The sequence below is a fragment of the Pinus tabuliformis genome, chromosome 2_2, assembly GCF_031772625.1.
Source record: "Pinus tabuliformis cultivar Carrire ecotype Pingquan chromosome 2_2, CPIR1, whole genome shotgun sequence".
Taxonomy (NCBI): domain Eukaryota; kingdom Viridiplantae; phylum Streptophyta; class Pinopsida; order Pinales; family Pinaceae; genus Pinus; species Pinus tabuliformis.
Window position 1 is genome coordinate 1,263,110,270 of NC_142300.1, and position 288,358 is coordinate 1,263,398,627.

Sequence of the window (288,358 nt, forward strand, 5' to 3'; positions counted from 1 at the left end):
ACAAAGATTCTTGTTGGCATGGTTTAGGGTTAGCCAAGAAAACCCTTGGCCTCGTTGAGTCAGGTCTTTGGTGAGCCTTAGTGGCTAGAGTGCCTTAGTAGCAGATTTGTGGCCCATAGTAGCTGAGGTGAGCCTTGGTGGTTTTGTTTAGCCTTGGTAGCTGAGAGCCCTTGGAGGCATGGTTGAAGGTGATCTGATAAAACCCAATGCATGGTTACGGGTAATCCGACAAAACCCAGGTTAACAATGATGGAGGGGGATTTACAGGTACAGGTACATGTATGCAGCTATAATGGTTGATAGAACCATGTATGCGAAGGACATCCTACAAGACTGGCAGTTGCAGTGGTTGGCACCCATGCATTCCGATAGATGGTTGTTCCTTTATATGGACGTTGACATATTCTTTTGTTATGTTTGACCACAACTAGATTTTGCAGATTGATATGGAGACAAGTACTTATTAAGGGGGAGTGTTGAAATATCTAATTCCTACTTGTCTCAGTTGTGATTCTTACTAAATAAAGGAGTCTGTTCCTAGTAGTTAGGATCTATTTCCTAGATTGGTATGTGGTTGAGATAATCTCTCAACCAACATATTGTGTGTCCAAGATAGCGTACCTCTCTTGAGACAACACTTCTTGTATATATGTAATTGCATTTGATTAATAAATTAATCTGGATTCTCATATTTTATCAATGGAATCGAACAATTTTAATCTACGTAAGCAGTGGAAAAAGTAGATCATGCCTTCACTCGTGCAAATAAACAAATCAAAAGCTTTTATTATCCAGTTTTTTGAATGCATAAAGTGGTGCTTGTTTAAAATGTATGCAACTTCCTACAACTACCACGATTAAATACAAAGTGGTGTCAAGTTGGATCTTATTTAACATTATCTAGAAATTTTGAATAATATGACACTTATTCAACAGAGATTATCCCGATTATACACTATTGCGGAATACATGCATAATACATAACCTCCTCTACGTTGATCATCAATTTAGCAGCATCAAAAACAATGAAACATCAATAGCATGCACACATTAACATAGTATGTAACCCGGGGAAAGCTTACAGCTGAAAACCCCACACTATCTGTATATTAATGATTGAGAACATGTAACAATACATAGTACAATACTCCTCATAAGTACTCAGTACTATCTCCACCTGTTACACACAAAACTAGCTCAGATCCGAACAAGTCACAGGTTCAAATCTTCTCCACTGCTTTGCCTGCCTCTATTGCACAATACCTGCTGAGAATCACTCACACTGGAAATCACGTGAGCATAGGCTATTCTACTGGGCAAATACTGCGCAATACTCATTGGCATAACTCAATCCATGCTTGTGCAAGATCTCATGCACAACTGATAGTCACAACTCACCCTTTCACTTACCTCTAACACCTGTCTCTGTTGAACTGTCCATGCACTGAGTTAACTGATGTATTCTTCAGTTACTTTATGAGTTAATAATTAGTGAATTAATTAACAATCAATTCACACAACTCATCACTAGTGTATTCTCCAGTTAGACTGAATACAACTAGTTCAACTGAACACAACTCCATCAACTCCACATCCAAATCCACAGAACTCACATGCATGAGTTCTAACTGAAGTCCTTCATGCAATAACTCAACTGACCCACAAAGAAAGTGTATTTCCTTCTAACAGCTGCATGCGACACATCCGTAGCTCGAACTGAAGTGCTCCAAGAGAATAAGATAATGTTTAGAGTCCAAATATTACTAAGGGCTAATAATATTTGATTGTTTCTATTTTTAGCCTAGTGTCTAAAAATAGACTTTGATCACTCCGCTGTGAACCAGAAATAGAAGTCCATCTATTTTTCCCAAAATTACCAATCATCCATAAACAACATTCTGTAACTCATAGACCATGATCCATATGTCTAAAAATAGACATAGTCTAAAAATAGACTTTGCGCCATAATTTGCCTACGGGCCCACTTAGTGAAGGCGACTCCTTTCCACTAAGCTCCATCATCTTGTTGCATTCTCAACACTCCCTCTCAACAAGATATGGATTATCAGCAACCCCTACCCTACCTCAGTGGTATTTTAATTTTCTCTTGGTGAGCGCCTTCGTCAAGATATTAGCATCTTGATCCTCTGTTGGAATGTATGAAAGTAACATGATTCTCCGCTGCACACAATCTCTGATATGATGGTACCTAATGTCAATGTGCTTAGATCTATCATGAAATACAGGATTAGCCGAGAGTTTAATGCAACTCTGGTTATCACAGTAAATCACAGTAGGCTCCAAGTAAGAACCAAACAAACCGACCAAAATCTTCCTCATCCATATAGCCTCGCATGTAGCCAAACTTGCTGCCATATACTCGGCCTCTGCTAAACTGAGTGCCACAGATCTCTACTTCCTGCTGTACCAAGAAACTGCTGTCGACCCAATACTGAAGACCCCTCCTGAATCTGCATCCGTGAAGCCACATAGCTTCACCTCATCCTCCTGTCTGTACCACAAACCATATCCCGATGTGCCTCTCAAATAACGCAATACATGCTTGCCTGCCTTCCAGAAGAGCTTGGTTGGCTTAACCATAGCTTGTGAAAGCTAGTTAACAACATAGCATATATCGGGTCATGTATTGACCAAATACATAAGCGACCCCACCAACTGTCGATAAACAGTGGCATCCACTTCTTCTGCTGAAGTGGCATCCTCCTTCCTCCAACCTCCAGGAAGAGGAGTATCAATAGGCTTGCAGCCATGCATGTTGAACTTCTCCAGTATCTCCCGAGCATACTTACCCTGAGAAACAGATAGTCCATCACTGTGCTACCATATTTCCAATCCCAGGAAATAATGAAGGAGGTCCAAGTCCTTCATATCAAACTCCTTAGCAAGATCATCCTTGCATGAAAGTATCAATAGCTCATCACCTGTTAGAATCAAATCATCTACATACAGTACAATGATAAGCAACTTACCATCCACCACAATCTGGTATAGGTTAGGATCTGCCTCACTCTTGGAGAATCCAAGTCCTGTGAAATAACTGTCTATTCGTGTGTACCAAGCACGTGGTGCTTGTTTCAACCCATACAGCGCTCTCTTGAGCCTGCACACATGCGACTCGCTGCTGAAGATCTCAAAACCTTCGGGCTGCTCAATGTACACCTCCTCCTCAATGACTCTGTTGAGGAACGCAGTCTTCACATCCATATGATGAATGTGCCACCCCATCTGCGCTGAGAGAGCAAGAATCGTCTGTATGGAAGAATACCTTGCAACAGGTGCAAAGGTCTCCTCATAATCGATCCCCTCTATCTGTGAAAAGCCTCGGGCAACAAATCTTTCCTTGTACTTCTCCACACTCCCATCAGCTGCCTGCTTAACTTTGTAGATCCATCTCGAACCCACCACTGATTTCCCTTATGGTCTTGGGACAATCTCCCATGCACTGTTTCTGACAATAGAATCATACTCTTCCACCATGGCATCTACCCATGCGGGATCCTCCACAGCTTCCTCGAAAGAGGATGGCTCAGTCACAACACATTTGCTCACAAGAGCCATGTATCCAGTGTACCGATCAGGTGACTGTCTCTGCCTGCGTTGGGCTATAGGTGGTCCTACAACTTTCTCTGCATCTTGAGCCAGTCGCTCAGCTTCTGCCAAGCGCTTTCACCCTCTGATGGTTGGCGCTGCATGAGTGGTCTCTTCCACTCCATGAACTTCGTCATGTGGCTGATCCACGTCCTGAAGCTCATCTTTAGGAACTAATAGCTCCTCATTTGCATGCAAGTGTGGCTCCCTCTCAAGCGAACACTTCATGGCTTTCTCCTCCTGAAATTTTATATCCCGTCGCACAATAGTCTTGCCACTGTCTAGAAAATACACACGATAGTTGTGGGGCGTATCAGTGTACCCCACAAATATCCCAACCTCTGCGATCGGCTCCAACTTCTTCCTGGCATCCTTCGTCACATGCATGTAAACGTTAGCACCAAAAATCCTCAAATGAGAAATATCAGGCCTCTTACCAGAATAAGCTTCCTCGGGTGTACTCATGCCAAGTATCCTGTGAGGACAACGGTTCTGCACATAAACTGTTGTATTGCATGCTTCTTCCCACAAGTGAAGGGGTAGGCCCTGATCATGCAACATCGCCCATGCAGCACCCACAATCGTTCTGTTCTTCCGCTCAACAACCCCGTTCTGCTGTGGGTTATGGGGAGCTATGAGCTCTCTTCGAATCCCTTCTGCACTATAGAAATCCTTGAACTCACCAGAGATGTATTCACCACCATTATCGCTCCTAAGAGCCTTCACCTTCTTCCCCGACTCCTTTTCGACCAGTGCTTTGAACTCACAGAACTTTGAGTATGTCTCGCTCTTCTTCTGCATGAAGAAGATCCGGCACTTACGAGGAAATCATCAACGAAAATCACATAATACCTGTGTTTTGCTGTCGAAGCTACTGAGAAAGGTCCACACACGTCTGTGTGAATTCTCTCAAGGATCGTCATAGCGCGAATGTCCTTCTCGTGAAAGGTGGCTTTCACAAACTTTCCCAAAGTACACCCCTTGCACTGATCTGACTGCGCAAGTGTGCCTTTAGGAATCCCTGTAGTGATCTGCTGTAGTATCTTCAAGTCTCCATGGTGAAGGTGACCCAATCTCCTGTGCCACAGCTCGCCATCATCCCAGCTCACCAATCCTTCTGCCTTGCATGCCATTGTTGCGTAGCCATCTACATGCAACTGATAAAGGTTCCTCACTTGAACCCCTATCTTACGGGTTTCTCCAGTTGTCTTACTGCGCAGGAAAGCTTTTCCCTCGCTGAAAAAAACATCATATCCCTTGTCTTCTAACATCGCCACGGAGATAAGATTCTTCTTCAATCCTGGAACATGCATCACTTCCTTCAATACGAAGGGTTTACCAGACTCCCTCTCAAAGGAAATGGTACCAATACCGGTCGCACTGTATCTACCATCATCGCCCATCTCGATGTGCACTCAAGGATCTTTGTCCTCCAGATCAGAAAACAAATCTTGATCTCCCGTCATGTGAAAAGACGCACCACTGTCCAAGAACCACACAGATCCCATCACACTTGAAACCAAGCATGCGATCAATGAAAAATCAAGCTCAAACTGCGAGGCTAGAGCCTCTCTTGCTGCAGGTCCAACAGCTTTCTTTTTCTTCTTCTTCTGCGGATAATTAGTGGCATTGTGTCCGTGCTGGTGACAGTGAAAACACTTCACCTTGGACATGTCCTACTTCTTGCCTTTCGCACCAGACTGAGAAGCTTTCTTGCTCTTCCCCTTCTTTGCTTTGGCAGCCAAAGCGCAATTTTCTTCATCAGTTCCCTTTGATGAAGATCCGTCCCTGGTATTCCGCCTAATCTCCTCCTGCACAAGATCTGACCAAAGTCTCTCCCATCCTGGCAATTTCTCCCGACCATTGACAGAGTCCTGATAGGAATGCCAACTCTTCGGAAGACCAAGTAGAGCCAAGCTCACCAAGTCCTCATCATCGACAGTCACCCCCACACTTCCCAGCTCATCCCAACACTGAGTGAACTTCGTGAGATACTTGGGCATATTGTCTCCCTTCTCGCATTTGATGTTTCTGAGTTTATCCTTGAGCGCCAGCTTCCTCTGATCGCTCTTGCTTTGGAATAGATCTGTTAACGCTTTCCACATCAAGTATGGAGAAGCCTTTCCATGCAGGCTGGACACAATGTGATCCTTCACGCCCTCCAATAGAATCCTTCGACACTTTGCTGTCTTCTTTTGCCAAGCATCAACTTGCGCAGTATCAGTAGGCTTTGGGACATCATTCTCTATGAACTCCTTTAGCCCATTATCATCTAACACCGCCTCCATCCTGTCCTTCCATGTAATATAGTTCGAGCTACCCTCAAGAGCATACTCCAATTGCAATCCGTTGAAAGACATTGCCACATTGATACCAAGAAAACACTGCTGCAAATTCGAATTCCACCAGCTCCAAACTCAACCGCCTCCAATCTAAAATTCATGAGAACAAAGTATTTCTCGTACAGAGATTGACTGTATGGGCTTTTACCGAATATCTCACCTTCCAAAGGAAGGATGAATCCAGAGGCTACCTGGCCTGATTACAGACTCTGCCTAAAGAAATAAGTTGTAAACACTTTCTGAATAATAGATCTAATGATCAACACCTCTGATACCATGTAGAAATTTTGAATAATATGAAACTTATTCAACAGATATTATCCCGATTATACACTATTGCGGAATACATGCATAATACATAACCTCCTCTACGTTGATCATCAATTTAGCAACATCAAAAACAATGAAACATCAATAGCATGCACACATTAACACAGTATGTAACTCGAGGAAAGCTTACAGCTGAAAACCCCACACTATCTGTATATTAATGATTGAGAACATGTAACAATACATAGTACAATACTCCTCACAAGTACTCAGTACTATCTCCACCTGTTACACACAAAACTAGCTCAGATCCGAACAAGTCACAGGTTCAAATCTTCTCCGCTGCTTTGCCTGCCTCTATTGCACAATACCTGCTGAGAATCACTCACACTGGAAATCACGTGAGCACAGGCTATTCTACTGGGCAAATACTGCGCAATACTCATTGGCATAACTCAATCCATGCTTGTGCAAGATCTCATGCACAACTGATAGTCACAACTCACCCTTTCACTTACCTCTAACACCTATCTCTGTTGAATCGTCCATGCACTGAGTTAACTGATGTATTCTTTAGTTACTTTATGAGTTAATAATTAGTGAATTAATTAACAATCAATTCACACAACTCATCACTAGTGTATTCTCCAGTTAGACTGAATACAATTAGTTCAACTGAACACAACTCCATCAAATCCACATCCAACTCCACAGAACTCACATGCATGAGTTCTAACTGAAGTCCTTCATGCAATAACTCAACTGACCCACAAAGAAAGTGTATTTCCTTCTGACAGCTGCATATGCCACATCCGTAGCTCGAACTGAAGTGCTCCAAGAGAATAAGATAATGTTTAGAGTCCAAATATTACTAAGGGATAATAATATTTGACTGTTTCTATTTTTAGCCTGGCGTCTAAAAATAGACTTTGATCACTACGTTGTGAACCAGAAATAGAAGTCCATCTATTTTTCCCAACATGACCAATCATCCATAAACAACATTCTGCAACTCATAGACCATGATACATATGTCTAAAAATAGACATAGTATAAAAATAGACTTTGCGCCATAATTTTCCTGCGGGCCCACTTAGTGAAGGCGACTCCTTTCCACTAAGCTCCATCATCTTGTTGCATTCTCAACATATTATTCAAATATTTAGGGTGGATCGTGATGGGAGGAAAAAGCAAAAGAAGTAATTGGATAGTGCCAAATATCAGGGAGTGCAGTGCCACAATAAAAAAAATAGCAGAGCCAAATCTAGAGATGTATATTGTACTTGTCCAATTTAGATATATTTTCTTGGTCAAATTTCCCCTAGAATTGGTTGTGCTGGCATCTGCCCAAAAACTTTCGTTGTTATCTTCCAGGATATGCTTCTTCCTCCTCTCTGCTATTAGTCATTGAAAAAATTTCCTCCTTCTCGTTAATGGATATCCAAGGTGCCATGCCACTAGTCACTCCAGTTCAGGTCACTGCCAAAATTGATCGTGCCCATGTTTGTCATATTGCCGAATATTCGGCGAATCAGAAATCGAGATAATTCGTTGAATATTCAGCAATCAGAAGGACATGGGCACAGTCAAAATTGACCATGCCCATGTTCGTCTGATCGCTGAATATTCGGCGAATCAACAATCGAGATAAGGATGCCCCCATTGGAGCACCATGTTACTTTCGTTATGTCATTGTTTTAACAAAAAAATATATATTTAGATAAATGTTTTCCATTGAAAAAATCCTAGGAAGTTATTTGGGAAACTATGGTGCACACACAACTTTACCTGTGATTCACTTTCCCACATTGTTTCTAACTTATTCCTTTACCTATGATTCTCTTTTCCACAGTGTTTCTAACTTATCCTATGCACTTCTAAAACCCTTAAATTCTTTAAAATTCTTCAATGGAATCCACTAAGAGTTGAATCCACAGAAGGCAAGGAAGAGGAGTAGCACTTCCCCCAACAGAGCCATTTGAGATTTAGGAAATGCACCTTTCTCAAAAAGCATTCCAAGTAACCATCTTCAATATCAAGAATTTGCAACTTCCTCCTTTTCTTATGCGAAAAGATGTCAATTCACCATCACTATGATTATCTTTAATGGCAAGGATCTTGATTCCTCTCACTTCAGCAATTACATGTTTATTAAATAATCAATAATTACAAAATGTAAACACATTTCTATCTGTAACGATTAAATGGATGACAATTTAGTGAGGATTGTTGTAACTATTTCTTTTTTTTACAATTCTTCAATCGTCTATCAAGAAATCTAAAGGTGAACAATGGTACATAATGGCAGCTAAGGGAGTTCTTTCTAGAAGAAAAAGAAAAATCAATATTAATTTAACATTTATCAATACAAACAATAATATTTAACTTTGAAAAATAATATTTATTTTTCAAAATTATTTTAAAATATAATTTTCACCCTGCCAAATATTAAATTAATTTAAGTTAATTGGAATACAATAGTAAGTTAGTTAGAATACAATAACATTATGTATGATTTTCCAAATAAAACACAATTTCTAACTCTGGAATGATGACGGAAAATAAACTACCCTGACATGGTGACACTCTTGTTACCGTAGTCTCCATCAATACATGGTGACACTCTTGTTACCACTTTTCTTTGTTTTGTTATTTATATTTTTAAATAGAAAATAATACTATAAAGATATGTTTTCTTGCATGACTGTGAATTGTATAACTTACAATTTGTTATGCATTGTATTAATAAGTAGTTGTTTACCTTATTATTTGAGGAATATCTTAAAATCGGTTTAATTTCCCTAGATTTCAGGATATTCTTCACATGTACAATTGAAATATGGATAAGGATGGACTGAGTTGCCACTTGATATTTAATTTAATCAAATAGTGGTCAAGTTCTTAGCACTTACACGAAATAAAAACGTTTACGCGGACCAACTTATGCCTGGTTTTTATGTTTGAATAACAGGTAGAGTTTTGTTTGATAAAATGGACACTAAGCAGCACCATTGTATATGGGAATTTCACATTTCCTTGGAAAACATCCCTGTTGTTTTTTTGCTTTAATTTGGCATCATTATTTAAAATAATAAAAGGGTTATATTATATTTATATCATTAGGTTGATGATAGGTATATTTATTTTGAAATAATGATTATATTATCTTTATATCATTATCATTAGGTTGATGATAGGTATATTTATTTTGAAACAATGATTATATTATATTTATATCATTAGGTTGATGATAGGTATATTTATGAAATAATGTTTCTAAAATATTGATCTAATTTATTAGATAAATGGTAGAGATTTAATTTCTATAAAATATTCTAACATATGTTATAATAGTATACACAAATTAAATGTTCTGATTCATTTCCAAATTAATTATGCATTTTTTTTCTTTTAACTAAATTTATCAATTAAAAGAATGACGTATGAACAAGTGTTATATGAAGTGACTTATGATGTCTTGGGAATATGGTATTGAAAAACTAAGACATTGGTTCATTGTATTGTAACAAAGCCTATTTACGTATTAAGAATCTCCATGATAAAGTGGGAGCAAATATCTATAGTTAATAATCTTATTCCATGCCTTTAAAGGAATATATGTTTAACTTATATATTATTATTTTTATTTAATTAATAATAATCGTAATAATACTTTAAAATAAGGTTATTATTTCATTTGTTTTTATAACTTATTTTATTTTAGTACTGTGAGATATATTATGAAGTAATTGTTTTGTTGTTTATTACAAATTAATGTCTATAAAATTTACTAACCATTTCATTTATGTAATTGTGCTTGAAGTGTATTTTAGAGTTTTATTATATATTTTTAAATTATTAATAAACAACAATAATTTAAATTATAAGCTTGAATTATAATAAAATGGTCAACTTAATTTTTTTTATTTTTTTTTTAAAGGGGGTGGCTAGTCCCCTACAGAATCATTATATTAGGCCAATTTGTACAAATTTTTACATATATATACATCACATCAATCAATCAATCATCAAATACACATAATCGCTGCACAGCAGTATCGCAAATTGGGGATCGAAACTGGGCGGGGAGCGTGTTAGCCGTCAACTTAATTATTAAAACATATGAAAGTTACCTTAAATTTCTTTGAATTTGAACATGTAATTTTTTAAGAAAAATAAAATATTTTAACTATAAATTCATTCAAATTACACACACATATTACAATTATAAATATTATTTTATATTTAATTCTCAATATAATTATAATTTTGTTTCAATTTTAAGTTTAACATAATATAATTTTAATTTAATTATAAGCAAAATAATAGTACAAGAATTTATTCCCCTATCGGAGTGGCCGACCATGAGGCAAATGAGATCAGGGAGAGGGGGGAAAGGGGACGGGTGTACCCACCACCCCACCAACTCTCAATATAATTAAGAGGGAGTAACTTGGCTTGCCGCTTTCCTTTTCCCTCCTCCCCACCATGCACGAAGCATGTGAAGGCCATTTTGTTGTTTTCATGGCTACTTGTGTTTTCGATCCTTCCTGTAAGGCCTTTGGGCATGAACGTGGTTGGGCGCCTGGCGAGTCGGCGTGCACGACGGGCGCGTGGGCGCATGGGCGGGCGCAGGCGCACGGGCGGGCACAGCTACACGGCAAAGCGACGATAGAAGTGCGACGGTGAAAATGACTAAGGCATAAGTGCGACGGTGAACTTATACCCAACGAACGTGGAGAAGAGTGTGGGCGAGGCCGACACATACTTGGGCGTTCAGAGGGGTGTGTTAATGTTATTTTGGGGGTCGGCTGGAGAGCCACCACCCACGTTGAAACCACGCAGACATGTGTATATATTGCAAGCGTTAAAGCTTCATTTGACAAGCATTCGATCAAGGCATCTTCGCATAGCTTAAAGGGTAAACAAGTGCGCAGATTTGGAGGGAGTGTGCATAGCTCATGCGCATGTCTTGAAGGTGCAGTCTTGCTGTTATCTAGAGTCGGTCGAGGGTTGGGCAAGGTGTGCCCAAGGTTGTCTTGAGTGCAGAATTGTGCCGGGATTGACAAGGATGTCTTGGTGACTCGGGTGAGCACCCATCCTTTGTGCAAGGCGTGCACATGGTTATTGTAAAAGGCTGATTTGCCTATGTTGTAAAAGAAGCTAAGTATTGGCTTGGAGTTTGCCAAGCATTACTTGTGATGATTGTATTATTAAAAGAAGATTGATTAATATATATTGTCGGGCAGACTCATTGTTCAGGGAGTTGCCCCTCCCTTTATACTGTGCAATTGTCTTTGTTTATAATTGCTTGATCCAGGTGGATGTTGGTGGCCACCCACCTACCCCATTTGGACCCCCACAACTGTCTCTTTCAGTCTTTTCAGTTTCCTAATTGTAGCACGGTTTACTATTTTTAGTAGTTTTTCGGGTCCTGAACTTCCGGAGCCGTTTTGAGGCCCTAAACGACGTTTTTTTGGGAATCTGGGGCAACATGGGTCCATGGACCCATGTTGCCTCCCAAAGTGGTAGTACTCGGATAGATATTTCTAACGAGCTATCGTGCGCGTCAAATGGAGATCGTATGCCAAAGTTACGACCTCGGGAAATTGATGTACCAATTTACCCTAACGGGGCCCACAATTTGGCGGTTCATCTTCTGGGGTTAGGTTTCGGGATGTGAAGGGTTTTCCATTGTTTCTCAACAATAAATAGGCCTTCGAGCCTCATTGTAACACAGTTTTAGAACAGTTCAGAGGCATGTAGCCATCACATCTCTTCTCAGAGATAAGCTACCATCGCCCTAGCTGGTTTATTTCCATTTCTTGTTGTAAGCATATTTCAGTATTTTCCATTAATGAAATGAAGTATTATTTCCGCTGCATCTTTGTGTATATGGTTATCTCTGTAATTTGTTGCGTTCCTGTTTAAATCCGGATCAGTGGTATAAGAGCGGTCTGCTTTTTCTCTGTTTTTCTTTGCATGTCCCCAATGAGGTCGGGATATAAGGAGTTAGGGCTTGAACTGGTCGAACCTTTGCAAGACCAGCCTCGCAAATCCCGACGGCCTCCCATGGTGAATGAGAAGAAAGACGAGGGGGCAGGAGATCCTATCAAAATCTTGCTTGAAGAAGCGCTCGAGCGGCAAAGGAACGCGATGATGGATAGCTTTGCGCAGATCCTTCAGCGGCTACCCAGAGGCGACGCATCGGCTTCCAACAACAACTTTGGAAATGCCACACCGTTTAAGGTACAAGTTAATTTTGAAATCCCCATCTTTGAGGGTCAAATAGACGCAGATGCCGTAGATAAATGGTTAAATCTGCTGGATGGGTATTTTTCTGTTCATGAATTTTCGAGTCGGGAAAAGATTGTTTTCGCTCTTCTCAAAGCAGCCCCCCACGTCAAGGACTGGTGGGAAACCTACTGCGAGCAGAAGGATGAAAGTACAGGCTCACTATTTTCAGCCGCACCCACTTGGAATGACTTTCGGGATGCCATCAAGGAGCAGTACTACCCTGTCGGAAGCTATGAGGACAAATACATCAAATGGACGACACTGCGGCAAGGACGAGACCAAGATGTGCCGGAGTTCAGAAACATTTTTCATACCCTTCGCACACAGTTGGGTATCAAAGATTCTGAGCTGCATCTGGTACTCAAATACCGTGGCTGCCTGCACAAATACATCCAGGAAGAGATGGGGTTCTTGAACATCTCCTCACTTGGCACAGCATACCGATACGCTGTCAAAATCGAGCAAAAGTTCAAACAGAAGAAGCGAGACTTTGGATCTGCAAATCCGAAGCCCAAAGGACAAAGCCAAGGCAGTGTGACCCAAGACAACCTGTCGAAGCCGCAAGAAAAGAACAACACCATGAAGCCGAAGAAGGACACAGGAAAGTGGTGTGAGTTCCACAAGAGTCCCACTCATAACACAAGTGAGTGTCGGACCAAGCAGTCGCTGGTGGCCGAGTTGAAGGCTTCCGAATCAGATGCATGTTCCGACCCTGAGCCAGAACCCGACAAGGGGAATGGCAAAGGGAAGCAGATCATTGATGCGGATCCCAGCGCCACTGTTGCCACCGCCAAGATCCAGAAAGATGAGCCCGAAAATCTAGAGGAAGGGGAGCGTCTTTTCCACTCACAGATGTGGGTGAAGGGTTCGCCGCTACAATTCATTGTCGACAGTGGCAGCCAAAAGAACCTCGTTTCAGCAGAGGTCGTGAAGCGGTTGGGCCTACCGACTACACCACACCCACAACCGTACAGTATCGGGTGGCTTCATGAAGGACGAGATCTCAAAGTTCGCCAGCAGTGCCGCCTTCCCTACAGCATCAAGCCCTTCACAGACGAGGTATTGTGTGATGTTACACCTCTGGATGTTTGTGATGTATTATTAGGCCAACCATACTTGTGGAGGCGACATGCTGTGTATAAGTCAAGGCCTCGTGCTGTCATTATTTCTTTGAATAATTCATTATACAGGATACCGGAGGTAGCCCCACCTACCGCCACATCTTTGATCACTACCAAGAAAGGCAGCAAGCTCGTATCACAGACTGGGAAATTCATTTGTCTGGTTCACTCCCAAAGTAAGGGGAAGATCGTTGCTACATTCATGACCCCATGAACGGTTCCTCCATGCAGCAGCAGCAGCAAAGGGATACAGTCATGACAAGACACAGGAACAACTTCTCCTCACCCAAAGGGGTACCACATAAGTTTCAGGTGGGCGACAAAGTTTGGTCAGATCTGCATAAAGAACGCCTTACAAGAGCCCATCAGAAGCTCCGACCACTCCGACATGGTCCTTACACCAGTACCAAGGCTACGGGAAACAATGCTTTGAAGCATAGCATTCCTCCATTCCTTTGCCTGCACCAAGTGTTCAATATGGACCATCGTCGACCATGCTTCCCACCATTACTGGACACATCAGAGATTGCAGGACAAGTTCAGCGGATGGAGGAGCTCAACGCAATGGGGACCATTGCTTCCTAAGGGGGGAGGAATGATCCAGGTGGATGTTGGTGGCCACCCACCTACCCCATTTGGACCCCCACAACTGTCTCTTTCAGTCTTTTCAGTTTCCTAATTGTAGCACAGTTTACTATTTTTAGTAGTTTTTCGGGTCCTGAACTTCCGGAGCCGTTTTGAGGCCCTAAACGACGTTTTTTTGGGAATCAGGGGCAACATGGGTCCATGGACCGATGTTGCCTCCCAAAGTGGTAGTACTCGGATAGATCTTTCTAACGAGCTATCGTGCGCGTCAAACGGAGATCGTATGCCAAAGTTACGACCCCGGAAATTGATGTACCAATTTACCCTAACGGGGCCCACAATTTGGCAGTTCATCTTCTGGGGTTAGGTTTCGGGATGTGAAGGGTTTTCCATTGTTTCTCAACAATAAATAGGCCTTCGAGCCTCATTGTAACACAGTTTTAGAACAGTTCAGAGGCATGTAGCCATCACATCTCTTCTCAGAGATAAGCTACCATCGCCCTAGCTGGTTTATTTCCATTTCTTGTTGTAAGCATATTTCAGTATTTTCCATTAATGAAATGAAGTATTATTTCCGCTGCATCTTTGTGTATATGGTTATCTCTGTAATTTGTTGCGTTCCTGTTTAAATCCGGATCATTGCTGTTGATAATGAATGAGTATGGGTGTTCATTGGTATAAAGGTTAAACATAATAATACTTGGTTGCGAAACACAAACTAAGTAGGAGAAAGTGAATTAGGCGTAGTCCATGAACATAAGTATTGGTGAAAAGAAAGTGTTCGGTGGTGCCGCACCTTGCTATAAGCGGTTGAAAGACTACCGCAGGTGTAGGGGCGTGACACTTCCTATATTTGTTTTGTGCAACGAGGCGAGTGTATGAGCTCTGTGTAATTCCCTAAAGTTGGTGGGATTTCCCTTCCCTGTTCGGAGTTTGGAAGGATTCTATTGCTATTTTTATCTTCCAAAGAAATAGATTGTGAAGTGGGAGTTTTTGGATTTGAATTGGAATGTTGGAGGCTTTAATATGGTTGTGTCACATTCAGGCTTCAATTCTCTGTTTTTTTGTGTGTGTATGTTGGAGTTGAGTACTAGACTGGAGACAAAGAAGTTGACACGACTATAGGATCAAAATTAGAAGTGGCCATTCATGTTGATGCTTTGACTACTAGTGGAGTTTTTTTTGGGAATAATTTATATTCTAAACTATTTAGGTGCTTGGTCTTGGCTCTCATCGGTGGTTATAAGCAGGTAATATCTTTCTCTTTGCTTAGTATACTAATTTCCTTGGCTTTTGTCTGTTGCTAGTATGGTGGGTTTTTTTAAAGGGCCTTTGTAGGGGGTTGTCACTGCTTTGTGTCATTTGAGATCAGCGGTTCTGTTATCTATGGAGTTGGATTATATCCTTGGTTCAACAATGTATTTTGTGCAAGATATCTACTAGCGGTCTGTTTCATAGGGATGTTTGTATTCGAGTTTATTATTATTGTCATTTCTTGTACCAATTTGGACAAGGAAAGTAGATTAACAAAGATGGTGCACAAATTACTCACAAATCAATTTGTACATCAATTCAAAGCCAAATTGCAAGCCACATAAATAGTGTTCATAAGATCCAACAAATTCCAAAGAAGGAATTGCTTGTTAAGAGAATCTCTCAACAAAACCAACAAACCAATCTACCTATTTACTAATGTAAGAATTATTTCCAAGTTCCCCCTTTAATGCTCACATTTACATCATTAAAAATATTATTACAAGAAACATAAATTACATGTAGTCGCATCTTTCTTATTTGTCTTCCTCGATACTTATCCCCACTCTGAAGTTTCTCGGACAACGCTCTTTTCACCACCACAATTTTTGAGCTTCCCATTCAACTCATTTAAGACATAACCGCCTCTGACCATCTTTGATGAACTTTGTATAATTGATGTTTCTCGATCTTCCGAAGGAAAATCTTGATACTAGACCACCCTATGGACAATCTCCCATCTATCAAAGTGCAACGAACTACACTTTTTGATAGTTATATAAGTGAGTTTTCTGATTACTAGGCATATTCAGTAGTCAATTATGCAACTGACCTTTCTACATACAAGGATCTCATAACATAACCTGTAACTGATTCTCTTGAAGCCCGAAGCACAACAAGATCCATCAACATATAAAATATTCAAACAATTAAATTAGCCATACGTTCTCTTGTCATCGAAGAGTATTATCCCCCATGAATTTCGTGGTAATCTTAAAACCACTTTGTAATTGCAGGTTTGTAGTCACCCAAAAACCACTTTGGAAGTGAAGGTTTGTGGTAAGCCAGAAACCACGTGTGAGAGTGAAGTGGACATGGGATTCCTTTAGGCATGGTATAGGGTGAGACGAGAAAACCCTGGGCATGGTTTAGGGTGAGCCGAGAAAACCCTGGGCATGGTTTAGGGTGAGCCGAGAAAACCCTGGGCATGGTTTAGGGTAAGCCGATAAAACCAAGAACATGGTTATGGGTAATTTGAGAAAACCCATGATGATGATGGAGAGGGATTTACATGTACAGGTACATGTATGCAGTTATAATGGTTGACAAAACCATGTATGCAGAGGGAATCCTAGTAGACTAGCGGTTGCAACGATTAGGTACCCATGCATTCTGGTTGATGGTTGCTCCTTTATATGGATGTTGACATATGATTTTGTCATGTTTGACCACAACTAGACCTTGCATATTTAGATTGAGATAAGTAGTCATTAAGGGGGTGACTTGGAAATTTAATTCCTATTGTTCTCAGTTGTGACTCTTTCTATGTAAAGGAGTATGTTCATATTCCTTAGGAGTTGTTAAAATATAGATGTTTCCTAGATTGGTGTGTGGTTGAGATATTATCTAAACCAAGTGATTGTGTGTCCAAGTTAATTTACCTATCTTAAGACAACACTTCATGTATATATATAATATTATTTGATTAATATAATTCGATGAGTTTTCATTATTCAATTTTAAGTAACTCTACACTCATAACATGGTCCTTAAACCCGTTCTTAGGCATCTCACAACTGCAATTGATTAATTGAGTGAATTTCCTCATGCTTTTTCTACTTGGTAGTGCTAGACTCCATATTGCCAACCCATTGTGACGATAACGACCCTATGCTGGCATTCGAGTAAGTGGACACATGATGTTCCTTAATCAACAATCATTTCCCTTGAAACATGTGAGCATCCTCTACACTGATCCAACCGATCATTTCCCTTGCAACATGTGAGCATCCTCAAACTAATCCACCTTAGTTCTATACTCATAACTTGGTCCTTAAATCCGTTCTTAGGCATCTCAGAACTGCAATTGATTAATTGAGTGAAGTTCCTCACCATTTTGCTACTTGGTAGTGCTATACCCCATATCGCCGACCCATCGTGACGATAACAACCCTATGCTGGCATTCGAGTAAGTGGACAAACAACACATGGGAGTGGTTGTATCCTCTCATCTTCTCAGTTACTTTTAATTTAAACTTGGATTATAGTTTATATTTTAATTTAATTTTAACATTGTCATAACAATACCCAGCTTTCTCGACCTTGGCAGGCCAAAATTATAGTGAGGACTTATACTTTGGTTCAGGTTTCTACTAGGCCGGTTCTGGGAGGCAGAGTTCAGGCTCTGCGTTTGGATACTGGGTCTCCCACTGTAAACAGCTCTCAAGCTTCCCTGCTCATGGCGCCGAGGCAGCGTGGGGTCCCGAGAAGAGGAGGTGTTTGGGGAATTAGTCGAAGACAGGAGGTTCAAGCAAGGGCAATTCCGTCGCTGGCTATGGTAGCGCCTCCGTCTTCTCCTTCAGAGGAGTCGGACCAGCTAGATAGTCAAGTGCATACATCCCGTTTCACTTTCAGATGCCGGAGTAATCAATCTCGGGTGTCTCTGCTGATAACTGTAATAGCGACTAAGGAAGAAGATGAAGACTCCGACAGCCAGGAAGAAGACGATGGGGAGCTGGCTCAGACTGGTAATGCCCAAGCGAGGGTGGAAATTGGCAATGTCGACATTCCTCCTCCAGGCATAGTCAATCCGGCGGAGCATGCTCTTGATCAGGGTTCGCTTCAGCAGCCAGCACTCCCACCGGATTCCCGACTGCCAGTGAACGAAGATGCAACCATGCCAGATTTCGATAACAAAGTATAAGGTAAGCCTTCGAAGGCTAAATTACTGTTTTTGCTGCTACTCTATGGTCAAGTTTTGAAGTTTTGGAGGGGTCTCCTCTCTATCCGAGATACCCAGGTTCTGTTTTTGGGGTAAAGGAATGCCCAGAATTCGCAATGTTTCCAGACCTCTGGAACTACTTGTCTTCCTACCCTCAATTGCCGCGATGATATCAGCAGCAAAGGTTCTATGGTTCTACAATTCTGCTGCTGTTCTTCTTTTTGGAGGAATTTCTCTTGTAAGTCGGAAGACTACCTGCTTCCGTTTTGCTCATGCTTACTTCTACTGCTTCTATCTTTGTAATTTAGGTAGCCTTGAGTACCTGCTATGCTCTTCAGACAGAGGGTGGCTCTATCCATCCTCAGAGGCTAGTACCTCTTTGTAAATATTTTCTTTCTTTATTAATACAATAGATTATTCTTTACGTAGAAAAAAAAACAATACCCAGCTTTAACTTGAAAAACAAAATCAATTAAAAAATAATATTCTCCATCAACTGTAACACGTGTGGGGCTGTTGACGTGTCTTTAACGAAGATAATACTGGAATGCGCCGAGGTTATCTCGATTACAGGTTCGTTTGGTTTATCGACATGGCAAAGCGGGCCCCTCTTCGTCTCCGTTTGCCATCCGTTTAGATAAATAGAGAGACCCATCTCCTGCCAAAGTTGAAAACTCCTGTAAAGTTTGCAATTGAGAACCTTGTCGTCGTGTGTCTTTTCAATGTACTTGACCACCTTTCCACGGTTTGCATTACAATTTCAAATTCAAAGTCAATACTGCAGTATACCGCCTCTCCTTTGCTTATTTCAGAGCGAAAAAGTTGTAATTGTATTATATTGAGGCAATATAAGAGAACAGATAGGCAGTTGTCTATAATGAGATTTTTTGGAAGTTTTTTTTGTGGGTTTTTCTGGTCAAAATTCTGCAGCAATTTATTGGAATCGCAAGTTTGATAGCTAGTACCTGCACAATCAAGACGTCCCAGGGGTTTTTCAGGGTGCTGAATCCAAATACGCAGTTAAAAAACCATTTTAACTGCAACAAATCAAGATTTAACCGCAATTTCTTCCGCCGGACTCTGTCACCAGAATCTCCAAAAATTCGCATTATAGACAACTCCAACAGATAGTACATTCGAAAGCTTTGAAAATATATAGCAAAACAGGACCATAACTGGACACCCTATGCATCAGCGAAAACAATAGGGACTGACACACATAAAACCATATACAGGATTAACTTGGTCATGAAAGCCTAACGTATAAAAACGTATAAAAACAGATTGCCAAATAAGGTCTCCTTTGCTCATTTCAAAAACGCTTTGTTTAGTTTGAATTGTTGCAGGGTAATTACAAAGAGTAGAGTGGGAGCCCAGGAAAACGCCAAAGGATTCGTAATGGGCATCGCAATACAATGCATGGTATGTTCTCTGTTTTTTTTCCACTGTTGGAAATGGTCTTGAAATAATTCCTAATTCCTTGAGCATTTAGTGGTTTTTGCATTTTCTACATGTGATTTTCCCTCACTGCTATTTTACATGGGGCATTTCAGACAATGAGAGTTCATTGGCAGTTTCGACCAATCTTTGACTACTCTCTAGTCATCAATCTCTTGCTATCAGATGACTTCAACTTTGGATAACTAGTTACGGCAAGTGATGGCCTATTTTTACATATTTTTTCTCCTCGCAGAACAATGTATTTAAATGTTTCACATTGGATCACATGGATTGCTGAGTTACTACCAGAACACATATGAATCAAGCTGAATAATTTGGAAATTCAGCAACATGGTACAATACGGTTCAACCATGAATATGTGAAATTGGAATTCATTTCGGTAAAAAAATTTGGTAAAAACTCATGGGTAAAGAAAAAAAACAGAAAATGGGTCCAGATAACTAACTGACTCAGGAATCAAACTCAATTATTCTAACAGTAAACTGGGTAAGAAAAAAATAAAATAGAAAGTGGGTTGATACGACCTGCTAGGCTCAAGAATCAAACTCAATTCTATCAATAGTACAGTGGAGCAGGTCACCCAATATTGAATACCCACTTCCTTATCCTTTCCACTAGATGATGAATCTAGATCGTCATTACATTTTTATCTGCTTGGGAACTATTAGATGTTGAGGGTGTACCTCTCAATAACGCCTCACAGGTGGCGTAGCTGCTGTCCATCCTTTGGTGCCTTTGGCTATCGAGGGTAAGATTTTGAAGGGTTACACACATATCTCCATCGCTTTTGTGCCTTTTACTCTAGAGGATAATTCTTTTGAAGGTCTTCACAAATAAGTACTGTCACAAAGGGTGTTTTTTTAGCATAGATAAGAAATTAGGAGGGTATTTTAACAAATTAGAAGTGTTACTAATAACGAATCTTTTTCCTACTAAAATATTGAAATTGCATTTAATCATGTTATGAGTCATTTTTTAGGCTTTCTTGAGAGGATCTCTAAGGTATTTATTTTAATTTCAACCTCTCATAAGGTATTTATTTTAATTTCAAATTATTTTGAGTAGGTATGGCTTAAACATTCTTTCCCTTTATCAATCCATGGTGAATGATATTTAGTTTTTTTTGCAAGATTTGTTGGAATCTAATCTCTTGCCCTTGTTTTTCAGAATTTTGTTGAGAAAATAAATCATCAGGTTGCCAAGCTTTTTGTATAGACAGAGCAACACCGAAACCTACAATACAAAGATGATAATGAAGTTCTTAGAGATGTCAACAATGAAGTCAAGTGCATATTGGTATTAATTATAGAGTTGATATCACTGAATCCAAACTTGTCATACTAATCAACTACTCTAAAATAAATCCTCAAACATCTCATTTCATCATCTTCCTACTACATGTTTTCTTGCTACATATTTAACAGTATGCCTACAAGAAAAATAAATAGAAGCACTTCCACTCACTCAACAATGTAGTTGTGTCATCGTTATCTTTATCACACTATTGAAACATGGTTATAATAAATCAAAATATTTGATAAAGAAATTTCTCTTCCTCTTACTCTATTAAATTGGTGTGCAACAAAAGGTAGATTTGACATGAGTTTGAGGCTACTCATATCCCTAAAAATGATACAAATTGTGTGTCTATTTTTGTTTGAATAGCTTTATGCAGTGTTACATGAACAACATTTATATCCAATTAGTACTAGCAAATTCTCAAAAATAAAATAGAGTAAGATAGTGTAACAACAAGGAAATGAAAATAGAGAAATTTTCTAAAATTTCCAAAAAATAATATGTTTTAGTATTTATAAGATGTATACTTCCAAATTTTTTCCAATTCAAATTCAAACTTGAATTTGGTAACTATGCCAGAACCTATCCATTTGATGTAGATTTAGCCAACTTGCAAACTTACAATGATGAAATTTTCCAAAAAAACAAGTGAAATGTTTGCAGAACAATTCGGAATGAAATAAATGGAATCTTTACCTACTCCAATAGGAATATCTCCATTACCACTACTCCAATAGCAATATATCCATTACCACTACTCGTGCTAAGGTAATAACTTTTTTTAGAATGGAAACTTAAATTAAATTATTAACTATTGGTTTGTTATGAGTAATTAGATTTATGGTATTATTGTTCGCAAATCACTTCCATTTGGTATATTGTTTTTGTGACAACTATTTTTAAGCTTATTTTAAGTAATATGAACAATACATTATCATATTTTTTCATAATTTATGAAGTGTTTATTTATGTTTTCTATAGATGAGGTTAATTATTTAGAGTGGATAATTTAGTCATATTTGTAAATTTTAATACAAAATTTTGATTTTCTTAATTTATTTTAAAATGAAGATACATTGTTTTTGTTAGTATATCCAAAGAAAACAGAACAAAGAAAAAATATTTAGGTATGGTATAATTTGATTTAGGGAAAATGAAGTGAGAAAACAAGTATTTATAAAAAAAAATGGTTTAAATTGAATATTTCATTTGCACAAAAATTAAATTCTCTTGAAAATACGCTTCCAAGAATATTCAATTTGTACATTATTAATTATGATTAAAATCAATTGTACATCTAAATAATACTTTGCATTGTGTTTTGTTTCTAAATATACAACACTTATACTTACCAATTAATGAAATCTTTCTATCATGTATATTGTATATTTAAATTATTGATATAAATTCATATCATAATCAAAATGTTCTAGTTATTGTTAGCTTTGTTACTGAAAGTTGCAATCACATGAAACTGCAATTAACATCATGAAATTACAACTAACATAAATTATTTCTAATATGTATGTTCTCATTTGAAAAAAATTGTTACTGAATTTTGGATTTTTTAATTTAATGTATTTAAATTCCAAACTTTTTTCTAATTTTTAATTTATGGTGTTTTATATTCCAAACTTGTAATGTACAATGACGATTCTCTAATGTTTGCCATATATGTGAAATTTAGTCAATCTGATCCACTTTCATATTTTTATAAGGAAGTTAATTATAATTTTATATATATGAGAGAGTAAAATTATAATTTAATGTTTTTATGATTTTTTTTAATTATTTATATATTTTAAGCTTTTGGAATATATATATATGTTTTAACATTTACTTTGTTATTTTTTTTGTGTGGTTATATATTAAGAAGAACATCTCTCACCATAGTAGGATTTATAAAAACGACCCTTACAACCAATATAGTTGGATAGAGATTACTGACATTTATGATAAAAAGACATACATAGAAATCTGTTATTTTCCCCCCATCAATTCTAACTTCTATAAGAAAAAGAATCTAGATAAAAATAGTCCTTACAATGGTTTAGAGAATGATATTTCTAGCCTAAGGAATGAAGGTAATGTCCTTTTAATGAGTGACTTTAATGCTCAAACTTCAAGCAACCAAGCTATCATTCCAACCCTAATCCTCTTTGCATAGACGAAGATCTTCCTCTGGCTAGCCAGTACAAAAGGAGCTCTGGAGATTGCGGGGAGAATTTGTTTGGGTCAGAGCTAGTCAAGCTCTATAGTGCTTAGTATCTCATAATTTGCAATGGTCTAAGAAGTGGTCCAATTCTAGCCATATGACCTGCATCCATGGGCTTGGTAGTAACGTGGTAGACGATGTTATCTCTGATCTCCCTTTATACAACGAAATAATAAATTTTGACATCTTAAACGACCACGAGCCTGACTCTAATCATAGGCCTTTACTCATAACTCTCAATTTTGTCATGAATAGAGATCCCATAGAAGATAATATTTATAGCCAAAAGAACTTAATCTTTGATAGAAATAAAAAAGATCTATTTCTAAATGAATTAAAAACTAATTTGATTCCTTTATCTAGTATAGACAACATAGAAGAACTCTATCATAATTTTACTACAACCCTCTCATATTCTATTAACAAGTTCTCAATTGAAGTTTCAAGTAATAAAAGAAATAGCAAAACCAACCCATGGTATGACAAAGATTGTAAAAGTGTGAGGAGAGCAATTAAGGAAGCTGTTGATAAATCTCTTAAAATTAACAAAATAAAAATATACAAAGCCCTAACTAAAAGGAAAAAAATGCAGTATATTCGTAAAAGACAAGAGAATATCTTACACCTCTCTAAGGTAGCTCCTAAGAAATTTTGGAGGCAGATTCTAACTAGGAAAACTAAAGATAATAATAAAATTGCTTTACACGGCTGGAATTCCTACCTTAAAAAGCTTTATGAATCTCCAAATGTCATGGATAACTTTGAAACCCTGCTCACTACAAAAGAAGCTTTCTCATTAGAAGACATTGATTTTGGGATTAACCGTTTGGCCAATGGGAAAGCTAAGGACATTGAAGGTTACTAGGCGGAAATCCTAAAAATTGGAGGTCGTGTCCTCATGCCCCACATCCACAAGCTTTTCAATCAAGTGGTCAAGCAAGGGTTCCCTAAACCATGACTCAAAGCCTCATTATCCCTATTTTTAAAAGTGGGGATACAAATAACCCCTCTAATTATCGGACAATTATGATCAACCCTCTCCTAGCCAAGTTATATGGTATTATTTTGGAAAATAAGTTGAGTATATGGCTTGAAAGTGGAGATAAGTGGGCTAAAGGCCAAGCGGGTTTTAGAAGGCAACACTCAATAATGGACAACCTCGTTACGCTTAGGATCATTATGGAGGAATGCTGCAATGATAAATCCAATCTTTTCTGTTGCTTTGTGGACTTTAGAAAGGCTTTCGATACGATTCCTAGAAACAACCTATGGAATATATTAGAAGAGTTAAAGGTTCCTTTTGAGTTAAGAGCTATTGCTATAAGGTTATACGAGAATGTAATTGCCAAGTTAAAGAGCAAGGAGGGGTGGTCGAAAGATATTAAGTGTAATATCGGAGTTAAACAAATTTTCCCCTTCTCCCCTACCCTATTTGGCATTTACATCGATAAGCTAGAAGGTTGTTTAGAGGAAGCAGGATGTGTTGGCACGATATTAGCTGGGATAGTCATCATCCTTCTTCTCTATGTTGACGATATCGTTCTTCTCGCAAGGTGCCTATTTTATCTTGACAAGCAACTTAGACTTCTTAAGGATTTTTTCTCTACCATGGGTATGATTGTTAATGCTGGCAAAACAAAAGTTATGATTATCAAATCCAAGAAAGAAACTTACACTTATTTTATGTATGACAATAGTAACTTGGAGGAAGTGTCTTCCTACAAGTACCTAGGAATTGATATTCATCACAAGCTCAACTGGAACTATAGCATTGAGAAAAGGATTAATGTAGGGTGGAAAGCTTATTTTGGTCTTGAAAATAATTGTAAAATGAAAAACCTTGTAATGTGGGATAGAAAGAAGTTCCTCTTTGAAACTTTAGTCACTCCGGTTATCTTATATGGATGTGAGGTTTGGGGTTGTAGCATCTCTAGAGAATCCTGGAGAAAGATTGAGAAAATCTAGAAGCGTTTTATAACATATAACCTCAAAATTAAAAGCAACATACCCTATCCTATTCTCCTTATAGAAGTGGTTCTTTCCCCTATCAAGAGCCTAGCTATGACTTGGCTTCTGTTGTACAAGCACAAACTCAATAACATAGGAGACCATAGACTTCCTAAACTAGCTTTAAATTCCAGCCAAAACCACCTAAGGCTCAAGCGAGGTTGGTATAAAGACACCAGGGCCTAGTTAAACCATTGGGAGATCGACGAGAATGTTGCATTGCAAGACATTAATAACATTAAAACTATTGTTACTTCTAAGTTCAAAGAAAAAATGTGGTGTGAGAAAGATTTAGCAACTAAAAGAAAATTAATATATTATAAGGAGGTCATCAACCCCACCCTAGAAGATCAAAAGTATCTCTCTGTTTTAACTAGCTGAAAGAAGAAAATTAATATATCCAAGATTAGAACGAACTCTCATGAGCTCCATAGTGAAACGGGTCGTTGGACAGTTCCTAAAACACCATGGATGGAAAGGTTCTGCCATCTCTATGAGAATATGGACATCGAGGATGAAAATCACTTCCTCTTAGAGTGCCCCGCGTACAATCACATTCGATCTCAATTTCAAAATCTCTGTTGCAACACTGACCTTCCTAGCCTTTTACGATGTCAAAATTACAGTGAGCTTAGAAGGCTTCTCTCCAAGCTTTTTGAACATAGGAATAAAATCTTAAATCAAACTAAATAATTTGATTCTTTATGTCTGATAGACCAAAGTTTGGTCTCAGTGGATGTTAACCCCCACCATCATCATCGTATATTTGATATTTGGTATTTGTATTTCTTTTAAATGATTTTTGTTAGTACTTTTACTTTGTTAATTATAATTTTTTTGTTTAAATATATAAAAAGTTCATGATTTTTTTTTTTTTTACATATATTTATTTTCAATTATTTTCTCTTATCTACTCATAGTTTATCTACTAGGAATTTGAATATGTTACTTATGATAAGTAATACTTTAATAGTGCATCATTCATGGTCAATCCAAAGCCCCATGGACATGGGTGCATTTACCATGTTATTTTTTTTCTTTATTTATTTTTTTAGTTTCTTCTTGGAGAAGGACCTCTACTTCTTTTAAATAGATTTTCTTCTTTATTTTATTTATTTTATATTTTATTTTTTAATTTAATTTTAATGGCTATAATAACAATGTTATGTTGATTTTTTTTTGTCTTCCATTGTAATGTTGTCTTTTTATCCATATTAAATTATTTTTGTTCTCAAATTATGGATGTATATATATGAGGTTTATGATCTTAGAATTTTTTGGTACATTTTCTTTGTTACTATCTTAATTTTTCATTTATTTATTTAGTGTATTCTTGGGTAAGTGTTATAAGAGGCTTAGAATATATATGTGTGTGTGTGTGTGTGCGCACCCTTATTTTCTAATTTTATTTTAATGGCTGTAATAACAAGGTTATCATGGCCACACTTTCTTATTTTCCATGTTAATGTGGCATTTTTCTTATCCACTTGATTGTTTTTGTTTTCAATTGTGGTTCTATATATAGAATGTTTATAACCTTTACCTTATATTTTTTTTCTTTGTTACATTTGCTTTGTCGTTTTCTTAATTTTTCATTTTTTTTAAGTGCATTCTTCTATTACCGTTCTATAAAACGGCTTAAGATGCTTATCTTGGAAAACTTTGGTGCATTTAGTTTATTAATTTCTTTGTTTTCTAAGTGTATCCTTGGATGAGCACCTCTTCTTTTAGGTAGATCTTGTTCTTTAGTTCATCTATTTTGTATTTATTTTTTTAGTTTATGGTTTACTCTTTATTTTTTTTTAATGGATATAATAACAATGTTATCACACCCAAACTCTCTAGTTTTCGATGGTAATGTTGCCTTCCTCTTATCAACTTGACTTTCCTCATGTTCCTTTATGCCTATATCTTCTTATGAACAATTCTAGATGGGCTAATCTAAGCTTTCTCTCATGTGGAAACAACCTTAAATGAGTTGGCATAGGTACAATATGGAAACAAGCTACAATATGACATCACCCATGTTATAGTCCTCCCTCTATCACTATGAATAAAGTCTCCCTTCGAGGAAATCACGACCTTTTATTATAGGTAGCTCTAAAGATGGAGGGAGTGACAATGATGAAGGTTGAGGATGATACAAGAAAAAGTTGATTATGTAGGATTGAGTTTCATGGCATAATAACTAGCCACCATTTCAAACTTATTGTTGGTGTTGAAAACATTTATAACTTGATTGGCATAGAGGGCCTCAACCTAGTTGACATAAGATGGGAGGGGTAGTTTTCATCAATGTTTTTTTCCTAGAAAAAAAACATAATTTTATTCATCAAAGAAGAATGAAATTACATTTTTCATATGCCAAAACACATTCCATAGATAGAGGCTGAGAAAATAGCTATCAACCATCTGAATAAAAAAAAAAAAAAAATAATAATAATAATAATAAAAAACATAGAAGGGTCATCATAAAGACTATTTCAGATGGAATTTTGTTAGACATTTCAGAAAAAACATTTAAATCGTAAGGTCTGCACAAAATAGAAAAGAAAACCCTGCTATGAAGAAACTACAATACCAAAACCCCCAAATACAAACAAACTAAGAATAGTCTAGAAAATGAAAAAATGACCCAAAGAGTCCATACACGAGCCCATAATCGAGCAACAAAATATTACATGAGCATGATGATGAACCCCAAAAATAATAACATTAATGCCACAATAGCATTGGAGCTCGCAATAGAAAAAACACCACTAGCATAGGCGAAAACAACATATTAACAATTATTGGCAACAAGATGACCTGCAGATACACCACAACAAAGAACAGGGGGTAGAAACCCACCAATATGTAGAAATTCCTTGTAGATTGAAACTGTTAATTGTAATATGCTAAAACAATAGACTTGAATCTACTCTACTCATTAGCGGAAAAAATTTAAATGATCGCGAAATCACAAATCATACAATAGAAAGAATTCAATCAACGCATTACACAATGATTTCATGGCGAAAGCCACAACTAAAAACCCCTATTATCTGTATATTGCATTAGTAAGAAAATATGAGAAGATTACTATGCTTTTCTGAAGCCCAAGTAACCTTTGCATTATCTCTCTCTGTCTCACTGCTTCCTAGACAAGCCCAGGGCAATACTTAACTAATTTTCTGCTTTCCCAAGTGCCTATTTTCTTGCATTGTTTCCTTGGGAATTATCCCCCTATTAATTAGGGAAATTCCTCAATTTGAATTACGTAATCCTCATAGGCCTTCCTTTGAATTCATGCACAACTTGTACAATTTGGATGATTATATAACTGATAGTACATTGTCCTTGAACACCAATCTCAACTGGGTAACTCTCAAATATGACATGCATGAGTTATTTATGAGTGAATCATTAGTTTACTAGTTGATCACTACTACAACACCATACTACTAGACCTCCCACTAGTTCATCCAACAGTTGGAACTAGTTTAAATGACTTTAACTCAGGTAAACTTAATTACAACTCAAAATAAACTCAACCAAGGCTCCTATAAAGTGGGAGACACGCTACATGACTCAAGTTAGACCCTCAACTCGAATTAACTGAACCAACTAAGTCAACTTATTTAACTAATAAAAGTTGTCATGAGATGTGGAATTACAATTTTATTCCCAATTTAATTCATGGAAAAATTAAATTAGGATTTTCTTGTTTAATTTTCAACACCCCCTCTCAACAAGAAAATGACTATCTGCTACCTCGATCCTGACTCTATGAGACTCAAATTTCCTTCTTGACAATGCCTTTGTCAAAATATCTACATCTTGTTCATCTGTAGGAATGTACTACAACAACATGATTCTCCTCTGCATACAATCTCGTAGATGGTGATATCAGAGGTCGATATGCTTGGACCAATCATGAAAAACTGAATTCTCAGAGAGTTTGGTACAACTCTAATTGACACAGTAAATCATTGTAGGATCCATCCGCTGACTAAATAAACCAACAGGGATCTTCCTCATCCAGATAGCCTCATAAGATTCTTAACTAGCATCCATTTAATTTGCTTCTATCAAACTGAGTGCAACTAATCTATGCTTCCTGTTGTACCAAGAAACTATTGCTGACCCAATATTGAAGATTCCCCCTCATGTGCTCTTCCTGTTGGATGGACTCCCTGCCCAATATGCATCTGTGAAGCATTGAAGCTTCACTTCCTTTGTCCGTCTCTACCAAAGACCAAACTAAGTGGTGCCTCTAAGTTATATCAACACATGTTTAGCTACTTTCCAATAGAGTTTTGTTGGATTAACCATGGCTTGACTAAGTTGGTTAACTACAAAAAATATATCCGGTCGTGTGTTCACCAAATACATAAGTGAACCCACAAGTTTCCTGTAAATAGTAGCCTCCACTACTTCACCTGAAGTAGCATAAGTTCTTGAATTTACTGGACAAATATTCTCCACAGTTATCGCTCCTAAGAGATTTAACTTTCTTGCTAGTGTCTCTCTCAACAAGTGCTTTAAATTCAAAAAATTTAGCGAACATCTGATCTTTCTTCTACATGAATAAAATCCAAAACTTACGAGAAAAATCATCTACAAATCTTACATAATACTTGTGCTTAGTCGTGGAGGCTATTGATAATGGTCCACACACATCTGAGTGAACTCTTTCAAGGATCTCTTGCGCTCGACTGTCCTTATCATGAAAGGTAGCTTTGGTGTACTTCTCCAATGTACACCCTTTGCATGTGTCTCTATGCTCTAGTGTACCCTTGGGAAGTCTTGTAGAAATTTGTTGCATGATCTTCAAAGATCCATGGTGCAAGTGACCCAATCTTAAATGCCACAACTCACTGATGTCTTGACTCTGCAAATTCTCTGCTTTTGTGCTCAAACAACACAATCTTTGACATCTAATTTGTAGAGGTTCTTCACTCGAACCCTGATTCACTTCACTTGTCCTGAGGCTATGTGATGAAGGAAAGCCTTTTCTTTTCTAAATATCACATCTTAGCCACGATCATCTAACATGGCAGCTCAAACCAAATTCTTCTTCAAACTTGGAACATACATGACATATTTTAATGTGAGAGGAGAACCATACTCCCTCTAAAAGGTAACAATACCGATGTCAGTTGTGTTCTACCTCCCATGATATCCCATTTCGATGTGCATATGGAGGTCCTTCTCCTCCAAGTCAATGAATAATTCTTTTTTTTCATTCATATGGAATGAGGCTCCACTATCTAGATACCATGCACTACCCATCACCGATGTCACCATGCAAGCGATGAGGGTGAAATCTAGCTCAAATTGTGAAGCAAGAGCTTCTCTTTCTGCTCCTCCTGATGGATTCTTGTTAGCCTTCTTGTGCGGCCACTTCATGGCGTTGTGTCCCAGCGCATGACACTGAAAACTTTTAATCTTTGACATGTCCTTCTTCTTGTTGCCCTGACTGGAATCTGATTTGGAATGTGATGGCTTCCCTTTCCCTCTCTTCTCCTTTCTATCTAAGGCATACTTCTCCTCATCATCATGCTTGGATGAGGATCCACCTCTGGTGTTCCGCTGAATCACTTCTTTCACCAAGTCAGACCATAAATACTCCCACTTTGGTAGCTTCTCCCTCCCATTTACTGAGTCTTGGTAGCTGTGCTAGCTCCCCGGAAGGCCTAGAAGTGCTAGGTTAACCATATCGTCTTCAAAAATTATAACACTGAAACTTCTAATCTCATCCCAAGATTGGGTGAACTCGGTTAAGTATTTAATAAAAAACTATCTTAATTTTTTCTCTCCATTTTATTTCTTTATTGTCTTTATAGTTTTTCCTATTTTCATGAATTTCTTTCTCCTTTTTTAAATGTTATTAACTCAAATATGTTATATTTTTTAAGTTGAAAACATAGTATTCAAAGTATTATAAATATTTGATTACAATGATACTAGTGGTTAAGGCTATGGTTTTAAACACGTTGAAATTTTAAATATGAAACAATTCATATTATTAGGTGCACAATTTATGTTATTGATAGCACCTTTTTGGATTAATAGGTTATCGTTTTGTTTGCAACATAAATAGTATTTTAAATAATGGTTTAAAAAAAGTCATTTTACATTAAAAAAATGGGTCCCACTGAAAGATTGCCTTGATTTTGGGCATACAACAAAATGCCACATTTTTCATTACCTTCTTCCTTTTTTGTTGTCATACGTTGGGTTCTTCCTTAGCTTGCTCGATATCAGGAGTTGGTATGAATTTTCTAATATTACATTCAACTACCTTATGCCCATATTCATGGTAGTTATAACCTTTAATCACATCAAACAAAGGGGAAAATAATTGTTTTCTCTCAGAACATTCTTTTTTTTAAATTTGAGAATATCATATTCTATTGATAGGATTTGTTTCTTTTCTTTCTGTTGGCAATGAGATCCCCCAAGGACAGTTTTGGGGCGAAAAGCCCATGTTTTGGGTCAAATTTTGTAATAAAGTTGTAAAGACTCCGCATTTGGTGGTCGCAGAGTGTGGAGGTGTCATGAGTCATAAAGGGTTGTCCACCCTTATTTTGAAAAGTAAAGTTAGTTGTAAAGATCTACCCATGGTCTGCAAACCATGGGATTGTATAAAAAGAGCTAAGTAAGCTCTAAGTAGTATTAATGAGTCATTAATTGTAGTAAGAAGTCTTGAGCGATAAGGAGAGAAGTCTAAGTTTCGGGTCGTAGCATAGGTAGAGGCTTTGCAGCTGAGTGTGTAGAGGCCTAGGGTAGAAGTTTGCATCTGAGTGCATAGAGGCCTAGGGTAGAAGTCTACAGCTGAGTGCGCTGACCCTGTAGCTATGTGCATAGGGCAGATAAAGTCTGTAATCGTTTGAAGATATCAATAAAGAGAAGTATTCTACAAATTTTGTGTCTTTGTTTCCTGTTAATGCATCTTGTCATATTATGTATGAATTTCATTTATAATACTTATGTGATGCGCGAATGTATGTAATTATGTTGGATAATTGAACGCAAATAAGGATATCTATTTACGCGGTGCTAATTATGATTATCTAATAAGATAAGTAAGATTCTTAAGATAACTTGGGAATCTGTGCAATACGCTGCCTTAGCAGCGCAAAAGTATCTGAACCGAAGGTTAGGGCTGCACGAAGGTCAGTCGTACCCTTTCACGGAGGTATCGAAGGGAGGAATAAGGGGTTAGGCAGATAGAGCCCTAGAACTTAACGACCTGCACAAAAGCAGGAATAGAAGGAATAAACCAACATCACGACCATATTAGGGTGCGGAAACTTGGTTCCAACATCCCCCCATACTGCTTTGGGTGAGACTTTGGTCCGCGCTCCGCAGGATGACGTCGAAAGGGCCAGTAGTGTAGGGATTTCTTTGGCTAACTAACGTTGAACCTAGGTCAGGCGCCACCAAGCCAACAAATGGTTTCGTTGCCGGGATCAGAATCTACATAAGATATGTGTGATATCGGATCACTGGAATCCAACTAAGAAAGAGATCAGAGACTGGTTGGATAGGAATATCCACGAATTTGCGACACAGGAAAAAAGAGTCCATCACTGATAAAGGAACAGTGGTTGGACAGGTACCTATATATAGAAATACACAAGATCTTTTTCTATTCCTTTTTGGTTGAGCTATGTGAGTGGATCGTGAAGCTAGCAGATAGCCAAGGAAGGTGATGACTTGACAGTCCTATTGTTTGGACCCCGGAGTTAGTATAGAGACTAGAAGCCTCTGAGGACAGGATTGCCCGTGTTGTCGATCATTGGCTCGATCGCGTCATAGGATGATTTGTGATTGAATTCACGGTCGATACCTCAGTTAATTACAACGAGGTAGAGCGACGTTTTTTCAAAGGTCTGTGAGGTAAGTACTTGAAATATTTGAATACCTGGATTAAAATGTTATTGTGTGAAAAGCGGGTTATGTAGCTACCTTGATGTTTAGAGCTACGTGAAGTGGAAAAACTTACAGGAACGAAGGAAGAAAGGGTCCTAAATATAGTCCATTAATTTCACCTCCACGAGATGATGAAGAGGGAGTAGCGCAGGCTTCTCCACAAAGTGCTATTTAGTTAATAAGACAAGGATTCCCACGATTTTCACCTCCACCCACACCACCTCCAACTTCACCACTGTCACCTGCAACTTCACCCATACCACCTCCATCTCCACCGCGGTTCATCATGGAAAAATCAGTGAGGCTGCCTTTGTTTAAAGGCTAGGGGAATGAGGACCCGGACCAATTCTGGTTCATGGTGAAATATGTATGGGAAGCTCAAGGCGTTACAGATGATCACTTGAAGAAGGCAACACTGGTTAGTGCGCTACAGGATCATGCGCTAACCTGGTACATTAAGTACTCTAATGATAACCCAAACACTGGAGTGGCAGACATCCACACTGTGCTAAACAAAGAATTTAGTAGGCCTAAATATGAGGCACAGTCGATTGTGGGTTTCAAAGAAATCACGATGAAGCCAAGTGAGACACCTTGGGAATTAGATCAGAGGTTGAAGTGTCAAATCTGCGAAGCTAATATGAACTTAATAGACAAAGAACATTGCGAGTGGTCTGTGGCTTCACTCCTGCCACACCTAAGGGTTGCACTGTCACAATGGAACATAATGACTCAGGCAGAGGCCTTGGAGATTGCAATGAGACTGCATGAAATATCGATGGAAGGTCTAAATCTAGGGGTTCAGCAGATTCATGCGCAGTTGAAAAATCTTTGCCTTGAGATGCAAAGTTTGAAGCAAGAAAGAATAGTTCGACCAGAGGTGTGGGAAGAAGCATGGTGCCTGAAATGCAAGGGTCAGGGCCATGACAAAGACCATTTCCCGATCTTTGTGAACTATATTACAAGAGGGGGACCAATGCCTTTGAGGCTAGAAGCTTAAGCTGGACCAAGTGTAGGGCCTGCATTGTGGTGCGTTATATGTCAGGTAGCCGGAAAACATGCCATGAATAACTGCCATTTTCTACAGAAGTTTGTACAAACACCACAACAACTATTCTACAACTTTTGTAGGTCGGTAGGGCATGATGAGCGCAACTACAGAAGATATGAATTGATGATGGACAAAATTCCCACCTGCAGGGTTCAAGTAGAAACGCGGCCCCCTGACTAGAATGTGGGGATGGCGCGGACAGGGTTTCAGGGGCGCAGACGAGGCCGAGGCAGAGGAGGACCTGGCAAAGGTTGGGGAGAACTGAATTGATACAATTGCGAAGGACTAGGACACTATGCTCATGATTTCACTAACCCAACGCGCCTGTCATGCAAATATTCACTCTGTTTGATCATGAGACAGAGGACTATCCTACGCTAAGAGTAAGGATACACGACAAAGGGGCGCTACCACCTAAGCTGACTCAGAACTTGAAGATGATGAGGTCTAAGCCTAGTGAAGAGGATCCGAATGTGAATACAGTGCTTCGAAGTGGAATTGCAATAGGGGATGATAAGGGGAAACAACCTGAAGACAATGCATGGGTTCACAAAGCTCTAGTGAAGGAGGCTGGATTCAATTTGGAGTGCGCACGAGAAACATTCATGGGATAAAAGAAGATCTTCGTTGAGGCCTCCACCTCAGGGAGCAAGGATAAGCTTGATCAGGAGACAGACCCTTCTATGCTTACAGCCTTCCTAAAGACTTGCATGAAGTTGCTACACAATAGTAAGGCTGTGAAGGTATTACAGGAGCTTATAAATAGATGCGCCGGAAACACTTCGGGTGAACTATGCGTGTACAAAAAAATGGTAAGCATAAAACAAGGAAAGTATGAGAGATGAGGCTGACCACATAGATAGGAGAGTATGAGATGGATTAGGTTATTTTGGATCTGGGGTCAGACGCGAACGTCCTACCAAAACAAACTTGGGAACAGATGGGAAGACCCGCGCTGTAGTGGTCTCCAATTCAGTTGAGGATGGAAAATCAACAGAAGATCATCCCCATGGGACAGCTGCAAGGGGTGATTGTAGATATTGAAGGCGCAAGCGCACTGGCTGACTTTGAAGTAATAGAAATTGTGGATGATAGCAACCCCTACCCTGCACTCCTTGGAATTGATTGGGTTACTGATATGAATGGGGTAATCAACCTAAAGAAGCAAAAGATGATATTTGAGAAGAAATCGCTCCATGTAATAGTACCCTTAGATCTTACTGAAGGATCACAATATATTGAGCCAATCCACGATTATGAGAGAGATGACGATCTGGATTATATCTATAAGATAACAACGTGAGACCAAGATTGGGTGAACCCAATAGTGGATAGACAAATTACATGGGATCACGAGAGTTCCTGCATCTCGGACTCTGATGAAGAACTAGAGCGCTGGTAGAATCGGTTACATGAAGTAACCACACTGAGCTGTAACATGATGACCCAGTCACTGCACTGTGTGTTGTCAAAGGTAAGAAATCTGCCCACTTATGATGGCCTAAATGATGTAGATATATTTCTGGATGCATTTGAGAGGGAGGTACTAGAGAAGCAGTTCTTCCAAGCTTTAGATTGGGCACTACGCGCTACGCCTGCAAGGTGGTGGGGTATGCACAAGGGTAACTTTGATGATTGGCGTGAATGTAGGAGGATGATGAGAACACGCTTTGGGAAGTTGAACGTACGGCTGATAGAAAAATATGATGGGTAGGATGATCCATGCGCGCACTTGGCCAAATGGGCTCAAGATTATGGAGAGAAGCCCCAACCTGAATGGGTGCATGTTATAGCTCCAAATATCACCTAATATATTTGTGATTCTTGGTTTATGGCCTAGGGAAACCCCTCCTTCCAGACTTGGTCCAAATATTTAAAAAACAGTGTTTTACTCCCTGTACGCGACTTTTCCCTATATTAAACGCGTGTACACGCGGGTTAGTATATACCCAACCTGTATATATGTCTTAAAACACTTAAAAAAAAATAAATTTCCTTAATTATGGGCGAAGATCATGGGTTTTACCTGTTGATTACCTATTAGTGCCCGTGGCCCAACTGTTCCCAACTATTTCCCAACTAAAAAACTACTTTGGGAGAAGTATAAAAAGACTTCAATGGGAAGGCCTTAAGGAGGAGAGAAAATAGAGAATTACTCTGCTGAGATTATCCCCTGATCAAGTCTAAAGATCCCTGTGCTTCAAGCACTTCCCCAAGTTTAGGAAACCCTTGTTTCCTTGAGAGTTGATATCCTTTCACTTGTTGGAGATATCCTTGTATTGGTTATGGAAGGAGCCTTTTGAAGATCGGGACTGGACGGACCTGGACGATGGTTCCACTTGGAGCCAGAAGAGGAAGACTCAGGTGAACTCTTTCTATGTTTTTAATATAGTTATCCGAAATAAAAGAAACACTGTCTTGTTCCTGATATCAACTTTTTTCATGCATCTGATGTTATTGTTATGGTTTATATATGAATGACTATTTCAATGTATAACTAACCATCTACTTATATGTTATAAAGTTTATTTCACTATAATGCTTTATCTATATGCTGTTGTGCCTCTGTGAATTGGTTATTTTTCAGGTTCAAAGATTGTTAGGAGTTACAGAGGGTTTGAACCCTGGCTGGAACTACCCAAACGAAGGAAATCTGGGTATATTCATCTTCACATAGTTAGCATGTTCAAGCATGTTTCCTGAGTGTTATGCTTGTTTCTTGTTGTATATTACTCTCGCTCTGCTAGGGTTCTGACCTAAAGCCCTAGGGGACTTTATCCCTTAACAGTGCACTTGTTTTGTCACACCATGGATGTCATCTCGATGAACTGGTACTTGGAAACGGAACTCCGCCATGGTACAGGTGAATGGGATATTCTGCATGAGGGATTCATAATGACATTCAGCTTTGAATATCGATTTGACTGTATCAACGAGGCGCTACAAGAATTAAAAGCGGCAATCTTTAGGATATTGCAGGATCCTTTGGACCTGATTCATCTTGATTGGGCTACTCAGCTGAGTCACGCACTGGAATGCTATAATGTAACTGCTGAAGAAGAAGATGAGGATCCGCGAAAGGTTAACATCCTTGAAACGGAAGGTCACCGCGAGGTTGAAGGACCATATATTGAGAATATTGATATAACCACACCATTGAAAACGAAACAGGTAAACATTGGTACGGAGGCAGAGCCCAAATTCGCGAAGATTGGAGATTACTGGGATGACACGACGGTGGATAAAGTCACTGAATTACTCCGTGAATACTAGGATTTTTTCCCTAACAAGTTCACTTATTTAAAAGGGATAATTGGGGACCTGGGTGTTATGAAGATCACATTTAAGCCCGGCGCAAAGCCGGTTAATAAAAGACCTTACCGTCTCAATCCGAAGTATAAGGAGAAGGTATGCTTAGAGCTAGACAAGATGCTTGCGGCAAGCATCATTGAGCCTGTGGAAGAATCTGATGGGTGAGCCCAATGGTGGTACAAGAGAAGAAGAAGAAGAAGGATGAAATCAGGATATGTGTAGATCTCAGGAAGTTGAATTACACTTGTGTACATGATCCTTTCCCAAATTCATTCACTGATGAGGTGTTGGAAAATGTAGGTGGCCAGGAAGCTTATTCCTTCACTGATGGGTTCTATGGGTACCATCAGATCCAAATCACACCGGAGGATAGGAGCAATACAACCTTTGTGACCGAGTGGGGGTGTTTTCAATACACTATAATTCCTTTTGGATTGAAGAATGCACCTGAGATTTTTTTGCACGTAGTCATTGCGGTGTTTAAGGAATTTATTCATAAGTTCCTGGAAGTGTACTTTGATGACTAGTATGTGTTTGGGTTGGTGAAATGCCATGTAGCAAGCTTGCACCTAATGTTAGATACCTGTCGAAGATATCAAATCGCGCTCAATCTAAAGAAATGCCTGTTTTGTGTTCCTTTTTGGACCCTGCTGGGTCATGTTGTTTGTACACAAGGACTGATGGTGGATCTCGTGAAAATCGTGGTGATACTAACTTAGAAGTGCCAAGGAGTGTGAAGCACTTGCGCGCTACCCTAAGACATACAAGATATTACAATAAGTTTATCAAAGGCTATGCCCAGATCAATGTGCCTATGGAAAAGTTGTTGAGAAAGGATGTCACATTCTTCTGGAATGAGGACTGTAAGAAAAGCTTGGATGTATTAAAAGAAAATATGGTCACTGCGCTGATCCTAGTCTTCCTGGATTGGAAGAAGGAGTTTCATGTACATGTCAACGTGTCATGTATAGCGCTGGGAGCAGTACTAACACAAGCTGGTGGAGGAGACTTGGACCATCCTATAGCATTCACAAGAAGAAGGTTATCCAAGGCAGAGAAGAACTATTCCACCATTGAGCGTGAAGGGGTAGCCATGGTATACGTGCTCCAAAAGTTTAGACACTACTTGCTCGGAGGTCATTTTAAGATGTATATAGATCATTCCGCACTGAAATACCTAGTCAATAAGCTTGTGTTGGAGGGGAGAATCTAGAGGTGGTTGTTATTGTTCCAAGAGTATGCTTTTGAAGTTATTGTGAAGCCTTGACAACTGAACATTGGACTAGACCTAATTTTGCGCATCGAAATAGGGGAAGAGCCCACTAATTTAGAAGAAGGATTTCCTGACGCACAACTATTTGTAGTACTCATGGCAGATGGTCATTTTGAGGATATCACACACTTCCTAATGACAGGAACTTCCCCAGAAGGATACACCATCCAGTGAAAGAAGGAGTTAGTGGTGTGCACGGTAGACTTTTCTGTCATTGCCGGGCATCTGTATAAAATGGGGTCTGATGAGATATTGTGATGGTATGTACTAGAGTTTGAAAGGAGCAGTATCCTTGTGGATGCTCATGGGGGTGCCGCAGGAGGGAATTATGTAGGGAGAGCGACTACACAGAATATTCTACACATAGAGTTGTGGTGGCCAACCCTCCATCAGGATTAGAAAGCATATTGCAAAGTGTGTGATGTGTCAAATGACTAGCAGGCTATCGTGGAGGGATGAGCTACCTTTGAATCCATAGATGACATTACAACCCTTTGAGAAATGGGTGATAGATTTTGTGGGACCCATCCAGCCCCAAGGAAAGACGAGAGCAAGGTACATTATCACTGCGATGGAGTATTTGACTCGATGGGTGGAGGCACAGCTGGTGAAGGATTATATAGGCATGAATGCGGCAAAGTTCCTTTTTGAGTACGTACTGATGCGATTCAGGTGTCCAAAGATTTTGATGAGTGATCGCGGTACGCACTTCCTGAATGAGACAATTAGTGCACTGATGGAGGAATTTCAGGTCTATCACCAGAAGCGCACACCTTATCATTCGCAGGCTAACAAGACAGTGGAAGAATTTAATAAAGTGCTATAGAACGCACTGACCAAGGTTTGCAATGCTCAGGGAAGTGACTGAGACCTACGCATACCCGTAGTACTATGGGCCTATCGGACAACATGCAAGAAGCTGACTGGACATACACCCTTTAGGATTGTATATGGTGTTGAAGCAGTGATACCCATGGAATACATTGTGCTTAGTCTATGCATAGTGGTACTCATGGGTATGACGGATCGTGGAGCCTTGGAATAAAGGCTCGCGTTGCTGGCTGAGCTTGAGGAAGAAATATTTCTAGCTGGATTTCACCAACATGTCCAAAAGCAGCGCGAAAAAGCATGGCATGATGACACATTAAGCTGCACACCTTTAAGGTAAATGACCTAGTTTTGTTATATGACAGCAAGTTTGATACATTTCAAGGAAAGTTTAGAATGCATTGGTTAGGGTCCTATGTCATTAAGGAGATTACCGATGGGCGAGTGGTTCAGTTGGTCAAATTGAACGGAGATCCCTTCCCAGGAAAGGTGAATGGCAGTTGCTTGAAGCCATACACTGGTGGTCCGGCCATGTGGCTACATGAAGGTAGCACAGTTTTAGTGCTCCAGGCAACTAAAAGGAGGCGCGGGACTATAAACTACACTGCCTGGGTTGGGGAGTTGCACGATTGGAAGATTGTGCGAAGCAAGGAAGTGTCACAGGGTTCGTAGCAACATGAAGGGAGCTCCGCCACCCAGTGCGAAATCACATAGGTTGGCTGAAAAGTGACTGTTAAAGTCATTGTTCATGATTTGACAGTAGAAATGCGGCCAAATGGAGTTGGCAGTTAGCATTTAAGATGGAATTTATGGGGCAGATCCTTGAAAATATGTCGCCAATCCAGCATTAATAAACTAAATTTGGGGGTAACAGTTGGATTTGAATTCAAAATGCCCTATAAATTACAAGTGGCTATCCAATGAAAAACACTTGGAATTTTTAGAATTGAGTTGTTGAGCTCTCATGTGCACATGAATTGTGAGCACTACGAACTTCTGATGGCTAGTTCAGTATTTGAGACATTGTCGAAGGAGACACAGGAGTTCTTGCATAACATCATGTCGGTTCCCACAGAATCTATAGATACCGAAGCATAGGAGTCGGTGCCAAAAATTGAGATGGAGATAGAAGTAGCTGCTCTAGAGGTTGCTGAAGTATTAGCGAAAGTCCCGAAATCACCCAGGACACTGAGACCAAAGATGTCCCCAACCAAGGAGACCGCGAAGGATAAAAAGGGCAATCAGCCTACAATACCGGCACGCACATCACCAAGAAGAAACCCACCAAAGCCTATCACACAGGAGAAGGGCAAAGCCATCAATCTAGAGCTGGAGGAGGAAGAAATCAAAGACATCTTGATGGATGATGAGGATGTGGGAGTAGATGTGGAGGAGGTTGAATCCTAGGGCGCTGACCCTATCACTTGGTTGCCTAAATACGTCCCTTTGCACAAGGGCAATGCCAATGTACCAAAGGATATCGATGAGAACAAGACCCCCTTGCAAACCCCTCTATTACCGGATGATATTTTCTTTGAAAGACCACGCTTGGCACATGTTTCGCTGTTAAAACTTGAGGACTGGACTTGGCTGATCATGAGAAGTTCCCACACCTGGCAACCGAGTAGCTAATGTGCTTCCTCATCAATACAACCACTGGAATGACTGCATTGGAGCCGTGGAGGTGGCTCAGAGGAGTAGACAAGGCAGGGTTGCTCAACCTGCTTTGGGTGCCACATTACAACCACACCCCAGTTACAGTATTGGTCATCAAGTAGCTACTATGCTTGGTGCATGATGGGTGTCTATGGCTGGAGGAGCCAATACCCATCACTGATAGATTGATCCATAGGATCACACGGTTGCCCTACACAGGAGAAAATCTAGCCATGATATTTGGCGGAAAGGGAGGTGAGCAGGCCCTCGCGAAGGCCATGAAAGAGAAGTTGAAGCTGGTAAAGAAGATACGTGGATATACCATATCTAGCATCTGTGACCCTGCTATAAAGGTGGCTACACATATTTTAGCAAGGAAAGTGATGAGGAAGTGTCACGCCAATGAGGTGATGGCGCCTGTTGCCGCGCTGGCAGCGTAGTGCGCCGAAGGAGTCTAGTTCAACTGGTCAGACTACCTTCGCAGAGAGTTCCTAGCAAACTGCCACGAAGCACGAGAGCTCAGCAAGACATTCCACTACGTGTGACTCTTGCTGTCAATTGTTCTAGTAGCATGGGATCTGCCAGAGGATAGTCAATTCCCTTCAGTCACGCCATACCTACCAGAAGTAGCGAACTATGCTTCGCTGTGGCTAACCAAGGACGCGCAACGAATCAAGTACAACAAGATCTTCTGGATCTTGATGGAGATGAACATCCGCATGGCGATCAATCACAAACCACTGTTGTCACCTATGGTGTTTTCCAATTTGCAGGGCTACGCAAAGTTCAAAGCAGATTTTCACCATGTGGCCATCAGGGCGCAGCAGGAACCTGCGTAGAAATGGTATGACTTGCCTTACCTGGAAAATGATGACGCCATTGATACAGTACTTGATTAATGGCCCGCAGAATGGCACACCACAATATACTTGGCGGTGGGAGGGAGAAAGTCTGCCACGCAGAGAAAGAAGGAGGAGGCCAAGCTAAAGATGGCACAACTGGTCGAAAAGAGAAAGAAGGAGGCCGCTGACAAGGCCTAAGAGAAGTGTTATGCCGATCAGTAGACAAAGAAGAAAATGGGTGGAACAGAATGAGGCTTTGACAAAGGTGAAAGGTCACCTTCACCTGAGACAGAGGAGGAGACAGACGAGCAAATAGAACAGCACGGCGCTGACCCACAAGAGACATCCGCCCGCATCAAGCGTCTAAGGGAGCAGGAGAAAGGAGGGTCCAGGAAGAAATCAAAGGCTACTAAGACATCACTGGACCCTATCATGCTAACAGAGGGCAATCTGCATGACATCGGTGACACAGTGTGGGATGTCACCGCGGAGGCCCTACAACAGTTTAAGCAGAAACAACAACTAGTATTGGGGGCTATCCAGACACGTCTGCAGGAGCTGCAGACCCGCGCGACACAGGCTGGCACAGTGTCTACCAGCCTTGCTATCGACACTTTAGAAGCTGTAGAAATGCTACGCGCGAAGGCCTCCAATGCGATAGTGCTGCCTAATGGAGCACTAACCATGGAGAATGAAGCTGACAGGCCCACTGTCAGCGCCCTCAAGGGAGTAGGGTTGAATTTGGCAGCGCTCCCTAGTGAAGCGCTCCACCTCTTGTAGGATGGAGTGATTGCAGAGCTGAGGGCCCATGAGCACCACACCCTCCAGGTGATTAGTGAACAACGGATTAATAATGAGCAGATGGCACTACAGCGAGACTGTTCCATTGCCAATGTGACCAAGGCGACCAACTAGAACGAGATAATTATGCAGGTCGTCGAGGAGGCATGCCGAATGGTCCCAGAGTTGGCTATTCCTGAGGAGGAACTAGTCAAGGTGCGCATCCGCAAGCTGGCTACGGGGGTGTGCAACACTCGAATAGAAATGGAAAAGGTTTAGTTGGAATTGAACCTATAGATCATAGAGTTATAGTTGAAGGCCCACCCTTCAACTTCGCTAGAAATAAAGGAGCAGTGGGCGACCGCTGTCACAGAAGCATTAGCGACGGTTGATAGTGCAGTAGCAGGTTGCACACAATTTTTTGAGCAATCATTTGAGGCCCTGACAAGCTTGCAGGAGGAACCCAATGTATAGTGACTAGAAACAGAAGTGCGTAAACTACAACAACGCTATGATGAGTTCAAAGGTACAACGCAACCTGTCATGCTCACACAGAGACTAGCAAAGCTGCAGGAGGCCAAGCAGCTGAAGCAACAGGTGGATGCAGCAGTACACAAGGAAGAAGTGCTGAAGGCACGACTGAAGCCCTGGTTGGATGAGGCTTACACAGTGACAACCTCCATTGAAGGAAAGCTTGTGACTCTGCAAGAAACTCAACAAAAGCTTCAGGCTGATAGTTCAGAAGTAATGACCGAGCAGATGGTTGAAGACGCGAAGCAAGTGGCTGCACAGTGCACTGCTGAGGTTGCGATCGTACGAGTCGAGCTAGAAGGTCTTTGCGCTAAGATCTCCATGCCTGCCGAGTGACTCAAGGGCGAGTCACGATATTTTTGTTGGGGGCCTGTTGGTAACATGATCCCCCAAGGACAGTTTTGGGGCTAAAAGCCCATGTTTTGGGTCAAATTTTGTAATAAAGTTGTAAAGTCTCTGCATTTGGTGGTCGCGGAGCGCGGAGGTGTCATGAGTCATAAAAGGTTGTCCTCCCTTATTTTTAAAAGTAAAGTCACCTGTAATGATCTACCCATGGTGCATGGACCATGGGACTATATAAAAAGATCTAAGTAAGTAATCTCTAAGTAGTCTTAACAAGTCATGAATTGTAGTAAGAAGTCTTGAGCGATAAGGAGAGAAGTCTAAGTTTCGGGTCGTAGTGTAGGTAGAGGCTCTGTAGCTGAGTGCGCAGAGACCTAGGGTAGAAGTCTGCAACTGAGTGCACAGACCCCTACAGTTGTGTGCACAGGGCAGATAGAGTCTGTAATCATATGAAGATATCAATAAAGAGAAGTATTCTACAAATTTTGTGTCTTTGTTTCCTGTTAATGCATCTTGTCATATTGTGTATGAATTTCATTTATAATACTTAAGTGATGTGCGAATGTATGTAATTATGTTGGATAATTGAATGCAAATAAGGATATCTATTTATGTGGTGCTAACTGTGATTATCTAATAATATAAGTAAGATTCTTAAGATAACTTGGGAATCTATTTAATACGTTGCCTTAGCAGTGAGAAAGTATCTTAACCGAAGGTTAGGGATACACGAAGGTCAGTCGTGCCCTTTCGGGGAGGTATCGAAGGGAGGAACAAGGAGCTAGGTAGACAAATCCATAGAACTTAACGACCTACGCGAAAGCAAGAATAAAAGGAATAAACTGACATCATGACCAGCTCAGGGTGCGGAAACTTGGTTCCAGCATCCCCCCATGCTGCTTCGGGTGAGAGTTTGGTCTACGCTCCGCGGGCTGATGCTGAAAGGGCTAGTAGTGTAGGGATTTTTTTGGCTAACTAACATTGAACCTGGGACATGCCCCATCAAGCCAACACTTTCTTATTTTCCCATTTCCAAAGTATGATTTACAACTTGCAGCTTTATGTCCATAATTTTTGCATGTAAAGTAGTAACCATGAAAGATATTCTCATACCTAGGAACCATTTCTCTACTAATTTTATGTTTTCTTCTTGTTTGAGACATAAAATATCTTTGTTGATTTCTTGCTTGAACCTTGTACCTTTTCAAATGGTTGTAACTCTCATTCCAATGCTGTCACTGATTTTTATTTGTGCCCATTGTTATCTCACTGCTATTCTTTTCTCTTTATTTCTCTTGTTATTTGTGACCATTTTCTTTAGTTTCAACTTTTTCATCTCTTGAATACATCAACAAAGTTGATGGTTTCCTTGTATTCAAGTGCTTTTTAGCTTACCTCTCCTTCATAGCCCAAACAGTCTTGATATAAGGTGATCTTGACATTAGGTGATCTTTAGACACCCAAAATTTCATCCAACTTACTAGATCCTTTGATAAATTTATGTTTTAGGCTAAGTCATGCCTTAGCCTTTTCTAAGGAAAACTACCTCCTCCTCAAGCCTTTCACATTCCTTTCCCTTTCAATTTTTCCAACAAAGTATCTTCAATCTTCTTTGCTTCCTCAATGTTTATAAAATGGGGTGCCAACTTTTTAGAGTTACCTTTTCCTTTTTCAATGTTTTCCAACATCTCTTTTTTCATATTATTCTTTTTCCTTAGCCTTTTAATTTCTTCTAAAGTACTGATCAATTCGCCTTCCAAATCTACTATAGCCACTTTTTTTTCCTTTTTAAAGAGACAAATAGGATTTATATTAACAAAATCTAGGTTGTGGGTCAAAACCCTTACATAGTAGTCTCACTGATTTCAAACTGTGCAAATATTCATTGTTATATACAAAATTAATGCAAGCACTGTGGCTGCATTTATTCCCGGAGATAAAGATGAACCTACTTATAATTCTAAAAAACACCCCTAAAACTAGAATATATTTACATTGCAACATAAAACAATAGGATAACTAGATCAAAAAAAAAATAATCCAACCAAGGGAAATATTCAACCAAGGCCATGTTAAGGAGTACCATTCCTTTGTTGCCGACGAGGATTCTTTTTTTCTGGTGCAAAACTGGAACCAACATCACCATTATCTGCCTTCACAATGCCACTCACTATGTTCTCAAGAGAAATGATCCTGGAACCAAGATTAACAACCTCCTCGCGTAATTCATTAAAATAAATTTCCATACTGCTAAGAATCCTAAGAAATGTGGCCTCCACAAGAATCTGAGAGGACTGACACTTCCTTTTGGACATTTTGACTTGTTCTTGTATTTCCACCATTAATTCCTCTACCACCGCCAGGATTTTGTCTATCAATTTACCAACAACACTGTAGTCTAGAGAGGATTGAGGATCTTCCATGCTGCAAAAATACCATTTCGCCTTAAATCTAATCACTCCAGAGGAATTTTCCGACTCTTGAATGCTGACCAAACATAAATCACCATGGAAAATTTTATAGGCCACATGGTCCCCTTTATATTCAGAAGTGAGACACTTCCGTGAGCCCATTTGAGGATGAAATTCCAAAATCTAACCCAAATTTTGGCAAAGGATATTGAGAGAACTCGGAAATAAAAATATGGAACAATGGAATTAACTCAGATGCACAACATGGGAAAGGAAATGTGATCATCATATCGGTTTCCAGATGGTTTTACATAGGGCGATATAAATGTAGATTCATTAATAAACATAAGGAGGGAGAGGAGTCATGACATATATGAGGAGAGGAAAGACACCTAGAGGATAATTTTAAAAACAATGTCGGAGAAATATTCTAAGTCAAATATTGAAGCTGCTTGACACTATGAAAATACCTTGGGACCATTTACTTCAAAATACTGGAGTCATGTTCCTCTAACACAATGGATATCCAACTAGATCGGGGCTTAAATTCAAAAAATGACGGCTAGATATTAACACTATTAAGGGATGAATGTAGATTTAATATTTTTATGATCCAGCTCAATTTGAACTTGGGTCATTGTTGAGCCACGTTTGGCTAGAGCATCAACCTTAGAGTTGAGATGCCTATAAACATGGAGAAATTCTATATTCTCAAACTGAGAGGATAATAGGAGAATCCAATGAAGAATAGGAGGAATATCAGTATTTCACCCACATATGGCCTTAACCGCCTGATCAATTATTACCATCAAATCATCAGAAACCATGATACTTGATACATTTCTTTCTAATGACATTTCTAGACCTTTTCAAAGAGAAAAAAACTCTGCTTAATTTTTGTTCGTGTGTCCCATACCCCATGTAAATTGTGCTTCAATTTTTTTGTCAAGGCCAATGAGGATCTCTCCCGCTTCTTCCTCCCCCATGTTCCTTCTTGAAGCCCCATCAAAGAATAGTGAGGTAACATTAACTTTTCTCCATTGATCGAATTCAGATTGCTTGAGGTTGAGGATGGGAACCACTTCTCTGCTATGATGGTTCAAAGGATAAACAACAAAACTGAATGGCATCTATAGATGGATCCTTTCACATTCCTCAGAGAAAAGATCCTCCAACTCCTTTCTTTTGAACCCCTTGGAGGAGATTTCTTCAAATAAGGAAAGAGGCACTCTTTGAGCCACCTTGTAAGGAGTCAAAGTTTCATTTATGAAGATCACCTTATTTCTCACTATCTAGATGGACTAGCATAGGTACTTTGGAAGAGATTCCCAACATCTCATTGGAAGAGGGGAAGCTTTTCGAGGCCAATGATACTTTATTCTCCAAAATTCAAACATTTCCTCCCATAACCTAGCGATGGAATCCATGAACTAAATTGAAGAAAAATTACTACACCAAACCTCAATGGAGAAGGGGCATGTTCTAAATAAGTGAGAAATATATTCCTTTGAATTGGTGCAAAGCACACACTGGGATGAGCATTGAATGTTTCTTTTTCTAATATTTTCTATTGTGAGAATTTTATAGTGAACCAAAGTCCAGCAGAACAAATTCACTTTGGGAATGAAGTCCAAATTCTATAATTTTGTCCATATCATGCAAGGGATCAAATGCAATTGCTTCCTTATTAAGTGTTTATATCCCATTATTTCCGAATAGTTATGTTAAGGACTCAAGGTATAGGATCGATGATCTTGATGCGATATTGAAATGGGAGCCAAGCCTTTTAATGAAGTTAACAAATTTTCCCAATTTGGATTTAGATGAATTGGCAACTTGATATTGAGCCAACCCTTCCATGCCCCTTTGATTTCCCATTTGGAAATGTCCTTTAATTTTTTGAAAACATGTTATTGCATCCACTGGGCAAGATCCCTGAATTCATCACATTCACCCAATGGGATTTTAGATATGATATAATCTCTCCAAATGTTATCACTCAAAGAGTTTTCTTGGTTGTAACAAAGAGTTCCTTAAGGTAACATTTTCAAACCAATCTTGTATATTGAAGGCTAGCCCCTTCAATCCAGAGAGGGCTCTCCCTGGCAGTCTAATCATGAAATTCAGCAACAGACTGTGCATTTACAAAATGGCTTTATCTTCAACAATTTTTGATAAAGAAAATAGGGAAAATTCATCTTACTAAAACCTACTAAATGACAAAAAAACCTCTTTTGATATAGATAAGATTTACAGTACCTACCTTCACAAGTAAAAAAGAGCTACACAGTCTTGACAAGGGAGGCGTGCATCCATTTCTTTGGGAAGCATAGTGAATATGTTCCTAGGAATGAGCACACATTCCTATGGGCATGTGTTCTTTATGGACCCATTTCCACTTTTGGGGCCATCATTCTCATGTTAATGCCCTTATTCGATTCTCACTTGTTTTGTCAATTATGCATATTCCTTCTCAAGGTCTCATTATAGAATTTCTTGCAACATTCCTTCATACACTTCATGCTAGGTGTTTGCTCATTAGTCTACATAGTTTATTTTTTTTCCACATATGAAATATTTTCCACACATTACTTATGTCATTTCACAATCACTTTCCACATGGTTATTCATTTACAAGATATCACTACAGTGCTAAGGTATTTCATCATGACTATTCCTTAATTCCAAAAGCTTGCATCATGTTTTAGTTGATGCATGTGGTAGACGACAAGAAATAATTTCCCGAGAACAAATTCATGGATGTTACTCCACCATATGTTAGGGACAAAGCGTAAAAAGTGTATCTAAAATGCTTTCGAAAAGAACAAATTATTATTGTTGGGATAGGGTCCCTAGGGTCAATTTTGGGGTTAGTTAACCCAATTTTTGTAAAGGTTTTGTAAAAGATGTAAAGTCTTTGCAAAATATGGATGTGGAGGGCGCAACTAGGTAGGAGTCAAAGGGGTTTTAGCCCCTTGTTTGGATAAGTAAATAAGTCGGTTTTGAGACTCACCCATGGTCTGTGGACCATGGTATTGTATTGAAGAAAGTTGTATATAGTTGAGTCATAGAGAGTCTGATATGTAGCAAAGAACAAGTAAGTCAAGATAGAGATTGTTTTGGGCAAGTGCTAAGGCAGGAAGGCTTTTCTTCCTATACTTAGACGAAAGGGGAAGGCTCCTGCAGCTGAGTGCACAGGAGGCCTTGGTAAGTCCGCAACTATGTGTGCATACCCCTAGAGCTGAGTGCGTAGGGTAAACATCTCTGTAATCTTAACGTTGAAGCTTAATAAAGACTGATTTTGAAGAAATATTGTGCATCTGAGTATTATTGTCAATTCTGTTTATGTTATGATCTATCGCTTTATAATATGTTTTCTATGGAAAAATGTATAAATGTTGCACGAATCTAATGAATCTATCATATTTATGCATGTCTTAAGTAATTATCTGTGTTCACAAAGTTAAGGGTTAATCTGTTTTTATTTCTGATGAACTAGATAGATCTGTACGAAGGAAGATCTAAGGTTATTGATTAGTGCATGAAAGTAGATAGACTGCTTCCTTAGATTTTATAAAGCTTGATCGTATACCTTCATGAAGGTCTAGAAGCCGTTTTCTTAGAGTTGCAGTAGCGAGCCTTAGAAGGATATTGATCTACACAAAGGCATATCTGAGCTACAAGAGCTTAAAACCGCTTATCACACTGTCTCTAGATGCTGAAACCTGGTTCTATCATCCCCCAATACTGCTTCGGGTGAGACTGCAGCTTGCATTATACAGGTTTTTTCCAAAAGGGCCAACCATTAGGGTTTTGTTGGTTGGCACGAACAACTCTGAACCTGGGTCAAGCCCCCTTAAGCCAAAAAATTGTTCCGTTTCTGGGATCAGGATATATATAAGAGATGTGTGATAAATGGTTCCCTACAAAGAAAGATATTAACAATTGGATTGATCAAAACGTGCACGCTTTTACGGCTCAAGAAATAGGAGCCCTAAATTGTCCAAGGAGCAGTGGTTGTAGGGATTTTTATACACAAACAAGACCGATGTGTTCTTCTGTTTCTTCCCTGAATAAATACATGAGTGGTTGTCTAAATTAACTGATAGTCAAGGGATGTGGAGGCTTAATGGTCCTATAGTGTGGAATCTTGATCTGGTGTGACATCTGGAAGCATTAGAAAGAAATATCACGCGAGCTATGGATCACTGGATTTATCACACATTGGGAAGCTTTGTGTCTTATTTCATGATTGAAAGGAATATCAATTATAGCAAAGTGGAATGAAGGTTCTTTAAAGGACCATGAGGTAAGTATTTGTAGTCATTAAAGGCTATGATTAAAATGTTGTTATGTGAAAAGAGGATTATGTAGTTGCCTTGATGTTTGGGGCTACATGAAGTGGGAGATTCTTTAGAAGAAACGAAGGATCCAACCCATAATATAGTCCACTCATTGAACCCACTTCAAGCGATGATGAAAGGGTGGTGCTGACTACGCCGCGAAGTGAATTTTAGTTAATTACGTAGGGTATTCCAAGGATACCTCATCCAATGAAGATGTCGATTTTTAAAGGAACAGGGGGAAAGGATCCATAACAATTTTGGTTTATTGTGGGGTCTATTTGGACATTACAACATATTACGAATGATAATATTAAGAAAGCACAACTACTTACATCCTTACATGATTGCGCATTAACATGGTATATCAAGTATTGCATTGATAACCCCAATGCGACGTTGGAAAATACCCAACTAGATATGAACCGAGGGTTCAGTAAGCCTAAGTCAGAGGCGTAGTCGGAAATTGAAATTAAAGAAATCTGACAGAAGATAAATGAGACACCTTGGGACTTTGATCAAAGTTTGAAGTTCTTGATCAAGTAGGCCAATATGGTAATTACAGATTCTCAGCATCACAACTAGTTTATAGTGTCGCTCTTGCCACATTTAAGAGTACCTCTGTCACAACAAAATATAACAACACAAGCAGAAGCCTTGGAGATCATGATGAGGCTAGATGCTTTGCCTATACATGATACGAATCTTGGGGTCCAATAGATTCATTCACAACTGGAAAGCATGCACTTGGAGTTGCAGAGCTTGAAGAAAGGAAAGGAAGCTTAGTCAGAGGTGCGCGTTGAGGTTTGGTGTCTGAAGTGTAAGAGCCATGGACATGATAAGGATCATTGCCCGGTCTATAAGAACTATATTATAGGGGGAGGGCTTGTTCCCCTAAACCCAAAGAATAACATTGGGATGAGCATGGGAGATGTGCTATCTGTCAGGTTATAGGACAACATGCTACTAATAACTACCATTTACTATAGAAGTTTGTACAGACCCCTCAACAATTGTTTTGCAATTTATATAATTCTGTAGGACACGATGAATGCCATTGTAGGAGTTATGAGATGATGATGGATAGAACCCCTATCTACAGGATGTAGGCACAAAAACAGCCTCAAGATCAAGGCTCATGAATAGCGCATGGAGGATTCCAAGGCCGAGGACGAGGAAGAGGTGCTGGACCAAGATGAGGATGTGGGAAGGTAATATGCTATAACTATGGTGAAGAAGGGCACTTCACGCGAGATTGTACAAACCCCACACATCCATCATGTCAGTATTGTTGGTAGTTTCACCATGTCATAAAGGAATATCTAGTCCTTATGGAAAAGATGCAATAAAAGAAGATGCAACCCCAACAACCTATGCAGAACATTCAAATGATGAGGGCTAAGCCTAGCGAAGAAGATAAGAGCATAAATATTGTGATGAGAAGTGGCATGGAAATTGGTGCAGATAAAGGTAAGCAGTATAAGGATGAAGGGTGGGTGTGAAAGGCTACTGAGAAGGAAGTATACTTTGATCTTAATCGCGCTAAATAAATATTCATGGAAGCCAAGAAGAACTTCATCAAGGCCCCTACCTCAGTAAGGTAGGAGAAAATGCCAAAAACTAGTGCGACATAAGAAGTAGATCCTTCAATACTTGCTAGTTTTCTGAAGACTTGTATGAAGCTTCTGCGCAATCAGAAAGCAGTAGAAGGGTTGCAAGAGTTAATAGATAAGTGTGCTAATAAGGAAAATACTCCTACTGAATAATGCACAGTAAGAAAGATTGGTAAGCATAAAACGCGAATGGGGTGCGATATGAGACTAATTGTGCAGAGAGGAGAATATGAAATGGACCAGGTAATCTTGGATCTGGGGTTTGATGCAAATGTCCTGCCTAAGAAGACTTGGGAGAGGATGGGGAGACCTTTGCTACAGTGGTCTCCTATTCAGCTGCTCAGTGAAAATCAACAAAATATTATTCCAATGGGGTGCTTATACAGTGCAATGGTGGCCATTGAGGGTGCAAGCGCGTTGGCTGACTTTGAGGTCATTGAAATCGTGGATGATAGTAACCAATATCCCGCATTACGAGGGATTGACTAGGCTATTGATATGAACGAGGTAATCAAATTGAAGAAGTGGAAAATGAAGTTTGAGAAGAAGTCACTCAAGGTTGTGGTGCCACTAGACCCTACTGAAGGAGCACGGTATACTGAACCTGTTCGCGACTATGTAGAAAGTGATGATGATTTGGATCAGATATACAAGATAAAAACGCGAGATGAGGATTGGATCAATCCTACAGTTGATGGACGAATTGCATGGGACAGGGATAGCTCCTACACCTCAGATTTGGATGAAGAGCTTGAACACTGGCATAATCGGTTGCATGAAGTATCTACTCTCCACTGTAATATGATGACCAAATTACTGAGGTGTGTCTCGATTGAGGTAAGAAACCTTTCGCATTATGATGGTTTGAGTGATGTGGAACTATTTTTAGATGAATTTGAAAGGGAAGTGTCAGAAGAGCATCGATTCTAGGCACTGGAATTGGTGTTGTGTGCTACTCCTACCCGTTGGTGGGGTACGCACAAGGAGAACTTTGTTGGATGGAAAGAATACAAGAGAATGATGAAGTTAAGGTTTGGGTATGCTAATACTAGAATGACAGAAAAATACAGTGGGAAGGATGATCTGCATGATCATTTGGCATGATGGACTAAGGCTTGGGGAACAGAACCACAACCAAAATGGGTGCACATTTTTTGTCACACGTTAGATACAATACCAATGAAATGGTGTTTGGAGACGAAACTTCGCCATGGAACAACTGAGTGAGACATTTTAAGGGAATTTTTTCTACTGACCTTCATATTCGAGGACAATTTTGAGAGTATTGATGAGGCTCTACAAGGATAAAAGCAACGATATTAAGAATGCCAAAGGAATTAGTAGAATAGACTCAACCAGATTGGAGTACACAGTTGCGCCATGTGCTGGAATGTTATAATGTGACTGCTGAAGAAGAAGAAGATGATCAGTGGAATATTACCATTCCTGAAATAGAAAGACATCGCAAAGTTGAAGGACCGAGGGTGGAGAACCTAGATATATCAGAGCCTCTGAAAACTTCATAAGTAAACATTGGATCTGAAGAAAAACCTAAGTTCATGAAGATAGGAGACTATTGGGATGAAGATACGGTTGATAAGGTAGCTGAGCTGTTGCGCGAGTACCAGGATTTATTCCCAACAAAGTTTTCATATTTGAAAGGGATCATCAGAGATTTAGGTGTTATGAAGATCACATTGAAACTGGATGTGAAGGCTGTTAAGCAGAGGCATTATCGACTGAATAAAAAATACAAAGAGAAGGTACACCAAGAATTGGATAAGATGTTAGATGTTAGTATTATTGGGCTTGTAGAGGAATTAGATTGGGTGAGCCCAATGGTGGTCCAAGAAAAGAAATAGAAAGGTGAAATCCGCATATGCATAGATCTGTGGAAGCTGAATGATGCTTGTGTGCATGATCCGTTTCTAACATCGTTTATTGATGAAGTGTTAGAGAATGTTGGCGGACAGGAGGCATATTCGTTCACTAATGGTTTTTTGGGATATCATCAAATAAATATCGCACCGGAAGACCGAAGCAAAACAACCTTTGCAACTGAGTGGGGTTGCTTCCAATATGCATTTATGCCATTTGGATTGAAGAACGCACCTGCAATATGTTCCCAGGTTGTGATCGCGGTGTTCAAGGAGTTTATTCATAAATTCCTAGAGGTATATTTTGATGATTGGACTATGTTTGGGTTGGTAAAGCACCATGTTACGAGTCTGCACCTAATGTTGGATACTTGTCGAAGGTATTAGATCACACTGAACTTGAAGAAATGCATATTCTGTGTGCCCTTCAGGATTTTGATTTTCGATGTCATATGTAAACAAGGATTGATTGTGGACCCTGCGATTGTCATTGTGAATTTGGAGGCTCCTAGGAATGTAAAACAACGGGTGACATTGGGGAACACTGGGTATTACAGGAAGTTTATTAAGGCATATGCTCAGATAACTGTGTCAATGGAGAAACTGTTGAAGAAAGATGCAATGTTTTGTTGGGATGAATATTGTCAGCATAGTTAGGATGTCTTTGTTAAGAAATTTACTGCATAACATAAATAATTACTGAGAGGAATAAATATAAAAAAATAACCAGCAACAACCATAAATACCTAAACAAAAATGGTTATCCGGGAAAACCCCAAATCCGGGGAAAAACCCAACCTAATAAGATCTCATTAGCATTGACCAAAACCATGGCCAATCCAACCAAGTGAGCCTTCACCTCTCACCTCCAGGTCTTGCATTAAAAAGAAGTCCTTCCATCCTTTTATAAGCTCCATTACATATAATACCACGGGCATAATACTATGGGTGCACAATACCATGTTCCCCAAAACCATCACTGTTTAACCTGGTCAAATTTGACTCTATCTTGAGTCAAGTTTACCTAAAAATTCCTCCCTTAAACTTGACTTGGGGTTCCTTGACTAACTCTAGCCAAACCTGCTAAGTGAGACAATCCCGCTCACTCTAGCTCTTACCCCCCTCAGAGTTTTTATCCGAGGTATTGTTAACCTGACATCCCCCCTATCACCTAGGTCTAACCCAGACTTTACCGGTGATCACCGAGGGGTACACATGCCTTACCAGGTCTTACAGTAGTATGCCCATTTACATGCAATAATTTTGACTTCATTATTTTTTTTTTTGTTTATTGCTGCTGTGATTCTGATCCATCCTCTCTCAATTTGATTTGATCAAAAAATTCTATCAAACCGCTCCAACTGCTAGCCCGAGAACCTCATAGATTCCAGCAATGGTGGCCTCACGTAGCAGAAAACGAACAATTTTTGAAGCCGCATGAACCTGAACAATTCGTCAGCATGTTCCAAACCGGTAAATATCGCAAATGCACTGCAATTCCTGGCAGTGACGGCACTATCTTCCGCACATTCTCCTTGAGTTTCTTCCGCGTACTATTGTTCCACCATTATTTTCCAGACCTAGATCTATAAAAAGGCTGCATTGATCTCATTAGGCACTATAAACCCCTGGCATCAAAGAATCCCTTTGAAGCCAATATTTGGCTCTGATACTAATTGTTAAGAAATTTACTGCATAACATAAATAATTACTGAGAGGAATAAATATAAAAAATAACCAGAAACAACCATAAATACATAAACACAAATATTTATCCGAGAAAACCCCAAATCCGGGGAAAAACCCAACCTAATAAGATCTCATTAGCATTGGCCAAAACCTTGGCCAATCCGACCAAGTGAGCCTTCATCGCTCACCTCCAGGTCTTGCATTACAATGAAGTCCTTCCAGCCTTTTATAAGCTCCATTACATATAATACCATGGGCATAATACTATGGGTTCACAATACCATGTGCCCCAAAACCATCACTGTTTAACCTGGTCAACTTTGATTCTATCCTGAGTCAAGTTTACCTAACACTCTTGAAGGAGAAATGGTGACAATGCCTATTTTGGTATTTCTTGACTAGAAGAAGGAGTTCCATGTGCATGTAGATGCCTCTTGCATTGTGGTAGGAGAAGTATTAACACAGGTAGGTGAGGGAGATATTGATCATCTGATAGCTTTTGGGAGCAGAACGTTATCCAAAGCTGAGAAGAAGTACTCCACTAGAGAATGTGAAGGGATGGCGATGGTCTGTGCGTTGCAGAATTTTAGTTATTATTTGTTGGGTGGACACTTCAAAATGTATACAGATCACTCTGCACTAAAGTACCTGGTCAATAAGCCTGTGTTGTGGGGGAAGATATTCTGATGGTTACTATTGTTACAGGAGTATGATTTTGACGTGATTGTGAAGCTTGGAAGACTGAATGCAGGTCGAGACCATCTATCATGAATTAAAATAGGTTAAGAATCAAGTAGTTTGGAGGAAGGACTATTGGATGCTCAACTCTTTGCGATGTGCGTTGCAGATGATCATTTTGACGATATCATTCAATTTTTAACAACGGGAACAAATCCAAAAGTTTATTCTACTCAACAAAGAAGGAGTTAGTAGTTCGCACTACAGATTTTTCAGTGATTGCGGGTTAGTTGTATAAGATTGGGACATATGAGATACCACGAAGGTATGTTCCATAGTTTGAACGTGCTAGTATCCTAGCTGAAGCCCATGGACGAGTGGTAAGAGGTCACTATGCAGGGAAAGAAACTGCGCAGAAGATTCTGCACGCTGGGTTATGGTGGCCAACATTACACAAGGATTCTAAGGCATACTACAAGGCTTGTGTTTCTTGCCAAAGGATGGGGAAGCCTTAGCAAAGGGATGAATTGCCTTTAAATCCTCAAGTCTCGTTGTGGGTATTTGAAAAATGGTCCATTGACTTTATAGGTCCAATACAACCACCAAGAAAGAAGACAGACACGCGGTATATCATTATCTGCGACTCAGTATTTAACGAGGTGGGTGGAAGTGCAACTACTAAAGGATTGTACAACGGCCACTGCTATGAAATTTTTGTCTGAATATGTCTTAACATGGTTTGAATGCCCTAAGATTTTGATGAGTGATCGAGGTACACATTTCTTGAATGAAAAGGTCAGTGTGATGCTTGAATAATTCCATGTGTATCATCAAAATTGCATGCCCTTTCACCCACACGTGAATGGAATGGTGGAAGCTTTTAACAATATTTTGGAGCATGCATTGACGGAGGTATGCAATGCATAGAGGAATGACTGGGACATGCACGTACCTATTGTTTTGTGGGCTGGAGTATATTGTCCGAAGTTTACGTATTGCAACATTGACAGGGATGGTGGATTATGAGACCCTGGAGGAAAGGCTCGCACAGATCATGGAGTTAGAAGAAGACCACTTTCTTGTAGGATTTAACCAGCAAGTGCAAAAGGAACACAAGAAGGCATGGCATGATCAACATATTTAGCTGCACAAGTTTAAGATAGATGCTTTAGTGCTCTTATATGACAGCAAGTTCAAGAATTTCTATAAAAGTTTCAAATGCACTGGTTGGGGCCATATGTTATTAAGGAGATCAAGGATGGTGGCGCAGTTCATCTTGCAAAGGTGAATGGGGAACCATTCCCTGGAAAAGTGGATGGAAGTAGGTTGAAGTTGTACGCTGGGGATCCTGCCCTTGCGTAATGACTATATGGAAGTAGGCCAGTCTTAGTAATCTAGGTAGTTGCAAGGGATTGCGGGACTATAAACTACACTACCTGACAGAGTGAAAAACATGGTTGGGAGGCTGCACGACAGACGATAAAAGTACGATAGGTGGTGCCGCGCCACGGAGGATGGAACCGCGCAGAGGGGTCCAAAAGTAGTCGTTGGAGTTACTATTCATGATTTGATGGCCAAAATACAATTAGGAGGAGTTATTAGGCGCCATTTGTTGTGAAAATATTTGGAGATCTACTACCAAAAATGCATTTATGATCTTAAATTGAGGGGAACAGTCAGATTTGAATTCAAATCCTCCTATAAATTGAGCATGTTAGTCCGCCGAAGAACACTTTGCATTCTGAGAATTGTGTCTCAGTCCTCTTGTTGTCTTTGTATGAAGAACGAAGGCTGGGAAGAACTTATGTCACAACCCTCATTCGCAAATTTGTTTGCAATAGCCCATGAACTGTTCTTAGAATGAATGACTGCCACAAACCCCGCAGAAGCCTTAAGTTTTGAAGCTATTGTTTCTGATCCACCGGGCCCTGCAATATCAAGTATGGACGCTACAACCCCTATGCCTACCGTACCAAGGTCGCCTAGGTCGAAGTAATCTGATATTAAAGAAAAGAAGAAGAAGCTGATGCTGGTGAGACATTCACCGAGGAAGAACTTGGAGGTGTGACATAAAGAGAGAAAAGATAAATAGTTAGAGAAAGTGGTCGATTTTGAGAAGGAAGAATTCCAAGGCATAGAAGAATTGGATGCCGAAGAGGTCGAGTCTATCACATGGATCCTAGTGTATATCCCTCTGTGGAAGGGAAAAACAAAAGTTACCAAAGACCCAGATTTCGAGAAATTTATGGTTTCGACACCCCTGTTCCCTGAATAGGTGGAATTTGAAGGCAAAACATTAGTGCACATTTTAGTGCTAAAAATGCAAGATTGGGACCTCGCGGACCACGAAAGGTTCCCACATTTGGTGACTAGCAAGTATATGACGAAAATTTACTACGAAGAGACTAAGGTTACGCGGTTGGAACCCATGAAGTGGGTCAACGGTGTTGAGTAGGTGTTACTGATCCATTTGGGCACAACAAATCCCAACATTCAAATCAGTATTTTAGGACTCATCAAACCCTAAATTCAATTGTTTCATGCCCTAAACAAGTCAACCCTTTGAATGTCTCCTTCCTAGAGAGTTTCATGACTTGAAGAAATCTAGAAATTTTCTCTAGAGGGACCAACGCAGGTAAGCCCTTATAAAGGTGCACTGTAAAGAAGTTAAGTCCACTACCAGGGTGCTCTGCAGAGAACTTAGGCTTCCTTTCACCTGCGCTGGGTGAGAATGAGCAAAATTCACATTGGGTTTGGGGAATATTCTTATCTTTTGGAGTCATCTAGAAGTTTCCCTGTCTTATCAACTCCTATGAGCTTGAAAATGGATGAGGAATGAGTTAAGGACCATCCTATCCTCTCATCCCTTCCTTCATGGAACTAATTCTAAGTATGGAAGGCCATTCAATGTCACCATTAATGACAAATCCTCCTTCATCTTCCTATAAATTGACCACAAATCTAGGTGATCAGGGGCTGGATTATGTTGAATTGTAAGGAGATAATGCTGCTATGACACTTGACTTTGGAGAAAATGATGTGATGCCACAAGCTTGTCTTGCTTTTGTTGTGATGTGGATGGGATCCAAGCTAGAGGAATGACTTTGAATGAGACACCGATGGTTGTAGTTCCTTCTTCTATCTAATAAATTGTTTGAACCTTTTTCCATATGATGTGTTCTTTCATAATGCTTATATGTATGAATTTCTTCTGATTCCTTTCATTTATATTCAATGGATCATATTCTTTGATCGGTTTTTGTCTTCTGTTGTGTTAACAGGGTACTGTTGAGCAGTAGAGAAGATATGTAATCACCACTTATTTTGTCATCCTTTCTTTAAATTCATAACTTCTTTACATTATGAAATAGGTATATGATGAGAGATTATGATAAGATTTAGAATATTTGCATGCAACGTAAGATGACTAATAATTACCCTTTTCTATGCAGAAAAAGAGGAAAACGGAAAATCACTATTCTAAAGGAAACGACAAGACGCAATCAACTGTTGTCCCTTTGACAGAGGACCGCATCCAAATAAGGCGATCTATATTGGAGCGTACAAACTAGGAAAAGAAAGAGGAGATACCAAATCGGGGCAAGAGAACAAGAAGATAACTAAGAGCTAACAGTATGGCGAATCCCTCAGGATCCTTTGATCTTGAGGGATCACTACCATAATGATCATTTGTATCATTGATATCTCCGCTCAACTGCTATAAGAAGGGGCAACATTGCTAGCCCAAAAGGAGGGACTATTGTTTTTTTTATGAAATTCACTATTGTACTTGAAACTTTGATCATCAACTCTCTCTAAAAGAGCGATTTACTGTAACTCAGTTTTGATGATTAATATATAAACTCTGTTTCCCTTCCATCTTTGATTCTAGAGTAATTATAAGCAGTGGATCCCTGTGTTGGCATTATGGCACAGGCTTGGAGCTATGGCACAGGTGTTGTCCTTGATGGCAACTCACTCTGGTATCAAATCACAATTTAGGCACTCAAAAAGAAGAAAAATATATATACGCAGGTTCACCTAGACGAAGGCGCATATACACGTGGGTGTGACGTTATAAAGGCGTGTATGTGTATACACGCACTTTCACTCAAGGAAAAGCGCGTATATGTTGGAGAAATTCCTTTTGGTCTGTGGTATTTAGTCCTTGGTAATTGAACCTATGGTTTTGGGCCATGGTATCTCGTCAAGAGTATTGATCCCAAGTATTGGGTCCATGGTATTGTTTTGTTATGGTTTTGGACCGTGGTATTGTGGAAGGCCTAAGACTATAAAAGAGGAAGGAGATCATTTGGCAAAGGATCATTTGAATTATTGAATATCTGATAAAGTGTTAGATCTGGAATATTGATGATTGGGTTATGGTGCAGATCTGGATCTGAATGAAGGAGGAACTTGAGCGCAAAGAGAAGGATAAGTTCTATTGATGGGTCATAATCTTAAGGCTTGAATAATAGTATCTTTGTATGATTTTGATCTGTTATATGTGGCGCATGCTTGATCTATAAATCTGGTAATTTGGGTTAATTAATGTCTGAATATTTGAAAGAGTGAATTATCCTTTATAGATCTGTACGCAGGTTCAGTGAAGCGAAGGTGCGTATACACGCTGGTTCTGTGAGTAAAAACAACGTATACGCAGGTTGGTCCAAACACAGAAGCGTATGCATGCAGGTTTCTGGTTATTGAAGTAGCGTATATCTCTTGAGTTGTGTTCTAGCTGCTTTTGTTTATTGCTGCAGTGTTCTGGGTTCAGAATTTGGTGTGTGGTTACTGTTATTGTGTTTTGGGTACAACTGTCAGAGAAGTGTCTACTTGATTCAGTTCTAATTGGTGAAAAGGAGATTGTTTAATACATAAATTCTTGATGATTGATTGATATTCATGGATCCAGTCTGAAAATTTATGAAATGTGGTCCCTGGAAGAAAGAGAAGGTTGTAGCCTTCTATAGGCTAGCACCTACGTACTAGTATCTTGACTAGTGCAAGAGCTAAGGGGGTTGTAGCTCCCTTCTAGGAGAAGTTGGAGAAAGAGAGAGGGTTGTAGCTCTCTGCAGGTTGCAGCCTGTGTACTAGTAAAAGACTGCACTAGTACAGAATCATTGTAAAAAGAAGTTTCTAATTAAAAAGAAGATAGAGATGAATTGCAGCAGGTGGTTTTCACCCACATTGGGTTTCCACCTTATATCTTGTGTTCTTGTGTGTGATTGTCTTCTGCTCTGTTTCATTGTTTTTGGTTACTGTTTATTTGATTCTGATACACAGATTAATGATCAACATCTATAAGATAAAGTAAATTATAAGTTTGCATGGTATACGCGGGTTTCCTTATACATAGTTGCGTATATATGCGGTTTTCACTAACTGAAGTAGCGTATATGATCTGGATTTGAGAAAGGAAATAATTGACTTGATAATACTGATTTACCCCCCCTCTCAGTATTATTTCTAACAATTGGTATCAGAGCAGGTCCTTCTGAAGAAGCTTGATCACTTGAAGGAAGATCCATCATCATGAGCAACTACGAGAGAGAAGCATCTATCAGGCCACCAATTTTTGATGGGACCAACTTCGTCTATTGGAAGGTAAGAGTCAAAACCTATCTTCAATCTCTTGGTACAGAAGTTTGGGATATCATAGATACAGGGTACACTTTTCCATCCACAACTCCTACAGATTTGGCTGGTAAGAAGCAATATGAAACAATTGCAAAGGCTGTCAATACTCTATTAGGATGTCTATCTCAATCAAAAGTCATCAAGGTTATGCAGTATAAATCCGCGAAAGAAATATGGGACAAGATTGTTCTGACTATGAAGGAGATGAACAGGTAAAACGAGCAAAACTTCAAACCCTTAGAATTCAGTATGAAAATCTCAGAATGCACAATGATGAAAGTGTGGCTACCTATTTCCTTTGTGTAGATGAGATTGTTAATTGTATGAAAAACTTGGGTGAAGAAATAAAAGAGGCTGTTGTGGTTGAAAAGGTTCTAAGATCTTTGTCCTCTAAGTTTGAATCCAAAGTTTCTGCAATAGAAGAAAAAGAGAATCTACGAAACCTTACCATGTCACATCTACACGGAATTCTGACCGCTTACGAAATGAGGAAAGGAGGACCATCAGACAGGAGAGAAGTTGCTTTCAAGGATTCAGGCAAAGGAGATTACTATGAGTCAGGACATATGCCAGAAGAAGAAGAAGAATCAAATTTTGTCAAGAACCTTCAACGGGGTGCTGGAAGATTCAGAGGTAAGTTACGTTTCAAATGCTTTGCTTGTGGAAGAGTCGGTCACTATGCTACCAAATGTCCTCATAAAGATAAGCTTGACAAGGGTAAGGAACCTGTTAGATGGAACAAGAAACAGAATGTAAATAAGAAAAGCTATTACACTCATGAAGACAGTGATGGACTTTCAAATAGTGATGAAGATGAACAAGGTAATAAATATAGACTTTTAATGGCTTTTGAAGATGAAGATTTCATGGATGCTATAGATGAAGAAGGTCTTTATGAAGAGATTTCTAAACTCAAAATTTGTTTAGAAGAGAAAAATATGATTATTGATACTCTGCAATTCCAACTGGCTGAAAGGGAAAAACATCATGAAAAGTTAGAATGTGAAATTGTGGGACTTAGAAAAGAGATTGAGAAATCTAAAGCTCTTAATCTTAGATTTGTTAAAGGATCTGAAACATTAGATGAGATTATCAAAATTCAGCGTTCTCCACTAATCAAGATATGTTAGGCCCCTATACTACTAGTGTAACCCCTTATTGTTATTAGTATAACCCACTTATTATAGTGATGTACCCATGTAGTGCCCATATTGTTACTATTGTACCCCATAGAAGCCCACTATTGTTATTATTGTGCCCTTACATTATTATTGTTATGTCGGCTCTGATTATGTTATGACCCCTTAGACTCCTATATATAGAAAGGAGGTCTTTTCATTTGTATGATCCTAGAATTGTTCATTTATGTAATGTAAAGGAGGTTTCCCCCTCGAAGAGGCTGAATTCTAAGGCGTTGATCTATCTTTTCTATCTTCTCTTGAGCTGGTTTCATAACATTTGGTATCGGAGCTTTGAATTCTAGGGTTTCGCTGCTCCAAACAGGTCATCGTGGCATTTTCGCTATAACTTTCTTTCTGCGATGTTTCAGAAGTTTAAAAAAGAAACCCATTTGAGAAGAAATCGCGCTGAACGTCAGGTCCGAATTTCAGAGCGTTTCGCGCTATATTTGCGGAGATATGATCTGAGGAAGTTGGTCTTTTTACAGACTCCTGAATTACATTCCAAATAGGTGACCTGGGGAAAATCATCATAACTTTCTTTATGAGCATCGGATTGAAATTTCGCAAGAAGGTATAGAAAGAGGACGGACTGTAGTCTTCTTGTATGTATTTTCGGAGTCAAAGGTCGAAACAGTGATACGTGGCACTTCATACAAGTTCTCTCTACTGAACTAGTCTACAATCAGGTCACTGCGGGAGATTGTGCATAACTATTTCTTGGAGAATCAAATTTGGATCAGACTGGTGGAATTGAAAAGAGGACACATAGGGCTACTATAGGTAGCAATTTCAGAACTTAAATATCCGCAAGTACAGAGTTACAGTCGTTTGAAGATCAAGGTCCTAAAATCAAGAAAAAGCAAGATGAGGAAGTTTGATGGCAAGGATCAGTAAATTGGATACTTCAGATGGAGCAATATTTTGATCTACATGGTGTACCACTGTTACAAAAGGTATGTATTGCATCTTCATATTTAGAACCGGATCAATTTTTATGGTATAAAGGGCTTTGTTCTCGTAAACAACTTGTTACATGGTCAATTCTCACGGAGGAAATGATAGCACATTATGAGGATACAAAGAGCAACACCTTCTTTAGAGCAACACCACAACAATTGGAAAGACTAAAAGGGTTTTGTGACATATTTGAAAGTAAAATTATGGCAACAAGGAAGTCTACCCCTCACAACTTTAAAGATGGACGTGTTGTTTCTCCTAGCCTTCCACAACCTACAAGGGTTACACCACAACAATTGGAAGAAAAAAGAGAAAAAGGGCTTTGTTACAATTGTGATAGAAAATGCACTAAAGGTCATAACTGTGCTGAGAAGAAATTATTTTACATAGAGTATGAAGAGGAGGAAGAAAAGGATCAAGAAACATCAAAAGAAGAGGATATATGCTAGGACCTAACCCCAGAGAAAGAAGAAATGAATCAGAACATATCTTGTAAACTATTGGCAAGAATGACCACTCCTCAAACTCTCAAGATAGAAGGACATATCAAGAAGAAAAAGGTGAAAGAAGTGAAAGATCACATCAAGAAAGAAGAAATGAATCCAACCATATCTTGTAATTCACTGGTCAGAATTATCACTCCTCAAACTATCAAGATAGAAGGACATATCAAGAAGAAAAATGTTCAAGAAGTGAAAGATCACATCGAGCGTCAAGAAATGAATCCGACCATATCTTGTAAAGGATTGGAAGAAATTACCACTCCTCAAACTCTAAAGATAGAAGGACATATCAAGAAGAAAAGTTTCAAGCAGTGAAAGATCACATCGAGCATCAACAACAAGTTCTCCAACTTTTAAAGGATAACGCCACTTCGGTGCAAAATCAAATGAAAGAACAGGTAGATCAACATCATAGTGAAAAATGTTTTGATGTAGGCGATTGGGTATTTTTACTGCTACATCTAAAGCAAGCTATTTATGAGAAGGAAATGTTGGTAATACTACATGCACTTAAAAAATGGCGACCTTACCGAATGGGAAGACTCTTCAAGGATGAGGATGTGGAAGCATTGTTTTGTGCTATTTCTATTATCCAACCAGATTGGATAAACGAAGCAAGGGATGAATGGAAGAAGGACAAAGAAGTATGGCCACTTATTCAAAAGTTTCAAAAGATCCCAATTCAAACAATATTGCCAGATATTGAAAAGGAAGGAAAAATCATATTGGAACCTAGAGCAGTCACAGAAACAAGAACCCGACAGCTACGAAATCGATCAATTTCAGAGTATCTCATCAAGTGGAAGAACTTACCCGCTGAATATTCCACATTGGAGGACAAGAATTTTATACAGAAGCATCAAGAACTACTCAAGCATTGAGGACAACACTTTTTGAAGGAGAGGGGCATGTTAGGCCCCTATACTACTAGTGTAACCCCTTATTGTTATTAGTATAACCCACTTATTATAGTGATGTACCCATGTAGTGCCCATATTGTTACTATTGTGCCCCATAGAAGCCCATTATTGTTATTATTGTGCCCTTACATTATTATTGTTATGTCGGCTCTGATTATGTTATGACCCCTTAGACTCCTATATATAGAAAGGAGGTCTTTTCATTTGTATGATCCAAGAATTGTTCATTTATGTAATGTAAAGGAGGTTGCCCCCTCGAAGAGGCTGAATTCTAAGGCGTTGATCTATCTTTTCTATCTTCTCTTGAGCTGGTTTCATAACAAGATAGGTCTGGGATATAATGAAGAAACTACTCAAGCGTAGGAACCATCTACCTCCAAAAGTTATCTTGATGCTGTAAGGAAAAGTGAACAAAGGCCAAATGGAAATCACCAGGTAAATCAGGGACAATTCAACTCAAGAATGAACAAAGACTATCAAATAAATCGGGGGCAATCTACTTTTAGAATGAACAGAAGATACAACCAGCCATAGGTAAAACCTTCTCAATCTGCCTCAAGAATGGATGTCAATAGGAACTACAATCATTTGGCTGGTAGATTTGATAATCACAGGAGTTTCTTCAATGGCCAATGTTTTTCTTGTCATAACTTTGGTCACAAAGTAGCTCAATGTGTTGCCTATAAGACAATCATGACTAGAGAAGCTCATAAATAGAGGAGTATGACCGAGATCATGAAAAGGACATACAATAACTTATCTACTCTTGAAAATGAAATAGAATGTTCTATTTGTAACAATTTCGATCATGAAGATTCTGAATGCAGGAGAAGGTTTCGGCAGACAACTCAAAAGGAGCAAGCCTCAAGTGCCAAATCATGGAGAATAAAAGAACCACAACCAGAAAGATGTGGCATAGCCTTATATGCGGAAGGGCAGGAAAATCAATGGTAAATCGACAGTGGATGTTCGAAACATATGACAGGTGATAAAGAAAAAATTCAGTCATATAGTGCCTTAGAGAAGGAGAAGAAGGTCTGTTTTGGAAATGACACCCTTGCTCTCGTAAAAGGTAAAGGTTCTGTTCAGTTGAAAGAAAGGGTCAAAGCTGGAAATGTCATGTATGTCGATGGCTTAAAGGATAATCTATGAAGTGTCAGTCAGATGTGTGATCAAGGAACTAAGGTAATATTTCGATCAAATGGATGTAATGTTTGTGACCTTGATACAGGAAAAACGGTGATCAAAGGCGTAAGAACTCCAAATAATTTATACATATTCAAAGAAGGACAACATCAATGCTATCTAAGCAAGAATGATGAACACTGGCTATGGCATAGAAGATTGGGGCATCTTAGCTTCTCACAGATAAGGAAAGCATGCAAATACCAGGCAGTTCATGGTCTTCTAGACATCAGAATTCCAGACAATACAATATGTAAATCATGTCAGTTTGGTAAGCAAACCAGAACTAAATTCCATGAGAAGGAAGGATCAGCCAGTAGGCCGCTTGAACTTGTCCATATTGATGTATGTGGTCCATCTAGGAAAAGGTCACCTCGAGGAGAAGAATACTTTATATTATTCATTGATGACTTTTCCAGGATGTGTTGGATAGGACTTATGAAGCACAAAGACGAAGCCTTTGAAAAGTTCAAATCATTCAAAGCCTTGGTGGAGAACGAATCAGATCACAGAATCAAATGCCTCAGGTCTGATCGAGGAGGAGAATTTACCTCGAATGAATTTTTCGATTTTTGTGAAGAACATGGAATAAGAAGGGAATTCTCTACAGCTAGGACTCCTCAACAAAATGGAGTAGTGGAAAGGATGAACAGAACAGTTCAACAAATGGCTCGTGCTATGCTTGATGAGTCTGGAACTCTCGCAACCTTCTGGGGTGAAGCCGCATTTGCTGCAATTGTTATTATCAACAAAACAAATGTCTGGGTGAACAACACTCAAAATCCTCATGAGCTCTGGTATGGTGAGACTCCTTCGGTAAAATATTTCAAAATTTTTGGAAGCAAATGCTATATCAAAAATACTAATGATAATCTTGGCAAGTTTGAACCTAGAGCATATGAAGGCATTTTCCTTGGTTACTCTCCCCACAACAAAGCTTACAAGTGCTACAATAAAAGGCTTGGAAAAATTGTTGAAAGTATTGATGTAGTAGTTGATGAAGAAGAAAACACTCCTAGGCAGGTAAGATCTGAAGATTTCGAAGATGATGAGGACTTTCCTTCAACATCAAATCAGACTTATGATGAAGAAGAAGCTCAAGAGGCACCAGAAGAACAGATAAGGATAGAAGATAAGACTCCATCCAGGTATGTTCAGAAGAATCATCCAGAATCTCAAATTTTGGGGCAGAAAGAGGCAGGCATACAAACAAGAAGAACAATTGCAGAAACCTTAAGCTATTTAGCATTGCTCTCCTCAACTGAACCACAAAATGTAAAAGAGGCATGCAAAGATGAATGCTGGGTCAAGGCAATGGATGAAGAACTTGAGCATATTGAAAAGAATAACACTTGGGAGTTGGTTCCTAGACCAAAAGATAAGAATGTCATAGGGACAAAATGGATATTCAAAAATAAGTTGAATGAAAATGGGGAAGTTATTAGAAACAAGGCCAGACTTGTTTGTAAAGGGTATGCTCAACAAGAAGGAATAGACTTTGAAGAAACTTTTTCTCCCGTTGCTAGACTTGAGGCCATCCGAATGTTCCTTGCTCTTTTAGGCTTTCAGAAGTTCAAAGTATTTCAAATGGACGTAAAATCAGCTTTTCTGAATGGAGACTTAGAAGAAGAAGTGTATATTGAGCAACCAGATGGATTCATTCTTGGAAATGATCCAAAACTTATATGCAGACTTAAGAAGGCTCTCTATGGTCTTAAACAAGCTCCAAGGGCTTGGTATTATCGTCTGGACAAATATCTTCATCAACAAGGTTTCTCAAAAGGATCAACAGATATCAATCTTTATATAAAAATTGAAAATAACAAATTGCTAATACTTGTTGTGTATGTTGATGATATCATTTTTGGCAGCAATGAAGAAGCTATGGGTGAAAGCTTTGCCTTGGTGATGCAGAAAGAATTCGAAATGTCCTTGCTTGGAGAACTGCCATATTTTCTTGGATTACAAATCCAACAAAATGAAGGTGGTATCTTTTTATCTCAAACCAAGTACCTCAAGCAGATTTTGAAGAAGTATGGCATGGAAGATTCGAAACCAGTATGTACCCCTATGGTTATAGGATGCAGCCTCAGTGAAAATGATGAATCAGCAGCAATGCATCAACCAACTTATAGATCCATGATTGGAAGTCTTCTCTATTTAACAAGTACCTAACCAGACATCATGCATGCAGTGGGAATGGTTTGAAGATTGCAGGCAAATCCTAAGGAAACTCATCTTCAGGCAGTAAAGAGAATTTTCAAGTATCTTCAAGGAACTTAAAACTATGGCCTGTGGTATCCGAGGGATACAGATCTCACTCTTCATGCTTATACAAACGCAGATTGGGCTGGAAGGGTGGATGATAGAAAAAGCACAAGTGGTGGTGCATTCTTTATGGGTTCCAGATTAGTATCTTGGTTCAACAAGAAATAGAGTTTGATTGCTCTATCTACAGCTGAAGCAGAATATGTGGCTACCGCATCTTGTTGCACACAACTCCTTTGGATGATGCAAACTTTGCAGGATTTTCAAATCACTTGTACTCCTCCTATCTCCATCTTATGTGATAATACAAGTGCTATCAGTATCTCAAAGAATCCTGTCATGCATTCAAAGACTAAGCACATACTGATCAAGTATCATTTTCTTCGGGAACAAGTATTGGAACAAAAGGTCAAATTGGAGTATGTTCCTTCTAAGGAACAAGTTGCTGATATTCTCACCAAACCACTGCCCAGGGAAACTTTTGAATACCTCAGACAGAAGCTGGGAGTAGTTGATGCATCATCTTGTTGTTGAAACTTGTCTGTTTCAGAGAAAAGTTGGTGTACGCGAGTTTCCTGAGGAGGATCCGCATACATACGCTGGTTTATGCAGAGACAGTCGCGTATATGGTAGTTTGAAAGAAATCAGTGGGGACAGACTCTGATTGAAGAGAGTCTGATATGGGTCTGACAGAGACCATCTGGCACAGGTTCAGGGGGAGCAGATAATCTTCTAATAATGCATTGTTGGCATTATCTTAGAAGCTTTTGGTTCTAGTACACAGCTGTTGTTGGTTTTAGGTGGAACAAATGCAGAGGGAGAACAGAAAGAAAACATGGTTGCTGATCTGAATAGTGATTGACAGATGCTGCTGATATCAGTTATTAGTGACTTTCATAAGTCTTTCTCTAGATATTTCGTCTCTATGTCATGTATCTCTTTTATGGTGTCAAGGTCATGTAACGGCCTATTTTGGTTTCCCCACTATGCCTGGGATGAATGATGTAATGTACTTGGTTGTCATATGTAAATTTTTGATGTATCCCCACTTGGTTGGGTGGATGATCCCCACTTGGTTGGGTGATGAATGTATGTATAGAGTCTTTTGGTGATAGGAAGGTCTTTTATGATGTATAAGTCATGGTTCTTCTTGAAGAACATCTTTTTGCAGATCTTGCCTACAGTCAGGGGGAGCATGGTTAGCACAGCAGAGCAGAGATTTTAGCATGTACTTAGGGGGAGCACAACCCTTTGCCCTTGATGACAAAGGGGGAGAATGACTTTGAGGATCTTGGGGTTGCCATCAAGTCCAAAGGGGGAGATTGTTGGCATTATGGCACAGGTGTTGTCCTTGATGGCAACTCACTCTGGTAACAGATCACAGTTTAGGCACTCAAAAAGAAGAAAAAGATATATACGCAGGTTCACCTAGACGAAGGCGCGTATACACGCGGGTGTGACGTTACAAAGGCGCGTATGCGTATACATGCACTTTCACGCAAGGAAAAGCACGTATATGTTGGAGAACTTACTTTTGGTCTGTGGTATTTAGTCCTTGGTAATTGAACCTATGGTTTTGGGCCATGGTATCTAGTTAAGAGTATTGATCCCAAGTATTGGGTCCATGGTATTGTTTTGTTATGGTTTTGGACCATGGTATTGTGGAAGGCCTAAGACTATAAAAGGGGAAGGAGACCATTTGGCAAAGGATCATCTGAATTATTGAATATCTGATAAAGTGCTAGATCTGGAATATTGATGATTGGGTTATGGTGCAGATCTAGATTTGAATGAAGGAGGAACCTGAGTGCAAAGAGAAGGATAAGTTATATTGATGGGTCATAATATTAAGGCTTGAATAATAGTATCTTTGTATGATTTTGATCCGTTATGTGTGGCGCATGCTTGATCTATAAATTTGGTAATTTGGGTTAATTAATGTATGAATATTTGAAAGAGTGAATTATCCTTTATAGATCTGTACGCAGGTTCAGTGAAGCAAAGGTGCGTATACACACTAGTTCTGTGAGTAAAAACAACGTATACGCAGGTTGGTCCAAACACATAAGTGTATGCACGCAGGTTTCCGGTTATTAAAGTAGCGTATATCTCTTGAGTTGTGTTCTAGCTGCTTCTATTTATTGCTGCAGTGTTCTGGGTTCAGAATTTGGTGTGTGGTTACTGTTACTGTGTTTTGGGTACAGCTGTCAGAGAAGTGTCTACTTGATTCAGTTCTAATTGGTGAAAAGGAGATTGTTTGATACAGAAATTCTTGATGATTGATTGATGTTCATGGATCCAGTCTGAAAATTTATGAAACGTGGTCCGTGGAAGAAAGAGAAGGTTGTAGCCTTCTGTAGGCCAGCACCTACGTACTAGTATCTTGGCTAGTGCAAGAGCTAAGGGGGTTGTAGCTCCCTTCCAGGAGAAGTTGGAGAACGAGAGAGGGTTGTAGCTCTCTCTAGGTTGCAGCCTGCGTACTGGTAAAAGACTGCACCAGTACAGAATCATTGTAAAAAGAAGTTTCTAATTAAAAGGAAGATAGAGACGAATTGCAGCAGGTGGTTTTCACCCACATTGGGTTTCCACCTTATATCTTGTGTTCTTTTGTGTGATTGTCTTTTGCTCTGTTTCATTGTTTCTGGTTACTGTTTATTTGATTCCGATACAGAGATTAATGATCAACATCTGTAAGATAAAGTAAATTATAAGTTTGCATGGTATACGCGGGTTTCCTTATATGTAGTTGCGTATATATGCGGTTTTCACTAACTGAAGTAGCGTATATGATCTGGATTTGAAAAAGGAAATAATTGACTTGATAATACTGATTCACCCCCCCCCCCCCCCCCCCCCCGCTCAGTATTATTTCCAACACCTTGGAGGCTAAGGGCCCGGCCCTGGTGGATCACTTGCTTCCTGTACCATTAATTCTCGATTTCAAGTCGTGTGTGGTTTGATTTCTCTTATCTACTTTGTTCAGTAATCTGTTGTTCCTTATTTCATGTATTAGCTCTGTTATATTTTGATTCCCATTTGAATAGTAAGGTTATTCTCTACACAAGAATGTTATGCTACTCGTTCTGAAGTTATATCGTATTGTTGTTCCTTTGACAAACTGATATTATTGTATAACATTGTTGTTCCTTAACAGATTACTGTTACTGTTCGATTACAGAGTAACAGTGCTGTGTATTTATAAATCGGTATTACTGTCTATTTATCTACGGTTTACTTCCAAGTGTGATTGCTATTCATTGGGACTGTTGTTCCACTGTGATTGCAATTGCTGTTTCTTCACAACCGGGATTAACCATTGTTATGCCGAAACTCAGATTACTGTTCCTTTAACAGAAAAGTGTTGCGTGTAACATTTGATTTGGTTTGCTGTGCATTTACATTTGGTTTACGTTGCTGTTCAATATTTCATAGCTTCCTTTAGTTTGCTGTCCCATTTCCGTTTGCTGTTCAGATCATTTCTGAGTGAAGATTGCAATTACTGCTTCATTTTCGTAGGATAAAGCTTTGTTGTTCAATTGAGTTAAATAGATCAGTAGCTGTTCCATTTCCTGTCATTTGAATTATCATTGCTTTGATATGCACAGAACGATCTGAAACTATAGTGAACATTGACAGTTGTTGTCTAGTTCCTAGGTTGATGATCTTTTCCTTAAATTGCTTCTCAATTACATCAGTTTACAAAGGGATGAGTTATTATTACTGCACCCTTGACTGATAAGTTGCTGTAGTTTTCTAAGTGAATGATTTAGATCTCAGAGTGCTAAAGTTTCTTTTTGAAAGTAGATTTTATTTCAAGCATCCATTTACTCTTGTATTTAAAACACTATACTACTAGCATTACTCTGACAAATGACCGCCTGAGACTGAGTACACTCTTTGAGATAACAAATCGTGCTTGAATTGATAATTAATGTAGGGTAAATAGAGGTGAAAAAGACCCTTTTTACTGCTCGACAGGTAATTTTCAAGCCGATTAAATACGGGTAGAAGGGACGGAATCGATATAAGGGAGACGAGAGGAAAGCAGAACTACAGGTAGGCCTTCTATCCTCTCTTCTTATCTATTGCTTATAGGGAAAGTGTAAAACACTTTAAACTATTGTTCTAGGCATAGTTACTTGTCTAGTGAATTAGTATTTATTCGTAGATGCTAAATTCTCCAAAACAAATTGACGACTCCACTGGGGAAGAATCCTCTGTCCTAGTAGCTTATCCACCTCCTAAGACATCCTTGTAGACTTTATTTATCTTCATAGATTGTAATTCAGCTATTTACATTGAAACATTGGTCAAAACTGTGTCAAATTGCCTCTTGAAATGGCTTACTGTCACCAGTGCAGGCTTGTGAGGGACACGGTGTGTTGCAGAGCATCCCCGGCTTAGGGACAGTGCTCTGAAGCACACTGTCTCCCACTCTGGGCTACGTTGATCCTCCTAGGTTTAGTTTCCCACCTTTGGAAAGAGTTTTTGCCAAATTTTCTCTGTTTGATTGTTTGTTGATTAATCAATGAATGTTATGTCTCAGAAAATGAGTGTTTATCTCCTGGTCTAGCCCAACTTTGATTGAATTGATTAATGTTTCTTCATGTTTTCTTTTTCATTATCGATAAATAGTCAAAGTTAGGATATAATTGATTAATATTCATTCGAAATAAAAGTGTCGTAAAGTCTTCTCTTCCTTCAAATCTGAACTGTCATAAAAGTCTTTGTTCATATGAAAGATTGATTGATTGTATGTGCACATTTCCTTTCTGTTCATATTCACATTAAGGGAATTGAAAAGAAATACATGCATGTTGCATTGAAAAAGTTTGTGTGTGCTGATAGGAATAGTGTAGGGAAATTGCATTTAGATTGTGCTCTTTGCTCTTTGATCAAAAGAAATTTGATTGCTCTATCCCTAAGTAGCTAGGATTTTCATTGTTAAATTGAATGGAGAGAATGCTTATCATGATAGTTGCATTCCTAGGAATTTTAGAATACATCACGTGATGAACTTGAAAGGTAAATTCCTAAGCAACATCAACTTAAAATAAACATCAATTTACTTAATGGAGCATTGTCATTAATGAGAACATTTAGTGGTTCTAGGCTAGAGACGTGTTTTGACGTCGTAAAACAAAGCAGTTGTCGCTAACTTGTCTGCAATACATCCCGAGTGTGATACCTCATTCCACGTACGTGAGTATATCGTAGCTCATCCACATACCTTCGGGTATATAGGGCATTGTTACAGTACGTAAAGTATATGGGAATGCTCTCATTGTGCGGTTTTGCATTAGACAACGCTTATACGGCCTGGGCCTCCACATACCTTCAGGTATATATGGGAGGACAACTCTAGGTTTCTATCCATCCTTAAGTAACCGAGTCGGCTGCCTTGTAAACTGTGATACACCAAACACAACATTCGGGGAGATTGCTTGCCTTAACTTCTTAGTTTGCCAGGAGTTATTCTACAGTTCATAGTTGCTTGGTAAACCTTTTCCCTAGTATACCCCTTTTTGTTTATTTCCTTTTTGATAATAAAATTAATCAGCAATCGTGGAGGAACATCAACCCCTACCCCGTCGTTCGCGGAGAACAGTGAGCAAACCGCCTTTGCCTCCTGAAGCAACACCAATTCGGGCAAAGCGGTCTTGCTTAACTAAGTCTAGTACGTCAAGAACTCCTAATTCTTCATCTGAGTTACCTGAATCATCTATTTCGGTAAGTATTGAGACTCCAGTTACTCCAACTATTTCTGGCCCATCTATTTCTGAAGAAGAAGTTTCACAATTACCTGAGGACATTAGCACTGATCCTAGTGAAATAGTAACCGAGGTTGTTCAACAACAAGTTGATCCTCAACTTGAAGTTGCTCAACAAGAAAGTACTTCTGAACTTGAATCAGTTCAACCAAAAGTTAATCCAAAATCTATCCCAGTTCAAACAAAAGTTACATCTGAACCTGAAGTTGTTCAGGAACCTCTTTCTGAAACTGTTGTTCACTTACATGAACATCTAGACTTTGAGTTTGAACATTTATAAGTTGTTACTTTACCGAAAGACGATCAACTGGCCCCTCAGACGTCAGTAACTATTGAAACTTCAACTTCATCAACACCAAAAATATTTTATGGACCTGACAGTGAAGTTCTTCCACCAGGTTTAATTGCTATAGAGGAGGAATTGGAAGAAGATTCCACACCTGAAACCCCATTTCACTTTGGAACTGGGCTTTATCTTTACCCTAATACTCCTAATTTTTTTGTTCCATTTGATCTTTCTTCTTTTCAAGTACTCGTCAATTCTTTAGGACAACTTTTGGGTCAGTTAACTATGGCTAAAAAATCGTCAACGTCTCATACTGTATCATCTGATGCAGCTGTAGCAGAGCATTCTGTCGTAACCTCTTCAATGTTTTCTACCACACACGAGTCTCACCTGTATAGTGAATCGACCATCTCGATTGGTTACCAATCATCATCTGGAACCCTCTTAGGGGTTGCTTCTACACCATGGTCATCACCCATGTCCTCAACCAGAATTTTACCTGGTTCTTCTCTAATCGGAACCCAACAGTTTGATCGTGCATATCAGTATCAAGTTGGGAAATCTGGTCAACAAAGACCTATGTATCCATTAAATACTAGATTTCCACCATATGAAGAGTAGTATGCTTATTCACCATATCCTCCTTATTCCATAGGACTACCATATGGTAATATCCCGTAGTATTCAGGTCAATCTGGAATTAGAGTTTGTTAATGGCAACCAACAATGCCAGTTCAACCGAGGCTTGTGTATCCAACACAACCAATGCAAACTGTGTCATCTATTCCTACTACACCTGTTGTTACTACTGTACCACAGTCACAAGTTCAAACTGTTGTATCTCAACCGGTACAAACTAATCCTTCTACCTTGCAACCACAAGTTTTAGGTCAAGAAGTTCAAGTTCCTCAAGTTGTTGTACAACAACCACTTATTTCCAGAGTTCAGTAATAACCTCAGGTTAGTATACCCTTATGTGGACTGACCCAGGCTTACACTGGTATAGTTTATTCACAACCTGGCCAACCTTTCATTGCTGGACAACAACCGTTAAATCAACAACAGTTGTACCAACAACAACAACAGTTGATTCAACAACTGTGGCAGCCTCAATTTCAACAACCCCAATTCTAGCAATTCCAACCTCAGTTTGGACTTGTTCCACAAGCTCAACCTAGTTTTGGTCAATCTCAAGCTTACCAAGGTCATGGTAAACAAGGCTTTGCATGTTATTGACAACCACACATTCAACCTGGTTATCAACAACCACCTTATAATGGTTTTGTTCAACGAACCTACCAAGGTTACCAAATGCATATGCCCTATGTCAGTATGCAAAGACCTATTGCTCAGGAAATTCCATCATATCCTGGGTATGCTCAACCTGACTTGAATCGATAGTTGCCATTTGTAGCAACTTTAGAATTACCATATTTAAATCGGCTCACTAATGATCCAATATTATATGCACCTTGGTGGCCGATAATTCTGCATAAGTTACCATCTGACATTCCGAAATTTAACAGAAATCCTGGAGAAGACCCATCAAATCATGTCATGACCTTTCATTTGTGGTGTTCATCAAACTCCTTAAATGATGATTCGGTCAGACTTCGTCTTTTCCAAAGAACACTTACTGGTCTAGTTACTAAATGGTACATTGAATTACCAAGAGCTTCTTTCGATAATTTCACCACTTTAGCCACTACATTTTTGACCCACTTCCAGTTACCCATCAGATACGAGACGGGAACGGAACTCCTAACCAAATTTAAACAGACTACTGCTACCCATATATCATATCATATTCATGAGTGGCGGCATCGTCGTCGAATGGTTAATACATATGTTCCTAGTCATCTTTTAGCTTAGTGGTTCATAAAATCCTTGTTGCCATCAATCACCGAGGATGTGGAAAAAGGTGGAGTTGTCACAGAAGAGCAAGTTATTGCTCGTGCCCAATACTTGGATTTGATTTACACATAATCCGGCATGATTTATGATAAAATTCCCAATGCACCTCAACCAGCTTTCATTGTTCCCCCTCCTCCACAATCGATTAAGGACTCTCATGTCGACGGTGGTGTGATCGGTTCTTCAAGCAAGTAAACAGCAGGAAGACCATCTGGTCAAACTCTTGCTATTTCCAATCAAACTACTAATGCATCAGAAAATAATCTTGCCTTCGAGATTAAAGCCGTGTCATCTAACAAAGGTAAAAATCCAAAGCAACCAGGGAGCAAGAAAAAGGGGAAAAACAAAAAGAAACAAGAAAATTCCCCTCCATAGAAATCATTTGACTCCTCTACTTCGGTAAGGAAACCTCATTATCCATGTTTGATATGTAATGACGAGCATTTTACAAGAGATTGTCCACACTGCTCTGAGGTCTCTAAGCTTTTAAAGACTTCAAATACGTCGACAATGTTGTCTTATCCATTTCCAACCCCAGAGACACAATTAGTTGCAACAGACCATGCTTCAACATCCCAAGTACTCATGTTATCCATCACAAAGCCACAAAACGAAGTTTTGGTGTCAACAAGAAACAAAGATTATGGAAATTCATCATCAGCATCAAATAATCAGGCTATTGATCAACCTAATCCTTCGACTTCGACTTCATCTAAAGATGTTCCACCCATTGTACAAGAATTAACAATAAAACCACCAAAGGGAGTTGTGCATAAATCGACATTCAAACCTTAGGCTCGAGTAGCTCAAAATTGTAACATAATCGAAGATCTTTCTCAATCACCTTCTGTTATGTCGACACTCGAGGTGTTGCAAAACTGTCCCTCCTAGAAGTAGGCTTTACTATCAACAATAGGCGGAATAGATCCTACGAATTCAAATCTTGTGGTTTTTAACCATGCGAGATATACACCACGGTTATCGGCGCAATTAGCCTTCCTAATTCAAGTAAAATCTCTCAATAAGAATGTTCACTGAACTATTATTTATGAGGGGGAATCTACTTGCATTATGTCCATGAGCTGCTGGAAAACACTTGGGTCACTGCCATTGTCTTGATCACTGACCACGTTGAAAGCTTTTGATGGAAGAACATATACTCCATGTGTGATTTTGAGTAACCTGCAAATTGAACTAGGGGGAAAAATAGTTATTGTTGAAGTTGAGGTAGTTGACGGACCCATCGATTACAACATTTTAGTGGGAAGGCCTTGGGTATATGCTATGGTTGTTGTGGTTTCCATGTACTTTCATACTATTGCATTCCCTTTTAAGGGTGGAATCACAGTCATTGATCGACTAGCCTTCTTTACCAATAGTTCATAAGCTACGGGAAGCATTCCGTTGGTACATGGACCCCCGCTGTAACTTCATAGTGTTGGAGTAGGTCCCTTTAAATATCTTTCCCTAATGGGTACTTTTACCTTACTGTCACCATCTAATTTGGTGGAAGTGGCAATAGTAGAGACTTGCAACATGATTTCCTCCACCTCATCTGATTTAAGGAGGATTATCAACAAAGTTGAAGTTGACAGTAATATTGAGGTGATGTCGTTAAGCCCCATTGAATCATCATAGCAATCAATCTTTCAGGCTTGTGCAACAAACCCAAATCTGCACTCAACTATTGTATGGGTAGGTAGGTCGTTAGAATATGGTACCTCTTTAGATCCTTTTTCACATATACATTCCACAGATGAAGAAATCATCCAATCAATGATGATAGGAGAGGAACCATGGGAAGATTGTCATCATCATTCCCATCTTCCAGATGACATTGAAGATTATTCAAATGAACTAAACCACCCATCAGTCATTGATTTCCTATCGAATTCAGTTTTCGTAGACACAATCGAATCTGAGAGAAACCTGTCAAATATTGAAGAAACAATTTCTATTAATATTTCGACCAAGCCTAATATTGTAGAGAATATTCATATCGGCAAATCTTGTTCTCCATTGGAACTCGATAATTATTGTGCTCTTTTTCGTGAATTTAGAGATATTTTTGCATGGTCTTATGAGGAGATTCCAGGCATTGACTCTATTATTGTTGAACAAGAAATTAAAATGTACCTTGATGTCAAGCCAGCTCGATAGCGGCTTCGATCAGTTCATCCAAAGGAAGCTGCTACAATTAAAGCAGAGGTTGAAAAACTTTTGTGGGTTGGTTTCATTTACCCTGTTCCTCTTACTGACTGGGTTTCCAACATTGTTCTTGTCATGAAGAAACAAGGAAAAATACGAGTGTGCGTTGATTATAGGGACGTAAATCAGGCATGTCCAAAAGACAATTATCCTACTCCTTTATCGACCATATTATTGATGAATGTGCCGAATGCGAAATATTTTCAGTTATGGATGGATTTTCTGGTTACAATCAAATCAATATACACCCATAGGACCAAAAGAAAACAACTTTTATTTGTACACAGGGAAAATTCGCCTATAGGAAACTCCCATTCAGTTTGAAGAATGCTGGGGCCACATTTCATAGGGCATTGAATTATGCCTTCCATGACATCAAGAACATTGTTTAACCTTACCTTGATGACTTACCTGCTCATTCGCGAAAGCGGATTGATCACCCACAACACTTGAGAGCAATATTTTTACAATGCCGACACTACAAGATTCGACTCAATCCACACAAATGTGTGTTTTGTGTTGGTCCTGGTCACTTGCTTGGATTTGTAGTGTCTCGAGAAGGGATTCGATTGGATCCATTAAAGATTCAGGCAATTCTATATTTTCCTCCACCTTCAAATATTTTATAGTTACAGAGACTTCAAGGGAAAGCCAACTTTCTGAGGAGGTTCATTCCTAATTATGCTAAAATGGCTAAAGGTTTTACACGTCTTTTGAAAAAGGAGATACCCTTTCATTGGGATCAGGTCGTGCAAGCTTCCTTTGACACTCTTAAAGATACCCTGCTTAGAGCTTCATTAATGTATTCTCCAAATTACCAAAATTACTATTACCTATATCTCGCCGCTACAGATACAACCATTGGCATGGTTTTAGTCCAGGAATAAAACGGGATTGAACAACCTATTTATTACTTGAGTCGTGATCTCAATGATACAGAAAATAAGTACTCTTATGTTGAAAAACTAGCTTTGGCAACTTTTCAAGTTGTTCAAAGATTTCTCCATTATATCTTGTTACGGAAAACAATTTTCATTTCAGATTGCAACCCTATGACATACATTTTGTCACTTCAATTACTGGGGGGGAATATTCAAAATGGATAGTTATTTTATGGGAATTTGATTTAGAATTCATCAAGTCTAAATCAAAGAAATCTCTAGTTTTCGCTGAGTTACTATGTGACCTTCCCTCGACCTCCATCGATTCAACATCCGAACCATCAATTTTGGATGAGTCTCTATTTCTAATTTCGTCATCTAACGCCTGGTATGGAGATATACAGATTTATATCCAAACCCAAACTTTCCGAAAGATACCTTGCAACAACAACATATTGGTTACCAAGACAAATATTATTTGATCATTGGCGACACACTTTACCGTCGTGGTATCAATATGGTTTTACGGAGGTGCCTCACGCATGAGGAGGCTAAGAAAGCATTGAATGATTGCCATTCAGGTGCCTGTGGTGGAAACTTATCTGGATATGCAACTGCATAAGGATTCTTCGTGCTGGTTACTTCTGGCTAATTATATTTAAAGATTGTATTATTGTTGTTAGAAGCTATCATGCATGCCAGATATATGACCGAAAAACCAGATTACCACCTGCACCATTGCATCCAGTCGTTTCTGTTGGCCCATTTTTCAAATGAGGCATTGACTTTATGACATGTGACCCCACCTCGGCTGAGGGGCATGGGTATATTATAGTCATAGTTGACTATTTTACCAAATGGGCCGAGGTGATGCCAACATTGAACAACAATGGCGAAATGACTGTTGTTTTCTTTTTTAACCATGTGGTTGCCTGGTTTGGTGTACCACAGGCCATAGTTACAGATCATGAGTCACATTTTCACGATCACATGATGGCTAAGTTTACTGCTTAGTTAGGACTGTCACATGATAGTTCTAGCCGGTATTACCCACAAGCGAATGGACAAGCTGAGGCCATCAACAAGGTCCTAAAGCGGATGTTGCAAAGAATGATAGGGGTTCATAAAAGAAACTGGCACTTAATCCTATACTCTGCTTTGTGGGCTATCGAAACTCAGTGAGAAATGTAACTGGATTTACACCCTTTAAGTTGGTGTATGGTTTGGAAGCGATCTTACCAATACAATGCGAAATTTCATCGCTCAAACTTGCAATCAACCTGTTACCTGACACTTCTGAAGAAGAAGTGCGTTTCTTGGAATTAATCCATCTGGATGAAACCTGTTGTGATGCCGCATTGGCTAATGAAGTGCATAAGAAACGTATTAAGGAAAAATATGATAGGAATTTCAAGCCTCGTATCTTCTCAGAAGGAGACCTGGTCTTGCTTTACGATCAAGAAGTTGATAAACTTGGAGCAGGGAAATTCGAACCAATGTGGATGGGTCCTTATGTTGCCAAGTGTGTTCTCACAAAAGGATCCTATGAGTTAGTAGATTATGATGGGATTCCATTATCGCAGCCCTGAAATGGGATGTACCTTAAACATTACTATGCTTGATTAAGTGTAGTAAAACTCATTGTATATATGCTTTCATTGCATGTGTGTGTGTCTTTTAGAGATTTTTATCTAGTTACTAATTCGCTTTGCATTTGTTGCAGATGTCGGAGTCTTTAGAACCTTTTTTTGGTTACACCGATGGTGCTAGTCATAGTACGCAGAATTTGTCTTCTGCAGCATGGGCCATTTTCGCTCCAAGTGGCGAGTTAGTGAGTTTTCAAGGGATTTGTATCAGTCGATCGACGAAAAATATCACTAAGTATAGCGCATTGATTGAACTACTCTCTACTCCCATTTCACTTGGCATTCATCGAATCATCATTATGTTGGACTCGCAATTCGTTGTACTACAACTAACAAACATTTATACTGTCCGAAATCCAACAATTTTTCATATGTTCCTTAGAGTTCATATTTTGGAAAGATATTTTGAACACATTCAATATCAACATATTTCCATAAATCTTAACACATTAACTGATTCTCTAGCAAATTATGTGTTAAATAGACATTTGCGACACATGTAAAAGTAATATTTTCAATTCACATCATCAGTTGAATAGGATTTCATATAACCATAAAAAACTTTGAAAGTAAAATAGATAGGTGTTTTAAAAGTTTTTACAAAATTTGTGCCCAAGACACATTTGGTCATTTGACCCAAAAACTCAAAAATGCATACAAAATATCCTAAGTAGATCTAGTGGTGCTCATGGTAACAGGTCACAGCCTGTGCTATCATGCACAAAAGCCTAGCGTAATGGTTAGGAACACCAAAAGTGTGGTGTTGTAGCCTCATAGGTAACTCCTTGATCCGGATATTTGGAATACCAAGGGTTAATCCCTCTATGCGATCTTGCAACTCTGCTAAAGTCTCAGCCAAATCCAAGTCCTAGAGAACTGCTCTCTCGATGCTTCTCTACGTTGGCCCACCTGCAACCTGTTGGCGTACCGCAGGTCGAACAATACCCACATCTATATGCATAAGAGTAATTTTAGTTTAGTATTGGAAACATTATAAAACACAAAAAACATGTAGAAACTTGAAAAATCAAAAATAATTTGGCCAAACAACTTACCCATGGCACCCCATTGTGCTCGAACTCATAGAATCAAATCTCGATCTCCACGATAATCCATCCCTAAATATGGATGCTTCCTAATAACAACATGTTGTCGCTCAAGCCAGCTGAAAAATGCAGGGGATAAAATGATTGTTGACTGACTAGCATGTCGAGCCATCAATTCAACCCACCTTTGAATATGTGGATCTCTAGGACCAGCCACACCCAGTGATACATGTTGTGGTTGCATCAATGGGATTTTCTCTAAGGCAAAAGAAATCGAGATCGAACCATAGGAAAAATTCTTCATCTTAAAACTTTTTACCTTAGTCAGCTGTTCTTTCAGCAGTGAAAGTACAACCTCACGCTAGTTGAAAACTTTTGGCTCTAAACACTCTAGTGCATACTGCATATAAGATCTGTTCACCAAATGTAGTGTCACGCTGCCAGCCAATTTTGCGATCATAAAGAGGATCGTTCTTAAATGCAAATCACTTACATCCCAGATGTTTATTTTCCCATCCCTGCTAGGCTATGTACCTAGCCGACAAAACTGTTTGATGTAATCTCTCACCGATTCACCTCCATAGGCAAATCCAGAAAGTGAGATGGGGGCACCTCACCTCGACAGTCCGGTAAGAAAGTAAATATCCTCAATAGTAATAGGGACCATCTTGTCCCTAATGTGAAATGTCTGATTTGTTGGATCCCATGCATGAACAAGGAACTGCAATAATTCTATTTGTTGCCTCATTCAGGACAACTCAAAGTATTTGAGTAACCCGCAATTCTTGAGGGCCTCAACTGTACTCGGGTTACTTAGGGAAAACATGTCTTGTTCTTCATGCTCTCTTTCTCGCCATGTAATCGACATTCTGATCCGATGAAATCCTGAAACACAATCATAAGCTAAATTCAGATCCTTTCCATGCAAAAAATAGGGAAAATTTTGGAGCAAATAGCTAAAACAAACTTGGGAAATGCGCCCAGCGTAGCCCAGGCATAGAGATAGTGCACTGAAGAGCATCTAGCCTTCTATCCAAGTGCTCTTCAGCGTAGTTTTCAATGTGAAAGCCTGCGCTGATACCAGGGAAAAAAAATGAAACCCCGAGGGCCCCAAAAAACCCTAAAACTTGCATGAAATGACAAAATAATGGTTTGAAAATAAAGTAGAGAGGTTTAGTTCCAACCTGGTCCGAATAGCTCAAGAAATGGTCTGCAGAATCTTTCACAATCAGCCGGTGAAGTTTGAGGTAAAAACTAAGCTCAGAGCACAAAAATGAATGGTAAGTTCCAAATGGTAAAAATGATATGGTAAAAACTTATTTTATGTTTATTTCATGTTAATTGATCGATTAAACATTAGTATTTGCCTACTTTTTTCGTATGAAACATATATTTTTAATCCATTTGGTGATGTTTTGAGCAGGTTTTACAACTCATTTGTAGAATTCAACGTGCTCAATTGTAAGTTGTACTTTTGACCACAAACCACACTTTTATCTCTTTTTCAAGCTTTGTTAAAAACGAAAAAGAAACCCCCTTGGAGTCCTCTTTAAGCTCTTTTCAGACTCTCTAAACATGAAAATATTGTCGAGCGCTTGTCCTTTCCAGCTCATTAATGGATCAAAAACGATATCTCTCTTGTATTATTTTACGCTTTTTAAAACTTGAGAGATTAATTTACGAAAAATAACTTGTGGAGTTTTCTTTTAGTACATTTTCAAACTCTCTAAACATGAAAAGGACCGAGTTATCTTTGTCGTTAAACTTGTTAAAACATCAAATCGTGACAAACTTGTCCATCTAGACAAGACCAAGTTTCACCTTCGCTAGACTCGTTAAAACATCAAATAGCGATGGATTCGCCCAAAGGGTGAAATTATAAAACAAGTATATGTTATCCTCCTCAAGCTTGATAAAAATAAAGAGGTACTGGTCAGCAATGACTGGGGAAAATGGAAAAAGGGGAAAACCACTTTATGGTAGCAGGTCACTCTTGAACATGACACTTTCACTCCATCACTGTGACTATCTGGGTTGGGTTATTAGCTTGATGGTTATCACACTGTTGGTCTATCATACCATCCATTGCTTTGTTTTGGGTCAATGCTACCAATTCACTTTAGTGTTGCCGACATGTTCAAGAGAAGTCATCCAGTCAAAATCCATCTTTTGCAATACCATAAACCTTCATTTAATTGACCGCCATTCTTGAACTTTGTGTCGTTAGTCAAATTCCATCTCTAAAATCACTACACTCGTTTCATGTCATTGATGTGGGATACATCAAGGCCCTCCTGCGACGAGTTGCTTCTTGTTGACATCAACTCATTATCCAAGAAGTTGACTTAGAAACACCCATTCAATACCTTGAGGCTTGCATGCATCAATAGTAGGTTTCTCGCTTTCGGCGATAGGCATACATCAATGGCCTTTGACCAAAAGACTTTGTATGATGTTCGACATAAAATCATCCATTCACACCATGCAGAATGTACTGCAGTACCTTGAGGATCATTAACATTATCGGTGATTTCTCTTGCATCTGTTAACAACTTAGATCATCGGCTGGTAATCAAATGGTGTCTTCCCATGTTCGACTTCAGATCACATATTCAAATGTTTAGACTCGTACTTGAGTGAATGGTTGAACGAGATTGAAGACCCCGGATCTAGTTTCATCCATCTAGGCTACGATATCAGGGGTACTAAATCATATGTACAATGGCTTTACATTGATAGTCATTCCAATCATGGGCCTATATTTGTAGACGATTGTTTATGTACATGTAATGAAAGTTTATGAGATGAGCATGGGTATGTCTTCCCTCAACAATTCATGTAAAATCAAATATCATGATATATGTATTATAATTGATGCAGGTCACCTTCCACTTCGATACCTCCTCATCACATCGTAAAGCATTTCATTCGAAATCGACATTTTTCTGACTTCATGCTTTAGGGGGCAACTATTATAGATCCATTTGGACACATCAAATCCCAACATTTAGATCCATATTTTAGGACTCATCAAACCCTAAATTCATTTGTTTCACACCCTAAACAAGTCAACCCTTTGAATGCCTCCTTCCCAGAGAGTTTCATGACTTGAAGACATCCAAAAATTGCCTCTAGAGGGACGAGTGTAGGTAAACCCTTATGAAGGTGCACTATAGAGTAGTTAAGTCCACTGCCAAGGTGCTCTATAGAGCACTTAGGCTTCCTTTCACCTGCATTGGGTGAGAATGAGCGAAATTCACATAGGGTTTGGGGAATATTCTTATCTTTTGGAGTCATCTAGGTTTCCCTATCTTATCAACTCCTATGAGCTCGAAAATGGATGTGGAATGAGTTAAGGAGCATCCTATCCTCTCACCCCTTCCTCCATGGAACTAATTCTAAGTATGGAAAGCCATTCAATGTCACCATTAATGACAAAACCTCCTTCATCTTCCTATAATTGACCACTCATCTAAGTGATCAGGGGTTGGATTATGTTGAATTGTAAGGACATAATGTTGCTATGAGACTTGACTTTGGAGCAAATGTTCTGATGCCACAAGCTTGTCTTGCTTTTGATGTGATGTGGATGGGATCCAAGCTGGAGGAATGAATTTGAATCAGACATTGATGGTTGTAATTCCTTCTTCTATCTAATAAAGTGTTTGAACCTTTTTCCATATGATGTGTTCTTTCATAATGCTTATATGTATGAATTGCTTCTGATTCCTTTCATTTATATTCAATGGATCGTATGCTTTGATCGGTTTTCATCTTTTGTTGTGTTGACAGGGTACTTTTCAAGTGGATTAAGTATGGGAAGGAGCGACGGAATTGATACAAGGGAGACGAGAGGAAAGTGGAACTACAGGTAGGCCTTCTATCCTCTCTTCTTATCTATTGCTTATAGGGAAAGTCTAAAACACTTTAAACTATTGTTCTAGGAACAACTACTTGTCTATTGAATTAGTATTTATTTGTAGATGCTAAATTCTCCAAAATAGTAGGCGGGGTTGTTGCACATGCTCTACATGCCACATTTTCATAGGTTCACTATCAACACGGTGTGTGTGCGCCAGCTCCTTGCCCTTGTGCACGATGGGTTATTATGGCTTGTGGAGCCGATTCCAATCATTGACATGTTAATTCATTGGATCACAACACTGCCCTACAAAGGGGCGGACCCTGCCAAGGAGTTTGGAGGGAAGAGTGGAGAAAAAGAGTTAGCGGATAAGATGAAGGTGGAATATGGCCTCATTAAGAAGTCGCACGGAAATTCTATCCACTCCATTCAAGACCAGGCGGTGCAGTTCATCACCTAGATTCTTGCAGGAAAAATCATGAGGAAGTGCTGCAGGGTCGAAATTCTGGCACTGGTAGTATCATTAGATGCCCAGTGCACGAAGGGAGTTCAATACAGTTGGGTGAAATATCTGTGCAAGGAGTTCCTCATGAACTGTGGTGAAGCTCAGGAAGAGACAAAGTCATTCCATTCTGTGTGGCTTTTACTGTCAATTGTATTAGGAGCATGGAAGTTGCCGGAGGATAGCCAGTTTCCTCTGTAGGTGGAAGATTTACCAAAAGACATGAATTTCACTTCATTGTAGGCCACAAAGGATTCAGAAAGGATCAAGGAGTCGAAAATTTTATGGATCTTGATGGAGATGGACCTTCGAACGGTTATCAGTTAGAGGCCAAGGTTGTCCCCAACCTTGTTCGAGCAATTGACAACCTTCGCAGAGTTCAAGGTCAATTTCCACAATGTTTCAATTAGGGCGTGAAAGTACCCAAAGCACCTATGGCACAAGATGCCATATTTGGTATATGAGATGGACGTGCACGAGATCATGGGGAGTTGGCCAACAAAGTGGTGCAAACCCACAGATTTTGGTGTAGGTACAAGCAAAGGTGCAGAGATATTTGCTGCGTAGTCAACCATTGCTTAGAAGCGTAAGAAAGTAGCTCAGAAGGCCGCATGAGCTCTGGCTAAGAAAAATAAGAGAGAAGTCATTAACAAGGGAGCCACGGAAAAGGAACATTCTTCAAAGGAATACACTGAAAAAGAGCAAGCTGCCAAAGAACATGCTAAGAAAGAACGCCGAGACACAGAAGAAGTCGAAGGATCGACTTTGCAACACACAACTGAACATGAGCTCTCAAGCCATGAAAGAGGAGGTGGTGAGGGACAGAGCACTCCCTTCACCTTGAAGAAGCACGGAAAGGAGCATGTTGTTAGGAAACACAAGAAGCATAACTTAGATAAGTAGACGCACATTGACCCAATGGTCTTGATGGAGGGGGATATCAACGAGATTGGTAACAAAGTCAGAGACACAACAACAAAGTTGTGGCAACAGTTCGAGCAACAATATGTGCAGAAACTAGCGAGTGTCCAAAGGGATCTGCGTGAGCTGTAGATCCGGATTGGCAGGATTCAAGCGAGCATTGGGCAAGCGAGTGGGGTGCAAGCAAGCTTGGTGCAAGGAAGTGGAGCAGCAACAGAACTAGAACGGACTCTAGATCTTAGATTCATACCTCTACCCAAAGGGTCTGTTCACACAGAGTCAAATGAGGACCGCGCCTTGTTGAGTACAATGAACGAAATGGGAGTTAATTGGCCACGCTCCCATTTCAGACTCTCAATGTCTTGCATCAAGGGGTCTCAGATGAGATAAGGATCAAGGAGTAGCGTGCCCTCATACTCATAAGTAAGCTCAAAGTCAATAATGAGTAGATGCTCGCAGAGAAATATCAGGCACTGAGGGAAAAGGAGGATCTGTAAACATGAAGTCAGAGCCTGAAGACATCCATAGAGTAGGCCTGCAAGACAGTTCCAGAATTGAACATCCCAGAGGATGTCGCAGTTTCAGCAAAAGTAAGAAAATTGGCTGTTGCAGTACGCGCATCAAAGGATGAGATCAGCAGGGTTACCTTTAATTTTCAAATGAAGATATCAAAGCTGTCGCTGAAGTTGCAGCCCACTACTTTGCTAGAGGCTCGGGAGCAATGTGGCGCAACCATTAAGGAGCACATGGCTACTATGGACACAATAATTAAAGGTTGCGACTTCCTTTTTAACCACACCATGGAGTTATGGGATACTTTGCAGGAGGGCCCAACCCTGCAAAAATTACCTACAAAAATTTGCAAGGCCCAGTAGAAATATGACGAAATGAGGGTGACTACATGCACATTGGTGCTAGTCCAATGCTTTGTGCACCTACTAGAAGGAAAGCTGCTACAGACACAGGTTTAGGAATTGCAGCAAAAAGAATTAGTTTTGAAGGCTCAGCTTCAACCTTGGATAGAGAAGGCCATCTAGATTGCTTAGACCATACAAGAGAAGCTGAAAGCATTATAGCAGACTCAGAGGACCATGAGTGTGGCATTAGAGGGACCAAGTATAGAAAAGCTGGTCGAAGAGGTACAATAGGCAGCAGTACAAGGCATCATGGAACTGGAAGTCTTGAAGCAAGATTTCAGTGAGCTCCATCACAAAGTACAAAAGCCATCTGAGTGAGTCAAGGGCGAGTCACCATATTTGTGTTGGGGGCCTATTGGGATAGGGTCCCTAGGGTCAGTTTTAGTTAACCCAATTTTTGTAAAAGTTTTGTAAAGATGTAAAGTCTCCGTGAAATGTGGATGCAGAGTGCGCAACTAGATAGGAGTCAAAGGGGTTTTAGCCCCTTGTTTGGATAAGTAAATAGGTCGATTTTGAGACTCACCCATGGTCCGAAAACCATGGTATTCTATTGAAGAAAGATATATATAGTTGAGTCATAGCAAGTTTAAGAGGTAGCGAAGAAAACGTAAGTCAAGATAGAAACTGTTTTGGGCAAGTGCTAAGGCAGGAAGGCTCTGCTTCCTATACTTAGGTGAAAGGGGAAGGCTCCTATAGCTGAGTGCGCAGGAGGCCCTGGTAAGTCTGTAGCTGTGTGCGCAAACCCCTGCAGCTGAGTGTGCAGGGTAAAGAAGTCTATAATATAAACGTTGAAGCTTAATAAGGACTGCTTTTGAAGAAATATTGTGCATCTTAGTATTATTGTCAATTTTGTTTATGTTATAATCTATTTCTTTATAATATGATTTCTATGGAAAAATTTACAAATGTTGCGTGAATCTAATGAATCTATCATATTTATGCATGTCTTAAGTAATTATATGTGTTCGCGAAGTTAAGGGTTAATTCTGTGGTGATTTTTGGTGAATTGATAGATTTGCGCAAAGGCAGATCTAGGGTTATTGATTAGTGTACGAAAGTAGATAGACTACTTCCTTAAAGTCTATAAAGCCTGATTACAGACCTTCGTGAGGGTCTAGAAGCAGTTTTCTTAGAGTTGCAGTAACGAGCCCTAGAAGGATATTGTTCTGCGTGAAGGCAGATCTGAGCTACAAGAGATTAAAACCGCTTATCACATTGTCTCTGGATGCCGAAACCTGGTTCTAGCATCCCCTAATACTGCTTCAGGTCAGACTACAACCGTGCTATGTAGGTTTCTTCCAAAAGGGTGAGCAGTTAGGGTTTTATTGGTTGGTGAAAACAATTCTGAACCTAGGTCAGGCCCCATTAAGCCAACAATGGCAGGAAGCTGACAGATCCATCCTAGAAACCCTTATAAAACCATGATTTCCATGGAATTGTAACTTGGCTCTGATACCACTAATTGAAATGTTTGGGGCTATGATCCAAGAACCTTGAATACTGAGAGAAGTGGGTGGGGGGGGAGGGGGGGTTTTGGGAATGAAAATTTTCCAATAAACTAATCTTGAAAAAAAATTGAATTAAAGTACGTACTAAATACATCCAACATGTGGAAGGAAAGAAAACTATTCAAGAAAACCATTTATTAAATGAGATAAAATTTGGATCATTACATCACGGTGGACCAATCTGTCTTTTTGCAAGGTGAGGCTCATTATTTATAATATTCTTGGTGCCTTATTTACATCATTCAATACCATGGGTAGACACCTCTTTCTATTTGGATCATGCATCCTGGTTGGTAGTTGAGGCATTGTCAAGCCTAGATGCCTAGGAACATGTATGCATTCCTATGGGAATGTGTTCCTAATGGCCCCATTTCCACTTTTGGGGCCATCATTCTCATGCTAGTGCCCTTATTCAATTCTCACTTATTTTTTCAATTATGCATAATCCTTCTCAAGATCTCATTATAGAATTTCTTGCAACATTCCTTCATACACTTCATGCTAGGTGTTTGCTCATTAGTCTACATAGTTTATTTCATTTGCCACAAATGACTTATGTGATTTTATAACCACTTGCCTCATGGTTATTCATTTACAAGATATCACTAGAGTGCTAAGTTATTTCATCATGATTATTCCTTAATTCTAAAAGCTTGCATCATGTTTTGGCTTATTTCTCACACTTGTTTGAGAAACTTCCACATATTCACTTTATGTATTTATTTATTACTATTTTATGTTCATCTCATCATTCTAGATTGATAATGGTTATGAGCACTGCAATAGGTTATCATCATTCATTTCTTAAGACCCTCATTTCTTTATACTTATTTTTCTATCTTCTCATAGGTTCACTATCATTTGAAGGGTAAGTTTCTTCTAATTTTAACTTCATCACATGTACTTTAAGGAATTGCAATACCATTTCTCATGTTTGGTATTGGATTATTATATTATTTGTCATCTATCTCAATGCTTTCAGAGTGGAAGAATTAAAGGAATCAACTTGTAGGGTCATTTTTATCAATGGATCCTAGTTTGAAAAATTAAGGTCTAAGACCTTCCAGAGTCATTTCGAGGCATTTAACAATTTTTTTGGGGTCAAAAAAATCTTACTTGTGCAAGACCCTCTAGTGCTAGAAGTTCATATGTAAAATTTATGCCTCTTGCAAGTTGATCTATCGTATCAACCACCATGGTACAAGTGGATTTCATGTCATCCCTTGTTGCTCATGCATATGGGGCTAGCCATGTGTGGACTTTCAAAAAGACACTAGAAGGTCTAAAATTGTAACTATAGTTGAGGCTTGAGGGAGTCAAGCCTTACCCATAGTTATTTATTGGGTTATGTTAAATACTAGGACACTAGGAGGAGTAGGGGTTCCACTCGATGCTATTGTATTTTTTTTCCATATTTTAGCAAAACAACTAGGTGTGGGAAGTTAAAGAGAAAAACAAAGGGAGTTAAGATTTTGTAGCAACTTTACAAGCCACAGGTCTTAGGTAACTCAATAGATAGTACCTCTTTCTTTGTATCTATATGTTTTTTCATACTAGAGAATAGAGAGAAAAACAACCTCACCTTCTAACTAGGTTTTCTCCCATAAGGGTTTCTGAGGGCAAAATTTGTGTCTATTTTGGTTGGTATGTGTATTTCTTTTCATTCTATATTGCTCGCATTTTAGCTAATTTATTTTTAAGCACACAAACAATAAATAAAGAATCTAAGTTCTAAAAGGAATTAACATTCACAATAAAGGTTTCAATATTTTATCAGATATATTGTGATGAATTGCTCCAATGGAATATCCATGACGATTTATTGCTCATCTCCACATCTTGCCTAAATGGCTAGTGTCTTCTTTACTTTCACATGTTACGTCAGCCAGTTTAGCATATTATGTGATTGTATATTACTTCATATCTAATGGTATTTTATTAATGTCCATAGTGAGACTTTTATCACTATTCTTTTCATCTTCAAGATGCAATGTCCTCAAAATAAGACAATCCAATAACCATTAATTAGGAGTTAGGTTCAACAATCATCTCGAATCCATTTTACATTTGAACCCATCATTCATATAAACTAGAATTGTGTTTGCGAATTATGCCATGATCACGAGGTTGTTACTTTCATTAACCTTATCGAAATATTTTATTACTAGGACAAGTATAAAAGAAAAATAGTACATAAAATAATTACTAAAATGTCTTTGCCCATAAATTATAACTATTTATTGGTCATATATATATATATATATATATATATATATATATATATATATATATATATATATATATATATATTTCCTTTCCCTTGTAAATAAGTTTCCAAATTCCTTTATCCTCCATTCCTTAATTATATAAACCTCATCATATCTAAAATGTAATATTAATAAACCTTTATATTCACATAAAATTACTCATATTCATGAAGTTCTATAATTTCATAATCTCATAGTTGCAATTTTTGGAAAAATACTCTCATGTGTTGGTAATTCTCCAGTTTTAAAAAGTTGTTAAAACCATTACACTAGATTATATTGTAGAAATTCCCATTATAGATCAACAAATTATGTAATAAACTAAAACTCAATACAAGATCTACTTCTACAACAATCTTTGCGGAAATTTAATCGAATATGAGCAAGATCAAGAGAACACATATAACTGAGAATGAGAAATAAATCACACATAACACAGAAGAAATATCATGGGGAAAGCCTCAACCTAAAACCCCAACTCTGTATTATCATACAAATGGAAATCTTGTTCAAGTTACAAAAAGAATCAACTCTCAAGCTATCTTGCTCTCTCTCCAATCAAACAATACAACTCATAGACTAAATAGACACTGTATATGTCCTCCTCAAGCCCTCCAAGCCTTCTATTTCCTTGCGCAATTTTTCTTGGGGTCCAATGATGTCACATGTATGAATTGGCCTCATCACACTCACTGTAACCTCTAATCTAATTGCGCAATCCTGAAGGAAAGAATTCCTTCTGCATGCAAGGAATATTCACAATGGAATATTCTAGCAACTGATAGTACACTGCCCCTCCATTTGATCTCAACTGGGTCTCTGACTAAATTGACATGCATGAGTTATTTATGAGAGAATACTCAGTTATCTGAAGTGTAGTAGTTACATGCATGCAAGAATTAACTAATTGAACTTACATTAATTCAACAAATAGTTTGAATTAATCTAACTGGACTTGTCTTAGTTAACTAAGTCAACTAATTACAACTCAATATTACAAGTCACTCTTATCTCTTTAATTGATGGATAAATTCCTCAATTAATGGAGAAACTGTTGCATGTCCCCACATAGACTTCAAGTTTTATTTTCCTTAACTAATTAACTCAAGATGAATTAATTAATTAATTTACAAACAGCTGTTAAGATCAAATTCGAATTTTACTTCACTATTTTAGTATAGGGACTGAATAAAATAAGAAGGTATCCCGAAATGCTATTTATAGAATATTATTTTTAGCACTTCCATTTTTCCATTCATTGTTGCTAAGATCAACACTGGCTTAACTGCTATTTATAGCAGTGCTATTTTTAGCAATTCTACTTTTAGCATTTCTTGTTGCTATTTTCAACATATATCTTAACAAATCTTATATAAAGACATTACTAATTAATCAAATCTCCCACTGTACTCAAAAACACAAAAACATTATCAATTATACCTTAGTAAATGTCTCATAAAAACATATAAACCTTACCCTTGAAAAGGTAAAAGAAAGATTACCAAGTAAAAAGATATTACTGGAGATCAATAGGAATGTACTGATTCATCTTATAAATAACTTATTTTTTCCCCTTTAATTTTGTTTCAATATTTATTTAATCATACATCTTTCAAAATATACATATGTATACAACTTGAGTGGGCCTAATGGTTAAGAGTATGTGTTTTCTCCTAAGAGGACATAGGTTCAAAGCCATAGGGGGTAATGGTTAAGAGTATGTGTTTCCTCCTAAGAAATCATAGGTTCAAAACTACAAGGGTATCATAATACCATAAGTTTTAAAAGATATAATTAATTTAGTAATTTTTAAATATTATATTATTTTTAATTTATCTCTCAATTATATATATATATATATATATATATATATATATATAATCTGCAATTTATATCAAATCAACTATCACTATTACATCAAATACAATTATTTAATACATGTTACAAATAAATCAAAATAATTTTTATTTAACAATATATCTTTTAAATATAGTAATTTTCACTAAATCAACATACATATTATAAATTTAAATATTTAAATATTTCTTTTATATTTAATAACAGATGATTATTTAAATTTATGATGATGATGATGATGATGATGGTTAACGTCCGCGGAGACCAAATAATTATCTATCGGACACAAATTATTTATTTTGATTTAAGATTTTATTCATATGCTCAAAAAGCTTGGAGAGAAGCCTCCCGAGCTCACTATAATTTTGACATTGTAAAAGGCTAGGAAGGTCAGTATTGTAATAAAGATTGTGAAACTGAGATATAATGTGGTTGTACGCAGGGCACTCTAAGAGGAAGTGGTTTTCATCCTCGATGCTCCTATTCTCACATATATGGCAGATCCTTTCCATCCATGGTGTTTTAGGAACTACCCAACGACCTGTTTCACTATGGAGCTCATGAGAATTCATTCTAATCTTTGCTATATTAATTTTCTTCTTTGAGCTAGTTAAAATAGAGAGATACTTTTGATCTTCTAGGGTGGGGTTGATGACCTTCTTATAATAACTTAATTTCTTTTAGCCGCTAAATCTTTCTCACACCACAATTTTTCTTTGAACTTAGAAGTAACAATATCTTTAATGTTATTTATGTTTTGCAATGCATCATTCTCATTGATCTCCCAATAGTTTAACCAGGCCCTTGTGTCTTTATGCCACCCTCGATTGAGCTTTAGGTGGTTTTGGCTGGAATTTAAAGCTAGCTTAGGAAGTCTATGATCGTCTATGTTATTGAGTTTGTGCTTGTACAACAGAAACCTAAGCATAGCTAGGCTCTCAATAGGGGAAAGACCTGCTTCTATAAGGAGAATAGGATAGGGTGTATTACTTTTAATTTTCAGGTTATAAGTTATAAAACGCTTCTGGATTTGCTCAATCTTTCTCCATGATTCTCTGGAGATGCTGCAACCCCAAACCTCACAGCCATATAAGATAACATGAGTGACTAAAGTTTCAAAGAGGAACTTCTTTTTATCCCACATTATGAGGTTTGTTGTTTTACAATTAGTTTCAAGACCAAAATAAGCTTTCCACCCCCCATTAATCCTTTTCTCAATGCTATGGTTCCAGTTGAGCTTGTGATGGATATCAATTCCTAGGTACTTGTAAGAATACACTTCCTCCAAGTTATTATTGTCATACATAAAATTAGCGTAAGTGTCCTTGGATTTGATAATCATAACTTTTGTTTTGTCAGTGTTAACAGTCATACCCATGGTAGAGTAGAAATCCTTAAGAAGCTTGAGTTGATTATCAAGATCAGATGGGCACCTTGCCAAAAGAACAATATCGCCAGCATAGAGAAGAAGGATAACGACTATCCCAGCTAAGATCGTGCCATCACATCCTGCTTCCTCTAAATAGCCTTCGAGCTTATCGATGTAAATGCCAAAGAGGGTAGGGGAGAGGGGACAACCTTGTTTAACTCCGATGTTACACTTAATATCTTTCGACCACCCCTCATTGCTCTTTAGCTTGGCAATTACATTCTCGTATAACCTTATAGCAGCAGCTCGCAACTCAAGAGGAACCTTTAGCTCTACTAACCTATATCAAAGGTTGTATCTAGGAATTGTATCGAAAGCCTTTCTAAAGTACACAAAGAAACAAAACAAATTGGATTTATCATTACGACATTCCTCCGCAATGATCCTAAGAGCAACAAGGTGGTATGTTGTTGAGTGATTCCTTCTGAAACCTGCTTGGCCTTTAGCCTGCTTACCTTCACTTTCAAGCCATATGCTTAACTTCTTTTCCAGAATACTACCATATAACTTGGCTAAGAGAGGGCTGATCATAATTGTCTGATAATTAGAGGGGTTATTTGTATCCCCACTTTTAAAAATAGGGATAATGAGGCTCTCAGTCCAAGGTTTAGGGAACCCTTGCTTGACCGCTTGATTGAAAAGCTTGTGGATGTGGGGGATGAGGACAGGACCTCCAATTTTTAAGATTTCCACCTGGTAACCTTGAATGTCCTTAGCTTTCCCATTAGCAAGGCGATTAACCCCAAACTTAATGTCTTGTAAAGAGAAATTTTTTTTCGTTGTGAGCAGGGTTTCCAAATTATCCATGACATTTGGAGATTCATAAAGCTTTTTAAGATAGGAATTCCAATCGTTAAGAGCAATTTTATTATTATCCTTAGTCTTCCTAGTCAAAATCTGCCTCCAAAATTTCTTAGGAGCTACCCTAGAGAGGTGTAAGAGATTCTCCTGTCTTTGACGAATGTACTGCCTCTTTTTCCTTTTAGTTAGGGATTTGTATATTTTTATCTCGTCCATTTTAAGAGATTCATCAACAGCTTCCTTAATTTCTCTCCTCGCACTTTTACAATCTTTGTCATACCATGGATTGGTTTTGCTATTTATTTTATTATTTGAAACTTCAATTAAGAACTTGTTAAGAGAATATGAGAGGGTTGTAGTAATATTATGATAGAGGTCTTCTATGTTGTGTATACTAGATAAAGGAAGCAAATTAGTTTTTAATTCATTTAGAAAGAGATAATTTTTATTTCTATCAAATATTAAGTTCTTTTGGCTGTAATTATTATTTTCTATGGGAACTCTATGCATGACAAAATTGAGAGTTATAAGTAAAAGCTTATGATCAGAGTCGGGTTTGTGGTCGTTTAAGATGTCAAAATTTATTATTTCGTTGTATAATGGGAGATCGGAAATAACGTAGTCTACCACGCTGCTACCAAGTCCATGGATGCAGGTCATCTTGCTGGAATTGGGCCACTTCTTTAGACCGTTGCAAATTATGAGATCTTGAGCACTACAGAGCTTGACTAGCTCCGAACCAAACAAATTTTCCCCGAGGTCTTCAAAGCTCCTTTTATACCTGCTAGCCAGAGTAGGGTCTTCGTTTAACCAAAGAGGATTAGGGTTGGAATAGTTGATTAGAATAATAGCTTGGTTGTTTGAAGTTCGAGCATTAAAGTCACCTATTAAAAGGATATTACTGTCATTCCTTAGGCTAGAAATATCATTCTCTAAACCATTTTAAGGGTTAGTTTTATCTAGATTCTTCTTCTTATAGAAGTTAGAATTGATCGGGGGGAATAACATATTGCTATGTAGGACTTTTTATTATTAATGTCTCTAATCTCTATCCAACTATATTGGTTGTGAGGGTCATTTTTATAAATCCTAACATGGGGGGAGATGTTCTTCTTAATGTAACAAGCTATTCCCCCAATGCCTCTACAGGAGGATCGCTTGTTCCAGGTAGACCATAGCGTAAAGCCATCTATGTTAGGGACCTTAGATTCTTCGTGCTCCCAAGTTTCAACAAGCAAAATAATATCAACATCATTTGAAATCCAACTTAGCTTGAGGCCTTTGTTCCATGGGAAGCCCCGACAGTTCCAAGAAATGATTCGAAGCATGTTTAATTGCTATTGATTACTATCTTTTTGGTTTCTATCTCGAATAAAGGCTTTTTTATTTCTGATTATTACCCATTTTCCTTCATTTCTAGCTTCTTTTACCTTTTGAACCTCCTTTCTTAATTCTGCTTGATCTTCTGGAACGAGATCTTCATTTATGAATATTCCCATTCCTTTTAGACTTGAGGTTTTACTAAGTATGTCGTGCTTATGATCAGTGGAGCTCACCTTTATGCGGATTAGTATTCCTTTATTCTCGGTTAATTTCCCCAATCTTGTTGCTTCTGTGAGACACACTGTTTCAATTTGTAATCTATTATGTAATTCTGTCTGGGCTAAGGCTAAAGTATCCTCATCTACTTCCTCTTTTAAACTGAAGATTATAAGGTTCAAGTCTCTTTTGTTACGTTCGTGGTCTAATTCTATTAATTTTTTTATTTCATCTTTAATTGGTTTGATATATAACTTATCTACCACATTATTTAGGGTGAGGCGGCTATTAAATTTTTCTTCTAGTTCTTTAATCATGTCTTTCATTTTAAGACTCTCTAAAGTATCAGCATCTCCTTGCTGAGATGGTTGGTTAGTATCTTAGTTTTGTTTTTCTATAACTTGCAATCTAGTCTTCATTGCCTCCATTTTATTCTCCAGTAGTTCTATTTTATTTTCTATTTGTTTTTGGATCATGCCTTCAAGAGATGCAAATTTATTTTCCAGCATGGCTTCTAACTCTTTTTGTAGCTTGACTTCTCTTTCTTCTCTACGTTTCTCTAAAGACTCTATATACTCATAAAGGCCTTGTAGAGTAACTGTGCTAGGTCTGCCCTTGGTAATCGTTGGTAACTGTGGTGAAATATTCATACTTGAAATTATATGAGAAAATATGTATTAGAAAAAGAAAAAGATAAGGAATGTGTGCACCTGATATCAGCAAACCTAACTGCAAATCACTCGTGCCCACCGCAGCCCGCAGAATGAAGAATATATGCAAAGAATATATAGAGTATGTTTTTAACTCTTTCACCGAAGAATATATGCGAAGAATATCTATATCTATATATATATATATATATATATATATATATATATATATATATATATATATATATATATATATATATATATATATATATATATATAGATATAGAAAGCATTACACTTTTTTATTATTAAAAATGACAAAATTATCACAACAATTGTCATTATTTCATATATAAATTTTATTTACCTATTTATATTTTTTTATTTACTCATTTATATATATATATATATATATATATATATATATATATATATCTTTATTAATTTTATATTAAAAGTAATTTTATTAATTTTCGCATCTGCAAATATTTTTTTTTGGTAAATACCATTAATACATTTTATATTAAAAAAAAATTAATAACTTAAATATTTTTACCATGTTCTATTTATTTTTCGAGATGGACTGGTCAGGTTATTATGAGATACACAATTTTATTGAAACTCACGCCGTGTAATACCTTCACTCAACATTAAAAAGCGTTGAAACGACCATTTCCAACTAGGTTCGGCTGCATCAAAAAATATAAATAACTTGTATTTGCTCCGCCCTGGATTTGTACAGAGAGGTTTCGGGGTGAAAAGTTTTTCAACCATAAACAACTCTGGGAATAATGCTAACGTCTTTCTATATAAAAGGTAATAGGGATGGTGGACCCTTCAGGGAATCTGCAATTGAGATAAGGGTTGCCATTATAAAAAGTGAATATATTAATTAAATGTCTTTCCAGGTGAGATCCCTGGAGAGTGTACAAACACTCATACATGCCCTATTCCATTGAGTCGGATGAGCCTCAAATATATAGACTTTTACACCAACAGGTTGGTTTCAACCACTCTCTAGATATTAGGATCTGAGGTTTAAAATTAGAGTCTCAATCTTATCATTATCATAACAATAATTTAAGTTTAACTTTCTCCATTACTTCCAACACTCCCTCTTAATGGAGAAAGGGTACTGAACAATAACATACGCCTGTTGATCTAGTCTCAGCTAAGCTTACAATTAAAACATGAAAAACTTGGTAACAGAGGTTTTCATTTTGGTCTTTTTGCTTGAGAGTCCATGCTTGTTCATGTGTGGATGAAGCTTCATTTTCACTTTCCTCGCCATGAGGTAGTGATGTATCTTCACTTCATTTCTTCCTCAGTGATGGAAAGCTTGAATTTTTATTCTCGCCCTTCTCAAGATTATGATGCGCTAGATAGGAGAATTTTCCCTCTCACTATTTTTGGTGTTAGCCATCTGAACGTCAGCAATGATGTCTTCATCATTCATTGATGTAACGTCTGCACACATAGAAATATTAATGAGATCATCACAATTTAAATTCTCTCCAGCTTTGTCTTCTTCTACCATGTCTTTGCAATTAGCGACATGTGGCTCATCCAATTGATCTTCAACACTTTGTTCCTCTTTACGCCCTTCCTGAAGATCAGCTTGTGTGTCTTCAATCTCAGGATTTTGCACAACAGACTATGCCTCTTGATTCTCGTGGTCATCAACAAAACCACATTGTTTTTCTAAAATTTCTTCTGACTCGAACATACTACCCATGTTAATCCCAAATGCCCACATGAGAAAAAAATCATCATTAGAATTAAAAATATCTGAAAATATAGACATGTTTTTAAAGTCTAGCTTATCTCTCTTTATCTTGCTTCGAGATTTCTTTTCGACTCCACATGGTCCTCTAACGAGCTCCAACAACCCCGTTACCACGTAGGTGGGAAACTTCTCCCTTTGGTAGCTTTTCAACTGTAGAACTTTGTAGACTGTGGCTTCTGTGCCACTTAGGTTTCAGTGCCCTCGACCCTAGCGACGAGCAACAAAACGACCTTTCACAAACTAGAAACACTATTAATATCTAATTTTGATGTATGTAATTAGCAATTTCACATATTTCTGAAGATGGGTTCAAATCGGCAAGAACTTTCACATTTTCATTCTGGCATATAATAACTTAGAAGAAAATTTGCCTAATTGGTTTTGGGATCTCCACAACCTACAATTTCTAAGATTCTCACACAATAAAAAATTTCCAAATCTGCTAGATGACGCTCATAGCAATACCGGATCGTTTCTATCCAAACACTATGCAGCCTCCGACGATTTTGCAGCCTTCTGCATGCCTCCACAGAATTCCACACTACAAGCAAAACAGATCCACACTGCTGCCAATCTCCAATTTTAAATTCGACGCACCAATAACTTTCTAATTCACCTCTCAAGCGTGCAAAAAAATGCTTTCCAGACGCCAAGACGAGGAATCCGGCTCTTGCAGAATCCATGGATTGGGCGAGGGATGGTATATCACCAGATCCCAAATCGACAGATCTAGCCCTTCCAGAATCGATGGAATCGATGCAGAGCAAGAGAATCGCCTCAGGCAATCGTATTGCTCTTGTATTCAACGCTTGGGCATGAAATTACAGCTACCCCAAGTGACCATTACAACAACAACCATACCATGCCACCGATTCTATCTCTGCCAATCTTACAGCAACAACGACAACGATCCACGACCTGTCCACTCCAATCCACCAGGTCTCCATGGCAATTCGCCCTCTCATGTGCTCTCCACAGCAGTCCGCAGATCAATGACCTCCACCACGGCAGTCCAGGCGGTGCCACCACACTGCGCGCTCTCACCACGCCTCCGCAGATGTCCCTCCACTGGGGTCCTCCTCACCAAGCAGTTGATCCCCAACAAGTGTTATTACGATGTCACGCAGGTAGTCGGGCTACTCCAAGCGGCCTCACGCTGCGCCTCTCTCAGCCCACTACGCGCAGGTCTGATCCACGTTGTTGTCGATCTCCTCACAGCTTGCAGACAAAAAGCAGAGATCCGGCCTCCTCACTACAGAGATCCGGCTTCTACCACGGCAATCCTCCTCCACTGCGCTGAATGCATGGCCTCAAGCACGTGGCCTTTTCCAAGGCACTCAGCGCACCACACACAACGAAACACGTAGCAACAATTTTTTTCTTCTGACAAGGTTGGCGCCATTATCCACCAAGGATTCGCGAAGTTTGTCGCAACTATTCAGCACGGAGTCGCGACGTTCCACCTAAACTCACACCAAGTTTTTAAAATGAAACCCATGAGAAGTGTTACAGTGTGATCGTCGCGTTTTTCCACCCAAACTACGCGGTGATTTCGCTTCAGTCGCACCCTTCACTCAACGTACAGGATCGACAACGCTGCAGCTCTTATACCATGTTAAAAAGTGAATATATTAACTAAATGGCTCTCCAGGTGAGATACCTAGAGAATGTACAAACATTCATACACGCCCTATTCCATTGAGTCAGATGAGTTTCAAATATATAGGCTTTCACACTAATCAGATGGTTTCAACCACTCCCTAGATATTAGGATTTGAGGTCTAAGATTAGAGTCTCAATGCTATTATCATCATAACAATAATTTAAGTTTAACTTTCTCCATTACTTCTAACATGCCACTAAAATGTTATGCAAAAATAATTTTCAAGTAAATGCATAGATCAGTGTCAAACCTACCACGTACGGAATAAATTAAATACTTAGAATTCTTTTTATATGAAGAAGAAAGGAATATGTCAGAGCAATTTGAGCTCTTCGTACCTTTATATAACCAGATTTATGAGTATTAGATAACCAGATTTTGGCATTGGCTCTTCCATAGTCAACAAGCTGTAGCATCCACGAAATTCGCTGTTAGAGTCTGTAGTCTTCTTATTTTTTTTTCAAAGGAAAAAGACAATAACCATAATAAAATAAAATTTCTGAGCACCGCGTTAAGAAGAAATCCAGCAACACTTCCAATAGAAAATCACGGCATCTTCTACTCTATTTTTTTTTTCAAACTTGTACGCTGACATGATTAATAAACTATTTCGTGTCCAAATCTACAGGTGATTTCCTTGGACTTGGAAAGTGTGGGGCGAGTGGAAGAAAATTAAACTATTTGAGTTTGTTTTTGTCGTTTACAAAATCGAATTGATTTCGTCCGAATTTATAGGCGCTCTCTCTCATTTCTAACACCATCTCTGCTTCACTTTCATCCAGGAGATCATCCAATTTGCATTTGTGTTGCAGTAATCTAATTTTGTAGTGAAGGTATCTTTCTTATTTTGCACAGATCTTAAGATCGGTTGAGTTTTACTATGATCTAACTTTTTTAATGTTAGGTGGAATAATGTTTTCCATGAATTCATCCCCGTTTTGGATGAAATCTTCATTTATTTGGTCAATTTTGAAGTAAGATTGTCAATTTTTTTTTGTTTTGCATTTCAGGCATCAATTTGGTTTCTAACTACGCCATGATATTTTTGTATATTCCTCGATTTCATCCCTTCATGTCTCTACGATTCTTTTTCTCCCTTATCATAACTGCATACTGTGCCTCTATACTTCCCTGCTCGGTATGCTTGAATCCGCAATATGAGTATTGCATAAATAGTAGTCAATGTGGGAATACAGACGTCACGTATCCTTTCGGTGTAGGAAAGCGTGGATGTGGTCTCCCTGCTTTTCAGATCGACTGTGTGAACAACTCAACTCCAGTAATCGCCATTGATGGCCAGCGTTACACAATCTTAAGCTTTGATGATCCCATCCTTATTGTCAAAGGCGAGAGCTGCCAATTTGTAACTGATCCCATCAATATGGAGATACCCTCTTCACAATCTGCAGACGCCGCCATCAAAATTACGGGTAAAGAGAACCGGACTCTCTACGTGTACAAGTGTGGGGATGCATTCGAATCCACAGGAGGTTTGCTCTCGCAATGTGGCAGCAGCCATGTCTATTACGCTTTCTCCGATCCTGGCCATTCTATTCAGGCATGTTCTATGGAAAAATTACTTATTGAGGTGGGAAAGGCGGATTGGGTTATCAGTGATAGACAGAGATATGAAATGTTTATTTCATGCGAAGCAAGCGGAGGGATATGTGGTTACAACACTTCGGCTTCAACTGCGCCGTTCGTCTGCTACTGCAAGGATGGGCCTCAATCAGATAAATGCCGCAGCGACGGTATGCTCTATTCTCAACTCTTTTCAACAGTACATGCAATTACTAGTTCAGTTACTTTGAGTTTCCTAGTTTATTAGTTTACTAGTTTTTTCAACGGTACATGGAGTTACTAGTTTCAGTTACCTTGAATTTATGTTTATTGTGGATTTCTTTGGAAAACAAAGTCAAACCACTGATATAAAATTCTAAAATATTTCCAAAATCAATAATTAGGATGAAGATATTCATTACACACTTATAAATAGATGAAGATGTCTATACTGATGAATAGATAGATACAGGAATGTAACCAATTGGAAACATAAAGAACATTGCAAGCCCTTTTCATCATTCAAATAGGCTTTAGACTTTACAATTTTGCATGTCCTTTTCATCATTCACTTTCACTTTCACTTAACAATATTGCATGTTCGTTTCATCATTAATTAGAATTTACAACAAATCAATAACATTGCACGTGCTTCTCATCTTTCATTAGACTTTACAATAAATAAATAAAAATGTTTAATATTAATTGCTTTTAGAGGTATCGATTTACATAATTTTTCTAAAAATATTCCATACTTGAAAATATCTTTGTAAAAATAACTTGTCCAACTAGATTAACTAAGGAGAGATTATTTTTAACAGATCCTCCTCCTTTACTTACGATACTTCCCCATTACTTATGATAGTTGTTATGGCTTCTTTACAGGTCGTCGATCAGCCATTATAACAGGTAAATTGTTTTATTTCTTCTTATTTTAGTATTTCGTCGATCAGCCAAAATGAATTTATGTTTTGTTTTCATTTTCTGTTTCCTGGATAACATTTTGTACTTCGTTCCACCGCAGGTTGCTTCGTTGGAGGAGCTCTTCTGGCAGCAGCGATAGCAGCGGTTCTCTTCACGTACTATGCCCGCAAGAGGAGAAAATCTCATCCCTATGCTATTTCAAAGGTAGAGAAATTCCTAGAGGAGTATGCTTATGAAATGCCAACCAGATATTCCTTCGATGAACTCAAAAGGATGACCAACAACTTTGTAGAAAAGTTGGGAGAAGGGGGTTTCGGTTTGGTGTATAAAGGAAAGCTCCTGAACGGCACTCTAGTGGCTGTTAAGCTTCTTGATCGGAATAGGCACAGCGAGACCCAATTCATGAATGAAGTGGCCACCATTGGACGCATCCATCATGTCAATTTGGTCCGGCTGTTGGGGTTTTGCTATGAAAACCTTACCAGCGCCCTGGTATATGAGTACATGGTTAATGGGTCTCTGGAGAAGTTTATATTTGAGGAAAAAAAACAGGAGCAAGTCTTAGGGTTCAAACAATTGTATTTGATTGCTCTGGGTGCGGCTCGTGGAATTGCATATTTACATGAAGATTGTGACCAGCGCATCGTACATTTCGATATCAAACCTCACAACATCTTGCTGGACGCTGAGTTCAGACCAAAGGTTTCTGATTTTGGTTTGGCAAAACTTTGTGGCAAGGGAGATGACCATATATCTATGACTGTTGCTAGAGGGACACCGGGTTATGCTGCGCCAGAGGTGTTTAACAGAGATTTGGGTCTTCTTACGGATAAATCAGATGTCTATAGTTTCGGAATGCTTTTGCTAGAGATAGTTGGGGGAAGAAAAAACTTTGATGAGAACGTCAGCCATTCCAGTCAGTTTTACTTTCCTCAGTGGGCCTTCAAGATGCTTGATAGTGGGGAGTTGGGGACAACATTGACAGAAGGAAAAAGGGACGCAGAGGATGTGGAGAAGGCTAGAAGTCTCATCAAAGTTGGCCTATGGTGTATCCAATACAACTACATAGATCGTCCTTGTATGAGCAAGGTTGTTCAAATGATTGAAGGTAATGGAGACGATGTGGCCAATCCTCCCTCTGCCTTCAAGTGCTCCGCGCCTGCACCTGAAATTCCTTCTTTGTCTTTATTATCTTCCATTGACGAATCTTGTTCGATTAGATTGTAGATTTCCGTGTAAGAGTTAGGATCTTCAAACTGTCATTTGCCGCCCTTGCCATTTCTTTGCTCTCACATAAGGATATTGTTGTTGGGCTTTCAGAGCTTTCAAGTGTATGGATTTATTAGCTCTCATATAAGAATATTATTGTTAAGTGTTTTAGAATGTAGAAGTATATGACTTCCATATTTATAATGGGTTAAAAAACTTTTATTTCTTAATTACTATGAAACATATATCTTATTTGGTTCTTTAATCTTCTTTATACAAGAAGAACTGCAATCGGGAAAACGTGTGTATTCACACCTTTGTTTTGATTTGTTGAAAAGAAAGTTAGTACAAGTCCTAGTCTGAACCAAAAAAAAATTCTTTCTTCATGTGAATGTTGTGTGGATGTCATAATGATTCAACTATGAAAAATGAATGTATATAGCCCAGTTTATTCTCCATCTCAAATTCGAATAAAACAATAACGGGATATTCAACATCCAGGAAGGAATATATTTCAAACTTCAAACATGAGAACGGTGTCGATCTCTTTCTCGGAAGAGTACACTCAAATATAACGACTCTTTCTTGGAAGAGTACACTCTCACAAATTTCGGACATACCACTTTTTTGTATTTTTTTTTTTATAATTTTATATAGGAAATAACCATGGTGACTGTGCCTTCTCATAGCTCATATTTTTAATGAATTGTATGAGTGAATAGTCAATGGATATTCATTCACATAGTGGTCAAAATGACTTTATATCCCAACACTTACACGAAAGAACGTTTATATGGGCCATGGTTACGTTTTAATTTTTGGTGTACATGTATCTAATTAGTTTTAATTTGTTTCAGTTCAACTCTAGTTATTGCATGTGATGTGCATTTGGCTTTAGTTAGTTAACTCGAGTGCCTACATGTGGTGTGCATTTGACTTTAGTTAATTAACTCGAGGGCTTGCATGTGGTGTATGTGCACATTAACAGAACATAAAGCACAATTAGCTTCAGTTAGCTTTAATTATCCATAGTAATTGCATGTACAACTAAGCTTAACTTAGTTGTTTTATGTATTGATTTTCAAACAAATATTGAGTAATCAAATTCATTCTCGATTCCAATTTTCTTTTTCAATTTCTTGCAAGTTTGTGCAATTATTCTTCAGCTAGATCTGTATTTGTGCTCTAATAATTTTACATGGCATTGGAGTTACACGAGTTTGGAGAAGGTGTGTGAACAGTATTTTGCAGGTTTGAAGATCAAAGAATTTGAAATTTTTCGAAGATTTGATTTGCAGGTTAAAAATATTGAAGAACTGCCACAGTTGTTGCTACAACTACGCGTGAAAGAATGGAGTTCTTTTCTTCAGATATTCTTACTCTGTATAACTACTTCCAATGGAATCCAGAGATTTTGCTTCACCTCAGAGGCAAAGGATTGTATCAAATAGTTATGAATATGGAAGTCGAACCAGATTTCGCCATTGAAAAATCCAAATACTTCAAAGGGATGGACGAGGATTTTGGTCTTCTATTGTTGTCCATATCTTCGACATTGTGTTTCCATCTGGACACATGCCACACTCCGAATGAGGTCTGGACAATCTTAGAGAATTTATTTGGAGAGTAAGATGAGATGTGGGCTCATATTCTCAAAAATGAGCTAAATTCCTTAAATCCAAACAACTTTGAGAACATTCAAGATTTCTTTACGAAATTCAAATATTTGCTTCTACAATTACATGATTGCGGAATCGATAAATCCAAACAGGAAGGTCAATTGATCATTTCTATTTTTTTCTAGTTTAGGCCCTGAATATGTTGTTTTTGTTTCTACATTTCATACAGTTAGACTTACAGCTGGAGATAAATGGAAAATATCTAAACTTGATGCATTTATTGAGTCTCTCATTCATGAGCAAGATAAGCTCATCAAAATGGGTTCATTAAAGCCTCCAAATGCACATGCATGAGAAAGGAAATTCCAACTCGAAACTAAATCGAAAATCAAAAGGAAAAGGAAAGGCAAGAGATCGAGATCCAAGAAAGGGAGGAAATCCAAAACCTCCAGATGATTCTTCCAGCTCCAAGGGTAAGAAGGGAAAGAAAGAAAACTCCAAATATCTTTATTGTAATAGAGGTTATCATCTTGAATCCTATTGCATGAAGAAGACTATTGATATGATGGCAAAGACTCTTCAGCAAAATAATATTAGTCATCACATTCCAAAGAGTGCCAAGAATAAGACAGAGGAAAAGCGACCAGAAATAAGGAGTAATGGTCATTCTTTGATTTCCCTTCATTCTACACCACAAGAATGGATCATCAATTCAAGAGCTTCACATCATATGGCTTCTTCAAAGGAATACTTTTCTTCTCTACATGCATGTAGGAATTTACAGGGTAAGTTCCTCAGACAGAACAACAAAGGACACCGCTCACAACCAGATCGCAGATCAATACACCAGTATTTTTGACGTGGTTAAAACCCTCAAAGAGGGAAACAGTCCACGGCCTGAGCCAACGCGGCCACTTCAAGCAATTTATTAATAAAAGAATGAAAATTTACATATGCTTCTCTCATGCACGGATTACCCTACAAATGACCCTCCATGCGCTTTAAATAGAAATCATGGACCAATCGGGTGTCAAGCCACGGATCAAGTGTCGGTAATACCGAGGAGAGAATGAACCGTCGGATCACTACATATCATGACCGTCGGATTGTAAGTTACAAAATGTACAACGGTAAAGAAACACACTTTTCCTAACTCTATACCTAACTCTATACTAGACCAAGTTGTACTTAACTATTTCCTATGTGTCGGAATATCCTAACATCCCCCCTTAAGAACAACTTGGGATAGGATTGAAGGATTTACAAATATGACACAATAGGAGAAGGAAGGAGGCACTAGAGCCTATCCCCCCTTAGCGACAACTTCCTGAACTCCAACCATAAATCGAAGTTTAGTGAACTTCACCTCTGTGAGAGCCTTTGTGAAGATGTCTGCAACTTGATCATCTGTTGAACAATATTGCACTTCAAGAACATGGTCGTGAATGAGCTTTCTGATGAAGTGCATGTGTAGTTCAATGTGTTTGCTGCGCTGATGTTGGACTGGATTTTTGCATAGTTGAATGGCACTTTGATTATCACACCAAAGTGTAGTCGGATGCTGCTGCGGAAAGCCAAACTCTGACAGGATCTGACGAAGCCACAAGGCTTCCTTACTAGCTTCTACGGCACCACGATACTCTACTTCTGCTGATGAAAGAGAAATGGCAGCGTGTTTCTTACAAGCCCATGTAATAGGTCCTGAACCAAGAGTGAACACATAACCGGCAGTAGACTTCCGATCATCAGGGTCACGAGCCCAATCAGAATCAGTGAAACCAACCAATAGAGGAGCTGCTTCAGCACTGTAATGAATCCCAAACTGAACTGTACCTCGAACATAACGAAGTATTCTTTTAGCTGCTTTCTAATGACTTTCACGTGGGTTTTGCATAAACCGAGCAACAAGGCCAAAAGCAAAGGAAAGGTCAGGACGAGTATGGGTTAGATACAAAAGTTTTCCTGCAAGTTGACGGTATAAGGTAGCATCAACTTCAGGAGAAGTACAAGTGACTGAAAGTTTGACTCCAGACTGAAAGGGAGAAGGGGCTGGCTTACAGTCTTCCATGTGAAAGTGGCGTAGAATATCACAGCATACTTGGACTGAGAAAGGGAAATACCTTCCTTGGATTGCAAGACTTGAAGACCGAGAAAATAATGTAAGTGTCCTAAGTCTGTCATTTCAAACTTCTTTTTAAGGCTAGAATTCACATGGTTTATAAGGTTGGGATCACTACCGGTAAGGATAAGATCATCAACATAAAGAACAAGAATGATAAGAGACTTGCCCACTTGCTTGGTGTAAACAGTATTGTAAGAATGACACCTAGAATTCCAGATTCTAAAAGAAAGCTATCCATTTTGGCATACCAAGCTCGAGGAGCTTGCTTGAGACCATAAAGGGATTTCTTAAGCCGACATACAAGGCTGGAGTCTGTTTTTATGAAGCCAATGGGTTGTTCCATGTAGATTTCTTCATGCAAGTCCCCATGCAAGAAGGCAGATTTAACATCCATCTGATGGACTTCCCATTTGAACGAGGCAGCAAGGGAAAGAACAAGACGGATAGAGTTCATTTTGGCAACAGGGGAGAAGGTTTCAGTGTAGTCAATGCCTTCAACCTGTGAAAAACCTTTAGCAACAAGACGAGCTTTATGTTTATCAACTTTCCCATCTGGTCCATACTTGGTTCTGTAAACCCATTTGCATCTAACAAGTTTTCGTCCCTTTGGTAGAGGAACAAGATCCCATGTATCATTTGCCAACAATGAATGATATTTTTCATTCATAGCTGCTTCCCAATCTGGATGGCCTGAAGCTTCTGCAAAGGTGTCAGGATCATAATTTACTGGAGCTTGAGCCAGTAAAGAAGAGGCTCTCTCGAACTGAGAACGTGTACGTCGCTGATCTGTAGGATCACCGGCAAGATCACCTGCTGCATCCCGAGTAGCACGGACCCATTTTGGAAGCTGAGGAGTTGAAGGAGGATCCTGAGAAGGTGGGGGAGGATTGTTATCCTCACTTTCATCATCTGAAGAAGAAATGTTTTCAAAAGTAGAAGAGATAGGGAGAGGTGGCACATCCGCCAGACTAGGCTCGCAGGCCGATATATTTTCATCAAATTTTACATCTCTTCTAATGATAACATTTTTGGACTTAAATGGAATAAGTCTATAGCCTTTGACATCTTCAGAATATCCAACAAAAGTACATTTTTCACTCTTAGGTTCTAAAGCTTTATGCTTTTCATCTGGAATATGGGCCCACGCTTCACTTCCAAAAACACGAAAGTGACTAACATCTGGTTTGATTGAGCTCCATGCTTCTTCTGGAGTGATATTCTTTAAAGCCTTAGTAGGAGTGCGATTTATTATGTAATTTGCACAGTTAATTGCTTCTGCCCAAAAACTAAGACCAAGTCCTTTAGATTGTAGCATACAATTAGCCATTTCCTTTAAGGTGCGATTCTTCCTTTCAGCTACACCATTTTGTTGTGGAGTATATGGAACAGTATGTTGCATTTGAATTCCATTCTCAGTGCAAAAGTTGATGAATGTGTTTTTAACATATTCTCCGCCATTATCAGATCTTAGCTTAAGAATTTGATGTCCAGATTGTTTTTCAACAAAGGCTTTGAAGGCCAAAAATGTGTTAAATACTTCACTCTTGAGTTTTAAGAAGTATACCCAAGTGCGTCTGGAGAAATCATCAATGAAAGTTAAGAAATACTTGCAGCCAGAGAATGAAACAACAGGAAGTGGACCACATAAATCACTATGCACAAGCTGTAAAGGGGCTGAGGCGTGCCAAGAGGCACGTTTTTCAAAACTGTCCCGATGATGTTTTCCGAGTACACATCCGGAACAAACACCATCTCTGCAAGATACCATAGGAAGACCTGTCACCATATTTTCTTTACATAGATGCTGAAGGGAGCGATAGTTTAAGTGACCAAATCGCTCATGCCAAAGTTTGCTCACTTCATCGTTATGAGCAACAAATACTGAGGGAAGATTTGATGACCCAAAGTTGTGAAACTTATACAACCTTGTAGAATCATCAGCAATGCCAGTAGCCAAAATCTTTTTAGGATCTCTTAGGTCCTTGATTACAACATCATGAGGTGAAAATTCAATGATTTTACCTTCACCTGAATGAGTTATCTGATATACAGATAGAAGGTTGCAGGATAAGGTTGGAACACATAATACATCATTAAACTGACCATTGTCTAGATGAACAGTTCCAGTCCCTACAACACTAAGAGATCTATCATCACCAACATATATATTTTTGGTGTTACAATCATTTAAAGAAGAAAACATGGCTTTGTTTTTGGCCATGTGATAAGAAGCTCCAGAATCAATGAGCCACTCATGAGAATGAGAAGAAGAAGATACATTTAATGCATAACCAGACTGAGATGATTGACAACCACATGCAGAAAGTGCCATTCCTGAAGATGAAGTTGAAGTTGAAGAATGCTCCACATGGATGTTATGTTTCTTCATCGCTGCTTCCAAGGCTTCCATCTTCTTAAAGCATTTGGATTCTAAGTGGCCATCTCGATTACAAAAGTTGCAATGTCTATCAGTCTTCTTCCATTTGTTTTTATTTGTCTTATCATTTTGTTGAAATGATTTTTCATTTTGAGGCTGAGATTGCTTAGGACCCTTGTTTGGTTTAGGACCATTCTTTTTAGGATATGACTTCTTAGGATTCTTTGAATTTGGTTGCTGCTGGGCGGCTAACGCTTTCTTGGAAGAGTTTCCAAGATTAAGAAGACCAAGGTGTAAGAGTTTTTCTTGTTCTCTTATTAAAGAATCACAAAAAGAGTCAAAGGAAGGGGACTTGTAGTCTGTTCCTTGAGAAATGAAGGCTTCTCTTGTAGAATGGAAGGTGGAAACAAACACAGAGTAGGCTGGTCCCAACTTTGTAAGAATGGAATAAATAAGGTTACTATCTTCTTTCTTAACTTTAACACCTTCCAAGAGATATCTAAGGGTCTTGAACTTGGACAAGAAATCTTCAATGCAAGAAAAATTATTAGGGTCCAATGTAAGCAACTCATTTTCAAGTTGATGGGCTCTAAGTTCATTTTTAATCCCAAAAACTTTATTGATTTGTTTCATTGCTTCATCAGGAGTATCAAGTTCTGCAATATGGAATCTAAGATCTGGAGAAATAGACATCCCTATCAATCCACGTGCTTGATCTTGCCTATTTTCCCATTTAGTAGCTTTATCTTCATCCTTCAGTTTCTTTTCTTGGCCTGAGGCTATTCTGTAGAGACCTTTACTTCTAAGTAAATCCTCAATGTAGGACAACCATTGGAAGTAGTTGGTGCTGTCAAGGGTAACTTGGTATTGACTTTCCATTTCAATGGAAACTGAAGCTAAAGATGCTAAAAATAAGTGTTCCAATGGATAGATCTCGAAAAATTAGGTTGGTTTAAAAAAAACGGCTCTGAAAACGGCTTCCGGATGAAGAAGTTATGGCTTTTTGAAAAAAAGTTGATGAAGTTGCCGACGAAGTGCGGGAATGTGCGGAAATGAAAAAGTCCGCCCCCACAAAATGGAGACTTGAACCCAAGACCTCTACTCTCTTAAAATAGCTTTGAACCAATTGAGCTATACAAAAAATTTGAGAGAGAGAGAGAGAGAGAGAGAGAGAGAGAGTGGGGGGGGGGGGTGCTTTGGGTTGCGTGCTTGCTTTGAGAAAGCTCTTTTTCCCTACAAAACAAAAAACACAAAACCCAACACGGACATGCAAAGAAAACGAACCTTACAGCTCGAAGTTAGCTTTAACTGAAAAACTAAATATTTTCAAAAATGAACCTTGCGGATCAAAGTTAGCTTTAGCCGGAAACTAAATATTTTTCTCAATGTTTCTGATTTTCCGAGATCACACTAAGGCGTAGGGAAAAGAGCATACGCATGAGAAAAATCCTTCCTTTCTGTTTCTGATTTGCCCAGATCGCACAGAGTCGCAGGGCAAAGAGCATACGCAGAAATGAAAGGTATAGATCCGGTAATAAAAAAAGGCTAAATAAACCGAAACCGAAATAAACAGAGAGAAAATAACTATAAACTGCAAATAAACACTGTATACCTCCAGATCTTAAAAATGACGCAGCTAGGGCTACCGGAAACCTTTTCGCGTGAAACGAAAGGGGTTCCTCACTGGAACAGATGCTCCCAACACAACAGAGCAGTCCTCTCAGCCCGAAAGCAGTCAAAAATAGTAGATCTAGGAAACGACAGTCGGATGCAGTTCTACTGGCTTCAGATTTGGATCACCAACGGACGCGGCCCTCAAATAGCTCTGATACCATGTAGGAATTTACAGGGTAAGTTCCTCAGATAGAACACCAAAGGACACTACTCACAACCAGATCGCAGATCAATACACCAGTATTTTTGACGTGGTTAAAACCCTCAAAGAGGGAAACAGTCCACGGCCTGAGCCAACGCGGCCACTTTAGGCAATTTATTAATAAAAGAATGAAAATTTACATATGCTTCTCTCATGCACGGATTACCCTACAAATGACCCTTCATGCGCTTTAAATAGAAATCATGGACCAATCGAGTGTCAAGCCACGGATCAAGTGTCGGTAATACCGAGGAGAGAATGAACCGTCGGATCACTACATATCGTGACCGTCGGATTGTAAGTTACAAAATGTACAACGGTAAAGAAACACACTTTTCCTAACTCTATACCTAACTCTATACTAGACCAAGTTGTACTTAACTATTTCCTATGTGTCGGAATATCCTAACACATACTCGGGACTTCTTATTCTCTTGGGGGGCAATTCTGCAATTGAAGCAACTGGACAAGGAAGAGTGCAACTTGAAGATGGAAGTTTTGAGAATGTCTTACATATTCCAAGGCTTTCTAGGAATCTTCTTTCAGTGTATCAGATGACACACACAGGCACCAGAAGGAAAGTGGAATTTACCGGTGATTCCATGAGCATTTATGATATGCAAACCAACTTGAAGATTACATCTAGCAAGGTAAATGATCAATCTCGTCTGTAGACAATTTTTTATTTTGTTCCTCAATCAAATTTTATTTTGCTACTTATGCATGCAAATGAAGAAAGTAGGATTTGGCATGAGAGATTTGGGCATTTGAATTTCAGATATATCCAACAACTTAGAAAGCAAGGGATGGTTAAAGGATTGTCGGCCATTGAATTTTCAAATGGTGTTTGTGACGCAAGCCTAAAGCTTGCAATACCCGGGAACTTGTTGAGATTGCAACAAGATGATGGACCTTAGTGAAAAGAGTCGCCTTCACTAAGTGGGCCCGCAGGCTATTTTTGGCGCAAGTCTATTTTTAGACTATGTCTATTTTTAGACATATGGATCATGTCTATGGATTGCAGGTTGCTGTTTATGGATGATTGATCAAGTTGGGAAAAAAATAGATGGACTTCTATTTTTGATGAAAGTGTGAGTGATCACAGTGTGAGTGATCAAAGTCAAAAATAGAAAAGTCAAATATTATTATCTCACAATAATATTTGGACTATAAAATTAATCTTATTCTCTTGGAGCACTTTAGTTTGAGCTACAGAGGTGGCACATGCAGCTGTCAGAAGGAAATATGCTTTTCTTATGAGTCAGTTGAGTTGTTGCATGCATGACTTCAGTTAGAACTCAATCAGTTGAGTTTGGTGGAGTTGATTGTGGAGTTGATGGAGTTGTGTTCAGTTTAGCTTTGTTAAACTAGTTGTATTTAGTCTAACTGGCAAATAGACTAGAGATGAGTTGGGTGAATTAGTTATTAATTAATTCACAAGTTATTAACTCATAATACAACTAATGAATACATCAGTTAACTCAGTTGCATGTCAGTGCATGTTCAGTTCAACAGGGACAGGTGGTAGAGAATCAGATTGCTATCAGTTGTGACTATAGTTGTGCACCAGATCTTGCACAATTAAGGGATTGAGTATGCCAATGAGTTTGCCCACGTATTTGCCCACATTATAGCTTGTGCTCACGTCCAACAAAGAGTGAGTGACTATTTTGCAGGTGAAAAATGAGTTTGGGGAGCCATTCTCATCAGTTCTTGAGCAGGTATTGAGCAGTGGAGGCAGGCAAGCAGTGGAAGAGATTTGGAGATCAGATCTGAGCTGTATTGTGTGTAACAGAGGTGGAGATACTTGTGAGAAGTATTATGCTGTGTAATGTTACATGACTCAATCATTAATACATAGATAGTTGGGGTTTTTAGCGAGATGCTTTCCCTGGGATACATACTGTGTTAATGTGTGAATGCTCTTGATGTTTTATTGTTATTGATGCTGCTATATTGTTGATCAACGTAGAGGAGCTTATGTATTGTGTATGGTTTCCGCAATAGTACATGATCAGGATAATCTCCATTGAATATGTGTTAAATTATTCAAAATTTCTACATGGTATCAGAGCTAGATGATTTGTAGAAAAAGTTTCTACATGGTATCGGAGCTGTTGATCATCAGATCTACTATTCAGGAAGTGTTTACATTCTATTTCTTCAGGCAGAGTCTGTAATTGGGCCAGGTAGCCTCTGGATTCATCCTTCCTTTGGAAGGTGAGATATCCGGTGAATGCCCATACAGTCAATCTCTGTACGAGAAATATTGTGTTCTCACGAATCTTAGATCCGAGGCGGTTGAGTTGGTTGCTGGTGGAATTCGAATTTGCAGCAGTGTTGTTGAAAATGTCTTTCAACAGATTGAAAATGTTATTCCAAAGCAAGAGCGACCTGGCGCTCAAGGATAAACTGAGAAACAATAAAGGTGAGAATGGATCTTCATCAAAGGTATCTGATGAAGAGAATTGTGCTTTGGCTGCCAAAGCAAAGAAAGGGAAGAGCAAGAAAGCTTCTCAGTCTGGTGCGAAAGGCAAGAAGCAGGATATGTCCAAGGTGAAGTGTTTTCACTGTCACCAGCACGGACACTATGCCACAAATTGTCCGCAGAAGAAGAAGAACAAGCAAGCTGCTGGATCTGCAGGGGGAGAGGCCTTAGCTTCTCAGTTTGAGCTTGATTTTTCATTGATCGCATGCTTGGTTTCAAGTGTGATGGGATCAGTGTGGTTCTTGGACAGTGGTGCGTCTTTTCACATGACGGGAGATAGAGATTTGTTCTCTGATCTGGAGGACAAGGATCTTGGAGTGCACATCGAGATGGGCGATGATGGTAGATACAGTGCGACCGGTATCGGTACCATTTCCTTTGAGAGGGAGTCTGGTAAACCCTTTGTATTGAAGGAAGTCATGCATGTTCCAGGATTGAAGAAGAATCTCATCTCAGTGGCGATGTTAGAAGACAAGGGGTATGATGTTGTTTTCAGCGAGGGAAAGGCCTTCCTGCGCAGCAAGACAACTGGTGAGACCCGGAAGATAGGGGTTCGAGTGAGGAACCTTTATCAGTTGCATGTAGATGGATGCGCAGCAATGGCAGGCAAGGCAGAAGGATTGGTGAGCCGAGATGATGGCGAGTTGTGGCACAGGAGATTGGGTCACCTTCACCATGGAGCCTTGAAGATACTGCAGCAGATCACTACAGGGCTTCCTAAAGGCACACTTGCACAGTCAGATCAGTGCAAGGGGTGTACTTTGGGGAAGTTTGTGAAAGCCACCTTTCACGAGAAGGATAGTCGCGCCACGACGATCCTTGAGAGAATTCACACAGACGTGTGTGGACCTTTCTCAGTTGCTTCGACAGCAAAACACAGGTATTATGTGATTTTTGTTGATGATTTCTCTCGTAAGTGCTGGATCTTCTTCATGCAGAAGAAGAGCGAGACATATTCAAAGTTCTGTGAATTCAAAGCACTGGTCGAGAAGGAGTCGGGGAAGAAGGTGAAGGCTCTTAGGAGCGATAATGGTGGTGAATACATCTCGGATGAGTTCAAGGATTTCTGCAAGACAGAAGGGATTCGTAGAGAGCTCATAGCTCCCCATAACCCACAACAGAACGGGGTAGCTGAGCGAAAGAACAGAACGATTGTGGGTGCTGCACGGGCAATGTTGCATGATCAGGGCCTACCCCTTCACTTGTGGGCGGAAGCATGCAATACAGCAGTTTATGTGCAGAACCGTTGTCCTCATAGGATACTTGGCATGAGTACATCCGAGGAGGCTTATTCTGGTAAGAAGCCTGATCTTTCTCATTTGAGGATTTTTGGTGCTAACGTTTACATGCATGTGACGAAGGATGCCAGGAAGAAGTTGGAGCCGACCGCAGAGGTTGGGATATTTGTGGGGTACACTGATACGCCCCACAACTATCGTGTGTATTTTCCAGACAGTGGTAAAACTGTTGTGCGACGGGATATAAAATTTCAGGAGGAGAAAGCCATGAAGTGTTCGCTTGAGAGGGAGCTACACTTGCATGCAGATGAGGAGCTATTAGTTCCTAAGGATGAGCTTCAGGACGTGGATCAGCCACAGGACGAGGTTCATGGAGTGGAAGAGACCACTCATGCAGCGCCAACCATCAGAGGGCGAAAGCGCTTGACAGAAGCTGAGCGACTGGCTCAAGATGCAGAGAAAGTTGTAGGACCACCTACAGCCCAACGCAGGCAGAGACAGTCACCTGATCGGTACACTGGATACATGGCTCTTATGAGCAAGTGTGTTGTGACTGAGCCATCCTCTTTCGAGGAAGCTGTGGAGGATCCCGCATGGGTAGACGCCATGGTGGAAGAGTATGATTCTATTGTCAGAAACAGTGCATGGGAGATTGTTCCTAGACCGGAAGGGAAATCAGTGGTGGGTTCGAGATGGATCTACAAAGTTAAGCAGGCAGCTGACGGGAGTGTGGAGAAGTACAAGGCAAGATTTGTTGCCCGAGGCTTTTCACAGATTGAGGGGATCGATTATGAGGAGACCTTTGCACTTGTCGCAAGGTATTCTTCCATACGGACGATTCTTGCTCTCTCAGCGCAGATGGGATGGCACATTCATCAGATGGATGTGAAGACTGCGTTCCTCAACGGAGTCATTGAGGAGGAGGTGTACATTGAGCAACCCGAAGGCTTTGAAGTCTTCAGCAGCGAGTCGCATGTGTGCAGGCTCAAGAGAGCGCTGTATGGGTTGAAGCAAGCACCACGTGCTTGGTACACACGGATAGACAGCTATTTCACAGGACTTGGATTCTCCAAGAGCGAGGCGGATCCGAACCTATACCAGATTGTGGTGGAGGGTAAGTTGCTTATCATTGTACTGTATGTTGATGATTTGATTCTAACGGGTGATGAGCTGTTGATACTGTCATGCAAGAAGGATCTTGCTACAGAGTTTGAGATGAAGGATTTGGGCCTCCTTCACTATTTCCTGGGATTGGAAATATGGCAGCGCAGTGGTGGACTGTTTGTTTCTCAGGGCAAGTATGCTCAGGAGATACTGGAGAAGTTCAACATGCATGGCTGCAAGCCTGTTGATACTCCTCTTCCTGGAGGTTGGAGGAAGGAGGATGCCACTTCGGGAGAAGAAGTGGATGCCACTGTTTATCGACAGTTGGTGGGGTCGCTGATGTATTTGGTCAATACACGACCTGATATATGCTATGCAGTTAACCAGCTTTCACAAGCTATGGTTAAGCCTACCAAGCTCTTCTGGAAGGCGGGCAAGCATGTATTGCGCTACTTGAGAGGCACATCGGGATATGGTTTGTGGTACAGACAGGAGGATGAGGTGAAGCTATGTGGCTTCACGGATGCAGATTGGGCAGGGAGCCCAACAGACAGAAAGAGCACATCAGGAGGGGTCTTCAGTATTGGATCGACTGCAGTTTCTTGATACAGCAGGAAACAGAGATCCGTGGCACTCAGTTCAGTGGAGGCCGAGTATATGGCAGCAAGTTTGGCTGCATGCGAGGCTATATGGATGAGGAAGATCCTGGTTGGTTTTTCGATTCTCATTTGGATCCTACTGTGATTTACTGTGATAACCAGAGTTGCATTAAACTCTCGGCTAATCCTGTATTTCATGATAGATCTAAACATATTGACATCAGGTACCATCATATCAGAGATTGTGTGCAGCGAAGGATCATGTTACTTTCGTACATTCCAACGGAGGATCAGGATGCTGATATTCTGACGAAGGCTCTCACCAGGAGCAAATTCGAGTACCACCGAGGCAGGATAGGGGTTGCTGATAATCCATATCTTGTCGAGAGGGAGTGTTGAGATTGCAACAAGATGATGGAGCTTAGTGAAAAGAGTCGCCTTCACTAAGTGGGCCCGCAGGCTATTTTTGGCGCAAGTCTATTTTTAGACTATGTCTATTTTTAGACATATGGATCATGTCTATGGATTGCAGGTTGCTGTTTATGGATGATTGATCAAGTTGGGAAAAAAATAGATGGACTTCTATTTTTGATGAAAGTGTGAGTGATCACAGTGTGAGTGATCAAAGTCAAAAATAGAAAAGTCAAATATTATTATCTCACAATAATATTTGGACTATAAACTTAATCTTATTCTCTTGGAGCACTTCAGTTTGAGCTACAGAGGTGGCACATGCAGCTGTCAGAAGGAAATACGCTTTTCTTATGAGTCAGTTGAGTTGTTGCATGCATGACTTCAGTTAGAACTCAATCAGTTGAGTTTGGTGGAGTTGATTGTGGAGTTGATGGAGTTGTGTTCAGTTTAGCTTTGTTAAACTAGTTGTATTTAGTCTAACTGGCAAATAGACTAGAGATGAGTTGGGTGAATTAGTTATTAATTAATTCACAAGTTATTAACTCATAATACAACTAATGAATACATCAGTTAACTCAGTTGCATGTCAGTGCATGTTCAGTTCAACAGGGACAGGTGGTAGAGAATCAGATTGCTATCAGTTGTGACTATAGTTGTGCACTAGATCTTGCACAATTAAGGGATTGAGTATGCCAATGAGTTTTCCCACGTATTTTCCCACATTATAGCTTGTGCTCACGTCCAACAAAGAGTGAGTGACTATTTTGCAGGTGAAAAACGAGTTTGGGGAGCCATTCTCATCAGTTCTTGAGCAGGTATTGAGTAGTGGAGGCAGGCAAGCAGTGGAAGAGATTTGGAGATCAGATCTGAGCTGTATTGTGTGTAACAGAGGTGGAGATACTTGTGAGAAGTATTATGCTGTGTAATGTTACATGACTCAATCATTAATATACAGATAGTTGGGGTTTTTAGCGAGATGCTTTCCCCGGGATACATACTATGTTAATGTGTGAATGCTCTTGATGTTTTATTGTTATTGATGCTGCTATATTGTTGATCAACGTAGAGGAGTTTATGTATTGTGTATGGTTTCCGCAATAGTACATGATCAGGATAATCTCCATTGAATATGTGTTAAATTATTCAAAACTTCTACAGAACTTCAACTCTGTTCTTGTCCAAATGTATCATCATTATATACCCAAGTCAAAACCTCAATAGTTGGCAAATTCATACAATACCATTTAATTGCGGAATCCTTTCAACATAAATCCCATACTACTCACCCATCACTTCCTCATTTGTTTCAATTCAACAACATGAGTATATAGGATCCAATAATAGTGTGAGTTCAATATTTGAATAAAAACCAATTTGCATTATAACAAAGTTCCACTTTTGAACCCAATATAAACCTTAGTCACAACTTATTATACTAACGCTGTTCAAACTAATTACATTCGGTTTAAACATACCTGTGTTATTAAGCACTGTCCATCCTCCAGCTCAAACTCTGCTTTTAACACTGTCATCAAATCTCAATGCTGGTCCATACAATCACTTCATTCAGGATTCGATCCATAACTTTACTGCGCCCTTCAATCTTTAACAATCTGGCAGATGTATCAGTTTATAAAACTTATAACTTCTGAATGTGTTCAAAGCTTAACACATTACACTCGAGCTGTATGAATATCGATTCAATTCAACATTTCAACATTTCAACGCAGAGTCTATTTCTTCAACACTTAATAGACTTACCATTAAACGCTGTGCCTACTCTGCGTTAACCATTTATAACAACCCAAATCAAAGTACCAAATATATGCGCTTTTTCCCTTACGGCGTATGCAACGGTCTCACATCAACACAGGTATTTTAATATTTACAGTCAATTTTGTCAAACAATTCCAGATCTCAATTTATTAACTGAATTCAATGCAAATTCATACCTTCTTCAACCATTCTGTGCCTTTCCCATTCTGGTTTTCCTAGCTGGTTAACGCCTTAGCAGTAGATATGACAGTTTGTATATACTACCAGTTTTTTATTAATTCAATTTCATACCTTTCAGTGGTTGGCTTTCCACTTGGTTTTTCAACAATTCCACGCTCTGCTTCTGAATTTGGTTCTTACACTATCATCATCGATCATTGAACAGCGTCATTTATTTTATGCCATCACTTCTGGCAATGGTCCATTCACCGCTTGCACTTTAAATCTCACCTTCTGCACTTGATTCAACTCGACCTCTACTCCGCCTTTTAATGACATGTCTTTTCCATTTAATTCTGTACAAACCACCATGCTGCCATCTATATTCTATGATATCGATTCTAACAATGTCACAATGTCATTCTAACAAATGTGTAAATTAATGCTTCAGCAAACCAAATTTCTCACGAATCAAGACTGTGTATCTCTTTAATTCTATACAGAACGCATTCAACCAATAGTACTTTCTGCAATCAACCTTACCTGTGGCTTCAACGCACTAATAATAACAATTTCTGCTATTGATCATACTCTGAATTACAGAAGCCTTACAGAATAGCAATTCATACCAAGCTGCGGACTTAAAATATGTTAAAGTAATCCCTTATGCAGAGATTTAACATCTGTTATGTTCCTTGAGGATGCATAACGGGTTTCACCGTTTGCTGGCGCTCTTCTCTTTCTTTCTTCACAACCATTCATAAACTCATGCACCAATAACAATTGTTATATAAATATCAATTCTTTTAGCTTGGACATATAAATCGATATCACAATTTCTCTTATTGCAGGCTTCCTTTGATCGATTTTTTAACAATTGATACCTCAACCATTTAACCAGAAATATATATAATTGCACAACTAATCAATGTATATAAACTGAAACAAAACAATGACTTACAAACTTTTGCTGGCCAGATATTTCAATTCTGTGGCCCTTTACAATTGCTGAAGGCTTACAGCCTTACTGTTCAAGCCTACTCTCAATCTCAATGTCTCCTTATCCTCTCAAAAACCCCTCATGTTTATACATAGATAATGCATTTAATTCACTCAAAATATCCCTCCACCTAATTCTCAACTAATCTATATTTTAGGTGTGGACTCAACAAAGTCCTATACATAGAATTCCTAATCTCTAATTTTGCTCCTAAACTATTTCTCTCATATCCTTTTAATCAATAAAAGAATATTTACAAAATCCTCACTTTTCCAAATTATCTCCTATTTTATTAAAAATAACAAATTAATTAATAAAGTAATAAAAATATCACACCCCCCTTTTCTCACATATTTACAAATGAAAAATGGCCTTGATGCTCCTGCATTAGTTTGTAATGGATGTGCTCTTGGAAAGCATCCACAAGACAAGTTCGAGAAGGGGCATGCATGGAGAGCCTCTTCACCTTTGGAGCTTGTACATAGTGATCTCATGGGTCCATTTCCAGTACTTTCAATGAGAAAAGAAAGATATGTGTTTTCATTTATAGATGATTACATGAGATTCACTTGGGTTTACTTCTTGAAAATCAAGTCTGAAGTTTTTCAACATCTAAATATTTTCAAAGCACATGCAGAAAATTAGTTTGGAAAACACATCAAGATACTTCGCACAAATAATGGGAAGGAATATGTCAACAAAGATATCCAAAATCTTTGTAATGAAGCAGGCATATAGTTGTAGCATACAGTTCCTTACACTCCGTAGCAAAATGGGGTGGCTGAAGGAAGAATATATCTTTGAAAGAGATGGCCAATTGCATGTTGCATGCAATATCTCTTCCATCAAAATTGTGGGCTGAAGCTATCAATTGTGCCTCATACATCTAGAATAGACATCCTCATATATCTGTTACTCGAAAAACACCTTTTGAGGCTTGGACTAACATGCACCCTAAAGTCAGTCATTTCCACATTTTTGAATCTCGAGGATGGGCCCGCATTCCTACAGAGAAGAGAAAGGTTTTGGAGCCTCAGAGTAAGGCATGCATGTTTGTTGGATACTCTGATGAAGTTAAAGGGTACAAATTGATTGATATCAACACTGAAGTGCTCTTTATCGAAAGGAGTGTAAAGTTTGAAGAAGATGCTTTGCATACACCACCAGATCAACCTGTTACAAAGTTACCCTCACCATTAATTAATGAGTATGTAGATGATACTTCAAATCAAGATTTTGATCTAGATGAGTCTTTGCCTGTCACACTTGTTTGACCACCATTTGTTGAACGACGAGATCATACTTATGTATTTCGGAAGATTCTCGACCACTTTTAGCACAAAAATGGTTCAACATGAGTGATCTCTTAGATGATCCTACCACTATACCTCAGTTTGAGGAAGATCCACAAGCACTCTTAGTCATGGAACAATTCATGCCCATGTACGCTTATATGATGCATGCATCTAATCCATAGACTTATTTAGAAGTAGTTGGACACCTTGAATGGGAAGTAATTATGGATGAGGAATACAACTCTCTCATTGAGAACCAGACTTGGGATCTGGTTCTGCTACCTTCCAATCGTAAACTTGTGAGGTGCAAGTGGGTTTTCCGGACCAAGAAAGCAACAGATGCTAGGTTAGTCAATATAAGGCATGGTTGGTGGCAAATTTTTTTTAGTAGGTACATGGTGTTGACTATGATGAGACTTTTGGTCCAGTGGAAAAAAATGGATTCCATTCTGCTAGCTCTCTCCATTGCAGCAACAAGAGGATGGTAGGTGCATCATATGGATGTGAATAATGCCTTTCTTCATGGTGATCTCAAGGAGTAAATCTAAATGGAGCATCCATAGGGATACATGAAAAATTCATCTCTGGTATGCAAACTAAAGAAGTCTTTCTATGGCCTTAAGCAAGAGCCTAGAGCATGGTATGCAAATATGGATTCCTATTTGTTATCTCAAAATTTTGTATGCTGAAAATCTGATTCCAATGTTTATTTTTTGAAGAAAATTGACTCCTTGTTGATCATAGTACTCTACATAGATGATCTTTTGATAACAAGTAGTTCAACTTCTACCATTGCTGAGATTAAAACTGCATTGCATAAGCGATTTTCTATGACAGACATGGGCTTGCTAAATTTCTTCCTTGGACTAGAGATCAATTAGAGTGGTTATGGGATTACCATTTCTCAACCAAAGTATGCTAGAGATATTTTGGCACGATTTCACATGAGTGACTGCAAGCTAGCAGCCACACCTTTCTTATCAGGGATAAATATTGAGAATAGCAAAGACACACCATTGGTTGATTTCACATTGTATTGTTAGCTTGTGGGAAGTCATCTTTATCTCACTCACTCCCATCTTGATCTCTCATATGTTTAGGGGCAGTTTCTAGATACATGCAAGAGCCACATGAGTTACACTGAAAAGCTACAAATCAAATCCTTCGATATGTCGAGGGGAAATCACCTATGGGATTCATTATGGAAAAAAAATTCTTTGGATCTCTTGGGTTCATAGATTAAGATTGGGCTAGCGACAACATTGATCGCAATTCCACCTCCGATTGTGTACTTAGTTTGGGATCCAACCCAATTTTTTGGTTAAGAAAGAAGCACGATGTTAATGCTTTATCATCCATAGAGTCCGAGTACATAGGAGCAGTCAATGCCACTATTCAGGACATTTGGCTACAACATTTCCTATATGAGCTTGGTATCATTGTCCATCATCCAACTATCATCTGGTGTGATAATGAAAATATGCTAAAGTTTTACAGAGATCCAATGCAGTGACAACTGACCAAACATATCAAGATCCACATGCACTTCATTAGAGAACTAATTCATAATTGGATCATCGATCTTGACTATTGTCCTAGTTCCGAGAAGACTATCGATATCTTCAACAAGACTTTCACTGAGCAAAAGTTTCAATTTCCGCGAGATCATCTTGGGGTGAAGAATACGACTCCCTAGTAGTTGTCTTTTCTCTACTTTTTGCATTATATTTTGAAGGGGTTTTTTTCCCCACTGGGTTTTCCCTCTTTCCTCTTTCCATGCATTGTATATGGGTACCTAAAATGGCCTTGTTGTCGAGACTCATTCATTTTGTAATACACTCACCTAAGTTATGCTTAAGGGGGGGTGTTGGTGTACATGCACCTAGTTCGCCTTATTTAGCTTCAATTCAACTCTAGTTATTGCATGAACACCAACACCCCCCATTAAGCATAATTTAGGTGAGTGTGATACAAAATGAATGAGTCCCGACAATAAGGCCATTTTAGGTACTGTTGAAGCCTCGAAAATCGTTGCTTCAACATGGGGGAAAAACACTCGGTCCGGACCTTGGTTGGCAGCTCCTCTTCCATTTGGAGTAGTGGCTCTGACTGAGGATAATGGGACCAGTTTCCCAATCTATTTAATGATTGTGCTAATGGGGTGATATATGATGTTTTGAAGTAATATCTAAGCTAGAGATAATCTAATCTAAACTAATAATCACATGCATTTTATCCTAATTTAAACACTATCTAGTAATAACTCTGTCCAAGAGTAAATTGATATATGCGATCTACAATAATTTCTAAAAGAAATTGATAATACAGATCATTCAATTGCGATGAGAAATGAATCCGTTTTAACAATAACCGTTTTGTATAAAAAGTTAGTAGAAACGATTGTGAAAGATATATCGCATAAGGAATTATTCATGTATTCAACATAAAATATAGATCATCATCATACAGAAGTGTAATAATGGCAATCAAGATTCAAACTTTCATACATAACAATTTGAGAAGAAATCATTGCTTGATACATAAGTAAAAAGGATTACGAGATAAAAGTACCATTTATAATACGTCCTACTCATGTGCTTCAACAATATTGATCTACTTTCAGTCCATTCAACACCATCTAAGAGTACAAAAGTGCAATTTCAGTAGAAGATGCTAAATCACATAAAAATAAATCATGTTCCATTAATTTCACCAGAACTTCCTCAAAGGGACAGAAGTGAATGTTTTTAAGATTGTTTCTAATAAAATTCTAGACCCCTCTCTAAATGCATGAGAGGGGTTTAATTAATTAAACTATAAAACTAAAAATAGATTATTACAAAAATAGCTGAGGAGGTTTAAACAACCTGCCTCAAATTATGCAAAAATAAAATCAAAATAGAAATGATCATGGTGACTAGCTATCTTGCATTTGATCCTTCAGATCGCAAATGTCCATCATGGGCTTGAGCTGTGTTGGTTGGTCAACTTCAGCTTTCAGCTGTCCAACGAATACGACATCGGTTAGTGCTGGCACCATTTTCTTCGTAGAAGTGGTTAGGCATCACAGGGTCATCCATTGGCTGTGAGGTTTTGCCAAATGTCACCAATATGCTTCCCAGTTTAACCTGGTCATTTGCCTTATTACTTCTTCTTTTTCTTCTGTTTCCTGTTTCCATTGTAGTTCAAGTTGTTTCGCATTAAGAGGAAAACCTGGAATGGATGCTGCCACAAGGTTGGCGCTATGAAAATTTTCATTGACATTTTCTATGACACTGTTTGTTGTTGTTACCTTGTCTGCTGTTGCCTTTTCTGCCTCTTTAAGCTGAGAATCCTGTTAGCTCTGCTACATTCTCTAAAGCTGGAGGCCAACTTGGCCCTTGGTCGTGCTCAAAGAAAGGCTCGTGGTGGTTGCCCTCACCTTCCCCTTTTACTTCTCTTACCCTCCTTTGTCTTTACTTCCCGTGTTTTTGTTCAAAACCATAGTCAAAGCCCTTTCCGAGTCCTGGGCTTTAATATACACAAAACCTTATAAATCTGTGACCGCACACTTACCCGCCTTCGTAAAGAAGCCCTACAGCCACAACCGTTGATCTCTGCCAGTTTGATCTAACAGCTTCCGTCACAGAAACCCGTGCAACCGTTCCCCACCATCCGATCATCTTACCTCGCGATCGGATGGCGATTGCACCTCCCGCTTTCATAAGCTACCCGCGCGTTAACTCGTGATCATGGCGGTTTTCCTCCCGTCACATCTGCCACGTGTCGCGCATTGAATGGTATCGCGCGCATGCGTACAATTATCGCCATCCTCCGAAAGCGGTGCGGGGAATACCACCCGCCACTGAACCTACCCTCACCGCTCGTTATCGCCCGCGCTACTCCTCCGCCCAATAGCCGTCGGATATGTCCGCCTGCGATTCGACGGCTCACGGTTGTCCATTCCTATTTTCGCCCAATGCCTCCGGTAAATCAATCTCCGCCGCCCATCTGCGAGATCTGACGGCTCATAATTACCCCGCTCACATACCTCTCGATACTCCTTAGCAAGCGCTCTCTGCCGTCAATTCATGCAATTCAACGGTTGATCTTTCTCCACCATGCCTTCGCCATACTGTCCATGTCCATAGCCTGTTCTATGCTACCAAATGACGAAGGCGATCACCTAACAGCACTCTGTGCATTAGATCCTCAACAACCGCATTAAACAAGCAGCATGGCTAAGGAAGAAAAGTACAGAGCTTGAGCAGATAAATGCATTTATCAATTATGGAGCTTGTTTCATATTACACTCCACCTGTTCAGTAAGGACGACCGAGCAGTAGAAAGATCAAATTCATTCATTAAAGCAGGCAGATTGTAGTAGAGACTCTATCAGAGAGTTAAGGTGGTTGGTGGTCCATTATGATCCCTCCACGCATAGAATAGCAGAATATCTTTGTAAACAAACTCTATATATACCCAGAACACAGATGGGATGAGGGTTGATGGTTGTTGTTTTGATGTAAGGTTCAACTTATGGAGACTGTAACTACTGTGATACTTGCAGCGTCTGGTCTTCATTTTCAGCTAATACAAGCTTCTTTTGCTATTAATTGCTCACTTTCCATTTCTACTCTGTTCTAGGCTGTGCCTGTTATGAATTTTTCATGTGCTCTTGATGTTTAGCATTAGAGGGGCTGTCATCCCACCTCTGTGTTAGAATCCGGTAAGTATCATTGAATGTGTTATGCAGGTTTCTGTTTACTTAGCGCCAGAGAGCTGTCATCCTGTCTGTGCATTAGGAAATAGATTTGCAGACCTCTTTACTAGTTGCAGCCGGCGATCACATGGTCTTGTGCATCTGCTGGTGTGGTCAGTATTCTCCATGTTCACCTAATCCTGAAACTGTGAGTAATTGGTGGTCTAAAGCCTTGTAGTCTGAGGGTGTTTACCCATGTCTGGAGTTAAGCATAGTAGAAGTGGTTATCTAGCTTGAATATGCATCATTCCTTCCATTCATCCATTTCCAACATTTTTTTGAGTTTGTAATGTTCCCGAGCATCTCTGAGATACAACCTAGGAGAGTTTTTTGGGGTGATAACATTAATTGGCGCTGTTGCCAGGGAGAGGAGATTGAAGCTCAGCTTCCCTGGGAGGACGACACAGTTTCAGATTTTGATGATAGACAAGGTCTGGACACATTTTTGGTTGTAATCATCTATCTGGGGACTCCACTGGAGGAAGACCATCGTTTAGCGACTCCACATCACAGTTCTGGCTCAGTTTGTGAGACACACTCGAAGAAATCCTCAGAAATCACCAGCAGTTCCAGTGCCTGACCCTGAGAAGATCGTTAAGCAGAAGAAAACATCACCAAAAGGAGCATCAGGATTAGGTAAGCCCAAGAAATCCCATGTATATCTACTAGTGAAAAATCACCTTCAGAGATTCATAAAGCTCCTTTCATTTCCCTTTCAGATCTCAGTCCAAAGAAAGCATCCCATACAGTCCATCATATTCCTCTGTTTCTGTCATCCATTACATTGCTTCATACCACTCAGTCTACCAGTATGCTTACACCTAACTGCAGTCATGGCAGGCCAGCAAGCCCTCACAAGGATAGAAAGAATCATTGCTGCTAGGTATGGACCCTTGGTCTTGCCTGTTCCTTTAAATGCCATGCCTACAGGAGATTATCAGGAATACATGCCTAAGTTTACTCGTACAAAAGGAGTAACAGCTGAAGAGCATCTAGAGTCTTTTTATTGTTATGCTGATAACCTGGATATATATGAAGAGGATGTGTGGATGAGGGTTTTTGTCCAAAGCTTAGATGGGGAAGCTAGAAAATGGTTCAGAGAATTACCCCCTAGGTCTATTGCATTCATTGAGGCTTTAGATGATGTGTTCCTAAAGCATTGGGGGGATAAGAGAGATCTGCTCTATTATCATACTAAATTTGGGAACTTGTAGAGGGAAGAGGGTGAGCTGCTGTCCGATTTCAACATCAGATTCAACCATATGTACAACAGAATACCAGCTGAAGTCAAACCTACCCCTACTTCTGCTATGCTCACTTATGCTAATGCCTTCGATTCTCAGTTTTGCCTGCTGATAAGAGAAAGAAGATGTGCTTCTTTGGCTAATATGCAAGATGTAGCCTTTGAAGTAGAATCAAACATCATCACTGGAGAGAGGCTCGAAGGTGATGCTGATAGGAGAAGACAGGGAGGAGAGCTCTCATCATCCTTTGATCCTGTGATCGATAAATTAGCTAGGATGATAGCGTTATTAGCCTCTGAAGTTTCCAGATTAGAGGCTGAGCAATATTCTGAGGAAGCAGGAGTTCCTTGTTCCTTTACTATTCCAAATCCAAATCCATATAGAGGAGCAAAGGATCAGCTGAAAATTTAGCAAAGAAATCAAGATGCAAACGAAGATCAAAGGGTGAAGACCCTTTTTCAGAATATAGTCATGGAAGAAGAGCAGCCTGAAGAAGAGGAGGAGGTCCATGGTTTGGGCAGTGCCCCTTTCCTAACCAGAGCTGCCTATGAGAGGTCATTATCTATAGGCACTGCTCACTAGTTTTTTGTACCTGTAGAACAACAAGTCTATCAGTAGAAGTAGCCAGCAGCAAGTCCCACCATCCACGAAGTGCCTGAAGCCAGCCCATCTTCCAATGACTATGTAGATCTGCAACTTGACCAACCTGCTGTCATCCCCAACTCAATGATCAATAAGGGAGAAGAAAGCTCCCCATCATCTTATGCTTCTCTATCTGTTCAAGTGACAATCCCTCACAGTTGCCCACTAGGCACCGAGGCAGACCATAACTCAATGCCCAAGGTTGATACTGATCAACTCAGTCTTGATTTTCCGAAGCCTGCCCAGTTAGTCCCCACACAGCTTGAAAGAGTAGTTTGTCAGATGACAGAGCAAGAGGATGCACAGTTTTGAGACTCCTCCTTGGATGTGGATTGTTCTAAAAAAGATGCGGGAGCAGGTGATGTCTATGTGTCCTCCACACAAGAATACATTGTTTTGCCATTCATGTTAATTGTGCAGGCCACAGATGACACAGAGAAGTACACAGCATTCATTGTTATCCAGCAGGTGTAAAAAGGCTCCCATGAAGAACATCCGAGGATGAGAGTATACAGAAGGGGGATGAAATTTGATCCATATCTACCAGATAAGGTCATATGCCCTAAACTCTTTGAGGTAGAGGATCAAATCAACCCAGTTTTTCAGATCTACGATGAAGGGGCCGAGAGGCAGAGAAACAGTTTTGATGGTCTTGCAGATGGCCAATTTTCGAAGATTTATGTTGTTTAAGGTTCTCAGGCCTTAATGATTGTAGGAATTTTCTTTTACAGGTTTTAGCGTAGGCTTAATTAGACTCCATGCCAATTGGAATACTAGGAAAATGTTTTTAAGCTTGTTTTGTATGAAGGCATTGGTCTGTAGTTCTTGAGACCCCACAGGGAGGATCTCATACCCAGAAGGAGCCAGTGTTAGATCTGCTACATTCTCTAAAGCTGGAGGCCAACTTGGCCCTTGGTTGTGCTCAAAGAAAGGCTCGTGGTGGTTGCCCTCACCTTCCCCTTTTACCTCTCTTACCCTCCTTTGTCTTTACTTCCCGTGTTTTCATTCAAAACCATAGTCAAAGCCCTTTCCGAGTCCCGGGCTTTAATATACACAAAACCTTATAAATCCATGACCGCATGCTTACTCGCCTTCGTAAAGTTGCCCTAAAATCCCAACCATTGATCTCCGCCGGTTTGATCTAACGGCTCCCGTCGCAGAAACCCACGCAACCATTCCCCACCGTCCGATCATCTTACCCCGCGATTGGATGGCGATCGCACCTCCCGATTTCACAAGCTACCCGCGCATTAACTCGCGATCACGACGGTTTTCCTCCCATCACATCCACCACGTGTCGCACGTTGAATGGTATCACTCTCCCGCTTACTATTACTGCCATCCTTCGAAAGCGGTGCGGGGAATACTACCCGCCATTGAACCCACCCTCCCCACTTGTTATCGCCCGCGCTACTCCTCCGCCTGATAACCGTCGGATCTGTCCGAATATGATCTAGTGGCTCATGGTCGTCCATTCCCGTTTCCGCCCAATGCCTTCAGTAAACCAATCTCCATCGCCCATCTGCGAGATCTGACGGCTCATAATTACCCTGCTCAGATACCTCCCGATACTCCTTAGCAAGCACTCTCCGCTGTCGATTCACGCAATTCATTGGTTGATCTTTCTCCACCATGCCTCTGCCATACTATCCGTGTCCATAGCCTGTTCTGTGTTGCCTAAGGATGAAGGCGATCACCTACTAACACTCTGCGGATTATATCCTCAACAACCGCATTCAACAAGCAGCATGGCTGAGGAATAAAAGTACAGAGCTCGAGCAGATAAACACATTTATCAATTATGGAGCTTGTTTCATATTACACTCCACCTGTTCAGGAAGGACGACCGAGCAGCAGAAAGATCAAATTCATTCATTAAAGCAGGCAGATTGTAGCAAAGACTCTATAAGAGAGTTAAGGTGGTTGGTGGTCCATTATGATCCCTCCACACATAGAACAACATAATATCTTTGTAAACAAACTCTATATATACCCAGAACACAGATGGGATGAGGGTTGATGGTTGTTGTTTTGATGTAAGGTTCAACTTCTGGAGACTGTAACTACTGTGATACTTATAGCATCTTGTCTTCATTTTCAGCTAATACAAGATTCTTTTGCTCACTTTCCATTTCTACTCTGTTCTAGGCTGTGCCCGTTATGCATTTTTCATGTGCTCTTGATGTTTAGCATTAGAGGGGCTATCATCCCACCTCTGTGTTAGAATCTGGTATGTATCATTGAATGTGTTATGCAGGTTTCTATTTACTTAGTGCCAAAGAGCTGTCATCCTGTCTGTGCATTAGGAAATAGATTTGCAAACTTATTTACTAGTTGCAGTCGGCCATCACATGGTCTTGTGCATCTGCTAGTGTGGTCAATATTCTCCATGTTCACCTAATCCTCAAACTGTGAGTAATTGGTGGTCTAAAGCCTTGTAGTATGAGGGTGTTCACCCATCTCTGGAGTTAAGCATAGTACAAGTGGTTATCTGGCTTGAATATGCATCATTCCTTCCATTCATCCATTTCCAACATTTTTTTGAGTTTGTAATGTTCCCGAGCATCTTTGAGATACAACCTAGGAGAGTTTCTTGGGGTGATAACATTAATTGGCGCCGTCGCCAGGGGAGAGGAGATTAAAGCTCAGCTTCCCTGGGAGGACGACATAGTTCCAGATTTTGATGATAGACAAGGTCTGGACACATTTCTGGCTGTAATCATCTATCTGGGGACTCCACTGCAGGAAGACCATCCTTTAGCGACTCCACATCACAGTTCTAGCTCAGTTTGTGAGACACACTCGAAGAAGTCCTTAGAAATCACCAGCTGTTCCAGTGCCTAACCCTGAGAATATCGTTAAGCAGAAGAAAACATCACAGAAAGGAGCATCAGGATCAGGTAAACCTAAGAAATCCCATGTATATCTGCTAGTGAAAAATCACCTTCAGAGATTCATAAAGCTCCTGTTCATTCATTTCCCTTTCGGATCTCAGTCCAAAGAAAGCATCCCATACAGTCCATCATATTCCTCTGTTTCTATCATCCATTACATTGCTTCATACCACTCAGTCTACCAGTATCCTTACACCTAACTCCAATCATGGCAGGCTAGCAAGCCCTCACAAAGATAGAAAGAATCGTTGTTGCTAGGTATGGACCCTTGGTCTTGCCTATTCCTTTAAATGCCATGCCTGCAGGAGATTATCAAGAATACATGCCTAAGTTTACTGGTACAGAAGGAGTAACAGCTGAAGAGCATCTAGAGTCTTTTATTGTTATGCTGATAACCTGGATATCTATGAAGAGGATGTGTGGATGAGGGTTTTTGTCCAAAGCCTAGATGGGGAAGCTAGAAAATGGTTCAGAGAATTACCCCCTAGGTCTATTGCAAATATTGAGGCTTTACATTATGTGTTCCTAAAGCATTGGGGGCATGAGAGAGATCTGCTCTATTATCATACTGAATTTGGGAACTTGCAGAGGGAAGAGGGTGAGCTGCTGTTCGATTTCCACATTAGATTCAACCATATGTACAGCAGAATACTAGCTGAAGTCAAACCTACCCCTACTTCTGCTATGCTCAGTTATGATAATGCCTTCGATTCTCAATTCTGCCTGCTGATAAGAGAAAGAAGATGTGCTTCTTTGGCTAATATTCAAGATGCAGCCTTTGAAGTAGAATCAAACATCATCGCTGCAGAGAGGCTCGGAGGTCATGCTGATAGGAGAAGACAGGGAGGAGAGCTCTCATCATCCTTTGATCCTGAGATCGATAAATTAGCCAGGATGATAGAGTTATTAGCCTCTGAAGTTTCTAGATTAGAGGCTGAGCAATATTCTGGGGAATCAGGAGTTCCTTGTTCCTTTACTCTTCCAAATCCAAATCAATATAGAGGAGCAAAGGATCAGCTACAGATTTTGCAAAGAAATAAAGATGTAAACGAAGATCAAAGGGTGAAGACCCTTTTTCAGAATATAGTCATGGAAGAAGAGCAACCTGAAGAAGAGGAGGAGGTCCATGGTTTGGGAGATAAGGGCAGTGCCCCTTTCCTAACCAGAGCTTCCTATGAGATGTCATTATCTATAGGCACTTCTCACCAGTTTATTGTACCTGCAGAACAACAAGCTGATCAGCAAAAGCAGCCAGCAGTAGGTCCCACCATCCTCGAAGAGCCTGAAGCCAGCCCATCTTCCAATGACTATGCAGATCTGCAACTTGACCAACCTGCTGTCATCCCCAACTCAATGATCAATAAGGGAGAAGAAAGCTCCCCATCATCTTATGCTTCTCTGTCTGTTCAAGTGACAATCCCTCACAGTTGCCCACTAGGCGCCGAGGCAGACCATAACTCAATGCTCAAGGCTGATACTAATCACCTCAGTCTTGATTTTTTGACGCCTACCCAGTTGGCCCCCACATAGCTTGAAAGAGCAGTTTGTTAGATGACAGAGGAAGAGGATGCACAGTTTTGGGACTCCTCCTTGGATGTGGACTGTTCTAAAAAAGATGTAGGAGCAGCTGATGTCTGTGTGTCCTCCACACAAGAATACATTGGCTTTCCATTCATGTTAATTATGTAGGCCACAGATGACACAGAGAAGTACACAACATTCATTGTTATCCAGCAGGTGTACAAAGGCTCCCATGAAGAACATCCGAGGATGAGAGTATACAGAAGGGGGATGAAATTTGATCCATATCTACCAGATAAGGTCAAATGCCCTAAACTCTTTGAGGTAGAGGATCAAATCAATCTAGTTTTGCAAATCTACAATGAAGGGGCTGAGAGGCAGAGAAACAGTTTTGATGGTCTTGCAGATGGCCAGTTTTCGAAGATTTATGTTGTTTAAGGTTCTCAGGCCTTAATTATTGTAGGCATTTTCTTTTATAGGTTTTAGCGTAGGCTTAATTAGACTCCATGCCCAATGGAATACTAGGAAAATGTTTTTAAGCTTGTTTTGTATGAAGGCATTGGTCTGCAGTTCTTGAGACCTCACAGGGAGGATCTCATCCCCAGAAGGAGCTAGTGTTAGCTCTGCTACATTCTCTAAAGTTGGAGGCCAACTTGGCCCTTGGTCATGCTCAAATAAAGGCTCATGGTGGTTGCCCTCACCTTCCCCTTTTGCCTCTCTTACCCTCCTTTGTCTTTACTTCCCATGTTTTCGTTCAAAACCATAGTCAAAGCCCTTTCTGAGTCCTGGGATTTAATATACACAAAACCTTATAAATCCATGACCGCATGCATACTCGCCTTCGTAAAGCCGCCCTACAACCCCAGCCGTTGATCTCTGCCGGTTTGATCTAATGGCTCCTGTCGCAGAAACCTGCACAACCGTTCCCCACCATCCGATCATCTTACCCCGCGATCGGACGACGATCGCACCTCCCGCTTTCACAAGTTGCCCGCGCGTTAACTCGCGATCACGGCGGTTTTCCTCCCGTCACATCCGCCACATGTCACGCATTGAATGGTATCACGCGCCTGCGTACGATTACCGCCATCCTCCGAAAGCGGTGTGGGGAATACCGCCCGCCACCGAACCTGCCCTCCCCGCTCGTTATCGCCCGCGCTACTCCTCTGCCCAATAGCCGTCAGATCTGTCTACCCACGATCTGACGGCTCACAGTCGTCCATTTTCATTTTCGCCTAATGCCTCCAGTAAACTGATCTCCACCGCCTATTTGTGATATTTGACGGCTCATAATTACCTCGCTCACATACCTTTGGATACTCCTTAGCAAGCGCTCTCCGCCGTCGATTCACGCAATTCAATGGTTGATCTTTCTCCACCATGCCTCCACCATACTATCCGTGTCCATAGCCTGTTCTGTGTCGCTGAAGGACGAAGGTGATAACCTACCAGCACTCTGCGCATTAGATCCTCAACAACTGCATTCAACAAGTAGCATGGCCGAGGAAGAAAAGTACAGAGCTCGAGCAGATAAACACATTTATCAATTATGGAGCTTGTTTCATATTACACTCCACCTATTCAGGAAGGACATCCGAGCAGCAGAAAGATCAAATTCATTCATTAAAGCAGGTAGATTGTAGTAGAGACTCTATCAGAGAGTTAAGGTGGTTGGTGGTCCATTATGATCCCTCCACGCTTAGAACAACAGAATATCTTTGTAAACAAACTCTATATATACCCAGAACACAGATGGGATGAGGGTTGATGGTTGTTGTTTTGATGTAAGGTTCAACTTTTGGAGACTGTAACTACTGTGATACTTGCAGCGTCTGGTCTTCATTTTCAGCTAATACAAGCTTCTTTTGCTGTTAATTGCTCACTTTCCATTTCTACTCTATTCTAGGCTGTGCCTATTATGCATTTTTCATGTGTTCTTGATGTTTAGAATTAGAGGGGCTGTCATCACACCTCTGTGTTAGAATCTGGTATGTATCATTTAATGTGTTATGCAGGTTTCTATTTACTTAGTGTCAGAGAGCTGTCATCCTGTCTGTGCATTAGGAAATAGATTTGCTGACCTCTTTACTAGTTGCAGCCGGCCATCACATGGTCTTGTGCATCTACTGGTGTGGTTAGTATTCTCCATGTTCACCTAATCCTAAAACTGTGAGTAATTGGTGGTCTAAAGCCTTGTAGTCTGACGGTGTTCACCCATGTCTGGAGTTAAGCATAGTAGAAGTGGTTATTTTGCTTGAATATGCATCATTCCTTCCATTCATCCATTTCCAACATTTTGTTGAGTTTGTAATGTTCCCGAGCATCTCTGAGATACAACCTAGGAGAGTTTCTTGGGGTGATAACATTAATTAGCACCGTTGTCGGGGAGAGGAGATTGAAGCTCAGCTTCCCTGGGAGGACGACATAGTTCTAGATTTTGATGATAGACAAGGTCTGGACACATTTCTGGTTGTAATCATCTATCTGGGGATTCCACTGGAGGAAGACCATCCTTTGGCAACTCCACATCACAGTTCTGGCTCAGTTTGTGAGACACACTCGAAGAAATCCTCAGAAATCACCAGCTGTTCCAGTGCCTGACTTTGAGAAGATCGTTAAGCAAAAGAAAACATCATAGAAAGGAGCATCAGGATCATGTAAGCCCAAGAAATTCCATGTATATCTACTAGTGAAAAATCAACTTCAGCGATTCATAAAGCTCATGTTCATTCATTTCCCTTTCGGATCTCAGTCCAAAGAAAGCATCCCATACAGTCCATCATATTCCTCTATTTCTGTCATCCATTACATTGCTTCATACCACTCAGTCTACTAGTATCCTTACACCTAACTCCAGTCATGGCAGGCCAGCAAGCCCTCACAAAGATAGAAAGAATCGTTGCTACTAGGTATGGACCCTTGGTCTTGCCTGTTCCTTTAAATGCCATGCCTGCAGGAGATTATCAGGAATACATGCCTAAGTTTACTGGTACAGAAGGAGTAACAGCTGAAGAGCATCTAGAGTCTTTTTATTGTTATGCTGATAACCTGGATATCTATGAAGAGGATGTGTGGATGAGGGTTTTTGTCCAAAGCCTAGATGGGGAAGCTAGAAAATGGTTCAGAGAATTACCCCCTAGGTCTATTGCAGACATTGAGGCTTTAGATGATGTGTTCCTAAAGCATTGGGGGGATAAGAGAGATCTGCTCTATTATCATACTGAATTTGGGAACTTGCAGAGGGAAGAGGGTGAGCTGCTGTCTGATTTCAACATCAGATTCAACCATATGTACAGCAGAATACCAGCTGAAGTCAAACCTACCCCTACTTCTGCTATGCTCACTTATGCTAATGCCTTCGATTCTCAGTTCTGCCTGCTGATAAGAGAAAGAAGATGTGCTTCTTTGGCTGATATGCAAGATGCAGCCTTTGAAGTAGAATCAAACATCATCGCTGCAGAGAGGCTCGGAGGTGATGCTGATAGGAGAAGACAGGGAGGAGAGCTCTCATCATCCTCTGATCCTGAGATCGATAAATTAGCCAGGATGATAGAGTTATTAGCCTCTAAAGTTTCTAGATTAGAGGCTGAGCAGTATTCTGAGGAAGCAGGAGTTCCTTGTTCCTTTACTCTTCCAAATCCAAATCCATATAGAGGAGCAAAGGATCAGCTGCAGATTTTGTAGAGAAATCAAGATGCAAACAAAGATCAAAGGGTGAAGACCCTTTTTCAGAATATAGTCATGGAAGAAGAGCAGCCTGAAGAAGAGGAGGAGGTCCATGGTTTGGAAGATAAGGGCAGTGCCCCTTTCCTAACCAGAGCTGCCTATGAGAGGTCATTATCTATAGGCACTGCTCACCAGTTTGTTGTACCTGCAGAACAACAAGTTGATCAGCAAAAGTAGCCAGCAGCAGGTCCCACCATCCTCGAAGAGCCTGAAGCCAGCCCATCTTCCAATGACTATGCAGATTTGTAACTTGACCAGCATGCTGTCATCCCCAACTCAATGATCAATAAGGGAGAAGAAAGCTCCCCATCATCTTATGCTTCTCTGTCTGTTCAAGTGACAATCCCTCACAGTTGCCCACTAGGCACCAAGGCAGACCATAACTCAATGCCCAAGGCTGATACTGATCACCTCAGTCTTGATTTTCTGAAGCCTGCCTAGTTGGCCCCCACACATCTTGAAAGAGTAGTTTATTAGATCACAGAGGAAGAGGATGCACAGTTTTGGGACTCTTCCTTGGATGTGGACTGTTCTAAAAAAGATACAGGAGCAGGTGATGTCTATGTGTCCTCCACACAAGAATACATTGGTTTTCTATTCATGTTAATTGTGCAGGCCACAGATGACACAGAGAAGTACACATAATTCATTGTTATCCAGCAGGTGTACAAAGGCCCCCATGAAGAACATCCGAGGATGAGAGTATACAGAAGGGGGATGAAATTTGATCCATATCTACCAGATAAGGTCAAATGCCCTAAACGCTTTGAGGTAGAGGATCAAATCAACCCAGTTTTGCAGATCTAAGATGAAGGGGCCGAGAGGCAGAGAAACAGTTTTGATGGTCTTGCAGATGGCCAATTTTTGAAGATTTATATTGTTTAAGGTTCTCAGGCCTTAATGATTGTAGGCATTTTCTTTTACAGGTTTTAGCGTAGTCTTAATTAGACTCCATGCCCAATGGAATACTAGGAAAATGTTTTTAAGCTTGTTTTGTATGAAGGCATTGGTCTGCAGTTCTTGAGACCTCACAGGGAGGATCTCATCCCCAGAAGGAGCCAGTGTTAGCTCTGCTACATTCTCTAAATCTAGAGGCCAACTTGGCCCTTGGTCGTGCTCAAAGAAAGCCTCGTGGTGGTTTCCCTCACCTCCCCCTTTTACCTCTCTTACCGTCATTTGTCTTTACTTCCCGTGTTTTCGTTCTAAACCATAGTGAAAGCGCTTTCTAATTCTCTGGCTTTAATATACACAAAACCTTATAAATCTGCGACCGCACACTTACTCGCCTTCGTAAAGCCGCCCTACAACCCCAGCCGTTGATCTCCGCCGGTTTGATCTAACGGCTCCCGTCGCAGAAACCCGCGCAACCGTTCCCCTCCGTCCGATCATCTTACCCCTTGATCGGACGAAAATTGCACCTCCCGCTTTCACAAGTTGCCCGCGCGTTAACTCGCGATCACAGCGGTTTTCCTCCCGTCACATCTGCCAGTGTCGCATGTTGAATGGTATCGCGCGCCCGCGTATGATTACCGCCATCCTTCGAAAGCGGTGTGGGGAATAATGCCCGCCACCGAACTTTCCCTCCTTGCTTGTTATCGCCCGCACTACTCCTCCGCTTGATAGCTGCCGGATCTGTCGGCCTGCGATTCGACGGCTCATGATCGTCCATTCCCATTTCCGTCCAATGCCTCCGGTAAAACGATCTCTGATGCCCATCTGCGAGATCTGACGGCTCATAATTACCCCGCTCACATACCTCCTGATACTCCTTACCAAGTGATCTCCACCGTTGATTCACGCAATTCAATGGTTGATCTTTCTCCACCATGCCTCCGCCATACTGTCCATGTCCATAGCCTGTTCTGTGCCACCGAAGGACGAAGGCGATCACCTACCAGCACTCTGCGCATTAAATCCTCAACAACCGCATTCAACAAACAACATGGCCAAGGAAGAAAAGTACAATGCTCAAGCAGATAAACACATTTATCAATTATGGAGCTTGTTTCATATTACACTCCACCTGTTCAGGAAGGACGACCGAGCAGCAGAAAGATCAAATTCATTCATTAAAGCAGGCAGATTATAGCAGAGACTCTATCAGAGAGTTAAGGTGGTTGGTGGTCCATTATGATCCCTCCATGCATAGAACAACAGAATATCTTTGTAAACAAACTCTATATATACCCAGAACACAGATGGGATGAGGGTTGATGGTTGTTGTTTTGATGTAAGGTTCAACTTTTGGAGACTGTAACTACTGTGATACTTGCAGTGTCTGGTCTTCATTTTCAGCTAATACAAGCTTCTTTTGATATTAATTGCTCACTTTCCATTTCTACTCTATTCTAGGCTGTGCCTGTTATGTATTTTTCATGTGCTCTTGATGTTTAGCATTAGAGGGGCTGTTGTCCCACCTCTGTGTTAGAATTTGGTATGTATCATTGAATGTGTTATGCAGGTTTCTGTTTACTTAGTGCTAGAGAGCTGTCATCCTGTCTGTGCATTAGGAAATAGATTTTCAGACCTCTTTACTAGTTGCAGCCGGCCATCACATGGTCTTGTGCATCTGCTGGTGTGGTTAGTATTCTCCATGTTCACCTAATCCTAAAACTGTGAGTAATTGGTGGTCTAAAGCCTTGTAGTCTGAGGGTGTTCACCCATGTCTGGAGTTAAGCATAGTAGAAGTGGTTATCTAGCTTGAATATGCATCATTCCTTCCATTCATCCATTTCCAACATTTTCTTGAGTTTGTAATGTTCCCGAGCATCTCTGAGATACAACCTAGGAGAGTTTCTTGGGGTGATAACAAATCCCAGTTCACAAATAAGATTTCTTTATGCGACTCTTCTAGTTTAGGCAAGTCAGATTTTCTCCCATCTTCTGTATTCTGTCAGGTGATGAAATCAGAGACCTTCTTAAAGATCTCATCATATTCAAGTCTCATCTCCATGACTTGACTTGTCAATTTGTCGCTTGTTTCGCAATAAGAGTTCCATTGCAAAATCTTCTGGCACAATAATTCTTTTTGGTGCATCAGCTGGGAGTTAAGACCGAGCACTTCGGTAATAAACTGATCAATTTTTGGATCATCTTTGTGTATATTAGTTATTGCCTATATTTGTGCTTCTTTCTCTACTAAGCTGGTTCGATGTTCTATTTGCATCTGCTCGAATTCCCGTTGTAGCTTAGCTAATTATATCTCTGCCTGTTGGTTAGATTTTGCTTTGTTGTAATCATTGTTCAAGCGACAGAATTTTATCTTCTTTTTCTTTAAGAAACATTTACACCCGTGTTACTTTGTTGATGGTCGATGTAGCATAGACACCTGGAAACTATGGGAGTCTAGTAAGATTAGTGGACGGGTCGACGGGTGAGTCTTTCCAGAGGAAATTCATCGATTCATTTTCAGGGGTAATATCAGCTGTAGAGTCCAACTTCCTTTTTTTCCTTTGTAGTTTAACGACGGCATTATGTTGTGGGCCATAAAACACATCTAGAGGGGGAATCTCCTCTATTCTTAAAACTATTTCAGAGGTGGGGGTAACAGGGATGTGTTCTACCTCTTGAGTATTCATAGTCTCCTCTATTGTAATTTCCTGAGTTGTTTCCTGTTATGGGGTTTGCAACTTTGGAATTTGTTCCTCTGTGTTGAGCCTTTTATTAAAATTGTCCCATTCTTCCTCTAAATCGATTACCAGGGGTTTTATTGGCTGTGTGGAGGCGGCATGGATTTCATCCTGCTTGCTGGCTGAAGTTTCTTCAGCTATCTTCTGTGTAGACTGGGTTGTATCCTTTACCAACTCCCTGCATCTTCTTTTTCCATTTTTTGATGACTTCTCTGATTCCCTTGTAGATTTCTCTTGGGATTATGCTCTAGAATCATTTTTAGAATTTTTTTTGAAGTCACCTTTTATACTTACACTAGGAGTAGGCTCCCTTATTGGTTCAATCAATAATTGGTCCAATGGAACCTTTGATAACCTCCTTTCTCTGTAGTTGTAACGGTTTTCAAGGTCTTCACAGTCAAAAAGTAATTGTGCCATATGCTTCACCTCTGTGAAGGTGTTTTTCTACAAAAAGATGCCATCAAAGGAATCTTCCTCATTACTGAATACTTTTATTTTTACCATAGTGGTAAAATATTTGAGAATTCTGAACGAGTCATATTGCCTTCCAGGGAATTTGGGTAATTACAGAGATAACATATTCTCTACTTCTTTAAATGCACACCCTAGGTCGTGTAATGAAAACGCTCAACACTGTAAAGGGAATGTAGGCCAAATGGCCTTTTTTTATTCCTTTAATGTCTTGCTCATCCCTCCCTCACTAGCTGTTTGATAGGCTATCTCTCTAGCCATCAATTTGTCTGGAACATAGTATGGGAGGACATGGGGGGAGGTGGTGCTGCCAAATACCCTAATATACGTAAATGTCTCCTCTCCAAACCATCTAGCCACTGGCAGGATATATACTTCATCTTTTTGGGAAAACCTGGGGGCATCTCGGTTATAAAGTCGCATGTGAATAGGGAGCATAACTCCATGACAAATCTTGAAAAAAAGTGGTTGAAAGTTGGATTCCCACATGTATTTATGGTATATGTGACTGGGGAGTGGATTTTAAATAGTCCACTTCCATCCCATGATAGGGAATTTCGAACCGAAACAAATTGCATCCATTATATAAGCGCTCATAAAAAATGGAGGGTAAACCCTCGAAGCAACACTTCTTTTCCTTCTATATTGGATTATTGTTCTTGCTAAATTGTCACAAAAAATTTGTGCCCAATTCATTATAGTTGTGTTAACAGTTGCATCTATTAACGACAACCACTTTGGGAATAATTTAGTACTATATGGTTTGCCAAATAGTCTACATAGCATGGCCGCTGCAAAACTATGAGGGGGCAAATAGACGCAGTAGTGTACATACCATTTTTGTCTTTCTTGATTGTGTCCTCATTATTTGTCCAGGTTCGGGTTCAATTTGTTGGGTCCTCGTTCTCTTTGGCAAACTTCTCGATGAACTACGTGTTGTAGATGACTTGTGGCTCTGGTAGGTGGTACATAAGTTGCAGATTATTTGGGGTAAAAGATCTGATAACCTCTTGGCTTCTTGTCTTGAATTCTTTGTCTGAGATGTCATCTTCATCAATAATCCATTTAACCATGTCAGTATAAGGGATTATCTTCGGGCGTGCAGCTATGCGATGCAAAAATGAGCATGCTATCTCAAACATTGAAGCGTCTGAGGAATCACATTCGTCAACAGTAACATTTGTTTCCAGAATCCTTGGTTTCTCTTCCTCCAGTATATTATACATGGCCTCCCATGTGGAGGTTCCTCCATCTCTATTGCATGTAGTATCCATAAACAAAGGAGTAATTTCTGACTTCTCAGAGACGACCGCCTTACCTTTCTTCACCATTGCTCTAAACGATTGACTCTGTAGACTTTTCCTGAAAGTGAAGAACAACATCTATCGGATACACAAAGATGATAATGAATGTAGAATGAAATAATGAAGATAACTTGTAAAGATGATAAAAGGAGTTTTATTTGAACGCACTTAAGAAGATATCATATCACGCTAAATGGCTTTTCACACATAAATGTAGTTATCTATTACTAAATGCCCACTAATGCTTCATTATCCCTTAGATTTAATGCTCATAACTGTCTACGTCATAAAATGGGAAGAAAGCTTCTAGGGTGGCGAGCCATTGAATTGCAATAATGGCAATTGTACGATTTGCAAAGCAATATCGTAGATCACAATATCGCATTATTCATTTTTGCTTTTATTACCTTTTGTTGTGTTTCTGCGAGATGTGAGATGCGAGCCGCTCATTTATCGTTTGAAAGCTTAGCCACTTGCCAGGTTTTACGATGCAAAATACCCTTTTTAATGAGTGGCGGACCTAAAACATTTGCTTATGATGTATTTAAGGAGTGGGTCTAGGTCTTGATCACGTTTCACAATATTGGCTGGTGGTAAGTTTGTGGTGTTCGTTTGAATGCCTTAAATATGATGCGATAAAGGTTACATGCCATCACAATTTCGCGTCTCTCATGTTTCGAGATAACCTTTTAAGGCGAGTCCTTTATGAATGGCGACATGCGATGCGAGACTCAACTTTTGAAGAAAAAGCTTAAGGACTTAGTTTATGTGAGAAATTATGATATTTTCGAGCATAGAGTCCTCTTTCAATCATTCTTTACTGAATTTGGTGGGTTATAGAGGTATTTTGATGATGCTTAATCCTGTTGTATGTGGGAAGGTAAGAATTTAGTAGTTGTCTAGAAAAAGGGGGGGTTTGATTGATATCTTGCTTTATTCCAAAAATAAAAGAAATGCCTAAATGCTAAGTTTTGTTTTTGGATGGATCCTTTAAAGGGTCCCCATTTATTAACGTAATATTAACTACTATAATTAATAAATGGGGGGTTGTTGAATAGCACAACAATTGGCAATTCACTTGGAAGAACCAGTTATCTCTGAGATTTTTTTGAAATTTCTAAAACTTCCAAAATAGAGATAGTTTTGAAACCAAAATAAATTACATGGAATATAAGGTAAGAAATATTTCTCTTTATCAATAAAACAACATTTACTTAACTATCATTCTTTTGATTATTCTTTTCTCGTCAGAAAGTCATTTTGTCTACATCAATCTTTACTTGGTTTATTGAAGATAAAAGTAAGGAGTCTCTGCTCAGAACAATTTTGGTATACTTAGTCGTCGTAAGTAGGGCCTTTGCTGCCAACAGGTGTTCATAGCCTCGACAAGGTTACCTTTTAACCAACAATGATTCATTATCACACTTAAATCAGAATGCAATTTTAAATATAAGCTCGTAATTATACTTATTTATTTCTTTATTTTATGAAGTAATTCATTCTTCCTTCAACTCTTCATCTTTTATCTCTTAAAGGACAATGCCTTCATTTGATGACCAAAATTGATAATGCCATTAACTTGATTTGTAACTTAATTGAACAAGCTGGCTCTTGATGAGACCCCTTGTCTTTTGATTAATATGATATTAAGCCATTACCCTATTTTGATATGCAGTATTGGTAATGTCAGTTAGTTATAATCTTATGATCATGGTAAGCCAGATATTGATGAGACCTCTTATCCTCTAAGTTTAAGTATATTTTAGAATTACACTCTAAAAATGAAAGTTGATAAAGTGGGGAGAATCATTGGCTCCTTAAGAGCTTCTGGATGACAATTGTAGAGTTTTAAAGATGCTTTTCTGCAGAGGGACTTTGTTTTGTTATTTATACCTCTCTTGACTGATGTAAAGGAATTTTTTTCTTAAAGCCAGGTTCATAAAAAATCGGATAATTTAGGCAGAAAAAAATAGTTTAAGGGCAATAGAGCTTAACTATATATTTCATATGTGAAGATTACTTCCATAACAATCTTTACTTACACAAGCAAAAAGTCAAAAATAAAAAGAGACTATCCTTTGTAAAACCAATAGTAAATGCTCCTCAACTCGTATTATTCTTTCTAAAAGAAAATTTAACTAAAGGAAATAATATACAGTGAACAGAAGAGATCATCTTCTATGGAAAGTATTTCTTTAGAACCTGCCCATTAACAGGTAGAGATTCTCTCTTACCTGATAAATCTTGTAACAGAAAAGTTGATGGGCCTATTTGTTCCACAATCTGAAATGGGCCAAGCCACATTTGTTGGAACTTGGTATGCTTACCTTTCTCTTCGTGGGCTTTATCCCATTTCAATACTAGGTCTCCGAGTTGAAAATATTTCGAAGTTACAGAATTTGAATCAAAGGAGGCTTTGACTAACTACTGATGATGTGCATGTGTGGTTCTGGCCTTTTCTCTTTCCTCTTCGAGTTTAAGGATTTGTAACTGTATAACTTGCATGGATGAGGAAGGAGTTTCTTCAATGAATTGAACTAAGGCTAAGGAGGGAATAGCTACGTTTTTTGGCAAGACTGCTTCTTTCCCATAGACCAAATTAAAAGGAGAAGTGCCAATGGAGGCTTTCTGAGTTATTCGATCTGCTCATAGAGAAAACACTAAAGACTTATGCCAACTCTTTTGGTTTTCGTCAACAGTTCGTTTAATAATTTTGATGAGATTTTTTTTTGTGGATTCAGATAACCCATTTCCTTGCGGATAATAATTAGCAGAATAATTAAGCTTAAAACCCCTTTTAAGAGCAAACTCTGTCATATCATTGCCTGAAAAATAAGATGCATTATCAAACATCAAGGCAAATGGTAGGCCAAACCTGGTAATGATAAATTGAACTATAAATTCAATAATATTTTCTGAATTGGATACATTGAGTGGAATTGCTTCTACCCATTTGGTGAAATAATTAGTGGTTGTAAGGATATATCTATGCTGTTTAGAAGAATGAGGAACGATCTCACCTATGACTTCCAATCCCCATTGTTCGAATGGTTGGTCAGTGTTGACTGGCTGTAACGGTAACGTGGGTTTCCTCTGTCTTCCAACAACCGTTTGACAAATTTTACATTTCCTTACATAACTGTGTGCATCTTTGAATAGTGTTGGCCAGTAATAGCATGCATGTAGGATTTTATGTGCTGTAGTATCCCCTCTAAAGTGACCACCAACTGGTCCATCATGGAGTTCTTGCAACACCTTCTCCGCCTAAGATTTTTCAAGACATCTAAGTAAAACAGAATCATAATTTATTCTAAACATCACATCATTGACAATTTGATGTTGCCTAGCTTTTAATCTCAAGGCTCTTTTCTTTGTGTAATTTAGTTGGGTTGGGGCATATCCATTTCTCAAGTAAAATATGATATCAACATATCTTGATTCAGTGTCGTTAAGGCTTACCTCATATATTTTTACATCGTCACTTGAATGCTACAACTCTGGTAGATTCGATGCTCCCGCCAACATCCTGCAAAAACCTTGACCTTTTACAATTTTCGCTGGTTTAATTTCTAAGTCATATTCTTGCAGAGCTATCACCCAATTCGCTCTCTTTTCACCTACATCCCTCTGTATTAAAAGATTTCTCACTACTGAGAATGATACTATTACTTTGGTGTGGGTTTTGAGGAGAAAAGGCCTTAAGTGTTTTATTGATTTGAAAATAGCAAAAGCGTGTTTTTCAACATCTGAGTAGTTCAATTTAGCTCCCTGCAAATTGAAGCTAAATAAAGAGATTGAGGCTTCAACTTTCTCTTTATTTACTTGTGTCAATATGGCTGTATATGATTTCTCAGAAGCGAAGGTATATAAAATGAAATGATTCGAAAAATTCGGCGTTGCTAAATATGGGGCATTTATGATTGCTTGTTTTAAAAAGCTAAAAGATTCATGTTCCGAATGTCCCCATTTAAATAGAGAATTTTTCTATATCATGGATTGAAGAGGTAAAACAATTCTTGAGAAGTCAGGGACAAATATTTTAACAAAAAATTTTTGACCTAAGAAAGATTGCATTGATTTTTTGTTATGCGGTAAAGGTATTTCAGAAATTTCTCTAATTCTGTCAGGGTCAATATGAATTCCTGCTTTGGACACAATGAATCCAAGGAGCTTTCCTTCACTTAATGCAAAAAAATACTTCTTGGGGTTAAGAGAAATTCCATACCTTTGGCAACGTTCAAATATTTGCTTTAAATCCCTTAGATGATTACCTCATCTTTTGGAGTATACCGTTATATCATCTAAGTAGATTAATACTGATTTGTTTACTAAACCTTTGAAGGTTATATCCATAGCTCTCTGGAAAGTGGCACCGACATTGATCAGTCCAAATGGCATTTTATGATAAGCATAAGTGCCCCATTTTGTTCTGAATGTAATTTTTGGCTGGTGATCTGGATGTACTAAGATATGATTATAACCTAAGGATCCATCCAGGAAAGACATTAGTTCTAAGCCTGCTACTGATTGCAAAATCTGTTCCATAGGGGGTAATGGGAAATTGTCTTTTTGGCAAGCTTTATTGAGGTTACAGAACTCTATACATATCCTTATATCGTCGTTCTTTTTACTGATTGGGACAATATTTGAAACCCATCGTGAATGTCTGACAGGAAAAATAATTTTGGCTTTCAGTAGTTTATTCAATTCAGATTTAATTTGACCTAAATTAGGATGGATCTTCCTCAATTTCTGTTGAATAATTCTTTCATCATATGTCATGGGAATAGTGTGTTGAATAATAGAGGTGTCGTATGCCTTAAGATCTTCATAGTTCCATGCGAAGACATTCTTGTATCTTTTCAACAAACCTATAAAGGTTGTTTTTTCGTCTGACGTAAGTCCGAGACCTAAATTAATATTTTGAGGTTTCAGATCAGTCCCAATATTGATCAATTCAAACCTCAGAGTTGAACTCTGAAGTTTTGAATTGGTAGATCATTTAAATTTGTCTTTGAAGTCATATAAATATTCCAACTTAGATACAGATTTTGGTATAACATTAATGGTTGTTTCTTGTTTAAGTTGGTTATCATGCTGGTCTTCCTCAACTATCTGGTCATCGTAAGAGCCTTCTGAGGTTAGGAAGCTTATGATATCTGGATCATTGTTAATGACTCTCCAATTGGTGATATTATTAGGAATAGAAGTCCTAAAAATTAATTCAATGGAAAATTGATCTGGGCTATAATCCTCTGGTGAGATAAGCTTGGAAGAAACATTGGCTAGAAGATCGACACTAGCATTCTAGAGTCTTGGAATAGGGGAAATATTAAATGCTGTAAAGTGAAAATTCAGGTCTTTGTCTAATGACTGATAATGTTTCAAATGTCCTCACAAATAGTGTATAGTATTTCTCACCTGTTTTATGAAAATCTCTAAATCTTCGAATGCTTGGAGGTATTTGATGTTAAGGCCAATTGCCTTATACAAAGCTTGAACTATGCTTCATATTCAGAAGTATTGTTTGTGCAATCAAATTCAAGTCTGCGTGCTAACATAGTCTTTTCCCCTTCTGGGCTGACTAAGATGTAACCTGCTCCTGCTCCATCATTGGATTTGGATCCATCAAAAAATAATTTCCAAAATAAAGATCTAACTACAGGTTATCTACAAAATTTACACATTTAGAAGTGTGAGCCTTGAAATTCCCTAGAAATGATTCTACAAAATAGTTTTCGATGATATTGTTGCTATACGTGACTGGTTCATTTTCTCCTTCTAGTTCTATTACTATGTACTTTTGATGTTTCTTGCGATTAACCCTTATTTCATTTGGCTTGCCATTATAGGGAAGCCACATGTGAGACCAGTCAGTTGCAAAATAACCATGAATTTTTTCTGACTAGTCTCTACTAAGGATTAAGCCATAGAACTCAGAAATATCAACTACAAGTATGTCAATGAGTTGGAAAACTTTGGTGTTTGATGAAAGTATGATGGTTACTTGGTTAAGTTCCCCAACAACTTAGACTTGAGATTCATATAACTGTACTATTTGTACAACAGATTCTTGAGGCTGAACATTCAACTTTGCAAAAAATGTTCTAGGAAAGATGTTAGATGAAGCTCCAAAATCGACTAAACATTTGTGTAAGTTCTTATTAAAGGCTTAAAAAGTAAGGAGAAATGGTGGAGTATGGGATTTGGATCTTCCCCCTATTAGAGTGGTGTTAGTTGAGTCAATCTTGTTCAAAAAAGTGCTAGGGGGCCTTCCCATTTCTTGGGCAGCATGTGCGATCATGACGACAGGAAGCAGGGCAGTAGGTACTGCTTTGAGTTCTTTAAGAAGTAACTTCTGCTGATGCTTCAATTTACTAAGCCCACGAAAGGTGATATTCACCCTAGTTTTCTTCATATCATCAATAATATTATATTCCATTTCATCAGAAACTATCAAAGTTTTAGAAGAAGGTGAAAGATCCAATTCAGTAGGCGTAGTTTGTGTGGATTTTGGTGCAGATTTCTTACTTGTTGTTTTGTCCCTAGGAGGTGGCATTGAAGCCTTTTGTTTTCAATTTGTTTGTGATAATTCAATAGGGTTTTTACTTTGGGTAGTGATAGGTAATGCTTCTTGATTTTCTTCATTTGGAAGGATAAAATCCCACATTCCTTGTAATTCCACCACTTCTTCATCATCTATTTTTTCTTCATTTGTTGAAAATTCGTCCTCCTCTCCATCTAATTCAACATTTGATATAGCATTTGGAGGTTTAGGATTAGTAGGGGAAGTCCTTTTAAATGGTCTAAAGCGTTTCTTAGAGGAAGTCTCTGCTACCTATTTTTTAATATCAACCATTTTGTTAGACATTATCTTGAGGACTTTCTGTAACCCTTCAAGATCAAAAGGATATTTTGGTGGTTTCTTCTTAGAGTTGTCCCTAAAGGTTACTTTCTTAGATTTTCATTTTTCTAATGCATTTTTCTTTTCCACGGCTAGAATGTGTTTTTCCATAGCTATTGCCTCTTTCATATTTTCGGCTAAAGTTGGTTTGGCAACTCTATCCACGAAGATAGTTGTGTTTGACGATAGAGAAGAAATATACCACTCATTTTGGACTTCATCGCTAGGCTTAGATTCTGTTGGTATTTTATTCAATAAGTTTTTGAAGCGAGAGTTGAAGTCCTTAATGGGTTCTTTCGGTTTAGCTTTCAAATTGGAGAGATCATTGATTAGGGTAGCTGTAGATCTATCATCTCTAAATTTAGTCAAAAATTGCTCTTGGAAAGCATCCCAACTATTAATAGAACCTGATGGTAACGAAAAGTACCATGATCCTGCTACTCCTTGTAAAGTATATGGGAATAATCTTACAACTGCGTCTTCTTCCACTACTTCATTCAAGTTAATGGATAACATGAAATTGTTTATATGTTCTGTTATCACCAAAATAGGACCCTGATAGGCTGCTGATCAGACTATCTCAGTGAAACTATTTCAAACCAATATTTTATCTAAGGCTTAGCCTCCTTAGCCTGAGAGGGCTCTCTCAAAGGGTTAATGATTTTGATTAAAGAATAAGATAGATGGCTAACTCTATGGTTTGTGATTGTATATGTTTATAGGTTGAAAGAAGAAGGCTGGCTACCATTGGGCTATGGAGTCAAAGTATGTTTGAGTACCACAACAAGATCAACTTAACATGAAGTCAAGGCATAAAGAGTTTTTATATATCAACAAAACAAAGATACAATGCAAGGAAACACAGTTTATAAATACATGAAGGAAGTTAGAGCATCATTGATGAGTTCTAAGTAACATGTATTCATACCACTGCAAGTAAGTGAAAGAGGAAAGCCATGAGACAATAGGACATTAAAAAATCTCTTTGAATCCTGAGTAGTGAAGCCAAAACATTCTACCTAGCATGGAAGTCAAGGCATTATAGAGTTCAAGTGCAGAAATGCAAATATAAAATAGTGAAACACAGTTAGTTTATCTATGAAGGAAATCAGAGCATCATTGATGAATTTTGAGTATCATAAGTAAACACCACTGCAATGTAAGTATTGGAAGATGCCATCAAAACAAGAACATACAAGAACTCTTCATGAATCTTGAGTTGTCTAAGTAGAAATTCTGCATTAGGTTAAAAATATACACAGTCTGCACATAGAGCAGCAGTTAAGCTAAAAAGTCTACAACCCTTAGCTAATTCGACCTCTTGCTTTATATATAGCATTTAAACATGTATTCCTTCATCCCTCATCAAGATAATTCGAATTTTCTATGAGTGACACCTATTCTAACCATAAAACAAACCATTAATTAGAACTAGCTGTTAACTAGCAGTGCTAGTGACCTAATACAACTTGGAGTGTAACTCGTTATTATGATTACAACAACCTTATCTAAACATTGAAAGCATTCTTTGACAGCTGCAACCTCATGAGGGTGAATTTGATGAAGCCTCCCACGTTGTCACCTTACTGCTAATGATAAACCCTGGAAATTAGGGAACACGTTTCCCTATTTTTAGGTTTAGGATCCTTGAAAATTGGCACGTGGGAGAGAGCCTTTATCCTCTCATCCATGAAATATTTTATGAAACTAAAGGAGGTTTTTGTAGTCCATGCTGTCTAGAACAAAAAACTCTCTTGGTTTTTTAAAACACTTCTCCAGCTGTCCAGAATTTGTCCTTGAAAAACACGTGTAAAATAGGAAAAATCTGTTCTCTGAAATTAGGGTTTCAAAGAAAGCTTAGTATCTCCCAACTGAAAACACTTATGAATAAAGTGAGATATTTTATTGTAGCTAGTGATTTGATGAATATAAACATCCTTCAAAATTCCAAAATACCTTTTCCTGTGACCAGAAACTGATCTTGAAAAAGACTGCTCAAACCAGAAGACAAAGCTTGACTTTCAGCAGTTTCGTAGCGCAAGTTTAACCATAAATTCCTCCCACCTCAAAACGAATTTGAAGAAACTGAAAGAGGTTTTTGTAGTTAAGTATGTTAGGAAGAAAAGCCTCTTTCAGTTTTGAAAATTGAGTTCTCAGCTGCTCAGGAACCCTTCTGGAAGTTGACTAGTAAAAGCAAAAAACAGAGTCTTTTATGTTGAAATAGGTTGCTTCAGGGGTTTCGTAGCGTGCTACGAAAACTCCTAGTTCAGAATCCCCGATTTCGTAGTGCAGCCAGTGCAAATTCTGGGTTTTGTGCTATGAAAACACCTAGAGTGAGTTTTGCACTACGAAAACCTTGACACAAGTTTGACACATGGAACTTATGTGTGATGTGGGACCAGTGATAGGAAAGAACAGAGTATTGAACCTATTTGACCATACCAACAAGACTCTCTTTTAGATCTTAGACTCTAAAACAACCATGGAAAGACTAGACCAAGAATAACATCAATCCTTTGGAATCAAACTAATGTCAAAAAACATGGTGAGGCTTCTAGGACATGGAATGAGGCTGCGAAACTTTTTTTTTGGAAAAGAGAATGACACTTATTGAGATGAGATGACTCAAAACCTATAAGACTATGACTAGAAACAAGGAAAACTTTCCAAAGCTTAGAAACAAAATTTTAGGGTGATAACAGTGGCTCCACTAGGGATAGTGTGCCCTTGTGGTATACTAAGAACTTGTAGCTCCAGTGCCGCTATCCATCCTCTAGAATAAAACTCTGAACTTCTGCCCAATCTGCTCCTCAAGCCTTTAATGATTTCTGAAAGAAGAATTCAAACTGCACCTACTGAAACAGATGCTCAATCAACCTACCCTGAGCTTATTTGCACATTCCTACCTACCCTATCAGCTGCAATCTCCACTTGTAGCTCAAGGAACATGAAACTTCCAATGAAGCCAGTCATCGATCTGATCTGACACTTGAATCTCTTGACTGTGCTTGAAGCAAAAATAAACCAGATACTGAAATAACCAAGGCAGCATGAGGTGTAACTGTTCTTCAAGATGAAAATATAACTGGAAGCCTGAATAGTAAATATTTTCCATGTAGTCAGCTATAGGGTCAAAAAACACATGGTGAGTTTGATGTTTCTTGTGATATTCTGCAGCTTTGGACAACTCACCAATATTTTGATCATCTGTATAAGGCTTCAGCTGTGTGCTCTCAAACTGCTCCTCAAATTGATTTTCAAAAACAATGTATTCTTCCTCAATCTCAAAAGAGAAAGGAAGCAACACCCTCTCTTTGTATTCTGCCATAGAAAGCTTTTGAAAAGTATGATCATGATCATGAAGACTATATGATTGAATTTGACCTTGTAAACATTCAATGTCTTTCTCAATGTTCTTAGCAACTTCATCCAAAAATTTCAACTTATCTTCTATCTTGCACTCAAATGATTTTAGATAAGAAGACAAGGACAAAGAAAAATTTTCATCTATTTCTTCATTAATATGATCAACATTCCATTGTTTGAAACCCTGAATTGAAGGAGAGTTTGCCACTAACTCTTTTCTGTCTATCCATTCCTCCAAAAACATAAGCCAAAAGTCTTCAAATGACTTAATAGATTTGGCAGGAAAGCTTTCAATCCACTGTTTACATTTCCCTTGAAATGAATCATAGAACAACATAATGCAAACATCCTCATGTTTGACTCTAAGAAGCTCGGTAAAATCACAGAAATATGATATATGCTTCAAAGTTAAACTCAAATCTTCTCCATTGAATTTTGGACCATTCCTTAGAAAATATGTATCCTTGGGAAAATGATTTGGGAAACCATGAATTCCTGAAAAATTTATGCATGCATACCTTGAAATAAGAATGGTAGCATCTGAGTTCTTCATAACTCCAGTGGAATCACCATGAATCTATGAATTTCGAATTCTTCAACAATGGAGTTGCCAAGGTAGTTTTGCAACCTCAAAAGATTTCTGGGCTCCTACTACCTTCAAAAGTTCAGCTTCTTGATTTTGGGAATGATTAATCTTCAGACTCTCGGCAGACGCACCAAAATGTTATCACCAAAATAGGACCCTGATAGGCTACTGATCAGACTATCTCAGTGTAACTATTTCAAACCAATCTTTTAGCTAAGGCTTAGCCTCCTCAGCCTGAGAGGGCTCTCTCAAAGGGTTAATGATTTTGATTAAAGAATAAGATAGATGGCTAACTCTATGGTTTGTGATTGTATATGTTTATAGGTTGAAAGAAGAAGGCTGGCTACCATTGGGCTATGGAGTCAAAGTATGTTTGAGTACCACAACAAGATCAGCTTAACATGAAGTCAGGGCATAGAGAGTTTTTATATATCAACAAAACAAAGATACAATGCAAGGAAACACAGTTTATAAATACATGAAGGAAGTTAGAGCATCATTGATGAGTTCTAAGTAACATGTATTCATACCACTGCAAGTAAGTGAAAGAGGAAAGCCATGAGACAATAGGAAATTAAAAACTCTCTTTGAATCCTGAGTAGTGAAGCCAAAACATTCTACCTAGCATGGAAGTCAAGGCATTATAGAGTTCAAGTGCAGAAATGCAAATATAAAACAGTGAAACACAATTAGTTTATCTATGAAGGAAGTCAGAGCATCATTGATGAATTCTGAGTATCATAAGTAAACACCACTGCAATGTAGGTATTGTAAGATGCCATCAAAACAAGAACTCTTCATGAATCTTGAGTTGTCTAAGTAGAAATTCTGCATTAGGTTAAAAATATACACAGTCTACACATAGAGCAGCAGTTGAGCCAAAAAGTCTCCAACCCTTTGCTAATTCGACCTCTTGCTTTATATATAGCATTTACAACATGTATTCCTTCATCCCTCATCAAGAGAATTCGAATTTGCTATGAGTGACACCTATTCTAACCATAAAACAAACCATTAATTAGAACTAGTTGTTAACTAGCAGTGCTAGTGACCTAATACAACTAGGAGTGTAACTCCTTATTATGATTACAACAACCTTATCTAAACATTGAAAGCATTCTTTGACAGCTGCAACCTCATGAGGTTGAATTTGATGAAGCCTCCCACGTTGTCACCTTACTACTAATGATAAACCCTAGAAATTAGGGAACATGTTTCCCTGTTTTTAGGTTTAGGATCCTTGAAAATTGGCACATGGGACAAAGCCTTTATCTTCTCATCCATGACATATTTTATGAAACTGAAGGAGGTGTTTGTATTCCATACTATCCATAACAAAAACCTCTCTTGGTTTTTTAAAACACTTTTCCAGCTGTCCAGAATTTGTCCTTGAAAAACACGTGTAAAACAGGAAAAATCTATTCTCTGAAATTAGGGTTTCAAAGAAAGCTTAGTATCTCCCAACTGAAAACACTTATGAAAAATGTGAGATAGGTTATTGTAGCTAGTGAGTTATGAATATAAACCTCCTTCAAAATTCCAAAATACCTTTTGTTGTGACCAGAAACTGATCTTGAAAAAGACTGCTCAAACCAGAAGACAAAGCTTGACTTTCAGCAGTTTCGTAGTGCAAGTGTAACCATAAATTTCTCCCACCTCAGAATGAATTTGAAGAAACTGAAAGCATTTTTTGTAGTTACATATGTTAGGAAGAAAAGCCTCTTTCAATTTTGAAAATTGAGTTCTCAGCTGCTCAGGAACCCTTCTGGAAGTTGACTAGTAAAAGTAGAAAACATAGTCTTATATGCTGAAACAGGCTGCTTCAGGGGTTTCATAGCATGCTACGAAAACTCCTAGTTCAGAATCCCTGATTTCGTAATGCAACCAGTGCAAATTCTGGGTTTTTCGCTTCGAAAACACCTAGATTGAGTTTTTGCACTACGAAAACCTTGACATAAGTTTGACACATGGAACTTATGTGTGATGTGGGACCAGTGATAGGCAAGAACAGAGTATTGAACCTATTTGACCATACCAACAAGACTCTCTTTTAGATCTTAGACGCTAAAACAACCATGGAACGACTATACCAAGACTAGCATCAATCCTTTGGAATCAAACTGATGTCAAAACACATGGTGGGGCTTCTAGGACATGGAATGAGGCTGTGAAACTTTTTTTTTGAAAAAGAGAATGACACTTATTGAGATAAGATGACTCAAAACCTATAAGACTATGACTAGAAACAAGGAAAACTTTCCAAAGCTTAGAAACAAAAATTTTAGGGTGATAACATGTTCCTCAGCTAATAGGCCATTATGAGGATTGAATTTGGGCAACCATTTCTCTGGATGTGCTGGCAATTGATGTAAAGGCCCAACCATCCTAATAGCTCCTGGGTTTGTCCATGGCCTTGGAGGATTCTATGCCATTGTTGGTATGTGAGTAGGGGAGGGTGTAGCAGTGGTTGAAGGTGATTGGGTAGAGGAAGATGAAGCTCCTCTACCTGTGTGAATCAAGATCTGGAGTGGCGAGGTGGATGATTGATCTAGTGATGGTGTTATGAAACCAACTCACAAAAAAATAGAAAAGATAGATCAATGCCTTAGAATTCATCATCTTCGAGGGGGCAACCTCCTTTACATTAGATAAATGAAAAATTCTTAGATGATTCAAATGATAAAACCTCCTTTCTATATATAGGAGTCTAAGGAGTCACAATATAACCCAGCCAACCTAACAATAATAATATAAAGCCACAAAAATAACAATAGAGGGATTCTATGGGACACAGTAATAACAATATGGGGACAATAGGGGCACAACTATATTAATAAGGGATACAAGTACAATAGTAATGGGGTAATCATTAGTATTATAGGGACCTGACATGCCCCTCTCCTTCAAAAAGTGTTGTCCTCAATGCTTGAGTAGTTCTAGATGCTTCTGTATAAAACTCTCATCCTCCCATGTGGAATCTTCAACGGATAAGCTCTTCCACTTGATGAGATACTCAGAAATTGATCGATTTCATAGCTGTCGAGTTCTTGTTTCTATGACTGCTTCCGGTTCCAATATAATTTTTCCTTCCTCGTCAAGTTCTGACAATATTGTTTGAACTGGGAGCTTGTCGCCTATAACCTTCTTTAAACATGAAACATGGAAAACTAGGTGCACTTGAGAAGTTGAAGGAAGCTCCAATTTGTATGCCATAGTACCAATCTTTTGCAACACCTTGTACGGACCATAATCCTTTGGTGATAATTTATTATCCATCTTAGCTTGCTTGAGGGACATTTGTTTATATGGTTATAGCCGTAGGAATACCCAATCACCTACATCAGAACTTCTTTCACTACGATGTTGATCTGCCTGTTGTTTCATTCTATTTTGTGCCAACACGAGGTTATCCTTTAAGAGTTGGAGGACTTGTTGTTGATGTTCGATGTGACGTTCCACTAATTGAACCTTAGAATTTTCTCTTAAATATTATGTGATGGATGGTGGTTGATATCCATAAAGTGCCATAAATGGGGTCATTTTGTTGCTGTATGGAAGGAAGTGTTATACCACCATTCAGCCCGAGGCAACCATTTGAACTATTATGTTTGTTTATCAGATACAAAGCAACGAAGATATTCTTCCAAACATTTTTTTACTATCTTAGTTTTCCCATCAGATTGAGGATGATAAGATGAGCTATGAGCTAACTGAGTACCAAGACAAGAAAATAATTCTGTCCAAAAATTTTCAGTGAAAATGGGATCTCTGTCACTTACAATAATCTTTGGGTTTCCATGTAGCTTTTGAATTGTTTCCATAAATTCCATAGAAACTGTAATGGCTTTAAGTGGATGTGATAATGCACAAAAGTGTGCATAATTGGTAAGTCTATCAAGTACCACCATGATGACACTCTTTCCCTTAGAGTTGGGTAAACCTGTGATAAAATCCATTGAAACCTCCTCCCAACGTTGACTTGGAATGGATAAAGGTTGTAATAGACCCGGGGTCTTAATTGTTTCAACCTTATTTTGTTGGCAAACCAAACATTCGACCACAAACTTTTGAATATATGATTTAAGGCCATCCCAAGAAAATTCCTTCTTAACCCTGTGGTAAGTTTTTAAAAATCCTGAGTGCCCTCCTAAGGGAGAAGTGTGCAATTCCATAAGAATATTTTGTTTGAGTTAGGAATTCTTACAGAGGTATAAGCAATCTTTGTACCATAACGAATCATTTTTCCAGCTAAATGTATCAGATGTACTGGAATCTTGTTGTAACTTTCGAATAAGTGCCCACACTTCTTCATCATTCTTCCATTCTTCCCTTGCTTCGTTTATCCAATCTGGTTGGATAATAGAAATGGTGCACAACAATGCTTCCACATCCTCATCCTTTCTTGAGAGTGCATCTGCCACCACATTTTGCTTCCCTTTTTTGTAGATGATTTCAAAGTCATAACCCAACATCTTTGTGACCCACTTTTGTTGCTCTCCAGAGGATAATCTTTGTTCTAAAAAGTATTTAAGGCTATCATGATATGTTTTTACCTTGAAGTGTCTTCCCATTAGGTCGGGTCGCCATTTATTAAGTGCATGTAGTATTGCCAACATTTCCTTCTCATAAATAGCTTTATGTAAAAACTTTCCCTTGATTGGATGACTTTCAAAAGCAATGGGTCTTTCATCTTGCATTAAAACAACACCAATTCCATTTCCTGAAGCATCACATTCCACAATAAAGGTTTTTGTGAAGTATGGTGTAGCTAAGATTGGTGCTTAGCACATTGCCTCTTTAAGATGTTCGAAGGCCTTTGTTGCTTCTGGACTCCATGAAAATGCATCTTTCTTCAATAATGTTGTTAGAGGTGTAGCTATTCTCCCATAATTCTTAACAAACTTGCGATAATACCCTGTCAACTTGAGAAATCCTCGCAGATGCTTTATGGATGTGGGGATTTTCCATTCCTTAATGGCTTTAATTTTGCTAGGTCTATCTTAACTCCTTCATGAGATACAATATGACCCAGATATTCCACCTCTTGTACTTCAAAGAAACATTTGGATCTCTTTGCATATAATTGCTTCTCCTCCAATAGTTGTAGCACCCTGTCAACATGTTCAACATGATCCTTCCAAGACTTGTTGTAGATTAGTATATCATCAAAAAATACTAACACAAATTTTCTAAGGGTGGGTTTGAAAATGGAATTCATCAAAACTTGAAATGTAGAAGGTGCATTGGTAAGGCCAAAAGGCATGACCAAAAATTCATAATGACCCTCATGAGTTCTAAATGTTGTTTTCGGAATGTCTTCAGTCTTCATTCTGATTTGATGATATCTTGAATGAAGATCCAACTTGGTGAAGTAAATTGATCCATGCAATTCATCCAGTAATTCATCAATGACCGGAATGGGAAACTTATCTTTAATAGTGAGCTTGTTGAGCTCCCTATAATTCGGACACATGTGCCATGATCCATCCTTCTTGTGCACCAGTACTACTAGAGCAGAGAAAGAACTTTGACTAGGTTGAATTATACCAGCCTCTAGCATTTCTGCAACCATACGTTCAATTTCACTCTTTTGGGCATAAGGATATCTGTACAGCCTGATTTTTGGAGGAACACTTCCTGGAATCAGATGAATAGCATGATCATGATCACGAATAGGTGGGAGACCTTTGGGAGTCTCAAATACCTTGGAATGATTGTACAAGACTTTTTTGAGATCTGGAGAAATAGATGATTCCAATGTGGAAGCATCTAGCAAACATAATTGTGCAATTACACCTCTTTGTTCCTTTTTTAGAAGCTTTGTCATACCATTAGAGTTGATTATCTTTCCCGGTTTCCCTGCAATACCCCTTAATTCAACTTCCTTTCCTTCCGAAGAAAATTTCATGAAAAGTTCTTGAAAATTAAAAGCTATTGTACCCAAGGATTGTAGCCATTGGACTCCTAGTACAACATCTGCACCTCCCATTGGAATGGAAAGCATTGAGCTAGTCAATACATATTCTCCCATGGATAGCTTGATATTATGGCACTTTCTAGAGCAATTTATCATTCCTCCATTTGCAACCATCACTTGACACTCTGGTGCTGGATATAGGAAGCAATTCAATTCTTTTGCTATCTTACAATGAATAAAATTGTGGGTACTTCCTGAATCAATCAACACTATTACCTTTTTCTTCTTGATTTGTCCTTCTATTTTGATGGTTTGAGGAGTGGTAATTCCAGCCAATGCATTACAATATATGGTCGGATTCATTTCTTCTTTATCTAGGCTTTTTTCCTGGAGTATATCCTCTTCTTTTGACCTTTCTTGCTCCTTTTCTTCTTCCTCTTCACAATCTATGTAGTATAATTTCTTCTCAGCACACTTATGACCTTTAGTGTATTTTCTATCACAACTGTAACAAAGCCCTTTTTCTCTTTTTTCTTCCAATTGTTGTGGTATCAACCTTATAGGTTGTGGAAGACTAGGGGCAACAACACTTCCATCTTTATAGTTGTGAGTGGTATGCTTCCTGGTTGCCATAATTTTGCTTTCCATTTTTCTTGCTAACCTGAATGCCTTCTTTAATGAATCAGGTTCCCAAAGGCGAACATCATGTTGGTTGTTATCCTTTAAAGTCCCTATGAACACATCAATCCTATGCTCCTCTGGAACATTTTTTACCCTTATGTTCAATTTTTGGAACTCCTCAATGTGCTCCATTATTGAACCCTTTTGTTTGAGACTTATCAATTGGCTAAAAAAAGTGTTGCTTTTTGTATCCTCATAATGTGCTATCAATTTCTTTCGTAAAAATTGCCCAAGTGATAATTTGTTTACGAGAGCAAAGCCATTGATACCATACAAACTGATTTGGTTCCAAATATAAAGTTTCAATACGTACCTTTTGTGTGTTTTTCACATTATTGAGATTGGAAAATTGCTACATCTATAATATCCATGTTGTGGGATCCTTGCCATCAAACTTCCTCATATCGATTTTTGGAATATGGTGGGTCTTCAGTCCAACATTAGAGTCTATGAAATCATGATTAACATTTCTTTTGTTCTCATCATGAGTTTCCTTTACTACCCTTTCACCATTAGTAAGCATTTCTTGTAGAAACTTTGTCAAATCTGTCTTCAAATTTTCCATGCCTGTCTTCAAATCTTCCATGCCTATCTTCAAATCGTCCATCTTAGTTTCCACGTCATTCATCTTAGCTTCTATGCCTTTATTTAAACAATCCATCTTAGCTTCTACGCCTTTCTTTAAACCATCCATCTTAGATTTTGTTACTTTTTGTGCAAGTGACACTAGTTACACTTGGTTTCGTAATTTTGATATATCATGTTGCATTTCTTCCTCTTCTTCATGAGTCATGCTAGAGCTTTCAGGTTGATTACTATGTATTTGCATTTTCTTTCCTCAGGGCATCAATTAATGATAATAATGCTTTACTATTCCCTTTGAATTACTTCAAACTAATTTTTCAAACCAAGCTTATGCAAAAATTTAAAAAAACTACACACCTTTTTTCACTTTGTAGGAGCTTGATATTGAATCTAATGTATCTCTATAATTTCAGATCATCCAGTTCTAAAATTGTGACCTGCAGTATCCCTCTGCATCCTCTTTCCAATGCCACCAGTCTTATCCAAATTGGATTCTCCAGGGAAGAGTTATGCCAAATCTCCCACAGTGACCTGATTATAGACTAGTTCAGTAGAGCGAACTTGTACGACATTCCACGAGTCACTATTTCGACCTTTGGCTCTAAAAATTATATGCAAGAAACTGCAGTCCGTCCCCTTTCTGTACGTTCTAACGAAATTTCGATCCGATGCTTAGAGAGAAAGTTATGACGATTTTCCCTAGGTCACCTGTTTGGAATGTAATTCAGGAGTATGCAAAAAGACCAACTTCCTCAGATCATATCTCCCCAAATATAGTGCGAAAAGCTCTGAAATTTGCACCCGAGGTTCAGTGTGATTTTGTCTCAAATGGGTTTTTTTTTAGCGTTTGAAACATTACAAAAAGAAATTTATAGCGAAAATGCCACGATGACCTATTTGGAGCAGCGAAACCCTAGAATCCAAAGCTCTGATTCCAAATGTTATGAAACCAGCTCACAAAAAGATAGATCAACGCCTTAGAATTTAGCCTTTTTGAGGGGGCAACCTCCTTTACATTACATAAATAAACAATTCTTGGATGATTCAAATGACAAAACCTCCTTTCTATATATAGGAGTCTAAGGAGTCACAATATAACCCAGTCGACCTAACAATAATAATATAAAGCCACAAAAATAACAATAGAGTGATTCTATGGGGCACAATAATAACAATATGGGGACAATAGGGGCACAACAATATTAATAAGGGATACAACTACAATAGTAGTGGAGTAATCATTAGTATTATAGGGACCTAACAGATGGTATAGATGGAATGAGTGAAGATGATGATAGAACCTCGCTGTGAGATTAAAATGGTGTTTTCTTAGCTTTCTTATGGCTTGGTAGAGGAAATTTGAAAAAATGAATTCTGAAATTTTCATACTGTGCTCTAGTTAACGATTGAGATGGGGTGAACTGAGAGGTAACACTATCTTAGGATAACTCAGATTCTTCTTGAGATAACAAAATCCCCTGTAATTTATGAATCAAAGATTGAACTTCAGGGGCTTCAGTGGAAGAAGAATGATCTGGCTTGTTTGGGATTTCAACAACATAAGCTGTACAATTTTCTGTGCAACTTCTCGCTTAGGATCAGGGGATTTGGAAGACTTTCGAGAAGTTGGAGGTGATGGTGAGGGAGTTTTACTCTTAGGATGGCCTGTTGATTTGGATTTACTTGCCATTCATAGTTAGGCCCTCCTTCTAGCGCCAAAATGTTGAAGCCACGAAAATCATTGCTTCACCATGGGGGAAAACCACACGGTTCGGACCTTGGTTGGCAACTCCTTTTCCGTTTGGAGTAGTGGCTTCGACTGGGGATAATAGGACCAATTTCCCAATCTATTTAATGATTGTGCTAATGGGGTGATATGTGATGTTTTGAAGTAATATTTAAGCTAGAGGTAATCTAATCTAAACTAATAATCACATGCATTTTATCCTAATCTAAAAACTATCTAGTAATAACTATGCCCAGGAGTAAATTGATATATGCGATCTACAATAATATCTAAAAGCAATTGATAATAAGGATCATTCAATTGCAATGAGAAATGAATCCATTTTAACAATAATCGTTTCCTATAAAATGTTAGCCGAAACGATTGTGAAAGATATATCGCATAAGGAATTATTCATGTATTTAGCATAAAATATAGATCATCATCATACAGAAGTGCAATAATGGCAATCAAGATTCGAACTTTCATACATAAAAATTTGAGAAGAAATCATTTCTTAATACATAAGTAAAAAGGATTACGAGATAAAAGTACCGTTTACAATACATCCTACTCATGTGCTTCAGCAATATTGATCTACTTTCAGTCCATTCAACACCATCTAAGAGTACAAAAGTGCAATTTCAGTAGAAGATGCTAAATCAAATAAAAATAAATCATGTTCCATTAATTTCACCAGAACTTCCTCAAAGGGACAGAAGTGCATGTTTTGAAGATTGTTTTTGATAAAATTTTGGACCCCTCTCTAAATGCATGAGAGGGGTTTAAATACTTCAACTATAAAACTAAAAATAGATTATTACAAAAATAGTTGAGGAGGTTTAAATGAACTGCCTCAAATTATGCAAAAATAAAATCAAAATAGAAATGATCATGGTAACTACTTATCTTGCATTTGATCCTTGATATCACAAATGTCCATCATGCGCTTGAGCTGTGTTTGTTGGCTGAATTCATCTTTCAACTGTCCAACGAATACGACATCGGTTAGTGCTAGTGCCATTTTCTCCGTAGAAGTGGATAGGCATCGCAGGGTCATCCATTGGCTGTGAGGTTTTACCAAATGTCGCCAATATGCTTCCCAGTTTAACCTAGTCATTTTCCTTATTACTTCTGCTTTTTATTCTATTGCCTGTTTCCACTATAGTTCAAGTTGTTTCAAATTAGGAAGAAAACCTAGAATGGATTCTGCCACAAGGTTGGCGCTATGCAAATTTTCATTGACATTAGCTATGACATTGTTTGTTGCTACTATCGTGTCTGTTGTTGCCTTTTCTGCCTCTTTAAGCCAAGAATCCCAGTTCGCAAATAAGATTTCTTTATGCGACTCTTCTAGTTTAGGTAAGTCAGCTTTTCTCCCATCTTCTGTATTCTACCAGGTGATGAAATCAGAGACCTTCTTAAAGATCTCATCATATTCAAGTCTCATCTCCATGACTTGACTTGTCAATTTGTCACTTGTTTTGCAATAAGAGTTCCATTGCAAAATCTTATGGCACAATAATTATTTTTGGTGCATCAGCTAGGAGTTAAGACCGAGCGCTTCGGTAATAAACTGATCAATTTTTGGATCATATTTGTGTAGATCACTTATTGCCTATATTTATGCTTCTTTCTCTATTAATTTGGTTCGATGTTCTATTTGCATTTGCTCAAATTCCCATTGTAGCTTAGTTAATTGTATCTTTGCCTGCTGGTTAGATTTTCCTTTGTTGTAATCATTGTTCAAGAGACAAAATTTTATCTTCTTTTTATTTAAGAAACATTTGCACCTCTGTTTCTTTGACGATGGTCGTTGTAGCGTAGGCACCTGCAAACTATGAGAGTATAGTAAGATTGGCGGATGGGTCGACGGTGAGTCTTTCCAGAGGACATCCATCAGTTCATTTTCAGGGATAATAACAACTGTAGAGTCCAACTTCCTTTTCTTCCTTTGTCTTTTAACGATGACATTATGTTGTGGGCTATAAAACACATCTATAGGGGGAATCTCCTCTATTCTCAAAACTATTTCAGAGGTGGGGGTAACAGGGATGTGTTCTACCTCTTGAGTATTCTCAGTTTCCTCTATTATAAATTCCTGAGTTGTTTCCTATTGTGGGGTTTGAAACTCTGGTGTTTGTTCCTCTGTGTTGAGCCTTTTATTAAAATTTTCCCATTCTTCCTCTAAATTGATTACCAGGGGTTTTATTGGATGTGTGGAGGCAACATGGATTTTAGCTTGCTTGTTGGCTAAAGTTTCTTCAACTATCTTCTATGTAGTCTGGGTTGTATCCTTTACCGACTCCCTACTTTTGCTTTTTCCATTTTGTGATGAATTCTCTAATTCCCTGGTAGATTTCTCCTGGGATTCTTCTCCAGAATCGTTTTTAGAATTTTATTTGGAGTCACCTTCTATACTTACGCTGGGAGTAGGCTCCATTATTGGTTCAATAAATAATTGGTCCAATGGGACCTTTGATAACCTCCTTTCTCTGTAGCTGTAAAAGTTTTCATGGTCTTCACGGTAAAAAAATAATTGTGCCATATGCTTCACCTCTGTGAAGGTGTTTTTCTGCAAAAATATGCCATCAAAGGCATCTTCCTCATTACTGAATACTTTTATTTTTACCATAGTGTTAAAACCTTTGACAGTGTCGAACGGGTCATATTTCCTTCCAGGGAATTTGGGTAATTGCAGAGATAACATATTCTTTGCTTCTTTAAATGCATGCCCTAGGTCGTGTAATGAAAATGCTCGACACTATAAAGGGAATGTAGGCCAAATGGCCTTTTTTGATTCCTTTAATGTCTTTCTTATCCCTCCATCACTAGTTGTTTGATATGCTCTCTCTAGCCATCAATTTGTCTGGAACATAGTATGGGAGGACATGGGGGAAGGTGATGCTGCCAAATACCCTGATATACGTAAATGTCTTCTCCCCAAACCATCTAGCCACTGGGAGGATATCTACTTCAGCTTCTTGGGAAAACCTAGGGACATCTCGGTTATAAGGTTGCTTGTGAATAGGGAGCATAACTCCATGACAAATATTGAAAAAGTGTGGTTGAAAGTTGGATTCCCACATGTCTTTATGGTATATGTGAATGGGGAGCAGATTTTGAATAGTCCACTTCCATCCCATGACAGGGAATTTCGAACCAAAACAGATTGCATCCATTATATAGGTGCTCATAAAAAATAGAGGGTAAACCCTCGAAGCACCACTTCTTTTCCTTCTATACTCGATTATTGTTTTTGCTAAACTGTCAGAAAAAATTTATGCCCAATTCATTATAGTTGCATTAACGGCCACATCGATTAATGGCAACCACTCTGGGGATAATTTAGTACTGTCAGGTTTGCCAAATAGTCTGCATAGCATGGCCGCTGCAAAACTATGAGGGGGACAAATAGATGCAGTAGTGTAGATATCGTTTTTGTCTTTCTTGATTTTGTCCTCATTATTTGTCTAGGTCCAGGTGCAATCCATTGGGTCCTCGTTCTCTTTAGCAAACTTCTCGATGAACTACCTATTGTAGATGACTTGTGGCTCTGGTAGGTGGTACATAAGCCACAGGTTGTTTGGGGTAAAATATCCAATAACCTCTTGGCTTCTTGTCTAGAATTCTTTGTCTGAGATGTTAGCTTCATCAATAATCCATTTAACCATGTCAGTATAAGGGATTATCTTCGGGTGCGCAGCTATGCGATGCAAAAATGAGCATGTTGTTTCCCGAATCCTTGGTTGCTCTTCCTCCAGTATATTATACATGGCTTCCCGTGTGGAAGTTCCTCCCTCTCTCTTTCATGTAGTATCCGTAAACAGAGGAGTCATTTCTGACTTCTTAGAGACAACCGCCTTTCCTTTCTTCACCATTGCTCTAAATGATTGGCTCTGTGGATTTTTCCTGGAAGTGAAGAACAACAACTATCAGATACACAAAGATGATAATGAACATAGAATGAAACAATGCAGATAACTTGTAAAGGTGATAAAAGGAATTTTATTCGAACTCACATAAGAAGATATCATATCATGCTAAATGGCTTTTCACACATAAATGGATTTATCTCTTACTAAATGCCCACTAATGCTTCATTACCCCTTAGCTTTAATTCTCATAACTATCTGCATCGTAAAATGGGAAGAAAGCTTCTAGGGTGGTGAGCCTTTGAACTGCGATAATGGCGATTGTGCGATTTGCGAAGCAATATCGCAGATCACAATATCGCATTATTCCTTTCTGATTTTCTTACCTTCTACCGTGTTTCTACGAGATGCGAGATGTGAGCCACTCGTTTATCGTTTGAAAATGTAGCCACTTTCCAGGTTTTACGATGTAAAAGACTCTTTTTAATGAGTGGTGGACCTAAAACATTTGTTTATGATATATTTAAGGAGTGGGCCCAGGTGTTGATCGTGTTTCGCAAGATCAGCTAGTGGTAAGTTTGCGGTGTTCGTTTGAATGTCCGAAATGCTATGTGATAAAGGTTATATGCCATCGTAATTTTGTGTCTCGCATGTTTCAAGATATCCTTTTTAAGGTAGGTCCTTTATGAATGGCGACATGCGATGTGAGACTCAAATTTTGTAGAAAAAGCTTAAGGACTTAGTTTATGTGAGAAATATGATATTTTCGAGCATAGAGTCCTCTTTCAATCATTCTTTACTAGATTTGGTGGGTTAGAGAGGTATTTTGATGATGCTTAATCATGTTCTATGTGGGAAGGTAAGCATTTAGTAGTTCTCTAGAAAAAGGGGGGGTTTGATTGATATCTTGCTTTATTCAAAAAATAAAAGAAATGCCTAAATGCTAAGTTTTGTTTTTGGATGGATTTTTTAAAGGGTCCCCATTTATTAACGTAATATTAACTACTATCATTAATAAATGGGGGGTTGTTGAATAGCACAACAGGTACCCATATAAAATGCATGAAAAGAGGAATGAGGGAAAACCCAGTCGGAAGAAAATCGCCCCTCAAAATATATTGCTTAGTTAACTCGAGTGCTTATATGTGGTGTGCACTTGGCTTTAGTTAGTTAACTCAACTACTTGCATGTGGTGTGTACTTGAATTTAATTAGTTAACTCCAGTGCTTGCATGTGGTGCATGTGCACATTAACATAATGTAAAAGAACACTTAGCTTCAGTTAGCTTTAATTATCCATAGTTATTGCATGTATAACTAAGCTTAACTTAGTTTATTTATTTATTGATTCTCAAATGAATATTAAGTAATCAAATTCATTCTCGATTCCAATTTTCTTTTTCAATTTCTTGCAAGTTTGTGCAACTATTCTTCAGCTAGATCCGTATTTGTGCTCTAATAATTTTACAAAATTACAGGTAGCTATAAATGTTAGATGTTAGGGGTTTTATTTATTTAAATAGACATTAAGCAGCATCATCGGATATGGAAATTTCAATGAGTTCTCACATTTTCTGAAAAGAATTCGAGTTGATTTTTGCTTTAGATTTCACATCAGCAACAATGAACAATTCAAGTTCAAATATTAGGTACTTCGATAAACTGAAAACAAATTGTTACATACATTATTATATTTATGTGTATATAAATAAGCATATTTTATAGTTTTACTTTTATATTTTGAAGTTATTAATACATAATAATAATTCTAATTTTAAGTTTGAATTATAATAAAATTAATGTTATGAGATTTTTTTTATTTGTGGCTAAAAAATATCATTTGCACAAAAATTTGATTATTAAAATATATGAAAGTTAACATCTTGAAAAAACAAATATTCTCTTGTATATATATAAAAGTTATATAGTTAAGAATATTCCTTTAAAAAAATATTTGTTTATTTATATATATATATATATATATATATATATATATATATATATATATAGAGAGAGAGAGAGAGAGAGAGAGAGAGAGAGAGAGAGAGAGAGAGAGAGAGAGGTGGTTCACGGGTGGCCACTACATCCACGGAAAATCTGGGCAGATTAACCCTGAAAAGAATCTTTTAATGCCCTTCGACCAACTAGCATGGCCTAACCCCAAGGGCATCGAGGAGAATTGACCCTGTGACCTCTCGATCGACGAGGTACTTAACAATGGGGACTCGACCAATTGAGCTAACTCTTGGGGCTTTGTTTATATATATATATATGTATATATATGATGATGATGATGATGATGAGTCACTTCGAAAAATTTTGGGCATCATTGAGGGTTTCTCACTCTTTTGGTGTGTGAGTCATCTATATCGACCATCCTTTGATGATGCCAGAAGTCCCAAACAATTAAATAAAAATAGTAGGGATTTGTTTAAGGGAGATAGTGTAATGTATAACTCTCAATAAAAATGCTTTCGTATTTTGAAGGATTCTCCATGCCTAGTTTTTGAGATTTTATGGTGTCGACTGACGAGAATGAGGAATGAGGTCTTTCTAGATCTTTTGGGAGCACTAAACTAGTTCATAACCAGTTTATATCAATTTGTTAGTTCAAGAAAGTTAACAATGGTGGTCAACCTGAGGTGCAATGTGTTTGTATATTATAGTTTTCATGATATATGCACACTGTAATAGATCGTTTATGGGCATCTCTGCGGGGGTAGGATATAAATCCTTCTCCATCAGTTTCTACATTATTTTGTTGGAAAGGCAGAGGACGATAGGCACAAAATAACACAAATAATGCATATAATAACACGAGTTGAGAATTTTTTATTGATCACACAAACTTGATGATTACAATGAACCTGGCAAGGGGTATTTAAACCTATTTCAACTAGCGACTCGCCTAAAATAACTTAACATGCAACCACACACTAAATTCGACTTGACTCAACTTGACTTAGTTTGACTTAGTTAATTGACTCTTTAAATTTAGCCAACCCTTCATGCAAGAGTAATTAGCTATTTTAACAGCCCCCTTAATTACGATCACTAAACTAAGGCATGACTCATGCCAAATCAAACATTCATGTTGGTTTATGTCTCAGCTAGGCTTACAACACCTAATTTTCCTCCGTGAAACTCAAATACATTTTTTTCTAATGTCTTAGTAAATATATCATACAATTGATCACTAAATTTACAAGGATTCAAGTGGACTTGTCCATTTCTCACAAGTTCTCTAATAAAATGATATCTAGTATCAATATGATCTCTCTTTTGATGAAACACACTATTCTTGGGTAATGAAATAGCTTAGGTGTTGTCACAAGATTGTTGTTGAACCTTGTTTTTTTCTGCTTGAGTCCATCAAATACTCTTCTTAACCATACCTCTTGGCATGATCCTGATGTCGCTGCTACATATTATGCTTCTGTTGATGAAAGTGTCACAATAGGCTGCTTCTTAGACATCCATGAAATCACACCTAAACCAAGATGGAACACATAAGCAGAAGTGCTCTTCCTATCATCCAAACTACCCACAAAATCACTATCTATATATCTAATCAAATCCTTATTTTTTGTGCTTGCATACATTATGCCACAATCTCTAGTTCCTGTGATGTATCTCATAATTCTTTTTCTGTTCGCCAATGTGAGTCTTTTGGAGTATCCATAAATATGGAAATCAAACTCACTCCTTGCATAATAACTATTCTTGTATCTATGAGATACATGAGGTTTCCAACCAATCTTTTGAATAGAGTTGGATTGACATATGATCCTTCTTCATCTTTGTTTAACTTGGTACCTATTGCAACTAGTGTATGGACAAGTTTGCAATCTCCATCCTGAATATTTTTAGCAAAGCTCTAGCATATTTATTTTTACAAATAAAAATTCCTTTTTCAAATTTATCAAGTTCTATGCCCCTTTTTTTGCCTATCACAATTAACATTGTGCATTGCTCTCTTCAAGACCCAATGGCATTATCAACCCAAATACATATATTTTGGGTCCGCAAGCCCCATCGCATATCGCAATCGGTGGTGTCCACGATGTGAACATAAAGCGCAGTCCGATATGGCGGACCCGCTGGGGCTATTGAATATAGCATATATATATATATATATATATATATATATATATATATATAGGGTACGACCCACTCGCATATCATAATCGACGGGGCCCTAGGCCTCCACATATTGCGATATGTGATATGGCGGACCCGCCGATCCGATTAAACATAATATATATGCTATCAGGTCTGCCCCTCCCCCATCGCAAATCGCTATCGGCGGGGTCTAGCACTCATGCATAAGGTGCGACACCATACGGTAGACCCGTCGATGATTATAGGCTCCAATATATAATTTTTGAAGTCCGGTTGTACGGCCCGGCTGTGGGTTTTCACGTAGTTTCCTGTGTATTCGAAAAATGCTATAGCCACGGTTTTTAATGGAAAATCCCATATGGTGGACCCGATAGGGTATAGGTTCCCATCTATAGTCTTTCGAGTCCAGATTTTTATGTGTTAGGCCATGATTTTCAATGCAAATCGGATTTACATTCACGGGACTTAATCATTGCATAAATTAAAAAGAAGGGGGGATTCTTTCACATTTGATGTTATAAATGCAAGATCCATGTTTTGTAGGCATGTTTGCCATATTTCTCACAGTCATAACTGATATGAATTATTTTTGCAGGCAAATTCGAGCAGACCCGGTAACGGATAAATGTGAGTTGTATCAAGATGACACCTCTGCTCCACCGGTGTCAGCATTGCGAAACACACTTTGCTAGAGGGAATATGGACCACCATAGTGCATGATGGAGGCGCTCTCTGTATTCAGCAGAAGCACTCATGACAACAATGATCCATCAGGATGTCATTACTTCCAAACATACCTTCAGTCATGCCAGATGTGGGATGATGAGCGCAGTGTTTTCACTTGGGATAACGTCCGCTTTACATAGGTGCAAAGAGATGACACGCAATCATTCTCTTTCAATCAACATCGATGCATTCCCTAGGAAACGAATCCCTCCAGTAGATATACCCTTCACATGTCAGCTGTTACACGGACGGTGCCACGTGGGCACGTTCTGATTTGTATATTGCAAAGAAAAGGGGAATTGAAGAGATCGGGGGGAAGACGAAGGGCCAGGGCCTGAGGCATAAGTATTACCTCCAGATAGGAGAGAGGGGATTTTTGTTTGGAGAAAAACAGCTTTGATTTATTGTGAATAAAGAGGACTGTTTGGTTCAAGAAGGAGCCTGTTGTTTCAAATTTGTTTCCCTTTTCTCTCATATGTTTAGGATCAGTGTGTTGTTGCTGGCACGAAGATAAATGTGATTTGCTTTGTGTATATTGTTAACCACCAGTTCATGGTTGTTCTTGGTTATTTGAATGTAATTCAATAGCATTGATAATTCATGAAAGGTTGCTGATTCCAGACTTTGTTAAACATCAGTTGCAAGTGTTATTTGTATGGAAAGGAATGTATATTCCTGTATAAGTAATTGCATTGTGATTAGGATTTAATACAACCTTGTTCTTATGTGGACCAGTAATTGATTCATTTGGACTTGGGATTTATATATGATGTTTAACCACCATTTGTTTTGCTCATGCAGGAAATATTAGGACATTTAGGACCAGATTAGAGTAGTCAGAAGTAGTGTAGATAGGATTTAATACATAGTGGTTAGCTATTTTATTTTGTTGATTTAATTGAACTCTTCTTCCCTAGAATCCATCTTTCAACGCATTTAACAGTTTACAGGGTCCCTTAAAACTCATTGGAACTAACCTTTCCAAATGAAAGCAGGCCTAATTAGGGTTTGTGATTGGGTTAGTTCCCTTTGTTGGCATAGCAAAAACTCGCCATGTCAACAAATTGGCGCTAGAAGGAGGGCCTGAACCGCCGTCCACAAATTTTTATGATTTCATTTATAAATGTTCGCATGGACTCGAAAAGATTAATGCATGGATCGTGAAGGTCGAAAAGACCCTTACTCTCATCCAGAAAAGCCTCATTTCAAAGAAGAGAGAATGTGGGAGTATCTTGTCACTCAGGAACAACCAGTCATAATACTTACTCGGGCTTACGCTTGTTCCCTCTCTAAGCTCCCCATATTTCATTCTTTACCTCCGTCAACTAAAAGGAAGCCAAGGATCTGTTCTATAAATGAAGAGACATCTGCAGCCCCTTCTCTTGAAGATATTGTGCATGATTTTTTGCAGAGTATCGACTCTCCTTGGGAACAAATTCCTGAGGATTCCCCTTCTGAAGGCAATCCCTGGCCTGATTTGGAAAATCCTAATGAAGAAAAACTCAACCAGAACATCCTTATCCACAATATGGCTAATATTTCTCAACCTGGTGGGAACCAACTCCCACCACCTCCTGGAGCACTTCCTCCCTGGCTCGCTCAGAACACCGTAGCAGTACTTGGGTAGCAGCATCCCTTACCTAGGAATGCAGAAAGAGTACTACCTAAATTTGACCCTGAGTGGGGAGACACCACTGAAAACCATATTCATTCTTTCTTACTAACCATGCACATGCTAGGGGTCGCTGACGAAGATATAGTTTGTTGCCTATTCCCTTTTACCCTGATTGGTGCAGCTTCCACATGGTACTTTAGCTTCAGAATAGGATCAATCACTTCGTGGGCTGCCTTTAAACAGGCCTTTTTAGACAAGTATGGTGATGACAAAACCTCTACGGCCTTAGTTTTAGAACTATCCCATTTGGAAATGGAAACCAGAGAAAAGGTTAAGGATTTTAACATCCAGTTCAACACCTTATTCAACAGAATCCCAGCCACTGCTAGACCTATTGAGAAGGTGCTCATGGAATTCTATATCACTACTCTCCCTGTCCCTACTGCAATGTGGGTCAAGAGGAGTAACGCACAAACCTTACAGGGTGCTATTGATGACGTAGTAAAATTCAAGAATGAAATGCTCAGTCTCACAGCATACCACCATACAACCGGAGAAAAGAAAGCCTCTCAAGCATCCAAGAATAATAATGGGAGTGATAAAAAAGGGGATGAAACCAAGGAAAAGGATACCACAGATGTAGAAGGTTTGCATCGAATCATCAAGAAGTTGACAAATACAGTCATCGATATGAAAAGGAATTCTGGAAAGAGTATAAGCGGGAGTGGAGGAGAGTATAACAACAAAAAACCTTTGAAACCTTTCTATCATAAGAAGGTAGAAGGTGGTCATGGTCCACTTGCACTTCCTGCCCCACCCAATGAAGGGAATTTAAATACAGAAGAGCTGGCTCTTATCGGATCGTTCCTTAACCAAGAAGAACCAATAGTGGAGCTACAACGAGAACAAGAAGATGAGGAAGAATACCAAGTAGAGGAGCCCTTGGAAGAAGAATCTCAAATCAATGTACTGTGGGATTTCTACATAAACAAGAACGATGATAACCAAGGAGACATTATGGCAAAGATCTACACTAATGAAATCCACACATGAAGCAAGGGGCCACTTACGGGTGTGATGAAGCCTATAGATCAAACCAAGAAAGATGTCCGCCCTGTGAAGGCACTTGCTCCCAAAGTCCCTGTTGAGAAGGGTAGACCTAGTGGTCAGTTCAAAAATACCCCAATGGCAAACCATCTAGAGAAATAAAATGCATCTCTTGTTGCAATGAAGGTGACTCAAAATGGTAAATTCCCTCCTAAGAATGGAAAAACCAGTATGTTCACTCTGCCCTATCCTGTTTATAACATTGATTACAATATTGTGGATGATCTTAAGAAATCTAGGGCTAATATCACATACTTTGATTTGTTGAAATTAACACAACAAAGAGATTTTCTCTTGAAAGCTATGAATGAGCCTAACTAAAAAACTCCCACCATCCCGAGCAACCAAACCCAAAAGTCAGTCTCCAAGCCTATTAGTACTCCTAGCACAGCCCAAAAGCCAGCAGCCATGGAAGCCACCCTATCAAAAATGAATCGAAATTCCCAAGATGTCAGTGCAGCCATGATAGGAAGGAAATCTAAATCCATGACTCCCCCTTTCCTTATCACATTCAAAATCTTCAACATGAACGTACACAATTGCTTGGTAGACTCAGGTTCCTCGTCCACTGTGATGCCTTACACTGTTGCTAAAAGACTTCATGCGATACCTGAGAAAACTGGAACTCGAATCATGCAATTAGACAAGACAAATGTGAAATTAATTGGGGAATTGAAAGATGTATTGATTCGGATGACTGCTAAACCAAAATACACACAAGTCATTGATATGGTGGTAGTCGATATACCCGAGGCTTATGGAATGTTGCTTGTAGGGATTGGTCAGCAAAATTGAATGGATATTTCTCGACTGATTGGTCCCATCTCTTGCTGTCTCAGAAGGGGAAGGGTGATATGTTGAGAGTTGATCGTGAAAGATACATGAAGTATGTAATGACGGAACTAAACGGTCCCAACGAACCTGTAATGTTTACCAACTGTATCCTCGGGCATTATAGTTTCAATGTTTGTGCCACAAAAACCTATTTTGGAGAATTTCCATGCAGAAAAAAAATGAAGAAACTACAACAAACACACAGTTGGAAGCTCTCCCCTATAATCCAACTGATGAACCACCTTGTAATATAGTGGATAATAGAACTAGTTTCGTAGGAAGCAATTCAATTGATGTACCACTAGAGTCTATATTTTGGACACTCTATTTTCATGGCTCTAACTGCCTTGAGGGTGCAGGTGCTGGGAGCGTTCGCGTTGATCCACAAGGGAACCAACATCTGATGGACAGCCGTTTGGAGTTCACGTGCACCAACAACATGGTAGAGTGTGAAGGCTTGCTGCAGGGCCTAAAGAAAGCCATTGATATGAAGGCGAAAATTCTTAAAGTCTTTGGTGACTTGCAGATAACCGTGGACCAGGTAAGGAAGAGGATACACTACAATTCGCCACACCTGGTAAGGTACCAGCATGAGGTATGGAGCTTAATTGATAGTTTTGATTCTTTCAATATCACATACATACCTCGAGGGCAAAACCAAGATGTCGATCTGATGGCTAGTATGGCTGCTAAAATTTTCCTTGATTTTAGATTGAATAAGTATAAATGTTATGTTGAATTGATTTTGAGACCACCCATGCCTGATAACATCTCAAACTGGTAGGTGTTCGAAGATGACGAGAAAATCCTTGATTTCTTGCACTACAAGAAGACATTTAAGAATGCAGTCATTAATGAAAATGAGCATGACAAGATTATGAACAAGAGGGAAGATGAGGAAAAGGATCAGTTCAATACAATTCCCAAGTCAGTTGTCAAGATGGAGCACTTGTATGACCTGCATAGTAAATTAAAGAAGCCAACTAATTGCAAAACACATAGCTCATCCATGAAGTATGAATCGGTCCACCTTAGGACCAAAGAAGACCCAAAAACTATTAATTTGGGCTTGGGGTGCTCTCCACAAGAAAAGGTTGCATTTGTCAATCTATTCAAAGAATACAAGGACGTCTTTGCATGGACACATGGAGACCTAAAAACCTTTGATACCAGCGTTATGCAGCATGTAATTCCTTTAGAAAATGAGGCTAAGCCATACCAACAAAAACTTCGCAAGATGCATCCAAGCCTAGAACTGTTGGTGAAGAAAGAATTGAAAAAAATGCTGAATGCTAAAATCATCTTCCCAGTCAGACACACCCGCTGCGTAGCTAATCTCGTGCGAGTAAGGAAGAAAAACAAAGATATTATGCTGTGTATCGATTTCAGAAACCTAAACAAAGCATCGCAAAAGGATAACTATCCTGTCCCCTTTATGGAACACATCCTTCAGTGTGTTTTTGGGTCTGAAATGTTATCCCTATTAGATGGGTTTTCAGGATATAATCAAGTGTTGGTATCTAGTGGGGATCAGTTGAAGACAACCTTCAACACTAAATGGGGCACCTACACATATCGTAAAATGCCTTTTGGACTTATTAATGTAGGTGCCACATTCCAGAGAGCTATGGACATAGCTTTCCGAGGGTTGATTAACAGATCAGTAGTGGTTTACATGGATGACATCACTATGTATTCATATCACAGGAGGGATCATATCTATCACCTGAGACAGATTTTCGAAAGATGCCGAAGGTATGGAATATCATTGAATCCCAAGAAGAGCGTCTTCACAGTCACAGAAGGGAAACTATTGGGTCATATCCTCTCTAAAGAAGGGATTGTTATTGATCCTGAAAGAATAGAGACCATCATGAGAATACAACCCCCTGCAAATAAAAAGGCCATGCAATCTTTCTTCGGGAAGATCAATTTCGTTAGAAAATTTGTCTTAGGTTTTGCGAAAATAGTGCACCCCATGCAACTAATGATGAAGAAATACGTTGTGTATAAGTGGAGTGATGAAGCTAAGAAATCATTTTAGCGAATCAAGGAAGCCATCGCAGAAGCTCCTGCATTGGTCAGCCCCAATTTCGGCAAAGAATTCTTCTTGTACACTTTTGCTTCTGATCTTTCATATGCCGCAATTCTCACTCAAAAAAATGATGATGGCAATAAAGTCCCTATTTATTATGTTTGTTCTAATCTCCAAGGAGTAGAACTGAACTACCCAGACGTGGAGAAATAAGGCTTTGCAGTCTTTAAGGCCATAAAACATTTTCTCCCTTATTTATTAAAGGCTAGGACTAAAGTAATCGTTCCCATCCTGCTGTGAGAGCCCTCTTTGTGCAGAAGGAGATGGGTGAATGGAGAGGAAATTGGATAACTGCACTCCAACAATTCAACCTCGATATTAAGCCAGCAAAGATAGTCCAAGGGCAGGGGTTGTGCAGGCTAGTAGCAGAAGCCTTGGTAGATAAAGAAGGGGCATTTGAATGACCAGAAGTGTAGAGCATGCAAGACAAATAAGTAGAACGTAGGGAGGATCCCCTATGGATCAATGAAGCACTGATATATGAAAGTGAAGCGTCAGAAGCCCTTTTGGATCCTGAGTCGTGGTATTACGACATACACTTCTATCTCACATAGGGATCATGTCCTGAACACATGGATGCATCACAGAGGAGAGCACTCAGATTGAAATCTAATCAGTATCACTTGGCCAACGACACATTATACAGAAAAAATTATGATGGAATCTGGCTGAGGTGTTTGGAAAAGGATGATGCCGACCATGTATTGAAAGAAATGCACGACGGCCCAGCAGGTGGTCACTACGGCGGAGAGACCACTGCTCACAAAATATTAAGAGCTAGATATTATTGGCCCACAGTGTTCAGAGACTCGCATGCCTACGCTCGCAGATGCAAGGTGTGTCAAACCATTGCAGGATGAGAAAGAAAGCTAGATGTTCCCCTCAGGCCTGTTATGATCTATCGACCATTCCAGCAATGGAGCCTAGATATCATAGGAGAGATCACTCCAAACTCTTCACAACAACATAAGTATATACTCATAGTGACCAACTACTTCACCAGATGGACCGAAGCCATCCCGCTTCGGAAGGTGAACGAGGATGAGGTAATATCATTTATTGAGAAATTCATTATCAATAGGTATGGCATTCCTGACGCTCTTATATTTGATAATGCTTCTTATTTTTCTTCATTGAAATTGACTGAATTTGCTATTGATAAATCAATTCACATAAGGTATGCCTCAAACTATTACCCCCAGGGAAATGGAGTTGCAGAGTCCTCAAATAAGAACCTCATACGCATAATACATAAATCTGTCGCTGACAACCAGAGGAACTGGCACAACGCTCTAACTAATTCCCTTTGGGCTGATAGGGTCACCCCTAAAGTGGCATTAGGAAACTCTCCATACTTCCTCATCTATGGACAGGAAGTCATCGTGCCCCAAATGTTACCCTTCCCTCTTTACAGCTCTCCCAAGCTTCAAGAGGAACCCCTTCAGCCTTGCTTCAAGAAAGGATCAACCAACTGATGAGGTTGGAGGAATTGAGAGATAAAGCCAGAATTAAATTCAAAAATCACCAAATGATTGTGAAGAGGTGGTTTGATCGCCATCTGGCAGGAGATAAAGATTACCAAGTAGGAGAGCTAGTCCTGAAATGGGACAAGTTAAATGAGCCAAAAGGTAAACACACGAAATTCCAACACTTATGGTTGGACCTATTCCAAGTTGTTGAAAAAATTAGTCAAGGAACTTACAGGTTGAAAACTTTACAGGGAGAGACTGAAAAACTCCCTGTTAATGGCCAACATCTGAAGAGATACTTCCAGTAGCCACCACATGGTGGTTACCTCCTGAGTAGGTTAGAGTTCATTTTATTTTACTGTTAGTTTAGTTGTATTTCTGTCTTTTCCTTTTGTTTTCTGCAAAGTTTATTTTCCTACTGTTTTGAATTACAGTTCTTTTTAGCCAACTGATTTCAGTCCTCCAGCCTCATTTTTACCTTTCAAATTTTCGCTCATTCGCCACCTTCAGCCTTTCCATTCCTCATTAAGCTACTGATGATTTTGTTGTTCCTCAATCCATCATTACCTTGCAAACCAAACAAATTTTCAATCAGCCCATGAGAACTTGAAAGTCCGTTGTGTAATTCAGACCAAGCCACTCATGGGAATCTGTTGAGAATTGGGTAAGATCTCTTGATAACTTGGATAGCTGGAGCATGTAGGGGCATCTTTATAAAACAAAAAATGTGTAACTATACTTGCCTGCAAGGTTTGCAGTCATTCTCCATTGGTCCCATCCACCACACTAAATTGTCCAATACCTGTTATCTACAAGTAAATATCCTTTCATGGGCTAAACTCACGGTCATATACCATGTGGCAAATCTGATTGTGCTCTAGTCATTGTGCCTGAAACTGGAAGGACTTATTTAAAGGAAAATGAAATGTCAAGTCCTTGTGCCAAGCTGGAAGGACAAGTTGTTTGGGAAGTCGGTTAGAGTAAGGACTGTTGCTGGGCTCAGAGTACTGGTTGACACATCAAGCCCAACCTTGCTTAAGTGGTTTAAAAATATGGCATGATCCATGACTGCACCCCATTCAATCAATGAAAATATAGCACTACAATTCTCATATAAAGTGCACATAAACATATCTACATGAAGTTTGATGAGCAATAAAGAGCTGAGGTACACACCTAAACAGGTATTGACAAACTAGTGGCGCCAAAAGGATTTATGAAAGTAGGAAACATGTAAAGGAAGGTCAATAAATTCCATAAAATCACCATTGGAGAATGCTTGTCAAAACCCTATCAGTAAGTAGAAGCTATTTGTCTTTATCCCACCTGAAGCAATTAATGTTGAAGTGGAACCGATGCTTGTTCATTTAAACAGTTTGCATTTCAAGTTTATTTTAACACCCTGATGATTTATTGATTTGAGGTTTATTTGGAAACAAAGATAACTGGTTCGCCCAGTGGTTTTCCATTTGTTGTGGCCACAACTACCACCCTATCAAAACCTACCTTGGTAGCAATTTTGAATGGGTCCCCTAAAGTTGATCTTCCACCTCTCCGAATGATCTGTTTTATTCCAAAGGCCTTAACTCGTTGACTGAGCCAAATCTCCAATTCCTAATGGTTAAGCCCCCCTCTTTAAACATCTGCCACATGATCCATTTATAATCCTTTCTAGTCCTTCATTCATATCCTCCATCGGCACCTTTCAACCTTCAAAAACCTTCCATCGCACCTTCATCTCCATTATAACTCTTTATAATAGAAATACTCAAAAATATGCATAAATCACCCCTTTTTTGGCCTATCACAATTAACATTGCGCATTGCTCTCTTCCAGACCCGACAACATTATCAACCCAAATACATATATTTCGGGTCCACAAGCCCCATCGCATATTGCAATCGGCGGGGTTCAGGGCCTATATATAAGGCACATCATTATACCCTGGACTTGCCGATAATTATAGAGCTTGGCATATAATATTTCAAGTTCAGAGATACTTTCATATACGAACTGATAGAGAGCTGAGGCTAGGGTTTTAGGGTGCCGACAAGATGAACAACTAGGGATAGAATATGGCAGGAGTGGCCTTGCGCAGAGGCGTAGATGCTCTACTCACAGATCACAACGCCTTACCATGTGGAATCAGAGCTGACAAGGATGTGGCACTGAGGGTTTTAGTCGAGGATTTGAAGCCCTGTGGCACACTGATTTCAAAGGTCATGACGCGGAACCCCATCTTTGTCATGACGGAGCCTCAGGATGTAGAAGACCAAGCAAAGATGATTGAAGGGAAGTATATACACATGCCGGTGTAGAGATATAAAAAGGGTCTCTTTCACCTCTAATTACCTCACATTAATATGTCAATCTGGGAAAGTTTCGTTATTTCAAAGAGTGTCTCAGTGTGAGGCTATCATTTGCCAGAGTAATGCTAGTAGTACAATGTTCAGAAATACAAGAGTAAATGGATGATTGTCTATAGCTTAACCACTTCAAAAGATTAAATCACACCTTCAAAAGACTAAACAACTTATCAGTCAAGGGTTCGGTAGCAATAACCCATCTCTTTTGAAACTGATGGAAAAGGAAATTAGAGAACAGATCATGGATCTGGGAGCTGGATAGTGGATGTCAATGCTCACTACAATCTGCAATCGTTCTTCATGTTAATACCAGGAATTGGAACGGCAAATAAGAAATGGAACAGCAATTAAGAAATCGAACAGCAAGTCTGAAATGGAACAGCAAATCCGAAATGGTACATCAAATCCGAAATGGAACAGCAAATCCGAAATGGAACATCAGCTAAGAAATAGAACAACAACTAAGTCTCACAAGCAGTAACCTCTTAGTCTATCAGATCAAATGCATTAATCGTAATCTACAGGAATCAAATGGAAATCTTTCACTCTTAAGGGCAGATTGAATAACACACACCAATGGAACAACACTGATTACTGATAAATTATGGAACAGCGCTTAAAAACCATATACGCACGCAACACACTTAAATAGTAATCTGATCCAAGTATCGATCTCAGTTAGAAAGAATACGACTGCATTTCAAAATAGAACAACATTGTTCGTAAATCCAACAGTCACAAAGAACATAACTTCCAAGATGAATTCCGTAACGTTAATGAACAGGTGCACAGCACAAAAGCTCTGTAATGGAACAGTAACAGTATTCTGTAAAGACTAGCAGTATTAGATCAACTCTTAAAAGAACAGTAATATGATGCAGAGTCAATACAATTGTTCTGTCTGTAGAAGCCTTAATGAATTAAACATAACAGAGCATGTGATGTAAACTTATAAAACACACCAGATTACCAAATGACGTCAATAGGCAAACCACGCATGAACCAAACGTAATAATACAGGAGCAAGTGTCCTCCAAGGCCGGGCCCTTAGCCTCCAGGGGTACACTGCTTAAAGTTATTCTAGACTTAGAGATGAAATAATAACCAAGTTTGTATTAATGCATAGAGCAGAATTACAATAAACCAGTTCTTAAAGAGACTCGATGATCAAAGTTTTGATCTTTAAAGGAAATTACATAAAAGCATAACTGTTTCTAACTCCTCCTTTCTGCATAAGGAAATGACAATTGTCAGCGTTTTCGTCTTGCATATTAATCTCACATGGTCTATTATAATTCTTTATCATTTTCCTAGTTCATGATGCAAAAGGTTTGTAAATTTCAATGAAAAGATACTGAAATAATCATCAAAAACATACCTTCTTTAGTACTCCACACACCCCCCTGCTTACCCTGTTTCATGCCCTCATGAAAACATTGTAGTTGACATGTAAGGCAGTGAGAGAATAGGCTGGAGATGGAATCTCATGTGGAGGCCTACAGCCATGATGAGTAACTAGGTAGTCAAAGAAATGGCCTGTCTGACCCTCGGGCATCTCATACAGGGCTTGGTATCCGGGTGCAGGGTGCCAAATAATTGGACTCTGGAACCTATATCCTAACCAGGATGGCCCTGCCCTCAAAACGATTTCGCCATAGAGGTGCAAGCGGTTGGCAGCTAATTTAAAATTCTCATACTTAAACGGTTCCCTGAGCTGGATATTCGGATTAGAGATTTGATACCGAAATTTAGCTACATCAATGGCAAGGTCTTTGATAGAGAAAAAGTATTCTAATCCCTGCCGAATGAGTGCCTCATGCATGGGTCCTAATGCTTCAATTACACTCGGAGTCTTCATGAGGTTTCTATGTGCTCTCCACAACTGTACTGGGTCCCTAGGCTCAGCCCTTACCCACAAATCTAGTCCGTTTTCTTGCCTTTGGAAAGTATTATAGGCTTTAAGCCATTTAATTTGATTAACCCCAAATGAGATGAACGCCTACAATTGGAAATCCCCAACAAAAGGGCCAGGGTTCAGCTTAGTCTCCTGGTCTAATACAAGGTTATGTAAATAGAACTCACACAGTAGTCTGTGGACTTTTACCCTGTAGTGCTTACAGCAGTCTATAAAATCATTGACAGTGTTAATTTTTATGGGAGCACCTGCTTTAACAACCTTTATTTTTAGTTGCAAATACCGTTCAAGTAGAAACAAGGCATAATTCTTGGTAGGGGCTCTACATGCTAAGACGTCATTGTATAAAGAACACAAGGTATCCATCTGCTTGATAACGATATCTAACCTACGAGTTACCTTTGCGACTTTCTCTTGTTCTCTTCGCCACCCTTCAAAAGCCTGGCTTTCGGATAGATTGACCTTCCTAAGCTGCTGTTGTAGCTCTTCATACTTTTTGCAAGGGACCGTTTGCTCCCTAAGCTTTTCTGCTTCTTGCTGAGCTTGCTTCAAACTCTTTTGTAGGGTTACTGTTTTTGGATCTTTTCTCCATGCGGCAGTGGAGGCCGGGAGTTTTACCTGAACTTTCTTATTGCGTTGCTTTGAGTTCATAACCCTTATTACTCCCGAAAGTGGTGCCTCCGTCTGAATTTCCTTATCACGGGTCATCATCTCATCCATTTCTATCTTAACGTGGATATCAGTCCATTGCTGTTCCTTTTCTATTGGAACAACAGTCTGTTTCTCAGCATCAGTTGGAACAGCAGCCTGGTTTTCGACAGGGTTTTGAATAGCAGGATGGATTCTGGTCCTCTGCCCCTTTTCCTTGAGGGGTTTTGTTGGAGTGGTCACATTTTTCCTTCCCGAAGTTCTTTTTACCCTTTGCCTTGCTTTTAGAATCCTAATCTGCTGGTGGAGCTGGACTATTATATTCAATAATCTCTGTTGTTCCTTTCGTAGTTCTTTAATTTCCAAAATTTCCTTAGAAGGAACAACAGGCTGTTCACTGCGGCCTGGACTGTGACTAATTCCTGGATTTTCTTTTTGGGGTGTTTCTTCATTGCTCTGTTCTGGCTATTCCGGGGCAAGAACCCTAACTGGTTCTGTTATTTCTTGGGCGACTTCTTTTTCTGCCCCTGTTTCCTCTGGAATTTCCTCTGGTGTCTTCTGGTTAGGAACGGATTGTTCCTATTCAGTATCTCCTATCATCTTTTCATCATGAGCAGGAATATTCTTTTCTTCTGCCCCTTTTGCATGTGATTCTTCAGGCACATTTTCCTCTTAGGGTTTCTTTTCGGCATGGAGGTCTGATGGACTGGAAGGTTGGCCATATTCTCCCATATTGGCCAAAACTTTGGCCAATTCATCTTCTCCCACTGGGTCCTGCAATGGGCTACCTTCCTGTTGTTCTGTTTCCTCCTCCTGCTCGGATTGCTCGGCTTCTTCTTCCTTATCTTCTTCAGTTTCAGTTTCTTTTTCTCCTTCTTCTTCAGATTGTTCGGCCTCTTCTTCATTTTCTTCTTCCTCTTCAGATTGCTCGGCCTCTTCTTCTTTTTCTTCCTTCTCATCATCCTCCCCTTCTGGCTGTGAGTGTTTCTCATGTTCAATTTCTACCGGCTGGCTGGTGCTTTCTTGGGGCTTCTCCAGCCTCCCTCATAGCCGTGCTAGCCGGACCGATTTCCTACGCTTTTCTGGCCATTTGGGTGTACCGGTGGTATGTTTACGCTTTGCCAATTCCTTGAGTTTTTCTAGACACTCAGGTGTACTGGTGGCATGTTTATGTTTTGGGGATGGTGCGGTCAATCCCCCATTTATCATAGCAATTAGTGCTTCTCAGCTGCTCTGTTGCTGGGTGAGGCTATGGTTGACAATTAACCGAATCAACCCATGATGACTAACAATTGACTCTACATGCTGTGCCTTTTTTATGCTCCATGCAACGTCATGAAGTAACGAATTCAAAAATGTAGGTAAATTTACAGAGCATTTTTGCTTTAGTACAGCTAAGAGTTTAAGATGTCGTGGTCTTACCACGTCTTTTCTGCCTTCACAGGTGATGTAGCTTTGAATGGTCTTTGCCAATTCTTCCCACGACTCTCCTAGTGCTGTTGGCAAAACTCCCTTTCCTCTAATTTCCAGGCTCTGGCCTTCGTCCTGGAAGATTTCTATAACCTTCTACAATCTTTCCTTTTTAAACATCCATACAGGTCCAGTGGCTGGTAGTCCCGAGACTTCTGCGATTATGTCATTAGTGACTGCTATGTGTCTCCCCCTTACTGTGGAGTAATCCTCTTGCAAATTCTACAAGAATTCAATTGCCACAGTCTCGTTAGACTCCTGCAAGCGGTTGAGATAAGTCAGCCACCCTGCTCTTGCCAGGATTTCTCGGGCAGCAGCAGAGGCTGTTAACACCTGCGGTTATTTATGAATCAATCTTCCTCCCATGGTTTCGTTGTAAACTCTTAATGGAACGGCAGCTGTTTGTGCTGTTGAAACACAGAGAGGCTGACAAACGCAAGACTTGTTCAAAATCTAATGCTGCAGAGTATACAATAGAACTGGCTTATGAACAGCAAGTCATGCAGAAAAAATAAAAATAGTATGTCGTTGAGCCGTGCCATACCCTAGTACACAACTTCCCGAATAGTGGGCTGACACGTAACCTAGGGAATGATGAGGTTAACCTCCCCCCCGCAATGTGATAGGCTGTCCCAGTCGTCAAATAAAGGAGTAGTGCCCGCTCTGAAGCAGAGTCATAAAGGAACAGCGTATGGCAATATGCCATGTTTACAAAAGTAGCAAATTACCGTAATCGAGGCATGGAGTTGGATCGCTTAATACGTCAGAAGCTGCTGTGATATGATGCGAGGCTGGGAGGATAGGACATCTGCCGTACATTCCAAGTCTGATGCGGTCATTGTCAACTACTTTGCCATGATTGGTGATAATATATTTACATGCGATATATGATTCGGGAAATAATATATGATCAATTACTAAGGTATAAGAAACAGAAGGGTGCTAGTAACTTACCTATTGGTGTAAATAATGTGACTTCAATACCATTAACAGTGCTCTGCTGCCGACAGGTGTCCATAACCTTGGCAGAGTTGTTTATTTCACCCATGGAACCATGATCCTTTGTGTATGCTTAGGGAATGTTGTGTGATGTCAAAATGTAGGCCATTATGCTAGCTTGGTGACCAGTTAACCACAATGCCATTCACGAGGAAGGAGCGAAAAGTGGGCAGGCCGGCTCGTGATGAGACCTCCTGTTCCAAGGGTTGTTTATTTGGTATACCTTTTGGACCATATCCCTGGTGTGGTGGCCATAGTGGGAATGCCACTTTGCTTTCGTCCTCATGATCATGGTAGGCTGGCTCTTGATGAGACCCCCTATCCTGCATTTGACAACTTATAAGTCATGTTTGCTCTTTTTTTTCTTTGTTTTTCATAAAGTACTTTCCCTTATTTATACACAAAGGGTGGTTCAACACTCCTTAAGAGTAGGAATGGTGGAAGAAGTCTTAACATCTCAATAGGAAGATACAAACCCTTTGCTCTTATTCCTAAATAATGATCAAAGAGGATGAAAAGGGATCATCATGATAAAGATAACCAATCAGAGTAGAATTAGTAGAACAATGGCAGCAAAAGATGATAAATAAGTGTGTCCTTCCTTCTGTCCTCTTACCAATTCAGAGCAATTTCTTATAGAGATAGCAATTTATGATTGACTGATTCCAGTATGTTGTGATTTTGTATCCATCGCATAAGTGCATAGCTGTATTCTAAAAGACTTGCAAGAACAGGAGCAATAAGCATCCTCAATTTAGAACAGCAAAAGGAACAAGTTGTTTCTCAAGGAGAGAAAAAACATGCAAGGGACAACAGAAGAGCAGAAATGTTGTTCCTTTGGAAAAGGAATAGTAGAAAACGCAAATGCCGTTCCTTTGAAAAAGGAACAACAAAAATGGAAAGCACTATTCCTTTGGAAAAGGAACAGCAGAACACACAGGTGCCGTTCCTTTGGAAAAGGAATAGTAGAAATCGAAAAAAAATGTTGTTCCTTTGGAAAAGGAACAGCAGAAACACACAGAAATGCTATTCCTTTGAAAAAGGAACAACAGAAATCGAAAATGCTGTTCCTTTGGAAAAGGAACAGAAAAACAAGCAAAAAAGTCGTTCCTTTGGAAAAGGAACAGCAAAAATCGAAAATGTTGTTCCTTTGGAAAAGGAACAGCAAAACAAGCAAAAATGCCGTTCCTTTGGAAAAGGAATAGCAGAAATCAAAAATGTTGTTCCTTTGGAAAAGGAACAGCAAAACAAGCAAAAATGTCGTTCCTTTGGAAAAGGAACAGTAGAAATCAAAAATGCTGTTCCTTTGGAAAAGGAACAACAAAACAAGCAAAAATGTCGTTCCTTTGGAAAAGGAATAGCAGAAATCGAAAATGCTGTTCCTTTGGAAAAGGAACAGAAAAACAAGGAAAAAGGCTGTTCCTTTGGAAAAGGAACAACAAAAATCGAAAATGTTGTTCCTTTGGAAAATGAAAAGCAGAAATCGAAAATGTTGTTCTTTTGGAAAAGGAATAGCAGAAACACAAAGGAAAAACAAATTTCAACAAAATGACGGCTGATCCAAAGGGGGTTGCTCTTTTGAAAAAGGAACAACCAGAAGAAAAAGCTGTTCTTTTGAGAAAAAAAGGAACAACAAAAATAGCAGCAAAATGTTGATTCAAAAATATGTACAAAAATGATTCAAAAAAAAGGAATTATGTACAAATTGTAAAAAGAAATAAATTCCTTAATGAATTACAGGTGAGGAAGACTTCTCTTCCTCCCCCAAAATCTCCATATCAGAGTCTTGGCATAGCTGCTGGCAGAAGGACTCCTGGGTAAGTGGTTTGTGATAGAGACGAACTCAGTGGCCATTTGCCTTGAAGGCATATCTAGAACCGTCAATAGTGATTAGAGTAAGGGTCCCATTGTCATGTACCTTCTGGATTTCGTATGGTCCCAACCAACGAGTCTGGAGTTTCCTAGGGAAGTCCTAAAACCTGGAGTCATACAAAAGAGCCCAGTCTCCTTCGTGGAAGACTTTATTTTTAATGAGAGCATCATGCCATTTAGCTCGCTGTTGTTGGATCAGGGCAGTGTTTTGAAGTGCAGAGAGCCTAATTTCATCCAGCTCATTGATCTGCTGCAATCGATTAATCTGTGCCTCGGTTAAATCTAATCCAACTTCATGTGCTGTTCGTAGTCTTGGATTTCGAATTCTATAGGGAAAATTGGTTGTTTTCCAAACACTAATTGATAAGGTGAATAACTAGTGGTGCTTCTCCATGTTGTTCTGTAAGCCCACAGTGCTTCAGGTAGTCTGGCAGCCCAATCACGTCTGTGTGACGCAATGGTTTTCGTTAGGATTGCTTCTATTATTTTATTGCTGCTTTCTACCTGCCCATTTGCCTGTGGGTGGTATGGAGTAGTGATTTTATGCTGGACATGATAGTTGTTGAGTGTTGCAGCTATTCTGTTCCCAGCAAACTGTGGTCCACCGTCTGTAATTATTTCTCTTGGAAGGCCATAAAGTACAAATAGATGGAACAGAAACTGTATGACAGAGTCCTCTATAGCTCTTGGAAATTCCTCTGCTTCAACCCACTTGGTGACATATTCTGTTGCCACCAAAATATATGTTTTCTGGTTTGATGATGGGTTAATTGGTCCAATGAAATCAAGAGCCCATCGCTCGAATGGTTCGATGACTAGCTGTGGTTTCAGAGGCATCTCATCAGACTGACCAGGGCGTCCTGCTCTCTGGCAACTGTCACAGGCTTGGACAAATTTCTTTGCATCTTTGAAAATCATGGGCCAATAATACCCTGTCTGCAGCACTTTATGTCCAGTTCTGCGATCGGCAAAATGTCCACCACATGGTCCGTCATGGCAGGCTTTTAAAATGTCAAAGATTTCATCTTCTCGAACGCATCTCCTGATATGCATGTCTGCCCCTGTATGGAACAAATAGCCCCCAATCCAAGAAAATCGAGCACTCCGCTGAACAATCTGTTTCCGCTCATTAGGGGTTAGATGCTTCGATAATTTACCCACTGCTAGATAATTGGCAACATCAGCATACCAGGGTGTTTGAACAGCCACAACAAACAGATGCTCATCCGGAAATTGGTCTTCAACTGCTGCTGCATCAATTGGCTTTGGAATTATTGAGAGAAAATCGGCTACAGGATTCTCTTTGCCCGGTCGATCCTTGATTGTAATGTCAAATTCCTGGAATAAAATTAGCCATCTAGTTATTCTGCCATTTATGACAGGCTTATTTGCTAGATATTTTATGGAAGAATGATCTGTATACAAGATAACAGGATATCCAGTAATGTAATGTCTGAACTTATTAATAGCATGTATTACAGCTAGAAATTCTTTTTCACTAACAATATAGTTTAATTCAGCAGGAGATAAATTTTTGCTGATGTAGTAAATTGCATATGGTTTTTTATTCTCTTCCTGCCCAAGGACTGCTCCAATGGCTATATCTGAGGCATCGGATGATATCTGAAATGGAAAATCCCAATTTGGTCCTCGAAGGACTGGGGCTGTGGACACAAGCTGCTTCAGATCCTTGAAAGCACGTTCACATTTTTCTGTCCAAAGAAAATCAACGTTACCAGTTAGTGCATATAGAGGTGCAGCAATGTGCAAATAATGTTCTATAAATCTCCTATAATAACCAGAAAATCCAAGAAAACTGCGTACCTATGTTTGAGTGGTAGGTGTGGGAATAAGAAAAAGTATTTGGATTTTGGCTGGGTCTACCTGAATGCCAGCTGCTGAAATATAGTGTCCTAGGATAAGTCCTTCAGTCATCATCATATAGCATTTTTCATGGCTTAGACAAAGCCTGGTAGCAATGCAGCGTTGTAGGACATTTTCTAGTGTATCCAGTGCTGGATCAAAATCATCTTCGTATGGTGTAAAGTCATCCATATATACTTCAAGTCCTTCATTTATTAAGTCTGCAAAAATGCTAAGTATAGCCCTTCGGAATGTGGCAGGAGCATTGCATAAGCCAAAAGGTAGAACTCGGTAGGCAAATGTTCCCCAAGGACAAGTAAAAGTAGTTTTGTCTTGGTCTTCAGGGGAAATCTGAATCTGATTGTATCCACTGAAGCCATCCAGGAAAGAGAATAATTTCTTTTCTGCCAAAGTGTCTAATACCTGGTCGATGAATGGGAGAGGGAAGTGGTCTTTTTGTGTTTCTTTATTTAGCTCTCTCTAGTCCACACAGATTCTCCATTTCCCATTCTTTTTTGGTACCACCACAAGTGAAGAGACCCATTTACTATTAGAGATAGGATAGATGAAATTGACATCTAAAAGTTTTTGAAGTTCAGCTTTTACCACATCTTTTAGATGAGGATTAAGTCTCCTTTGAGGTCGATGAACAGGTCTCGCATCTTTTTATATATAAATGTGGTGTGTACATAATTGGCGGTCAATTCCTTTCATATCAGGGTAGTCCCATGCAAATGCTTCTTTATATTTCCTTAACAAATGGATGAGCTTCATTTCTTGTTCGGGTGTGAGGTTGGCATTAATGTTTAAGTTCTTACTGTAGGAATTTACAGGGTAAGTTCCTCAGAAAGAATACCAAAAGGACACCGCTCACAACCAGATCTCAAATCAATACACCAGTATTTTTGACGTGGTTAAAACCCTCAGAGTGCAAGGAGGGAAACAGTCCACGGCCTGTCCCAACGTGGGTACAGACAATTTATTAATCAAAGAATGAAAATTTACATAAGCTTCTCTCATGCACGGATTACCCGAACAATGACCCTCCATGCGCTTTAAATAGAACTCATGGACCAATCGGGTGTCAAGCCACGGATCAAGTGTCGATAATACCGAGGTGAGAGTGAACCGTCGGATCACTACATATCGTGACCGTCGGATTGTAAGTTACAATATGTACAACGGTAAAGAAAGACACTTTACCTAACTCTATACCTAACTCTAAACTAGACCAAGTTGATCTTAACTATATCCTATGTGTCGGAATATCCTAACATCCCCCCTTAAGAACAACTTGGGATAGGATTGAAGGATTTACAAATATGACACAATAGGAGAAGGAAGGAGGCACTAGAGCCTATCCCCCCTTAGTGACAACTTCCTGAACTCCAAGCATATATCGAAGTTTAGTGAACTTCGCCTCTGTGAGAGCCTTTGTGAAGATGTCTGCAACCTGATCATCCGTTGGACAATATTGCACTTCAAGAACATGGTCATGAATGAGCTTTCTGATGAAGTGCATGTGTAGTTCAATGTGTTTGCTGCGCTGATGCTGGACTGGATCTTTGCATAGCTGAATGGCACTTTGATTATCACACCAAAGGGTGGTTGGATGCTGCTGCTCAAAGCCAAACTCTGATAGGATCTGACGAAGCCACAAGGCTTCCTTACTAGCTTCCACGGCACCACGATACTCTGCTTCTGCTGACGAAAGAGAAATGGCAGCCTGTTTCTTACAAGCCCATGTAATAGGTCCTGAACCAAGAGTGAAGACATAACCGGCAGTAGACTTCCGATCATCAGGGTCACCAGCCCAATCAGAATCAGTGAAACCAACTAACAGAGGAGCTGCTTTGGCACTGTAATGAATCCCAAACTGTACTGTACCTCGAACATAACGAAGTATTCTTTTGGCTGCTTTCCAATGACTTTCACGGGGGTTTTGCATAAAACGAGCAACAAGGCCAACAGCAAAGGAAAGATCAGGACGAGTATGGGTTAAGTACAAGAGTTTTCCTACAAGTTGACGGTATAAGGTAGCATCAACTTCAGGAGAAGTACAAGAGACTGAAAGTTTGACTCCAGACTGAAAGGGAGAAGGGGCTGGCTTACAGTCTTCCATGTGAAAATGACGAAGAATATCACAAGCATACTTGGACTGGGAAAGGGAAATACCCTCCTTGGATTGCAAGACTTGAAGACCGAGAAAATAGTGTAAGTGTCCTAAGTCTGTCATTTCAAATTTCTTTTTAAGGATAGACTTCACATGGTTTATAAGGTTGGGATCACTACCAGTAAGGATAAGATCATCAACATAAAGAACAAGGATGATAAGAGAGTCACCCACTTTCTTGGTGTAGACAGTATTGTCAGAATGACACCTAGAAAAGCCAGATTCTAAAAGAAAGCTATCCATTTTGGCATACCAAGCCCGAGGAGCTTGCTTGAGACCATAAAGGGATTTCTTAAGTCGACACACAAGGCTTGAGTCTGTTTGTATGAAGCCAATGGGTTGTTCCATATAGATTTCTTCCTGCAAGTCCCCATGCAAGAAGGCAGATTTAACATCCATTTGATGGACTTCCCATTTTAAAGAGGCAGCAAGGGAAAGAACAAGGCGGATAGAGTTCATTTTGGCAACAGGGGAAGGTTTCAGTGTAGTCAATGCCTTCAACCTGTGAAAAGCCCTTAGCAACAAGACGAGCTTTATGTTTATCAATTTCCCATCTGGTCCATACTTGGTTCTGTAAACCCATTTACATCTAACAAGTTTGCGTCCCTTTGGTAGAGGAACAAGATCCCATGTATCATTTGTCATCAATGAATGATATTCTTCATTCATAGCTGCTTCCCAATGTGGATGGCCTGAAGCTTCTGCAAAAGTGTCAGGATCATGATTTACTGGAGCTTGAGCCAGTAAAGAAGAGGCTCTTTCAAACTGAGAACGTGTACGTCGCTGATCTGTAGGATCACCGGCAAGATCACCTGCTGCATCTCGAGTAGCACGGACCCATCTTGGAAGTTGAGGATCCTGAGAAGGTGGGGGAGGATTGTCATCCTCACTTTCATCATCTGAAGAAGAAATGTTTTCAAAAGTAGAAGAGATAGGAAGAGGTGGCACATCCGCCGGACTAGGCTCGCAGGCCGATTTATTTTCATCAAATTTTACATCTCTTCTAATGATAACATTTTTGGACTTAAATGGAATAAGTCTATAACCTTTTACATCTTCAGAATATCCAACAAAAGTACATTTCTCACTCTTAGGTTCTAAAGCTTTATGCTTTTCATCTGGAATATGGGCCCATGCTTCACTTCCAAACACACGAAAGTGACTTACATCTGGTTTAATGGAACTCCAAGCTTCTTCTGGAGTGATATTCTCTAGAACCTTAGTAGGAGTGCGATTGATTATATAATTTGCACAATTAATTGCTTCGGCCCAAAAACTAAGACTGAGTCCTTTAGATTGCAGCATACAATTAGCCATTTCCTTTAAGGTGCGATTTTTCCTTTCAGCTACACCATTTTGTTGTGGAGTGTATGGAACAGTATGTTGCATTTGAATTCCATTTTCGGTGCAAAAGTTGATGAATGTGTTTTTAACATATTCTCCACCATTATCAGTTCTTAGCTTAAGAATTTGATGTCCAGATTGTTTTTCAACAAAGGCTTTGAAGGCCAAAAAAGTGTTAAATACTTCGCTCTTGAGTTTTAAGAAGTATACCCAAGTGCGTCTGGAGAAATCATCAATGAAAGTTAAGAAGTACTTGCAGCCAGAGAATGAAGCAACAGGAAGAGGACCACATAAATCACTGTGCACAAGCTGTAAAGGGGCTGAGGCGTGCCAAGAGGCACGTTTGTCAAAACTGTCCCGATGATGTTTTCCGAGTACACATCCGGAACAAACACCATCTCTGCAAGATACCATAGGAAGACCTGTCACCATATTTTCTTTACATAGATGCTGAAGGGAGCGATAGTTTAAGTGACCAAATCGCTCATGCCAAAGTTTGCTCACTTCATCATTATGAGCAACAAATACTGAGGGAAGATTTGATGACCCAAAGTTGTGAAACTTATACAACCTTGTGGAATCATCAGCAAGACCAGTAGCTAGAATCTGTTTAGGATCTTTTAGATCCTTGATTACAACATCATGAGGTGAAAATTCAACAATTTTACCTTCACCTGAATGAGTTATCTGATAGACAGATAGAAGGTTGCAGGATAAGGTTGGAACACATAATACATCATTAAACTGACCATTGTCTAGATGAACAGTTCCAGTCCCTACAACATTAAGAGATCTATCATCACCAACATATATATTTTTGGTGTTACAATCATTTAAAGAAGAAAACATGGCTTGGTTTTTGGCCATGTGATAAGAGGCTCCAGAATCAATGAGCCACTCATGAGAATGAGAAGAAGAAGAAGATACATTTAATGCATAACCAGACTGAGATGATTGACAACGACATGCAGAAAGTGCCATTCCGGAAGTTGAAGTTGAAGTAGGCTCCACATGGATGTTATGTTTCTTCATTGCGGCTTCCAAGGCTTCCATCTTCTTAAAGCATTTAGATTCTAAGTGGCCATCTCGATTACAAAAGTTACAATGTCTGTCAGTCCTCTTCCATTTGTTTTTATTGGTCTTGTCATTTTGCTGAAATGATCTTTCATCTTGAGGCTGAGTTGGTTTAGGACCATTCCTTTGAGGATAAGACTTCTTAGGATTCTTTGAATTTGGTTGCTGCTGGGCGGCTAACGCTTTCGAGGAAGAGTTTCCAAGATTAAGAAGACCAAGGTGTAAGAGTTTTTCTTGTTCTCTTATTAAGGAATCACAAAAGGAGTCAAAGGAAGGGGGTTTGTAGTCTTTGCCTTGACAAATGAAAGCTTCCCTTGTAGAATGGAAAGTGGAAACAAATACAGAGTAGGCTGGTCCCAACTTAGTAAGGATGGAATAAATAAGGTTACCATCTTCTTTCTTAACTTTAACACCTTCCAAGAGATATCTAAGGGTCTTGAATTTGGACAAGAAATCTTCAATGCAAGAAAAATTATTAGGATCCAAAGTAAGCAACTCATTCTCAAGTTGATGGGCTCTAATTTCATTTTTAATCCCAAAAACTTTAGCAAGTTTTTCTAATGCTTCATGAGGAGTTTCAATTTCTGCAATGTGGAATCTAAGATCAGGAGAAACAGACATTCCTATCAAACCACGTGCTTGATCTTGTCTATTTTCCCATTTTTCGGCCTTGTCTTCATCTTTGGGTTTCTTCTCTTGGTCTGTGGCTATTCTGAAGAGACCTTTACTTCTAAGTAAATCTCCCATGTAGGCTACCCATTGGAAGTAGTTAGTGCTGTCAAGAATGACTTGGCATGGACTTTCCATTTTTTTGAAAAAAAACTGAAGCTGAAGATGCTGAAAGTAAGTGGTCCAATGGATAGATCTCAAAAAATAGGCGGTTTTAAAAAAAACGGCTCTGAAAAAGGCTTCCGGATGAAGAAGTTATGGCTTTTTGAAAAAAAATTGTTGACGTTGCCGGCAAAGTGCGCGAATGTGCGGGAATGAAAAAATCCGCCCCCACAAAATGGAGACTTGAACCCAAGACCTCTACTCTCTTAAAAAGTCTTTGAACCAATTGATCTATACAAAATATTTGAGAGAGAGAGAGAGAGAGAGAGAGAGAGGGGGGGGGGGGGGGGGGGGCTCGATTTGCGTGCTTGCCTTGGGAAGGCTCTTTTCCCCTACAAAACACAAAACACAAAACCCAACACGAATATGCAAAGAAAAACGAACCTTACGGCTCAAAGTTAGCTTTAGCCAAAAAACTAGAATTTTAAAAAAAATCTCAAAGTTAGCTTTTAACCGAAAAACTAAATATTTTTCTCAATGTTTCTGATTTTCCAAGATCACACTAAGGTGCAGGGAAAAGAGCATACGCATGAGAAAAATCCTTTCTTTCTGTTTCTGATTTGCCCAGATCGCACAGAGTCGCAGGGCAAAGAGCATACGCAGAAATGAAAGGTATAGATCCGGGAAAAAAAAGGCTAAATAAACCGAAACCGAAATAAGCAGAGAGAAAATGACAGTAAACTGCAAAAAAACACTGTATACCTCCCGATCTGAAAAATGACGCAGCTAGGGCTACCGGAAACCTTTTCGCGTGAAACGAAAGGGGTTCCTCACTGAAACAGATGCTCCGAACGCAACAGAGCAGTCCTCTCGGCCCGAAAGCAGTCAGAAACAGCAGATCTAGGAAACGACAGCCGCATGCAGTTCTACCGGCTTCAGATTTGGATCACCAACGGACGCGGCCCTCAAATAGCTCTGATACCATGTAGGAATTTACAGGGTAAGTTCCTCAGAAAGAATACCAAAAGGACACCGCTCACAACCAGATCTCAAATCAATACACCAGTATTTTTGACGTGGTTAAAACCCTCAGAGTGCAAGGAGGGAAACAGTCCACGGCCTGTCCCAACGTGGGTACAGACAATTTATTAATCAAAGAATGAAAATTTACATAAGCTTCTCTCATGCACGGATTACCCGAACAATGACCCTCCATGCGCTTTAAATAGAACTCATGGACCAATCGGGTGTCAAGCCACGGATCAAGTGTCGATAATACCGAGGTGAGAGTGAACCGTCGGATCACTACATATCGTGACCGTCGGATTGTAAGTTACAATATGTACAACGGTAAAGAAAGACACTTTACCTAACTCTATACCTAACTCTAAACTAGACCAAGTTGATCTTAACTATATCCTATGTGTCGGAATATCCTAACACTTACCCGGTTCAATTTCCACAATTTTACTATTTGCAACAGAAGTGACAGGTATTGTTTGATCATGTGTATCTTTCAGAGGATCATCTTCTAATTCATTATCAAATGCTGCTTCTATCATTTGACACTGTGTGTAGGATCTGGATTCAGTTTGACTAATGAAATTATTAATGGCATCGTCTTCTGTTTGGTCCTTGAAATCAAGTGCCTCTTGTATAGTTAATGTAGATCTAATGTTATCAGTAAGGTATGATACAGGGTACTTATTAGTTTTGATTATTGTGACATTTGGCTGCGTTGGAGGATATAGAACTAAGTTCTTGATATTTGGTCCTCTGGTTATGGTCATATTTCCTTGCCGGCAGCCAATATAAGCATCGGTAGTGGCAAGCCAAGGTCTACCTAAAATCAATGGATGTCCATTAAGTCGGGTTTTCGGATTTATTATTAGGAAATCGGTTGTATATTCCCAGGAATCAACAGAGACCATGACATCATGCAGTGTACCCTCCGGCCTAACCACAGATTGGTCAGCCAATTCTAGAAAGGTAGAAGTGGGTTCTACAGATGTAATGCCTAGCTTTTCGTAAGTAGTGGTTGTTAAGATATTAATTGCAGCTCCTAGATCAACTAAGGCATTGGACAGGGTCTGACCATAAATTTGGATAGTTACAATTGGATTTCCTGGGTCTTCATATTTAATGGGTGTTTCTTTTCCTGATAGTAAGTCAGATAAAGTGCCGACTACTTGGACTCTTGGGTTATTTGTTATATTCCTCCTTGGTTTCTTTATGCACAATTCTTTGATAGTTTTTGCGTATATCGGGATGTCTTGAATGGCTTGGAGGAATGGAATTTTTATGTACAAATTTTGTAATTCTCCCAGAATGTCAAAATCACTATAGTGTATAGGTCGAGGTATGACTAATCGTTATGGGAACGGGGGAGAGGATGTGGTTGCTTGATTATGAGTTTGTTGTTTATTCACATCCTCTTCTTGTGACAGATGTTCTTTAAGTAACTGATCTTCAACCTGAACTGTCTTATCTCCCTCAGTTTCGATAATACGCCCAGATCTTAATTGAAGATCATTACACTCCCTTAGATCGGCTCCTATTTCTGGTGTTTCTATGATTTGGACAGATTGGACTGGTCTGTTATTTGGATTGGGGTTGGGTTGGGCTGGGAGTTGCGGTCTCAGATTAGACTGGGGATTTTGTTGTAAGGTTGGCAGTGTAGGTTGAGGGAGCGGAATGGTTCCTACTGGCTGATGCATCGGTCTCTGCCAGTTTGTCTGCCAGGCTGAACTTTGTGAAGTAGGGGGAGTCCATTGTGGTGGATATGAGTTACTTTGCCAATATGGTGGGGTATAAGGAAGATTTGGCCAACCAGATTGGCTTTCCTGATTCAGCCACGGGTTTGAGGAAGGAAACGACTGCGGTGACCAGTTTGGAAATGGGGATTGGGATTGACTTTGCCACATATTATATTGTTGAGCATTATACTGCGGAGGCTGAAAAGAAGAAGTTGGGTCTGGAAACATACCAGATTGTCTCGGCCGCCATTGGCGGCATTGGTTGAGCAAATAAACTGATTTTGGCTCTTCTTCTGCTTCCTTATATACTGCTTTCAATCCAGGGAGTGAGGGGCAACTTTCCGTCAGGTGATCTTTTGTACAGATGGCGCATGTTTGGACTGCATCCAGTGGACACTCCTTATGACTATGCTTTTTCCTGCATCGGGGACAGAAGATTGCCAAATTCTGTTCTGCCTCCATTTGCTTCTGTTTGGCTTGCATAATATCAAGTTGTGTAGTTAGTGTCCCTAGTATATCAGTTTTAAAATTTTCCAACAAATTTCCAATTTCTACACGCGTTACTCCTTCTGTTGGAATTTTATTATCTCTTACAAACCAATCATGTTCTGCCAGTTTTACTCTTGTGCTGCCTCTCGAGCTCCTGATACATAAATCAATAATGTTAGCAAAATTTTCTTGATAAATATCTCCTTTTCCCATAATATTTAATGTTTCAATCCATTGTTCCTTCATGCCCCTTATTAATGCTGTTTTTAACACATTATCAGGTAAAGGTAGTGATGCATAGGGAGATCTTTGAAGATTATACTGAAAGCGTTCCACATACTCCTCTAATGTTTCATTTGGTCTAGCTGTCATCTGGAATATTTCGTCCTTCAGTTCTCTAGACCTGCAATAGTCCTGATATTTTTTCAGAAAATATTCTTTCATTTGATCCCAGTTATTTATAACCCCGCCACCTAATCCCATAAACCATCTTAAAGCAGCCCCTTTTAATGTAGAGGGAAATAGTTTCAGTTTCTTGGGGTCGGTGGTGTAATCATATCCCCTGCACAGTACATCAAATTCAAATAGAAATGCATCCAGATCTTCTGATGTAAGCCCGTGGAATGTAGGGATATGTCGAATAGGGATTGCTTTCATAGGTGCATTTGCTGAAAAATCCACTATGGGGTATTGTAATGTAGAAGTTTGAGCGTTTGGCTGGTTTTGAGCCATTGGGTCGAATATATGCCAGTATCCTTCTCGGATATCTAGGAGAGTATTCCTAGGTTGAGAGGGAATGTCTTTAACAGGGACAGTTTTAATAACACTTCCTCTATCTGGGATAATGAGAGTGTCTGATGTATGAGGAGATTGAGCTTTTCAACAATGATTTTTGCAGCACTTCCCTTGTCTGGGTTGTTTAATGGCTGAGTTGTTCCAATGGGAGACCTTGGTTCCTCAGTTTCACCTATTTCTCCTTCTCCTTCACAAATATTGTTGAGATTCCCTTCCTGCAATAGTTCTGGAGTAGAATTTTCAATTTCTTCAAAGTTCTGCTCTTTAGTTTGTCTATGCACCTCAGCAAAGGCTACAAATGGTGATCCTGTGGCCTGAAGGGAACTAGTAGGCTATTTAGAAATGAGGGTTGAGATTCTACTTTCTTGTAGATTTCGTCTATGAAGGTTGTTCGGCCAAGGGTCACCAGCCCCTTAGCTTTTTCTGGCTTGGGTAGAGGTTTGGAATTTTTTTCTGGCTTTTTCTGCTTAGTCATGCACTCAAATTAACTACTAAATTCTACTCAAACAAAACAGCAGCAAATCTGTAGGAAAGCGGGCAGAGGAGCAGGGCTTTTACATGCTCCACACGTAGGTTCTTACCTTCTGTTTTTAAAACCCAATTCTTCCCTAACAGGTTCGTACACTACTCTAAAAAAAAAGAACAAATGGCTACACTCTTTCCCCGGCAATGGCGCCAAAATGTAGAGCTATAAAAAGGTTCATTTTCATCTCTAATTACCTCACCTTAATATGTCAATCCGGGAACGTTTCGTTATTTCAAAGAGTGTCTCAGTCTGAGGCTATCATTTGCCAGAGTAATGCTAGTAGTATAGTGTTCAGAAATACAAGAGTAAATGGATGATTGTCTACAGCTTAACCACTTCAAAAGATTAAATCACACCTTCAAAAGACTAAACAACTTATTAGTCAAGGGTTCTGTAGCAATAAACCATCCCTTTGGAAACTGATGGAAAAGGAAATCAGAGAACAGATCGTGGATCTGGGAGCCGGACAGTGGATGTCAATGCTCACTACAGTCTGCAATCGTTCTTCACGCTAATACCAGGAATTGGAACGGAAAATAAGAAATGGAACAACAATTAAGAAATCGAATAGTAAGTCTGAAATGGAACAACAAATCTCAAATGGAACAGCGAATCTGAAATGGAACAGCAACTAAGAAATAGAACAGCAACTAAGTCTCACAAGCAGTAACCTCTTAGTCTATCAGATCAAATGCATTAATCGTAATCTACAGGAATCAAACGGCAATCTTTCACTCTTAAGGGCAGATTGAATAACAGACACCAATGGAACAACACTGATTACTGATAAATTATGGAACAGCGTTTAAAAACCATATACACATGTAGCACACTTAAATAGTAATCTGATCCAAGTATCGATCTCAGTTAGAAAGAATACGACTGCATTTCAAAATAGAACAACATTGTTCATAAATCCAGTAATTGCAAAGAAAATAACTTCTAAGATGAATTCCGTAACGTTAATGAACAGGTGCACAGCACAAAAGCTCTGTAATTGAACAGTAACAGTATTCTGTAAAGACTAGCAGTATTAGATCAACTCTTAAAAGAACAGTAATATGATGCAGCGTCAATACAATTGTTCTGTCTGTAGAAGCCTTAATGAATTAAACATAAAAGAGCATGTGATGTAAACTTATAAAACACACCAGATTACCAAATGACGTCAATAGGCAAACCACGCATGAACCAAACGTAATAATACAGAAGCAAGTGTCCTTCAGGGTCGGGCCCTTAGCCTCCAGGGGTACACTGCTTAAAGTTATTCCAGACTCAGAGATGAAATAATAACCAAGTTTGTATTAATGCATAGAGCAAAATTACAATAAACCAGTTCTTAACAAGACTCGATGATCAAAGTTTTGATCTTTAAAGGAAATTACATAAAAGCATAATCGATTCTAACTCCTCCGTTCTACATAAGGAAATGACAATTGTCAGCGTTTTTGTCTTGCATATTAATCTCACATGGTCTATTATAATTCTTTATCATTTTCCTAGTTCATGATGCAAAAGGTTTGTAAATTTCAATGAAAAGATACTGAAATAATCATCAAAAACATACCTTTTTTAGTACTCCACAGCCGGTTCTGGAAAACGGCGAAGACAATGCTATTGGAGCTCCTCAAAAATTACACTGCAGCATTGTCATTTGCGGCAGATCACCCAAAGTCCTTGCGTCTATGCACAATCGATGGCTCTGGCCCGAGATCTTGGAAGGCAAAACCCCTATGGGCTACGAGAACAACTTCTCAGAGGAGCAAATAGAAGAACTGAAGGAGATCATTGCAAGGCTCAATCTTGACCCAGACAGAAGCCTGATGCAATTAGAGTTGGGGTTTCTTCTGAGACCCCTGGGGTTGAAGCCCAGTTGTGAACAAGGGCGGAAAAATAGCACGAAACTGGAGAGCTCGATTGATCCCACAGTAAAGACAGAGGTCACGAATAACCAGGGGCAGCTACTGGTGCAGCTCTGCTCCTTGGTCAGGGACGGTAATGGCTACATTACGGTAGCGGAGCACACGCGGTCAATGGACAAAATGGGCCATGCCCTGTTTCTTCGAGCGCTCTCTGAGATGTTTGCCGAGGTGGATATGGGTGGAAAAGGGAAAATAAGTCTCTTAAAACTCATTGCTACCGACACTTTTGTTTTAGTCGATTATTACAAAGCATTTTTGATGTAGAGCACATCTAGCAGAATCCCAATGACTGAAACAACGGCGAATCGAGGACTAGGTTTCAGATGAGGCTCAGAGAAAGGCCGAGGTGACAGAGGCCGAGGGGATCCTCTCCTGTGGGCAGCTAAAGAGCATCAGATCGTGAGTAATGAAGGAAGTTACACCTCTTCACGAAGGTTGCTCAAGACTCCCGGAAAATTAGCCAAAACCACCAAGACGCTGGAGGAGTACCCACAGACTACAAAGCATTATGGAGACAGAGAAGCTGCATGGCCATGCATGAACCAAAAGCACACAGAACCCCCCTTCATGGTAAATTCTAATCGCTTTCAAATTTTTATTAAAACCCCCTCGGGGAAATCTACCTTGATTTGGGTCCATGCAATAGACAGTGTTATAATTCTGAAGAATATCATTGCCCATCATATCGGCTACCCGGATGGACAACAACATCTGCTATTTGGGGGCAGAACACTACAGGATTATAAATCCATTATGGATTACAACATTATGCCAGAATCTACTATAACACTCAATCTGAGACTGCGAGGTGGTGCAGCAATAAGCAGCTCAACAAAACAAACAGAAGGAGGCAGTGGGACAAGCACAAAAACAAAAAACAACTCAGAGCCACATCAACAGCACAGAAATGAAGGAATATCTTTCAAGAACATCTTACAAGGGGGAAAATCTCCTACAGTAGCTCCAAAGTAGGCTGGAACAGAACCCAGTCCATACATAGTGGAGCAACTGAACTATACACTAGAACTAAAAATAGATATATCAGAAATAGATGAGGTATGTAATAATTATGAAACGCAAGCCATCATTTGTCATTTCAATGGTTTTTGGCCAAAACCTTTTGAACTATTCCATTGGATTTTCACAAAATGGACTCTACATTGTGAGATTCATCTCTGCTCCAAAGGGTTTTTCATAGTCAAATTCCAATCAACAGAGATAAGAGACATAGTGATACAGGAGGGACCTTGGTTCTAGGGATCTTCGGGCCTCTTCATCACACCATGGTTCCCGGAATTCGATGCCAACACCATGGTTGTTTCCAGGATGCCAGTTTGGGTATGTCTACATAATCTCCCAATACACTTCTGGGACCAAAAGGTTCTTGCATGTATAGGCAATACCATCGGCAAATATATTAAAATGGACACACAAAGAGTGGAGGAAAGAATTTTTACATTCGCACGCATCTGTGTGGAAGTTGATCTCAGTAAGGGCTTACTGGATCGCATATAGTTGAAGCACAAACAACGAAGCTAGACACAAACAATAGACTATGAAAACACAGCATTTAGGTGCAGAATATGTCGACAAACAGGACATCTACAAAATACGTGCCTAGAATACAAAAAAGACAGCCGAAGGAAGAAGAAAACTGGAAAACACCAAAAGGGTTGGAATTTTCCCCCACCAGATCCTGAAGAGGAGGAATTTGAGGTGGAAGAGCCCATCCCAAATGAGAACAATCAAGCAGAAACCTAGGAGACATCTCCACAAGGACCTATGGAATCACAACCAGAAAAGACCTTAGATACAATGGAAAACAGTGGAACCAAAAGGCTACATGCATCAGACACCTCTGATTCTGACAAGGAAAATCCCTGACCAGGCGTTGAAAATCCACTTCAACTTGTTCCCACGATACCGTCTCAAGGGGAGTGGCACAAGGTCGAGAAGAAAAAGGGGAGGAAAACATGATTTCCCCCCATATTGATATATCAGTGCTCCCTGCGTGGAACACATGTTTTTAGTTTTCGTTTATTTGTATATCTACATACTGACAGGCTATATCGCCTCACATATGCATATGCTATGGCATCTACAAAATGTAATTTTCAAACTTTAATGGAAATTACGATTTTTTCTAGGGGAAAAAAATATTTCAAGTCCGGCCTAACGGCCAGACATGAGTTTTCCTATATACACTTGTGTTTTTCGGAAAAACATTGAAGTCGGGGTTTTCCAAAGGGAAGCTTTACATTGCGAACGCACCAATATTATTAACTGCGATATATATATATATATATATTATCGAGTCTGGAACCAATCGCATATCACAATCGGCGGTGTCCACAGCATGAACATAAAGCACAGTTCGATATGGCGGACCCACCGGGGCTATTGAATATAACATATATATATATATATATATATATATATATATATATATATATATATATATATATATATATATATATATATATATATATATATATATATATATATATATATATATATATATATATATATATATATATATATATATATATATATATATATATATATATATATATATATATATATATATATATATATATATATATATATATATATATAGGGTCCGGCCCACGCACATATTGCAATTGGTAGGGCCCTAGGCCTGCGCATATTGCGATATGCGATATGGCAGACCCGCCGATCCGATTAAACATAATATATATGCTATCAGGTCTGCCCCTCCCCCATCACAAATCGCTATCAGTGGGGTCTAGCGCTCATGCATAAGGTACGACACCATACGGTGGATCCGTCGATGATTATAGGCTCCGATATATAATTTTTGAAGTCCGGCTGTACAACACAGCTGCGGGTTTTCACGTAGTTTCTTGTGTATTCGAAAAATGCTATAGTTGCAGATTTTAATGGAGAATTCCATATGGCGGACCCAATAGGGTATAGGTTCCTGTCTATAGTCTTTCGAGTCTAGATTTTAATGTGTTACGCCATGGTTTTCAATGCAAATTGGATTTACATTCGCGGGACTTAATCATTGCATAAATTAAAAAGAAGGGGGGATTATTTCACATTTGATGCTATAAATGCAAGATCCATGTTTGCCATATTTTTCACAGTCATAACTAATATGAATTATTTTTGCAAGCAAATTCGAGTAGACCCAATAACTGATAAATGTGAGTTGTATCAAGATGACACCTCTGCTCCACTGGTGTTAGCGTTGCGAAACACACTCTGCTAGAGGGAATACGGACTACCATAGGGCATGATGGAGGTGCTCTCTGTATTCAGCAGAAGCACTCATGACAGCAATGATCCATCAGGATGTCATTACTTCCAAACATACCTTTATTCATGCCATATGTGGGATGATGAGCGCAGTGTTTTCACTTGGGATAACATCTGCTTTACATAGATGCAAAGAGATGACACACAGTCATTCTATTTCAATCAACTTCGATGCGTTCCCCAAGAAACGAAGCCCTCCAGCAGATATACCCTTCACATGTCAGCTGTTACACGGACGGTGCCACGTGGGCACATTTTGATTTTCATATTGCAAAGAAAAGGGAAATTGAAGAGATCGAGGGGAACACGAAGGGCTAGGGTCTGAGGCATAAGTATTACCTCCAGATAAGAGAGAGGGGCTTTTTGTTTGGAGAAAAACAGCTTTGATTTATTGTGAATAAAGAGGACTGTTTGGTTCAAGAAGGGGCCTATTGTTTCAAATTTGTTTCCCTTTTCTCTTGTATGTTTAGGACCAGTGTGTTGTTGCTAGCACGAGGAAAAATGTGATTTGCTCTGTGTATATTGTTAACCACCAGTTCATGGTTGTTCTTGGTTATTTGAATGTAATTCAATAGCATTGATAATTCATGAAAGGTTGTTGATTCCAAACTTTGTTAAACATCAGTTGCAAGTGTTATTTGTATGGAAAGGAATGTATATTCCTGTATAAGTAATTGCATTGTGATTAGGATTTAATACAACCTTGTTTTTATGTGGACCAGTAATTGATTCATTTGGACTTGAGTTTTATCTATGATGTTTAACCTCCATTTGTTTTGCTCCTGCAGGATAGATTAGGATAGTTAGGACTAGATTAGAGTAGTCAGAAGTAGTGTAGATAGGATTTAATACATAGTGGTTAGTTGTTTTATTTTGTTGATTTAATTAAAGTCTTCTTCCCCAGAAGCCATATTTCAACGCATTTAACAGTTTACAGGGTCCCTTAAAACCTGTTGGAACTAACCATTCCAAAAGAAAGAAGGCCTAATTGGGGTTTGTGATCAGGTTAGTTCCCTTTGTTGGCATAGCAAAAACTCGCCATGTCAACACACCCACGCTAGACTGCCTCTCCTTGCTATGACTAATTCAGAAAATATTCTTCTCCAACGAGTTGCTAACCAATGTATGTGTTGCACAAGATGAATTATTTAAATGACCTCAATACACCTTGCATTTATACACAGACAATGGATGAACGTCTCACTTGAAGTGACACTTATCAAGTCAGCCTGCTTGACAACCAAATTAATTATGTCAACCTTAAAAATTCATATATCTCTAACGAAAGCTCGGATTTAGACAATTTTTGATGCATTGGAATCATCTTTCCGAGCACTATCATCCTCATCCATCATATGCCATGAATCCATCATGGTTTTTCCTCAAAAAACATTGAGTTCCAAAACCCCATACTTGGGTTCTAATCCCACAAGCTGCCCTTGTGGTGCTTTTTGTTGAGCACTAGAGAAGGTATGTTATTATCATTTATTTTGTCATCCTTTCTTTAAATTCATAACTTCTTTACATTATGAAATCGGTATATGATGGGAGATTATGATAAAATCTAGAATATTTGTGTGCAACAAAGATGACTAATGATTACCCTTTTCTATGCAGAAAAAGGGGGAAATGGAAAATCACCAATTTGAAGGAAATGACAAGACACCATCAACTATTGTCCCTTTGACAAGGAACCACATCCAAACAAGAAGGTCTAGATTGGAGCGTACAAACCAAGAAAAGGAAGAGGAGATACCAAATTGGCGCAAGAGAACAAGAAGATAACTGAGAGCTAACATTATGGTGAATCCCTCAGGATCCTTTGATCCTGAGGGATTGCTACCTTAATGATTCTCTGTATCATTGATATCTCCACTCGACTATTATAAGAAGGGACAACATTGCTAGCCAAAGAAGGACTATTTTTATTTTTATGAAACTCACTATTGTACTTAAAACTTTGATCATCGACTCTCTCTAAAAGAGCGATTCGCTGTAACTCTGTTTTGATGCTTAATATATAAATCCTATTGCCGTTCCATCTCTGATTCTGGAGTAATTATAAGCAGTGCATCCCTGGAGGCTATGGTCTCAGCCTTGGTGGATCACTTGCTTCGTGTACCATTAATTCTTGATTTCAAGTTGTGTGTGGTTTTCTTTCTCTTATATTTTTTGCTCAGTAATCTATTGTTCCTTATTTCATGTATTAGCTCTGTTATATTTCAATTCCCATTCAAATAGTAAGGTTATTCTCTACACAGGAATGTTATGCTACTTGTTCTAAATTATATCGTATTGTTGTTCCTTTGACAAACTAATATTATCATATAACATTGTTGTTCCTTAACATATTACCGTTGCTGTTCGATTACAAAGTAACAATGCTGTGTATTTATAAATTGGTATCACTGTCTATTTATCTACGGTTTACTTCCAAATGTGATTGCTGTTCATTGGAACTGTTGTTCCACTAAGATCACAATTTCTATTCCCTCATAATTGGGATTAACTATTGTTATGCCGAAACTCAGATTACTGTTCCTTTAACAAAAAGTGTTGCTGTGCATTTACATTTGGTTTAAGTTGCTATTCAGTATTTCATAGCTTCCTTTCATTTGCTGTCCCATTTCCATTTGCTGTTTAAATCATTTCTGAGTGAATATTGTAATTACTGTTCCATTTTCGTAGGTTAAAGCTTTGTTGTTCAATTGAGTTAAATAGATTAGTCGTTGTTCTATTTCCTTCCATTCGAATTATCATTTCTTTAGTGTGCAAAAACGATCTGAAACTGTAGTGAATATTGACAGTTATTGTCCAGTTCCCAGGTTGATGATATTTTCCTTAATTTGCTTCTCAATTACATCAGTTTACAAAGGGATGAGTTATTACTACTGCACCCTTGACTGATAAGTTGCTGTAGTTTTCTAAGTGAATGATTTAGATCTCAGAGTGCTAAAAGTTTCTTTTTGAAAATAGATTTTATTTCAAGCATCCATTTACTCTTGTATCTAAGAGCACTATACTACTAGCATTACTCTGACAAATGACCACCTCAGACTGAGTACACTCTTTGAGATAACAAATCGTGCCTGGATTGACAATTAATGTAGGGTAAATAGAGGTGAAAAAGACCCTTTTTATTGCTCGACATTTTGGCGTCGTTGCCAGGGAAGAGTGTAGCCATTTGTTCTTTTCAGAGTTGTGTAAATACCTGCTAGGAGAGAGTTGGGTTTTAAAAATGGAAGGTAAGAACCTGCGTACGGAGCATGTAACAGCCCAGATCCCCTGCCCACTTTCCTGCAGATTTTTTGTTGTTTTGGGTAGAAATTAGATTTTGATTTATGTGCATGACTAAGTAGAAAAATCCTGAAAAGAATCCTAGACCACTACCCAAACCTGGAAAATCTAAGGGGTCAGTGACCCTTGGCCAATCAACCTTTGTAGAAGAAATCCTTAAGAAAGAAGAATCTCAGCCTTCAGTAGGACCTAGAAAAGTTGCTTCTAGACAACCTACTAGTTCCCTTCAGGCCACAGGATCACCATCTGTAGCCTTTGCTGAGGTGCATAGCCAAACTAAGGAGCAAGATTTTCAAGAAATTGAAAATTCTAGTCCAAAATCATTGCAAGAAGGGAACCTTAGCAACCTCTACGAAGGAAGAGGACAAACAAGGGAAACTGAAGAACCAAGATCTCCTCTTGGGATAATTCAGCCATTAAGTAGCCCAGATAAGGGAAGTGCTATAAAGATCATCCAAAACGAAGAATCCCTGAAAAATTTGATTCAGCAAGGAACTCTCATTATCCTAGACCAAGGAAATGTTGTTAAGGTCATTCCTGCTCCTTCTAGTCAGCCTAGGAATACCTTCCTAGACATCCCAGAAGGTTATTGGCACATATTTGACCAAATGACCCAAAACCAGCCAAACACCCAAACCTCCACACTGCAATATCCCATTGTAGATACTGCAACTAATGCACCCATGAAGGCCATTCCACTCCAGCACATCCCTACATTCCATGGCCTTACATCAGAAGATCCGGATGCATTTTTATTTGAATTTGATGTGCTATGCAGAGGATATGACTATACCACTGATCCCCAAAAGCTAAAATTATTTCCCTCTACATTAAAAGGGGCTACTTTATGATGGTTTATGGGGTTGGGTGGAGGTGTTATAAATAACTGCGATCAAATGAAAAGTGCTTTTCTACAAAAATATCAGGATTATTATAGGTCTAAAGAGTTAAAGGATGAAATATTTCAGATGGTAGCTAGACCTAATGAAACATTAGAGGAGTATGTTGAACGTTTTCAGTATAATCTTCAAAGATATCCTTATGCATCATTACCCTTACCTGATAATGTATTAAAAACAACATTAATTAAAGGAATGAAGGAACAATGGATTGAAACACTAAACATTATGGGAAAAGGAGATATTTATCAAGAAAATTTTGCTGACATTATTGATTTATGTATCAGGAATTCGAGAGGCATCACAAGACTAAAACTAGCAGAACATGACAGGTTTACAAGGGACAACAAGATCTCTACAAAAGGAGTAACTCGCACAGAAATTGGAAATTTATTAGAGAATTTCAAAACTGATATATTGGGGACTCTGACAACATAGCTCGATATTATGCAAGCAAAGCAGAAACAAGCAGAGGCAGAGAAAAATCTAGCAATCTTTTGTCCTAGATGCAGAAAGAAACACAGCCACAAAGAGTGCCCATTAGACGCAGTTCAAGTTTGCGCCATTTGTACAAAAGACCACTCTACAGAGAGTTGTCCCTCACTTCCTGGTCTGAAAGTAGTATACAAAGAAGCGGAAGAAGAACCAGAACCGATGTACCTACTTAATCAGCACCGTCAATGGTAGCCACGACAATCAGGTATGTTCCTCGATCCAGCTTCTTCTTTTCAGCCCCTGCAATATCATGCTCAACAATATAATAAAATGTGGAAAAATCAACCCCCTTCCCAAATTGGTCACAACAACCATTTCCTTCATCCTCTCCATGGTTGAATCAAACAAGCCAATCTAATTGGCCAAATTTTCCTTATGCTCCACCATATTGGCAAAATAATGCATATCCAACACAATTTTCCCCTCCTACTTCACAGAGTCAAGCCTGGCAGAAAAATTGGCAAAGACCGATGAATCAGCCAGTAGGAACCATTCCACTCCCTCAAGCTACACTGCCAGCACTACAGCAAAACCCCTAGTCCAATTTAAGACTACAAATCCCAGCCAAACCCAACCCAAACCCAAATAACAGATCAGTTCAATCTATTCAAATAATTGAAACACCAGAACTAGAAACTGATCTAAGGGAATGCAATGACCTTCAATTAAGATCTGGGCGCATTATAGAAACAGAGGGAGATAAAATTGTTCAAGTTGAAAATCAGTTACATGTAGAACAACCATCACAAGAAGAAGATGTGATTAGACACCAGACTCATAATCAAACAACCACATCTTCTCCCCCATTCCCAAAACGATTAATCATACTGCGCCCTATAGAACGTCCTGATTTTAATATTCTGGGAGAGCTTAAGAATTTGTACATAAAAATCCCACTCCTCCAAGCCATCCAAGACATCCCCATATATGCAAAGACTATCAAAGAGCTATGTATAAAAAAACCAAGGAGGAGAATAACAAATAACCCAACAGTCCAAGTAGTTGGCACCTTATCTGACTTATTATCAGGAAGAGAAACACCTGTTAAGTATGAAGACCCAGGAAATCCAATAGTAACAGTACAAATCAATGGACAAACCTTTTCAAATGCCTTAGTTGATTTAGGGGCTGCAATTAATATTTTAACAACCACCACTTGTCAAAAATTGGGCATTACATCAGTAGAACCGACTTCCACTTTATTAGAACTAGCTGACCGATCAGTGGTTAGGCCAGAAGGTACACTACATGATGTCATGGTATCCGTTGATTCCTGGGAATATCCTGCCAACTTTCTGATAATAAACCCCAAAAACCGACTTGATGGACATCCATTGATTTTAGGCAGACCTTGGCTTGCAACCGTTGATGCTTATATTGGCTACCGACAAGGCAGCATGACCATAACTAGAGGGAGTAACATCAAGAATCTAGCCCTATACCCTCCCGCCTAGCCAAGTGTCATGATAATAAAAACTAACAAACATCCTGTATCATACCTCACCAAAAACATTAGATCCCCATTAACCATAGAAGATGCCCTCGATTTCAAAGATCAAACAGAGGATGATGTTATTAACAACTTTATTAACCAAGCTGAATCCAGATCCCACATACAATGTCAGATGATAGAGGCAGCATTTGATAATGAATTAGAATAAGATCCTCTCAAAGACACTCATGATCAAACAATACCTACTACCTTTGTGTCAAATAGCAAAACTCTAAAGATTGAGCCAGGAAAAACTTTAAACATTAATAGCAACCTGACTCCTGAACAAGAAGAGAAGCTAATCCAACTACTGAGAAAATACAAGGAATCATTTGCATGGGATTATCCGGACATGAAAGGAATCGATCCCCAGTTATGTACACACCACATTTACACAGAAAAGGATGCAAGACCTATTCGCCAACCCCAAAGGAGACTTAACCCTCATCTAAAAGACATTGTGAAAGCTGAACTGCAAAAAATTTTAGATGTAAACTTTATTTATCCTATCTCCAATAACAAATTGGTCTCTCCGCTTGTAGTGGTGCCAAAGAAGAATGGAAAGTGGAGGATTTGTGTAGATTACAAAGAACTAAATAAAGCAACACAAAAATACCACTTTCCCCTTCCATTCATTGACCAGGTATTAGATACTTTAGCAGGAAAGAAATTCTTTTCTTTCTTCGATGGCTTCAGTGGATACATTCAGATTCAGATTACCCCCGAAGACCAAGACAAAACTACTTTTACCTGTCCTTGGGGAACGTTTGCCTACAGAGTTTTACCCTTTGGCCTATGCAATGCCCCTGCCACATATCAAAGGGATATCCTCATCATCTTTTTAGATTTAATAAATGAAGGGCTTGAAGTATATATGGATGATTTTACACCATACGGAGATGATTTTGACCTAGCATTAGACACACTGGAAAGGGTGCTGCAACGATGCATTACCACCAGGCTCTACTTGAGCCATGAAAAATGCTATATGATGATGACTGAAGGACTCATCCTAGGTCATTATATCTCAACAACTGGAATACAGGTAGATCCGACCAAAATTTAGATAATCTTGTTAATACCTACTCCTACCACACAGACAGAGGTACACAATTTTCTTGGATTTTCTGGTTATTATAGGAGATTTATAGAACATTTTTCTCATATTGCTGCACCTCTATATGCACTGACAGGAAATGTTGACTTTGTTTGGTCAGATAAATGTGACCGTGCTTTTGAGGATCTGAAAAAGCTTGTGTCAACAGCCCCAGTACTCAGAGGTCCAAATTGGGACCTGCCATTCCAAATTTCATCACATGCTTCAGACACAACTATTGGAGCAGTCCTTGGGCAGGAAGAAGAAAAAAAACCATACACAATTTATTATATTAGCAAGAATTTGTCCCCTGCTGAGTTGAACTATACCGTTACTGAAAAATAATTTTTAGCTGTGATTCATGCTGTAAATAAATTTAGGCATTATATTACTGGATATCCTATTGTTTTATATACAGATCACTCTGCCATAAAATATTTAGCAAATAAACCAATCACAAACGGTAGAGTAACCAGATGGCTGATTTTATTGTAGGAATTCGATATCACAATAAAAGACCGACCTGGAAAAGAAAATCCTGTAGCTGACTTTCTCTCATGAATTCCAAAACCAATGGACACAACAGTAGTCGAATATCAATTTCCAGATGAACATTTGTTCGCTGTTACTATCAAAACACCCTAGTATGTTGATGTTGCAAATTATTTAGCATTAGGCAAGTTACCAAATCATCTGACTCCCAATGAACGAAAGCAAACTGTCCAGCGTAGTACCCGATTTTCTTGGATTGGGGGCTACCTATTCCATACAGGGGCAGATATGCACATCAAAATATGCATCCGTGAAGATGAAATTTTTGACATTTTGAAAGCCTGTCACAACAGACCGTGTGGCGAACATTTTGCAGATCGAAGAACTAGTCACAAAGTTCTGCCAATAGGGTATTATTGGCCCACAATATTCAAAGATTCAAAGAAGTTTGTTCAAGCTTGTGACAGCTGCCAAAGAGCAGGACGCCCTGGACAGTTTGACGAAATTCCCCTGAACCCACAGCTAGTCATTGAACCATTCGAACGATGGGCGCTCGATTTTGTTGGTCCAATCAACCCATCATCAAACCAAAAAACATATATTCTGGTAGCAACAGAATATGTCACCAAATGGGTTGAAGCAGAGGCATTGCCAAGAGCTACAGAGGATTCTGTTATTCAGTTCCTATTCCACATATTTATGCGATATGGCCTCCAAAGAGACATAATCATGGATGGAGGACCACAGTTTGCTGGTAATAAAATAGCTGCAACACTAAAAAATTATCATATTCAACATAAAATTACTACTCCATACCACCCATAGGCCAATGGCCAAGTAGAAAGCATGAATAAGGTAATAGAAGCAATACTGACAAAAACCATTGCATCACACAGACGCGATTGGGCTACAAGATTGTCGGAAGCCTTGTGGGCATATAGAACAACATGGAGAAGCACTACTAGTTATTCACCATATCAGCTAGTATTTGGAAAGGAACCCATCTTTCCAATAGAATTCGAAATACAGACCTTGAGAATAGCACAAGAAGTTGGTCTAGATTTAAACGAGGCCCAGATTAATAGACTACAGCAGATCAATGAGTTGGATGAAATTAGGCTCTCTGCTCTTCAACATACTGCATTAATCCAACAACAGAGAGCCAAATGGCATGATGCCCTCATCAAAAAGAAAGTCTTTCGCGAAGGAGATTGGGCACTCCTATACGATTCTAAGTTTTAGGATTTTCCAGGGAAACTTCAGACTCACTGGCTAGGACCATACGAAATCCAGAAGGTACATGATAATGGCACCATTACTTTAATCACCATCGATGGATCTGGACATACCTTTGAGGCAAATGGCCATTGAGTTCAATTGTACCACAAACCACTCACTTGGGAATCCTTCTACCAGCAACTCCGGGAAGACTCTGACATGCAAATTCTGGCCGAGGAAGTGAATTCTTCCTCACCTTTGGTTCATTAAGTAATTTGATTGCCTTTAAATTTTGTACATAATTCTTTTGTTTTGATTTTCTGTACAGATTTTTGCATTTCTGCAATTTTTGCATTTTGCTGTTCCTTTCAGATGAAACAACATTTTCACCATTCTGCTATTCCTTTTCGAAGGAACAACACTTCTGCATTTTGTTGTTCCTTTCCAAAGGCTCAGCATTCTCACCACCTTGCTGTTCTTTTTTGAAGGAACTGTGCTTTTTGCATTCTACTATTCCTTTTCGAAGGAACAACAGTTCCACTGTTTTGTTGTTCCTTTCTGAAGGAACAACACTTTTGCATTCTGTTGTTCCTTTCTGAAGGAACAACATTTTCGCCATTTGTTGTTCCTTTCTGAAGGAACAACACTTCCACCTTTTTGCTGTTCCTTTCCGAAGGAACAACACTTTCATGTTTTGTTGTTCCTTTCTGAAGGAACAACACTTCCACATCTTTTTGCTGTTCCTTTCCGAAGGAATAGTACTTCCGCATTTTTGTTGTTCCTTTCTGAAGGAACAACACTTCTGCATTTCTGTCATTCCTTTCCGAAGGAACAACACTTTTGTTTTCTGTTGTTCCTTTCCAAAGGAACAACACTTTCATTTTTTTGCTGTTCCTTTCCAAAGGAACAACATTTTCACATTTTTTTGTTTGAGCTTGTTTTCTTTGTTGTTCCAATTAAGGGACAGCTGCTGTTCCTTTCAATGAACAACAATTTCGAGCATATTTTTTTCTTCCTTTTGCTTGCGTTTTTTGTACAGTAGTTGTTCTATCTTGAGAACAACATTTTTAGAGTGCATTTTCTTCTTTGTGTGTTTTACCATTTAGATCATTTTTTGAGTCATGCTCATTTAAAGCACAACTATACATTCATGCAACAAATACAAAAACTAGAGGATATTGAAATCAACAAATTACATAAAAATCGTTATCTTTACAAGAAATTGCTTTGAATTGATAAGAGAAAAGAGGAAAGGACACAACTATTGATCACCTTGTTGTCATTATTCTACTAAATACCGATATGATTGATTATTCTTATCATGATGGTTCTTCCTAAATCCACATAATTCTCTTGGATCATTATTAATGAATAAGAATAAAGGGCATATTTTTCTATTGAAATGTTAAGACTTCTTCCACCATCCCTACTCTTAAGGAGTGTTGAACCACCTTTTGTATATAAATAGGAAAAGTGCTATATAAAATAAAAAAAGAAAAAGAAAAATGTTTATATGATTGCTAACATGGTTTGTCAAATGAAGAATAGGGGGTCTCATCAAGAGCCAACCTACCATGATCATAAGGAAGAAAGTGAAGTGGCATTCCCATTATGGCCACCATACTAGGGATATGATCCAAGAGGCACATCAGCAAAAAAGTAAAAAGTCCTTGGAACAGGAGGTCTCATCATGAGCCGACTTGCCCACCTTTCACTCCTTCCTAGTGAATGGCATTATGATTTATCTGGTTACCAAGCTAGCATAATGGCCTCCATTTTGACATTGCACAACACTTTCCTAGGCATACACAAAGGATTATGGTTCCATGGGTGAAATAAACAGCGCTGTCAAGGTTATGGACACCTATGGGAAACAGAGCTCTATTGATGGTATTGAAGTCATATTCCTTATACATCAATAGCAATTATAAAACCCTTTTTTTTATATCTTTATAAATGGGTCAAATGAGATTATGTGTATAACCACTTCGAACCTTTAAATGAAAATATATTACAATCAATTATGATGGCAAAAGTCGATAATGATCGCATAGGACCTTTTATGCACGTCAGTTGTCCTATCCTCCAATTCTCACATCATATCACGACATTTTCTTATTTATTAAGCGATTCTATTATATACTTCGATTTAGATAATTCTCTTATCATTGTAAACATGGCATTTATGTATACCCTGTTCCTTTATGACTCTGTACTATGGTAGTTCAGCATGCTGCTCCTTCATTTGATGGCCGAGGACGGCCTATCACATTGTAGGGGGGAGTAGGTGACCTCATAATTTGCTGGCATACGTGTCAGCTTATCATTCGGAGAATTATGACTCGGGAATAGCAAAGCTTAACGGTATTTTGTTTCCCAATTTGCATGGCTTGCTGTTCCGAAGCTATTTCCATGTTTTGCTCTGCAACAATTAACAGTAAATTCAAAATTCGAAAAACTTTTGTTTTGTCATCTTTTCTATGTTTTCTAACAATTTGAACAGCCTCTTGTTCCATTTCCGTCTCTATGTTTTTTTTACAGTGTGCTAAGTATGGGAGGAAGATCAATTCGCAGAGAACCACAGGTGTTGATGGTCTCTGATGTTGCACAAGTGATCCTAGCGAGGGAAGGATGGATAGTTTCTCTCAACCAACTACAACAATCCAACGAGACAATGGTAATTGAATTTTTGCAGAACTTGCAAGAACATTACTCCACAGTGAGAGGGAGACAGATAGCAATCACTGACGATATAATTGTAGAGGTTTTGGGATTGCTAGCCACTAGACCTATGTGGACTCTGAAAAAGGTGAGACTGCGAGACGCCATAAAAATCTTCCAGGATGAAGGGCAGAACCTGACTGTAAGAGGAAAGGGAGTTTTACCAGCAACCTTGGGAGAGCCGTGGGCAGAATTGGCAAGAATCATCCAGAGCTACAGCACCTGTGAGGGTAGGAAAGACGTGGTAAGACCACGCCACCTTAAACTTTTAGCTGTGTTAAAGCAAAAATGCGCTGTGAATTTGCCTGCGTTTTTAAATTCTTTATTACACGATGTTGCCCAAAGCATGAAGAAATCTCGCCATGTAGAGTCAGTAGTAAGCCACCACGGGTTAATATGACTGATAGTTAGCTACAGTCTTTCTCAACAGCAGAGTAGTTGGGAAGAACTGATTTTCACGATAGACAGGGGACTGACTTTGCCAGCCCCAAAACCAAAACATGTTGCCAATACATCGAACAGACCACTGAAACGAAGAAAATTTGTTAGATTGGCATGGATCAGAGGAAGGTTGGAAAATTCCCAGGGGAACATCAGTCAACCGGTGGAAATAGATGATTCAGGAGACGAGCAACCCCCACAATTGGAAGGAGAGGAGAACAAAAAAGAATTGGAGGAAGATGATGAAGGAGAACCAGAGGAAGAGACTGAGCAATCTGGTTAGGAGGAAGAGGAAACAGAGCAACGCAGTGGAAGTCCACTGCAAAACCCACTGCAAGAAGATGAATTGGCCCAGATTCTGGCCAATATGGGTGAATATGCTCAACCTCTCAGCCCACTTAACCTCCACACCGAAGAAGGACCGCAGGAGCACTCTGCTCATGACAAAAGTGCATTCGAGGAACTGTGTGATGAGGAAGAAGGACCGCAGGAGCACATTGTTCATGATAAAAGTGCATCCGAAGAACTATGTGACGAGGAAGAGGAAGAAGAGGATCACTCTGCCCATGATGAGAGTGTATCTGGAGAGGAAAGTGATGAAGATGAAGGAGAGGAACAATATGTTCCTAGTTAGAATACACCAGAGGAATTCCACGAAGAAGAAGGGGTAGAAGAAGAAGTTACCTAGGAGACAGCAGAACAAGCTAGGGTTTCTACCCCTGAACAACCTGATCAATAGAACACTGAAGAAGCACCCCAAAAAGAAAATTAGGAAATTGGTCAAGGCGAAGATACAATATTGGAGGTACAAAGCCCAGGCCTGAGTAAACAAATGGTTGTTCCTTCCAAAAAAACAGAGGAAATTAAAAGATTACGAAAGGAACAACAAAGACTGCTTAACATGATCACGCAACTTCGACAACAAATAAGGGTTTTGAAAATGGGGAAGAAAGCAAAAAGGACCTCTGTGGTAAAACATGCAACCGCCCCAGTGAAACCCCTTAAGAAAAAGATTAAGAGGACTCAAGTCCAGCCTACCATTCAAAACCGAAAGGAATAGCATCTGGCTGTTGCCCATGTCGAGGTACAAATAGAGAACGTATCAGCCTATAATAAGGCAATCCAGATAGAGGCATCGTCCTCTAAGGAAACTCAGACCATAAAGATAAGACACTGTGATAAGAAAACCCAAGTAGATCTCCCGCCTACAACTATTATGTTGGAAAAGAACCTAAGGACAGCAACTCTGTGAAAGGATTTGGCATAGGCCCAACAAACAATAGAGAAACTTACAAAGCAGATTGTCCCTCGAGAAAAATACGAGAAATTGCAACAACAGCTGAAAGACATTAATGCATCAGAAACTCAGGCCTTTGAAGGATGGCAAAAAGCAGAAGAAAGAGTCACAAAGGTAACTCATAGACTAGACATAGTCATCAAACAAATGGATACCTTATGCTCTCTGTATACTGACGTGCTAGCATGTAGAGCACCTGCTAGGAACTATGCTTTGTTTTTAATGGAAAGATATTTACAATTGAAAATTAAAGTTGTTAAAGCAGGAGTGCCTATAGAAATAAAAACCATTGATGACTTCATAAACTGTTGTAAGCATTACGGGGTGAAGGTTCAGAGATTATTATGTGAATTTTATTTGCACAATCTTGTATTAGATGGAGAAATAGAGCAGAATCCTAGCCCTTTCGTGGGTGATGTCCAACTGTAGGCATTTATTTCTTTTGGTGTTAATCAAATAAAGTGGCTTAAAGCCTACAATGCCTTTCAAAGACAAGAAAATGGATTAGACTTATGGGTGAGAGCTAAACCTAGAGACCCACTGCAGTTATGGAATAAACATAGGAACCTAATGAGAACTCCAGGCGTGATTGAGGCATTGGGACCTATTCACATAGCAATCAATCGACAAGGGATAGAATACTTCTTTACCATCAAAGACCTTGCCATTGCAGCTGCCAAATTCCGATATCAGACTTCTAATCTGAACATCCAAAATAGGGAACCGTTTAATTATGAGAACTTTAAGCTAGCTGTTGACCACTTGGGTCTCTATGGTGACCTTATTTTGAGAGAAGGCCCATCTTGGTTAGGCTATAGATTCCGAAGTCCGGTCATTTGGCACCCTGCACTAGGATACCAAGCCTTATATGAAATTCCTGAATGTCAGACATGACATCTTTTTGAACACCTAGCTAGGCATCATGGTTGTAGACCACCTCATGAGCTCCCTTCTCCAGCCTATTCCCTCACTGCCTTGCATGCCAATTATAATGTTTTCATGAGGGCATAAAAAAGGGTAAGTAGGGGAGTGTGTTAAGCACTAGAGAGGGTATGTTATTATCATTTATTTTGTCATCCTTTCTTTAAATTCATAACTTATTTACATTATGAAATTGGTATATGATGGAAGATTATGATAAAATCTAGAAGATTTATGTGCAATGAAGATGACTAATGATTACCCTTTTCTATGTAGAAAAAGGGGAAAATGGAAAATCACCAATCTAAAGGAAATGACAAGACACCATCAACTACTGTCCTTTTGACAGGGAACTGCATCCAAACAAGAAGGTCCAGATTGGAGCGTACAAACCAAGAAAAGGAAGAGGAGATACCAAATCAGTGCAAGAGAACAAGAATATAATTGAGAGCTAACAGTATGGCGAATCCATCAAGATCATTGATATCTCTGCTCGACTGTTATAAGAAGGGGTAGCATTGCTAGCCAAAGAAGGACTATTGTTGTTTTTATGAAATTCACTATTGTACTTGAAACTTTGATCATCCACTCTCTAAAAGAGTGATTCGCTGTAATTCTATTTTGATGCTTAATATATAAATCATGTTTCCATTCCATCTCTGATTCTGGAGTAATTATAAGCAGTGCATCCCTGGAGGCTATGGGCCTGGCCCTAGTGGATCACTTGCTTCCTGTACCATTAATTCTTGATTTCAAGTCGTGTGTGGTTTGCTTTCTCTTATTTATTTTTCTCAGTAATCTGCTGTTCCTTATTTCATGTATTAGCTCTATTATATTTCGATTCCCATTTGAATAGTAAGGTTATTCTCTGCACAAGAATGTTATGCTACTTGTTCTGAAGTTATATCGTATTGTTGTTCCTTTGACAAACTGATATTATCATATAACATTGTTGTTCCTTAACATATTACCATTGTTGTTCGATTACAGAGTAACAGTGTTGCGTATTTATAAATTGGTATCACTGTCTATTTATCTATGGTTTACTTCCAAATGTGATTGTTGTTCATTGGAACTGTTGTTCCACCGAGATCGCAATTTCTATTCCCTCATAACTGGGATTAACTATTGTTATGCTGAAACTCAGATTACTGTTCCTTTAACAGAAAGTGTTGTTGTGCATTTACATTTGGTTTAAGTTGTTTTTCAGTATTTCATAGCTTCCTTTCATTTGCTGTCCCATTTCCGTTTGCTATTTAAATCATTTCTAAGTGAAGATTGTAATTACTGTTCCATTTTCGTAGGTTAAAGCTTTGCTGTTCAATTGAGTTAAATAGATTAGTCGCTGTTCTATTTCCTGCCATTTGAATTATCATTGCTTTAGTGTGCACAAACGATCTGAAACTGTAGTGAATATTGACAGTTGTTGTCCAGTTCCCAGGTTGATGATCTTTTCCTTAATTTGCTTCTCAATTACATCAGTTTACAAAGGGATGAGTTATTACTACTGCACCCTTGACTGATAAGTTGCTGTAGTTTTCTAAGTGAATGATTTAGATCTCAAAGTGCTAAAATTTTCTTTTTGAAAATAGATTTTATTTCAAGCATCTGTTTACTCTTGTATCTGAGAGCACTATACTACTAGCATTACTATGACAAATTACCGCCTCAGACTAAGTACACTCTTTGAGATAGCAAATTGTGCTTGGATTGAAAATTAATGTAGGGTAAATAGAGGTGAAAAAGACCATTTTTATTTCTCGACACTTTTCCCTCCAAACCATGAACCCTAGGGCTTGGAGTACCTCCCAAGCTACAAAAATCAACATTATCAACAAATGTTTGGTTTCCTTCCAATACAGCTTGGTAGGCTTGACCATCACTTGATTAAGTTGGTTAACTACATAAGACATGTTTGGTTGTGTGTTCACCAAGTACATGATTGAATCCACAAGCTGCCTGTAAATAGTAGCCTTCACTACTTCACCATAAGTAACATCCTCCTTCCTCCAGTTACCTTCTAGAGGAGTCTCCATGGGTTTACTTCTCTCCATGTGGAACCTTTTGAGTATCTCATTGGCATACTTTCCCTGAGAGACAAAACGTTCCTCATCACCTTGCCATACTTCCATACCCAGAAAGTAGTCCATGAGTCCCAAGTCCTTCATTTCAAACTCTCTTGCCAGATCCTCTTTGCAAGACTTGATCAGCATATCATCTCCTATTAGAATCAAATCGTCGACATAGAAAATAATAATCAACATTTTATCTTAACCCACAATATGGTAAAGGTTCGCCTTTGCTTCATTTTTGGTGAATCCCAACCCAGTAAAATAGCTATCGATCCTAGTGTACCAAGCAGGGGGTGCTTGTTTCAACCTATAGAACACTTTCTTGAGTAGGCACACATGCACTCTCTACCAAAGGTCTCAAATCCTTGAAGCTGCTCAATATACACCTCTTCCTCAGTAATGTCGTTGAGGAATGTTGTCTTTACATACATATGATGTATCTTCCATCCCATCTGCATTAACAGTGCCAAAATAGATTTGATTAATGAGTACCTTGCAACAGGAGAAAAAGCCTCATCATAATCAATCCCCTCCACCTAAGAAAAACCTTTGGCCACAGACCTGGGCTTGTGTTTCTCCACACTACCATCAGTTGCTTGCTTTTCCTTGTAAAGCCATCGAGAACTCACTATTGACTTGTCTGCCAATCTTGGGACCACATCCCAAAACACTATTCCTGACACTGGAGTCATTCTCCTCAACTATAGCATAAACCAAAATTGGTTGCTGCACTGCTTCCTCAAAAGAGGATGGCTCAGTATCTACACATCCACAAATCAAACCCATGTAGTGTTGAGATTGCAACAAGATGATGGAGCTTAGTGAAAAGAGTCGCCTTCACTAAGTGGGCCCGCAGGCTATTTTTGGCGCAAGTCTATTTTTAGACATATGGATCATGTCTATGGATTGTAGGTTGCTGTTTATGGATGATTGATCAAGTTGGGAAAAAATAGATGGACTTCTATTTTTGATGAAAGTGTGAGTGATCACAGTGTGAGTGATCAAAGTCAAAAATAGAAAAGTCAAATATTATTATCTCACAATAATATTTGGACTATAAACTTAATCTTATTCTCTTGGAGCACTTCAATTTGAGCTACAGAGGTGGCACATGCAGCTGTCAGAAGGAAATACGCTTTTCTTATGAGTCAGTTGAGTTGTTTCATGCATGACTTCAGTTAGAACTCAATCAGTTGAGTTTGGTGGAGTTGATTGTGGAGTTGATGGAGTTGTGTTCAGTTTAGCTTTGTTAAACTGGTTGTATTTAGTCTAACTGGCAAATAGACTAGAGATGAGTTGGGTGAATTAGTTATTAATTAATTCACAAGTTATTAAATCATAATACAACTAATGAATACATCAGTTAACTCAGTTGCATGTCAGTGCATGTTCAGTTCAACAGGGACAGGTGGTAGAGAATCAGATTGCTATCAGTTGTGACTATAGTTGTGCACCAGATCTTGCACAATCAAGGGATTGAGTATGCCAATGAGTTTTCCCACGTATTTTCCCACAATATAGCTTGTGCTCACGTCCAACAAAGAGTGAGTGACTATTTTTCAGGTGAAAAACGAGTTTGGTAAGCCATTCTCATCAGTTCTTGAGCAGGTATTGAGCAGTGGAGGCAGGCAAGCAGTGGAAGAGATTTGGAGATCAGATCTGAGCTGTATTGTGTGTAACAGAGGTGGAGATACTTGTGAGAAGTATTATGCTGTGTAATGTTACATGACTCAATCATTAATATATAGATAGTTGGGGTTTTTAGCGAGATGCTTTCCCCGGGATACATACTGTGTTAATGTGTGAATGCTCTTGATGTTTTATTGTTATTGATGCTGCTATATTGATGATCAACGTAGAGGAGCTTATGTATTGTGTATGTTTTCCGCAATAGTACATGATCAGGATAATCCCCATTGAATATGTGTTAAATTATTCAAAATTTCTACATGGTATTGGAGCTGTTGATCATTAGATCTACTATTCAGGAAGTGTCTACATTCTATTTCTTCAGGCAGAGTCTGTAATCGGGCCAGGTAGCCTCTGGATTCATCCTTCCTTTGGAAGGTGAGATATCCGGTGAATGCCCATACAGTCAATATCTGTACGAGAAATATTGTGTTCTCACGAATCTTAGATCCGAAGCAGTTGAGTTGGTTGCTGGTGGAATTCGAATTTGCAGCAGTGTTTTCTTGGTGACAACGCAACAATGTCTTTCAATGGATTGCGATTGGAGTATGCTCTTGAGGGTAGCTCAAACTATATTGCATGGAAGGACATGATGGAGGCAGTATTGGATGATAACGGGCTGAAGGAGTTCATAGATACGGATATGCCAAAGCCTATTGATGCTGCTGAGGTGGAAGTTTGGCAAAAGAAGACCGCAAAATGTCGAAGGATTCTGTTGGAGGGCGTGAAGGATCACATTGTGTCCAGCCTCCATGGAAAGGCTACTCCATATTTGATGTGGAAATCATTAACAGAATTATTCCAAAGCAAGAGCGATCAGAGTAAGTTGGCGCTCAAAGATAAACTCAGAAACATCAAATGCGAGAAGGGTGACAATATTCCCAAGTATCTCACGAAGTTCACTCAGTGTCGAGATGAGCTGGGAAGTGTGGGGGTTACTGTCGATGATGAGGACTTGGTGAGCTTGGCTCTCCTTGGTCTTTCGAAGAGTTGGCATTCCTATCAGGACTCTATCAATGGTCAGGAGAAGTTGCCAGGATGGGAAAGACTATGGTCAGATCTTGTGCAGGAGGAGATCAGGCGGAGTACCAGGGACGAATCTTCGTCAAAGGGAGCTGATGAAGAGAATTGTGCTTTGGCTGCCAAAGAAAAGAAAGGGAAGAGAAAGAAAGCTTCTCAGTCTGGTGCGAAAGGCAAGAAGTAGGATAATTCCAAGGTGAAGTGTTTTCACTGTCACCAGCACGGACACTATGCCACAAATTGTCCGCAGAAGAAGAAGAACAAGCAAGCTGCTGGATTTGCAAGGGGAGAGGCCTTAGCTTCTCAGTTTGAGCTTGATTTTTCATTGATCGCATGCTTGGTTTCAAGTGTGATGGGATCAGTGTGGTTCTTGGACAGTGGTGTGTCTTTTCACATGACGGGAGATAGAGATTTGTTCTCTGATCTGGAGGACAAGGATCTTGGAGTGCACATCGAGATGGGCGATGATGGTAGATACAGTGCGACCGGTATCGGTACCATTTCCTTTGAGAGGGAGTCTGGTAAACCCTTTGTATTGAAGGAAGTCATGCATGTTCTAGGATTGAAGAAGAATCTCATCTCAGTGGCGATGTTAGAGGACAAGGGGTATGATGTTGTTTTCAGCGAGGGAAAGGCTTTCCTGCGCAGCAAGACAACTGGTGAGACCCGGAAGATAGGGGTTCGAGTGAGGAACATTTATCAGTTGCATGTAGATGGATGCGCAACAATGGCGGGCAAGGCAGAAGGATTGGTGAGCCGGGATGATGGCGAGTTGTGGCACAGGAGATTGGGTCACCTTCACCATGGAGCCTTGAAGATACTGCAGCAGATCACTACAGGGCTTCCTAAAGGCACACTTGCGCAGTCAGATTAGTGCAAGGGGTGTACTTTGGGGAAGTTTGTGAAAGCCACCTTTCATGAGAAGGATAGTCGTGCCACGACGATCCTTGAGAGAATTCACACAGACGTGTGTGGACCTTTCTCAGTTGCTTCGACAGCAAAACACAGGTATTATGTGATTTTTGTTGATGATTTCTCTCGTAAGTGCTAGATCTTCTTCATGCAGAAGAAGAGCGAGACATATTCAAAGTTCTGTGAATTCAAAGCATTGGTCGAGAAGGAGTCGGGGAAGAAGGTGAAGGCTCTTAGGAGCGATCATGGTGGTGAATACATCTCGGACGAGTTCAAGGATTTCTGCAAGACAGAAGGGATTCGTAGAGAGCTCATAGCTCCCCATAACCCACAGCAGGACGGGGTAGCTGAGCGGAAGAATAGAACGATTGTGGGTGTTGCACGGGCAATGTTGCATGATCAGGGCCTACCCCTTCACTTGTGGGTAGAAACATGCAATATAGCAGTTTATGTGCAGAACCATTGTCCTCATAGGATACTTGGCATGAGTACACCCGAGGAGGCTTATTCTGGTACGAAGCCTGATCTTTCTCATTTGAGGATTTTTTGTGCTAACGCTTACATGCATGTGACGAAGATGCCAGGAAGAAGTTGGAGCCGACCGCAGAGGTTGGGATATTTGTGGGGTACACTGATACGCCCCACAACTATCGTGTGTATTTGCCAGACAGTGGCAAAACTGTTGTGCGACGAGATATAAAATTTCAGGAGGAGAAAGCCATGAAGTGTTCGCTTGAGAGGGAGCTACACTTGCATGCAGATGAGGAGCTATTAGTTCCTAAGGATGAGCTTCAGGATGTGGATCAGCCACAGGATGAGGTTCATGGAGTGGAAGAGACCACTCATGTAGCGCCAACCATCAGAGGGCGAAAGCGCTTGACAGAAGCTGAGCGACTGGCTCAAGATGCAGAGAAAGTTGTAGGACCACCTACAGCCCAACGCAGGCAGAGACAGTCACCTGATCGGTACACTGGATACATGGCTCTTATGAGCAAGTGTGTTGTGACTGAGCCATCCTCTTTCGAGGAAGCTGTGGAGGATCCCGCATGGGTAGATGCCCTGGTGGAAGAGTATGATTCTATTGTCAGAAACAGTGCATGGGAGATTGTTCCTAGACCGGAAGGGAAATCAGTGGTGGGTTCGAGATGGATCTACAAAGTTAAGCAGGCAGCTGACGGGAGTGTGGAGAAGTACAAGGCAAGATTTGTTGCCCGAGGCTTTTCACAGATTGAGGGGATCGATTATGAGGAGACCTTTGCACCTGTCGCAAGGTATTCTTCCATACGGACGATTCTTGCTCTCTCAGCGCAGATAGGATGGCACATTCATCAGATGGATGTGAAGACTGCGTTACTCAACGGAGTCATTGAGGAGGAGGTGTACATTGAGCAACCCAAAGGCTTTGAAGTCTTCAGCAGCGAGTCGCATGTGTGCAGGCTCAAGAGAGCGCTGTATGGGTTGAAGCAAGCACCACGTGCTTGGTACACACGGATAGACAACTATTTCACAGGACTTGGATTCTCCAAGAGCGAGGCGGATCCTAACCTATACCAGATTGTGGTGGAGGGTAAGTTGCTTATCATTGTACTGTATGTTGATGATTTGATTCTAACGGGTGATGAGCTGTTGATACTGTCATGCAAGAAGGATCTTGCTACAGAGTTTGAGATGAAGGATTTGGGCCTCCTTCACTATTTCCTGGGATTGGAAATATGGCAGCGCAGTGGTGGACTGTTTGTTTCTCAGGGAAAGTATGCTCGGGAGATACTGGAGAAGTTCAACATGCATGGCTACAAGCCTGTTGATACTCCTCTTCCTGGAGGTTGGAGGAAGGAGGATGCCACTTCGGGAGAAGAAGTGGATGCCACTGTTTATCGACAGTTGGTGGGGTCGCTGATGTATTTGGTCAATACACGACCTGATATATGCTATGCAGTTAACCAGCTTTCACAAGCTATGGTTAAGCCTACCAAGCTCTTCTGGAAGGCGGGCAAGCATGTATTGCGCTACTTGAGAGGCACATCCGGATATGGTTTGTGGTACAGACAAGAGGATGAGGTGAAGCTATGTGGCTTCACAGATGCAGATTGGGCAGGGAGCCCAACGGATAGAAAGAGCACATCAGGAGGGGTCTTTAGTATTGGATCGACTGCAGTTTCTTGGTACAGCAGGAAACAGAGATCCGTGGCACTCAGTTCAGCAGAGGCCGAGTATATGGCAGCAAGTTTGGCTGCATGCGAGGCTATATGGATGAGGAAGATCCTGGTTGGTTTGTTGGGTTCTCATTTGGATCCTACTATGATTTACTGTGATAACCAGAGTTGCATTAAACTCTCGCCTAATCCTGTATTTCATGATAGATCTAAACATATTGACATCAGGTACCATCATATCAGAGATTGTGTACAGTGGAGGATCATGTTACTTTCGAACATTCCAACGGAGGATCAGGATGCTGATATTCTGACAAAGGCTCTCACCAGGAGCAAATTCGAGTACCACCGAGGCAGGATAGGGGTTGCTGATAATCCATGTCTTGTCAAGAGGGAGTGTTGAGCTTGCAACAAGATGATGGAGCTTAGTGAAAAGAGTTGCCTTCACTAAGTGGGCCCGCAGGCTATTTTTGGCGCAAGTCTATTTTTAGACTATGTCTATTTTTAGACATATGGATCATGTCTATGGATTGCAGGTTTCTATTTATGGATGATTGATCAAGTTGGGAAAAAATATATGGACTTCTATTTTTGATGAAAGTGTGAGTGATCACAGTGTGAGTGATCAAAGTCAAAAATAGAAAAGTCAAATATTATTATCTCACAATAATATTTGGACTATAAACTTAATCTTATTCTCTTGGAGCACTTCAGTTTGAGCTACAGAGGTGGCACATGCAGCTGTCAGAAGGAAATACGCTTTTCTTATGAGTCAGTTGAGTTGTTGCATGCATGACTTTAGTTAGAACTCAATCAGTTGAGTTTGGTGGAGTTGATTGTGGAGTTGATGGAGTTGTGTTCAGTTTAGCTTTGTTAAACTGGTTGTATTTAGTCTAACTGGCAAATAGACTAGAGATGAGTTGGGTGAATTAGTTATTAATTAATTCACAAGTTATTAACTCATAATACAACTAATGAATACATCAGTTAACTCAGTTGCATGTCAGTGCATGTTCAGTTCAACAGGGACAGGTGGTAGAGAATCAGATTGCTATCAGTTGTGACTATAGTTGTGCACCAGATCTTGCACAATCAAGGGATTGAGTATGCCAATGAGTTTGCCCACGTATTTTCCCACAATATAGCTTGTTCTCACGTCCAACAAAGAGTGAGTGACTATTTTTCAGGTGAAAAACGAGTTTGGTAAGCCATTCTCATCAGTTCTTGAGCAGGTATTGAGCAGTGGAGGCAGGCAAGCAGTGGAAGAGATTTGGAGATCAGATCTGAGCTGTATTGTGTGTAACAAAGGTGGAGATACTTGTGAGAAGTATTATGCTGTGTAATGTTACATGACTCAATCATTAATATACAGATAGTTGGGGTTTTTAGCGAGATGCTTTCCCTGGGATACATACTGTGTTAATGTGTGAATGCTCTTGATGTTTTATTGTTATTGATGCTGCTATATTGATGATCAACGTAGAGAAGCTTATGTATTGTGTATGTTTTCCGCAATAGTACATGATCAGGATAATCTCCATTGAATATTTGTTAAATTATTCAAAATTTCTACATGTAGCCAGTGTACCTCTCAGGTGACCTCCTCTACCTGTGATGTGATGTGGATGCTCCCACATTCTCTCTAACATCATGAAATAACATATTAGCTTCTGCGGTGCACTTTCTTCCATCTTTGTAAGACTTTGCATGAGTGGGTGTCTCCACTCCTTGGTCCTCTGCATGTGGATTCTCCACATCATGTTGAGGTTCCTCCTTTGGAGCTAGAAGATTCTCAGCCACATGTAGCTCTAGCTCCCTCTCAAGGAAACATCTCATGACCTTCTCTTCATCGAATTTTACATATTTTTGAACCACTGTCATCCTGTTGGTCGATAGATACACTCGATATTTGTGAGGTGTATCAGTGTACCCCAAAAATATCCCCAACTCTATTGTTGGCTCAAACTTATTCCTTGCATCTTTGGTTACATAGTAATAGACCGATGAACCAAAAATCCTGGAGTGTCCCACATCTAGTTTCTTCCCTGAAAAAGCCTCTTCTGGTGTACTCATACCAAGAATTAGGCAAGGGCTTCTGTTCTGCAAATAAACAATTGTGTTGTATGCCTCAGCCCACAAGTGTATGGGTAGGCCCTAATCATGCAACATCACTTGTGTTGCTCCTACAATGCTTATTTTTTCCTTTTAGCCACCCAATTCTACTGTGGTCTATGAGGTTCCTTCAACTCTTGTCGAATGCCTTCTGCCGCATGGAATTTTTTTAACTCATTCGACACATCCTCTCCACCATTTTCACTCATGAGAGCTTTAATCTTCCTGCCAGTATCTTTCTCGACCAATGCTTTAAATTCAAAAAACTTTTCAAAAGTCTAATCTTTCTTCCGCATGAAGAAGATAAAACATTTACGAGAAAAATCATCAAAAAATATAACATAATACATGTTCTTGGCTGTGGATGTTGTCGAGAATGGTCCACACATATCTGAATGGATTCGATCGAGGATCTCCTGTGCTCAACTGCCTTTGTCATGAAAGGAAGCTTTGGTGTATTTTCCCAAGGTACACCCTTTGCATGTGTCTACCTGCTTTAGTGTACCCTTGGGAAGACCGGTAGAAACTTTCTATATGATCTTCAAAGAGCCATGGTGCAAGTGACCCAATCTCTTATGCCTGAACTCACCGATGTCTTGGCTCAGCACCTTCTCTGCTTTCGTGCTCAAGGAAGCACAATATTATACCTCAAACTTGTAGAGATTCTTCATTCGAACCCCTATTGTTCCGAATAGAAAATGACATCAACCCATGGTATTCATCCACCCATGGAATTTACCTATGGTATTGTAAGTGGCATCCACCCATGGTATTGTAAGTGACATCCACCCATGGTATTGTGACATCCACCCATGGTATTCATTCACCTATGGAATTGACCCGTGGTATGGTAACTTAAAAATACTATAAGTAACAAGTCGCATTTTGTAAAAGGAAAGTTTGTCTGCCACAATGTAGCTTTTACATTTATTCTCCATTTTAATATAAAATTTATTTGTGGTTTGTTTATTGGGAATTCTCCTCTTTGTCTTCCAGCATTTCAATTTTTCAGATCTTAGGGGCCTCTCCCATAAAATCCATTTCAATCTTTTAGATCTTGGGGGCCTCCCCCCAAGATCTGGATCAGTGGTAACGAAGGAGGTTATGATTCCATGGGAATGAGGTTTTGATGCATATTTCAGTTTCAAATTTTGCAGTAATATTCAACAAAATTTAGTCATGTGCTACGTCCTCCACAGAGCATTTTCTTAGGCCAAGCGGGAAGAATTTTTCTTTTTTCATTTTTTTGCAAGAATGATTTTGGGTAGCGAGTTTTGATATCAGATATGAAATTTTTGGTGCAAAATTTACAAAAAACAATAATAGATATGGATTCCTTGTGAAAAAATACCCAAATTCAAAAAACAAATTGACCAAATTGAAGTCTGGATGTGGGAGATATCGTTGATTTAAAATCAGCTATGTTGTGGAAATGTTTCTGACAGAAATTCGTGGATGATGACTTTCCTATCTATTTTTGCAATTTTGGTACATAATTTCATAAAAGTGATTCTAGATCTTAGCTCGTCTCGAAAAATCGTTCAGGTTAAACAAAAATGGGCTGAATCGAAGTTCGGATGTGGGAGATATCGCTGATTTAAAATCAACTATTTTTTCAGATCTTTTGTGACAATGAAAAAGTTATAATGCGAATATGAGATTCTAGAGTGTCCAAATAAGGATTTCCAACACATGGGAAGATGAAAAATGGTCCTTATGTATCCAAAAATAGGTTATAATAAATATTCTGAGTTATATTAACTGAGTTATGTCCATTTTAATTCTGGAGCAGCATTTCGAGCAGGTTCCCTTTGGAGACGTGCCATCCCACCCCGCTTTAGTAGGCACATGCTTCACATTCATCAGTTTCAGCATAGCAGCATTCGGGTTGGGTTCTTTCAAGATGTTCCCTCCCACCCTAGGCTATGTAGGCACCTGCTACTTCATCAACAACCAACATCACGGTTATGGGTCAACCGCACAAAATCCTTATTGTCGAAGTCCATTTTCTAGGCTGCACACTGTTAGTATCACAGTTGGTCACAAGCATTATAGGGTATCTCTATCCTCAGATCTTTCTTTGTCATGGTTATGGGTCATCCACAAACTCACCCTTCATAGAAGTCCATTTTCTAGGCCGCACAAGCATTACAGGGTATCTCTATCCTTGGATATTTGTTCATCATGGTTATGGGTTAACCACATAAAACCCTTCTCTTCAGTGGTTCTTCATATTCAACAAAGGCTTCATAGGAGAGAACATCACACAATGGGGACCACTGCTTCTTAAGGCGGGAGGAATGACCTGAATAGAAAATGGCATCAACCCATGGTATTTGTCCACCCATGGAATTTACCCATAGTATTGTAAGTGGCATCCACCCATGCTCATGGTATTGTAAGTGACATCCACCCATGGTATTCATTCACCCATGGTATTTTACCATGGTATTGTGACATCCACCCATGGTATTCATTCACCCATGGAATTGACCCGTGGTATTGTGACATCCACCCATAGCATTCATTCACCCATGGAATTGACCTTTGGTATGGTAACTGAAAAATACTATAAGTAACAAGTCGCATTTTGTAAAAGGATAGTTTGTCCGCCACCATATAGCTTTCACAGTTGTTCTCCATTTTAATAAAAATTTCCTTTGTGGTTTGTTTAGGGGTTTTAGATCTTGGGGACCTCCCCCCAAAATCCATTTCAATCTTTTAGATCTTAGGGGCCTCCCCCGAATATCTGGATCACCTATCCTCTTTACCTATCCTGTGGCTATGTGACAAAGGAATGCCTTTCCCTTACTAAATATCAAATCATAGCCTCTATCCTCCAACATGGAAACATATACCAAGTTCTTCTTCAAACCAAGAACATACATAACATATCTCAAGTGAGGGGAGAACCTGAATCCTTCTGAAAGGTAACTGTACCAATCTCGGTAGCGCTATACCTCTCGTTATCACCCATCTCAATATGCATCTGGAGATCCTTCTCCTCCAAGTTACTGAAGAGATATTTGTTACCAATCATGTGGAAATAAGCTCCATTGTCCAAGTACCATACACTACCCATCATCGATGACACCATACAAGTGATGAGGGTAAAGTCTAGTTTGAATTATGATGAAACAGCCTCACTTGTTGCTCCTCCTGAGGGCTTCTTACCGACCTTCTTGAGCAGACACTTTGTGGAAGAATGTCCTAACTTGTGACAACGAAAGCACTTAACTTTCCACGTGTCTTTCTTGCCACCCTAACAAGAATCTGATTTGGAATGGGATGAATTCCCCTTCCCTTTCTTTTCCTTACCTGCTAAGGCACAATTTTCCTAATCATTAGCCTTTGATGAGGATCTGTCTCTGTTGTTCCAACAAATCTCTTCTTGTACTAAATCTGACCGTAGCTGCTCCGAACTTGGTAGCTTCTCCCTCCTATTAACTAAGTCCTGGTAACTATGCCATCTCTTGGGAAGTCTTATAAGAGCTAGGCTCACCATATCATCTTCGGCAATAGTAATCCTGACACTTCCAAGTTGATCCAAAAAATTGGTGAACTTGGTCAAATACTTCGGAATTGAGTCACCATTCTCCATCTTGATCTTTCTGAGTTTTTCCTTTAGTGCTAACTTCCTATGGTCACTATTATTTTGAAATAGGTTTGTCAATGCCTTCCACATTGCATATGGAGTGTCCTTACCATGGAGACTCGAGACAATGTGATCTCGAAATCCTTCCAGGCTAGTTTGTCTCGCTTTTGCCACACACTTTCTCCATTCAGCCAGATCTTTAGCATCAGATGCTCAAGGCTTCAGAATGTCATGATCTATGAATTCCTTGAGGCCATTGTCTTCTAGCACTGCCTCCATCGTGTTCTTCCAAGCTATTGTTGAGAGACTAATTTGTCAAATTAAATCCCTTAAGATTAATTGTTAACCCGGGGTTTGTAAGCACGAATTGCCTTATGATTTCTCTGTTCAGGCTAGGTCAAAGTTTAATCGTTCCCTTATAATGATTTATGAAATAAATACTCGCAAATCTTATCGTCTAATCATTGAAACCAACAATCAAATTTAACCTAAAATCTTCACAAGTTCTAGTATTCAAATCTGTACTTAACTAAGTATTCCTAGTGGATAAAACAAGCTTCTATTCACACCAAACTCTAATCAAAACTTTGAATGTTGGTACCAGACTCTCTATGAAAATTCACTCAAGCATTCTATGTTGACAGTTCTTTGAAAGAAATCAAACAACCCTATGATATTCACCACTCAACTTATTAAACTATTGATGCCATAATCATTCATTACTAGGGCAAATAATGATAACTATTCTTTAACAATCCAATTACTAATTCAACAAGTGATCTATCTTGTTAGTTCTTCAATCAACCAATTATTATGTACTTAAGGGTTTATGTCCAAATCAAGGTTTAGGGTTCAAGTACCAATTGGAAGAATTACTCTGTTTTGCTTTATCTTGCTGTTTTGTATTCAATGGATCACTTACAGAATTCTAATAAATGAAAGCAACTATGATACTTATCTCACTTAATGCTCAACTATCAATCCTGAGACTATACCTAATTATATTCTACAATCAAGCAAATCCCTACCACTATGCTGTTGTAAGTCATAACGATGATCTATTCATGGAGTAAACACCCTAACGTATGAACTGAAAAAGGAGTCATTCATTCAAAGGAGACTGCCTTTTGCACAAAAGTGAGGATGATCATTTTGATTTACCACTGGTATTAGTAATTGAATGAATAGAGAAGATAAATGGTAACTATGGAATGGATCTTTTGAAAATGTCCCTGTAATGTTTATACCAGTTTACAATGCATCAATCCACAATAAAACAAGTCAATTAATTATTTGTGCAACCCAGACATTCTTGTATTTAAACTATCAATTCAACAATTCAATTGAGTTCATTAAGTCTTTCGAATGATCTAGCTAGTTTCATCCTAATTTCAAATGCCTCTGTAATACTATAATTGGGATTAACTTAAATCGATTCTCATCAATAAAACAGAGGTTAATTTAGGGGAAGGGGACAAAGCCGGTTTGATTCAATCGAAATCATTCTCCATATATAACTACTCAAAATATTAAGGGCTCAGACATTCACTATGGGTGACAATCCAAATATATTGATGACTATGCAATGCGTTCCAAGCAAAGGCAACAAAACGACGGGATGGCTCTAGTTCGAAGGGCACGGTGTCACACTGAAATCCAATTGCAACTCAGAAAATGACAAAGACTTCTGCAAGCATAACTAATAATCAATCAACCAAATAATAATTCACGCAACAGAACTGTAAATGAAAAGGGAATTAAGAAAATATAAGGTTGCAGTGTCACTATTGATTCAAAACAAATAATCCCAGATGGGTGGGCCTAGTCACACCTAGGGTTGGATAACTTACAGTAACTTGAATGATTTGATGCACAGTTAAAACCATAAACTTCATTCCATCAACGCATTCGAAAACATATTTAGAACAAGAGCATCATGATTATATTAAAATTGGTTCGATCATACATTAAAAATGCTTCATAAGTTCATTGCTACAGTGCTACGGTTTACCTTCCTTTCTTGTTGCTCTACTTTTATACATGCTGGAGATTAATTACATTCTAAATCAAATGGGACAACAAACAAATTTGACTTCTCTAGATGGCCTTCGAATAGCTAATGGTTGTTGTTGATGTTGATCAATTCATGAATGGAGGAAAAGATCTTATCAAACTGTAACTGTGGCATCAAAATAGGAAAATCCGAATTTGACTGTTAATTACAAATCTGGACATTTTATATAAATTGGTCTCAGGGAACTCCGTATATATTCCAAACCGTATGGAATTGTAGAAAAATGTTTGAGGGTCAATAAATTGGCTATACTGGGATCAAAACCCATGTTCCATATTTGCTTCATTCACCTTCATCTGCACGAAAATCGAGGCAGAAGTTGGTAGTTTGAAAATTATTGCAGATTTGGGCAAATTTGGGAATTTCCTTCTAGAGACCCACAGGAGTGACCTGGGTGTAATCTAGGTTATGAAAAGGTATTACAACATCATTTTTGACAATAACCTCTATCGGCTTCTCCGGAAGCATGCCGAAAGTGTCAAAAGTCCCAAATTGGTCATTTCGTACTCTACTGGCTTGTGCAGAAACTTGGCATTGGAACCCTGTGAAAGTGAGCTTGGTGAAAACGTCATTAGTAACTAATGACATAATCATTTTTAATCATATAAAAATCTAATAAAACTAATGATAGTCAACCATAAAACATAAAATCTGATTTGGTGGCAAGTTGATGGAACTAGGGTACGGAACAAGTTAAAAACCTAGGGTTTTAGGGTATGAATGGCGATATTGTATGATGAAAACATGGGAATTTTCGAGGCCCATAATCCCCCCATGCTTGAGGTTTTGCATGTCCTCATGCAAACAAATACTTTGCTAGGAGGAGGAAAATAATGAATAGGATGATAGGTGATAATGGAAATGGTAGATGGTAATGCAGATGTGTTTGCATGTGCTATTTTTACAAGGCTTTATGGATGGTCCCTTATGAAAGGCAACAATGACTTCATCCTCTATAGGATTCAACTGACAATATGTGTGAATGTAGGAGGGGAAGGCATTATAGTTGTTGCTTTTGTTTACATGAACCAATATGATTGTGACCTAACTTAGGGTAGCATGCAAATGGAGGGTATATGGAATATGTAGTGGTTTAATCATCAAAAGTTCCCTTAAATTTCTAATCAATTAAAGAATCTTAAGCCTTCTCTACCTCAAGTTTACCCCTGTTGTTGGTGTGCCTGGTGCTGCAAGATGAAGTGAAGAATGGAAAGGTTGTAGCTATTGTGACTGCTGATAGAACCTACTGCAAAAGGAAAAAGGTCTTGACATCCTCATTATCCCAAACATTTTGATGCATGTGTCATCCCCATTATCCCACAAATGTTGATGTATGTGTATCACAACTTCCTGAGACAACACAAGCACCATCATCAATAATCCTCTTTATTGAAATAAAGGAAATAGTTAAAATAAAGAACAATTACTTGATCATGCTCCAAGCCCAACAATTGTGAAACCATAAGTAAGCGTAGGGTGAAAAATGTTAATTTGTACATGAAAATTATTTCTCTCCTAACATATTTCTCCCTCCCCCAACACCTATCATCGTGCATGTCCTCATGCAAGCAAAAGCTCTGGCAGAGATCAAAGACTGAAGGGCTAGGGTTTCTATTTTATAGTATGTTTCATTGACTTAAACCATATGGCTAATTAAGTGAGAGCATGTCAGTAAGTTTCATGTGATGTCTCCCAGATGTGGGTGATTAATCGCGCTGGTACAACGCAGCAAATTTGGGCTAGCAAGTGGCGTGGCCACATGTCCACCCATGCTTCCAGCCAGAAGCCCACCGCCATAATTAATGGCATTTTAATGCTGTGTGAAAGCCGAGGAAACCTCACTTTGATCCATAAGATGGCGATTTCGGACCGCCTTCCCCCTGTTACGCCTCCTTTGAACTGTAACTGCCTCCCCATTGCTGTAGAGCCGATCTCGCGCACGACAACATGGAGAAGGTGCCAAATCCTGTAATGTTCCTTAATAATAAATAATAAATAATAAATAATAATAATAAATAATACTAATAATAATAATAATAATAATAATAATAAAAAATAAATAATAAATCCCTTAATAATAAATAATAAATAATAAATAGTAATAATAATAATAATAATAATAATATTAAAAAAAATACAAGAAAATAAATAATAAATAATGAATAAAAAAATAATAAAAATAAAAATAGTAAAAAATAATAAATAACCATACTAAAGCTCTAAATAAATATAAATAGAAATAAAACAAGAAAACAGTAAAAAAAATCAATAAAGCTATCAAAAAGAAATAAAACAAGAAAACAATAAAGTTGCATGTAGACACATGGAGTGTGCATGTGGTTCCCCTTCCAATGTTTGTTCTATTTATTAGATGGCGAAGAAGATGGGAGGCATTCCATCATTCCAAGATTCTATCATTCATTCTCTTGGGAGAATAGTGTTCTAAGACAGAGGAGTCACTGGCAGTAGTACGTTGATTGAGGGCTCAGGGGTGGCCAGTTGTAGCATGTCCTTGCACAATTGAGCCTATGGTTGGGTGGAGGGTCGTCCCCAAAACCTTGTTGCAGTAAGCAAACTTCAACCACAGGTAAGTGCTACTCATAGTTTGAACTTGATGTTAATTAGTTGATTAATTACATGTTTATTTGGGCTGTTACATATGGTATCAGAGGTTAGGCTCAACCCTTAGGGCCTATGGGCATCTTAGAAAAAAAAATTATTTTGTTTTGTTGGTATTTTTTACCCTCACTATACACGTAAATTTTTTATTAATGAAGTGCTTCTGGTTTAATTTACTGTTTTGAAGGAATTCCCAACCAATATGAGTTTATTTATTTTGGCATGAATACTGGAATTCTCTTTTGGGTTGCCTTTCTTGTTGGTAAGGCTCTCGCTGGTGGAAACTTGCAGACTTATTGCAAAAAGACAAGGGTTTTATTGGCAAGGCACTTTCAGAAATTTTTGTTTTGGACTTTTCTTTCTGTTTTTGATTTATTGCATCTCATAGACTGCTAAATTTGCGCATGGATTAATGATGACAACGAGAATCCCTCACATTTTTTCAAGTTTCGTGTTCTAAATACATAGATTTACCAGCTCACTGTTTTTTTTTTCCTTGAAAATGCAAATATGATTGCCAGGTTCAAATAAAATTATGAATCTATTCCTTGAATCATTATGAGACAAATATGATTGACATGTTTAAATAAAATTATGAATCTGTTCCTTGAAGCACTATGCGTTGTGGAGTTTGAAGTACAATTTGCTCCATACAAATGTCAGGCCAAGAGCTAATACCTCTATGCAAACTGCTAACACCGTGTCTGTGCTATCCAGCTTCTTCAATTCCTCCTCAAAATCTGTCAGGCCAGGCAGTAACTCCATAAAGTAGAAATTGATTCGTGTCTTATTCCATCAGGTAGGTCTTTGTTATATACAATAGGGATTGACTATTCAGTTCATCTCTCGATTACTGTTCACATTTCTAATTTAATTATTTACATAAATTCACCCAATCATGAGGATTAGGTGTCAACATTCCCCCCCTTAATCTGAAGGGATATTGGTGAGTCCAAGCATCGTTCTGAAACGTTCAAGCTTTTCTCTTCCAAGCACTTTGGTGAAGATGTCTACAATTTGCTCATTTGTGGAACAATGACGGAGATGGATTGTTTTGGCCTCAACATGATGTCGAATCAGATGATATTTAGTATTGATGTGCTTCGTTCGATCATGGAACTTTGGGTTCTTGGCCAACTTTATTGCAGAGGTATTGTCAATCATGAGTGCAGTTGATTGTACTTGTTTTACCTGCAAATCTTCAAAGAATTTTCCTGAGCCACACAATTTCTTTTGTTGCTTCAGCTGCTACCACGTATTCTACTTCTGTTGTGGAATCTGCTGGAACTGATTGTTTACGTGATCTCCAGGAGACAGCTCTTGATCCAAGACTCATAGAATATCCTGAAGTAGATACCCCAGTTTCTTTGTCTCCATCGAAGTCTGAATCAGAGTATCCAATCGAGCTGAAGTCGTCCACCTGTGTATACTTGATTCCAAAGTCTTGAGTTCCCTTCAAGTACCTTAGAACTCTTTTTGCAGCAGACCAATGTCCCTCACAAGGCTTTTGCATAAACCTGGAGAGGATTCCAACAGCAAATGAAATGTCTGGTCTGGTAGTAGTTAGGTAGTTGAGACTTCCTACAAGCTGTCTATACTTTGTTGCATCCTCAAATTCCTTTCCTTCAATAGATGTGAGCTTTAAGTTTTGTTCCATTGGAGTAGTAAGAGGATTGCACTCTATCATGCCAAACCTATTCAACAGATCTCCAATGTATTTCTTTTGAGAAAGAAATATGGACTTTGGATGTTGGGTTACTTCAATGCCAAGATAGTAATGAACATAGCCCAAGTCAGTCATTTCAAAACTTTTCCCCAATTCCTTCTTTATGGATGCAATGTAGCTTTCATTATTCCCTGTCATCAAAAGATCATCTACATATACCACAAGATATACAACTGTTTTGCCAACTTTCTTGACAAATAAAGTTGCATCATCAAGATCAAAATGTTTGAAATTGAGTTTCAGAAGATGCTGAGTTAGTTTTTCATACCAGGCTCGCGGTGCTTGTTTGAGGCCATACAAGGACTTCACAAGTTTGCATACTTTATGTTCATGTCCTTTCACAGCAAATCCTTCAAGCTGGGACATAAAAGCATTATCTTTTAGATCTCCATTCAAGAAAGCAGTTTTTACATTCATTTGATGGACTTTCCAACCATTCTGAGCTGCTAGTGCAAAGAGAGTCTAGATGGTAGCCCATTTTACTGTGGGGGAAAAACTCTCCTCATAATCGACCCCTTCCTTCTGTGCAAAACCTTTTTCCACAAACCTAGCTTTGTGCTTGTCAAGTGAGCCATCATCTTTATACTTGTTCTTGTAGACCCACCTGCAGCCAATTGGTTTGGTTCCTAATGGAGGATCAACCAGCTTCCAAGTGCCGTTCTTTATGAGGGCAACATACTCCTTTTGCATCGCTTCTTTCCATTCATCATGAGAAGCATCTTCTTTGAAGGAAGTTGGTTCAAAATCTGTAGACAAGTTCAATTCACAATCATAAGAAACATCCATATCAACAGGTGAATTAGAGTCATCTACATCACCTCCATTTTTCCGGTTTGAATTTCTGGTTCCTGTATTTCCAACTTCATCGGGATGAAGACTTTCAAGTGTCTTTGTCACCCACTTTGGGGGACCTTTTTTAGATGGTCCATGCTGCTCCATTGATTGAGTTGGGACTGAATCAAGATTGAGTCTCCCAATTCTATCAATCACATCACTTAAAGAATCATCCGTTGTTGGAGTTTCATGCGGGGGAGAGTGTTCTTAAAAAGAAGATTCCACATGTTGATTGAGTATAGGAATCCCCCCTTCAAGATGTGGAATCTGATTATCAAATTCTTGAAATGATTTTGCTTTTGCGAATCTATCCAAGCGATCAAGTTGCCGCTCAACAACATTGTCAGTTTTGGATGATTCAAGGAAAATTACATCTCTAGATACAACAAATTTCTTATTTACTTCATCATAGAGGTGGTATGCTTTGGAGGTGTTTGAATATCCCAGGAAGATACACTTATGACTTCTAGCACCAAGTTTGTTTCTATGTACCTTTGGTATCAAGGCATAACAGGTGGAACCAAAGACCCTGAGATGCTTTACCGAAGGAACATGTCCATACCACATTTCATATGGAGTCTTGTTTCTTATAGCATTAGATGGACATCTATTCTTTATATATGCAGCACATAGAGCAGCATCGGCCCAAAACATTATCTTTACATTCTTGAAAAAGAGAATGGACCGTACCATATTTAAGATTGTCCTATTTGTTCTTTCAGCTACACCATTCAGTTGGGGATTATAAGGCACAGTTGTTTGATGTTTGATCCCATGTTGGCGAAGATAGTTTTAAAATTCATTTGATGTGTATTTTTTTCCATTATCAGTGCGAATAGAGCCAATATGAGATTGTGCATCATTTTCAATCCATTTATGAAAATTCTTGAATGTTTGAAAAGCATCAGATTTGTTCTTAAAAAAATAAACCCAACACATTCTGGTGTAGTCATCAATAAATGTCATGATATATTTATTTCCATTTGCAGAAGGAACAGGCATTGGACCACATAAATCTGAATGAATGAGTTCAAGTTTCCTATGTGCTCTTGAATGTGAATCATGAAAAGACTGTTTTCTATGCTTTCCTAGAATGCAAGCATCACATTGCTTAAGTTTCCTAGGAATTGTAGGCAAACCAACAACACCATTTTTCTTCAACAAGCGGAGACTGTCATAGTTCAAATGTCCAAATCTAGCATGCCATAATAAACTTGATGGAAGTGTACCTTCTTCATGATGAGAATTGTATGAGAAATGTTGTGCATGAGCAGAGGTTCCTTGCAGCTTGATAAGCCTTTCTTCTTCTATTCCCCTCATGACAAGTGAGTGGTCAGATGCTTTTCTTACCTCAAGCTTGCCATCAAATATATGAATGGAGTGACCTTGTTGGCGGATGTGGACCAAGGACAGCAAGTTTCTCTTGAGTTGTGGGAGAGATCAAACATGATGCAGAAGAAAGTCTGGAAGACCAGGCAGTTTAAGCCTGATTGTGCCAAGCCCTGATGGCTTGGTTTTTTATTGATCTGCAAAGTATACTGCTCCATCAACATTGTCATTGAAATATTAAAAAAAATATTTTCTATGAGTCATATGGCAGGTTGCTCCTGAATCAAGAAACCAATCATTTTTCCAAGAATCAAGTGAAGCATTAAATAGATCTTCATTTACTCCAATGTTACATTATGCCACAACATAGTGAGTGGATTCAGGTGCTTTACCTTTGTCTGTATCATCAGTTTTACTTTTTTGTTGGTTTATTTTATGCTCAATTTTGTCCCATGGTAGCTTGCATGTAGAGGCATCATGTGATCCATTTCTTTTGCAGCGAATGCAGTGCAAATCTACCTTTTCTCCTTGAGAATGTCTGCCCCCCCTGCCTCTGAAATATCTTCCTCTTCCTCTTCGTCCACCTCTTCCTCTTGTAGAATCTTGAGCAGGATGCTTTTCTTTATGAGCAAGGCACACAATCTCTTAAGAAGATTCAGGGGCTGTCTTTTTTCCAAAAGCTTTCTCTTTTTCAACAAACGTTTTCACAAGAGAGTCAAAGGTAATATCTTTGAGATTTCAATTTGCTTGCAATGACTCAAGATAATTGGAGTAACTAGGATAAAGTGCCTTGAGAAAAGCAATAAGAGGAATATCCAGCTCAACCTTAGTTGATTTGATATCATGCATTATAGACTTTACTTCAGATGTAAGAGCAAGAGGATCATTATTTTGCAGTTCAAGAGTGAAGAGTTTAATCATAAGTTGAACAACTTCAAGTGCAGAATGTGAGTCATAGAGTTCTTTCAGCTTTTGTAAGGCTTCAAAGGCAGTTGAATATGATGAAATATGGTGACTCACCTCTTCATTTACAGATGCTGCGATTAATGCATAAGCTTTGTTGTTCTTGTTTTCCCAAATGACGAGCTCTTTGTCTGAGGTAGGCTGTACTGGGTCATTGTCTCCATCTCCGACACACACTCCTTTCCACAACTCATTGAAAATGAGGGTGTGTTTTATCATTCGGGACCATTCAGGATAGTTCTCCTTGCCAGTGAGAACTATTCCCACCATGGATATGATTGAATGCATTCTATAAAAAAAATTACTTTTGCTGATAGAAAAATACTTCTGCCAATATACAATAAAATTGTACTCAAAAGGGCATTCTCAAAAGATTTCAAATCCACCATGTGACCCATATAAATCCATCATTATATAAATCCACCTCATATAAATCTCATATAAATTTCATATAAATCCACCATTATATATGTATATGGCATACATCCCCTTTATATAAACAACTCAATTACAACTCAATAAGCAACTTGATAAATGCAGATTTGAGAATCACCGTCAGGATTGGCCCTTGGTGTTGCTTTCAACTATTAGAACAGGCCATGTCAGGCCAACGATAAACTATTTGAAGGAATATTAGAACAGGGTACAAAACTTTGTAACACAGCTCTGAAACCCACACCAAAACAGATAACAACTCTCAACTAAAATAATAGCTTGATACCTCGTTGCCAGAACATGACTGATCTACTTATAACGACTGCTTCCAGCGAAAATTGCTTCAAAAAAATAGAGGTTAGTGCTCCAAATGACTCAGTGGTACATCTTGACCATATTCATGTAGCCGCTGCATATGAAACGCAGCGTGATCTTGTCGCAGAAAGGGGACAAAACGCTCTGCATCAGGAGGGAGCAGCGTAAATCAGCGTTCAACTATATGCAACTGATAGACAATGTTCAAATGTATGTGACAACGTTCAGAACTGAGACTCGGCAAATGGTGTGTGGCAGCAAAACGTAAATGTAATATGGGCAGCGTAAATGTAAGGCCAGCGAGCACTCAACAAGCACCTACGATCTTGTGGAGCAGATGCAGTATCTGTATGTAAGGGTTGAGAAGGCCAAAGATCTGCCCGCCTCTGCAACTATAAGGGTACCACGAAGCACTTGAGAAGAAATCAAACCCTGAATGACACCAAGTCTTTGCTTTCTCAGTCGTTCATGGTGGAAGCGGTGGTGAAGGACAATGCTAAAAAATTATGAAACGTTTATGGATTCTATGTCAGGACAGCCAGAGAGCAATCAACGTATTCAGATGAACAGGCAGAGGAACGTTAGGTGAATGTCAGGCGCAGGTCTTATAAATAGAATATGGCAGACAGAGCGCAGGTAATGGAATATGGCAGACAGAACGCAGGCAGTGTCAGACAGGCATACAGGCACTCAGTCACTGAATTATATGGAGAGCAGAGGAGCAGACAAGGGAGTTACAAGGCACAAGAGCTAAAAAGGAGCTGGCTCTGATACCATGTCAGGCCAGGCAGTAACTCCATAAAGAAGAAATTGATTCATGTGTTATTCCATCAGGTAGGTCTTTGTTATATACAATAGGGAGTGACTGTTCAGTTCATCTCCCGATGACTGTTCACATTTCTAATTTAATTATTTACATAAATTCACCCAATCATGAGGTTTAGGTGTCAACAAAATCCTTGATCCACTGATCTAAGCAGTTCCAGGAGCTGGTCTCGGCTCCAACCTTTTCATATATGGGCTCCTTCTGGCTGTTTTTGTTTAATTTACATAAGATTTATACATTATTGTTATGTTTTTCTGTGTCTTTGTGCAATGTTAGACTATCATGTATATTATGTTAATCTGTTGTAGACGGGTTGATATTGAATGCTTATCCTTTACTTTTATGGTATTTTTATGGATGTATAGGGTATTGGGTAATTATGATGACTTGAATGGTTAATGATAGCTATGGTGATTAAATAACTGGATTTATAGTTAAGCGAAAAGAAAGTTGGAAGTGTATTTTTATTAATTTTGGTTTGTATGCTTTCGGTGAATTTAGAAGCTTTTCTACCCTTGAGAACCTCATATGATAGACTTTCTTGAACGTTTTTTGTTAGGGACTGATTTGATCAACATGATTTACTAAGGGGACAGGGTGCGTTGTTTTAAAATCTTGAGGGAAATGATTGACTTATGATATAGTAAATATTAATTTAATGGATCAAGGAAACAACAAAGATGGTGTTGCTGGAGCAGAACTGAATATATGCTCACGGCTCTATAGATTGGAACTTCATCATCTTTGGTAATTATTCTTATAGAAAGGCATGGTAATTACTCGCATGGAAATCACCACTTTTATCGCATAAAGATAGATACCTTCATCGAAGCAGAGACAGAGAGATCTTCGTTAATAGAGGCCTATAGATTGACTTCGATAGAAAGATGTAACATTCATTCGGTAGGTGTGGAACTAGGTTCTATATTCTTGGTTCTGCTTGGATTCATTTAGGGATTGTTGGATGTGATATGGATGGATTATTTCTACTCAATTCTAATAAAATAACATACAAAATTGCAGCCAAAAAGTATGGGATCACCGCTTCTAATTCCTTTTAAATTCAAAGAATCTGAGCCATTGCCTTTCATCTATTGCGATATGTTTTGAAAATCCCAATTTGAGAGATTGTCGCGGAAAATTGACTTGTACAAGAACAAGTCAATGAATTGCAGGGCTGACACACTGGACTTTCCATGGAATTCATGAATTCATGAATCTCTTTTCCCAATTAATGATCTCTACCCTTCTGTCAATTTTCCTTCTTCTAACAAAAAAAAAATCTTCAAAAGTTGTTCACCGGATTTGATCCAGGGACTTATTTGCATGTGCTAAATTTTTTCCACCTTTCACAGAAAATATGGAATTTAAATGCAAGTTGATCTCTTTACTCCTTCATTATGATTGTTTTATTGTAGATCACACTCTTTTAACGACTTAATGGTAATTTATCTGCTGTCAATTGTTAGCTTTTGTAGATCACACTCTTTCATTTCTTATATTACTAATAAATTCCAAATTAACAAGAAGTCAGTACGACTCTTTGGTGGAAAAAGCTTTGGCATTTAGGTTTGTGTAATCTCTTTGTGTCGCATCTAGGTTACCTCAAATGAAGTGCATATTTGTTCAAAGTCCAAGCACCAAAAGAAGCTCCTTCTCTTGTCAAGAATTCAAAGTGCTAAAATCATTATAGCTAAAATGTATTGTAGACAATAGGTTTGTTCCAAGTTTCCTGGTATTGTTTCGATCTTTATGTTGTAATTAATGAATGTAAAACCCGGTAGCTATTAAAGCTTTGTTAAGGGTTTGATATGGTGTTTCCTTCGCGGGTGCGCTTGCAGGTAGGCCATCTTATTAATAAAATGATTTTATTTTGTGTTTTGGGGGGGGATAACCTTCCCAGTCATCCAATCCGTTTTTGGGTCGGGTGGCAGTGTTTCTTCTTGTTTATGGTGTGTTTCTATTAGAATATCTCTTTGGTTGCTTGATTTCTTAAAGCCCCTTAGAGTAATCATTTAATGGTCATAAGAATCCCAAGATACATTCAATAAATTTGTTTAACAATTTATTTTGTTAAAGGCAGTCCATTTAATTTTTCTTCTAACATAAGTTATGATTGCTTAAACAGATACTCAAAATATTTCACTCTATAGCACCGAATTTCAATTTATGTTAAAGTTTTGATTCTTTTGTGAGAATTCTCTTGACACAAATGGTTTTATATCACTTCTCATGGAAACGAAGATTAAAAATGATGAGTTTTATGGAAAATTTGGACTTGGAATGATTCTGTGCTGGCATTTTGGCAATTGCTAGTTATCATGTGTTCAAACCTGATCTAGATTTGAAAACCTTTTCTAGACGTGTCATTATAACAGTGATGATAAAAATCTGCAACAAGTTTTAACTATTTAGATGCCAGGATCTAGGAGATAAAGAACACTATAATAAGCAAATCAATTAGAAGCTATAACATATAAAGCGAAACAACATGTTATTGATTTAAGTTGTTTATCAAATGTTAATATGTAAATGCAGCAGTCAATTGCTAATTCAAGAAAGTGATCAGCACTCATGATTACGAACAATTGGGTGGATGGAGAGTAGCCATAGTTTGACTCACTTTTTTTTTTTCCAAAGCAATAGCGGATGATGCTGCGAGCTAGGAATCTGATATTTTTTGTCACACATTAACTTCTTTTTCATTTCTAGATCACATGATAACTCTGACAAGCCATTGAATTTTGCTAACTTCAAGGCTAATACATTCTTCCTGATGATACTTCAAATCAATTAACATTTATAAATCTGGAACGATCTTTGTCTTAAACCAATTGTTGCATTTGCTTATCAAGATCTTCCGTTTTCATATGCCTGTAGATTTCAAGGTCTCAATTCCTAAATTCCTTTTTATGATACAAATAGACATAAACAATGGCTATTAATTTGTTGACGTCAATTCTTTTGGGGAAGGGTATGTAAATTTAAATCAATTCCTGATGACATTTGTATGATGATAATACAGTTTAATATTTGCATCACTTCTCTAATCAAGGCAAATCTTTAAATGGTTCAACAAATTTCAGTCCTATGCACATTTCATCTCACTAATCTATGGAACATTGGTATACTTTATTTTTTGGCAACACTAGTGGATCTCTAGATCGATTGATTACTAATAAATTCATATGTGAATGATCTCTTAACACAAAAGTGATATTTACATTTCAATGCATGGGTTCCATGAGCATATATGATATACTTCACTGAACCATGTTCCACGACACATTAATCACATGCAATGATCTTTCTATATATCTTTCTGATAAATTAAAATAGTTGTAGTCCTCTTACATAGGTTCCACTAAAGACAACACACTTTTGTTATGGTTAAAGTGGTATCATGAACTGAACATATGAATGAATGAGACCTTTACTTTTAAAATTTGGGTACCTTCATGAAATACACATGTAAAATATTCTAATAAATTTTATTTTGCATTGCAATTGCCATTCAGATTACATGTATGTGCTCATTTACTACATTTGCATCAACGTTCTTAATCATATCATTTGTATATTAAACATCATCAAGCTACCATTGAAGTCTCCTTCATTCTTGAGTGAATCAGTTGGGTTTGCAATATATATATAAACCACAGGATGGTATATTTTAGTCTCAGTGGAAAATCGTACAGATTTGGATTTGGAGCATCTAAATCATGTTTTATTGTTTAAACTTATGATACATCTAAATCGTACACTATGATTTCAGTTTAGTTTAATTAACTATTACGATGTTGAGTATAATGTTACATGAGGTTTCATGATTCAAGGTTAATTGCATATATTGGATAAAGTTGTCTAAGGAGAAATGGAAAGGAAAAACTTGCAAATTTTCTAATAATGATAACTAATGATAGATCATGTGATTATGGCCAACTTGGTGCTAGATAGATACTTATGGTGGTTGAGAGGAAGTGTCACAACAAGGGTAAGAAATTAGTAAGAAGAGGCAACCTATTTTAGAACATAATGGAAGAGTTTGGTATAATCATAACTTGGTACTCTAAAGGTATCACTATAAGGTCTATCTAAGGATGATGCACATAAAGAAGAAAATATTGGCAATCAACTAATGAAGTTGAATAATCATGGTAATAATGAAGGTCATTTTTAAGGAACTTGGAAGGTATGAAAATAGAATGATTGAAGAAGATAGGTTGTGTGCATGACAACATCTATAACAGTTTTTCCTCTAATGGGAGAACCACATTGTAAAGTTTTCCATAGGTGACTAACTATATGAATGAATTATGGATAACAAGATGTATGATCAGGCAATTATATTATGTTCATGTCTTAAAACAGGAAATGGTAAGTGGATTACATTTGGTAGCCATCTTAATGAACTTATTTATCAGGTATTACCCAAGTTGGGAAATAGTAACAACATTTCCAAAGTATATCAGCGCAATGTTTCTAAGAGAGGAGGGAAGAAACCACAATGACTGGAGGTGAGAAATTAAAGTCAATAAAATAGAATGAAGTGAAGAAGTTTCCATTTTTGAAGCTAGTAGACATGGAATATTAGGAAATTAAGACTAGGAGAAAAATAAAAATATATCTATGAATATCTGGTAGGAGGAAATGAAGGGATGTTCTATCAAGAAGGAAGTTCTTTTAAGGGTATTGATGAGTGGACCAAGAAACATGATTGGTAATGGTCATAGTGATGATCTACATAGTTCAAAAATGTGAAGAAGTTTTGTTCCCATAAAGTTAAAAGAGGTTGTTTCCACATAACACCACACATTTAAATTTTTCATGGACAATGATGGTAGTAGTGTTTCCAACTATTTCAAAATCTAAATTAATGATACTATTTAATGAGAAAGATTCTTTGTCCAACTTGATGAAGGGTGAATTTACAATAAAGAAATCAAGTGGTATTGAGATAGGGACTTGACGAGATAAGAAAATATATTTGTGGATGAAAATGATAATTGTTAAGTGATGTAGTTATAAGTCAACATGGATCAACAAACCCTCATGAAAGTAAATTAAGCATGATATAAAATTAAATCATGATGACCTAGTGTTTATATGCAATTTCATATAGAGGTATTGGAATCAGTAAGCCAAAGGGTAAATGGATGTAAAACCAAGGGATTTTAATTTTGAGATAGAAGATTTAAATAATGATTGTATAACAAGAGATTAAGCCTCAAGATGATAAGGCTCATGTGAAATTTAACGATGTACTTAGATGATTATACCTATGGTGTAAATGGTCAACTTCCTAGTTGAAAGAAGTGGAAATGATTATTGAAAAGCTAATTGGTATCTTGATGAAAACATAACACTAATAACACTGATGGGATAACATAGATCCTAGATGGATGTTGAATAATCTTAGTTCATAGTTGAATGTTTGTAAAGTAAAAGAAATTCATTTTTCTGATGAATCATGATAAGAATTCTTATAGAGTATTATTCTATATTTGATAGGTATTGAGATGTTTCTCAAGTTTCATGATATGATTGTATGAGGGTGATCATGCACACGTGGTTCATAATTATATAGTTGTTATAATACAGCTGATGTATCCTTATGATGATTATGATATGCATAATGAAGCATAGGAATTATAATGCTATAATATGATGTTTATTGACATGTGGTTCATTTATTATGTGAAGTCTTGATATGTCTTTGATGCAAATATGTTGATGTTATAACTTATGATGGTTTTTCATGAGGTAAAGCAAGTGATAGTGGTATACAAATTTATGACATGCATGAGCATGCAGTTCGTTATTATTCATAATGATGCAATTAACAATGATGAATTTTACATGATGACATGCAAGACTTGGCATGTGGATTATTTTCTATGATACTATGATGGTATAGCTAATGCACTGGTTGCACGTTGAGGTGTGATGATTCAAAAGACTCCACAAATGGGCCGAGAGGGCCATTTTATTTGATGATCTCGTGCGAGCCCATATGCACAAGGGAGAATAAGTAACACCATATGGGCTAGGGACAAACTCAGTCAACACTACATATGCCAGTGGTTCCTTTGTCTTGTGTAGCTCTTGATGGATAGCTCTGGTAGGGTTATGGGACCATCTTGAGGAGCCCAAATGCTTGATGTTCGAGGCTAGGTGCCTGTTATTGGATTGGGATGCTGAAGTTTGGTGGGGGTATAAGGACTTCGATGCCTGGGGCTGTGTGCCTTAGTAGTTGTGGAGGGAGTGGGCCAGCCTTGCGAGATGCTCGGGGTCATTGAGTACCGTACTGGATGCCTGCCTTGGGGTAGATGAGGTCTGAGTCAGGCGTGCGCCTTAGGGCCAACCTTGGACTAGGATACAGACCGGGTCAGGCTTATGCCTCGTGCCGAAAGTGGGAAAAAGGATACAGATTCCTTGGGATTTCCCGGGTGTTGTGAAACTTTCGATGCCTGCTGGTTGTACTAGTTTAGCAGAGGGTGTCAACAACATGAAGTTATAAATAACAAAACAAAATGTTAAATAAATAATAAATAATAATAAATAATAATAAATAAATAATAATAATAATAATAGTAATAAAAATAATTCAACTTAACTTCGGGACTAAGTTCCTTAAAAGTGGGAGAGTATGTAATGTCCCTTAACAATAAATGATAAATAATAAAAATAATAAATAATAAATAGTAATAATAATAAATATTAAAAAAAATACAAGAAAATAAATAATAAACAATGAATAAAAAAATAATAAAAGTAAAAATAATAAAAAATAAAAAATAACCATACTAAAGCTCTAAATAAATATAAAAAGAAATAAAACAAGAAAACAGTAAAAAAATCAGTAAAGCTATCAAAAAGAAATAAAACAATAAAACAATAAAGTTACATGTAGACACATGGAGTGTGTGCATGTGGTTCCCCTTCCAATGTTTGTTCTATTTATTAGATGGTGAGGAAGATAGGAGGCATTCCATCATTCCAAGATTCTATCATTCATTCTCTTTGGAGAATAATGTTCTAAGACAGAGGAGTCACTGGTAGTAGTATGCTGATTGAGGGCTCGGGGGTGGCTAGTTGTAGCAAGTCCTTGCACAATTGAGCCTATGGTTGGGTGGAGAGTGGTCCCCAAAACCTTGTTGCAGTAAGCAGATTTCAACCACAGGTAAGTGCTACTCATAGTTTGAACTTGATGTTAATTATTTGATTAATTACATGTTTATTTGGGCTGTTACAGATCCTTTGTTGTATTGAAATGGTTGAAGGTGCCCACTTCTCACATAATCTGCTTTGCTGCTTTAGAACTGCTGCTTCGGCCCTGAATTCTGCTTTTGAACTTCGAATTCCCCATTCTCTTACTCCCACTGGCCATTCTATCCCTCGTCCTGCTCCTCCTAGCACCCATTGAACCAACTCCAGCCAGGAAAATATGCCTCGTTTGTGGCACAAGATGCGATGTAGAAGGGGTAGCAGCAGAGGCAGAGCAACTCGCCCTCCCTCGCTGTCCCTCCCTGACTCTATTCCTTCGGATTCCTCCTCTCCCTCGACAGAGGCTCACTTCGTGGATCAATATCCTTCCACTCGCTGTGGTAGGGGCCATGCTCAGACGGTCGACTCTAGGCATGCTGCAGATGCTCATCAACCTCCTCGTGCCTCTGTCCCGACGATGCATCCCTACCATTCTACCCAGTTCCAGTTTCATTGCACGTTGGAGCACCCGTGCATTATTGCTACCATTTCTGTTGCTTTCAGAAAGGAGCCACAAAGCTCTGTCGTCCCGACTCACATCATTAAGGAAAGTACCGACACCAGCAGAAGGAAAACTCCTGGTAGCAGCTCTGGGTGATCTAAATTTGAAACTACTTGACATTCTTAGCAAGGTATTCAATTCAGTAAATATACATGTTAACATGATGTACTTGTCTTGCAGTTAAAAACAAATGATATTTTCAGCTGTTTATGACCCATTTAAGTATAGTAGAATTATTTCCTTTTTTTGTTTAACATACTAAAATGAATTTGTTCAAGAAAATAACTCAACCATAGATGCAAAAGAAGTTGATGACGCAGTTCACCCCTCCTGGGCTACATCTGCCGGGTCCAAGGCTCCCAAATGGTCATGTCCTTGATTTGATTAAAAGCTCAAAATGATTGTACAGCTGAATACAAGCCTTAATAGCTGAAATGGACTGTAAAAATGGATTCAGAATGCTCAAATCAGTCAGGAATTACTACTGGTTCTCATCCCATGGGTACCTGCAACCTTATACAGCTCCCACAATACTGGGCTCTGTTGGCATTATGATTCAAGTGTTGTCCTTGATGGCAACTCACTCAGAGGATGGTACAGGTGCTCAGAGGTTGGTACAAGTGATGGCATCTTAATCAGAAGACAGATCTCAGTACAGCATGCCAAGGAAGCTCATACACGCCGTTTCGTTAAGCCCAAGTCGCGTGTACATGCTAGTTCGATTCATAAAAAGCGCGTGTATGTGGAAAGGTTCCTTTGGTCTATGGTGGTTAGTCCTTGGAAGTTGTGCCTATGATTTCGGACCATTGTGTCTCGACGGGCGTGTCGATCCCTAGTTTTGAAGTTGATGGTATTGTGTTACTATGGTTTTGGCTCTTGGTATTGAGCTAGGCCTAAGACTATATAAGGAGAAGAAGATCATTAGGCAATATCATCTTTCGACAAGGGCTTGAATATCTAAGAGTGAAAGAGATCTGATTTGCAGGTGCTGGGTTGCTTGATCTAAGCCAAGGAGAGATCACATTGGTTGATGGAAGACTAGATCTAAGGATAGATCGGGATCTAATGGTTTGAAATGCACTATCATGATATGGTTGATTATGCTTATTTCTAGATCTGGATATTGTCGCAATGCTATGTTCTGGGTCTAACTAATGTCTGGTACAACTGCAAATTGAGAAAGTTTATTTTTAGATCTGTACGCAGGTTGGCTTCGGTAAAAGAGCGTGTATACGCGGGTTTGGCTCCTTGAAGTAGCGTATATCTTTTGAAGCTTGCTTTTGGGTTTACAGTGGGGTCTGACAGTTATTGCAGAGTTCTGTAGTCTGCTCTGTGTTCTGATAACTGGTGATTGACAGGGTTCAGTGGTTCAGTGATTCAGAGTTTGGTTGTTTTATGCTTCAATGATCTGTTGTGGAAATTGAATGAATTGTGGTCTTCAGATTGTAATGTTGTGCTTCAGGAATATTCAAGTCTGAAAATATATGAAAGGTGATACCTGAAGAAAAGAAGATTGTAGGTCAGCACCTATGTACTAGTATCTTGGCTAGTACAAGAACAAAGGGGGTTGGAGCTCCCTTCCAAGGAAGTTTGGAGAACGAGAGAAGGTTGTAGCCTTCTGCAGGTTGTAGCCTGCGTACTGGTATAAGGCTGCACCAGTACAAAACATTGTAAACTGAAGTTTCTTAAAGAAAGATAGAGATAACTTGCAGCAGGTGGTTTTCACCCACATTGGGTTTCCACCTTATATCTTGGTGTTCATGTGTGTGGCTTTTGATCCGTTCTGTTATACTGCATCTGCTTACTGTTAATGTGCTGAATAATGTCCTGATGAACTTAACTGAAGAATAAGCTAACTAAGTTATGAGTTTTCTGCTTATACGCTGTTTTATTTAGTCACAGTAGCGTGTACACGCTGTTTTACTTAACTGAAGTAGCGTATATGTTTCTGAGCATTGAAAAGGTTTGATTGATCTGATAATACTGATTCACCCCCCCTCTCAGTATTATTTCCAACAATTGGTATCAGAGCAGGTCCTTCAGGGAAGCTTGATCGCTTGAAGGTAGATCATTCATCATGAGCAACTACGAGAAAGAAGCATCAATCAGGCCACCGGTTTTTGATGGAACAAATTTCAATTATTGGAAGGTAAGAGTTACTGCATATCTTCAATCTCTTGGTACAGAAGTTTGGAACATTGTAGAAACAGGCTATACTTTTCCTTCAGTTACTCCTACAGATCCAGCTGAGAAAAAGACATATGAAACAAATGCAAAAGCAGTCAGTACTCTATTAGGAAGTATATCCCAAACAGAATTCATGAAGGTCATGCACTTCAAATCAGCAAAAGAGATATGGGACAAAATGATCACTAGCTATGAAGGAGATGAACAGGTAAAGGAAGCTAAACTTCAAACTCTCAGGATTCAATATGAGACTCTCAAGATGTATAATGATGAAAGTGTGGCAAATTATTTTCTTCGGGTAGACGAGATTGTTAATTGTATGAAAAATTTGGGTGAAGAAATAAAAGAGACTATAGTAGTTTCAAAGATTCTAAGATCATTATCCCCCAAGTTTGAATCTAAAGTATCTGCAATAGAAGAAAAGGAAAATCTCAAAGTTCTCACTATGTCTCAGTTACATGGAATTCTAACTGCTTATGAAATGAGAAAGGGAGGTCCATCAGACAGAAGGGAAGCTGCTTTTAAGGCATCAGGAAAAGAAGATTACTATGAGGCAAGCCATGTTCCAGAAGAAGAGGAAGAAGAATCAAATTTTGTCAGAAATCTTCAAAGGGGTGCTGGAAGGTTCAGAGGTAAGCTACCTTTCAAATGCTTTGCTTGTGGAAGAGTAGGTCATTATGCTGCAAAATGTCCTAATAAAGATAAAGGAAAAGAACCTGCTAGATGGAATAAGAAACAAAGTGCAAATAAGAAAAGCTACTACACCCATGAAGATAGTGATGGCTTATCAAACAGTGATGAAGATGAACAAGGTAATAAATATAAGCTATTAATGGCATTTGAAGATGATGATTATGAGGATGCTGTAGATGTGGATAATCTCTATAATGAAATTACTAGACTCAAGAGATGCATAGAAGAAAAGAGTGTGATCATTGATACTTTGCAATTTCAAATTGATGAAAAGGAAAAACATCTTGAAAAACTAGAAGGTGAAATTGTTGGTCTCAGAAAAGAAATTGAGAAAACAAAAGCTATTAATCTTAAGTTTGTCAAAGGATCTGAAACTTTGGATGAGATTATCAATGTGCAGCGGTCTCCTCTAAACAAGACAGGTTTGGGCTATAATGGAGAAACCTCTAAAGCATCCACCTCAAAGAGTTATCTTGATGCAGCAAGAAGAAATGAGCAGAAGAACAATGAAGATAATCAGGTAAAGCAGGGACGAATTACAAACAGAAACTATCAGGGACAATCCTTCTTAAGGGTGAACAAAAGCTACAACCAACCACAGGTAAAATCTTCTCAGTTTGGCACAAGAATAGATGAAAATAGAAATTACAATCAGTTGGCTGGTAGATTCAATAACCGCAGAAGCTTCTTCAATGGACAATGCTTTTCTTGCCATAACTTTGGTCACAAAGCAGCTCAATGTGTTGCATATAAAACAATCATGACTAGGGAAGCTCAAAAACAAAGAAGTATGACAGGGATTACAAAGAGGACCTATAACAACTTTTCGGTTCTTGAAAATGAAGTTGAATGTTCTATTTGCAATAATTTTGGTCATAAAGAATCTGAATGCAGGAGCAGGTTTCAGGAGAAAAAGGAACAAGCCACGAGCACCAAAAAATGGAGAATAAAAGAACCTCAGACAGAAAGATGTGGGATAGCGTTTTATGCAGAAGGACAGGAAAATCTATGGTACATTGACAGTGGATGTTCGAAACATATGACAGGTGATAAAGAAAAACTTGAATCTTATTCTACTTTAGAAAAGGGAAAGAAAGTTTCTTTTGGAAATGATACTCCTGCAACTATAAAAGGAAAAGGTATTGCTCCTTTGAAAGAAAAGGTCAAGGCTGGAAATGTTTTGTATGTTGATGGATTGAAGCATAATCTTCTAAGTGTCAGTCAGATGTGTGATCAAAAAACCGAGGTTATTTTCAGATCGAATGGATGTCTTGTTCGTGATCTTGATACAGGTAAAACAGTTCTCAAAGGCAAAAGAACTCCAAATAATCTGTACATATTTGAAGAAGGACAACAACAATGCTATCTTAGCAAGGATGAAGAGCACTGGCTATGGCATCGAAGGTTGGGACATCTAAGCTTCTCACAAATAAGAAAAGCATGCAAATATCAGGCAGTTCGCGATCTTCCAGATATCAAAATTCCAGACAACACTATATGCAAATCTTGTCAGTTTGGAAAGCAAACCAGAACTAACTTTCCAGAAAAGGAAGGATCAGCTAGCTTGCCTCTTGAGCTAGTCCATACAGATGTATGTGGTCCATTTAGGAAAAGGACACCTCGAGGAGAAGAATATCTGATATTATTCATTGATGATTTCTCAAGGTTTGTTTGGTTAGGGCTTATGAAGCACAAAGATGAAGCATTCGAAAAATTCAAATCCTTCAAAGCATTGGCTGAAAATGAATCAGGACACAAAATTAAGTGCCTCAGATCTGACAGAGGTGGGGAGTTCACATCAAATGAATTTTTCGATTTCTGCGATGAACATGGGATAAGAAGAGAATTCTCTACAGCTAGAACTCCTCAGCAAAATGGGGTTGTGGAAAGAATGAACAGAACTATCCAACAAATGGCTCGTGCTATGCTCGATGAATCAGGTACTCCTGCAACCTTCTGGGGTGAAGCTGCACATGCTGCTGTTATCATTCTTAACAAAACAAATGTCCGAGTAAACAGCACTCAAACACCTCATGAGCTTTGGAGTGGTAAAACTCCTTCCGTGAAGCATTTCAAAATCTTTGGGAGCAAATGTTATATTAAGAATACTGATGAGCAACTTGGCAAACTTGAACCTAGAGCAGATGAGGGCATTCTTCTTGGTTATTCTCCACATAGCAAAGCATACAAGTGCTACAATAAAAGACTTGGCAGAATTGTTGACAGTATTGATATAGTGGTTGATGAGAAGGGATATATTCCTAGGCAAGTTCATCATGAAGACATTGAAGAAGATGAAGGTTACTCTCAAAGGCGAAATGATGAAGAAGAAGAACCTCAAGAAGAAGAAGAATCTCAAGAAGAACCAGAGGAGCAGACAAGAATAGAAGAGAAGACTCCATCCAGATATGTCCAAAAGAATCATCCAGAAACTCAGATTGTGGGGCAGAAAGAAGCAGGAGTACAAACAAGAAGGACACTTGCAGAAGCTTCAAGCTACTTGGCTCTACTCTCCTCCATTGAACCACAAAATGTGAAAGAAGCATGCAAAGATGAATGTTGGGTCAAAGCAATGGATGAAGAACTTGAGCAAATCGAAAGGAACAACACTTGGGAATTAGTTCCTAGACCAAAAGATAAGAATGTAATAGGAACAAAATGGGTCTTCAAGAATAAGTTAAATGAAAATGGAGAAGTAATTAGAAACAAGGCCAGACTTGTTTGTAAAGGGTATGCACAGCAAGAAGGAATAGATTTTGAAGAGACCTTTGCTCCTGTGGCAAGACTAGAGGCCATCCGAATGTTCCTTGCTCTCTCAAGCTTTCAAAACTTCAAGGTATTTCAAATGGACGTGAAATCAGCCTTCCTAAATGGAGACTTAGAAGAAGAAGTATATATTGAGCAGCCAGATGGGTTCATTCTTGGAAATGATCCAAACCTTGTATGCAGATTGAAAAAGGCACTCTATGGGCTCAAACAAGCTCCAAGGGCTTGGTACTATCGGTTGGACAAATATCTTCACCAACAAGGCTTTTCAAAAGGATCAGCAGATAGCAATCTCTATATAAAAGTTGAAAATAACAAATTGCTAATCCTTGTTGTTTATGTAGATGATATTATTTTTGGCAGCAATGAAGAGACCATGAGTCAAAACTTTGCCTTGGTTATGCAGAAAGAATTCGAAATGTCACTTCTTGGAGAATTGACATATTTTCTTGGATTGCAAATCCAACAAAATGAAGGAGGTATCTTCTTGTCTCAAACCAAATACCTCAAGCAGATCTTGAAGAAGTATGGCATGGAAGAGTCAAAGCCAGTATGTACACCCATGGTTACAGGATGCAGCCTCAGTGCAAATGATGAATCAGCAGCAGTTCACCAACCCACTTATAGATCCATGATTGGGAGTTTGCTTTATTTGACAGGTACTCGACCAGATATTACACATGCAGTAGGAATAGTTGGAAGATTTCAAGCCAACCCAAAGGAAACTCATCTTCAGGCAGTCAAAAGAATCTTCAAATATCTTCAAGGGACCCAAAACTATGGCTTATGGTATCCTAGAAATACTGATCTCACTCTTCATGCTTACACAGATGCAGATTGGGCTGGAAGTGTGGATGATAGGAAAAGCACAAGTGGAGGTGCTTTCTTCATGGGTTCCAGATTAGTATCTTGGTTCAGCAAGAAACAAAGTTCGATTGCCCTATCTACAGCTGAAGCAGAATATGTGGCTGCAGCATCTTGTTGCACACAACTTCTTTGGATGATGCAGACCTTGCAGGACTTTCAAATCACTTGCACTCCACCTGTCTCTATCTTATGTGATAATACAAGTGCAATCAGCATTTCAAAGAATCCTGTCATGCACTCAAAGACCAAGCACATACCAATCAAGTACCATTTTCTTCGGGAACAAGTGCTTGAGCAGAAGGTCAAGTTGGAGTATGTTCCTTCTAAGGAGCAAGTTGCTGATATTCTCACAAAACCACTGCCCAGGGAAACTTTTGAATATCTCAGACAAAAGCTGGGAGTAGTTGATGCTTCATCCTGTTGTTGAAGATTGTTTGTTCTACAGAAAAGTTGGTATACGCAGGTTACGGAAGGGATATGAGCGTATACACGCGGATTTATGTTGGGTAAGTCGCGTGTATGCTGGATGCTTGTTGCAGAAAGAATATCCGCGTACATACGCTGTTTTATACAGGATAAAACGCGTATATGAAGTTCTGAACAGCAAGGGAAAACTCTGAAGTTCTGAACAGCAATAGGAATGTCAGAATTCTTCAGGCACAGTTTCAGGGAGTACAACAGGCACAGGTTCAGGGGAGCAGCTCAAAAGTCTCATAAAGCATTGTTGGCATTCAGATGTTTTGGTTGTTGGTTTCAGGAGAAGGAGCTCAGAAAGAAATTCTGGTTGCTGATCTAACAAGATGTTTATCAGATGCTGCTGGTGTCTTTCCTAAGTCTTGGTCTAGATCTGTTGTCTCTATGTCATGTATCTCTCTTGTCATATCTCTTTTATGGTGTCAAGGTCATGTAACGGCCTATGTTGGTTTCCCCACTATGCCTGGGATGAATGCTGTAATATAATTGGTTGTTTCTGATATGTCCCCTCTTGGTAGGGAGTATGGATGTATGTATTGAGTCTTTTGGTGATAGGAAGGTCCCTTATGGTGTATAAATCTTGGTTCTTGTTGAAGAACATCTTTTTCAGATCTGGCCTACTGTCAGGGGGAGCACGAGTCAGCACAGCCAAGCAGAGGTATCAGCATGTACTCAGGGGGAGCACAGCCCTTTGCTCTTGATGTCAAAGGGGGAGAGTGACTTGGTGTGGTGGTTGCCATCAAGTCCAAAGGGGGAGATTGTTGGCATTATGATTCAAGTGTTGTCCTTGATGGCAACTCACTCAGAGGATGGTACAGGTGCTCAGAGGTTGGTACAAGTGATGGCATCTTAATCAGAAGACAGATCTCAGTACAGCATGCCAAGGAAGCTCATACACGCCGTTTCGTTAAGCCCAAGTCGCGTGTACACGCTAGTTCGATTCATAAAAAGCGCGTGTATGTGGAAAGGTTCCTTTGGTCCATGGTGGTTAGTCCTTGGAAGTTGTGCCTATGATTTCGGACCATTGTGTCTCGACGGGCGTGTCGATCCCTAGTTTTGAAGTTGATGGTATTGTGTTACTATGGTTTTGGCTCTTGGTATTGAGCTAGGCCTAAGACTATATAAGGAGAAGAAGATCATTAGGCAATATCATCTTTCGACAAGGGCTTGAATATCTAAGAGTGAAAGAGATCTGATTTGCAGGTGCTGGGTTGCTTGATCTAAGCCAAGGAGAGATCACATTGGTTGATGGAAGACTAGATCTAAGGATAGATCGGGATCTAATGGTTTGAAATGCACTATCATGATATGGTTGATTATGCTTATTTCTAGATCTGGATATTGTCGCAATGCTATGTTCTGGGTCTAACTAATGTCTGGTACAGCTGCAAATTGAGAAAGTTTATTTTTAGATCTGTACGCAGGTTGGCTTCGGTAAAAGAGCGTGTATACGCGGGTTTGGCTCCTTGAAGTAGCGTATATCTTTTGAAGCTTGCTTTTGGGTTTACAGTGGGGTCTGACAGTTATTGCAGAGTTCTGTAGTCTGCTCTGTGTTCTGATAACTGGTGATTGACAGGGTTCAGTGGTTCAGTGATTCAGAGTTTGGTTGTTTTATGCTTCAATGATCTGTTGTGGAAATTGAATGAATTGTGGTCTTCAGATTGTAATGTTGTGCTTCAGGAATATTCAAGTCTGAAAATATATGAAAGGTGATACCTGAAGAAAAGAAGATTGTAGGTCAGCACCTATGTACTAGTATCTTGGCTAGTACAAGAACAAAGGGGGTTGGAGCTCCCTTCCAAGGAAGTTTGGAGAACGAGAGAAGGTTGTAGCCTTCTGCAGGTTGTAGCCTGCGTACTGGTATAAGGCTGCACCAGTACAAAACATTGTAAACTGAAGTTTCTTAAAGAAAGATAGAGATAACTTGCAGCAGGTGGTTTTCACCCACATTGGGTTTCCACCTTATATCTTGGTGTTCATGTGTGTGGCTTTTGATCCGTTCTGTTATACTGCATCTGCTTACTGTTAATGTGCTGAATAATGTCCTGATGAACTTAACTGAAGAATAAGCTAACTAAGTTATGAGTTTTCTGCTTATACGCTGTTTTATTTAGTCACAGTAGCGTGTACACGCTGTTTTACTTAACTGAAGTAGCGTATATGTTTCTGAGCATTGAAAAGGTTTGATTGATCTGATAATACTGATTCACCCCCCCTCTCAGTATTATTTCCAACAGGCTCTAGTGGCTCCTAGAACTTCCACAGAGAAACAATACCTGCAAACGACCTCTAATTGCTCTCTAACCTGTGCCAATGGCTTCAGAATCATCTGATTACTTAAAATAAATAAAAAAATCATCCAAAAAGGACTTTCCTAGCCAACGTTATGGCTCATTCATTGAACTGCCTGTTTTCCCCTAAAAAAACTCTAGTTAACTTTAGTTGAGGCCAGTTAGGGCTGCCAAATATGGCGGGCCCGCCAATTTTGGTGCCCTCCACCAAATCTGCCGCCAGGTTGACCACGCATTAAACTGGGCTTAACTGTTACATGTGACTGGATTTCGGAATTGGCGGGCAGTTAGGCTCGGATTTTGTGCCAAGCCCTTACGAAACGATGAGTTAAACTGTAGTCGGGCCCAGGTTTCTGGCATAAGTGACCACCCTTCACGCATTAAACGGTAACCATATGTTTCATCCGCCGGCGGTTTAGGGAAAAGCCCTGGTCATGGGCCACGGTCATAGACTATGGGGGCTGGCCCCCTTGGGGCCCCGCCCAAAGCATTTACACAATTCATTTATTGTTTCGTCCGCCCACACAACAAGACTCACCCCTGTGTCACGTTGGTAAGGCGTAGCATTTGTGGTTAGGAGGTCGCCGGTTCGTTCCTCCGCGCCTCCGAAACTCTTAACATATGCCTACATACTTGCTGACGTCTCCCGAGCCACGTGGCAGCCTTCAAGCCTGCCACGTGGTAGTCTGCCATTCGTTGCCCAGAATGAAATATCCCTGGAATATTTGTTTTTTTTTTTTTTTTTTTGAAAAAATTCAAAATTTCAATGTTATTGGGCAATTCTTCTTTTTGGCATAGCTTCCTCATACGAAGACCGTTTTTTGAACTGTTCACGGCACCGAAATCAGGAGAACGAGACCTATCCGGTTGTTTAAGCTCGAACCAGTTCTGATCACTTTCAAAATTGAGCATTTTCGACACTTGGTCTTGAGCTCCTGATCACTGGGACTTACAGAACACATGGTGAAGCTCTGAACTAAACGAACGTAGCTCCAGGACACAATACTCAAGGAGGAAATACAAATATGGAAGCAACAACGAGTGAGCAACAACATAACGAAGATGACTTAGAGGCTTACAGGAGTCTAATTGTGGAGGAACCTCTGCCACCTAATGACACCTAGTAGGCCAAGGTTTACTTCAGGTTTCTTTGAGCACCCGTCACCAACTTAGGGGTCTTTTCTAATGTTTGTTGTTGTAATTGTTGTCAATTTTGTTTTTTTGTTCAAAAAACTATTCCACAATGCTATTACAGGCTGGTTCCCCTGCGTGGGCAGCACACTTCTCGAGTTTTGGATTGGTTTCCCCAATGAGGGCAGTCATTTTTAGTTATTGTTTGTTAAAACATGGTAAAATCTAAGACAGGTTCTGCAGAGGCCAGTGCCTCCATGTATTATTTTTTGTTACATTAATAGAGTTAGTCATATTTAGGAAAAAAAAAATCATGTGATGTCAACTTCCTTTGCACTAATAAGATAATAAAAAGCAGTGACTAGGAATCGAGTGATGTCTAGACTAAGCTTTTTCATTGTAAAAGAAAATAATTAAAGCTAAGACTATCAAAAGAATGCTAACAATGTTGTTACTGAAAGATAATGTCATCCTAAAATGTTTAACCATAAGAATTTCCGCAAAACATCTCAAGAGAAGTCCAAAGCAGAAGGTCTTTACAGTTAATAGCCTCATTATGACAAGTAAAAGCGGCTTTATTTAAAAACCAAGGGTTTACAATGGATCAAAGATAGGGGAAAAATGACAAAGTGATACCTTTCTAGAATGAATGTCTTAACATTAACCAAGCTTATAATTGAATATTCTGTTATTCAAGAAGCATGAATCACCTGTATTAAGGGTCCCACATCCATAAAAACAAAATCATTTCCAAAAGATAGAACTCCAGAGCACATTACTGAAAGGATCTTAAAGCCATTCTCAGAGAGATATGATGGTGAGTTCAGGGAAAGGACAAAAACAACCAAGTAAATCATAGTGTAAAGTTAACTTTGATACCACAGGCATGGCCCTACTGCTAGCAAGCATCTATAGTCTCGACAAGGATGCCTTTTAACCTAACGAAATGTCTATGTCCCACTTACTAGATATAGATTCAGAGTTAGCTTATTTGACTTTTAGATAAAGGCCACTGTCCTGGCTTGGTAACCAGCTGATGGCAGTGCCACTCACAAGAATTAACATGGATGAACAGGCCGGCTCGTAATGAGACCTCCCATCTTCCAGCTTTTGGGCTGAAAGCCATTACTCTGGCTTGGTGACCAGGAGCAGTAATGTCATGCATGTTAGGTCTTATGATCGTGGTAGATTGGCTCATTACGAGACCTCCTATCCTCTCTTAAATCTTTTTGTAGACTTTGATTATGGTTAACCTTAAAGGTTACTTAATAAGTGGGGAGACAGATCTACTCCTTACGAGCATAGGATGGTGTGAAAAGTTTTTAGTTACTAATCCTTACTGGTTGATCCTGCTACCCTAAAGACTCAAGAAAAAGAAGACATCTCAGATAATGACTAAAAGACTCGTTGAGTTAGTCATGCTAGGGTTCTTATGAGAGCTCATTATGGTTTTATAGGAGTGGTCCACCATAGGAGGATTTTCATTAAATCTTTGACGAGAAACTTGAAAAGATTTCTTGGATGACAGTATACTAAGTTTATAAATGGAAAGTATAACAATAACAATCCCATAACTAAGCTAATGAATACTCTCAGCCAATAATCAAAGTCACTTTATAAAATATGAGGCATTAATAGTGAATTGCTTCTGACAAGTCTTACCCCAAGAGTGCATAATAATAGAAATTGAATGGTTATGCCTTAGGAATTGTAGTTTCATGTGTACTGCTGTAACAATTTTATTCAAATGACAATTTTATTAGTTTTCCTATACTACCCTATTCTAAGTTAGAGAGAGGAAGATATCCTTTAAGTTTAGGCATACTTCCAATGCAGCCATGTACGGAGTAGGTGAAAATAGATATTCATGCTCAGATTTAACATATAAACTTGGAAGTGTACATGAGCATGAAAAACCAACCAATGTACTTGATATGACAACAAGAGTTTTAAAAGAGAAGAATACTCCCTCGCTTGAGTCATTGTTCGGAACCAATGTTCGATATGATCATGGTATTCTTGGTCCATCTTCTGATTTGGCCCATGCTGCTCATCCTCTTCTTCCATGTCATGTTGATTGTTCTCCATAGGGTGAGTAGTCTCTTGATTACGTTCTGGATCTGCTAATAGACATGTCAAGAACTCCTCGATCTCAGGTTCCAGTGGATTTTCTCCATTCATTATAGTGAATGATTCATTCGTCTCCTTAGATGACTGGTCAGGGAAATCAAAAGAGACTTCCAAATCCTCTTGTGGTGGTGGAGAAATGGACAAGTTCTTGAATATTATCAAGAAGTTCTCTTCCTGAGAGGTAGAGGTCCAGATCCCAATAGCTGCTAGGGCTTGTGAGAGCTCCTTCATATTTATCATCTTCAAGTCCATGTGGTTGATTGATAGTCCCTTTCTCCACACACATATTAATAACGGGGTTCTTACAACACCCCAAAATGATATAATGTTAAAGATCTGAAGATGAATTTAAAAGCTATATTGACTGAAGTGAAACTCACCACACTTGAGAGCGAATCAGAATATTATTTAATCTATTAAAAGCAAAACAATTCGGAAATTAAATATCTCACAGAGTGTTTCAGACTATTCTAAGGCCTATGCTGCTTGTGAGGCTTAGCTATGGTTCCTGTAGATGTGTCTTACTAAGTCTGTGAGATTTACAAACTTTGCGAATTACATGAAATAGGGAAATGAAATCAAACTACTTCTACTTCTATGCATAAAGATAAAGGAAATAAAAACTCAAGAACAAGTAGTGATCGGTTAGACTTTGGAGCAACCCCACAAAAGTGGATGTGTGGCTCTTCACTCACATCTTACCGTACTCTCTCCGCCCTCTGACATTCCTGCAAGATCATGAAACTCTGATAATAATGGTGTCACACGGAATAAGTCGATCTTGCGGACAAGATAGACCTTCCTAGAATCTAAAGCAGACCTAATGACAAGCAAACCAACCAGACACTATCTTTCTCTAAATATGCTTTTATAAACAAAGGAAAACAAGTGTTTTAGGGCCTACCTTAGGTCCAACGCGAGTTTGTGGAAGCCTTCACTCCTTCGATCCAAATGAGCTCCTTTGTCGCGAATCTGCAAACACAAACAAGCAAACAAATTAAATAGCACCTGAAAAGCCAATATCATAAAACATATTTATGAAAGTCAAGGAGTTCATGAAACAAATAACATGAGATACTTGTTGAGAAAAATGAGTTTGATTGTATTAATTCAAAAGAAGAAGAACTTTACAACCTGTGCCTTGACGTTGTACAAGCTCCTCCCAGGGTCCAGCAAGAAGTCTCCTCTACTTTGACAAGTTTCACTCACTTCCCAATGAAGCCAAAAAGGTATGTGATCTCTCCTCTTAAGCTCAACTAGGAAGTCTTAATTTCACCAGCATTTACCCTAAAAAATGTTCAACTTCTAACCTCCCTAGCAACCAGCCCAATGCCTGAATTTATAGTGCAATGGAGGGAAGTTACTAGGTCCTCCTTCAAAGGGATAAAGCCCTCATTCAAAGGGATAGCTCCTCTCATCAATGGATTAGCTCCTTCTCTTTTGGGATGCATGAACCACCTAAGAGCGGGAAATCCACATCAAAATTCCTTCTAGAATCATCTAGAATTAACCCAAAGTGAGTTTTTTAGAATAAACTTGCTCCTTTTTGACTTTCACAGGGGTCCACACCCACCCCTTTAGAGACAGAGTGGGCAGGTCCACAGGTTTTGTAAACAGAAGGTGCGGTACCGCAGGTAACAGTGAGAGAAAGTGCGGAACCAGAGTTTCATTGATTTTTAATGTCTTTCTCTTATTTTCAAAGCTTGACTTGAAGAGCTGAGGTCTGAGACTTGCTTAGGAGGACAGTACAAGTGATGATAGACCCATACCAACTGCAACTAATCATGGTGACAATATTTTTGTGTAACAAATGGTTACCTGAATAAGAAATGACAATTTCCCCAGCAACGACGCCAAAATGTTGAGAGATTAATTCGTCATATTAAATCCCTTAAGATTAATTATCAACCCAGGATTTGTAAGCACAAATTTCCTTGCACTTTCTCTGTTCAGGCTAGGTCAGAGTTTAATCATTTCCTTATAATGATTTATGAAATAAATACTCACAAATCTTATCATCTAATAAGAAAACCCAACAATCAAATTTAAGCTAAAATCTTCACAAGTTCTAGTATTCAAATCTATACTTAACTAAGTATTCCTAGTGACAAAAACGAGCTTCTATTCACGCCAAACTCTAATCAAAACTTTGAATGTTGGTACCAGACTCTCTATGAAAATTCACTCAAGCATTCTATGTTGACAGTTCTTTGAAAGAAATCAAACAACCCTATGATATTCACCACTCAGCTTATTAAACTATTGATGCCATAATCATTCGTTACCAGAGCAAATAATGATAACTATTCTATAACAATCCAATTACTAATTCAACAAGTGATATATCTTGTTAATGCTTCAATCAACCAATTATTCTGTACTTAAGGGTTTATGTCCAAATCAAGGTTTAGGGTTCAAGTACCAATTGGAAGAATTACTCTGTTTTGCTTTATCTTGTTGTTTTGTATTCAATGGATCACTTACAGAATTCTAATAAATGAAAGAAACTATGATACTTATCTCACTTAATGCTTGGATATCAATCCTGAGACTATACCTAATTCTATGCTACAATCAAGAAAATCCCTACCACTATGCTGCTATAAGTCATAACGATAATCTATTCATGGAGTAAACACGCTAACGTTTGAACTGAGAAAGGAGTCGTTCATTCAAAGGAGACTGCCTTTTACACAAAAGTGAGGATGATCGTTTCGATTTACCATTGGTATTAGCAATTGAATGAATAGATGAGATAAATGGTAACTATGGAATGGGTCTCTTGAGAACGTCCCTGTAATGTTTATACCAATTTACAGTGCATCAATCCACAGTAAAACAAGTCAATTAATCATCTGTGCAACCTAGACATTCTTGTTTTAGACTATCAGTTCGATAATTCAATTGAGTTCATTGAGTCTTTTGAATGATCTAGCTAGTTTCATCCTAATTTCAATTTCCTATGTAATACTATAATTGGGATTAACTTAAATCGATTCTCGTTAATAAAACGGAGGTTAATTTAGGGGAAGGGGACAAAGCCTGTTTGATTCAATCAAAATCATTCTCCATCTATAACTGCTCGAAAGATTTAAGGGCTCAAACATTCACTATGGGTGACAATCCCAATCAATACATTAATGACTATGCAGTGCGTTCCAGGAAAAGGCAACAAAATGACATGATGGCTCTAGTTCGAAGGGTGCGATGTCACACTAAAAGCCAATTGCAACTTAGAAAATGAAAAAGACTTCTGCAAGCATAACTAATAATCAATCAACAAAATAATAATTCACACAACAGAACTGTAAATGAAAAGGGAATAAAGCAAATCTAAGGTTGCAGTGTCATTGCTGATTCAAAACAAACAATCACAGATGGGTGGGACCGACCACACCTGGGGTTGGATAACTTACAATAACTTAAATCATTTGATGCACAGTTAAAACCATAAACTTCATTCCATCAACGCACTCGAAAACAACTTCAGAACAAGAGCATCATGATTATATTCAAACTGGTTCAATCATACATTAAAAATGCTTCATAAGTTCAGTGCTACAGTCTACCTTCCTTTCTTGCTGCTCTGCTTTTATACATGCTAGAGATTAATTACATTCTAAATCAAATGGGACAACAAGAAAATTTGACTTCTCTAAATGGCCTTCATATAGCTAATGGTTGTTGTTTATCAATTCATGAATGGAGGAAAATATCTTATCAAACTGTAACTGTGGCATCAAAATAGGCAAATCCGAATTTGACTGTTAATTACAAATCTAGACATTTTATATAAATTCGTCTTAGCGAACTACGCATATCTTCCAAACCGTATGGAATTTTAGAAAACTGTTTGAGGGTCAGTAAAGAGGCTATACTAGGATCGAAACCCATGTTCCAGATTTTGTTCATTCACCTTCATCGGCATGAAAATCAAGGTGGAAGTTGGCAGTTTGAAAATTATTGCAGATTTGGGCAAATTTGGGAATTTCCTTCTAGAGACCCACAAGAGTGACCTGGTGTTTCCAGGAAAACTAGTGTCCATTCGGAGCTGCTAGTCCCACTAAGAAGGGTAGCTATCTTAGAAACAAACAATTCAAAGTAACTTGTGTTTTCCTTTATGAGAGACAGATGAGAGGGAAGCAGAGAGTACCAACCTCAGTGTTTCGCTTGGCTCCTTGCTTGTTTCCTCTCCCCTTTGATATAGCTTCACCACTCGCTTCTCACTTGTCCCGCTTCAAAGAACACCTATAGAGTCAAAGAAGCAAAATACCATCAAAGCATAGAGATCTATAACCATAAACAATGTAGAATCAAATGTACATTAGCCATACAAATGCATACAAAAATACAAGATTTAGAAATATACAAGTATATGGAGGAAAACTTAAATAGCTTTATTGATAGAAGTAGTAGAAGAGAGGATTACAACCCAACTGTCTGATCCAGCATCATCCTTCCAGCATGAAATCCCTCTTCACCTCATGAAAAACTAGATCACCCAACAATACAGTGTCTCAAAGAGAAAACCAACAGCACTTCCTTACAAATTACAAAATTTTGGCCTTTAGATCTCTAGGATGAGGGATCCATATATACATATTTGCAGGGGGGTGAGTCAGCTTCTAGGATTTTGATTAGTGTCATTTCACTGATAGTTCTTGGTTCCACTTGGATATTTCATGATCTCTTACTCATCCCTGGGCGAATTCAGAGAGGCAAGTGTCATATGAGCAGTTTCTAGAAGATTCTCTAAGTTTCCACCTAGCAAACTTCCTCTGCCATTTGTCGTATCTAACTCATCGCACCCTACAGAAGGGCTTTTCAATATGCATTGCACCCTTTGTGTGTAGCAGGTGAGATGCATCACACCCTTAGCATGGAGCAGTTTGTATGGTCCAGTTTTGACCAGTTCTGAGCAGTTTTTCAGGGAGAACTTCTGCTAAATGATGTAATCAGTTGAACTTGATCCTTTAGGGTATGAAACAACACTTTTATGGGTTTTAGAGCCCTTGGTTTATGGACATATTTAATTGGGGTTGCAGTGCCCAAATATGTCTATAATAGTTGTTCCCTAAAGCATGAGGTCATAAATCTTCTGATGTCGGGTGAAATGCTTTATCATGAGGATCCGAGGTTTTTCGAACTGGAAGGTGACCTGTAATAATATACAATACAATACATTATCTTCAAATATTTTCATGATCTAGTTGAGGCAGGCATTCCGATGCTCATCTTTATAAATTCATTTTCATGTACATAGGACAGACAACCGTCTATGTGGCAGACTGATGATTCTGGTAGAGCCATCATCCTTTAGCTTGGATGATTATCTGTGCGGCTATGATGTACATTTGATGTCTTTATTTTCCTGAATATATCGCAGCCTGGATGGATGAAACTAGATCCGGGGTCTTCAAACACGTTCAATCTTTGCCCGAAGTACAAGTCGATCCATGTGAAAGATGTTCTGGTGTCGAACATGGAAAGACATCACCTGATTACCATCCAATGATGTAAGTTGTTAACAGGTGCGAGAGGAGTCACCGATAATGATAATGACCCTCAAGGTACTGCAGTACAATTCATGTGTTGTGAATACATGAGTCGATGTCGAACAGCACGCAAAATCTTTCGGTCGAAGGCCATTGAGGTAAACCTGTCGCTGGAAGTGAGAAACTTGCCATTGAGGCATGCAAGCTTCAAAGTACTAAAAGGGTTGTTCCTAAGTCAACTTCTTGGATAATGAGCTGATGTCGACAAGAAGTGACCCATCGTAGGAGGGCCTTAATGAATCCCACATCTACGACATGGAATGGAGAAAATGTTTTTGTGGAGGTGAAAACGATCTGATGATACAAGGTTCAGGGTGGCGGTCATGAAAGAATGGAGCATGAAGGTATTGCAGCGGATGAGGCATTAGCTAGGTTGGTGAATTCTCTGAGCGACTTCTCTTGAACATATCGACGACACTGAAATGGATTGGTAGCATTAACCCCAAAATGGATGGTATGGAGGACTAATGGTGATATGTGAACAGAATAACCCAACCTGACTCAATCATGGTGATGGAGTGAAAGTGTCATGTTCAAGAGCGACCTGCTACCAATGAAGTTCTTCAAGTTTTCTTCCCTTTCCCCAGTCATTGCTGACCAGTACCTCTTTATTTTTGTCAAGCTTGAGGAGGATAACATATGCTTGTTATATAATTTTCCCTTCAAGAAAACTTGTCGCTATGTTTTAGCAAGCCTAGCGACAGTGAAACTCGCTCTTGTCCGTATGGACAAGTTTTTCATTATTTTTTTAACGAGTTTAACGACAAAGATAACTCGGTCCTTTTCAGTTTTAGAGAGTCTGAAAAGAGACGGAAAGGAAACTCCAGTAGTCCTTTTTCATAGTGTAATCCCTTAAGTCTGAAAAAGTATAAAATAATACGAAAGGGATGACTTTTCCGATCACTTTATGTTAAAAAATTTACTGCATAACATAAATAATTACTGAGAATTACTGAGAGGAATAAATATAAAAATAACCAGCAACAACCATAAACACATAAACACAAATGTTTATCCGGGAAAACCCCAAATCTGGGGAAAAACCCAACCATAATGAAATTTCATTATCCTTGGCCAAAACCCTGGCCAATCCGACCAAATGAGCCTTCACCACTCACCTCCAGGTCTTGCATTACAATGAAGTCCTTCCAGCCTTTTATAAGCTCCATTACATATAATACCACGGGCAGAATACTATGAGTGCACAATACCATGTGCCCCAAAACCATCACTGTTTAACCTGGTCAACTTTGACTCTATCCTAAGTCAAGTTTACCTAACAATTTCGCCCTTAAACTTGACTTGGGGTTCCTTGACTAACTCCAGCCAAACCTGCTATGTGAGACAATCCCGCTCACTCTAGCTCTTACCCCCCTTAGAGTTTTTACCTGAGGTATTGTTAACCCGACATCCCCCCTATCACCTAGGTCTAACCCAGATTTTACCAGTGATCACTGAGGGGTACACATGCCTTACCAGGTCTTACAGTAGTATGCCCATTTACATGCAATAATTTTGACTTCATTAATTTTTTTTTTTTGTTTATTGCTGTTGTGATTTTGATCCATCCTCTCTCAATTTGATTTGCTCAAAAACTTCTATCAAACCGCTCCAACTGTGAGCCCGAGAACCTCGTAGATTCCAGCACCGGTGGCCTCACATAGCAGAAAATGAACAATTTTCGAAGCCACATGAACAATTTTCTTCTGCTGACCTGCATGCAGCCCACACCTACTCCATCTTTCAACACGACATAGAACACACAAGAAATATCCCTTATCGATTCCCTACGAAAAAAGCTCCAAACAAAATCATCCATTACGGTGCTATCTTCCGCACATTCTCCTCGAGGTTCTTCCACATACGATTGTTCCACCATTATTTTCCAGACCTAGATCTGAAAAAAACTGCATTGATCTCATCAGGCACTATAAACCCCTAGCATCAAAGAATCCATTTGAAGGCAATATCTGGCTCTGATACCAGTTGTTAAAAAATTTACTGCATAACATAAATAATTACTGAGAATTACTAAGAGGAATAAATATAAAAATAACCAGCAACAACCATAAACACATAAACACAAATTTTTATCCGGGAAAACCCCAAATCCGGGGAAAAACCCAACCATAATGAAATTTCATTATCCTTGGCCAAAACCCTGGCCAATCCGACCAAATGAGCCTTCACCGCTCACCTCTAGGTCTTGCATTACAATGAAGTCCTTCTAGCCTTTTATAAGCTCCATTACATATAATACCATGGGCAAAATACTATGAGTGCACAATACCATGTGCCCCAAAACCATCACTGTTTAACCTGGTCAACTTTGACTCTATCCTGAGTCAAGTTTGCCTAACACTTTAGCGATACGAAAAAGACAAGCGCTCGATCTTTTTGTGTAATGGTCCCTCAATCCAAAAAGATTAAAATATAGAGGAGGGATGGCACTTCCAATCACTTTAACAAGCTGGAGAGGCCAATTGCTCGGCAAATCTTTCCATATTTTACGAGTCTAAAAAGAGCTTAAAGGAGACTCGTTTTTGAGGAACGAGTGATGTTTTTGGATAGCAACTGGTTCCGGGTAAGGTTTGGAACTTTTCAATCATGGCAGTGTAAATAAGGTGACTAATAGAATCACTCATTGCGGTTGTTCCTCAAAAGGGTAAACAATCAAGTGGAGGCGTATGATCGGCTAAAAAGTGGAGGTGATGGTAAGAACACGACCAAGGCTCAAAAGTTGATAGCAATACGATCACAAAGGCCATTTACCAAAGGTGGGTTCATTTTTTAATGAGATTGAACTCTGGGGGAACATATGCTCATTGCTAGGTTTATTTTTTAACGAGCTTGAACTTCGCGGAAATGTGCTCATGATAATAGTCAAAGATGTTTAATTCACCATTAACACTATATTTTCTTGACGGTCATACTGCCTGTTCAATTGCTCCATCAAATTGATTAGAAATGTAAATACATGCTTGAAAAATGAGTTAAACACTAACATATTACTTGAATTACGTGAATAGTAACATAAAAGTAGTTTTTACCTCTCATTTTTACCATTTCATTCAAATTTGGGATTGTTGGAGCTCTAGAGGTGTGTTTCCCCCTCGATTTTCATCAGTTGATTCTAGGAGATTCAGTGGACTATTTTCAGCGCCGTCTGGACCAAGTAGGAGCTAACCCTGAGCTCTTCAATTGCATTCTTTCCTTTTCTGATTTTGAGCATCTTTTCCTATTTTTCTGGGCCTCAGGGGTTTGAACAATTTGTTCTCTCCCCATCGCACTAAGTATACATCGAAAGGTGCGATGCATACTGAGCTAGCCATTGGCCAGTCAGTATGCATCCCACCCAGTACACAACTAGGGTGTGATGGGCACAAGGAGGAAAGTTTATGCACTGTTTTTTCATGGAAATTTTGCCCGTTTTTTCCCAAATCAGGATCCTAATTCTTCTCTTGTTTTTTTTTCAGAGATTCATCGGATCAATATGGTCATTACATGGCGTGAACGTGAGCATGAAGAAGAGGATATGATTGCCTTACATGATCTGGGTACGGTGACTGCATTGCGGAATTGTGGCTTGCTCAAATTCTTCTGCATATCCAGCATGAGGCAACAAATCAATTTGTTGCAATATTTTCTCGATGCATGGGATCCTACCAACCAAGTGTTCCAGATTCGAGGTAAATCCATCCCTTTGACAGTTGAGGATATCTACTTCTTGACCGATTTATCGAGGCGTGGTGCCCCTCTCTCACTATCAGGATCTGCCCGTGGGGGTGAATCTGTGAGGGATTATATTCACCGGTTTTGTAGAGATGGATCTCAGCCAAGCAGGGATGACAAGATCAGTATTCAAGATGTCACTGACTGGTCCTTGAGGACTATCTTATTCACCTTCGCTAGATTGGCTGGTAGTGTGGCTCTTCATTTGGCTAACAGGTCCTATATGTAGTATGCTCTGGAATGCCTTGAACCAAAGGTATTCAACTGGTGTGATGCAGTACTTCCGGTTATAAAAGTATATCTTACCAGGGTGAAGAAAGGAAGATCCAAGAACTTTGGCTATGGTTCTATTCTGACCGCTTTTTCCTTGGAGAGGATCCCACTAATGTAGCCACAGTATATTTCACTCGGACTGCGAGCACCGACGGAACCACGGATGCATAGATGGGTCGTCCTCATGGCCAAACACACTGGTCAGTCGCAAATTTCATTCTCTAATGCCTTCTTTGAGTGGTTCGACCATCAGGAGATGGTCTTTGCCGAGTACCCATATGTTGGGATGGATTTCCAGGGTGAACTAGATTTGGTGCTGCCGGCTAGCAAGTAATGGGGTGTTATAGGTAAAAAGATCTGACCATATCTCCGTTTATTGATTTTATAATGTTCCTGTGTTTTTTAAACATTATCAAGACTAATCAAACTCATATGTTCGTGCAGATATTGGACCAGTGCAACCAGCAGCGTGCCAGAGGGTAGCAGATGTTGTTTCGGTAGGAGAGGTTGTAGGGAGGGTTGTCCTTCGCGATTTGGACATAGCCGAGACCCTGCCGTTTTGCAGGATCATATCGAGGGTCTCACCCTTGGTGTTCAGGATGTGAGGACTGACGAGTTACCTCTGAGATTACAGCGCCATACCACTGGCGTGCCGAGTCGATGGACTAGGCTCTTACGTATGATTGCATAGGTGGTGACTTGTTATCACCAGCACCATTAGTCTAGGGTGCTTCCCCACATTTTTGAGTTTTTGGGTCGTATGACTGATTTTTTCTTGGACACAGAACATTTTATAAAGGACTAAAAACAGTTATATATATTTTTAATTTTCGGAGCTTTATTTTGGTTAAGTTATATGATCCTGATGCAAATGTTGATTGAGTCACATGTTTTTTCTTTTATAAATGATGCAAATTTCTATCTAACACATAATTAGCTAATGAATCAGTTAATGTGTTTAAGTTTCTGGAAATGTGTTGATATTGAATAGAATCAAACTGCCTTTCCAAAATCCTGACCCTTAGGAACATACGTTAGGTGGCTAGATTCTGAACGGAATAGATGCCAGTAAGTTGTAGGATGATGAGTTGTGATTCTAGCCTGACAACAAGTCGGTGTATTCCATGTGCGATGGTATCAGAGAGAAGCTCTATCAACACGCTATATTCAGCGATGTTGTTCGTTGACCGATCAATACATACCCCTCTGAAACTCACTAACTCGCTGCTTGGATCAAAAATGGCCCAGGCTGCAAAAGATACGTTCCATGTACTACGATTAGCTCCGTCGGCATATCCAACAAATGATTCCAATAGGTTCAACATCTGCAACAAATGAAAAAGTGGATTACCTAACCAAAACGATCACTCTTGACGAAAACAAAAATGTAACAAAAGCATACAAAGAGATTACTACACTTAGTCAAGCATAGTAACGCTTAAGGTACAACCCGTTTCGAGGTTGCGATAGTGCAATTCCATCGTAATCTACCTGCTCGTAGGCTCCTTTTTCTAATACTCGCTTAATAATGTAGGGACCCATCCATAAGGATTGGAACTTACCTGCTCCCAATTTATCAGATTCTTGATCGTAAAGTAAGACCAGGTCACCTTCTGAGAAGACACGGGGTTTGACATTTTTGTCAAATTACGCCTCGACTCATTTCTTATGAGCTTAATTAGCCAAGGTGGCATCACAACGGGTTTCATCCAGTTACATTAGTTCCAAGAAACGAGCCTCTTCCTTTGAAGTTCTAGGGAGAAGGTCGATTACGATCTTGAGAGATGAAATCTCACACTGAATCGGTAAGACAGCTTCTAGGCCGTACACCAATTGAAAGGGTGTAAACCCAGTCACATTTCTTACCGAGGTTCTGTATGCCCATAGAGCTGAGTACAAGATTAAATGCCAATCCTGTTTGTGGGCTCCAATCATTCTCTGCAGCATGTGCTTGAGGACTTTGTTGATCGCTTCAACTTGTCCATTAGCCTGTGGATAATATGGAGTAGAACTATCGTGGGACAGTCCTAATTTGGCAGTCAATTCAACCATCATGTGATTGCGAAAATGCGATCCATGATCTGTGACTATAGCCTGTGGAACACCGAACCTAGAGACTACATGATTGAAAAAGAAAAGAGCAGCCGTTTCGCTACTGTTGTTTAATGTAGGCATCGCCTCGGCCCATTTTGTAAAATAGTCAATTGTGACTATGATATACCCATGCCCCCCAGCTGAGGTGGGGTTACATGTCATGAAATCTATGCCTTATTTGGCGAATGGCCCAACAACAACTACTGGATGCAGAGGTGCAGGTGGTATTCTGGTTTTCCGGTCGAAGATTTGACAAGCATGGCAACTTCTGATTACGATTATGAAATCTTTGAACATAGTAGGCCAGAAGTAACTTGCTCGTAAGATCTTTTGGGCCGTAGCGTAACCAGATTGATGGCCCCCACATGCGCCTGAATGGCAATCATTCAAGACTTTTTGGGCCTCCTCATGGGTGAGGCACCTTCGCAAAACTGTATCAATACCACAACGGTAAAGTGTATCACTGACAATCATGTAGTCTTTTGCTTGGTATCGAGTACGTTGTTGTTCGGAGCGAGAGGTATTAGGCCTAAATGTTTGGGTTTGGAGATAGATTAATATATCTCCATACCATGGATCACTTGACGATATCATAAACAAAGATTCATCCATGATTGATGCTTTGGATGTTGAATCGTTGGACGACGATGGTAAGTCGCATAGTAACTCCATGAATACTAGAGATTTCTTTGATTTGGATTTTACGAATTCCAGATCAAACTCTTACAAAATTGCTATCCATTTCGAATATTTGCCCCCAAGTAACTGACGCAACAGAATGTAAGTCATAGGGTTGCAATCTGACAAAATGGTAGTTTTGAGAAAGAGGATATAGTGTCAAAATCTTTGTACTGATTGAACAACTATAAGAGCCAATTTTTCAACATAGGAGTACTTTCTTTTTGTATCATTTAAGTTTCGACTTAAATAATAGACAGGATGTTCAATTCCATTGTCTTCTTAAACTAAAACCATTATGATGGTCATATCTGCTGCAGCTAGATACAGGTTAAAGTCTTTTTGATAGTCAGGAGCATACATTAATGATGATTTTATTAGGGATTCCTTTAGAGAATCAAAGGAAGCTTGCGCGACCTGATCCCAGTCAAAGAGCACTTGTTTTTTCAAAAGATGCGTATAACCTTTAACAAGTTCGGCGTAATTTGGAATGAACCTCCTCAGAAAGTTTGCTTTCCCTTGGAGTTTCTGAATCTGAAGCAAATTTGAAGGTGGAGGCATGTTGATGATTGCCTGAACCTTACATGGGTCGAGTCGAATCCCGTATTTAGAAACCACGAAACCAAGTAAACGACCAGAAATGACACAAAACACACACTTATGAGGATTGAGTCGTATCTTGTAGTGTCGGCAATGTAGAAATATAGCTCTCAAATGCTGCAGATGGTCAGTCCACTTTCGTGAATGAGCCGGTAGATCGTCGAAATATGGTTGAATGATGTTCTTGATTTCATGGAAGGTGTAGTTCATAGCCTCTGAAAAGTTGTCCCTGCATTCTTTAAACCAAAAGGTAGTTTGTGATACACAAATGTGCTGTTGGCATTATGATTCTAGTGTTGTCCTTGATGGCAACTCACTCAGAGGTTGGTACAGTTGCTCAGAGGTTGGTACAGGTGATGGCAACTTAATCAGAAGACAGATCTTAGTACAGCAGGCCAAGAAAGTTCATACACGCAGGTTCATTAAGCCCAAGACGCGTGTACACGCAGGTTGGCTTCAGTAAAAGAGCGTGTATGTGGAAAAGTACCTTTGGTCCGTGGCGGTTAGTCCTTGGAAGTTGTGCCTATGGTTTCGGACCATGGTGTCTCGATGGACGTGTTGATCCCTAGTTTTGAAGTTGATGGTATTGGGTTACTATGGTTTTGGCTCTTGGTATTGAACAACAAGGCCTAAGGCTATATAAGGAGAAGATCATTAGGCAAGTTAAAGCATGCATTGTGTGTCTGACGAAGTGAGAGGATCTGGTATTACTGGTTATCTGTTCGGGACGTTTGGCAAGGGTCGGATCTGACAGCGAAGGCATAAGAATCTATTTCTAGATTTGCACGCGGGTTGCCTTTGGTGAAAGCGCGTATACACGCGGTTTTGGTACAGTGAAGTAGCGTATGCATAATAAGATTTGATATTTCAGGTTGCTGCTGATTCCGGTGGTTGTTGCAGAGTTCTGGGCTCTGGTTTGGGTTCTGTGTTCTTGATGACAGGGTTTCAGTGATGCAGTATTGGGTTGTTTAATGAATTATGATGCAAGTATAAGTTGATGATTGTATTGCAGTAATGTTTGTTTTGTACTCTTGGATCCAGTCTAAAAATTGATGAAACGTGGTCCCTGAAGGTTGTAGGGTCAGCACCTATGTACTAGTAAATGGATCAGCTAGTACAAGAGCTGAGGGGGTTGTAGCTCCCTTCCAGAAGTAGTTGGAAAACGAGAGAGGGTTGTAGCCCTTTGCAGGTTGTAGCCTGCGTACTGGTAAAGGACTGCACCAGTGCATTGTAAAAAGAAGTTTCTCATTAAAGAAGAAAGAGACGAATTGCAGCAGGTGGTTTTCACCCACATTGGGTTTCCACCTTATATCATGGTGTTCATGTGTGTGGCTCTTGTGTGATGTTCTGTTCTGTTATTCTGCACCTGTTTACTGTTAATATGCTTAATGATGATCTGATGCATTTACTGAAGATTAAGATAACTGAATTATAAGATCTCTGGATATACGCGAGTTTCATTAGACACAGTAGCGTGTACACGCGGGTTCACTTAATTGAAGTAGCGTATATGTTTCTGAGTATGAAATTGAAAAAGTTTGATTGATCTGATAATACTGATTCACCCCCCCTCTCAGTATTATTTCCAACAATTGGTATCAGAGCAGGTCCTTCAGAGGAAGCTTGATCGCTTGAAGGAAAAGATCCATCAGAATGGCTAATCCAGAAAGAGAGGCACACATCAGGCCACCAGTCTTTGACGGGAACAATTTTACTCACTGGAAGATAAGAACCACTGCATATCTACAATCACTTGGAGCAGAAGTTTGGGGAATCGTAGAAGGAGGATACAAATTCCCATCAGCAACTCCTACAGATCCAGCAGAGAAAAAGCAATATGAGCTCAATGCCAAAGCTGTTACTGTCCTATTGAGTAGTTTGACACAATCAGAATTTATGAAGATCATGCATTTCAAATCAGCTAAGGAAATATGGGACAAAATCGTCACAAGCTACGAAGGAGATGATCAGGTAAAAAGAGCAAAGCTTCAAACTCTCAGAATCCGGTATGAAACTCTTAAGATGCGTAGTAATGAAAGCATAGCTAATTATTTCCTGCGTATGGATGAGATTGTGAATTGTATGAGGGATCTTGGTGAAGAATTTGAGGAAGTTGTCTTAGTTGAAAAGGTTTTGAGATCTTTGTCTACTAAATTTGATTCTAAAGTATCTGCCATAGAAGAAAAGGAGAATGTGCAGAAAATCACCATGTCACAGCTTCACGGAATCTTAACTGCTTTTGAAATGCGACAAGAGGTACCACCAGACGCCGCATTCGAAGTGTCAGAGGAAGAAGAAGATGAGGTAAATTTTGTCAAGAATATTGAACGGGGAACTGGACGGTTCAAAGGTAAGCTACCTTTCAAATGTTTTCTATGTGGTAGAGTTGGTCACTATGCTACTAGATGTCCTCATAACAAAGGAAAGATATCTGAAGAAGATGGTAGAAGCTATTATACCCATATTAAAAGTTCATTCAATGATAGTGAAGATATTAGAAGTCTCATGGCACATAAGAAGAAGAATGCTTCATCCAATAATAGCGAAGATATTAAAAGTCTCATGGCACATGAAGAGAAGAACGCAGAAATTGAAGAAGTTGCCAAATTAAATGAACAATTGGAGATAGTAACCAGGGTAAGGGAGAAATTGCAGGATGTAGTAAAGGATCAGAGCATAACTATTCAAAGGCTTGAATCAAAGATCCTCTCTCTAAAAGAAGATCTTAAAAAATCAAGAGAACAGAACAAAGAAGCTCTTGAAGATCAAGAACATGAAGTGATCAAACTAAAGCGACAAGTGGAAGAAGGAAGAAAAGCTGAAGAAGACATAAGGAATCAATATCTGAAAAAGGAAGAACAACATCAAGTTGAGGTAAATATCTTGAAAGGTAAAATAGAAGAAAACGATAAACTTTTACGATTTCAAGATAGTACTAAAGTCTTGGATGATATTCTTAATAGTCAAAGGTCTCCTGCTATCAAGACTGGTCTTGGTTTTCATGAATATGTTGAAGGTGAATCTAGTTTACAAGGTGAGGCAAGAAACTCTAATGAGAAATCTGAAATGCCCAACAAGGAACAACCAAGGAAAGAAATTCCTCAAGGAAGATTCTTTACTCCTAACTATGGACGTGATAGACGATTATTTCCTCCACTGAATAATGTTGAATGTTATGTATGTCATAATCTTGGACATGTTGCAGCCAGATGTAGAAGTAGAATGGTGCAAGAAAGATCATCGCATCCCAGGTATTTCAGAGGATATTGCTTTGCCTGCAATGCATATGGACACAAAGCAATTGATTGTGTTAGAAGGAACATGAAAAATGTAAGGTGTTATACATGCAACAACTATGGGCATAAAGCAAGGGAATGCAGGAGCAGATTTCAAAATTCAAGACAAGAGGACCATACATCATCACAGTTGCAGGAATTGAAGGAGACAGAGACAGAAAGGTGTGGCATAACTCAGTCAGCTGACATAACAGACACAGGGGAATCTGAAAGTGACGAAATTCAGTATTCCATCCTGCATACGCTGATATAATGAAGAGAAGTCGCGTATATACGCGAGTTACAGGCTGCAAAGTCGCGTATATGGAGAAAGGGCAGCAGAACAGACCCAGGTTCAGTCATGGTTGGCTCAGGCTCAGGGGGAGCATAAAGGGCAGCAGAACAGACTCAGGAAATGGTTCAGTCATGGTTGGCTCACACTCAGGGGGAGCATATACTTCAAATAATTCATTGTTGGCATTATGGATTGCTGATGAAACTAAATGATACATCTTGTTGTTTGATCAAAGGAATAGTATTGCAGGTTGATGCTTATGGTACAGATCTGAATGGCTGGTCTTAGAACCTGCATCTGCTCAGAGGGAGCATGGATGGATTGATACAACTTGGCATATACAAAGGGGGAGCCAAATCAGAAACTTCAGCATGTACTCAGTGGGAGTATGGACAGCAGAAGGTATACCAAAGAAGAGGATATCTTGGTTCGCCCTTTGCCCTTGATGTCAAAGGGGGAGAGTGACTTGGTGTGGTGGTTGCCATCAAGTCCAAAGGGGGAGATTGTTGGCATTATGATTCTAGTGTTGTCCTTGATGGCAACTCACTCAGAGGTTGGTACAGTTGCTCAGAGGTTGGTACAGGTGATGGCAACTTAATCAGAAGACAGATCTTAGTACAGCAGGCCAAGAAAGTTCATACACGCAGGTTCATTAAGCCCAAGACGCGTGTACACACAGGTTGGCTTCAGTAAAAGAGCGTGTATGTGGAAAAGTACCTTTGGTCCGTGGCGGTTAGTCCTTGGAAGTTGTGCCTATGGTTTCGGACCATGGTGTCTCGACGGACGTGTTGATCCCTAGTTTTGAAGTTGATGGTATTGGGTTACTATGGTTTTGGCTCTTGGTATTGAACAAGGCCTAAGGCTATATAAGGAGAAGATCATTAGGCAAGTTAAAGCATGCATTGTGTGTCTGACGAAGTGAGAGGATCTGGTATTGCTGGTTATCTGTTCGGGACGTTTGGCAAGGGTCGGATCTGACAGCGAAGGCATAAGAATCTATTTCTAGATTTGCACGCGGGTTGCCTTTGGTGAAAGCGCGTATACACGCGGTTTTGGTACAGTGAAGTAGCGTATGCATAATAAGATTTGATATTTCAGGTTGCTGCTGATTCGGGTGGTTGTTGCAGAGTTCTGGGCTCTGGTTTGGGTTCTGTGTTCTTGATGACAGGGTTTCAGTGATGCAGTATTGGGTTGTTTAATGAATTATGATGCAAGTATAAGTTGATGATTGTATTGCAGTAATGTTTGTTTTGTACTCTTGGATCCAGTCTGAAAATTGATGAAACGTGGTCCCTGAAGGTTGTAGGGTCAGCACCTACGTACTAGTAAATGGATCAGCTAGTACAAGAGCTGAGGGGGTTGTAGCTCCCTTCCAGAAGTAGTTGGAAAACGAGAGAGGGTTGTAGCCCTCTGCAGGTTGTAGCCTGCGTACTGGTAAAGGACTGCACCAGTGCATTGTAAAAAGAAGTTTCTCATTAAAGAAGAAAGAGACGAATTGCAGCAGGTGGTTTTCACCCACATTGGGTTTCCACCTTATATCATGGTGTTCATGTGTGTGGCTCTTGTGTGATGTTCTGTTCTGTTATTCTGCACCTGTTTCTTGTTAATATGCTTAATGATGATCTGATGCATTTACTGAAGATTAAGATAACTGAATTATAAGATCTCTGGATATACGCGAGTTTCATTAGACACAGTAGCGTGTACACGCGGGTTCACTTAATTGAAGTAGCGTATATGTTTCTGAGTATGAAATTGAAAAAGTTTGATTGATCTGATAATACTGATTCACCCCCCCTCTCAGTATTATTTCCAACATGTGCCCCAAGAACATATAAATGCAGTCTTCCACTGGTCCTATGGGCAGATATTTATTTGATTATACCCGGAAAATCCATCGATAAATGAAAAGATTTCGCATCTGGCGCATTCAGCAATTATCTGGTCGATGAAGGGTGTAGGGTAGTTGTCCTTTGGACAATCTTGATTTACATCCCTGTAATCGACACAAACTCTAATCATTCCTTGCTTTTTCATCACAGGAACAATATTCGATACCCAATCAGTTAGAGGAACCGGGTAAATGAAACCAGCATGTAAAAGTTTTTCAACTTCTGCCTTGATGTTAGTGGCTTTCTTCAGGTGTACCTATCGAAGCCATTATCGAACCGGTTTGACATCTGGATACATCTTGATTTTGTGTTCAACTATACTCGAGTATATGCCTGGAATTTCTTCATATGACCATGCAAAGACATCTTTGAATTCACGAAAGAAAGCGCAATATATTTCTAGTTCTGTAGAAGAACAAGATTTGCCGACATGAATATTCTCTACAACATCTAGTTTAGTCGAGATATTTATGGTGATAGTTTCTTCAATATTGGACATATTTCACTCGGAATCCACCGTATTTACAGTATTTGATAGAAAATAAAAAACTGAAGGATGATTAAGGTCGTTGGAATAATCTTCGTTGTAATCCGGAAGATGGGAACGATGGTGGTAATCTTCCCATGGTGCCTCTCCTATCATCATCGACTGAATAATTCCTTCATCTATAGAATGTACATGTGACCAAGGATCTGAAGAGGTGCCATATTCCTTAGACCTATCTATCCAAACACTCGATGAGCATTGATTTGGGTTTGCCGCCCAGGCCAAGAAAATTGATTGCTACAAAATTTCTATTGGGCTTGGAGGCAATACTTGTTGATGATCCATGCTAACAAAATGTTCGGAAATCTTCTGAATCCATGTAGATATGGAAGATATCATATTGCAAGTTTCCACCGTGGCCACTTCCGCCAGATTACTCGGAGGCGGTAGGGAAAAAGTACCCATTAAGGCAGGGTCTTTTAGGAGGCCTACTCCGACATTTTGAAGCAAATGAGAGCTTCCATGGATCATTGGAATGCTTCCTGTAACTTGTGAACTATTGGGGAGGAAGGTTTGTTGATCAACGATTGTAATTCCTCCTTGAAAGGGAAATACAATCTTTCTAAAGTATGTTGACACAACGGCATCCATAGCATAAATCCAGGGCTTTCCCAGTAGGATATTGTAATCAAGGTTTCCATCGATAACTTCGACATCAATTTCTATTGTTTTTCCCCCTAGTTCAACTTGCAAGTTACTTAAAATCCCGTATGGGGTGTATGTTCATCCATCGAATGATTTTAATGTCGTTGATGATCTTGACAAGGGTGGTGAGCCTAAAGTTTTCCGGCAACTCATTGACATAATGCAAGTAGATGCCACCTCATCAATAATTGTTTGATGAATAGTTTTGTTGAGGGATTTCACTTGTATGAGGAAAGCGAGTTGAGCTGGTAACTGAGGTTCGTAGCCTTTATGATTAAAGGTCACAAGATTGGAATCCACTAGGTCAATCCCACCTATTGTTGATAATAGAGCTTGCTTTTGGGAGGGGCAATTTTGCAGTACTTCAAGCATCGACATAGCAGATGGCGATTGGGCCAGATCCTCTACTATATTGTAATTCTGTGCTGCTAGAGCATGAGGATTAAATGTTGATTTGTGTACTACTCCCTTTGGTAGCTTTATTTCTAGCTTAGGAATGATGTGTGGCACAACTTCTATCGAAGTCATTATCGAACTACTAGGTTGATCTGTAGCCTTGTTGTTCGACATCTGTGGATTCCCATAATATTTATTCCTTGTCGATATCAAAGCATCATTTTTCTGTTTCGAAATGGACAACATAAGCACCTGGGAAGGGGAAGCATTGTCGCTAGCAACCAAATTGGTTCATGGGTTTGGAAAAGGATCAGTCAACACCGCTGAGGTATTTGAACCCTTAAAGAACTTCTTAATCTTAGCTTTATGCGTCCTATGGTCCTCATCACATATGTGACATGGTTGACTAGGTTGATTTTTCCCATAAGGGTTTCCAGAAGATTTTTTAGGAGTCGAATATTCCTGTTTCTTCTTTTTGTTTTTCCTTTTCTTCTTGCCCCCTGGTTGCTTCAGTTCTTTGCCTTTGTCGGTCGACACACGGCATTAACCTTCGAGGCAGGAAGTTTGTCATTTTCCTTTTTACTGGAAACTACAAGGGCTTTACCAGATGGGGCCTTTGCGGTTTGCGTACTTGAGGTGCCAATCACGCCGTCACTGGCATGAGAGTCCCTGTTCGATTTAGGAGGAGGAACAGAAAATTCTAGTCTAGGAGCATTAGGAATTTTGTCATAGAGCGTGCCAAACTGTGTATAGACCAAGTCTAGATATTGTGCATGAGCAATGACTTACTCTTCAGTGACGACCCCTCCCTTGGCCACATCTTCTCTAATAGAAGGTAACAATGACTTAATAAACCATTTAGCTAGAAGCTGATCAGGAACATATGTCTTTACCATTCGACGACAAGGTCGCTACTCATGAATATGATCAGATATGTGAGTGGCTATTGTCTGTTTAAAATTGGTAAGGAGTTCCATTCTTGTTTCGTACCTTATGGATAACTAAAAATGGGTTAAAAAGGTGGTGGCAAGGGTGATGAAGTTATCGAATGAAGCTCTAGGAAATTCGACGTACCATTTTGTTGCCGGACCAATTAACGTTTGCTGAAAAAGGTGAAGCCTAATCAAATCATCATTGAGGGTGTTGGACGAACACCATAGATGAAATGTCATCACATGATTCGATGGATCTTCACCCAGATTTCCATTGAATTTAGGAATATCTGACAGAATTTTATGAGGAATCGCTGGCCACCAAGGGGCGTAAGCAATTGGATCATTTGTTAGCTGATTCAGATCTGGTAATTCTAATGTTGCTACAAAGGGCAACTGTTGATTCAGGTTTGGCGAAGCATACCTAGGATAAGATGGGATCACCTGAGCAGTGGGTCCTTGCATACTAGCATAATGTATCTGATGCTGATAAATTTGATAAGGTTGATGGGCATAACCATTATATAATGATTTTTGATAACCATTTTGGATATACGGTTGCACATTACCTGCAAAGCTTTATTGCTTAGGTCCTCGGTAAGCTTGCTGGAATTGCGGTTGTTGATATTGCACCAGCCACAGCTGTGAGACCATTTTCTGTTATCCAACACTGGATGTTTGACCAAGGTGAGGGGTGATAGTACCTGTTTGAGCCTGAGTCTCTTCAGTTAAGGAGCCACTAATCAGCAGTTCTGATTGAGTCGCGGGGACAAGAGGCTGTTGTATTACAACCTAAGAGACTTGAGGTTAACATACAACAGGTAGTGCTTGTACTTGCGACACTGTCACAATAGCTGGTGTAGTGGGAGTGTTTGACACAGGTTGATTTTGTTGCATTGAATATACAACTCTTGGCTATTGAGGTAGTATTGGCATCCAACCACTGGATGTAATTCCGAATTGACCTGAACTTTGTTGTAAACTCTCATATGGTTGCTCCCCTGGAGGGAACAATGAAAAGGCATACTACCCCCCATATGGCGGCAATCCAGTGTTCAAAGGGTAAATTGGCCTTTGGAGACTAGACTGCCCAAATTGATACTGATGTGAAGGATCAATTTGCTTCCAGATAATATTCCGGATGAACAAATAGGAACATACCATGTTTTTGAAACAGTCCCTGGGTGGACTCCATCTAGTGGTTGAGAACTAGTTGGGACAGATGGTATACCAGTGAACATTGTTGGAGTAGCGGCAAGAAGTTTTGTTGCTGCTATATCAGAGGACACAGTCCTAGATGTTGATGGTTGTTCAGACATATTGAGTCTATCCAAAAGGTTTCCTATCGATTCGTCAGGAACTTGCGATGAAAAAGAACTAACTTTTGTAGTAGAAGGATGTAAGTGGATACGAGTTCCAAAATGCACTGGAGTACTAGGTGGAAGATCTTCCACTATCTCCTCTATAGAAATCAATCTAGGTGGAAGAGGTAGACCGTCAGGTCCATAAAATATTTTTGGTGCCAAAGAAGGTATAGACTCTGCAGCGACCGATGTTGGAGGGGTGACACCTTCTGAATCAGCCCTAGATGTAGCTGGTTCAGGAATAAAAG

At 39.1% G+C, this 288,358-nt stretch overlaps 2 protein-coding genes across 2 annotated transcripts; both read left to right on the forward strand.

Annotated features, from left to right (window-relative positions):
* The first annotated feature begins 18,585 nt into the window (after positions 1-18,585).
* LOC149198083 (LEAF RUST 10 DISEASE-RESISTANCE LOCUS RECEPTOR-LIKE PROTEIN KINASE-like 2.1) lies at positions 18,586-135,467 on the forward strand. Its single transcript, XM_089408917.1, has 5 exons — positions 18,586-18,718; positions 103,667-104,407; positions 105,102-105,125; positions 105,241-106,248; positions 135,163-135,467. Exons 1-5 carry the CDS (start codon positions 18,586-18,588, stop codon positions 135,465-135,467), a joined length of 2,211 nt encoding a protein of 736 aa, XP_089265043.1.
* Positions 135,468-202,942: 67,475 nt separating this feature from the next.
* LOC149198084 (putative calcium-binding protein CML16) lies at positions 202,943-203,443 on the forward strand. The gene has a single exon (XM_089408918.1). The coding sequence runs from the start codon at positions 202,943-202,945 to the stop codon at positions 203,441-203,443; it is 501 nt and encodes a 166-aa protein (XP_089265044.1).
* Positions 203,444-288,358: the final 84,915 nt, after the last annotated feature.

Coding starts and splice junctions, on each gene's coding strand:
- LOC149198083 (XM_089408917.1), top strand. CDS start 18,586: ATGATATCAGCAGCAAAGGTTCTATGGTTCTACAATTCTGCTGCTGTT. Junction 18,719..103,666: donor CTTCTACTGCTTCTATCTTT/GTAATTTAGGTA, acceptor TTTGCATTTCAG/GCATCAATTTGGTTTCTAAC. Junction 106,249..135,162: donor GGTTGTTCAAATGATTGAAG/GTAATGGAGACG, acceptor TTGTACCTGCAG/AACAACAAGCTGATCAGCAA.
- LOC149198084 (XM_089408918.1), top strand. CDS start 202,943: ATGCACAATCGATGGCTCTGGCCCGAGATCTTGGAAGGCAAAACCCCT.